Raw genomic sequence first — 209,163 nt, 5'->3', positions numbered from 1 at the left:
ATGATGGATCTGGACCAAACTTGGCACAAATATTCCATATACCCAAATATGAACACAGATGGAGTTTGAGGGAAATAGACCTTGACATTTAGGAGTTGTAGTTACTTAGATTTATAGTTCACCAACAATCAAAGAGCATTCTGAAGCCCACCAACGACAGAAATGGGGCAAACTTCCCACACAGAACCCCCATGACCAACAAAAAATACTTAAGGCCATCCAGTCCAACTCCCTTCACCAGGGCAAGAAAACATAATCAAAGCCCTCCTGACAAAGGGCCATCCAGCCACAGATATAGATATATATGATTCACACACACACACACACAGTATCATAGATTTGAAAGGGACTCCTAAAGAAGGACAATTATATGTTGAATGTTTCAGAGCAGGCAAACCAGACCATCTCCACATCAACACTGACAAAGAAACAACAAGAAATACTGTTTACTCACAAACATAAAGAAATTAAATATATTAGAAACCAACACTTTCTCATGACTTTATTTTCCAGATCACCAGACTGGGCCAGAGCAACGCGTGGCAGGGGACCGCTAGTATTATTATATAGAGATAAATAGCTAAATAGACATGGATAATTGTCTCTTGGGATGAGGAGGGAGGGAGGAAGGGGAGAGAGAAGGGCCCTCCCATTTTGGAAAATGGCATTTATAATATTTTGGAGATCATAATGTTTTAGAAAAGCTGACTTTTCAGAGAAGAGCCAAAAACCCTTTAGAGGAGAATCTTCTCTTGTGGTATACAACCAAATCTAATTATGCAAGGCAATGGTTTAGTTGTTAGACTGAATAACCTGTTAGGAAAACAGAGATTTACCAGTGCATAAAAACAGCAGAGCTTCAGAAGTGTTCCTCAGTGCCCAAAAACATATAGACTCCCCCATAAAACAAATTGCTTTATATCATGCTCTCAAGAGACAAAATGAAGTAGACTTTGGTAAAAAAAAAATTAACATATTTGGTTTATTCACAACCTTCATGTGTTCAGCAGACACAGGTACAAAACTCTTCTATTATGGTGTGGAATTCTTTTATTTCTGCAAAGAGATTATTTCGAAAGTGTCCAACCTTCCTCCCTTGGGAATCTCCTGCGTGCTAGAAATCAATCCAACAGCAGTAATAAAGACTAGGCATTGAGTCTTGTGGGTCCCATTCCCAACAGGGTCAAAACATCCACGGTCAACAGCTGCCATTCAAATTATTATTATTATTATTATTATTATTATTATTATCTTTATTTGTACCCCGCTAGCATCTCCCGAAGGACTCGATGCGGCTTACAAAGGCCAAGGCCTCAATAAAACAACAATATAACGGATACACATAAACCATAAAGCAAATCAAAACATTAAAGCAATAACAGTAAACAGTAAAAACAGGACACATAGCACAATAAAACTAAGGCCGGGCCAAGTGTAATGGGTACAGATTGAAAAGTGCTGAGTACGCCAAGGATATATATTTGGGTAAGTGCAATGTGCAATATATTTGGGTAAGTGCAATGTGTGGACAATCCTAGATCTCTAATAAAGTGCTTCTGGGACTTGTTGCTGGAGTTTCCTATTCTGGGAAGGCACACTGGAATAGCCAGGTATTCAAGCTCTTCCTAAAGACTGCCAACGTAGGGGCTTGTCTGATGTCCTTGGGGAGGGAGTTCCAGTCGGGGGGCTACCACAGAGAAGGCCCTGTCCCTCATCCCCACCAACCGCGCTTGGGATCGTGAGCAGGGTCTCTCCGATGAACGAAGGGAGCGTGCGGGTTCATAAACGGAGATGTAGTCACGCAGGTGAGCTGAACACCTTCAAAGTGAGATGAACACCTTCAAGCCAGGACAGGCGGGTGGTCCCTGTTCCTTTCCACACACATATTTATTTAGGATGCCATGAGGAAGAGGGGCTTTGCCTTCAGGCCTTGAGAGACTCCTTTCTCTGGGACTCCAACTCCCAGCATCCCCAATCCTGGTGCCAGGGCCTCCTGCAGGGACGGTGGGAGTTGTAGTCCAAGGGGGGCATTCCCTCCACTCTCTGCAGCAAGGATTCCCAGGCCCCAGCCCTCCCCTTGCTCACCTCAACTCCCAGAAGCCTCAGCTGCCTTGAGCCAAGTCGGGGAGTCTGGGTGATGGAGTCCCAAGAGGGGGGGAGGGAAGGGGGAGGAAGGGAGAGGGGGAGAGAGGATGGAAGGAAAGAAGGAAAAAAGAAAGGAAGGGAGGAAGGAAAGAAGGAAAAATGAAGAGAGGGAGGGAGGAAGAAAGGAAGGAAGGAAAGAAGGAAGGAAAAAGAAAGGAAGGGAGGAAAAAGGAAGGAAAAAAGGAAGGGAGGGAGGGAAGAAAAGAAGGAAAAAAGGGAGGGAGGAAGGAAAAAGGGAAGTGAGGGAGAATACATTTGCAGAATACATTTGCGCGCACACTCTTTCTTTATAATAATAATAATATTTATTTGATCAGTCATATGATCATTTCAAAATAAAACACAAGTAAAAAACAAGGCAACAAGGTGATAAGTCAAAATCTTATTTTCCTGGTTCTTCTTTCAGGAAATCTGCTGAAAGAAGGAAAAAGGAAGAGAGGGAGGGAGGAAAAGAAGGAAAAAGGAGGAAGGAAGGAAGGAAGAAGGGAAAAGGGAGGAAAAAGGAGGAAAAAGGTAGAGAGGGAGGGAGGAAAATAAGGAAAAAGGGGGAAGGAAGAAGAAAAGAACGGAAGGGAGGGACGGATGAAAAAAGGAAGGAAAAAAGTGAGAGAGGGAAGAAAAGAAAGGAAAGAAGGAAAGGAGGAAGGAAGGGAAAAGAAAGGAAGGAAAAAGGAAGGGGAAAAAGGAAGAGTGGGAGGGAGGAAGGAAAAGAAGGAAAAAAGAAAGGAAGGAAGGAAGGAAAAAAGAAAGGAAAAGAGAGAGGGAGGGAGGGAGGAAAAGAAGGAAAAAACGAAGGAAAAAAGGAAGAGAGGGAGGGAGGAAAAGACGGGAAAAAAGAAAGGAAGGAAGGAAAGAAGGAAAAATAAAGGAAGGGAGGAAGGAAGGAAAAAAATGAAGGAAGAGAGGGAGGAGGAAAAGAAGGAAAAAAAGAGGAAGGAAGGAAAAAGGAAGGAGGAAGGGAGGAAAAAGGAAGGAAAAAAGAAGAGAGGGAGGAAAATAAGGAAAAAAGAGCAAGGAAGGAAAGAAAGAAAAAGAACAGGAGGGAGGAATGAAAAAAGGAAGGAAAAAAGAGAGAGAGGGAGGAAAAGAAAGGAAAGAAGGAGGGAAAAGAAAGGAAGGAAAAAAGGAAGAGTGGGAGGGAGGGAGAAAAGAAGGAAAAAAGAAAGGAAGGAAGGGAGGAAAAAGGAAGGAAAAAAGGAAGGGAGGGAGGAAAAGAAGGAAAAAGAGGAAGGAAGGAAAGAAGGAAAAAGGGAGGGAGGAAGGAAAAAAGGAAGTGAGGGAGGAAGGAGGGGAAAAGAAAGGAAGGAAAAAAGGAAGAGGAGGGAGGAGAAGAAGGAAATAAGAGGAAGGAAGGAAGGAAGGAAGGAAGGAAAAAGGAAGGGAGGAAAAAAGGAAGGAAAAAAGGAAGAGAGGGAGGAAAATAAGGAAAAAAGAGGAAGGAAAGAAAGAAAAAAGAACGGGAGGAATGAAAAAAGGAAGGAAAAAAGAGAGAGAGGGAGGAAAAGAAAGGAAAGAAGGAGGGGAAAAGAAAGGAAGGAAAAAAGGAAGAAAAAAAGGAAGAGAGGGAGGGAGGAAGGAAAAGAAGGAAAAAGAAAGGAAGGAAGGAAAAAAGAGAGGGAGGGAGGGAGGAAAAGAAGGAAAAAAGAGGAAGGAAGGAAGGAAGGAAGGAAGGAAAGAAAGAAGGAAGGAAAAAAGGAAGAGAGGGAGGGAGGGAGAGAGGCAAAGAAGGGAAAAAAAGGAAGGAAGAGAGGGAGGGAGGAAAAGAAGGAAAAAAGAAAGGAAGTTAGATAGGAAGGAAAGAAGGAAGGAGAAAAGGGAGGGAAGGAAGGAGAAGCCAGCCCACTCCGCCTCTTGGCTGGCTGGCTGGCTGGCCCTCCCTTTGCAGCCCCCACCCTCCTGTTTGGATTGTTTTGATGGCTAAGCCCCGCCTTCCTGCCTGCGTCATCACCGGTAGTGACGCACTTCCCTCAGGGCTCACTTCCGGAAGAAGTGGGCTGACTTCCGGGCGCTCAACGCCTCTGCCTGCGGCCCAGTCCCTTCGCCATCTTGGCTCTGAGAAGGAGTCCCGTCGAGGAAGGAAGAGCTTGGCGCGGGTCTCATTTTGCAGGAATACGCTGTAAGGGGTGTGTGTGTGTCTGTTCTGTGTGCCAAGTTTGGTTCTATTCCATCGTTGGTAGAGTTCAGAATACTCTGATTGTAGGTGAACTATAAATCCCAGCAACTACAACTCCCAAATGTCAAGGTCTATTTCCCCCAAACCCCACTAGTGTTTACATTTGGGCATATTGAGTATTCGTGCCAAGTTTGGTCCAGATCCATATTGTTTGAAGCCTCAGTGTTTGAAGCCTCAGTGCTCTCTGGATATAGGTGAACTACAACTCCAAAACTCAAGGTCAAGTGCCCTCCATGGCCTTCCAGTATTATCTGTTGGTCATGGGAGTACTGTGTGCCAACTTTGGTTCAATTCCATCGTTGGTTTGAGTTCAGAATACTCTGATTGTAGGTGAACTATAAATCCCAGCAACTACAACTCCCAAATGTCATAGTCTATATTCCCCAAACTCCACCAGTGTTTACATTTGGGCATATTGAGAATTCGTGCCAAGTTTGGTCCAGATCCATCATTGTTTGAGTCCACAGTGCTCTCTGGATGTAGGTGAACTACAACTCCAAAACTCAAGGTCAATGCCCACCATACCCTTCCAGTATTATCTGTTGGTCATGGGAGTACTGTGTGCCAACTTTGGTTCAATTCCATTGTTGGTAGAGTTCAGAATACTCTGATTGTAGGTGAACTATAAATCCCAGCAAATGAAACTCTCAAATGACAAGGTCTATTTCCCCAAACCCCACTAGTGTTTACATTTGGGCATATTGAGAATTCGTGCCAAGTTTGGTCCAGATCCATCATTGTTTGAGTCCACAGTGCTCTCTGGATGTAGGTGAACTACAACTCCCAAAACTCAAGGTCAATGCCCACCATACCCTTCCAGTATTATCTGTTGGTCATGGGAGTACTGTGTGCCAACTTTGGTTCAATTCCATTGTTGGTAGAGTTCAGAATACTCTGATTGTAGGTGAACTATAAATCCCAGCAAATGAAACTCTCAAATGACAAGGTCTATTTCCCCCAAACCCCACTAGTGTTTACATTTGGGCATATTGAGAATTCGTACCAAGTTTGGTCCAGATCCATCATTGTTTGAGTCCACAGTGCTCTCTGGATGTAGGTGAACTACAACTTCCAAAACTCAAGGTCAATGCCCACCAAACCCTTCAGTATTTTCTTTTGGTGATGGGAGTTCTGTGTGCCAAGTTTGATTCAATTCCATCGTTGGTGGAGTTCAGAATGCTCTTTGATTGTAGGTGAACTATAAATCCCAGCAACTACAACTCCCAAATGACAAAATCAATACCTTCCCCCAATCCCACCAGTATTTAAATTTGGGTGTATTGGGTCTTTGTGCACAATTTGGTCCAGTGTATGAAAATACATCATGCATATCAGATATTTACATGACGATTCATAACAGCAGCAAAATGACAAGTTATGAAGTAGCAATGGAACTAATTTTATGGTTGGGGGTCACCATCACATGAGGAAGCGGATTAAGGGGTCCTGGCATTAGGAAGGTTGAGAGGTGTATTTTAAGGATTTGGGGGGGAGGGGGGGTATGTGCGTGTGTGTTTTGCAATGTTGCAAGCTGCCATGAGGAGGGATGGGCAACAAATAAGCATTATCAGGTTGCTGTGGGTTTTCTGGGCTGCCAGGCCATGCTCCAGAAGCATTCTCTCCTGACATTTCGCCCCCATCCTACCTCTGTTCATGTCCAGCATTTATTTTAAAGTTTTAACTACTACATTTCATCCTTACCTGCCTTCCACACTTCTGCTCCTCCTCCCTCCCTCCCTTTCTTGCTTCTCTCCCTCCTTCCTTACTTCATTCTCCCCTTCATCCTTTCTTCCTCCTCTCCTCCCTCCCTTCTCTCCCTCCTTCCTCCTTTCCTTCATCCCTACCTGCCTTCCACACATCTGCTCCTCCTCCCTTCCTCCCTTCCTTGCTTCTCTCCCTCCTTCCTTACTTCATTCTCCCCTTCATCCTTTCTTCCTCCTCTCCTCCCTCCCTTCTCTCCCTCCTTCCTCCTTTCCTTCATCCCTACCTGCCTTCCACACATCTGCTCCTCCTCCCTTCCTCCCTTCCTTGCTTCTCTCCCTCCTTCCTTACTTCATTCTCCCCTTCATCCTTTCTTCCTCCTCTCCTCCCTCCCTTCTCTCCCTCCTTCCTCCTTTCCTTCATCCCTTCCTTCATCCCTACCTGCCTTCCACACTTCTGCTCCTCCTCACTTCCTCCCTTCCTTGCTTCTCTCCCTACTTCCTTACTTCATTCTCCCCTTCATCCTTTCTTCCTCCTCTCCTCCCTCCCTTCTCTCCCTCCTTCATCCCTTCCTTCATCCCTACCTGCCTTCCACACTTCTGCTCCTCCTCCCTTCCTCCCTTTCTTGCTTCTCTCCCTCCTTCCTTACTTCATTCTCCCCTTCATCCTTTCTTCCTCCCCTCCTCCCTCCCTTCTCTCCCTCCTTCTTCCTTTCCTTCATCCCTTCCTTCATCCCTACCTGCCTTCCACACTTCTGCTCCTCCTCCCTTCCTCCCTTTCTTGCTTCTCTCCCTCCTTCCTTACTTCATTCTCCCCTTCATCCTTTCTTCCTCCTCTCCTCCCTCCCTTCTCTCCCTCCTTCCTCCTTTCCTTCATCCCTTCCTTCATCCCTACCTGCCTTCCACACTTCTGCTCCTCCTCACTTCCTCCCTTCCTTGCTTCTCTCCCTACTTCCTTACTTCATTCTCCCCTTCATCCTTTCTTCCTCCTCTCCTCCCTCCCTTCTCTCCCTCCTTCATCCCTTCCTTCATCCCTACCTGCCTTCCACACTTCTGCTCCTCCTCCCTTCCTCCCTTTCTTGCTTCTCTCCCTCCTTCCTTACTTCATTCTCCCCTTCATCCTTTCTTCCTCCCCTCCTCCCTCCCTTCTCTCCCTCCTTCTTCCTTTCCTTCATCCCTTCCTTCATCCCTACCTGCCTTCCACACTTCTGCTCCTCCTCCCTTCCTCCCTTTCTTGCTTCTCTCCCTCCTTCCTTACTTCATTCTCCCCTTCATCCTTTCTTCCTCCTCTCCTCCCTCCCTTCTCTCCCTCCTTCCTCCTTTCCTTCATCCCTTCCTTCATCCCTACCTGCCTTCCACACTTCTGCTCCTCCTCCCTCACTTCCTCCCTTTCTCGCTTCTCTCCCTCCTTCCTTACTTCATTCTCCCCTTCATCTTTTCTTCCTCCTCTCCTCCCTTCCTCCCTTCCTTGCTTCTCTCCCTTCTTCCTTACTTCATTCTCCCCTTCATCCTTTCTTCCTCCTCTCCTCCCTCCCTTCTCTCCCTCCTTCTTCCTTTCCTTCATCCCTTCCTTCATCCCTACCTGCCTTCCACACTTCTGCTCCTCCTCCCTCCCTTTCTTGCTTAGCTCTCTCCTTCCTTACTTCATTCTCCCCTTCATCCTTCCTTCCTTCCTCCCTTCTCTCCATTGTCACCAATCAATGGGCACCTTCCCTCTTCCTCTTGGTTTGCTACAGCACTAGACTTCCTCTTCATGTTCCATGAGATCTTTCTTCGTTCAACTCCTGAAGAGATTTTCCTCTCATTTGCCTCGCAGGTAATTTTTGAACAAGTTCTGCGAAGAACACCTTGTCAGAGTTTTGCTCGAGGAGAGCTGTAAGTCTAAAGTGACTTCAAGATACACAGCAATAACAACAAGAAAAAAAAGAAGTAGTAGACAACTATATTACGAGCTGTTAAGAGGGGGAGATAAGATTGTGCTGTAAAAAGAGAGGCCTGGGAAAGCGAGCAGAAGGCTACCGCAATACAAAAACTGTCCTGTTCAGGAGGTTATATCTGTGAACCCCTGGCATCATATTTGAATTATAAATGTGAAAGAATGGCAAGTTCCCTAACTCCCTACCCTAGATCAGACACAGGTGAGAAGTTACATCAGTGTATGGAGTGTGGAAAACAATTTAAGAGCAAAAGTAATCTTAATGTACATGAACGGACCCACACAGGGGAGAAGCCCTATAAATGCATGGAATGTGGAAAAAGCTTCAGTCAGAGTGGCACTCTACGTTCCCATCACAGGAAGCACACAGGGGAGAGGCCATATGAATGCATGGAATGTGGAAAGAGCTTCAGTCGCAATGACAGTCTACGTTCCCATGTAAGGACCCACACAGGGGAAAAGCCACATAAATGCATGGAATGTGGAGAAAGGTTCATTCGCAGTGACCATCTACATTCCCATCAAATGACCCACACAGGGGACAAGCCATATAAATGCACAAAATGTGGGAAGAGCTTCAATCGCCGTGACAAACTACATTCCCACCAAAGGACCCACACAGGGGAGAAGCCACATAACTGCATGGAATGTGGAGAAAGTTTCAGTCGCAGTGACAGTCTACGTTCCCATCAAAGGACTCACACAGGGGAGAAACCTTATAAATGTATGGAATGTGGAAAGAGCTTCAGTCAGAGTTACAGGCTACGTTCCCATCAAAGGATCCACACAGGGGAGAAGCCATATGAATGCATGGAATGTGGAGAAAGCTTCCGTCATAGTGAACACCTGCGCTCCCATCACAGGACCCACACAGGGGAGAAGCCATACAGATGCATGGAATGTGGAAAGAGCTTCAGTCAGAGTTACAGGCTACGTTCCCATCACTGGACCCACACAGGGGAAAAGCCACATAAATGCACAGAATGTGGAAAGAGCTTCAGTTACAGTGACAGCCTCCGTTCCCATCAAAGGACCCACACAGGGGAGAAGCCATATAAATGCATGGAATGTGGAAAGAGCTTTAGTCGCAGTGGCAGTCTACGTTCCCATCAAAGGACCCACACAGGGGAGAAGCCTTAGAAATGCATACAACGTGGAGAAAGCTTCAGTCAGAGTATATATCTGCATTCCTATCAAAGGACGCACATAGGAGAGAAGCCATATAAATGCATGGAATTTACCATGATTAACCCCCCCCCCCCCAAATGTTACGTTAGATTAAGAAGACTTTAAAAGCATAAAGTAGTTTACGGCTTTTGAGGAGCTGAGGTAGGTATCCAATATCTGGACAAGGATATATATAAAGATGTCCTCCTCCTCTCCATAACCTAACGTGCATAAATGGGTTTTAGTATTTTAGGGAAGGAGTTCCAGAGGAAAGGGAAGCCCCCCGTTCCCACCATCCTCACTTGGGACGGGGTGGGAACAAGAGGAGGGCTTCCTGAATGGATGAATTATTGAACAACATTTCAAGGAAATAGAGATAAAAATCATAGAGCGAGTGTTTGTTTCATAGACTAGTGTTTGTTCGTTAGTTTTGTTCTTATTGTGCAAGGTGTGTGTTCTTGTTCGCTCTATGTTTGTTAAGTAGTCCTTTAAAAAAATCCAAAATAATAATTTTTTTAAAAAGAAAACATGAATAGCAAAACTGTCTTCAAAGGCAGCCCCGCATAGAGAGTGTTGCAGTAGTCCACGCAAGATGTAACTAGACTCATGAATCAGTTGAGATGGACATATTAACTGAATGGATGAATTATTGAACAGCATTTCAAGGAAATAGAGATAAAAATCATAGAGCGAGTGTTTGTTTCATAGACCAGTGTTTGTTCGTTAGTTTTGTTCTTATTGTGCAAGGTGTGTGTCCTTGTTCGCTCTATGTTTGTTAAGTAGTCCTTTTAAAAAAATCCAAAATAATAATTTTTTAAAAAGAAAACATGAATAGCAAAATTGTCATTTGTATAAACATGCTTTGTTTTGTTTTTGTTTTTTCTTTGAATAAAATTGCTTTTTAAATAAAGTGTGATACATCAGCTTAAAAAAGCTAGTGTGATTCCAGGCTGTCCCAATGGGAGGGTGAGGTCTAGATCCGGGCAAGTTTAGTCGACTCTCTTCTAGACTTGGATCAGGCCTCCCCTGAAATGACCCTGCGTCCAGTTCCAGGCAGCAGAAATCAAGCAAAATTTTGAGATGCTAGAATCTTTCCACAGAAGGGTGATAGGGAATGGCTGAGGGAGCTGGGGATGTTTAGTTTGGAGGGGCATAAAGGCTGAGTGGACAGGAGAGCCACTATTTGGAAGGATGTCCCATTGAGGAGAAAGGGGCCAGTTTTTCCTGCTGCCCTGGAGACTAAAATATAAAGCAACTAATTCACATTGCAGGAAAGAAGCTTCCACCTAAACATTAGGAAGCATTTCCTGTTGGGAAGACCAGTTCAGCCATGGAAGCATTGTCCCTTCTCCGGAGCCTCCCTTCCCAAGCCCTGGCCTTCCACTTCCTGGGGACTCCATGTCCAAATCTCCTTGATCTTGGGCCAAGGCAGCTGAGGTTCTGGGTGTTGAAGTCCAAGAAATCCTGGAGGAATACAGCGTGGGAATCCCTGGTCCAGAGAGTGGAGGGAATGGCTCTCTTCTTTTCAATAATTTTTATTTGGAAAAGGAGATTGCTCCAAAAGAAGGGAGCGAAATAGAAAAAGACACATTTATTTATTTATTTACTTTATTTGCATGCCGCTCTTCTCAGCCATTAGGCGACTCAGAGCGGTTAACAACAAGCAGCGGCAAAAATTCAATGCAAACATCATCCAGCCATTTAAAAGACAATTAACACAATAATACACTAAGCAATTAACATCAATAACCATCAATAAACATCAATAAACAACTCACTAGCGTCTCATAACTAAAATCATAATCCAAGTTCGTCATCCGTTGTTCCGATTTCCTATGATTCATTGTAATTCATTGCACTGCCTATTCAAACGCCTGTTCAAATAACCAGGTTTTCACTTTCTTCCGAAATGCCATTAATGAGGGAGCTCATCAGAAGTGTGAGGACAATTTTATATTAGAAAAGAGGGGAGAAAGAGAAAACACACACACACACACATTTATATAATAATAGAAATTATTTAACCTAAAACTTAGGAAAAAGAAAAGATACAAAAAAACCCTACATACGTCCAGTCCAATCAAACAGAAAATATATCTCTGGAGAAATTTCTCTACAGGCATTTCACCTCTGAGGATGCTTGCCATAGATGCAGGCGAAACGTAAGGAGAAATGCCTCTAGAACATGGCTATATAGCCCGAAAAAACCCACAAGAACTGAGATTCTTCTCATTGCTTAGGTTTTCATCGAAGGTTGTCCAGTCCGTTCGTTTCACACCTCTACCATTATTTTTTCTTAACAAAAATGTCAATTCGTCCATGTTCTTTATTTCTATTATTTTATCTATCCATTGCAGTTTGGAGGGGATTGAGTCCAATTTCCATGATTTTGCAAAAACCATTCTCGCTGCCATAACAAAAAAGGGGAAGAGTTTATCCAGATTAATGTCTTTAAAGGTCTCCCTCCCGAACATTCCTAAAAGATAAAGCTCTGGTTTCTCTAAAAAGTCAAATTTTAAATTATTATTATTATTATTGACACAAAAGCACAGTATGTCACAGCAAACGAGATCTACATGCTGGATTTCGTATCACAAAATGTTGTGTTTCAAATAATAATAATAATAATAGTGCGGTTTTCTGGCATTGTATATTTCTGCCGCTTCTGTGATGTTTCATTTGTATTTTGATTCTGTAGCCCACTTGTCGATGGATGTCCAGAATCAGCAGCGTCCACTACTGTTGAATTGGATCACACGTCGGACACTTCCCAAGTGTCTAGGACTGTGCGATGTATCGGCAAATAATGCATGCAGATCCCAGTAAGGTCTCCTTCTGCAGCTGGCAGATGGTAATTTTGTCAGCGCCAATTGTGTTTAAGTGCAGCCCAAAATCTTGAGGCACTGCACCCAGTGTGCCAATCACCACTGGGACCACCTTGACTGGCTTATGCATGAGTCTTTGCAGTTCGATTTTTAAATCCTCATATCGTGTCAGCTTTTCCAATTGTTTCTCTTCAATCCTGCTGTCACCTGGGATTGTGACATCAATTATTCATATTTTGTTTTTTAACACGATTGTGAGGTCAGGAGTATTGTGCTCCAAAACTCTGTTCGTCTGAATCCGGAAGTCCCAGACGAGTTTGGCGTGTTCATTCTCTGTAACTTTTTCTGGCTTGTGATCCCACCAGTTCTTTGTCGCAGGCAGATGGTCTTTGTGGCACAAGTTCCAATGAATCACCTGAGCAACGGTGTTGTGCCTCTGCTTGTAGTCTGTCTGCGCGATCTTCTTGCAGCAGCTCAGGATGTGATCTATTGTTTCATTTGCTTCCTTGTAGAGTCTACATTTGGGATCTGTCGTCGACTTTTCAATTCTGGCTTGGATGGCCTTGGTTCGAATGGCTTGTTCTTGGGCTGCCAGAATCAGGCCCTCCTTTGTCTCCTTTTTCAGAGTTCCATTTGTGAGCCACAGCCATGTTTTTTCTTTGTCAATTTGGCTCTCAGTTTTTCCCAGGAACCTTCTTCTGCCAGTTTTCTCTTCTGCTCAGGATTGTTTTTTTATGGTATTCCCTCTTTCTCTTTTGCACTTTAAGCAGTTTACTACAATTGACTGTCCTCCATGTTGGTTCTTGACTGCCTTTCACATCATCTGCCAGGGCGTGTTTCTCTTCTTCTACCATTTGTTTCCCTTGCAGAAGCCCTCTGCCTCCTGAATTTCTGGGCAGGTAAAGTCTGTCTACATCACTACATGGGTGTAATGCGTAGTGGATTGTCATCCGTTTCCTTGTTTTTCTGTCCAGATCATCCAGCTCTACTTGTGTTTAGTTCACAATTTCAGCAGTGTATTTAATGACAGGGATGGCCTTGGTGTTGAGAGCCTTGATGTATTTCCACCATTTAATTTGCTCTTCAAAACCTTTCTGACTCTTTGGATATATTCTTTGCTGACCACATTTTTCACTTGCCCATGCTTGATATTGTCCAATTATAGTATGCCCAGATATTTATAGGCTTCAGGCTGATTTCACTTTGTGGTTTGTCCGTTTGGCATCTCTATGCCCTCGCTTTGTGTAATTTTCCCTTTCTTTAATGGCACATTTGTCTAGGCCGAACTCCATACTATCTCAGTGCTGAACATTCTGACTTTGGCGGTCAAGTGACTCGATTTCAGTTTCTGATTTTCCGTAAAGCTTTAGATCATCCATGTACACCAAGTGAGAGATTTTTGGTGAATTTCTTGCTGTTTGGTAGCTTAGGTTTGTTTTCTGTAGAATTACTGACAGTGCGATCAGTGCAATAATGAACAGCAGTGGTGACTTTGAGTCGCCATGGAAAATTCCTCTCTTGATGTTAACAGTTCCATTGCTTTCGTTGCCCACGAACAACTCAGTTTTCCATTGTTTCATCACATTTTCGGTGAACTTTCTAATATTTTCGCAAACTCCGATGACATCTAGACATTTGTTGTTGTTGTTACTATTATTATTATTATTATTAACTATATTTGTATACTGCTCTTCTCAGCCCTTGAGCGACTCAATAGCAAAATTAAATGCCCAAAAAAATCAGAAAACAGTTAAAACAATTAAAACAGTAGCATACAGTCAATATAAATCAATAAAACATCTCATTAGCGTCTCATAGTTAAAACCGAAATCCAGTCTCATCATCCAATTGTTCCATATTCCTATGTTCGCCTATTCACTCAATATGTACCATTGTCCAATATTATTTTGCTCTTTCACAGGTCCACCACATATGGAAATATGAGGGAATGGCTCTCTTGAACTACAACTCCCATAAACCCTACAAAAAGGCCTGGCAGAAGGGTTGGAGAACCCTGGGACTTGTAGTCCAAACAAATATGTCTCCCAAGATCTTTAAAGTATAGGCTTTCTTCCTCGTGAGGTCACATGTGATTGTGTTCATCCATGTAGATATGGATTTAGAAAGAAACAAGGAAAATATAGATTGATTATCTGCCACCACTTTCTGATGGTAGCAGTTGAGGTATATATTAATCCAATGTCAAAATGTCATAAAGAGTCCTGTGCTGTTACATTATAAGTCCAGAGTTGTGTCTTTGGACTCCAGCTCCCATAATCCCTCCCCACAGGAAGACCTCAGGAGTCTTGGAGGGAGGCCAGATAAAGAGAGACCCCAGTTGTTTACAGATTTGGGAAATTTGGGTTGTTTTGGGCCTCCTGAGGAGGGGTGTCCTTTTCCTGGGACTCCCACTTCCTCTCCTTTTGTAGTGATCTCAGTAGAAACCACATAGAGCGGGTCCATAATAATAACTTTATTTTTGTACCCTGCCTCCATCTTCCTGAAGGGACTCGAGGTGGCTTACATATGGCACAATGCCTGGAACAACGCAAAAAATAAATATACAATACAAGAAAAGAGAAAACCACAAGCATATAAAAGAATTATTTATACTTAAAACAGCGTCCAATAACCTAAGGTACCTGATGAGGTTCCACTAAATCAGATCGGCCAGGACAGGGAACATGTTATTGAGGTTTGGAGGCCAACAACAGAGGTTCATCACAATTTGGCCAAAATGGATACCACTCGAAGATGCACAAGCATAACTTCACAGAGAAAATCATGACTTTCAATACGCTTTTGCAGCTATTCAGACCTTCCATGCCTCCCTCCTGATGGGTTATGATATGAGCCAGCTAGGATCCGCACCATGATTGGTGGGAGTTCCATTGGCATCACAATGGGAAGGAGAGGTTCCCCATGGCAGGAAGAACGGCCAATTCTTGGAGGGTTTAAAGGTCCATTCCGTTGCGAGGACACCCTGCGGAGGACATCAATCTGATGAGGGCGATGGTGTGGGTGTACAGATGATTCCTTGGTTGACCTAATGTCTACTTCTGAAGAAGGCAACCGTGCCAGGCACAGAAGACAAAAGGTGATCATGCCACAGAGCCAGAGGGCCAGGTACCCATTCAAAAGGCTATTTATTTATTTATTTATTTATTTATTTGCTGCATTTGTTGACCGCCATTCTCAGCCCTAGGGCGACTCATGGTGGTGTACAACATATAAAAGACAATTTACAATAAGCAATAACAAAAAAAAAGTCAACATATCACTAAACACAATCATATAGTTACACTAAATAATCCGCTCCGTCTCATCGTAGAATCATAACCAAACTCGTAATCCATGTTCCGTTCCAGTTGTCATTACCAATTTATGTAGCGCTCAGTTAAATGCCTTCTCAAATAGCCATGTCTTTAGGCTCTTACGGAAAGACAAAAGGGAGGGCGCCTGTCTGATGTCAACAGGGAGGGTGTTCCACAGCCGGGGGGCCACCACCGAGAAGGCCCTCTCTCTCATCCCCGCCAGACGTGCCTGTGCAGCAGGTGGGATCGAGAGAAGGGCCTCCCCAGACGATCTCAAGGCCCTCGTGGGCTCATAGGCCGAGATGCGGTCCAAAAGGTATTTTGGGCCAGAACCGTTTAGGGCTTTGTAGGATAACACCAGCACCTTGAATTGGGCCCGGTAGCAGATCGGCAGCCAGTGGAGCTGGAACAACAGGGGCGTTGTATGCTCCCTGCGTCCCGCTCCTGTTAGTTATTTATTCATCTTTGCTTAGCTTTTTCTTCTGTGAGAACCCTAAACCTCTGGTAAACAGTGCAAAACATCTCTACTGATAAAGGGATTGTCTATCTGTCACTCTCACACACAAAAGGGATTCCATGTCTAGGCTGGGAGATCGCTAGAGGGATATTTACTAATGGTACTGGACTCTCTGTTCCCAGGGTTGGATGTAAATAGAAGGGAAGGGGACCAGGTGCCTTCACCATACATTTGAGACACTCTGAATACAGCAGACCCCAAAATATAATTTTGTGAAAGGTTTGGGGTTCCCTTGCCAGGTCCTCCTGAGTCTTTCAGGGGCTTCCAAATGGTGGAACTCCAGGTCCCGGGTCTCTCCCTGCATCCCCTTCCTCGCCTCCTGAGCACTCAGAGCCTGGCCAGGCCACGAGAGAAGGTCTCCTGGAAAGGGAGAGGCCTCTTCTCATCCAGAGGAAACCAAAGTCCTGGCCACAGAGTCTCTGGGTTTTGCATTCACCGAGTCTTCCTATTAACAGCCAAAGATATTCTGCATTTTGTTGTCGAAGGTTTTCATGGCCAGAATCATAGGGTCGCTGTGAGTCTTCCGGGCTGCATGGCCATCTTCCAGAAGCATTCCCGCCCACACCTCTCTATGGCAGGCATCCTCAGAGGGGTGAGGCCTGTGGGAAAGCAGGCAAGTGGGGTTGATATATCTGTGGGAAGCCAGGCAGGAAGCAGCTAGGCTTTGGACCTGCAAGGCCATTTAATGCTAATGGAAACATCCATGCTTGCCTCCAACAGACAGGAGTTCTTTCTCTCTCCCAGCCTGGGCATCCCTCCACAGGGATGTATGTCGACCCCACTCGCCCAGTTTGCAAGAGGCCTCCCTTCCAATCTCTGAGGATGCCTTTAGCCAGAGAGAGATGTAGGAAAATTGTCAGGAGAAAATGCTTCTGGACCTGGCCAGGCAGCCCGGAAACTATTCACAGCAACAACCCAGGGATGCATGTTGTGTCTTTGAGAGCATCTGAACCATTGGCCTCCCAGAGAGAGAGAGAGAGAGAGAGAGAGGAAGAGACCCTGGCCCAGTGGTTCTCAGCCTGGGGTCCCCAGATGTTTTTGGCCTACAACTGCCAGAAATCCCAGCCAGTTTACCAGCTGTTGGGGTTTCTGGGAGTTGAAGGCCAAAAACACTCCTGGGGACCTGGCCCTCCCCTTTGGCCTCCCTCCCAACCACAGAGGATTCCTTCAGCCAGAGATAGATGTAGGAGAAATGTCAGGAGAGAATGCTTCTGGAACCTGGCCAGAAAACCATTCACAGCAACAACCCAGGGATGCCTCTTGTGCCTGTGAGAGCTCCTGAACCATTGGCCCCCCAGAGAGAGAGGGAGAGGGAGAGGGAGGGAGAGAGGAGCCCTCCCTGCCTCCCTTGCCAGGCCCGTCCTCCCTCCCTCTCCCTCCGCAGGGACCCCTCCCCAGGCTGGGCCAGGAAGGAGGAGAGGCCAGACCTCCTCGGGAGGAGCTGCAGTCTGTGTCTGTCTCCCTCCCTCCTTTCTGCAGCGCGGCTCCTTTAAGGCCAAGCCCCGCCCCTCTTTGGGCACACACGCCTCCTCCTCCCGCCATGACAGCGCCGGGCGGAAGTAGGCCTCCGGGGTGACGTCACGGCCAGGCCATTGGAGACAGTGGGAAGGGGGGAGGCTTCCGCGGGCGGAAGTGAGAGCGGCGCTTCTTCCGGTTGGGCCTAGCCGAGGGAGAGGCAGCCAGGCTTCCCGGAATCCGTGTGTGAGTGGAAGGTGAGGGAAGAATGGCATCGCGAGTGTGGGAGGGAAGGATGGGGTGGGCAGAAGACTCTTCTGAGACTCCTCGGCGGCCTGCTTGTGGCCTGGCCTCCTCCTGGGATTCTCACAGAGAAGAGGAAGAGGTAGGCCCAAGGGAGGGAGGCCTGAGGCCTGTGCTCGGGAGTCAGGCTCAGCCTGGGAATCAGCCTTGGAAGGAAGGGGGGCCCCCTCGGGAAAGGCCCCTGACACTCCTCCCTCCCCTTGCCGCCTGCTCCCCTCAGGAAAGGCCCCCAAAGGGCGCCAGAGGAAGGAAGGAAGGCAGGAAGGCCGCTCCCCTCACCCCCAGCCTCGCCCCCCTTCCAACCCCTCCCCTTGTCGCCTGCGGGCTCCCCGTGTGCCAGGCTGGGCCCACATCCGTGCCTGGTGGGCTTCGCAGTGGCCTCTGGGCGAGGGGGGAGGCACTGCAGCTCCCTCCCAAACCCCACCTGGGGGCAAAGGGGGTCTCGGGGGTGGGGATGGGGTCCTCCTGCCAGGCTGGGTCCGGGCCCCTCAGCAGTGGGGGTGGCCGTGGGCTCTGGAAGAGGGAGCCAACTGGGAATTGGCTCCCTCTATATTATTATTATTATTATTATTGTTATAACTTTATTTGTACCCCGCTAGCATCTCCCAAGGGACTCGATGCGGCTTACAACAGGCCGAAGCCACAGAACAACAATACAACAAAACAATACAAAGCAAATTAAAACAGTTAAGCAAGTAAACAAAACAGTAACAATACATCAGACAATTATTAAAACTGGGCCGGCCAAAGTAGTGGGTACAGGATTAAAAGTGCTGATATTGTGGGAGGAATATAGGGTTATAACATAAGTGCAGTGTGCAGTGTGCAGTGATCGTGGTTCTACTAAAGTGCATCTGGGGCTTGGTGTTGAGGTTCCTAATCTGAAAAGGCACATCGGAACAGCCAGGTGAGGGAAGAATACAGACAAGGTGACGGGTTGGGGAGCCAAGGAAGGGGGTGAGGGGAGCGGCAATACAGACAAGCAGATAGATAGATGGATAGACGGATAGACGGACAGAAACATAAATGGACAGACAGAAACATAGATGGACAGAGAGATAGATAGACAGACAGAGAGATAGATAGATAAAGATAGATAGATAGATAGATAGATAGATAGACACAGAGAGAGAGAGATAGACAGAGAGAAAGATAGATAAATAGATAGACACACACACACACAGATAGACAGAGAGATAGAGAGAGAGAGATAGTAGATACACAGAGAAAGATAGATAGAAAGATAGATAGACAGAGAGAAAGATAAATAGATAGAGAAAAAGATAGATAGATAGGAGAGGAGGAGGAGGCTGTGCTCAGGAGGCCAGCCCAGCCTGGGAATCAGCCCCAGAAGGGTTGCCTCCTCAGGAGTGGAGGGAGGGAGGCACCCCTCAGGAAAGGGCCCCTGACACTGCCCCTCCAACCCTCCCCTTGTCGCCTGCTCCCCTCAAGAAAGGCCCCCGAGCGCCAGAGGAAGGAAGGCTGCTCCCCTCACCCCCTTCCTTGGCTCCCCAACCCCTCACCTTGTCACCTGCGGGTTTCCCATGTGCCAGGCTGGACCCACATCCGTAGCTGGTGGGCTTCGCAGTGGCCTCTGGGCGAGGGGGGAGGCCATGCAGCTCCCTCCCAAACCCCACCTGGGGGCAAAGGGGGGATGGGGTTCTCCTGCCAGGCTGGGTCCGGGTCCCTCAGCAGTGGGGGTCCCCATGGGATCTGGAAGAGGGAGCCAATTAGGAATCCCTCGGCCACAAACAACATCTATACAGACAAGGTCATAGAGAGACTAGCGGTCCCCTGCCACGCGTTGCTGTGGCTCAGTTTGGTGATGTGGAAAATAAAGTAATGAGAAAGTGTTGGTTTCTAATATATGTCATGTCTTTCTGCTTGTGGGTAAACAGTATTTCTTGATGTTTCTTTGACAGTGTTGATGTGGAAAGTGTCTGGTTTGCCCACCCTGGAACATGCAACATGCAATTGTCCATCTTTAGGAGTCCCTTTCAAATCTATAATACTTCATCTGTGTGTGTGTGAATCATATATATCTCTATCTATGGCTGGATGGCTCTCTGTCAGGAGGGCTTTGATTACGTTTTCTTGCCCTGGTGAAGGGAGTTGGGCTGGATGGCCTTACGTATTTTCTGTTGGTCATGGGGGATCTGTGCGGGAAGTTTGGCCCAATTCTGTCATTCATGGGGTTCATTCACAATGGTCTTTGATTGTAGGTGACCTATAAATCCCAGTAACTACAACTCCCAAATGCCAAAGTCTATTTCCCCCAAATTCTATCTGTGTTCATATTTGGGCATATGGAATATTCGTGCCAAGTTTGGTCCAGATCCATCATTGTTTGAGTCCACAGTGCTTTCTGGATGTAGGTGTACTACAACTCCCAAACTCAATGTCAATGCCCATCAAACCCTTTGATCATTTCCTGTTGGTCATGGGAGTCCTGTGTGCAAAGATTGGTTCAATTCAATCATTGGTGGAGTTCAGAATGCTCTTTGATGGCAGGTGAACTATAAATCCCAGCAACTACAACTCCCAAATGACAAAATCATATTTTTTGAGTGATGATCACTCTTTGTGTTGTGAGATGTTTTGTAGCCAAATTTGGTGTGATTTCGTTCATTGGTTCTTTTGTTTTCCTTCTCTACCTCTTTCTTTCTTTCCTTCTTTCGCTCCTTGGTTTCATCCTTCTCTCTTTCCTTCATTCCCTCCCCCTTTCTTCCTTTGCCTCCTTTCTTCCCTTCCTGTTTCCTTCCTTCTTTCACTTTTTATTTCCTTTTCTCCTTCTTTCTTTACCTCTTTCCTGCCTTTCCTGCCTTTCCTTCCTTTCTACTTTCTCTTCCTCCTTCCTTCGGTACCTCTTTCTTTCCTTCCCTCCTTCCTTCCTTCCTTCCTTCCCAATGCCTACCTAACCCTTCTCGTGCTTTCTGTTGGGTTATGGGAGTCCTGCATGCCACGTTTGGTTCAATTCCATCGTTGGTGGAGTTCAGATTGATTTGATTTTAGGTAAACTAAATCCCAGCAGCTACAACTCCCAAATGACAAAATCATTTTTTTAGCGTTGATGGGTGGGGGGCGGGGCGGAGGAGGAGTGTAGGGGTGGGGCATCGGTGGGTGGGGCGGGGCATCGGTGGGTGGGGTGGGGCTTCCGCGGAGGGGGGTGGGCGGAAGAGGAGGAGTGTAGGGGCGGGGCGTTGGTGGGTGGGGCGGGAGTGGACAACAAAATACAGGGAATGGGAGTGGACAACAAAATCAAAATTAGCTTATTTGTGGATTTTGACAATCAGAAATCCAGATAGGGCACTTGACCGGATAAACCTACATTTAAAACAATTTGGAAAAATAACAGGCCTAATAATTAATCGGGAGAAAACAGAGGTAATGGCAGTTTGACTCGCTAGGGTTTTTCCCCCACAGGCTCTCTAGTGTCCTCTTCATTCACTTCATTGCTGCCAGCTCCTCGTTGAACCAGGAAGATGGTTTAGCTTGGCTAATTGAGAGGGGACATTCTGGAACAATCGTGTCTATTGCCCTGGTCATTTCCCTATACCAGTGAGTGACGAGAGCATTGACAGGATCACCAACTGAGGAGGCGGGAATATCCCCAAGAGCCATCAGGAGTCCATCCGGATCCATGAACCTCCTGGGGCAGATCATCTTAATGGGTCCTCCACCCCTGCAGAGGGTAAAGGGTGCAGTAAGTCTAAACTTGATCAGGAAGTGTTCGGTCCATGGCAACAGAGAGATGGTTAACTCCTCTATCCCGCCACCTTCCTCCCATCCCTGACAGAAAACCAGATCTAATGTGTGTTTGGCACAATTAGTTGGGACAGCCTCATGGTCGCCATGGAAGACATGAAGTCCTGAGCTGCTCCTGATAGGTGGACTCTGCATAGACCTTGGAGTCCCCCAGCACTATAAGCTGATGAGACTCCAACACCAGGCTCGAGACCACCCAGCTAGCTCAGGTGGGGAGACTGTAGTGCAGCGAGGTGGTTGGTACACTAACAGAATTCCTATTTTGTCCCGGCCACCAATGCACAGGTGGACACACTCGAACATGGTAGACTGTGGATGGAGCACCTGATCAAGGAGGTGGAATCCCTATAGACTACTGCAACCCCCCTCCCCGTCCTCCAGATTTTGGCTGGTGCTGCACTGAGTAACCTGGTGGACAAAGCTGGGAGAGATTAACCACCCCCCCCCCCATCCTCGTCCAGTCAGGTCTCAGTTATACATGCCAGGTCTGCTTGCTCATCAAGAATTAGATCTTGGGTGATGTTAGTTTTTCCATTAACATAATTGGCGTTTAACAGCACCGTCCTTAAGCTGGAGGAACTGCCAACCTGGGTATTCAGATTTACCATGTCAAGAGATCGTTTTGGAAAAACCAATGTTCTATTATAAATTTTGGGTCGAATTAATTGCTTGAATCTCCCTTTCCTGTATCTCCCCATCCCAATCACTGGCCCCTCCCCACGGAAAGGCCATACCTCCCCTCCTGTCCTGAGACGCAGCATATGATGTTTGAAGATCAACTTCTACATTATTATATAGGCCTGATCCCATCTTTTCCTCCCCCCAACTTCCCAACTTTTGAATCGCTCAATTGGTTAATATGTTCTTAGATGGGTTATTGATTTTGTTTAATAATAATAATTCATAACCCCTTTGGTACTAAACTTGGAGAGTGGCCCCTGGTTAAAAAAAAAAAGGTTGGGAATCAGTGCACTAGATCAGTGGTTCCCAAACCTTTTTGACCATGGACAACTTTGACCAGGGACCACCTGACCAGAGACCACCTTGACCAGGGCCCACATTACCACGCACCACTCTCCAACATTAGTATCAAAAGGGTTACGAATCAGTTCTTGGTTAACGTTAGATTCGGTTTGATTATTTGGGGTGCTGATTTAGAAAATTGCATTGGATAGACCACATCAGCTCTAGTTTCAGAAACAGAATGTATGTCACCCAGTAGTCCCCATCTGCTCACCCACAGAAAGCCATATTCAATAATCTAGAGCTGATATGGTCTATCCAAGGGAGCGGGGATGATCACCGAATGGCAGGCGGGGATGGTCAGCGAGTGATGGGTGGTGTGGTCAACAAGTGGCGGGCAGTGTGAAAGAAGCAGAAATAAAATAAATAAATCAAGAGGAAGGAGGCTCGCGGGCCAGATTTTTGTCTTCATGGTCCACTGGTGGTCTGCGGCCCATGATGTGCTGCCCTCCCCTCCACCTAGTGCAGAGGTTGATGCAATTCCAGTCTCCAGGTCTGCATTATCATGCCTTTGCTTTCAAATAAATTACAATTAATGGGCCATTAATAAGAACAATTTAAAATAGTAAAACCTAAACAATTGTGCTTCGGGAACACAAGCTATTTTTTAAAATAAAATACATTTTTCAAAACAGACACATCACAGTCCGGAGCTGGAGGTAATCCATGGAGCCCAGGGTGGCTGCAACACATATATAAATATAGTAAATATATAAATAAATAAACACATTCACTGCTCCCCATTAATGAGCAAAGGAAGGGCGGGAAGGATGTCAATACCTTCTGGAGGCAGGAAGGGGAGGGCAGGGGGGCCTGCAAAGAAAGGAGGGCAGGATGGACTCAAAAGGAGAAGACTCAAAAGCCACATGGACGAAGAATCCCTGCAGCCTCAGAAAAGTTAGCATCTGGCCTTCGAAGGAGGAGAAGAGCGTGCTTCCCCTTTAAAATCATGTGTCTGTTTCCTGCAGGATTCTAGAGTTTGTAGTTGAGAGAGGCCCAGGACCCCCCTGGCTGAGAATTATAGGGGCCCCTCCCTGAACACACAAAGAGAATCTTTGGGCACTGTCCCCTTTGTACTTGAGGAGGGATTGTTCGTAGTTCGGCAAATGTTAAAAGTATTTGTCACCTGGCAATGGGCACCTTCCCTCTTCCCCTGGGTTTGCCACAGCACTACACTTCCTCTTAATGTCCCATGAGATCTTTCTCTGAGATTTTCCTCTCATTTGTCTGGCAGGTAACTTCTGAACAAGTACTGCAAGAAACACCTTGTGAGAGCTTTGCCTGAGGAGTGCTGTCTGTCCAAAGTGACTTCAAGATACACAGCAATGACAACATGAAAAAATAAGCAGTAGAAAAAATGTATTTCAAGCTACATACCTCTGCTGTTAAGAGGGGAAATAAGATTTTGCTGTAAAAAGAGAGGCTTGGGAAAGCGAGCAGAAGGCTACAGCAATTAAAAAACTGTGCTGTCCACGAGGTTATATGTGTGAACCCCTGGCATAATAATTAAATTGTAAGTGTAAAAGAATGGCAAGTCCCCTACCTCCCAATCCTAGATCAGACACAGGGGAGAAGTTGCATCAGTGTATGGAATGTGGAAAACAATTTGATAGGAAAAGTAAACTTACTGTACATGAACGGACCCACACAGGGGAGAAGCCCTATAAATGCATGGAATGTGGAGAAGGCTTCAGTCAGAGTGCGCATCTTCATATCCATCAAAGGACCCACACAGGGGAGAAGCCATATAAATGCATGGAATGTGGAGAAAGCTTCAGTCGGCGTGGCAGTTTACGTTTCCATCACAGGACTCACACAGGGGAGAAACCATATAAATGCATGGAATGTGGAAAGAGCTTCAGTCACAGTCACAATCTGCGTTCCCATCTAAGGACGCACACAGGGGAAAAGCCACATAAATGCACAGAATGCGAAAAAAGCTTCAGTCGCAGTGACAAACTACATTCACATCTAAGGACCCACTCAGGAGAGAAGCCGTATAAATGCATGGAATGTGGAGAGAGCTTCAGTCACAGTGGTAGTCTACGTTGCCATCAAAGAACCCACACAGGGGAGAAGCCATATAAATGCATGGAATGTGGCATGAGCTTCAGTCAGAATGGCAATCTACGTTCCCATAAAAGAACCCACACAGGAGAGAAGCCACATAAATGCATGGAATGCGGAGAGAGCTTCAGTCAGGGTGGACATCTGCATTCCCATCAAAGGACCCACACAGGGGAGAAGCCATATAAATGCATGGAATGTGGAGAAAGCTTCAGTCACGGTGGCAGTCTACGCTCTCATCAAAGGACCCACACAGGGGAGAAGCCATATAAATGCATGGAATGTGGAGAAAGCTTCAGTCACAGTGGCAGTCTACGTTCCCATCAAAGGACCCACACAGGGGAGAAGCCATATAAATGCATGGAATGTGGAGAAAGCTTCAGTCGCAGTGGCAGTCTACGTTCCCATCACTGGACCCACACAGGGGAGAAGCCATATAAATGCATGGAATGTGGAAAGGGCTTCAGTCAGAGTAACAAGCTACGTACCCACCAAAGGAGCCACACAGGGGAGAAGCCTTATAAATGCATGGAATGTGGAAAGAGCTTCAGTCAGAGTGGACATCTTCGTTCCCATCTAAGGACCCACACAGGGGAGAAGCCATATAAATGCATGGAATGTGGAGAAAGTTTCAGTCAGAGTGGACATTTGGGTTCCCATCTAATGACCCACACAGGTGAAAAGCCACATAAATGCATGGAATGTGGAAAAAGCTTCATCCACAGTCACAGTCTAAGTTCCCATCAAAGGACCCACACAGAGGAGAAGCCATAGAAATTTATAGAATGTAGAGAACGTTTCAGTCAAGAGTAATTATCTGCATTCTTATCAAAGGATGCACATAAGGGAGAAGCCATATAAATGCATGGAATGAGAAAAGAGCTTCAGTTTGTGAGGCCGTGGTGAAGTCATGTGTAACTTGTTGTCCATGAGGACTCCAAGATCTTTTTCACACATACTGCTCTCGAGCCATGCATCTCCCATTCTGTATCTTTGCATTTCATTTTTTCTGCCTAAGCAGAGTATCATTACAAATACAAGAAATGCAAAGATACAGAATGGGAAAAGTATGGCTTGAGAGCAGTACGTGTGAAAAAGATTGTCGGTGTCCTCGTGGACAAGAAGTTAAACATGAGTCAACAATGTGATGTGGCGGCAGAAAAAGCCAATGGGATTTTGGCCTGCATCAATAGGAGTCTAGTGTCTAGATTCAGGGAAGTAATGCTACCCCTCTATTCCGCCTTGGTTAAACCACACCTGGAATATTGTGTCCAATTCTGGGCACCACAATTGAAGAGAGATACTAACAAGCTGGAATGTGTCCAGAGGAAGGTGACTAAAATGATCAAGGGTCTGGAGAACAAGCCCTATGAGGAGTGGCTTAAATTTCTGGTTATGTGAAAGGAAGTCATAGGGAGGAGGGCGCAAGCTTGTTTCCTGCTGCCCTGGAGACGGAATGGAGGAATGGCTTCAAACTACAAGAAAGGAGATTCCATCTGAATGTTAGGAAGAACTTCCTGACTGTGAGAGCCGTTCAGCAGTGGAACTCTGTGCCCCAGAGTGTGGGAAAGGCTCCTCCTTTGGAGGCTTTTGAACAGAGGCTGGATGGTCATTTGTCAGGGGTGCTTAGAATGCAATTTTCCTGATTCTTGGCAGAATGGGGTTGGACTGGATGGCCCATGAGGCCTCTTCCAACTCTATGATGGCTACTGGGAGCAGGTCTCACTCAGAGGGGCACTTTTCTCAGTATTGCAGCAACCTTCCAAGAGGTTCACTTAACCTCCTCCAGAAAGAAATCCATCACAGGCTTCTAGGATGATCTGTGAAGGTTTGCTGAAATGAGCAGCAGCTGAGATCTCTGGATCAAAGGGTTCTGAAAAAGAAGAGCTCTTTGTAACAGCGCTCCATGCAGTCATGCCGGCCACATGACCTTGGAGATGTCTTCGGCTTAGAAATAGAGATGAGCACCAACCCCATGACTGGACTTAATGTCAGGGGAAAACTTTTATCTTGGTAGCAGGTAACGTCATATCTTCCTTCTTTTGACACGTCTTGGCTCTACTGCCCCTTGGTTAGAATTTTGGGCTCCAGCCATGTACATGTAACCCTTTTCTGGAATTTATTGTATCCTGAATAGTTGACTCTAAATTCTGGACGGACTTCTGGTTTCATTTACGAACCAGGACTTTGTTTGTATCCCTGAATTTCTGGCTTGACTTTGGGACTCTGAATTCGGTTTGTACTCTTGATTTCCTGCTTGTTATTTTATCAACTCTGTTGAATGAACTCCTGGAATATGTCTATTGGATTGTAGCCTTGGTTTTTGTTTCTTCTTGCTCCTGACCTGGATCTGCCATGCTCAACTTGTCTACATTAATTGGACTCTTGACCTTAAGTTGTGTTCATTGTTACTTTGACTGTGTTGCTGCAATTGTATTATTTTAGCCGGTTAAACCCTTGTGCCAGCTGAACTGCTGACTTGAAGGCTGGTGGCTCGAATCCGTGAGACAGAGTGAGATCCCATCTGTCAGCCCTAGTTTCCCATGCGGAGACATGAGAGAAGCCTCCCAACAGGATGGTAACACGGGTGTCTCCTGGGCAACATCTTTGTAGACGTCACATTCTCTTACTCCATAAGTAACTTGCAGTATGTTCTCTGTTCTTTGTAGACATCCAATTCTCTCATACTAAAAGTGACTTGCAATATTGTTTCTGACACGATTAAAAAAAAGCCGGACTCAAGAATTCAGGTTTTTTGTAAGTAAATATGGTCTTGGCTTATCTTGTGTTTGTTTAATAAACCTCAGGCTTTATACCAGGAGAGCTCTGGAACATGAGACCATGAGTCTTGCATTGTGTGTGCTTATCACTGCTTAGAGTGAACCCCTTTTCTGTATTTGAGGCTGTTTAATCCTTTTAAACCCAAAAATATTTTTTCCACACAGAGATAATATAACCATCACGGCATTTGAAAAGGTGCTTGAAAGAGACATAGATTGTCTCAGACCAAAATGTGCACACATTCCAACATGACGTCCATACTATAAGATATTAGACAACATGAAAAGACACATCTGGAAGAAGGCAGATAAAGGAGGAGCGGTAGTTCTATTAAACTAAACAGATTACATAAAATAGGTAGAGAGACACTCAGGAGAGACTTCTTTCTTTAAACCTATCACTAAAGATCCTACAGACAAAATATGTTTCTTAATCCGAACAGTATGTGCAGAAGGACTCACTTTAGAATACATCTCAGATCAGGAATTTGAATTTCTGCAAAAGAAGAATCCCAGAACTCCAGTGTTTTATGTTCTACCCCAATGCACAAAGGAATCGTACCTCCCCCAGGGAGACCAATTGTATCTGGCTCTTCCTCCGTCCTGGAAGCCCTCCCACAGTTTTTGGATTATAATTTACAACCATTTGTACCCCTCGCACAGTCTTACTAAACATTTCATAAAGATCATAGAGGACCTTACCATACCACCACAATCCATCATAATGACTCTGGATATAGCATTCATATAGCACCAACATACTATTAGATCGAACTAGGACAATAATTTTGGAATTACTAAACAAACATGAGCCCCAAACACCAGCTTCTCATATTTTAATGGATTTGTTAGACATTGTCCTGGAATATAATTTTTTCAGATTTAAAACCCACAGATCTTTGGTGTCGCGATGGTCCCATCAGTGCTTTCGTCCCATCAGTGGCAAATCTTTTTATTTTATATTTGAAAGAAACCCACATCCTAAATGACACAAAAAACAGTTTTTTAACCAGATATTATATATTATGGCAGGTTTATCGATGATTTTTTTAATGTGCAAGTCAGAGGAACCCGTGATCCTCTTTAGTACTTGGCTTAACACAATACATGATAACATCAAATTCACTGGTAACCTTAGCCATACAAATATAAACTTTCTAGATGTCATGGTATATAAGAAAGGCAATAAGAAAACCCACGGATAAAATTCCATCATGCATTACAACAGCTTCCACCATCATGCTGCAAGTTGCTTCTGGAATGAGAGAATTAGCTGTCTACAAAGATGTTGCCCAAGGGACACCCAGATGTCTTGCAATCCTGTGGGGAGCCTTCCCTCATGTTCCCCCAAGTGGCCAGCTACTGATCAAAGGACATTTAATAGAATGCCAAGTTTGCAAACTTTGTGCTTTGTTTGTTTTTTCTTTGCTTGATTGTTTTTTAATGCAATACAACTGTTTGGTTCACTCCTCCATGATAAATAAATGCCAACATCATGGTTTAAAAATCAGCTTACCCTATGTCACACTTATGAGATTAAAACACCACTGCCCCCGAGGACGTCACACCAGAGGTCATTACTTTTGAGAAACAATTCAAAGAAAAAGGGCACCCCACAAGTATCATCAATACTGCTATTAGAAAAGTTAAGTCCATAAATAGAAATTATTTACTAAGCCATATGGTGAGGAAACTTAATGACCATATGATATGGTCACTTAGGTTAACCACATCAGGAAAATAATTAGAAAGCACTGGCACTTGGTCAGTGACACTCCAGGATGCAAGAATGTACCAATGATAGCCAACAAATGAAGCCAAAATCTTAGGGACATGATGATCAGATCTGACTTCACAACCCCCTATACTATCAGCACATCTAATCTTAGGGGCCACACGAGTTGCGAGCTTTGTGCATATTGCATTCAATCTCTTAAAGTAAAACAGTTCTCACACCCCACAATGCAACTCAACATACAACTTTGTAATTTCACCAACTGCAGTACAGAGAAAGTGATGTATGTCATACAATGTCCATGTTCACTGCTATATGTAGGCATGGCCTCCAGACCTTTAAAAATTAGAATTCTTAGAAATAAAACCATTGAATCTACTCTTTATTCCCATTTCAGTGAGAAATCCCACTCACACACTAGCTTCAGATTTGGCGCTTTTTAGGAAAGGTAACCACACAACCCCATCAAGACTTACAGAGAATTTTACTTCAGAGAGAGGCTTTTTTTGGATATTCAGGTTACATACCGTTTCCCCAGGTGGGTTGAATGATAGATTAGATCTCTCTTGTTTTCTGCTATTGACCTGTATCTTTATAAAGGGAGGCTTCCATGGGTTTTTGCTCGCACTTGAAAAACTTGCAGACTCACAGCTGTTGAAAGTCCTTGAGCAGAGCCATTCAGTCCTCAGGAGAAAGTAATAAGTGTTTTTAATTCCACACAATGATTGTTGTTATTGTAACTGGGTGCTATTAGAGCATATCTACTTTTGTTGTCCTTTTGAGTCGAGTTAATTAATTCCTTAGAAGAGATCAGCTTAAATGGATGAAATAGCAAAGAAGGGTTAACATTCCAAAAAAGTGATAGCGAGGAACTGTCGAGAACTCACAACATGTTGTGAATGAGAACTTATTGTTTAATGTTTAGAAGGATGTTTTTCTTGATTGAATAATTGATGTTTATATAGATTTTGCCCATGGTACTGATACAATAAAATCTTACTGTATATAATATATACATTGTGTAATTTAGTGTTATAATTGATTTAGTTATTGAACAACTTAACACTTATACGTTGATACATAGATATATGTTGCTTTATCTTTTATACTGTTTAATCACCACCTTTGGCAAAGGGTCCATTCAGATGCACAGCACATCTCCCTAATTACAGAGAATGGAAGACAAAGAATGATGACAACAGATTCATGAATTAGTCGAGATGGACAAATTAACTAAATTGATGAAGTATAGAAGAAGGTTTAAAAGAAACAGAGATTATTTATTTTATTTTATTTTATTTGTCGTGTCAGAACAACCAGTCTAACAGAACAAAGCAAACAAACAGAAAAATACACAACTTGTGAGTTTGGTAGCTGGTTAAATGTCCTTTGACCAGTATCTGGCCACTTGGAGTCTTCCGGTGTTGCTGCAAGAAGGTCCTCCATTGTGCATGTGGCAGGGTTCAGGTTGCATTGCAGCAGGTGGTCAGTGGTTTGTTCTTCTCCACACTCGCATGTCGAGGATTCTACTTTGTAGCCCCATTTCTGAAGGTTGGCTCTGCATCTCGTGGTGCCACAGCGCAGTCTGTTCAATGCCTTCCAAGTCGCCCAGTCTTCTGTGTGCCCAGGGGGGAGTCTCTCATTTGGTATCAGCCATTGGTTGAGGTGCTGGGTTTGAGCCTGCCATTTTTGGACTCTCGCTTGCTGAGGTGTTCCAGCGAGTGTCTCTGTAGATCTTAGAAAACTATGTCTAGATTTAAGTCGTTGGCTGCTGGCTGATACCCAAACGGGGTGAGCTGGAGATGTCTCTGCCTTGGTCCTTTCACTATTGGCTGCTACTTCCCGGCGGATGCCAGGTGGTGCAATACCGGCTAAGCAGTGTAATTTCTCCAGTGGTGTAGGGCGCAGACACCCCATGATAATGCAGCATATCTCTTTAAGAGCCACATCCACTGTTTTAGTATGGTGAGATGTGTTCCACACTGGGCATGCATACTCAGCAGCAGAGTAGCACAGCGCAAGGGCAGATGTCTTCACTGTATCTGATTGTGATCCCCAGGTTGTGCCAGTCAGCTTTCGTATGATATTGTTTCTAGCACCCACTTTTTGCTTGATGTTCAGGCAGTGCTTCTTGTAGGTAAGAGCACGGTCCAGAGTGACTCCCAGGTATTTGGGTGTGCTGCAATGCTCCAGTGGGATTCCTTCCCAGGTGATCTTCAGAGCTCGGGATGCTTCTCTGTTCTTGAGATGAAAGGCACATGTCTGTGTTTTAGATGGGTTAGGGATCAGCTGGTTTTCCCTGTAGTAGGCAGTAAGAGCACCTAGAGCTTTGGAGAGCTTCTGTTCTACAGTCTCAAAGCTCCCTGCTTGAGCAGTAATGGCACGATCATCAGCATAGATGAAGCTCTCTGTCCCTTCTGGCAGTGGCTGGTCATTTGTGTAGATGTTGAACATGGATGGAGCGAGCATGCTCCACTGAGGCAGGCCGTTCTTCTGTTTCTGCCATCTGCTTCTCTGGCCCTGGAAGTCAACAAAGAAGCTCCTGTTTTGTAGCAGGTTTCCTATGAGGCGGGTGAGGTGGTCGTCCTTTGTGATATTATACATTTTTCTCAGGAGGAGGCGGTGGTTCACAGTCTCATAGGCTGCTGACAGGTCTACGAAGACAGCTCCTGTGATCTCCTGCGTTTCAAAGCCATCTTCTATGTGCTGAGTCAGGTTCAGCACTTGCGATGTGCAGCTTTTGCCTTTTCTGAAGCCAGCTCAGACAGGGGTCTATTTTTTCCATAATTCTATGCAAAATAAGTCTCTCCAGAACTTTGTAGAGGTGGCACAACAGGGAGATTGGTCTGTAGCTTTTTGGGTCATTACGGTCTTTGCCTGGCTTCTTGCTTTCCTCCAGATTTTGGGGATCTGACAGGATGCCGTGCAGTTGTTCATCAGCTCCAGCAGCCAGCGCCTTGCTTTGGGACCAAAGTTCTTGATTTGTTCCATCCGTAGGTCATCCAGGCCAGCTGCTTTGCCATTTTTACATTTATTGAGAGCCATGTCCAATTCAATAGATGTAAAGGGTTCATGAAGGCTGTTGTTCTCAATCTCTGGTTGCCTGGCTATTGGTTTCTTTCCTACTTTGGTGGCAAGGTTGGGTTTCCCATTCTTCAAGAGTTGGTGTGCTATCTGATCTGCCTTTTTGTTGGCATGGGTATTAGTTTGTGAGGGGTCATTGGTCAACCGTCTCAGTAGCCTCCAGGCCTTCTGGCTGCTCCTGCCCATGTCGACCTCTGTGATCAGCTTGATCCACTGTTCTTTCTTGGCTTCAGAGATGGAGGACACAATGCTCTGCGCTGCCTGAAGAGTCTGCTCACTAAATGGGTCTTCGTTGTGGAGCCTGTAATAGTTTTCCAACAAGGCAGCTCTTTCAGGGGTAATGCCCTGAAGGTAGTTGGTTCTGCAGCCTCTCGGTATGGAGGCCCGTGAGCAGGTTTTCACGATTTCAATAAAGTGCTCGTATTCCTCAGGGATTGGTGCGGCCGATGTGATCATGTCATCTAACATGTCTGAGAATTTAGTCCAATCTGCCTTTCTGAAGTTAAATCTTCGTTTAAATCGAACTTCCTGAGGCCTTATTGTTGGGAACAGTTGGCATACTATTGGTTGGTGCTGTGTGTTTGGAATTGGTGGTCCCACTGATTTGGTGCATTGCTGTACGATGCTGTCGCTCACAAATAGGAGGTCTGGGTTGTAGCCTCGGTGCCATCTCCTGCTGTTGTAGGATGGTGGGAGCTTGCTATCATGGATGAGTGATAGTTTGTGCAGTTCAGACCAGGAGAGGACAGCCTCTCCATTTTTATCCTCTTGGGCATTGCCCCATACATAGCTATGGCTGTTGAAGTCACCCATTACTACCGCCCTTTGGTGCCTATCAAAATTCTCGGGGGAGGAGAAGCAGAACTCTTCATTTGGGGGATTGTACACAGAGGTGATGGTGATGTTGTTAAGCTCTACTGTTATAACCTCTATATTGTTTTCTTCAGTGTTGTGGGCACTGCTGACTTGGAGGCCTGGTTTGACAAAGACGGCGCTTCCATACTGCGCATGTGGCCTTTCCGCTACTAGGATCATTCCTGGAACTTTGGGTCGTTTCTGTTGTTCATCCCTGTGTGTTTCTTGGACACACAGCACATCACATTTCTTATCTCGGCACAGTTCATAGAGCAGTTGCTCTTTGGCAGCTGACATCCCTTCAGTGTTGATTGAGATTATTGTCATGGTCATGGTTGGTCCTGAAAAGGACCGTTGGTTGTTTTGCTTGCTTGCTTGCATGCTGGTTGCTTCTGTGGCGAGAGAATCTGCCGTCTACGAAGACGTTGCCCAGGGGACGCCCGGATGTCTTGCAATCCTGCGAGGAGGCTTCTCTCATGTCCCCTCATGAGGAGCTGGAGCTGATAGAGGGAGCTCATCCGCCTCTCCCCAGATTCGAACCTGTGACCTGTTGGTCTTCAGTCCCGGCACAGGGGTTTAACCTGTCCATATAGTGACCAAGAGGCTTATAGACTAGAGTTTGTTGTCCGTTACTTTTGTTCTTATTGTGCAAGGTGTGTTTCCTTGTTCACTTTATATTTGTGAAGTAGTACTTTAAAAATGTACCAAAATTATAATTTGCGTAAACGTGCTTTGTTTTGTTTTTCTTTTTTGTCTTTAAATAAATGCTTTTTTAAAAAAATAATAAAGTGTGCTACATCCGCTTTAAAAAAAAGCCAGAGGGGTTCTAGGCTGTCCCAATGGGAGGGTGAGGTCTAGATCCGGGTAAGTTTGAGCCCACTCTCTCCTAGACTTGGATCAGGCCTCCCCTGGAATGATCCTGCGTCCAGTTCCGGGCTGCACAATTCAAGCAAGATTTTGAGATGCTAGAATGTCTCCAGAGAAGGGCGATAGGGAATGGCTGAGGGAGCCGGGGATGTTTAGTTTGGAGGGGGGGGAGGGGGAGGCAACAAGAGAGCCAATATTTGGAAGGATGTCCCATTGAGGAGAAAAGGGCAAGTTCTTCCTGCCTCTCTGGAGACAAATAAAAAGCAACTGATTCACATTGCAGGAAAGAAGCTTCCACCTAAACATTAGGAAGCATTTCCTGGTGAGAAGAGCTGTGCAGCCATGGAAGCGTTGTCCCTTCTCAGGAGCCTCCCTTCCCAAGCCCTGGCCTTCCACCTCCTGGGGACTCCATGTCCCAGAATCCCTGATCTTGGACCAAGGCAGCTGAAGTGTGTTGAAGTCCAAGAAATCTTGGAGGAATCGTTTGGGAATGCCTGTTCCAGAGAGTGGGAGGAATGGCTCTCTTGGACTACAACTCCCAATAAATGCTACAAAAAGTCCTGGAATGGCGGTTGGAGGACCCTGGGAGCTGTAGTCCAAGACAAGAGGTCTCCCAAGTCCTTGCAATTAAAGGCTTTCTTCCTCATGGGATTGCATATGTTTGTGTTCATCCATGGAGACAAGGATTTAGAACGAAACAAGGAAAATATGCATTGATTATCTGTCATCGCTTCAACATGTAGTGGTCACTTCTGATGGCAGTGGTTGAACAGGTATATATTAACTAATGTCCAAAATGTAAAAAAGGTTTCTGTGTTACTACATTTTTAGTCCAGAGTTATGTCTTTGGACTCCAGCTCCCATAATCCTTCCCCACAGGAAGACCTCAGGAGTCTTGGAGGGAGGCCAGGTAAAGAGAGACCCTGGTTGTTTACAGATTTGAGGAATTTGGGCCTTGGGCCTCCTGAGGAGGGATGTCCTTTTCCTGGGCCTCCCACTTCCTCTCCTTTTGTATTGATTTCAGTAGGAACCACATATGGCCGGTACGTAGTAATAACTAATTTTTTGGTACTCTGCCTCCATCTCCCTGAAGGGACTCGGGCTGCCTTACATATGGCACAATGTGCCTAGAACAACACAAAAAAATAAACATACAATACAATAAAAGAGAATACCACAAACAAACAAAACAATTATTTGTACTTAAAACAGTGCCCAATTTCCTGTCGTAGTCACTGTGAATTCGTACAAGTGGTATCTCTGCGCCTGCGCAGTGCAACTTACGCAACCTTCTAGAAAGTAAAGAAACATTTAGCCCTCAGCTAGGCCCGCCCATCTCCCCCCTGAGTATATATAGCCCGTGGGCGGGACTAGCCGACAGTTCTCTTAATCCGCTCGCGTGACAAGCAGCTTTGAGAACCTTCGGTGACTTTTACTTTATTGATTGACTTTTGACCTTTTCGAATTCGGACTGTTTTTTGACGTTTCCCTTTGCTAAGCCCTCTTGCTACGATGACTTCATCATATAAACTTCGACCCGGACTGAATCTGACAACTCTCTGCTAAGCCCTCTTGCTACACTAGGACTGATTTAAGGTACTTCGAACCCCGGACTACTCTCTGACTAATCTCTGATGATGGCCACCACTTCCTTCAAGAAGTGCTCCAAGTGCCCAAACATCCTCCCGGATACTGACGGGCACTCTCTTTGCCTGGCCTGTCTGGGCGAAGCCCACTTAACCCAGGCCTGCCATATTTGTGCCGCGTTCACTCCTCAAACGAGGAAGAACAGAGTCTCTAGGCTTAGAGCGGCCCTTTACGAGAGGGCCCTGATGCCGCTTGAGACCCCTGGCCGTAATGTAGAATGGCCCAACTTACCGTTCCTGGCCTCCTCATCTGCCTTGGTGAAGAAGAAGACCAAAAGGCCTAAATCAAAAGGGGCCGCCAAGTCCCTTCTCAAGGAAAGACTCCTGAAGAAAGGGCGGGAAGACTGCCGAGCTCCGGCCGCGAGATTGCGCCAATCTCGGCCTCCGACACCCGGCCTGACGCGGTGCGCCCTCTGCCAGCGGTCCTTGGCCTTACTGCTGTGGCGACATCGACTCCGCGGGCCGCGCATGCGCCGGCTGTCGAGCTGGTTGCCCAAACGCCACCCACTTCGGCTCCTCCGCTGCCTTCGCCCCCGCCCATCGGCCGGGCTTGGGAGTCTCCAATGGGCCCGACAGCGGCAGAGGCTTCCCCGATCCCGACGCCTCCGCCTCCCTTGCTGACTTGCCAGCCGGAAGTCCCTGCCACCCCGCCCCCTTCGGGGACCGGGGCCGTGGCCAGCGGCGGGGGAGAAGCCGCCTCAGGGGAAATTGCTGATCTCCAGGCAGGGGAACAACCTGCTTCCAGTGAGCCCCTTGTCTCACCGCTACCGGCTCCCGTTCCCCAGCCTTGGCCGCGGAGCTCCTCCCACCAGAGGAGCAGGAGACCGAGATGATCCAGATCTCCCTCCCGGAGGAGCCTGCGGTCTCGACATCGACGGCGCCGATCGGTCTCGAGGCGCACTCGCTCCTCCTCGACGTCCTCATCCTCTACATCATCATCCTCCTCAGGACGCTCGAGGAGGAGTAGGCGGGGCAGATCCTCCAGGACCCCTCGCTGGGGACGCTCACCCATGGCTCCTGCACCCTATCCAGGTTTTTGGCAGATGGGCCCTGCGGGCCAGATGATCTTTGTGCATGCCCCCGTTCCTCCGGTGCCTATGCCCACTGCCCCAGCTCCACCATTGGTGGGGGCCATGGCCACCCCACTGGCTCATCCCTCAACTCCAGTGGAGGGACCCTCGACCTCCTCTCATGATGCTCCGGTACGGGTCTCCGCTTGTGGGCCAACATCTGTGCTGCTCTCTGCGGATGTGAACTCATGCAATTCCGCCCTTGTGCCGACCTCATCCCAACCTTCGCTTTCTGGACATGCCTCCATGCAGCGTGGCCTGCTTGGTGACAGCTCCACTGCTATGAACGCTCCTCTGCCTCTTCCACAAGGTGATTCTACCCCTATGGGACCCTCTGGGCAGGGTGCTGATGACTTGGACACCTCTGACTCAGAGCAAGAGCCCTCTGACCCGGCTCAACATGAAGGGACAGAGAATGCCTCATTTATACATCCGGCTGATGTTAATAAATTTGCAGCTCTCATCGATAGGATGATTAAGGCTTTAGATATTCCCGCCCCCAAGCCTCCCGAACACGTGGAGGACCCCATGTTCCCTTCCGATGAACAGGCGATGACCTCAGCCTCCCCCTTGCCCGCCCTACCTTATCTCCTAAAGCTGGCGAAGGTGGCTGATATGTCCCCTTCCTTAGCTCCGGCCGTCCCCAGGCCAAGGCCAAGGCCGCGGGCAACCTCTTCTCCACCGCCACCTCAATCCGGAGGCATGCATGGCTCCGTGCCGCCAACTTATCTGAGGAAGGGAATGTCTTTGCAATGAAAGGCTTTTTTCCTCATGGGGTCACATGGAGACAAGGATTTAGAACGAAACAAGGAAAATATGCATTGATTATCTGCTACTGCTTTACCCTTTACTGGTCACTTCTGATGGCAGCAGTCGATCAAGTATATATTAACCCAATGTCCAAAATGTAATAAAGAGTCCTGTGTTTTACATCATTAATCCAAAGTTACTTTTTGGACTCCAGCTCCCATAATCCTTCCCCACAAGAAGACTTCAAATGTCTTGGAGGGAGGCCAGATAAAGGGAGATCCTGGTTGTTTATAGATTTGGGGAATTTGGGTTGTTCTGGGTCTTAGGCCTCCTGAAAAACCTGTGGTGACACCCCGGGGGTGTCTTTTCCTGGGACTCCCACTTCCTCTCCTTTTGTATTGATTTCAGTAGGAGCCACATATAGCCGGTACATAGTAATAACTAATTTTTTTGTACTCTGCCTCCATCTCCCTGAAGGGACTCGGGGTGGCTTACATACGGCACAATGTGCCTGGAACAACTAAAAAAAATAAAATAAACATACAATGCAATGAAAGAGAAAACCACAAGCATATAAAGTAATTATTTCTACTTAAAACAGCGCCCAATAACCTTAGGTACCTGGTGAGGCTCCACTAAATCAGATCGGCCAGGACAGAGAACAAGTTATTCAGGTTTGAAGGCCAACAACAGAGGTTCATCACAATGTGGCCAAAATGGATACCACTCGAAGATGTACAAGCATAACTTCACAGAGAAAATCATGACTTTCAATACACTTTCGCAGCTATTCAGACCTTCCATGCCTCCCTCCTGATGGGTTATGGTATGAGCCAGCTAGGATCCGCACCATGATTGGTGGAGGTTCCATTGGCATCACAATGGGAAGGAGTGGTTCCCCATGGCAGGAAGAATGGCCAATTCTTGGAGGGTTTGAAGGTCCATTCAGTTGCGAGGACACCCTGTGGAGGGGGCAAAACTGAGGAGGGAGAGGGCGTGCGTGTGCAGATGATTCCTTGGTTGACTTAATGTCTAATTCTGAAGAAGACAACAGTGCCAGGCACAGAAGAGAAAAGGTGATAATGCCGGCCAGGTACCCACTCAAAAGGCTAATTTATTCATCTTTCCTTAGCTTTTTCTTCTGTGGGAATCCTAAACCTCTGGACACACCTGGCCAGGTAAAGAGTGCAAAACAGCCCAACTGATAAAGGGATTGTCTCATCTGTCACTCACACACAAAAGGGATTCCATGTCTAGGTTTGGGAGATCGCTAGAGGGATATTTCCCGATGGTACTGGACTCTCCGTTCCCAGGGTTGGATGTAAATAGAAGGGAAGGGGACCAGGGGCCTTCACCATACATTTTCTACACTCTGAATACAGCAGGCCCCAAAATATAATTCAATACACTTCTGAAAGGTTTGGGGTTCCCTTGCCAGGTCCTCCTGAGGCTTTCAGGGTCTTCCAAAGAGTGGCATTCTGGGCCCTGGGTCTCTCCCCGCATCCCCTTCCTCGCCTCCTGAGCACTCAGAGCCTGGCCAGGCCACGAGAGAAAGGGAGAGGCCTCTTCTCATCCAGAGGAAACCAAAGTCCTGGCCACGGAGTCTCTGGGTTTTGCAATCACTGTGTTTTCACATTAACAGCCATTGATATTCTGCATTTTGTTGTCAAAGGCTTCCATGGCCGGAATCACGGGGTCGCTGTGAGTCTTCCGGGCTGCATGGCCATCTTCCAGAAGCATTCCCGCCCACACCTAGAATCATAGAATCAAAGAGTTGGAAGAGACCTCCTGGGCCATTATCCAGTCCAACCCCATTCTGCCAAGAAGCAGGAATATTGCATTCAAATCACCCCTGACAGATGGCCATCCAGCCTCTGCTTAAAAGCTTCCAAAGAAGGAGCCTCCACCACACTCCGGGGCAGAGAGTTCCACTGCTGAACGGCTCTCACAGTCAGGAAGTTCTTCCTCATGTTCATGATGGCCCCCCAGGTCGCGGAATCTCCCGCCTTCAAGTTGGTTTAAAACGCAGCAGGGAGTTCCGCAGTTCCGTGGAACGAAGTCGGGTCCAACTGATGGAATGTGCCTCAGCCAGCAGCTCAAAGCAAGGGACAGCATGAAATCTTTCTTCCACTTTCCCCTCTCCCTCTCTTTGTAACAAATCCCCAAATAAAACACTTAACTTTTGAAACTTTAGATCCTTTTTGCTCGATACTTTGTGTCCTTTTACTGACTGCAACTTTTCTAACCTACAATAAGCCTTCCCCTGGGCTCCGGGGAACCGCGAGCTCACTGGGGACGCCTCCCTGGCCTCCCCAGGCCTCTGGAATTGCATTAGTTCAAATTGCGGATACAGAAGTTTTCCCATTTGCCCCCCTTATCCGCCAAAACAACAACATGGCGGATCGGGCCCGTTCAAATTTTATAATCTTCTACATTAACTTCTAAGACTAACTGTTGTCTTGGTTTCCTCATTTTGGACTCCTGCACTCGTGAAATAGTTGTTTTTGTTTAATTATTAAATTCGGCCGAGTCTCCAGCTGACTGTCAAAGTTTTGCCGGCTTCTGCCGCCTGCTCCATCCCGCTTGCTGCCGCTCGCTTCAGCCCAGCTTCAGCCGCCTGGAAACCGCCGCCGATTGCCAAGGAGAAGCCTTGAAAGTGGGGATCGGGCAGGGAGGCCCGACCCCCGGTTGGGAGCGCTAGTTCCACCAAGGACAGGACGATGGAACCTGGCTCTCCTCCGCTCCTGTTTCAGGAAATGGATTGGCCTTTCTCTGGCTAGCCTGATGCATGGGCTGGCCCCTGCCCCCAAAAACCCTTCCGTCCAGACTTTGGGACTTCTAGTTCTTTCCTTTTTTATGAAATAAATAAAATATTTTCTTATTACTATGAATTGGGGTTGGGATGGGTGGTGGGTTGTGATATATGAAATGCCTGTATATTGGTGATGCCTGTGGCCTATGAAAATGAAAAATGTAACCCTTATGGACTCCCCTGTGTCTTCCCCTCTTGACCCTTCACCCAAAAAGAAACCAGCAAGACCAGGAACTGCCTGGGGAAAGAGCCCAAGCCTCGTTCCCCCAAATCACCCGTTGATTAACTCATTTTGCATGGACAAAGCTGCTGACCTCCCCCCATTTCGTCATCGGAGCAAGGCCAACGATGGAGGAAGAGTCAACAGAGCCTCCGGAAAGAAGAGCTGATTAATTCAACCAGGTGCTGTTGATCCCTCGGGCGGTCTGGCATCGATCTAGTTATTCAAATTCCCTGCCAGACTCATCAAGGACAGGAAAGCCTTTGTTTGCCCAACATCACCCTCTTCCCGCCTTGGACAATAGCCCGCATTCCAGCGGGCAGGAAAGCCCAAAATCCCATCATCTTCCCCCTTTGTCTGCGGCCGTCCCGCCCTCCTCGCTCCTGATTGGCCCAAACTCAGAAGCGAGCGGAGGGCGCCCATTGGCCCTCTCGAGGCACAGGAGCGCTCTGATTGGCTGGGAGCCGGGGTGGGCCGGCCAGCCTCCTCCCAGCTGTTCCAGCCTCGGCCAATCAGCATCAAGCTGGCCGGCAAGGGGCGGCGGGAGTTTCAAACTGCTTTCTTTGTCCTGTACTGTATAAATACGTCTGAAATTCTTGTATCAGTATGCTTTGCAGTGGAACGATTCCTGTAAATCATCCATTCAGCTGAATCGCAAATAAACGCCTCGATCCTGGTCTCCTTTCGCCTCTGGTGAGCTGATTGCTTTTAGATAACTTCTGCGCTCTTGGATTGGCTTCCGGAAAAATCTCACCAAGGTTTTCCAGGACCCTTTTTGGTGCGGTCCTTGGGCTCTCCTTCCTGGGGGAGCCCCCTAAAAGAGCTCGATAACATTCAGATGGAAACTCCTCTCTTGTAGTTTGAAGCCATTGTTCCGCGTCCTAGTCTCCAAGGAAGCAGAAAACAAGCTTGCTCCCTCCTCCCCGTGGCTTCCTCAGAGGGGTGAGGCCTGTGGGAAAGGAGGCAAGTGGGGTTTATATATCAGTGGGAAGCCAGGCAGGAAGCAGCCAGGCTTTGGACCTGCAAGGCCATTTAATGCTAATGGAAACATCCACACTGGCCTCCAACAGACAAAAGTTCTTTCTTTCTTTCTCCCACCTGGGCATCCCTCCACAGGGATGTATGTAGACTCCACTCGCCCAGTTTGCAAGAGGCCTCCCTCCCAACCTCTGAGGATGCCTTTAGCCAGAGAGAGATGCAGGGAAAAGGTCAGGAGAGAGTGCTTCTGGAACATGGCCAGGCAGCCCGGAAGACCATTCACAACAACAACCCAGGGATGCATGCTGTGCCTATGAGAGCTTCTGAACCATTGCCCCCCCGCAGCGAGAGAGAGAGAGGGGGGGGGAGCCTCTTTCCCTGAGGTCCCAAGACACCATGTATGGGCCCTGTCCCTCCCCCGGGGCCCGGCCGGCCCTCCCTCCCTCCCTCCCTCTCTCTCTCTCTCTCCCTCTCCCCAGGCTGCAGTCCAGGTCTGCCTCCCAGCCTCCTGCCTGCAGTGCGGCCCCTTTAAGGCCAAGCCCCGCCCCTCTTTGGGCGGACGCCTCCTCCCGCCATGACAGCGCCGGGCGGAAGTAGGCCTCCGGGGTGACGTCACGGCCAGGCCATTGGAGACCGAGGGAATGGGGGGGAGGCCTCCGCGGGCGGAAGTGGGAGCGGCGCTTCTTCCGGTTGGGCCTAGCCGAGGGAGAGGCAGCCTCGCTTCTTCCCGGGATGAGTGGAAGGTGAGAGAAGGAAGGCCTCGGGAGTGTGTGTGGGAGGAGCAGGAGACTCTTCGGGGACTCCTCGTGGACGGGCCTCTTCCTCCTGGGATTCCCTCAGAGAAGAGGAGGAGGGGGAGGCCCGAGGAGGGAGGGAGGCCTGAGGCCTGTGCTGGGGAGTCGGGCTCAGTCTGGGAATCAGCCCCGGAAGGGTGGGTGGCCTCCTCCTCGGGAGTGGAGGGAGGGAGGGAGGGAGGGAGGTGCCCCTCGGGAAAGGGCCCCCCAAGGGCGCCAGAGGATTGCCGTCGTCACCCCCTTCCTCGGCCCCCTTCCAACCCCTCCCCTTGTCGCCTTGTCTGGGTTCCCCGTGTGCCAGGCTGGGCCCACATCCGCGTCTGGTGGGCTTCGCAGTGGCCTCTGGGCGAGGGGGGAGGCACTGCAGCTCCCCCCTAAACCCCACCTGGGGGCAAAGGGGGTCCTAAGCGGGGGAGGGGGTCTGGGTCCAGGCCCGTCCCTCCCTCCCCACCCACCCACCCAGTGGGGGTCCCCGTGGGCTCTGGAAGAGGGAGCCAGCCGGGAATCCCTCGCCCACAAACACACAGAGATGCAGACAAACAGAGAGAGAGAGAGAGAAATCAGATAGATTGATAGATGGATGGATGTGTGTGTGTGTGAAGGAAACTCAGGGTCACATGCTATGTCTTGAAAGGTGCTCCTTTCCTCCACAGGTGTGCTTGAGGGATGCCAGCTGCCCTGGGAGGGAGGCTTGCGCTGTTTGTGTCATTGGCACCTCCCTCCCTTCCGTCCTCCCGTCCTTCTGCTCTTCCTTCCTTCATACCTTGTCTCCCTTCTTCCTCCTTTCCTTCCTCCCTTCCGCTCTTCCTCCTCCCCTTCCCTCTCTTCATACAATCATATAGTTTGATAGATGGAAGGATGTGTGTGTGTGAAGGAAAATCAGGTCACATGCTATGTTTTGAAATGTGCTTGTTCCAAAAGTGCTCTTCCCCCCCCCCTCTCTTCATACAATCATATAGTTTGACAGTTTGGGACCTGTCTACCTGCGTGACCGCATCTCCGTTTATGAACCCACGCACTGCCTTCGTTCATCCAGAGAGGCCCTGCTCGCGATCCCACCTGCATCAGAGGCACGTTTGGTGGGGACGAGGGACAGGGCCTTCTCTGTGGTTGCCTCCCGACTCTGGAACACCCTCCCCAAAGACATTAGACTAGCACCCACGTTGGCTGTCTTCAGGAAGAATCTGAAGACCTGGCTATTCCGATGTGCCTTTCCAGAATAGGATAATCTCCAGCACTACGTCCCAGAGGCACTTTATTAGAGTTTAAGACTCTCTGCACATTGCACTTGCCCAGAAATCCAACATACCTCCTGCCACACCCAGCACTTTTTAACCTGTACCCACCACTGGCCCGGCCCTGGTTTTTATTGTGTAATGATGTAATGTTTTGTTATTGCTTATGTTTTAATTTGCTTTAAATTGTATTGTTATTGTTTTGCTGTTGTTGTGTTGAGGCCTTGGCCTTTGTAAGCCGCATCGAGTCCTGCGGGAGATGCTAGCGGGGTACTAATAAAGTTTAATAATAATAATAATAATAATAATAATAGATCGATGTGTGTGTGTGTGTGAAGGAAAATCAGGTCACATGTTATGTTTTGAAATGTGCTTGTTCCAAAAGTGCTTTAGGGATGCCAGCTGCTCTGGGAGTGAGGCTTGCGCTGTTTGTGTCATTGGCACCTCCTTTCCTTCCTCCCTTTCTTCCTTCTCTCCCTCCTTCCTTCCTTCATTCTTCCATTCATCCTTTCCTCCTCCCTCCCTTCTTCCCTTCTCTCCCTCCTTTCCTTCATCCCTGCCTGCCTTCTTCTCCTTCTCCCTTCCTTCCGCTCTTCCTTCCTTCATCCCTCTCTTCCTTCATCCCTGCCTCCCTTCCGCACTTCCTTCTGCCCTTCATCCCTTTCTTCCCTTCCCTCCCTCCCTTCATACAATCATATAGATTTATGGATGGATGTGTCAAGGAAAATCGGGTCACATGCTATGTTTTGAAATGTGCCTGTTTCAAAAGTGCTTTAGGGATGCCAGCTGCTCTGGGAGTTAGCTTTGCACTGTTTGTGTCATTGGCACCTCCCTTTCTTCCTCCTCTCCCTCCTTCCTTACTTCATTCTTCCATTCATCCTTTCTTCCTCCCTTCCTTCCTCCCTTTTCTCCCTACTTTCATAGAATCATAGAATCAAAGAGTTGGAAGAGACCTCCTGGGCCATCCAGTCCAACCCGCTCCCAAGAAGCAGGAATATTGCATTCAAATCACCCCTGATAGATGGCCATCCAGCCTTTGCTTAAAAGCTTCCAAAGAAGGAGCCTCCACCACACTCCGGGGCAGAGAGTTCCACTGCCGAATGGCTCTCACAGTCAGAAAGTTCTTCCTAAGACCTGTCGCAAACTAGGTTCCTGCGGGAGAAAACCTTGCTAGCACGTCCCTGACGTCACGAGACTCCGCCTCTCGCCCCGCCCCTTTCTCCGCCCCTTTCTCCGTGCGAGAGTGGTTTTTCCTTTGCTAGGGCAGCATTGCCAGCATACTCTCTCAGTTGGCAGAATTCAACTGAGAGGAAATGCGGGCAATGCTGCCCTAGCAAAGGAAAAACCACGCTGGCAAAGAGAAAGGGGCGGAGAAAGGGGCAGGGAGAGAGGCACAGGCTCATGACGTCAGGGACGTGCTAGCAAGGTTTGCTCCCTCAGGAACCTAGTTTGCGACGGCTCTTATGTTCAGATGGAATCTCCTCTCTTGTAGTTTGAAGCCATTGTTCCATTGCGTCCTAGTCTCCAAGGAAGCAGAAAACAAGCTTGCTCCCTCCTCCCTGTGGCTTCCTCTCACATATTTATACATGGCTATCATATCTCCTCTCAGCCTTCTCTTCTTTAGGCTCATGTTTAACTTGTTGTCCACGAGGACTCCAAGATCTTTTTCACACGTACTGCTCTCAAGCCAGGCATTGTCCCCCATTCGGTATCTTTGCATTTCGTTTTTCCTGCCAAAGTGGAGTATCTTGCATTTGTCACTGTTGAACTTCATTTTGTTAGTTTTGGCCAAGCATCTCTCTAATCTGTCAAGATCGTTTTGAATCCTGCCCCTGTCCTCTGGACTATTGGCTATCCCTCCCAATTTGGTGTCATCTGCAAACTTGATGATCATGCCTTCTAACCCTTCATCTAAGTCATTAATAAAGATGTTGAACAGGACCGGGCCCAGGACGGAACCCTGCGGCACTCCACTTGTCACTTCTTTCCAAGATGAAGAGGAAGCATTAGTGAGCACTCTCTGGGTTCGTCCTTTTAACCAATTCCAGATCCACCTCACCGTAGTTTTGCCTAGCCCACATTGGCCTAGTTTCCTTGCCAGAAGGTCATGGGGGACCTTGTCAAAGAAGGCCTTCCTGAAATCCAGGTACGCTACATCCACGGCATTTCCCGCATCTACCCAGCTTGTAACTCTATCGAAGAAAGAGATCAGATGAGTCTGGCATGACTTGTTTTTGATAAATCCATGTTGACTATTAGCGATGACCGCATTTGTTTCTAAGTGCTTGCAGACCGCTTCCTTAACAATCTTTTCCAGAATCTTGCCCGGTATCGACGTGAGGCTGACCGGACGGTAGTTGTTTGGGTCATCCTTTTTTCCCTTCTTGAAGATTGGGACCCTTCTTTCATCCCTGCCTGCCTTCTAAACTTCTTCTCCTCCTCCCTCCCTTCCGCTCTTCCTTCATCCCTCTCTTCCTTCATCCCTGCCTCCCTTCCACACTTCCTTCATCCCTTTCTTTCCTTCTCTCCCTCCTTCCTTCATACAAACATATTCATAGATGGATGGATGTGTGTGTGTGTGTGTGTGTGTCAAGGAAAATCGGGGCATTGGATGGGGCTGGTCACATGCTATGTTATGTTTTGAAATGTGCTCGTTTCCATCTGATGTGTGCTTTAGGGATTCGGAACACGCATGATGGCCTCAAAGCCAACCTTAAAAACTCTGGCATAGACACTGAGAACTGGGAAGCCCTTGCCCTTGAGCGCTCCAGCTGGAGGTCACCTGTGACCAGCAGTGCTGCAGAATTCGAGGAGGCACGAGTGGAGGGTGAAAGAGAGAAACGTGCCAGGAGGAAGGCGCGTCAAGCCAATCCCGACCGGGACCGCCTTCCACCTGGAAACCAATGCCCTCACTGCGGAAGAAGATGCAGAGCAAGAATAGGGCTCCCCAGCCACATGCAGACCCACAAGGAAACCCATAATGGAAGTCCAACGAGGGATCGCCTAAGTAAGTAAGCTAGTAAGCTTTAGGGATTCCAGATGCCCTGGGAGTGAGGCTGGCAGAGTTTGGAGGAGGTTTGGGCTGTCAAATTGCATGAACGACATGCAGAATAATTTCTTGGATGCTTTGACATCCAAAGGCAGTTAGTCTTGTTTGCGCTTCGCTCTGGGAACGATCCCGTTCCTTGAGTTCCTGAAATGTGTCCCCGATTTTGAGCCCCTTGATGAGGGAAGAGAAGGGAGATTCAGGTTCAACTGATTCATTTTTAAGATTCTGTATTTGATTCAATTTAGTATTTATATCGTGTGGGTTTTAAAAATTGTATTGCTTTTTACTGTTGAGAGATGCCTTGAGCTTTGTCTTAAGAGAGGAAAGTGGAATGTAAATGTAGTTGTAGGAATTATCATCATCATCATATATGCATTAAAACAGTTACAATATGGAAAGGAGTGTCTTCGTCACAGGCCAGGGATAAGACTATTTATGCCCTTGTTAGTAATTTATAATGATGGGAAATGTCTGTGAAAATCCATTAGCAGCTTTGCTGGCACTTAAGAACCAAAAGCTGGAGCATATGATTAGAAGAACAGGTGTAGACATCTCTCTCAGGAACGGCAGTGATGCAGTGGGTTGGGTCGAGTGCCCATTGGGGTCCCTTCCAGCCAAACTCCCATGGAACTGGGCTCTGGGTTCTTCCGAGGGCTCTTTGTGGGCCTTCCTGACCCATTTCCTTGGGCCGCCCCCTCCTCTTCCAGATATCACCAAATGCATGTCATCCCGGCAGAAGGTGGCAAGGAGAAGTGCAGGAGGAGATGGGGGGGGGGGGGGGGGTTCCAAGAGAGGAGCAGATAAGTAGTTCCCACCATTGAGGCCTCAGATTGGGATTCCAATTCCCAGTCAGAATCTAGTCCTGGGTGGCATCTGAAGGGCAATCCTAACCAGCTTTCCCTGTGTCTACCCTAGAGTGGGTGTACCTATACCTGTGGAATAATGCCCAGGGTGGGAGAAAGAACCCTTGTGTGTTGAAGCAAATGTGAACGTTGCAGATAGCAGGCTTGAATAGCATGGAGTAGCTATGAAGCTACAAAATCAATCAGTTGGTAGGTATTGATTTTGCGGCTCCATAGCTACTCGATGCTATTCAAGCTTGCCAATTGCAACATCCACACTTGCTTCAAACCAGTGGTTCACAACCCGTGGATGCGAGATCTAAAATAATGTCTGCGGCCGGGGCTGCTCGCTGCCTTTGGAGGGGAGAGAGAGAAGGAGAAGGGCGGAAGGGAGGGAGGAAGGAGGTCAGCTCCGTTGCTCTCACCCTCTCGTGGCTTCCCTGGCACCGTTGGAGGAGAGTGAGAGAGAGGAAAGTACCCCAAAGTAAATATTATTATTATTATTATTATTATTATTATTATTTATTAGCCTCTATTGCCAAACACAATAGTTGTATAGGGAAAGCAGCCCTTTGTAAGACCCTGTTTAGTCCTCCAAAGTTATTATTATTATTATTATTATTATTATTATTATTATTATTATTATTATTGCCCTTAGGAACAGTTTCTTGGCTGTCGCACTCTGCTTTTTGTTTTTGATTTTTTTAAACTTTACATCTCCCCCTTTTTTTTTAATATGAGCATTAACCAAATCCACAGATAATAACCAAAAACTTTTTTTCTTGATGTCTTGGTGTTTGGGTCTGTTCCTTAGGTTATTTCAAGTGCAGATTCAGAAAATTGTGTTGGATAGACCACATCCGCTCTAGATTATTAAGTACGGCTTTCTGTGGGTGAGCAGATGGTGACTATGTTCTATATTCCGCCGTGGAATATGTTGATTCCATCACAGTTTCCTGGTCAGATGTTGACTCTTTATGATTGGTGTTAGCCATGTGTTGACTTCCTTAACATTGTAAAAAAAAAATTATTATCATTTTCACAGTTTACTTTTTTTTAGTTCTCATTGGCAGGTTTTAATTGTAGTCCAGCAAGCAGGTAGTTAATGATTTAGTCATTGCAGGCCTTAATCTTTTTGAATGTTGTCTTTAAAATTATTAACTTATTAATTCTTTCATTCAATTCCATTTACACCATATATCATATTAAATCTGCACATTGTATTTCTTGTAACAAGCAGATGGCGACTACTGGGTGGCATAGCTTCTGTTTCAGAAACTAGAGCTGATGTGTTCTCTCCAATGCAATTTTCTGAATCAGCACCCCAAATAACCAAACCAAATTTAATGATAGCCAAAAACTGATTTGTCATCCTTATGGCACTAATGATGGAGTGCGGTCCCTGGTCAAGTGGGCCCTGATCAGAAAAAGGTTAGGAACCAAGGCGCTAGACCAGTGGTTCTCAACCTTTCTAATGCTGTGACCCCTAAATACAGTTCCTCATGTTATGGTGACCCCCAAACATAAAATTATTTTTGTTGCTACTTTTACTACTCTTATGAATTGTAATGTAAATATCTGATATGCAGGATGTATTTTTATTGTTACAAATTGAACATACTTAAAGCATAGTGATTCATCACAAAAACAATATGTTTGGGGGAGTATGGACAATGGATGATGGGATTTGCAATACCTTCAACCGAATCAGCTCTGACTTCCACATACCACTGAGACCCCCACGAATTGTAGACCTGGACCAAACTTGGCACAGATAACCCTCATGACCAACAGAAAATACAGGAGGGTTTTGGGAGGAAGTGACAGTGATTTAGGGGAGATGTAGTTCATCTACATCCGGAGAGCACTGTGAACCCAAACAACTATGGATCTGGATAGGGACAGCCCTATGTAATTTTCAAGTATTTTGCCCCCCCCCCCCCCAAAAAAACCAATAACTGCAAAATAAAAGCTAGAAAGTGACACAGCTGAATAAAACCCCACATTTTCTGCTTTGAACTGGGATATATGGCAGTGTGGACTCAGGTCCCTTCCACACAGCCCTATATCTCAGAATATTGAGGCAGAAAATCCCACATTATCTGATTGTGGACCCAGTTCAAAGCAGATATTGTGGGATGTTCTGCCTTGATATTCTGGGATACAGGGCTGTGTGGAAGGCCCTCAGATAACCCATTTCAGAGCAGATATTGTGGACGATCTGTCTTGATATTCTTGGTTATATGGCTGTATGGAAAGCCCCCATATATCCCAGTCCAAAGCTGATATTGTGGGATGTTCTGCCTTGATATTCTGGAATATAGGGCTGTGTGGAAGGCCCTCAGATAACCCACTTCAAAGCAGATATTGTGGACTATTTGTCTTGATATTCTTGGTTATATGGCTGTATGGAAAGCCCCCATATATCCCAGTTCAAAGCTGATATTGTGGGATTTTCTGCCTTGATATTCTGGGTTATATGCTTGTGTAGAAGGGCCCTGTGATATTAGTTTATCCAACCAACTCCTGCCATATAAAATCCAGATTGTCTGCTTTGAACTGGATTATACGGCAGTTGGGAGTCATGTAATCCAGTTCAAACAGATAATGAGGATTATCTGATTTGATAATCTGGGGTTATATGGCAGTGTAGAAGGGGTCCAGCTCCCTAAACCAAACCGTGGCTCCTCTTGTCTTCGCCCATAAATGATTCTCCATTGGAGAAAACAGGAGTCCCTGGAATATATTCTCAATATCTGTACAATTGCAGAAAGGCAAGCGGCCTGTCTCCTCTAATATATGACCCTGGCCAACAAACATTGTGGTGCCTCAAATGGTAGGCCTTTTCTGATGATTCCAAAAATGCCCCCAGTTTCCCTATCATAGAATATATGCCATCTGAGGCCCCTTCTAGGCTTGGGCAATCCATGGTTCTAAATGGTTCTAAAGTACTTACAAAACTAAAGTTCTGGTGGTGAAAATTTCAGAACTCTAACAAAACTCTCAAAATTTCATAATAAATGGCAGTTCCTAATTGGTTCTGTCATTAAAATCACCAATAATGAAATCATAATTAAATTTTGAAAGTTTTGTTAGAGTTCTGAAATTTTCACCACCAGAACTTTAGTTTTGTAAATACTTTAGAACCATTTAGAACCATGGATTGCCCAAGCCTAGCCCCTTCCACCCAGCTGAATAAAATCCCACATTATGTACTTTGAACTGTAATACATGACAGTGTGGACTCAGATAACCCAGTTCAAAGCAGGTATTGTGGGATTTTCTTCCTTGATTATATGACTGGGTGAAAGTGCCCAACCACTTGTTATCTGCTCACCAATAGAAAACCAGGTCAACCCTATCCGAGGGCCCTTCTACACAGACATATGGCCCAGAACATTAAGGCATATAATCCACAATATCTGCTTTGAAGTGGAATATCTGAGCCCACACTGCCAGGTAACCCAGTTTATACGGTTGTGTGGAAGGGGCCTGATGCCTTTACTACACTGCCATATTTATTTATTTATTTATTTATGACATTTATATGCCGCCCTTCTCACCCTGAAGGGGACTCAGAGTGGCTTACAAGGTATATATTACATACAATATATTATATTATTAGCATAGTACAATATCAGCATTAAACATTGCTATATTGCACCATACCACTATATTGTAATATGATTAGTAATATTACATGTAATATAAATATATAATTATAATATATTATTATTATTGTTGTTGTTGTTATATTGCATTACATTATAATATTATAAATATTATATGTATATACAATATATTATATATATATATATCATATAATATAACATCCAGATTGTCTGCTTTGAACTAGATTATATGGCAGTGTGGTCTCCTATGATCCAGTTCAAAGCAGATCATGGGATTATGTGCTTGGATAATCTGAATTATATAGTTGTGTAGATCCAGACAAATGCTGCTTCTGCTTCTACAGGGTCCTATTTCCCAGAATCCGATTCCAGATTATCTCCTTGTTTATTTATTTATTTATTTATTTACATTATTTCTACCCTGCCCATATCAGCCCGAAGGCAACTCAGGGCGGTATACACAGTCGGCACAATTCGATGCCATAAAAATACATACATTGATAAAGCAAAAACATTAAAGTGCATTTAAACATAAAGACAGTGCATAATAACAATTTAAAAAGAACTATGTCCTCTCGTTCAAATCCTCATCCATGCCATCGTCTTGGCCGTTCCTGGGTCATTTCCCAGTTTGTCTGTTTATTCCGGGGTTCCGAACGCTTGCTCGAAGAGCCAAGTTTTTACTCCCTTTCGAAAAGTCAGGAGGGAGGGGGCTGATCTAATATCCCTAGGCAGGGAGTTCCACAGCCCAGATTATGTGGCAGTGGAGAGTCATATGATTCAGTTCAAAGCAGGAAATCTGGGATCAGGTCTTGGGACATAGGGCAGTGTAGATCCAGCCTAAGAAACTAGGGCCCCTTCTAGACTGCCATATAAAGTGCAGGTTATCTGCTTTGAACTGGATTATTTGGCATTGTAGACTCTGGGCCCTTCCAGGCAGTTGGCACTTCCAGATAATATGAGATAAACAGAATGCCTGGGATCAGATCCTGGGATATAGGACCTATCTGGACGGGCCCTCATATGATCCAGTTCAAAGCAGATATTGTGGATTATCTGCTTTGACTATCGGGATTATATGGTCGAAGGGACCTAGAATGAATGTGCTCCATGCAGTGCCGTTTTCTGAATCAGTGCCCCAAATAAATCCAGGAACAAGCATAAAAGTGAAGAGATTTAAGATTTTTTTTTTGTGGTTGGGCCATAGAACTATTTATTTATTATTAAAATAATTATCCTTGTAATTTAATTATAATTAAGGTAGATCATCTGCTGCACTTGCAAGAATTGGGGGTGGCACTTTTTCCAGGCACTAGATTACAGGTTTTCCTCTCAGGCCCCTTTTACACTGCCATATAATACAGATTATCAAAGCAGATATTCCACAATATCTGGGTTATTGACAGATTAGAGAGATGGGCCAAAACTCACAAAATGAAGTTCAACAGTGACAAATGCAAGATACTCCACTTTGGCAGAAAAAACGAAATGCAAAGATACAGAATGGGGGACGATGCCTGGCTCGAGAGCAGTACGTGTGAAAAAGATCTTGGAGTCCTCGTGGGGAAGAAAGAGAACATGAGCCAACAGTGTGATGTGGCGGCAAAAAAAGCCAATGGGATCTTGGCCTGCATCAATAGGAGCCTAGTGTCTAGATCTAAGGAAGTCCTGCTCCGCTCTATTCCGCTTTGGTTAGACTACATCTGGAATATTGTGTCCAATTCTGGGCACCACAATTCAAGAGAGATATTGACAAGCTGGAATGTGTCCAGAGGAGGGCGACGAAAGTGTTCAAGGGCCTGGAGAACAAGCCCTATGAGGAGCGGCTTAAGGAGCTGGGCATGTTTAGCCTGAAGAAGAGAAGGCTGAGAGGGGATATGATAGCCATGTATAAATATGTGAGAGGAAGCCACAGGGAGGAGGGAGCAAGCTTGTTTTCTGCTTCCTTGGAGACTAGGACGCAATGGAACAATGGCTTCAAACTACAAGAGAGGAGATTCCATCTGAACACGAGGAAGAACTTCCTGACTGTGAGAGCCGTTCAGCAGTGGAACTCTCTGTCCCGGAGTGTGGTGGAGGCTCCTTCTTTGGAAGCTTTTGAACAGAGGCTGGATGGCCATCTGTCAGGGGTGATTTGAATGCAATATTCCTGCTTCTTGGCAGAATGGGGTTGGACTGGATGACCCATGAGGTCTCTTCCAACCCTTAGATTCTTTGATTCTATGAAATAATCCAATTCTTTTTTTAAAAATATTATCTTTATTAATTTTTCTATAAATACATATTATTAAAAGTTTCAGGGTAGAAATTAGAATAGAAAAGAGAAAGAGATGTGTTAAAAGCCAGAAAAGGGGGGGGGGGAAGGCAGTGTGTGCGTAAATAAGACAAGAGGGTGTGTTAAAAGCATTACGAAACAAAGATCATAGAATTCATTCCTCTTTTGGTCTAACTTCCCGGTGTCTTCGACGAGGTTTTCCTTTTCTTTCTTCTTTAAGTTTCCTTTCTTTTCTGTCTTCCGTTCTTTGGTGTATGAGGTAGAGTTTCTCTTTTATCTTTCCTAATTGTTTTATTCTATTCAAAGTATTCATTTATCGATGCCCAATCTGTCTCTTCTTTCCCTGTTCTTTGTGCTTCCTTTGTACTTCTGTATTAAATAACTTAGTCTGTCCATGTTTCTCACTTCCATGAATTTCATTTCCCAATCCTCTCTCTTTGGCGTATCTTCCTTTCGCCATTTTATAGCATAGCATAATCTTGCCGCCGTTGGGGCGAGAAATAAAAGTTTGTCTTTATTGTGTTCCATTTTCTCGCCTGTGATTCCTAGTAAATATATTTCAGGGCGGAGTGGAATATTAATCTTCAGTATCTTCTGTAGTTTCCCTTGTATTTCTTTCCAATATGTTTTGGCCTTCTTATATTTATTTTATTTTATTTATTTATTTACTTTACTTGTATACCGCAGTTTCTCAGCCTAACAGGCGACTCAACGCGGTTTACAACAAAGGTACAACAGTCAACAATATACAATTTAAAAGCATAAAAGCATAATACACAATATTGACACAACAATAATAACCCAATGCATCTCATGACTAAAATCGTGATCCAGTTTCGTCGTCCATATTACCATTCCTGTAATCATCACATTCATTGCACCGATTAACCAAATGCCTGTTCGAACATCCAGGTTTTTAATCTTCTTCGGAACACCATCAGCGAGGGGGCTGATCTTACCTCCATGGGAAGGGCGTTCCATAGCCGAGGGGCCACCACAGAAAAGGCCCTGTCTCTTGTCCCCGCCAGCCGCACCTGTGAAGCAGGCAGGATAGAGAGCAGGGCCTCCCCAGAAGATCTTAGGGTCCTGGTGGGCTGATAGGCCGAGATACGTTCGGATAGGTAGGTTGGGCCAGAACCGTTTAGGGCTTTAAAGGCCAACGCCAGCACTTTGAATTGAGCCCGGTAGCAAATCGGCAGCCAGTGGAGCTGGTGCAGCAGAGGAGTTGTATGCTCCCTGCGCTCCGCTCCTGTTAGTATCATGGCTGCCGAACGTTGGACTAATTGGAGCTTCCGAGCCGTCTTCAAAGGCAACCCCACATAGAGAGTGCTGCAGTAACCAGAGCGTGGACTACCGCTATAGTGCCACCACATATGGTAGAATGTGCCTTCTGTTTCCCGCACTTCCAACATTTTGTGTTGAGATTTTTATAATACTTCCCTAATTTTTGCAGGGTCAAATGCCACCTGTAAAACAATTTGACCCAAAATTCAAGTCATAGGCCCTTGTATATTTTAGTTTTTTCGTCCAAATCGCTTCCCATTCCACTAATCCTATCGATCTTCCAATTATTCCTTGCCCATTTTACCATACATTCTTTAATTCTTTCTTCTTCTGTACTCCATTCTAGTCGTCTTTTATATATGAGAGAGATTGTTTTTTACCCCGATTTTCATTATTTTGTCCCAGGTATTTTCTTCCGGCATAAATCCTGCTTTCTTATCCATTGTAAAGTATTCATGCAATTGTCTATATTGAAGCCATGTTGTATTCAGATATGATTGTTTTATTTCTTGCTGTGTTTTTAGATTGAATTCCTCCTCCCCTTTAGTTTTTGATTTCCTTATAGCTTGGCCACATTGTTGTTCATTCGTTCAGTCGTCTCCGACTCTTCGTGACCTCATGGACCAGCCCACGCCAGAGCTCCCTGTCGGCCGTCACCACCCCCAGCTCCTTCAAGGTCAGTCCAGTCACTTCAAGGATGCCATCCATCCATCTTGCCCTTGGTCGGCCCCTCTTCCTTTTGCCTTCCACTTTCCCCAGCATCATTCCCTTCTCCAGGCTTTGCTGTCTCCTCATGATGTGGCCAAAGGACTTCCACTTTGTCTCTAGTCTCCTTCCCTCCAATGAGCAGACGGGCTTTCTTTCCTGGAGGATGGACTGGTTGGATCTTCTCGCAGTCCAAGGCACTCTCAGCACTTTCCTCCAGCACCACAGCTCAAAAGCATCGATCTTCCTTCGCTCAGCCTTCCCTAAGGTCCAGCTCTCACATCCGTAGGTTCCTACAGGGAATACCATGGCTTGGACTAGGCGGATCTTTGTTGCTAGTCTGACGTCTCTACTCTTTACTATTTTATCGAGACTGGACATTGCTCTCCTCCCAAGAAGTAAGTGTCTTCTGATTTCCTGGCTACAGTCTGCATCTGCAGTCATCTTTGCACCTAGAAATACAAAGTCTGTCACGGCCTCCACATTTTCTCCCTCCATTTCCCAGTTGTCAATCATTCTTGTTGCCATAATCTTGGTTTTTTGATGTTTTTTTGTTTTTTTATAAATAAATCTTTATTATAAATTTTGCACATATAAAAAATACAGGAGGGGGGTGGTGGTGGTGGGGGGGTGGGTAGGAAGCGGGTGAGGTAAAGGTGGGAGGGAGGGGATAAGAAGGGGGGGAGGAAGGGAGGGGGGGGGCGGAAGAAAAGGAGGGGGGAGGGAGGGGGGAGGGGGGGGAAAGATTGACTTCCTGATCTTCCTTCCAGCGGATTCCATATCCTTCTTATTTTTCAGTTTTTCTTTGAAGTTTTTCGTCTCGGCTCTTGTTCTTGTTATTTCTTTTTCTTTCTTTCCTTACATTCCTCTTTTTTTTTTTTACTGCTTTTGTGGTTCAGGTTGTCTTTAGAGTTCTTAGAAATTCTTATAATCTTCGAATTGTTTCCAATCTGTTCTTTTTTGTGGTATACCTGTATAGTCTTTTAAGAAGTATGTTAGCTTGTCCATGTTTTTTAGATCACACAGTTTTAGTAACCATTCTTCCATTGTGCTGGAATCTTTTTGTTTCCATTTCCTAGCGTATACTATTCTGGCAGCTGTTGAGCAGTAGCTGAAGAGTACATCTTGGTTTGGGTCAAGTTCTATATCATTATCTGTGATTCCCAGCAGGAAGTATTCCGGCTTGAGTTGGATTCTAATGTTCAGAATTTTCTGGATATTTTCCTTAATTTCTTTCCAATATTCTTGAGCTATTGGACAAGTCCACCAAAGGTGGTAGAATGTTCCCACTTGAGATCCGCATTTCCAGCATTTATTAGAAGTTCCATTATACATTTGGCTGAGCTTGTGCGGTGTCATGTACCATCTATAAATCATTTTATAGTAGTTTTCCTTGAGTTCCATTGCATACATGCATTTCATTTTGTTATTCCATAGTTGTTCCCATTCGTTATAATTTATAGATCTTCCGATGTTAGCGGCCCATTTTATCATGCTTTCTTTTATAACTTCTGTTTCCGTTGCCCAGTCCAGAAGGATTGGGTAGGTATTTGTGATATTTTTCCTATCCCGTTTTAATACGGTTTCCCAGAATTTATCCCTCTCACAGAACCCTAGCTCTTTGTCTTTCTTGAAATATTCTTTCAATTGTGCATATTGGAACCAGGAAATGTTGTTGAAAGTAAGTGAAATTTCTTCTTGAGGTTTCAGGGTGAAGCAGCCCTCCGATTTCTTCAGGATCTCTCTATATTTAGGCCAGCATACTCCCCCAATTAGTCTTCTCTGTTGGGCCTCCAGAGGTGATAGCCACAATGGGGTTTTGGTGTACAGTCTGTCTTTATATTTGTCCCATATTCTTATTAGGGCGGATCGTACGAAATGGTTTTTAAAGTTTTTTTCAATTTTGACCTTTGAGTACCAAAGGTAGGAGTGCCACCCTGATCTTAGATCGAACCCCTCCAACGCTAGTATTTTGGCTTTATCTAGTCGGATCCAGTCCTTGATCCATGTCAAACAGCACGCCTCATAATACAATTGGAGGTCCGGGAGACCGAATCCGCCTCTTTTCTTTCGGTCAGTCAAGTTTCTAAATTTGATTCTTGGTTTCCGTCCCTTCCAGATGTATTGCAGAAGGTCTTTTTTCCAGGTCTCAAATAGTTGGTTTGTTCTGATTATTGGCAAGTTCTGAAAGAGGTATGTCATTTGTGGAAGAATATTCATTTTAACAGCTGCAATCCTCCCTAGCAGCAATAGGTCTAGATTCCTCCATTTCTTCATTTCTTCCCTGATTTTTTTCCATTTGATTTCATAGTTATTTTGTAGTAGTTGTGAATTCTTTGCTGTGATCTGTATCCCCAGATATTTGATTTTTGAAGTTACTGGGATCCCTGTTTTTCTTGTCAGTTCTTCTTGCTTCGATTTAGCGATGTTTTTTGTCAGTATCATGGTCTTCTTTTTGTTCAGCTTCAATCCGGCCACCGCTCCATATTCCTCGATCTTTCCCAGCCATTTTTCTATATTTTCTCTGGGGTTTTCGATGATGCAGATTAAGTCGTCTCCAAAAGCTCTGTATTTGAAGGTATGTTTCGCTATTTGCAGACCTTGGAGGTTTGGGTCTTCTCTTATGTTTTTCAGTAAAATCTCCATAGCCATGATGTAAATTAGTGGCGACATCGGGCACCCCTGTCGAGTTCCTTTGTTTATAATAATTTCTTCGGAGGGACATCCATTTATCCATAAGGTTGCTCTTTGTTTATTATAAATAGCTTCGATGGCATTTTCAAATTGGTGACCTATATCTAATTCTTTAAGTAGCAGCTTCACAAATTCCCAGTTTAGGCTGTCAAACGCTATTTCGGCGTCTATTGAGAGCAGGGCCAGTTCTTTTTGATGATGTATTCTAAAACGTTTATAATTGTTCTTACGTTGTCCCTGATTTGCCTTCCTGGGAGGAAGCCAGTTTGTTCCTCATCGATCCACGTAGTCAGAAATTGTTTCAATCTATTGGCCAGAATGTTTGTGAAGATTTTATAATCTATGTTTAATAGTGATATTGGTCTGTAGCTTTTTGTGTTGCAAGGATCTGAGTCTTCTTTATGAATTAGTGAGATATATGCTGTCCTCCAAGAGTCGGGTAGTGTTTTTTCCGTCATTATTTTGTTCATTAATCTTTTTAGGTAGGGGTGGATGGCTTCTTTCATGGTTTTGTAGAATACTCCTGTGAAGCCGTCCGGACCAGGCGCTTTGTTGTTTTTGAGGTTCTTTATTGCCGTATCAATCTCTTCGTCTGTGATTTCTCTGTTTAGCTCTTCTCTCTGTTTTTCTGTTATCTTCTCCAACTTTAGTCTTCCTATATACATAGCCACCTTGTCTCCGGGGATTTGATCGTTGGCATAAAGTGCCTGGAAGAAGTTGTGAAATTCCTTAGTGATTTCCTTATCTGTAACTAAGTTTTTGTTATCTTTTTTTAACTTCACTATATGATTTGTTTGAATTTTTTTCCTTATTTTACGGGCGAGCCAACGGCCTGGTTTATTTGCGTTTTGAAATGAGTTTTATTTTATGAATTTTAATTTATTAGCCAGGTGTTCTATGTCTAATTCTTGTCTTTGTTTATGTAGACGTTCTAGATTTCTCTTTGCCGTCAGGTTCATGGGGTTCCTCTTTAGTTCTTTTTCTGTGTTTTCTATGGAAGTGGAGATGTCTTCTCTTCTTTGTCTCTTGATTTTGTTTCTTATGGAGTTTTGTTGAATGAAGAACCCTCGCGCCGTGGCTTTGAAGGCATCCCATAGAGTCTCTATTTTCATTCCTGGTGTGTCATTGATCTCAAAGAATTCATTCACTTTTTCAAGATTTTTCTCTATATCTCCTTCCTTCTTTAGGAGATTATTGTTTAATCTCCATCTCCTGCCTTTTCGCATCTGATTTATGGTCATTGTTAATGCACAATGATCCGAGTATTCTCTGCTTAGTATTTTGATGCTGGATACTTTTGATGTTAAGTTGTTCGTTGTCCAGATCATATCAATTCTAGCCCAGGTGTTGTGTCTTGCTGATAGGTGGGTGTAATCCTCTTCTTCTTGGTTATGGACTCGCCAGGTGTCTTGTAGATTAAATTCTTCCTTGAGTCTTAAAAACGATTTTGGAAGGACACTTGTCTGCTTTCCTTTTTTGTTTTTTCCCTTCTTATTTTTAGATTTATCCCGGGTGGCATCCATGACCCCATTAAAGTCACCCATAATTATGAGACTGTCAAATTCTTGCCCTAGTATTTTATCTGTTAGGTTTTCAGCGAATTTAGTTTTTGGGCCATTGGGAGAGTAAATACAACATACTAAGATCTTTTGGTTTTCTATTTCCATGGTCACTCCAATGATTCTCCCCTCGTTATCACTAAATGCAAATTTTGCAGGAATTTTTTCATTTATGTAAATAACTACCCCTTTCTTTTTGTCTAGGGCGGATGAATGAAATTCGTTTCCCAATTTTTTATGTGTGAGGTGTACTGCATGTCTCTGGGAGATATGAGTTTCCTGTAAGGCTATTACGTCGTAATTGCCTTTGCTTAATTTGTTAAATATTTTTTTCCTCTTAGATGGCGAATTAAGACCATTTATATTATTTGAAAATATCTTTATTTGTTTACATAGTTCATTCATTGTCAAGGTTTAATAAAAAGTCCGTTTCGCCTATCTTCTTGGGTCCCGTTCCGTTTTTTTCCATAGTCAAGTTTTGCGGCTGTGGTTCATGTTCAGGGGAGTCGAAACGACGTTTTTTGCTCCGGTCTCTGGTTCTTTGGGTAGGTGGTGTAAGATTGAGTTCTTTCTTGAATCTTTTATGAAACGCTAGGGCCTTTTCTTCTGATGTCAACCAGAATTTCTGGTCTTTGTAGGTCAGCATTATTCCTTCTGGTCTTTCCCAGCGGAACCTAATCTGGAGTCGTATTAGATCTTCTGTCAGGAATTGATATTTACGTCTTTTCGCTAACATTGAGGATGGGAATTCTTTGAGTACTATAATTCTGTTTTCCTTATAAAATGTTGGCTTTTCGCTGTTTTTTTTGATCACCTCATCACGGATTCTCTTTTTTGTAAAATGTACTATAATGTCTCTGGGGACTTTATTTATTTTTGAGAAGTTTGTTGTAACCCTATACACCCTATCTATTTCCTGGGACATTTCTTGTTTCTGCATATTCAGCAGCGTTGCCAATATCTGGGTTATTGTCTCTCTTAAGTTTTCTTGGGGGTCTTCTATTAGGTTTCTAAATCGCAGTTGAAATTCTAGCTCTCTAAATTCCAATTTCTCCTGAATCTGCTCTAGTTTGTTGCATCTGTTTTCTGCTTTTCCCATTTTCTTCTCTAATTGGTCCTGCGTTTTTTCTAGTTTCTCCTTGTCAGTTTTTATCTGTTTAATCTCCATTTGGAAATGTTTTACTTCCCCTTTTATGTCTTCCATCTCTCGAGACAGTTCCTTCTTCATTTCCGTCATCTGGTTTTGGAGGTGTGTCTGTTGCTTTTCTTGTTTCTCAGCCATGTTCTTAAGGTCCTCTTTTAGAGCGTCTTGTTTCTCGGATATATTTTATTTCCTTCAGTAGTTCTTTCAGGGTGGATTCCTCTGCACCTGAACCTTTTCTGGAAGGTTGTTTTGCCTCTTTGAGTTCTTTGAACTCCTTGTTCTCTTTGGGCTCTTTAATGTCTCTGTCTCCTTTCACTTTGGGTGTGGACATCTTTATTTAGTGAGAAAAAAAAGGGGGTAGGATAAGATTAGGTAGGATGATGGGCTAATGGATTCCTTCCTCTTGGTACAATAATTTTCCTCTTTTATTTATTATTATTATTTGTTTATTTTTTATTAATATTGTTATTGTTTTTGTTGTTATTATTGTCGTTTTTATTATTATTATTATTATTATTATTATTATTTGATCTGTGTTCAAAATTTGGTATTTGGGGATGCTGTCACCTACTCCTCCGCTTTCCCTTTCGATAGGGCTCCTGGGGAGGGAGGGGAGGGAGGGGCTTATATTTTGTCCTTCTGTTTCGGGTTCGTTCGCTATCCTCCTTGTCTCCTCGTTTAACTTGGAGGGGCGGAGGGGTGTTTAAATGTGTGCTCTCTCTATAGATTTGGCTGGTCTCTGTCTTTATTTCTCAGTTTTAAAAAAGGGGGTTAGGTTGGCAGGCTCCGTTGCTTCGCCTTTCTTTCCCCCGCACCTTTCTGCTTTGGGTTTCTCCAGCTTCTCCCAGCGTAGTTTCTGTCTTCCTCCTCTCTGTGTCTCTCTGTGTCTCGATCGCCTACCCTGCGGTCTTCGGCGTAGTCCCCCTTCGCTCCTCCTAACCTTCGCAGTCTTCTCCCAGATCCTTAATTTACTCACTTTCTCTTCCGCTTATCTCCGCCGGCTCCTACCTCCTCTTGGGTTCCTTCTCTTCGGCTCTCCGTCTTTCCTCCGCTCTTCTATGGGACTCTCTCTCTTTCTTCCGGTTTCAGTCTCTGTGATGTTTCCCTTTTAGAAGCTTTCCCCCGCTCGCTTCCTGCGATTCTTTGGGGGCGTGATGTTTGCCGTTGATGAACAAGCGGCTGCGAGGTTGGGGTAAGTATTAACCTTAGTTTCCCTTAAGTTTGTTAATTGCCATTAATTGCCATCAGTTGCTTTGGCGGATTTTGTGAGAGTCCGTTTAAGTGTGGATGGGTGTAATTGAGCTAAGTTGTTCTTAGTTGTCCTCAATTTGAATAATTAGTTGCTGTCTTTGCCTGGGTTTTTCAAGGTCCTCCTGGTAACGCAGCTTTCCCTTCCTCCCCTCCTCCTTCCTCCTTGCTCTCTCTCCCTCTCCCTTCTATGTTCCTTCCCGGTTCCTAGTTGGCGGTTCCGTATCAGTTTGCACCAACCATTTCAAAAGTATGGACCTTAAAACATGAGTAAAGCATATAAAGAAATACAAGTATGCAGAAAAGTATACGAAAAAAAGAAAACTCTGCGCTACGCTCTATATTAAAGCACGCGTTATGCGTTATGTGTTTGTTTGGTCTCTGGTTCCCCGTGTTCGACCGTATCTCTTCAGGGTAATAAAGTAGTAATGGCCGTAGTAATGGCCATAGTAATAAAGATAGTTATAATTGCTGGTAGAGAAAGTAACACTTCACCATTGGATAGCAAAAGGTGGAAGTTAATTTAACGGTTCAGTGAATATGTTGAAATGGGAAACAATTAACAGTTCACAGGTATTCCGGTGTTATTCTCCTACAGATGAACCAGGTGAACCAAAAAGCTTAGTAGTCAGCTTTTCTATGATCTATATTCCTTCATTACTCCTTTGTCTGGATACTCCGAGCCGGTTTGGCGCGGGGGGGGGGGGGGGATGATCGGCTATAATTCTTAAAAGATAGTTATAGGATACCTCAAAGCCTGGAGCTTGGGGCACCCTTCCTTCTTTCTTCTTTCTTCATTCTTTTAGCATGTGAGCTGTGAGCTGGGTCGGCAGTATTTGCGGTCCTACGGTCCGCTTCCTACTCTTCCAAATCGCAGCGCCGATGGCGTCCTTGCCGGGCCCACTCGAGCCTCTCCCTTGAGGGGAAAAGGATCTTTGGGGTCGTCGGCGGGCACCTGTTTGGCTTGGCGACCTCCCTGACCTCGGTCCGCCAGGGAGGGGAGGGTCTCAGTCTTGCCCCCCTGTCAGTAGAGTAGTTGATGCTCTCGGAGCTCAAGAGCACCCAGCCTGCCGGCATGCGAGCTCACCGGAAGTGGTTTTTTGATGTTTAGCTGCAACCCAGCTTTTGCGCTTTCTTCTTTCACCTTGATTAGAAGGTTCCTCAGCTCCTCCTCGCTTTCGGCCATCAGAGTGGTGTCATCTGCATATCTGAGGTTGTTCATGTTTCTTCCAGCAATTTTCACCCCAGCTTTGCATTCATCAAGCCCCGCACATCCTCGCATGATGTGTTCTGCATACAAGTTAAAAAGGTTGGGTGAGAGTCTGCAGCCTTGCCGTACGCCTTTCCCAATCTTGAACCAGTCTGTTGTTCCGTGGTCAGTTCTGACTGTTGCTACTTGGTCCTTGTACAGATTCCTCAGGAGAGAGACAAGGTGGCTTGGGATGCCCATCCCACCAAGAACTTGCCACAATTTATTATGATCCACACAGTCAAAGGCTTTAGAGTAGTCAATGAAGCAGAAATAGATGTTTTTCTGAAACTCCATGCCTTTCTCCATTATCCAGCCACATTATCCAACCTAATTCTCTCCTCTGGCATGCTTCCAGGGGGGAAACCCATAAAGGTGTTTTATTATATATTCTTTCTTTGTATTTTCCCCATGTTTTTATAATGGCCACTCCAATGAAATAATTTCCTTTTTTTTCCCAATTTTTGTTTTCTCATACCACATATAAGCGTGCCATCCCCTCCTCAAATCAAATCCTTCTAAATTCAACAATATTTCATTTTTTAATTTTATCCAATCTAAAGCCCAAGTTAGGGCGCACGCCTCTGTGTATAATCCTAGGTTCGGCATTGCTAGGCCTCCTCTTTTCTTTTCGTCCGTCAGATTTTTAAAATTTATTCTAGCTTTTCGGTTTTGCAAAATAAATCTTCTAATGTCTTTATTGCATTCTTTTATGCCTTTCTGATCTCTTATTATTGGGAGATTCTGGAATAAAAACAGCATTTTTGGGAGAACATTAATCTTTATACTCGCAATTCTGCCCATTAGTGATAACTTTAGATACTTCCATTTTTCTAAATCTTTCTTGATCTCTTTCCACTTCGCTATGTAGTTATTTTGTAATAATGTTGCATTTTTTTTGGTGTTATGGTAATTCCTAAGTATTTTATCTTTGGTACAATTCTTATGTTCCATTTTTCTTTGATTATTTCCAAAAAAAATTTCCTTGATATGTTTTTTGTTACTGCTTCCGTTTTTTTGATATTTGGAAAAGTGGCGGGCTTCAAATTAAATATCGCCAAATAATCCAATTCAATGTGGATTTTATACAACTGTGTGGAAGGGGCCTGAGAAAGCAGTTAATGTCTTCCTTCCACACTAAAGCCGAAGGCCTCACCTACACTGCCATATAAAATCCAGATTATCTGCTTCGAGCTGGACTATATCGTATTGTAGACTCCTATAATCCTGTTCAAAGCAAATATTGGCCTCTTTTCTCTGTAGCCCCTTCTACATTGCCATTTAACCCAGATTATCTAAGCAGATAATCCTGCCTTGAGCTGGGTTACATGAGGTTGGATCTACACTGCATTATACAATCCATATTATCTACTTTGAACTGGATTATATGGCAGTATAGACTCATAAAATCCAGTTCAAAGCAGATAAAGTTGATTATCTGTCTTGATATTCTTGGATATACAGTTGTGTGGAAGAGTAGGGAAGGTAACAAGACACACCACTCAATTACAGAGTGATGATTCGACTTTTAACTCTCGTGGTTCAACAATATGGAACTCTGGGATGTACCGTTTAGGGGAGGGGGCTTTGGGGCACTCAGGCTCCTTCCACACAGCTGATTAAATCCCACATGAACTGCTTTGAACTGCGATACATGGTGTTGTGGAATCAGGAGAAGAGGAGGACCCCACCTTGCCATCCCATTGGCCCAGCCCAGTGCTTCTTGCCCTTCTACTCTCTGTATCCCCAGCATCTGTTTCCCTCTGAGGTTGGTTAGAGCAGGCCTGGGCCAACTTGGGCCCTCCCACCAGGTGTTTTGGACTCCAACAGCTATTAGGAATGGTGGGAGTGGGAGTCCAAAACACCTGGAGGGAGGGCCCAAGTTGGCCCAGGCCTGGGTTAGAAAGTTCCTGAGCATATGCAGAGTGCAGGAGCAATGAATAAGGGGAGTGGGGGCATTGGGCACTTTTTTTCAAATGGGATCTTCTTCAGGAGTATTGTGGCTTTCTTTCCCCACTCCTAAGGAAGAAAACCCCAAGGCTGCCTCCACACTGCAGAATTAACCCAGTTTGGCACCATTTGCCTGGATGTTGTGGAATCCTGGTGCTGCTCTTCCAGTCAGAAATAAGTTTTTGAAGTTTTTTGCTGCTACTGTTCTCTCACCCGGTGGCTGCGGAGAACGAGGATGAGGAAGCGGAGCTGGATCTGAATGGAGGGAGTGAAGGAAGGAGGGAAGGAAGGAAGGAAAGAAAAGGAAGGGAAGAAATGGAAAAGATGGGAACTTGTCACCAGGCAATGGGAACCTTCCCTCTTCCTCTTGGTTTGCTACAGCACTAGACTTATTCTTTGTGTTCCATGAGATCTTTCCCTGTTCAACTCTTGAAGAGATTTTTCCTCTCATTTGTCTGGCAGGTAACTTCTGAACAAGTTCTGAGAAGTACACCTTGTGAGAGCTTTGCCCGAGGAGTGCTATAAGTCCAAAGTGACCTCAAGATACACAGAAATGACAAGAGAAAAAAATAAGTTCTAGAAAAATACATTTCAAGAGGCAAACCTGTGGAATTAAGGGGGGAGGAAATAAGATTGTGCTGAAAAAAGAGAGGCCTGGGAAAGCGAGCAGAAGGCTACAGCAATACAAAAACTGTACTGTTCACAAAGTTATATCTGTGAACCCTGGCATCATGTTTGAATTATAAATGTTAAAAAATGGCAAGTCCTCTGTCTCCCTATCCTAGATCAGACACAGGGAAGAAGTTACATCAGTGTTTGGAATGTGGAAAACAATTTGATAGGAAAAGCTCTCTTACTGTTCATGAACGGAAACACACAGGGGAAAAACCATATAAATGCATGGAATGTGGAGAAAGTTTCAGTCGCGGTGACAGTTTACGGTCCCATCAAAGGACTCACACAGGGGAGAAGCCATATAAATGCATGGAATGTGGAAAGAGCTTTAGTCACAGTGGCAGTCTACGTTCCCATCAAAGGACCCACACAGGGGAGAAGCCATATAAATGCACGGAATGTGGAGAAAGCTTCAGTCGCTGTGATACTCTACATTCCCATCAAAGGACCCACACAGGGGAGAAGCCACATAAATGCATGGAATGTGGAGAAAGCTTCAGTCGCAGTGGCAGTCTACGTTCCCATCACTGGACCCACACAGGGGAGAAGCCATATAAATGCATAGAATGTGGAGAAAGCTTCAGTCGCAGTGGCAGTCTACGTTCCCATCACTGGACCCACACAGGGGAGAAGCCATATAAATGCATGGAATGTGGAGAAAGCTTCAGTTGCAGTGGTTTACGGTCCCATCAAACGACTCACACAGGGGAGAAGCCATATAAATGCATAGAATGTGGAAAGAGTTTCCGTTACAGTAGCAGTCTACGTTCCCATCAAAGGATCCACACAGGGGAGAAGCCATATGAATGCATAGAATGTGGAAAGAGCTTCAGTGACAGTAGCACTCTACGTTCCCATCAAAGGATCCACACAGGGGAGAAGCCATATGAATGCATAGAATGTGGAAAGAGCTTCAGTGACAGTAGCACTCTACGTTCCCATCAAAGGATCCACACAGGGGAGAAGCCATATGAATGCATAGAATGTGGAAAGAGCTTCAGTCATAGTAACAAGCTGCGGATTCATCAAAGGACTCACACAGGGGAGAAGCCATATAAATGCATGGAATGTGGAAAGAACTTCAGTCGCAGTGACAAGCTCCGTTCCCATCAAAGGATCCACACAGGGGAGAAGCCACATAAATGCATGGAATGTGGAGAAAGCTTCACTCAGAGTGGACAGCTACGTTCCCATCAAAGGACTCACACAGGGGAGAAGCCATATAAATGCATGGAATGTGGAGAAAGCTTCAGTCGCAGTGGTTTACAGTCCCATCAAAGGATCCACACAGGAGAGAAGCCATATAAATGCAAGGAATGTGGAGAAAGCTTCAGTCGCGGTGACAGTTTACGGTCCCATCAAAGGACTCACACAGGGGAGAAGCCACATAAATGCATGGAATGTGGAAAGAGCTTTAGTCACAGTGGCAGTCTACGTTCCCATCAGAGGACCCACACAGGGGAGAAGCCATATAAATGCACGGAATGTGGAGAAAGCTTCAGTCGCTGTAATAGTCTACGTTCCCATCAAAGGACCCACACAGGGGAGAAGCCACATAAATGCATGGAATGTGGAAAAAGCTTCAGTCATAGCTCAAGTCTGCGTATCCATCAAAGGGTCCACACAGGGGAAAAGCCATATACATGCATAGAATGTGGAGAAAGCTTCACTCAAAGTAGATATTTGCGTTTTCATCAAAGTACACACACAGGGGAGAAGCCATATAAATGCATAGAATGTGGAAAGAGCTTCAGTCATAGTAACAAGCTGCGGAATCATCAAAGGACTCACACAGGGGAGAAGCCATATAAATGCATGGAATGTGGAAAGAACTTCAGTCACAGTGACAAGCTCCGTTCCCATCAAAGGATCCACACAGGGGAGAAGCCACATAAATGCATGGAATGTGGAGAAAGCTTCACTCAGAGTGGACAGCTACGTTCCCATCAAAGGATCCACACAGGGGAGAAGCCATATACATGCATAGAATGTGGAAAGAACTTCAGTCGCAGTGACAAGCTCCGTTCCCATCAAAGGATCCACACAGGGGAGAAGCCATATAAATGCATAGAATGTGGAAAGAGCTTCAGTCATAGTAACAAGCTGCGGACTCATCAAAGGACTCACACAGGGGAGAAGCCATATACATGCATGGAATGTGGAAAGAACTTCAGTCGCAGTGACAAGCTCCGTTCCCATCAAAGGATCCACACAGGGGAGAAGCCTTATAAATGCTTGGAATGAGGAAAGAGCTTCAGTAAGCGTAAGAATCTGGTTACCCATCTAACGACTCACACAGATCAGAAGCCATAGAAATGCATAGAATGTGGAGAAAGTTTCAGACAGAGTAACTACCTACATTCCTTTCACAGGAGCCACATAGTGGAAAAGCCATAGATATGCATGGAATCGGGAAAGAGCAGTGGAAATCCACATTCCCTCAAAGGACCCACACAGGGGAGAAGCCACCTAAATGCACGGAATGTGGAAAGAGCTTTAGCATACATTAAGCAGCATATATTAAACAGTAGAGAATTCATGTGCCACTAGACGAGACCTGTCCTTCAGTTTCTGAGCTCTCTTTAAAAAACATTGGATGGAAGGAGGAATGCTCTCTCTCTGTCTCTCTCTACCATGAACTGCAGTTTGTGTGGCTTTGGTTGACGACTACTGGGAGCAGGTGATGGCTCTTAGAGCAAATCTCACTTGGGGGGGCACTTTTTTCAGTATTGCAGCAAGCTTCGAAGGGGTTCATCTAGCCTCCTCCATGACACCCATGACAGGCTTCTAGTATGATCTGTGAAGGTTTGCTGAATTGAGCAGCAGCTGAGATCTCTGGATAAGGGGTTCTGAAAAAGAACAGCTCTTTGGTAGCAGATAGCATCATATCTTCATAGCCTTGCCTCGCGTCTTAGCTCTGTTGCCCCTCGGTTAGAATTTTGGGTTCCAGCCATGTACTTGTCACTCTTTTCTGGACTTTGTTGTATCCTGAATCGTTGACTCTAAATTCATTTATGAACCTGAATTTTGTTTGTATCCCTGAATTTCTGGCTTGACTTTGGGACTCTGAATTCTGTTTGTACTCTTGATTTCCTGCTTGTTATTTTATCAACTCCGTAGAATGAACTCCTGGCATGTGACTATTGGACTGTAACCTTGGCTTTTGTTTCTTCTTGCTCCTGACCTGGATCTGCAGTGCTCAACTTGTCTGCATTAATTGAACACTTGACCTTAACTTGTGTTCATTGATACTCTGACTGTGTTGCTGCAATTGTACTATTTTAGCCAGACTGGCGCAATGGATTACACCGTTGTGCCGGCTGAACTGCTGACTTGAAGGTTGGCGGTTCGAATCTCAATACAGAGTGAGCTCCAGTCTGTCAGCCCTAGCTTTCCATGCGGAGACATGAGAGAAGCCTCCCAGCAGGATGGTAATACATCTGGGTGTTTCCTGGGCAACATCTTTGTAGATGTCCGATTCTCTCACATCAGAAGCGACTTGCAGTATGTTCTCTATTAGTTTCTGACACTATAAAAAAAAGCCGCTCAAGACTTTAGTTATTTTGTAAGTAAATATGGTCTTGGCTTATCTTGTGTTTGTTTATTAAACTTCAGCTTTATACCGGGAGAGCTCTGGAACACGAGACCATCAGCCTTGCTTTGTGTGTACTTATCGCTGCTTAGAGTGAACCCCTTTTCTGTATTTGAGACTATTTAATCCTTTTAAACCCAAAAGTATTTTTTTCCACACAGAGATAATATAACCATCACGGCATTTGAAAAGGTGATTGAAAGAGACATAGATTGTCTCGGACCAAACTTTACACACATTCCAACATGATGTCCATAGAAATGAATACTATAAGATATTAGGTAAAGGTAAAGGTAGTCCCCTGACATTAAGTCCAGTCATGTCTGACTCTGGGGTGTGGTGCTCATCTCCATTTCTAAGCTGAAAGCCAGCGTTGTCCGTAGACACCTCCAAGGTCATGTGGCCAGCATGACTGCATGGAGCCCCGTTACCTTCCTGCCGGAGCAGTACCTATTGATCTACTCACATTTGCATGTTTTCGAACTGCTAGGTTGGCAGAAGCTAGGGCTGACAGCGGAAGCTCACGCCGCTTCCCGGAATCGAACCTGCAACCTTTCGATCAACAAGCTCAGCAGCTCAGTGCTTTAACCCACTGCGCCACCGATATTAGACAACATGAAAAGATACATCTGGAAGAAGGCAGATAAAGGAGGAGCAATAGTTCCATTAAACGAAAGGGATTACATCAAAGAGGTAGAGAGACACCCAGGAGACACTTCTTTCTATAAACCTATCCCTAAGGATGCTACAGACAAAATACGTTTTTTCATCTGAACAGTATGTGAGGAAGGACTCACTTTAGGATGCATCTCAGATCAGCAATTTGGATTTCTGCAAAACAAGAATCCCAGAATTCCAGTGTTCTATGTTCCACCTAAAATACAACAAGGAAACATGCCTCCCCCAGGGAGACCAATTGTATCCGACTCTTCCTCCATCCTGGAACCCCTAGAGCAGTTTTTGGGTTATTATTTACAACCATTTGTACCCCTCGTGTAGTCTTATATTAAAGATACTAAACATTTCATAAAGATTATAGAGGACCTTACCATACCACCACAATCCATCTTAATGACTCTGGATGTAACAGAGCATACCATTAGATCGAACTAGAACAATAATTGCTAAACATACGTGAGCCCCAAACACCAGCTTCTCATATTTTAATGGATTTGTTAGACATTGTCCTGGAATATAATTTTTTTCAGATTTAAAACCCAATACTATCTACAGATTTTTGGTGTCGCAATGGGAAGTCCTTTGGCCGCTTCAGTGGGAAATCTTTTGATTTCAAATTTGGAAGAAACCCACATCCTAAATGACACAAAAAACATTTTTTTTACCAGATATTCTATACGATGGCAGGTTTATCAATTTTTTTTTTGGTCGTGTCAGGAGTGACTTGAGAAACTGCAAGTCGCTTCTGGTGTGAGAGAATTGGCCTTCTGCAAGGACGTTGCCCAGGGGACGCCTGGATGATTTGATGTTTTATCATCCTTGTGGGAGGCTTCTCTCATGTCCCCACAAGAGAAGCTGGAGCTGATAGAGGGAGCTCATCCGCCTCTCCCCGGATTCGAACCTGCGACCTGTCGGTCTTAAGTCCTGTCGGCACTGGGGTTTAACCCACTGCGCCACTGGGGGCTCCATAGGGTTTATCGATGATACTTTTTTAATTTGAAAATCAGAAGAATCTGCAATCTTCTTTAGTACTTGGCTTAACACAATACATGATAACATCAAATTCACTGGTAACCATAGCCATACAAATATAAACTTTCTAGATGTCATGGTATATAAGAAAGGCAATAAGAAGACCCACGGATACATTTCCATCATGCATTGTAACACCTACCACCATAGTGCTGCAAGTTGCTTCTGGACGCTTCTGGAATGATAGAACTAGCTGTCTACAAAAACATTGCTCAGAGGACGCCGAGATGTCTTTCAATCCTGTGGGGAGCCTTCTATCATGTCCCCCCAAGTGGCCAGCTACTGATCAAAGGACATTTAATAGAATGCCAAGTTTGCAAACTTTGTGCTTTGTTTGTTTTTCTTTGCTTGATTGTTTTTTAAATGCAATACAACTGTTTGGTTCACTCCTGCATGATAAATAAATGCCACCATCATCGTTTAAACACCAGCTTACCCTATGCCACACTTATGAGATTAAAACGAAAACACCACTGCCCCCAAGGAGGTCACACCAGAGGTCATTACTTTTGAGAAACAATTCAAAGAAAAAGGGCACCCCACAAGTATAATCAATACTGCTATTAGAAAAGTTAAGTTCACAGATAGAAATGATTTACTTAGCGATATGGTGAGGAAACCTAATGACCGTATTATATGGCCACTTAGGTTAACCACATATTCTCCACACATCAGGAAAATAATTAGAAAGCACTGCCACTTGGTCAGTGACACTCCAGGATGCAAGAATGTACCAATGATAGCCAACAAACGAACCCAAAATCTTAGGGATATGATGATGAGATCTGACTTCACAACCCCCTTTACTAGCAGCAAATCTAATTTTGGGGGCCACACAAGTTGCGGGCATTGGGCATATTGCATTCAATCTCTTAAAGTAAAACAGTTCTCACACCCCACAATGCAACACAACATACAACTTGGTAGTTTCACCAAATGCAGTACAGAGAAGGTGATGTATGTCATACAATGTCCATGTTCGCTGCTATATGTAGGCATGACCTCCAGACCTTTAAAAATTAGAATTCTTAGAAATAAAGCCATTGAATCTACTCTTTATTCCCATTTCAGTGAGAAATCCCACTCGCACATTAGCTTCAGATTTGCCGCTTTTTAGGAATGGTAACCACACAACCCCATCAAGACTTACAGAGAAGTTTACTTCAGAGAGAGGCTTTTTTGGATATTCAGGTTACATACCGTTTCCCCAGGTGGATTGAACGATAGATTAGATCTCTCTTGTTTTCTGCTATTGACCTGTATCTTTATAAAGGGAGGCTTCTCCATGGTTTTTTGCTCGCACTTGGAAAACCTGCAAACTCACAGCTATGGGAAGTCTTTGAGCAGAGCAGAGCCATTCACTCCTCTGAAGAAAGTAAGCGTTTTAATTCTGCACAATGATTGTTGTTAATGTAACTGGGTGCTATTATAGCATATCTACTTTTGTTGTCCCTTTGAATCTAGTTTGTTAATTCTTTGGAAGATATCAACTTAAATTGATGAAATAGCAAATAAGTGTTAACTTTCCAAAGAAGTGATAACGAGGAACTGTTGAGAACTCACAGCATGTTGTGAATGAGAACTTATTGTTTAATGTTTATTATGGATGTTTTTCTTGATTGAATAATTGATGTTTATATAGATTTTGCCCATGGTGTTGAGACAATAATAATCTTACTGTATATAATATATGCATTGTGTAATTCAGTGTTATAATTGGTTTAGTTATTGAACAGCTTAACACTTATACATTGATACATAGAGATCTCTTGCTTTATATTTTATACTGTTTAATCCCCACCTTTGGCAAAGGGTCCATTAGGATACACAGCACATCTCCCTCACTGCAGAGAATGGAAGACAAAGAATGGTGACAACGGCTGATGAAGATTCACATCCATCAGTCGAGATGAACAAATTAACGAAATTGATGAAGTATTTAGAACAGCATTTAAAGGAAATAGAGATAAAAATCATATAGTGAGAGAGAGGCTTGTAGACTAGAGTTTGTTGTCAGTTTTGTTCTTATTGTGCAAGGTGTATCTTTTTCTTCGCTTCATATTTGTTAAGTAGTATTTTAAAAAATGTACCAAAATTATAATTTGTATAAACATACTCTGTTTTGTTTTTCTTTTTTGTCAATGAATAAATACTGTTTTTTTAAAGTGTGATACATAAGCTTTAAGAAGCCATTGTGATTCAAGGCTGTCCCAATGGGAGGGTGAGGTCTAGATCCGGGTAAGTTTGAGCCCACTCTCTTCTAGACTTGGATCAGACCTCCCCTGAAATCACCCTGTGTTCTGGTCTGGGCACACAATTCAAGCAAGATTTTGAGATGCTAGAATGTCTCCAGAGAAGGGCGATAGGGAATGGCTGAGGGAGCTGGGGATGTTTAGTTTGGAGGGGGGCAGGGAAAGGCAACAAGAGAGCCAATATTTGGAAGAATGTCCCATTGAGGAAAAAGGGGCAAGTTTTTCCTTTCCCATCTAGACACTAAAATATAAAGCAACTGATTCACACTGCAGGAAAGAACTTTCCACCTAAACTTTAGGAAGCATTTCCTGGTGGGAAGAGCTGTGCAGCCACGGAAGCATTGTCTCTTCTCAGGAGCCTCCCTTCCCAAGCCCTGGCCTTCCACTTCCTGGGGACTCCATGTCCCACAATCCCTCATCTTGGAACAAGGCAGCTGAAGTGTGTTGAAGTCCAAGAAATCTTGGAGGAATCATTTGGGAATCCCTGCTCCAGAGAGTGGGAGGAATGGCTGTCTTGGACTACAACTCCCAATAAATGCTACAAAAAGTCCTGGAATGGGAGTTGGAGGACCTTGGGAGTTGTAGTCCAAGACAAAGAGGTCTCCCAAGTCCTTGCAATGAAAGGCCTTCTTCCTCATGGGATTGCATATGTTGGTGTTCATCCATGGAGACAAGGATTTAGAACAAAACAAGGAAAATATGCATTGATTCTCTGCCACCGCTTTACCCTTTACTGGTCACTTCTGATGGCAGCAGTCGATCAAGTGTATATTAACCCAATGTCCGAAATGTAATAAAGAGTCCTGTGTTTTTACGTCATTAATCCAAAGTTACTTTTTTGGACTCCAGCTCCCATAATCCTTCCCCACAAGAAGACTTCAAAAGTCTTGGAGGGAGGCCAGGTAAAGGGAGACCCTGGTTGTTTACAGATTTGGGGAATTTGGGTTGTTCTGGGTCTTGGGCCTCCTGAGGGGGGGTGGGGGTGTCTTTTCCTGGGACCCCCACTTCCTCTCCTTTTGTATTGATTTCAGGAGAAACCACATATAGCCGGTACGTAGTAATAACTAATTTTTTGTACTCTGCCTCCATCTCCCTGAAGGGACTCGGGGTGGCTTACATATGGCACAATGTGCCTGGAACAACGCAAAAAATACAATGCAATAAAAGAGAAAACCACAAGCATATAAACAAGTACTTATACTTAAAACAGTGCCCAATAACCTTAGGTACCTGGTGAGGGGGCCGACCAAGGGCAAGATGGATGGATGTCATCCTTGAAGTGACTGGACTGACCTTGAGGGAGCTGGGGGTGGTAACGGCCGACAGGGAGCTCTGGCGGAGGCTGGTCCATGAGGTCACGAAGAGTCGGAGACGACTGAACGAATGAACAACAACAACCTGGTGAGGTTCCACTAAGTCAGATTGGTCAGGACAGGGAACAAAGTTATTCGGGATTGAAGGCAAACAAGAGGTTCATCACAAACAACAGAGGTTCATCACAATGTGAAGAACTTCCTGACTGTGAGAGCCGTTCAGCAGTGGAACTCTCTGCCTTCCCCGGAGGGAGTGTGGTGGAGGCTCCTTCTTTGGAAGCTTTAAAGCAGAGGCTGGATGGGCATCTGTCAGGGGTGATTTGAATGCCATATTCCTGCTTCTTGGCAGAATGGGGTTGGGCTGGATGATGAGGGCCCAGGAGGTCTCTTCCAACTCTTTGATTCTATGATCCTATGATTTTGGCCAAAATGGAGGCCAGGCCCAAGCTACCACTCGAAGATGTCCAAGCGCACCTTCAGAGAGAAAAGCATGACCTTCAGTACACTTTCACAGCTATTCAGACCTCCCACGCCTCTCTCCTGGCGGGTTATGATATGAGAGAGAGAGAGAGAGAGAGAGAGAGAGGAGGGCCCTCCTTCCCTCCTTCCCAGGGACCCCTCCCTCACTCCCTCCCTCCCCAGGCTGGGCCAGGAAGGAGAGGCCAGGCCCCTTCGGGAGGAGCTGCGGTCTAGATCTGCCTCCCAGCCTCCTTCCTTCCTGCAGCGCGGCTCCTTTAAGGCCAAGCCCCGCCCCTCTTTGGGCGCACGCCTCCTCCTCCCGCCATGACAGCGCCGGGCGGAAGTAGGGCTTCTGGGTGACGTCACGGCCAGGCCGTTGGAGACCGAGGGAAAAGGGGGGGGAGGCCTCCGCGCGCGGGCGGAAGTGAGAGAGAGAGCGCGGCGCTTCTTCCGGTTGGGCCTAGCCAAGGAGGGAGAGGCAGCCACGTTTCTTCCCAGGTGGATGAGTGGGATCCTCCCGCGTGGGAGTGGAAGGGGAGGGGAGAAGGGCCTCCTCGGGAGTGTGGGAGGGAGGGAGGGAAGGAGGGAGGGAGGAGCAGGAGGCTCGAGGCCTGTGCTCAGGAGGAGGAGGAGGGTCCTGGTCCCGGTCCCTCGCCAGTGGGCTCTGGAAGAGGGAGCCGGTGGTCGGGAATAATCCCTCATCGCCCACAAACACACCTCCAGGCAGGCAGGCAGGCAGGCAGGCGTGTGTCCGTCAAGGGAACTCCGGGCTGGGCACACACCCTCTGGAAAGAGGGCTCCTTCCCCTCCAGAGTGAGCTTGAGGGAAGGCAGAAGGGCCCTGTCATCATTCTCTCCCTCCCTCCCTTCCTTCTTCCCTTCCCTTTCTCTATTTCCTTCTTCCTCCCTCCCTTTCTTCCTTCTCTCCCTCCTTCCTCACTTCATCCCTTCCTCCCTCCCTTTCTTTCCTTCTCCCCCCCCGCCTCCTTTTCTTCTCTCCCTCCTTCCTTCCTTAATTCATCCCTTCCTCCTTCTCTTCCTTCCGCTCTTCCTTCCTTGTTCCCTTCCTTCATCCCTTTCTTCCCTTCTCTCCTTCCTTTCTCCCTTCCTTACTTCTTCCCTTCCTTCCTCTCTTCCTTCCGCTCTTCCTTCCTTGCTCCCTTCCTTCATCCCTTTCTTCCCTTCTCTCCCTCCCTTTCTTCCTTCTCTCCTTCCTTTCTCCCTTCCTTACTTCATCCATCCTTCTTCCCTTCCTTCCTCTCCTCCTTCTGCTCTTCCTTCCTTGCTCCCTTCCTTCATCCCTTTCTTCCCTTCTCTCCCTCCCTTTCTTCCTTCTCTCCTTCCTTTCTCCCTTCCTTACTTCATCCATCCTTCTTCCCTTCCTTCCTCTCTTCATTCCGCTCTTCCTTCCTTCCTCCCTTCCCTTTCTTTATCTCCTTCTTCCTCCCTTCCTTCTCTCCCTACTTCCTCCCTTCCTCTCTTCTTCCACTCTTCCTTCCTTGCTCCCTTCCTTCATCCCTTTCTTCCTTCTCTCCCTTCTTTCTCTCTTCTTTCCTTGCTCCCTTCCTTGCTCCCATTCTTCCCTTCTCTCTCTCTCTCCCTCCCTCCCTTTCTTCCTTCTCTCTCTCCCTCCTTCCTTACTTCATTCCTCCCTTCATCCCTTCCTTCCTCTCTTCCTTCCTTGCTCCCTTCCTCCATCCCTTTCTTCCTTCTCTCCGTCATTCCTTACTTCATTCCTCCCTTCCTCTCTTCCTTCCTTGCTCCCTTCTTTCCTCTCTTTCTTCCCTTCTCTCCCTCCCTTTCTTCCTTCTCTCCTTCCTTTCTCCCTTCCTTACTTCATCCATCCTTCTTCCCTTCCTTCCTCTCTTCCTTCCGCTCTTCCTTCCTTGCTCCCTTCCTTCATCCCTTTCTTCCCTTCTCTCCCTCCCTTTCTTCCTTCTCTCCTTCCTTTCTCCCTTCCTTACTTCATCCATCCTTCTTCCCTTCCTTCCTCTCTTCATTCCGCTCTTCCTCCCTCCCTCCCTTTCTTCCTTTCTTCCTTAATTACTTTTCCCTCCGGAGGGTGCTTTCGGGAAGCCAGGGGCGAGGGAGGGAGGGAGGGAGGCTGGCCCTGCTTGGGTCATTGGCAGCCTTGTCTCCCTCCCTTTCTCCCTTCTTTCCTTCCCCCTTCCCTTTCTTTATCTCCTTCTTCCTCCTTTCCTTCTCTCCCTCCTTCATCCCTTCATTCCTAGAATCATAGAACCAAAGAGTTGGAAGAGACCTCCTCGGCCATCCAGTCCAACCCCCTTCTGCCAAGAAGCAGGAATATTGCATTCAAATCACCCCTGACAGATGGCCATCCAGCCTCTGTTTAAAAGCCTCCAAAGAAGGAGCCTCCACCACACTCCGGGGCAGAGAGTTCCACTGCTGAACGGCTCTCACAGCCAGGAAGTTCTTCCTCATGTTCAGATGGAATCTCCTCTCTTGTAGTTTGAAGCCATTGTTCCGCGTCCTAGTCTCCAAGGAAGCAGAAAACAAGCTTGCTCCCTCCTCCTTCCTGTGGCTTCCTCTCACATATTTGTACATGGCTGTCATCATATCTCCTCTCAGCCTTCTCTTCTTCAGGCTAAACATGCCCAGCTCCTTAAGCCGCTCCTCATAGGGCTTGTTCTCCAGACCCTTGATCATTTGAGTCACCCTCTCTGGACACATTCCAGCTTGTCAATATCTCTCTTGAATTGTGGTGCCCAGAATTGGACACACTATTCCAGGTGTGGTCTAACCAAAGCGGAATAGCGCATGGGGAGCATGACTTCCCTGGACCTAGACACTAGGCTCCTATTGTTGCAGGCCAAAATCCCATTGGCTTTTTTTGCCAGCGCATCACATTGTTGACTCATGTTTAACTTGTTGTCCACGAGGACCCCAATATCATAGCTGGAAGTGAAATTTGCCAGCATTGATTTTCATTTCCCCTGAATTTTGGCTTCTTGAGTCGTATAGTCATCATGGTTAGTAGCAAATGGTTAACAAGCTAGCTTCAGAAAACATGGTTTCTTCTGAAACTGATCAGAATTTGGGTTGTTGTAGGTTTTTTCAGGCTATATGGCCATGTTCTAGAGGCATTCTCTCCTGACGTTTCGCATGCATCTATGGCAAGCATCCTCAGAGGTAGTGAGGAGGCTCCCTGGATGTAGATGAACTGTGGACTCAAACAATGATGGATCTGAACCAAACTTGGCACAAATACACAATATGTCCAAATGTGAACACTGGTGCAGTTTGGGGAAAATAGAACTTGACATTTGAGAGTTGTAGTTGCTGGGATTTATAGTTCACCTACAATCAAAGATCATTCTGAAGTCCATCAACGATGGAATTGAACTGAACTTGGCACACAGAACTCCCATGACCAACAGAGAACACTGGAAGGGTTTGGTGGGCATTGACCTTGAGTTTTGGAGTTGTAGTTCACCTACATCCAGGGAGCACTGTGGACTCAAACAATGATGGATCTGGACCAAACTTGGCACGAATACTCAATATGCCCAAATGTGAACACTGGTGGAGTTTGGGGAAAATACAACTTGACATTTGGGAGTTGTAGTTGCTGGGATTTATAGTTCACCTACAATCAAAGAGCATTCTGAACCCCACCAACAATAGAATTGTGCCAAACTTCTACACAGACCCCCAATGACCAACAGAAAATACTGTATTTTCTGATGGTCTTTGGTGACCCCTCTAACTTCCCCTCACGACCCCCCCAGGGGTCCCAACCCCCAGGTTGAGAAACCCTGGTATAAGGGATGCCAGGACAAATACCAGGTGATGGAGTGGTTTCTAGGGCATTGATATCTCCACCCCGGTTGCATCCCATTGCAATACGGTTGCAGTGTGTTTGGGATGGGAAGTTGACCAGCAGTACAACTTTAGGTGATGAGCTTCTGCTTCCTTGACAGTGAAACCAGTGCCCCCAAAGTGCCACGTGCCCCAATCTGTGCCTGTGGGCAAATCTGCCACCCTCCAGTGCCAGGAAAAGGAAGGCTTCCCAGAGCCGACATACAACTGGTACCGCAATGGCGAAGCTTTGCCGCTCGACTCTAAATCCAGCTCCAAATTCCAGAACTCCTCCTTCACAGTGAACACAAAGACAGGCACGTTGGTAAGTAGGTTGTGGCAGTCAAGGGTTTTTTTACATATTCTGTCTTGATTTAATGCATACTTCGCATAGTCATAAAAAAGTGAGCGCTATATATAAGGGCATCCAAGAAGCATCATCCAGGTATATTGGCCACCCTTTGCGCCTGTGTTGAGAGCTGTTGCCTAGTGGTTTGAGTGTAAGACTGTGACTCTGGAGACCAGGGTTTAAATCCCCACTTTGCCATGGAAACCTATTGGATGAATTTGGGAGAGTCACACACACTCAACCCCAGAAAACCCCTTCCACAAGTCAATATATGAACCTGCAAGGACTTTAAGATCATCTGGAGAGGCCCTGCTCTCGGTCCCGCCATCATCACAGGAACGAGAGACAGGGCCTTCTCGGTGGTGGCCCCTCGGCTATGGAATGCCCTTCCTAAGGAGATTAGATCGGCTTCCTCACTCCTATCATTTCGGAAGAATTTTAAGACATGGCTATTTGAGCAGGCATTTGAAAATATGGAGTAACTGATATAATAATGGAATAACTATATGGCTGAATTGGACATTGTTTTAATGATTATTGATTGAAGGACTCATACGTACTGCTCTCGAGCCAGGCATTGTCCCCCATTCTGTATCTTTGCATTTCGTTTTTCCTGCCAAAGTGGAGTATCTTGCATTTGTCCCTGTTGAACTTCATTTTGTTGGTTTTGGCCCATCTCTCTAATCTGTCAAGATCGTTTTGAATCCTGCTCCTGTCCTCTGGAGTATTGGCTATCCCTCCCAATTTGGTGTCGTCTGCAAACTTGATGATCCTGCCTTCTAACCCTTCATCTAAGTCATTAATAAAGATGTTGAACAGGACCGGGCCCAGGGGGGAACCCTGCTGATGGCACTCCGCTCGTCACTTTTTTCCAGGATGAAGAGGAAGCATTGGTGAGCACTCTCTGGGTTCGTCCACTTAACCAATTACAGATCCACCTCACCGTAGTCTTGCCTAGCCCACATTGGACTAGTTTCCTTGCCAGAAGGTCATGGGGGACCTTGTCGAAGGCCTTACTGAAATCCAGGTACGCCACATCCACGGCATTCCCCGCATCTACCCAGCTTGTAACTCTATCGAAGAAAGAGATCAGATTAGTCTGGCATGACTTGTTTTTGATAAATCCATGTTGACTATTAGCGATGACCGCATTTGTTTCTAAGTGTTTGCAGACCACTTCCTTAGCTATCTTTTCCAGAATCTTGCCCGGTATCGACGTGAGGCTGTCCGGACGGTAATTGTTTGGGTCATCCTTTTTTCCCTTCTTGAAGATTGGGACCACATTGGCCCTCCTCCAATCTGCTGGAACTTCTCCCGTTCTCCAAGAACTCTCAAAGATGGTTGCCAATGGTTCCGAAATGACTTCCGCTAGTTCCTTCAATACTCTGGGGTGTAGTTGATCTGGCCCTGAAAGAGGACTTGAACTCATTAAGAGCGGCCAGGTATTCCTGGACGACTTCTTTCCCAATTTGGGGTTGGATGTCCTCTAATCCCTCACCCACTCCATCTTGCTGAGGTTGAAGATGACTTTCTTTTTGTGAGAAGACCGAGGCAAAGAAGGCATTAAGTAGTTCTGCCTTTTCCCTATCCCGTCAGCATTGCCCCATCTTCTCCTCGAAGAGGCCCTATTGCCTCCTTGTTTTTCCTTTTTCTACCGACATAAGAAAAGAAGCCCTTTTTATTGTTTTTAATGTCCCTGGCAAGCCTGAGCTCGTTTTTTGCTTTAGCCTTGCGGACCTTTTCCCTACAGGTGTTGGCTATTTGTTTGAATTCTTCTTTGGTGATTTCTCCTTTTTTCCACTTTTTGTGCATGTCTCTTTTGTGTTTTAGTACAGTTAGAAGTTCTTTGGACATCCATTCTGGCTTCTTTGCACTTGTCCTATTTTTTCTCTTTGTTGGCACAGTTTGCAATTGTGCCTTGAGTATTTCACTCTTGAGAAATTCCCATCCATCCGTAACTCCCTTATCTTTTAGTATCTGTGTCCACGGAATGCTGCTCAGCGTTTCCTTCATTTTTTGGAAATCAGCTCTCCTAAAGTCCAAAATGCGGGTTTGACTTGTCTTAGTTTCGGCCTTCCTTTGTACCTCAAATTGCAGGAGCACATGGTCACTTGCCCCTAAGGATCTGACCACTTCAACCGCATTGATCAGGTCCTCCGCATTTGTTAGGATGAGATCAAGAGTAGCCAACCCCCTTGTTGCCTCTTCTACCTTCTGGACCATGAAATTGTCTGCAAGGCAAGCGAGGAATTTGTTGGACCTTGTACTCTTGGCCGAGTTTGTTTTCCAGCAAATATCGGGATAGTTGAAATCGCCCATGACTACTACATCTCTTCTCTGTGCCTGTTTGGTCAACTGTTGGCAGAAGACTTCATCTAGTTCTTCCTCCTGGCTTGGAGGTCTGTAGTAGACGCCTACAACAAGATCTTTTTGAGTCCCAGTTCCCTTGATTCTTATCCAGATGCTTTCAAGCTGGTTTCCCGGATTGCTGTCCTGCATCTCTTCTGCAGCATAAGAGTTTTTGACATATAAGGCTACTCCGCTTCCTCTCCCCTTTGTTCGGTTTCTGTGAAAGAGGTTATAGCCCTCGATGTCTACATTCCAGCGATAGGAGTCATCCCACCAGGTTTCAGTGATGCCTATGATATCATATTTGTGGTGGTGTGCTAAGAGTTGGGATTATAGTGCTTTTGGTACTTGGTCCTCGTTGTGTTTGTGCAGCCCTCCGTTTAGCCTTCTGGCGGTTCCCTGACATTATGGGTAAAGTAGTGCTCGCAAGGCTGTTGTCCCCCTCCCCCGGTAGACCTAGTTTAAAGTGCCCCTAATGAGATTTGCGACTCTTCCTTCCATCCTCCCTTTCTTCCCTTCTCCCCCTCCCTCCCTTTCTTTCTTCTCTCCCTCCTTCCTTACTTCATTCCTCCCATCATCCTTCCTTCCTTCCTACTACTCATCCTTCCTTACTCCCACCCTCCCTTTTCTTCCTTCCTTCATTCTTCCATTCATGCTTTTTTCATTCATCCCTTCCTTCCTCTCTTCCTTCCTTGCTCCCTTCCTTCATCCCTGTATTCCCTTCTCTCCCTCCCTCCATTTCGTCCTTCCTCGCCCCTTTCCTTACTTCATTCCTCCCTTCATCCCTTCCTTCCTCTCTTCCTTCTGCTCTTCCTTCCTTGCTCCCTTCCCTCCTCCCATTCTTTCCTCTCTCCTTCCTTACTTCATTCCTCCCTTCATCTGTCATGAATGGCTTTTCAATGACTTCAAAGCATAGGTTCTTTTTATTGCAATTTCCAGTGTGAGAAGGTAGATCAGATTACAGACCAACATTGAGACATGCAGATTCTATGCAACTACATTGGACAATGCCTAAGAACACTGCCAAGGACCAGATCTCTGTTTTCCATACAGCAGAACCTGACTCCCTGCACTAAATCACAGACTCCAAAAGCGCCTTCCTTCTTCCTTTCTTGAGAAAGAAGCCCCAGAAGTGTCCAGAATCATGCTTTCCCAGAGCATATCTGACACTCTCCGAATACACCACTTCTGTCCATCCATGGAGCAGAGCATGGCGGGTGGAACAGCCTCCTGGGTCTGTCACACTTTTGAGCATTATCTGGAGTTTCAGAGTGAGGTGTGATCTGTCAGTAAAATGTGAATGATGGGAAATTTAAATGGTATGTTTGGAGCCAGTAATGTGAACGTATGCAGGACTCTCCAGTGAGGATTGAGTTGAGACTACAGAAGAAGTGGCCAGTTTCCTAGAAGGGGCTTTGCAAGTGTTTCCTGCTTCCTCTGATGTGGACGGGCCTTGTGTCATCACTTAGGAATTTACTGGGCGTGCTTTACTGATAACAAGCGCCATTATTATGAAGAAGCCTGCGCAACGGAATGGACTTCAGTTTTGAACTGCTAGCTGAGGCTGCTGATTTACCGGAGCAGTGACACGATCTATGGGCTTAGTTTGTATATAGTGTAATTGTCTTTACGACTACAATAAAAGCTGTTTATTGCTGATTTTGGCTGCTGAGCTGTGAAATGCTTCCAGCGATTGATGGGTGTTTTGTGTGGGACTGCAAGGTTTCAGTGATGCCTATGATATCATATTTGTGGTGTTGTGCTAAAAGTTGGAGTTTGTCTTGTTTATTTCCCATGCTCTGTCCATTAGTGTAGACATGTGAGCCCCTGAGATCTCCCCTCAGCTGTTTAATTGGGATTATTGTGCTTTTGGTACTTGGTCCTCGTTGTGTTTGTGCAGCCCTCCGTTTAGCCTTCTGGCGGTTGCCTGACATTGTGGGTAAAGTAGTGTTCGCAAGGCTGTTGTCCCCCTCCCCCGGTGGACCTAGTTTAAAGTGCCCCTAATGAGTTTTGCGAGTCTGTGAGCAAAAAGGTGTTTTCCTACTTGTGTGAGATGCACCCCATCCCTTGCCAGTTGGCCATCCTCCTGGAAAAGCAGGCCATGGTCAAGGAAGCCAAAGCGTTCCTCCTGACACCATTTTCTAAGCCAGTTATTGACCTGTACTATTTTTCTGGCCCTTGTGGGTCCGTGTCTTACAACAGGGAGGAGGGATGATGAAAAGGCCACCTGTACATTACATTGTTTTAGCTTTGTTCCGAGAGCTTGAAAATCATTTATGATCTTTTGAAACGTATGCCTAGCAGTATCATTGGTTCCTACATGAATCAACATGAGGGGAGGACGGTGATGGGGCTTGAGGAGCCTGGTGAGCCTCTGAGTGATGTGGTGTATTTTTCCCCCAGGTAAGCAGCATATTTCTCAAGCCATCCCATCTGGTCTGGAAATGACGGCTTCCGTTCCTCTAAGGAGGGAGTCGCCTACTGCCAAGACCTGTTTACAAGACGCCTCCCTCCCTTTCTTCCTTCTCTCCCTCCTTCCTTACTTCATTCCCCCCTTCATCCCTTCCTTCCTCTCTTCCTTCCGCTCTTCCTTCCTTGCTCCCTTCCTTCCTCCCTTTCTTCCCTTCTCCCCCTCCCTCCCTTTTTTCTTCTCTCCCTCCTTCCTTACTTCACTCCCCCCTTCATCCCTTCCTTCCTCACTTCCTTATTTATTTATTTGCTGTATTTATATACCGCGTTCATACATGGAGGTCTAGAGGGTGAAGCGTATGATTTTAGCTTTCTTTGTGACAAGATTGGAAGAGACCGGAGGTCACCTAACTTCCCCCCTATTTTTCTTTTTCCCTCGCTCACTTTTAAAGAAAAGGATGTATAAAAAATGAGGGTGCAGCTAAAAGCAATGTTACATGGACATGAAGTCTGTATAAATATGAGCACCAGTGGAAGCCAGGAGGGCCTTCTCTTCTGCGGTCTCCCCATGATGGGATGCCCTCCTCTCCAAAGCCCACCTGGTGCAGAGGTTGATGCAATTCCAGTCTCCAGGTCTGCATTCTCATGCCTTCCTTTTAAAATCAATTACAACTCATAAAATGAAAAATAGTAAAACCTAAACAATTGTGTTTCGGGAACGCATGCTCATGTTTTTAAGAAACACAAAGCAGACACACAACACTGTGGAGCTGGAGGTAACACGTGAAGCCTGGGTTGGCTGCAACACATCCACCGCTCCCCGTTCATGAGCAAAGGAAGGGCGGGAAGGATGTCAGTGCCTTCTGGAGGCAGGAGGAGGAGGGCAGGGGGGCCTGCAAAGACAGGAGGGGAGGGTGGACTCAAAAGGACAAGGCCCAAAAAGCCACACGGAGGAAGAATCCCTGGCCTTCCAAGGAGGAGAAGAGCCTGCTTCCCCTTTGAAATCCTGTGTCTGTTTCCTGCAGGATTCTAGAGTTTGTAGTTAAGAGAAGCCAAGGACCTCCCTGGCTGAGAATTATAAAGGCCCCTCCCTGAACACCTTGCAGCCCAGTCCCCTTTGTACCTGAGGAAGGATTGTTCGTAGTTGGGCAAGTGTCAAAGTATTAGTCACCTGGCACTGGGCACCTTCCCTCTTCCTCTTGGTTTGCTACAGCACTAGACTTCCTCTTCCCTATTTAACTCCTGAAGAGATTTCCCTCTCATTTCTCTGGCAGGTAACTTCGGAACAAGTTCTGCGAAGAACACCTTGTGAGAGCTTGGCCTGAGGAGTGCTGCAAATTCAAAGTGACTTCAAGATACACAGCAATGACAACAAGAAAAAATAAGTACTAGAGAAATATTTTTGAGACTACATCCCTGTGCACTTAAAGGGGGGAAATAAGATGTTGCTGTAAAAAGAGAGGCCTGGGAAACCAAGCAGAAGGCTACAGCAATACAAAAACTGCTGTTCAGGAGGTTATATCTGTGAACCCCTGGCATCATATTTGAATTGTAAATGTGAAAGAATGGCAAGCCCTCTACCTCCCTATCCTAGATCAGACACAGGGGAGAAGTTACATCAGTGTATGGAGTGTGGAAAACAATTTGAAAAGAATTGTTTCCTTACTGTACATGACCGGACCCACACAGGGGAGAAGCCATATCAATGCATGGAATGTGGAGAAAGCTTCAGTCAGAGTGGCAATCTACGTCGCCATCAACGGATCCACACAGGGGAGAAGCCATATAAATGTGTGGAATGTGGAAAGAGCTTCAGTCTGAGTGGCCATCTACGGTCCCATCAAAGGATCCACACAGGGGAGAAGCCATATCAATGCATGGAATGTGGAGAAAGCTTCAGTCAGAGTGGCAATCTACGTCGCCATCAACGGATCCACACAGGGGAGAAGCCATATAAATGTATGGAATGTGGAGAAAGCTTCAGTCTGAGTGGCCATCTACGGTCCCATCAAAGGATCCACACAGGGGAGAAGCCATATCAATGTGTGGAATGTGGAGAAAGCTTCAGTCTGAGTGGCCATCTACGGTCCCATCAAAGGATCCACACAGGGGAGAAGCCATATCAATGTGTGGAATGTGGAGAAAGCTTCAGTCAGAGTGGCCATCTACGGTCCCATCAAAGGATCCACACAGGGGAGAAGCCATATAAATGTATGGAATGTGGAAAGAGCTTCAGTCGCAGTGACACTCTACGTTCCCATCAAAGGATCCACACCGGGGCGAAGCCATATAAATGTATGGAATGTGGAAAGAGCTTCAGTGAGAGTGGCACTCTACGTTCCCATCAAAGGATCCACACAGGGGAGAAGCCACATAAATGTATGGAATGTGGAGAAAGTTTCAGTTGCAGTGGCCATCTACGTTCCCATCAAAGGATCCACACAGGGGAGAAGCCATATAAATGTATGGAATGTGGAGAAAGCTTCAGTGAGAGTGGCCATCTACGGTCCCATCAAAGGAAGCACACAGGGGAGAAGCCATATAAATGTATGGAATGCGGAAAGAGCTTCAGTCGCAGTGACAATCTTCGTTCCCACCAAATGACTCACACAGTACAGAAGCCATAGAAGTGCATAGAATGTGGAGAAAGTTTCAGTCAGAGTAACTGTCTCGATTCCTTCCAAATCTATCTACATTGCTTTCAAAGGAGCCACATAGTAGAGAAGCCATATAAATGCACGGAATGTGGGAAGAGCTTTAGAGGATGTTCAGCATACAATAAACATCACGGAACTCATGCGCTGCTAGAGGAGACCTGCCTTTCAGTTTCTGAGCTCACTTTCAAAAAAATATTGGAAGGAAAGAGGAAGGCCGGCACCTGGCGCTCTCTCTCTCTCTCTCTCTCTCTCTACCATGAAATACAGTTTGTGTGGCCTTGGTCAGCGGCTACTGGGAGCAGGTCTCACTCAGAAGGGGATTTTTCTCCGTATTGCAGCAAGCTCCGAAGGGGTTCCCCTCGCCTCCTCCATAAGAAACCCATCCCAGGCTTCTAGGGTGATCTGTGGAGGTTTGCTGAAAGGAGCAGCAGCTGAGATCTCTGGAGAAAAGGGTTCTGAACAAGAAGAGCTCTTTGGTAGCAGAGAAGGTCATCTCTTCATACCCTCGTCTCACGTCTTGGCTCTGTTGCCCCTCGTTTAGAATTTTGGGCTCCAGCCATGTCCCTGTCACCCTTTTCTGGACTTCGTTGTATCCTGAATAGTTGATTATAAATTCTGGATTGTCTTCTGGTTGAGAACTCACAGCATGTTGTGAATGAGAACTTACTGCTTAATGTTTGTTATAGAGGTTTTTCTTGATTGAATAATTGATGTTTATATAGAGTTTGCCCATGGTGTTGAGACAATAATAATCTTATTGTATGTAATGTATGCATTGTGTAATTCAGTGTTATAATTGATTGAGTGATTGAACAACTTAACACATTGATCCATAGATACTGGTTGTTTTGTACTGTTTAATGGCCAAGGGTCCATGAGGAGACACAGCACATCTCCCTAACTGCAGAGAATGGAAGACAAAGAATGTAGGACTTTTTAATAAAAGTACCGAAATTATAATTTGTGTAAAGAACATTAAAGACCAAATTTGTAATTTGTATCAACATGCTTTGGTTTTGGTTTTTGTCTTTGGATAAAAATTGTCCTTTTTTAAAAAAATAAGGTGTGCTACATCAGTTTAAAAAGCCAGTGTGATTTTAGGCTGTCCCAATGGGAGCGTGAGGGTTTTAGTGGAAGTTTTCGTGGACTCTCTTCTAGACGTGGATCAGGCCTCCCCTGGAATCACCCTGCGTTCTGTTCTGGGCAGCACCAGTCCAGCAAGATTTTGGGACGCTAGAATCTCTCCAGAGAAGGGCGATAGGGAATGGCTGAGGGAGCTGGGGATGTTTAGTTTGGAGGAGGAAAAAGGCCGAGAGGACAGGAGAGCCAATATTTGGAAGGATGTCCCATTGAGGAGAAAAGGGCCAGTTGTTCCTGCTGCTCTGGAGACTAAGATATGACACAACTGATTCACGTTGCAGGAAAGAACCTTCCACCTAAACTGTAGGAAGCATTTCCTGGTGGGAAGAGCTGTTCTGCCATGGAAGCATTGTCCCATCTCAGGAGCCCCCCTTCCCAAGCCCTGGCCTTCCACCTCCTGGGGACTCCGTGTCCCAGAATCCCTGATCTTGGACCAAGGCAGCTGAGGCTTTTGGGTGTTGGAGTCCAAGAAATCCTGAAGGAATCCAGTTTGGGAATCCCTGCTGAAGATTCAGAAAGAAACAAGGAAAATGTGCATTGAATATCTGCCACCACTTTAAAATGTACTTGTCACTTCTGATCAGTTATATATTAACTAAGCATGTCTGTTTCCATTGGGATCTTTCAGATGTCGGAAGTAAATTCGGGTGTCTTTGACATCCAAACGGGTTCCAAGTGCTATAACTCCCATCATTCCCTAGTCCATGGCCAATTGGCCAACTGTCAGTGGTTGTGGTGGTGCCCCCTTCTGCCAGGAAGAAGGAAGTTGGACCAGATGGTCCTTGGGGTTTTCCTCCAACTGTAGGAATCTATGAAAATGAGGAATTGGTTGATAATTGGTTTCTTCTTTTGGTTAATATGAGAGAGGAACGTTGCAAAATTACCATAAATGGGTAGATGTATGAATATGCCTGGAAGTTGGGGGGACGGATCCCGTTACCTTATGTCATTCCCTAAACAATTCAAGGAGGTTGCTCTTTGTATTGTCGAAGGCTTTCATGGCTGGAATCACTAGGTTCTTGTGGGGTTTTTTGGGCTATATGGCCATGTTCTAGAGGCATTCGCCTGCATCTATGGCAAGCATCCTCAGAGGTAGTGAGGTCTGTTGTTGCTCTTTTGTTTTTAATGTATTTCCTAAATTCTTTTTTAAAATTCCTAAAATTCAGCGTATCATCTAAACATTCTGAAATGTGGTATGCTAACAGCGGAGGATGTGTTGTACCACTGTTTCATCAGGCTCGCTCAAAAACGAGGGAGAGAGAAGCCCCTCAAGTTTCCCCCACATTCTGCCGTTTTTCCCCTATTGCGCATGCACATCTGCCGTTAACAAATCACTTCTGAAGTTTTGGAAAGTTTTGAATGTTTTATGCAAAAATCCAGAAGTGACTTTAGAATCGAAGCACCTGCTTGCATGCTGGTCGCTTCTGTGGCGAGAGAATCAGCCGTCTACGAAGACGTTGCCCAGGGGACGCCTGGATGTCTTGCAATCCTGCGAGGAGGCTTCTCTCATGTCCCCCAGACATAGAACTGACTGGTTGCCCTGGCACGATAAATCAATCAATCAATCAATCAATCAAAGCGCCAGGGCCCCCTATTATTTATTTTATTTATTTAGAGGATTTCTATACCGGCCTTCTCAACCTCGACGAGGGACTCAGGTCGGTTTACAGTACATATCAAATACAATCAGATAAAACAGCAAATACAACTCAATTACATATTAAAATAGTACCACTCAGTACAATAAAACCTCATCATTACATCATTACAGTTTCCTACGCCAAATCGTCAATCCAGTCATGGTCATAATCATATTCATAGTCGCAGTTCATCATAATCCATCACAGGGCAGGTTCCAGGTTCAGTCTTTGAATGCCGCATTCCAGAGCCATGTTTTTAACGATTTCCTGAACGTCAGGAGGGAGGGGGCAGATCTAACCTCTAGTGGGAGGGAGTTCCAAAGCCGGGGAGCCACCACCGAGAAGGCCCTGTCTCTCGTCCTCACCAACCGCGATTGAGAGGGTGGTGGGACCGAGAGCAGGCCCCCCCCGGAAGATCTTAGTAGCCTTGATGGCTCATAGGGGAGAATCCGTTCGGACAGGTAAACTGGGCCAGAGCCGTTTAGGGCTTTATAGGTCAACACCAGCACTTTGAATTGTGTCCGGAAGCTGATCGGCAGCCAGTGGAGCTGGCGTAACAGAGGGGTCGTGTGGTCTCTGTACCCTGCTCCTGTTAACAATCTGGCTGCCGCGCGTTGGACTGATTGAAGCTCCCGGGCAGAGGCAACCCCACGTAGAGAGCGTTGCAGTAGTCTACTTTTGAACACAGTTGAGAACCATCTTTTTTTGGATATCACGCACATAACAGTGTCCAAAATGTAATAAAGATTCCTGTGTTATTACATTATTAGTCCAAAGTTATTTCTTTGGACTCCAGCTCCCATGACTTTTTCCCCACAGAAAGACCTCAGGGCTTTATAGGCGAAAGCCAGCACGTTGAATTGTGCTCGGTCGCAGACTGGAAAGCAATCTAGCTGCCGCCAATTGGACTATTTGAAGCTTCGGAACAGTCTTCAAAGGCCCCCCAACAAGGAGTGCACTGCAGGAATCTATTTGGGATTTATTGATTTATTTGTCGTGTCAGGGCAACCAGTCCATTATATTACATTTCTAACAGAGCAAAGCAAACAAACAGACAAAATACAAAATGTGTGAGTTTGGTAGATGATTCAATGTCCTTTGACCTGTAGCTGGCCCCTTGGAGTGCTTCTGGTGTTGCTGCAAGAAGGTCCTCCATTGTGCATCATGTGGCAGGGTTCAGGTTGCATTGCAGCAGGTGGTCAGTGGTTTGCTCCTCTCCACACTTGCATGTCGAGGATTCCACTCTGTGGCCCCATTTCTGAAGGTTGGCTCTGCATCTCGTGGTGCCAGAGCGCAGTCTGTTCAGCACCTTCCAAGTCGCCCAGTTTTCTGTGTGCCCAGGGGGGAGTCTCTCATTTGGTATCAACCGTTGGTTGAGGTTCTGGGTTTGAGCGTGCCACTTTTGGACTCTCGCTTGCTGAGGTGTTCCAGCGGGTATCTCTGTAGATCTTAGAAAATTATTTCTAGATTTAAGTCGTTGACGTGCTGGCTGATACCCAAACTTTGAGAGTTCTTGGAGAACGGGAGAAGTTCCAGCAGATTGGAGGAGAGCCAATGTGGTCCCAATCTTCAAAAAGGGGAAAAAGGATGACCCAAACAACTACCGTCCGGTCAGCCTCACGTCGATACCAGGCAAGATTCTGGAAAAGATTGTTAAGGAAGCGGTCTGCAAACACTTAGAAACAAATGCAGTCATCGCTAATAGTCAACATGGATTTATCAAAAACAAGTCATGCCAGACTCATCTGATCTCTTTCTTCGATAGAGCTACAAGCTGGGTAGATGCGGGGAATGCCGTGGATGTAGCGTACCTGGATTTCAGGAAGGCCTTCTTTGACAAGGTCCCCCATGACCTTCTGGCAAGGAAACTAGTCCAATGTGGGCGAGGCAAAACTACGGTGAGGTGGATCTGTAATTGGTTAAGTGGACGAACACAAAGAGTGCTCACTAACGCTTCCTTTTCATCTTGGAAAGAAGTGACGAGTGGAGTGCCACAAGAAGGGTTCCGTCCTGGGCCCGGTCCTGTTCAACATCTTTATTAATGACTTAGATGAAGGGTTAGAAGGCAGGATCATCAAGTTTGCAGACGACACCAAATTGGGAGGGATAGCCAAGACTCCAGAGGACAGGAGCAGAATGCAAAACGATCTTGACAGATTAGAGAGATGATTGGCCAAAACTAACAAAATGAAGTTCAATAGTGACAAATGCAAGATACTCCACTTTGGCAGAAAAAATGAAATGCAAAGATACAGAATGGGGGACAATGCCTGGCTCGAGAGCAGTACGTGTGAAAAAGATCTCGGAGTCCTCGTGGACAAGTTAAATGTGATGTGGCGGCAAAAAAAGCCAATGGGATTTTGGCCTGCATCAATAGGAGTCTAGTGTCTAGATCTAAGGAAGTAATGCTACCCCTCTATTCTGCTTTGGTTAGACCACATGTGGAATATTGTGTCCAATTCTGGGCACCACAATTCAAGAGAGATGTTGACAAGCTGGAATGTGTCCAGAGGAGAGCGACTAAAATGACCAAGGGTCTGGAGAACAAGCCCTATGAGGAGCGGCTTAAGGAGCTGGGTATGTTTAGCCTGAAGAAGAGAAGGCTGAGAGGAGATATGATAGCCATGTATAAATATGTGAGAGGAAGCCACAGAGAGGAGGAGGGAGCAAGCTTGTTTTCTGCTTCCCTGGAGTCTAGGACGCAATGGAACAATGGCTTCAAACTACAAGAGAGGAGATTCCATCTGAACATTAGGAAGAACTTCCTGACTGTGAGAGCCGTTCAGCAGTGGAACTCTCTGCCCCGGAGTGTGGTGGAGGCTCCTTCTTTGGAAGCTTTTAAGCAGAGGCTGGATGGCTATCTGTCAGGGGTAATTTGAATGTAATATTCCTGCTTCTTGGCAGAATGGGGTTGGACTGGATGGCCCATGAGGTCTCTTCCAACTCTTTGGTTCTATGATTCTAGGGGACTGGGGGGTGGCTTACATACAACACAATGTGCCTGGAACAACGCAAAAAATAAACATACACTGCAATGAAAGAGAAAACCACAAGCATATAAAACAATTACTTACACTTAAAAACAGCGCTCAATAAACGAAGGGACCTGGTGAGGTTCCACTAAGTCAGATCGGACAGGACAGAGAACAAAGTCATTTGGGATTGAAGGCCAACCACAGAAGTTCATCACACTTTGGCCAAAATGGAGGCAAGTACCGAGTTACCACTCGATGATGCACAAGCGCACCTTTGCAGAGAAAACCATGACTTTCAGTACAATTTCACAGCCATTCAGACCTCCCACGCCTCCCTCCTGATTGGCTGTGAAAGGAGACAGCTGGGATTCATGCCATGATTGGTGGGGATCCCGTTGGCATCACAATGGGAAGGAGAGGTTCCCCATGGCAGGAAGAACGGCCGATTCTTGGAGGGTTCGAAGGTCCATTCCGTTGCGAGGACACCCTGCGGAGGGGGCAAAACAGAGGAGGGAGATGGCGTGGGTGTGCAGGTGATTCCCTGATTGACTTCATGTCTCATTCCGAAGAAGGCAACAGTGCCAGGCATGGAAGACAAAAGGTGATCCTGCCACAGAGCCAGAGGGTCAGGTACCCACTCAAAAGGCTCATTTGTTCACCTTTGCTTAGCCTTTGCATCTGTGGGAATCCTAGACCTCTGGACACACCTGGCCAGGTAAACAGTGCAAAACATCCCTACTGATAAAGGGATTGTCTCATCTGTCACTCACACACAAGAGGGAAATCTCTAGAAGGATATTTACTGAGGGTAGAGGACTCTCCGTTCCCAGGGTTGTATGACAATAGAAGGGAAGGGGACCAGGGGCCTTTACCATACATTTGAGACACTCTGAATACAGCAGACCCCAAAATAGAATTCAATACATTTATGGAAGGTTTGGGGTTCCCTTGCCAGGTCCTCCCGAGGCTTTCAGGGGCTTCCAAATGGTGGGACTCTGGGCCCTGGGTCTCTCCCCGCATCCCCTTCCTCGCCTCCTGAGCACTCAGAGCCTGACCAGGCCACGAGAGAAGGTCTCCTGGAAAGGGAGAGGCCTCTTCTCATCCAGAGGAAATCCCAGTCCTGGCCACGGAGTCTCTGGGTTTGGCATTCACCGAGTTTTCACACTAACAACTATTGATATTCTGCATTTTGTAGTTGAAGGCTTTCATGGCCTTCCGGGTGTGAGTCTTCCGGGCTGCATGGCCATGTTCCAGAAGCATTCCCACCCACACCTGTCTATGGCAGGCATCCTCAGAGGGGTGAGGCCTGTGGGAAAGCAGGCAAGTGGGGTTTATATATCTGTGGGAAGCCAGGCAGGAAGCAGCCAGTGCTTTGGACCTGCAAGGCCATTCAATGCTAATGGAAATATCCATGCTTGTCTCCAAAAGACAGGAGTTCTTCCTCTCTCCCAGCCTGGGCATCCCTCCACAGGGATGTATGTCGACCCCACTCGCCCAGTTTGTAAGAGGCCTTCCTCCCAACCTTTGAGGATTCCTTTAGCCAGAGAGATGTAGGAAAATTGTCAGGAGAGAATGCTTCTGGACCTGGCCAGGCAGCACGGAAACTATTCACAGCAACTCAGGGATGCATGTTGTGTCTTTGAGAGCATCTGAACCATTGGCCTCCCAGAGAGAGAGAGAGAGGAGCCTCCCTCCCTGAGGTCCTAGGACACCCTGGCCCAGTAGTTCTCAACCTGGGGTCCCCAGATGTTTTTGGCCTAGAACTGCCAGAAATGCCAGCCAGTTTACCAGCTGTTGGGGTTTCTGGGAGTTGAAGGCCAAAAACACATCTGGGTTCCTGGCCGGTCCCTGGCCCTCCCCTTTGGTCTCCCTCCCAACCTCAGAGGATTCCTTCAGCCAGAGATAGATGGAGGAAAAATGTCAGGAGAGAATGCTTCTGGAACCTGGCCAGGAAACCATTCACAGCAACAATCCAGGGATGCCTTTTGTGCCTGTGAGAGCTTCTGAAACATTGGCCCCCCAGAGAGAGAGAGAGAGAGAAAGAGGGCCTCCCTCCCTTGCCAGGCGTGTCTTCCCTCCCTCTCCCTCCGCAGGGACCCCTCCCTCCCTCCGCAGGGTGGGCCAGGAAGGAGGAGAGGCCAGGCCTCCTCGGGAGGAACTGCAGCCTAGCTCTGCCTCCCAGCCTCCTTCCTGCAGTGCGGCTCCTTTAAGGCCAAGCCCCGCCCCTCTTTGGGCGGACGCCTCCCCCCTCCCGCCATGACAGCGCCGGGCGGAAGTAGGCCTCCGGGGTGACGTCACGGCCAGGCCGTTGGAGACCGAGGGAAGGGGGGGGAGGAGAGAGAGCTGCGCTTCTTCCGGTGGGGCCTAGGCGAGGGAGAGGCAGCCAGGCTTCTTCCCAGGTGGAGTGAGTGGAAGGGGAGGGGAGGAAGGCCTACTCGGGAGTGTGGGAGGGAGGAGCAGGAGATTGCTCTTCGGGGACTCCTCCTCCTCGTGGACGGGCCTCTTCCTCCTGGGAAGGGGAGGAGGAGGGAGGGAGGCCTGAGCTCTGGAGTCAGGCTCAGCCTGGGAATCAGCCCCGAGTGGGTGGCCTCCTCGGGAGGGGAAGGAGGGAGGCGCCCCTTGGGAAAGGCCCCCCAAGGCCCCCCGACCCTCCCCTTGGGGCCTGCCTGCGTGTCTCCCTGGTGGGCCTGGCAGGGGGGGGCCTTCCTGTGGGCGGAGGAGGAGGAGGAGGCCCCCCCGCAGCTCCCCTCCTCCCTCCCTTCCTCCCTCCCCGGCCCCCTCTCCCACCCCCACCTGGGCGCAAAGGGGGTCCCGAGGGAGGGAGCGGGGGATGGGGGGGGGTCCACGTCCTTCGCCAGTGGGGGTCTCTCGCCCACAAACACACCTCGAAGCAGGCAGAGAGAGAGAGATGGACAGGCAGGCAGGCAGAGGTGCGTGCCGAGGGAACTCCGGGCTGGGCACACACACACTCCTTTGGAAGGGGCTCCTTTCCTTCCTTCATTCCAGAGTGGGCTTGAGGGAAGCCAGAAGGGCCCTGCGAGGGAGGGTTGGGCTCCCTTGTCTCCCTTCCTTTCTTCCCTTAACCCTTCCCTTTCTTTTTTCCCCCTTCCTCCTTCACTTCTTCCTCCTTTCCTTCTTCCTCCCTTTCTTCCTCCTCTCTCTCCCTCCTTCTGCTCTTCCTTCCCTGCCCCCTTCCTTCCTCCCTTTTTTCCTTCTCTCACCCCTTCCTTACTTCATTCCTCCCTTCATCCCTTCCTTCCGCTCTTCCTTCCTTGCTCCTTTCCTCCCTCCCTTTCTTCCTTCTCTCCCTTCATCCCTTCCTTCCTCCCTTCACAGATGTGCTCTTCTGCGACTGAGGCTTGTGCTCTCTGTGTCATTGGCACCTCCCTTTTTTCCTCCCTTTCTTCCTTCTCTCCCTCCGTCCTTACTTCATTCCTCCCATCATCCTTCCTTCCTACTGCTCATCCTTCCTTACTCCCTTTCTTTTGTCCTTCCTATCTTTCTTCCTTCCTTCCTTCCTCCCTTACTTTCTTTCTTCTCTCCGTCTTTCCTTCCTTCCTCTCTGCCTTCCACTCTTCCTTCCTTTCTTCCCTTCTCCCCCTCCCTCCCTCTCTTTCTTCTCTCCCTCCTTCCTTACTTCATTCCCCCTTCATCCCTTCCTTCATCCCTTCCTTCTGCACTTCCTTCCTTGCTCCCTTCCCTCCTCCCATTCTTTCCTCTCTCCTTCCTTACTTCATTCCTCCCATCATCCTTCCTTCCTACTACTCATCCTTCCTTACTCCCTTTCTTTCTTCCTTCCTATCTTTCTTTCTTCCTTCCTTCCTCCCTCTCTTCCTCCCTCACTTTCTTTCTTCTCTCCATCTTTCCTTACTTCATTCCTTCCTTCCTCTCTTCCTTCCACTCTTCCTTCCTTTTTTCCCTTCTCCCCCTCCCTCCCTTTCTTTCTTCTCTCCCTCCTTCCTTACTTCATTCCTCCCTTCATCCCTTCCTTCCTCCCTTCCTTCTGCACTTCCTTCCTTGCTCCCTTCCCTCCTCCCATTCTTTCCTCTCTCCTTCCTTACTTCATTCCTCCCATCATCCTTCCTTCCTACTGTAGCAGGAACGCGGAGAACGCGATTCCCAACCCAAACTTTCCAGGATCTTACCAGTCCGCTATGGATCCGAAGCAAGAGTCCAAACAGTTAGCAGGCAAGCACAAGTTTATTCATATTGCGCAATAGGAGACAGACAGGCAGAGGGTCATGCGCGCAGCATGCCAGGACAAGTTCTGTCCGTCCTGAGCCCTCGGACTCCGGGGTTAATATAGCCGGGTTGTTTAGGGCAAAGAAATTCCTCTTTTCCCCTATGGACGGTTTCGGGTTAGGCAAACATTTCCTTCAGCATAAACACTTCGGGGAATCGGCCCACCACAAACCGTCTAGCATTTTGTAAGACCCTTCCGTTCTTGTCAACAACCCCCCATAGACATTCATATTAGCCAAGCCTATTGCATACATTCTTTACAGGAACTTGGCCGACCACATCGGCTGACCACAAACGGCTTCTTGGAACAGGCTATTGTGACACTTGCTGCATCTTGATTAGAAGTTGGAAATATGCTTTCCCTAGCATCTTAGAGACAGACAGGCATAGGTAGGCCTCAAAATGGAGATACTTTGGTCCACTGCTCACCTCACTACCGCTCATCCTTCCTTACTCTCTTTCTTCCTTCCTTCCTTCCTTCCTTCCTTCCTTCCTCCCTTCCTCCCTCACTTTCTTTCTTCTCTCCATCTTTCCTTACTTCATTCCTCCCTTCATCCTTCCTTCCACTCATCCTTCCTTACTCCCTCCCTTTTCTTCCTTCTCTCCTTCCTTCCTTCCTTCATTCTTCCATTCATGCTTTCTTCATTACTCCCTTCATCCCTTCCTTCCTCTCTTCCTTCCACTCTTCCTTCCTTCCTCCCTTTCTTCCCTTCTCCCCCTCCCTCCCTTTCTTTCTTCTCTCCCTCCTTCCTTACTTCATTCCTCCCATCATCCTTCCTTCTTACTACTCATCCTTCCTTACTCCCACCCTCCCTTTTCTTCCTTCCTTCATTCTTCCATTCATGCTTTCTTCATTCCTCCCTTCATCCCTTCCTCCCTCTCTTCCTTCCACTCTTCCTTCCTTCCTCCCTTTCTTCCCTTCTCCCCCTCCCTCCCTTTCTTTCTTCTCTCCCTCCTTCCTTACTTCATTCCTCCCATCATCCTTACTTCCTACTACTCATCCTTCCTTACTCCCACCCTCCCTTTTCTTCCTTCCTTCATTCTTCCATTCATGCTTTCTTCATTCCTCCCTTCATCCCTTCCTCCCTCTCTTCCTTCCACTCTTCCTTCCTCCCTCCCTTTCTTCCCTTCTCCCCCTCCCTCCCTTTCTTTCTTCTCTCCCTCCTTCCTTACTTCATTCCTCCCATCATCCTTACTTCCTACTACTCATCCTTCCTTACTTCTACCCTCCCTTTTCTTCCTTCCTTCATTCTTCCATTCATGCTTTCTTCATTCCTCCCTTCATCCCTTCCTTCCTCTCTTCCTTCCACTCTTCCTTCCTTCCTCCCTTTCTTCCCTTCTCCCCCTCCCTCCCTTTCTTTCTTCTCTCCCTCCTTCCTTACTTCATTCCTCCCATCATCCTTCCTTCCTACTACTCATCCTTCCTTACTCCCACCCTCCCTTTTCTTCCTTCCTTCATTCTTCCATTCATGCTTTCTTCATTCCTCCCTTCATCCCTTCCTTCCTCTCTTCCTTCCACTCTTCCTTCCTCCCTCCCTTTCTTCCCTTCTCCCCCTCCCTCCCTTTCTTTCTTCTCTCCCTCCTTCCTTACTTCATTCCTCCCATCATCCTTCCTTCCTTCCTACTACTCATCCTTCCTTACTCCCACCCTCCCTTTTCTTCCTTCCTTCATTCTTCCATTCATGCTTTTTTCATTCATCCCTTCCTTCCTCTCTTCCTTCCTTGCTCCCTTCCTTCATCCCTGTATTCCCTTCTCTCCCTCCCTCCATTTCGTCCTTCCTCGCCTCTTTCCTTACTTCATTCCTCCCTTCCTCCCTTCCTTCCTCTCTTCCTTCTGCTCTTGCTTCCTTGCTCCCTTCCCTCCTCCCATTCTTTCCTCTCTCCTTCCTTACTTCATTCTTCCCTTCATCTGTCATGAATGGCTTTTCAATGACTTCAAAGCCTAGGTTCTTTTTATTGCAATTTCCAGTGTGAGAAGGTATATCAGATTACAGACCAACATTGAGACATACAGATCCTATGCAACGACATTGGACAATGCCTAAGAACACTGCCAAGGACCAGATCTCTGTTTTCCATACAGCAGAACCTGACTCCCTGCACTAAATCACAGACTCCAAAAGCGCCTTCCTTCTTCCTCTTGAGAAAGAAGCCCCAAAGTGTCCAGAATCATGCTTTCCCAGAGCAGATCTGACACTCTCCGAATACACCACTTCTGTCCATCCATGGAGCAGAGCATGGCGGGTGGAACAGCCTCCTCGGTCTGTCACACTTTTGAGCATTATCTGGAGTTTCAGAGTGAGGTGTGATCTGTCAGTAAAATGTGAATAATGGGAAATTTAAATGGTATGTTTGGAGCCAGTAATGTGAACGTATGCAGGACTCTCCAGTGAGGATTGAGTTGAGACTACAGAAGAAGTGGCCAGTTTCCTAGAAGGGGCTTTGCAAGTGTTTCCTGCTTCCTCTGATGTGGACGGGCCTTGTGTCATCACTTAGGAATTTACTGGGCGTGCTTTACTGATAACAAGCGCCATTATTATGAAGAAGCCTGCGCAACGGAATGGACTTAAGTTTTGAACTGCTAGCTGAGGCTGCTGATTTACCGGAGCAGTGACAAGATCTATGGGCTTACTTTGTATATAGTGTAATTGTCTTTACGGCTACAATAAAAGCTGTTTATTGCTGATTTTGGCTGCTGAGCTGTGAAATGCTTCCAGCGATTGATGGGTGTTTTGTGTGGGACTGCAAGGTTTCAGTGATGCCTATGATATCATATTTGTGGTGTTGTGCTAAAAGTTGGAGTTTGTCTTGTTTATTTCCCATGCTCTGTCCTTTAGTGTAAAGACATGTGAGCCCCTGAGATCTCCCCTCAGCTGTTTAATTGGGATTATTGTGCTTTTGGTACTTGGTCCTCGTTGTGTTTGTGCAGCCCTCCGTTTAGCCTTCTGGCGGTTGCCTGACATTGTGGGTAAAGTAGTGTTCGCAAGGCTGTTGTCCCCCTCCCCCGGTGGACCTAGTTTAAAGTGCCCCTAATGAGGTTTGGGAGTCTGTGAGCAAAAAGGTGTTTTCCTACTTGTGTGAGATGCACCCCATCCCTTGCCAGTTGGCCATCCTCCTGGAAAAGCAGGCCATGGTCAAGGAAGCCAAAGCGTTCCTCCTGACACCATTTTCTAAGCCAGTTATTGACCTGTACTATTTTTCTGGCCCTTGTGGGTACGTGTCTTACAACAGGGAGGAGGGATGATGAAAAGGCCACCTGTACATTACATTGTTTTAGCTTTGTTCCGAGAGCTTGAAAATCATTTATGATCTTTTGAAACGTATGCCTACCAGTATCATTTGTTCCTACATGAATCAACATGAGGGGAGGACGGTGATGGGGCTTGAGGAGCCTGGTGAGCCTCTGAGTGATGTGGTGTATTTTCCCCCCAGGTAAGCAGCATATTTCTCGAGCCATCCCATCTGGTCTGGAAATGACGGCTTCCGTTCCTCTAAGGAGGGAGTCGCCTACTGCCAAGACCTGTTTACAAGACGCCTCCCTCCCTTTCTTCCTTCTCTCCCTCCTTCCTTACTTCATTCCCCCCTTCATCCCTTCCTTCCTTTCTTCCTTCCGCTCTTCCTTCCTTGCTCCCTTCCTTCCTTCCTCCCTTTCTTCCCTTCTCCCTCCTCCTCCCTTTTTTCCTTCTCTCCCTCCTTCCTTACTTCACTCCCCCCTTCATCCCTTCCTTCCGCTCATCCTTCCTTGCTCCCTTCCTTCCTCCCTTTCTTCCCTCCTCCCCCTCCCTCCCTTTTTTCTTCTCTCCCTGCTTCCTTACTTCATTCCTCCCTTCATCCCTTCCTTCCTCTCTTCCTTCCTCCCTTTCTTCCCTTCTCCCTCCTCCTCCCATTTTTCCTTCTCTCCCTCCTTCCTTACTTCACTCCCCCTTCATCCCTTCCTTCCTTTCTTCCTTCCGCTCATCCTTCCTTGCTCCCTTCCTTCCTCCCTTTCTTCCCTTCTCCCCCTCCCTCCCTTTTTCCTTCTCTCCCTCCTTCCTTACTTCACTCCCCCCTTCATCCCTTCCTTCCTCTCTTCCTTCCGCTCTTCCTTCCTTCCTCCCTTTCTTCCCTTCTCCCTCCTCCCCCCTTTTTTCCTTCTCCCCCTGCTTCCTTACTTCATTCCTCCCTTTGTCCCTTCCTTCCTCACTTCCTTATTTATTTATTTGCTGTATTTATATACCACGTTCATACAGAGAGGTCTAGAGGGTGAAGCGTATGATTTTAGCTTTCTTTGTGACAAGATTGGAAGAGACCGGAGGTCACCTAACTTCCCCCCCTATTTTTCTTTTTCCCTCGCTCACTTTTTAAGAAAAGGATGTATAAAAAATGAGGGTGCAGATAAAAGCAATGTTACATGGACATGAAGTCTGTATAAATATGAGCACCAGTGGAAGCCAGGAGGGCCTTCTCTTCTGCGGTCTCCCCATGATGGGATGCCCTCCTCTCCAAAGCCCACCTGGTGCAGAGGTTGGTGCAATTCCAGTCTCCAGGTCTGCATTATCAGGCCTTCCTTTTAAAATCAATTATAACTCATAAAATGAAAAATAGTAATACCTAAACAATTGTGTTTCGGGAACACAAGCTCATGTTTTTAAGAAACACATTTTACAAAGCAGACACACAACACTGTGGAGCTGGAGGTAACACGTGAAGCCTGGGTTGGCTGCAACACATCCACCGCTCCCCATTCATGAGCAAAGGAAGGGCGGGAAGGATGTCAATGCCTTCTGGAGGCAGGAGGAGGAGGGCAGGGGGGCCTGCAAAGACAGGAGGGGAGGGTGGACTCAAAAGGAGAAGGCCCAAAAAGCCACACGGAGGAAAAGAGTGTACTTCCCCTTTACAATCCTGTGTCTGTTTCCTGCAGGATTCTAGAGTTTGTAGTTAAGAGAAGCCAAGGACCCCCCTGGCTGAGAATGAGAAAGGCCCCTCCCTGAACACCTGGCAGCGTAAGAAATCGCACACGGAGAATCTTGGGGCCCCATCCCCTTTGTACCTGGGGAAGGATTGTTCGTAGTTGGGCAAGTGTCAAAGTATTTGTCACCTGGCACTGGGCACCTTCCCTCTTCCTCTTGGTTTGCTACAGCACTAGACTTCCTCTTCGTGTTCCATGAGATCTTTCCCTATTTAACTCCTGAAGAGATTTCCCTCTCATTTCTCTGGCAGGTTAACTTCGGAACAAGTTCTGCGAAGAACACCTTGTGAGAGCTTTGCCTGAGGAGTTCTGCAAGTTCAAAGTGACTTCAAGATACACAGCAATGACAACAAGACAAAATAATTACCAGAAAAAAAGATTTGAGGCTACATCCCTGTGCTGTTAAGGGGGAAATAAGATGTTGCAGTAGAAAGAGAGGCCTGGGAAACCAAGCAGAAGGCTACAGCAATACAAAAACTGCTGTTCAGGAGGTTATATCTGTGAACCCCTGGCATCATATTTGAATTATAAATGTGGAAGAATGGCAAGCACTCTACCTCCCTATTCTCGATCTGTCACAGGGGAGAAGTTACATCACTGTATGGAATGTGGAAAACAATTTGATAGGAAAAGTTCTCTTACTGTACATGAACAGACCCACACAGGGGAGAAGCCATATCAGTGCATGGAATGTAGAAAATGCTTCAGTCAGAGTAGCAATCTGCGTGCCCATAAAAGGATACACACAGGGGAGAAGCCACATAAATGTATGGAATGTGGAAAGAGCTTCAGTCTGAGTGGACATTGCGTGCCCATCAAAGGACCCACACAGGGGAAAAGCCATATAAATGTATGGAATGTGGAGAAAGCTTCAGTCGCAGTGACACTCTACGTTCCCATCAAAGGACGCACACAGGGGAGAAGCCATATAAATGTATGAAATGTGGAAAGAGCTTCAGTCGCAGTGGCCATGTACGTTCCCATCAAAGGATCCACACAGGGGAGAAGCCATATAAATGTATGGAATGTGGAGAAAGATTCAGTCAGAGTGGCCATCTATGGTCCCATCAAAGGACACACACAGGGGAGAAGCTACATAAATGCATGGAATGTGGAAAGAGCTTCAGTGAGAGTGGGACTCTTCGTAACCATCAAAGGATCCACACAGGGGCGAAGCCATATAAATGTATGGAATGTGGAAAGAGCTTCATTCAGAGTGGACATCTGCGTGCCCATCAAAGGACACACACAGGGGAAAAGCCATATAAATGTATGGAATGTGGAGAAAGCCTCAGTTACAGTAGCCATCTACATTCCCATGAAAGGACGCACACAGGGGAGAAGCCATATAAATGTATGGAATGTGGAGAAAGCTTCAGTCGCAGTGACACTCTACGTTCCCATCAAAGGACGCACACAGGGGAGAAGCCATATAAATGCATGGAATGTGGAAAGAGCTTCAGTCGCAGTGGCACTCTACGTTCCCATCAAACGATCCACACAGGGGAGAAGCCACATAAATGCATGGAGTGTGGAGAAAGATTCAGTCAGAGTGGCCATCTATGGTCCCATCAAAGGATCCACACAGGGGAGAAGCCACATATATGCATGGAATGTGGAAAAAGCTTCAGTCGCAGTGGCAATCTACGTTCCCATCAAAGGACGCACACAGGGGCGAAGCCACATAAATGCATGGAATGTGGAGAAAGCTTCAGTGAGAGTGGCACTCTACGTTCCCATCAAAGGACGCACACAGGGGAGAAGCCACACATATGCATGGAATGTGGAAAGAGCTTCAGTCGCAGTGGCAATCTACGTTCCCACCAAATGACTCACTCAGTACAGAAGCCATAGAAATGCATAGAATGTGGAGAAAGTTTCAGGCAGAGTAACTATCTCGATTCCTTCCAAATCTATCTACATTGCTTTCAAAGGAGCCACATAGTAGAGAAGCCGTATAAATGCACGGAATGTGGGAAGAGCTTTAGATGATGTTCAGCATGCAATAAACATCACGGAACTCATGCACCGCTAGAGGAGACCTGCCTTTCAGTTTCTGAGCTCTCTGTAAAAAAATATTGGAAGGAAAGAGGAAGGCTGGCTCCTGGCTCTCTCTCTCTCTCTCTCTCTCTCTCTCTCTCTACCATGGACTAGTTTGTGTGGCTTTGGTCGACGGCTACTGGGAGCAGGTCTCACTCAGAAGGGGATTTTTCTCCGTATTGCAGCAAGCTCCGAAGGGGTTCCCCTCGCCTCCTCCATAAGAAACCCGTCACAGGCTTCTAGGGTGATCTGTGGAGGTTTGCTGAAAGGAGCAGCAGCTGAGATCTCTGGATAAAAGGGTTCTGAAGAAGAAGAGCTCTTTGGGAGCAGAGAAGGTCATCTCTTCATACCCTCGTCTTACGTCTTGGCTCTGTTGCCCCTCGGTTAGTATTTTGGGCTCCAGCCATGTACCTGTCACCCTTTTCTGGACTTTGTTGTATCCTGAATAGTTGATTATACATTCTGGACTGACTTCTGGTTTCGTTTATGAACCAGGACGTTGTTTGTATGCCTGACTTTCTGGCTTGACTTTGGGAATTCGGTTTGTACTTTTGTTATTTTATCAGCTCTGTTGAATGAACTCCTGGCATGTGACTCTTGGACTGTTAACCTTTCTTCTTGCTCCTGACCTGGATCTGCAGTGCTCTACAATTGGACTCCTGACCTTAACTTGCTGCAATTGTATTATTTTAGCAGGACTGGTGCAATGGGTTAAACCCTTGTGCTGGCTGAACTGCTGACTTTGTTGCGGAATATACGTTACCCGAGATTCATTAGAGTGCTTTTGGAGAAGGAAGAAGATGGAGAGACAGCATGTCTGATTTCCAGGCGTTTATTCCTATCTCTGCAGAGTATAGCGTGTACAGCAAACAAGGGGCTGACACCTTGGAGGTCTGAATCGCTTCAGTATTTATAGCATAATATCAACCTTTCCACACATGCGCAGGAAGAGTCTGACATTTACACAATACAATCATTAATAGGCGTTTCCATATATAGTTGCCAAAAACATCTTTATCAGGTCTTGGCAGCCACGTTGTGAACCCAAACATCTGCTTGATTATGTAACTTATCCCAACCTTCACCCGTTACCCTAAGATGACACTTATAAGTGTAATGCCTTAAATCTCTAATTGACTTATAACTTTTATATGCTTATAACATAAGATTTGATCAAGGCAATCTCCTTTAGTTAATTCAGCCTTATAACTTCATTATAACGTATTTCTTAATATGAAGATCATGAAGGAAATTACTTAGGATAAAGCTTTTCTGAAATTGCCTGCTATTTACGTTAAGTGGTCAGAGGATGGCGTTCTCTCACCATTTGACCTTAGATGTTCCAAGTCTTGGCTCTATACTGTTGATCTCTTTGTCCTGCCAAACTTCTCTTCTTGACTTCATATCTAAGTAAACATCAGCTACAGCAAACACTTCTGACTGACCAAGGTCCAGTGACGATCAATAACATCTGTAGGTTTTTCAGGCATGAGGAAGTTCCCTCTTTAGAAATGGTCTTTTCCTTTCAAAGGATCAGGTGAGAACTTAAATCTTCTATTTTATTCTAAATTATTGTGATTTCCCTTTATTATTATTTTATTTTCTGCTAATGGCTGCCACAACTTGAAGTTTGGCGGTTTGAATCCGCGAGACAGAGAGAGCTCCCATCTGTCAGCCCTAGCTTCCCCGTGCAGTGACACAAGAGAAGCCTCCCAGCAAGATGGGAACACATTTGGGCATTCCCTGGGCAATGTCTTTGTAGACGTCCAGTTCTCACACCAGAAGCGACTTGCAGTATGTTCTCTATTCATTTCTGACACTGTAAAAAAGCTGGACTGAGTACTTGTAAGTAAATATGGTCTTGGCTTATCTTGTGTTTGTTTAATAAACCTCAGGCTTTATACCGGGAGAGCTCAGGAGCGCGAGACCATGAGTCTTGCTTTGTGTGTACTTATCGCTGCTTAGAGTGAACCCCTTTTCTGTATTTGAGGCTGTTTAATGATTTTAAACCCAAAAGTAATTTTTTCCCACACACGGATAGTATAACCATCAGGGCATTTGAAAAGGTGGTTGAAAGAGACATAGAGAGATTGTCCCGGAACGAAATTTACACCCGTTCCCACATGACGTCCATAGAAAGGAATACCATAAAAAGATTGGCCAACATGAAAGGATACATCTGGAAGAAGGCAGATAAAGGAGGAGCAATAGTTCCATTAAACGAAACGGATTACGTAAAAGAGGTAGAGAGACACCCAGGAGACATTTCTTTCTCTAAACCTATCCCTAAGGATCCTACAGACAAAATACGTTTTTTAATCTGAACAGTATGTACAGAAGGACTCACTTTAGGATGCATCTCAGATCAGCAATTTGGATTTCTGCCAAACAAGAATCCCAGAATTCCAGTGTTCTATGTGCTACCCAAAATACAACAAGAAAACATGCCTCCCCCAGGGAGACCAATTGTATCCGACTCTTCCTCCATCCTGGAACCCCTAGAGCAGTTTTTGGATTATTACTTACAACCATTTGTACCCCTCGTGTAGTCTTATATTAAAGATACTAAACATTTCATAAAGATCATAGAGGACCTTACCATACCACCACAATCCATCTTAATGACACTGGATATCACATCATTATATACCAACATACCATTAGATCGAACTAGAACAATAATTGCTAAACATACGTGAGCCCCAAACACCAGCTTCTCATATTTTAATGGATTTGTTAGACATTGTCCTGGAATATATTTTTTTCAGATTTAAAACCCAATACTATCTACAGATTTTTGGTGTCGCAATGGGAAGTCCTTTGGTCCCATCAGTGGCAAATCTTTTTATTTTATATTTGAAAGAAACCCACATCCTACATGACACAAAAAACAATTTTTTACCAGATATTCTATACGATGGCAGGTTTATCGATGATAGTTTTTTTAATTTGAAAATCAAAAGAATCTGCAATTTTCTTTAGTACTTGGCTTAACACAATACATGATAACATCAAATTCACTGGTAACCATAGCCATACAAATATAAACTTTCTAGATGTCATGGTATGTAAGAAAGGCAATAAGAAAACCCACGGATAAAATTCCATCATGCATTACAACAGCTTCCACCATCATGCTGCAAGTTGCTTCTGGAATGAGAGAATTAGCTGTCTACAAAGATGTTGCCCAAGGGGCGCCCAGATGTCATGCAAGCCTGTGGGGAGCTTTCTCTCATGTCCCCCCAAGGGGCCAGCTACTGATCAAAGGACATTTAATAGAATGCCAAGTTTGCAAACTTTGTGCTTTCTTTGTTTTTTCTTTGCTTGATTGTTTTTTAATGCAATACAACTGTTTGGTTCACTCCTGCATGATAAATAAATGCCAACATCATGGTTTAAAAACGAACTTACCCTATGCCAAACTTATGAGATTAAAACGAAAACACCACTGCCCCCCCGAGGACGTCACACCAGAGGTCATTACTTTTGAGAAACAATTCAAAGAAAAAGGGCACCCCACAAGTATCATCAATACTGCTATTAGAAAAGCTAAGTCCATAAATAGAAATGATTTACTAAGCGATATGGTGAGGAAACTTAATGACCATATGATATGGTCACTTAGGTAAACACATCAGGAAAATAATTAGAAAGCACCGGCACTTGGTCAGTGACACTCCAGGATGCAAGAATGTACCAATGATAGCCAGCAAATGAAGCCAAAATCTTAGGGACATGATGATCAGATCTGACTTCACAACTCCCTATACTATCAGCACATCTAATCTTGGGGGCCACACGAGTTGTGGGCATTGGGCATATTGCATTCAATTTCTTAAAGTAAAACAGTTCTCACACCCCACAATGCAACTCAACATACAACTTTGTAGTTTCACCAAATGCAGTATAGAGAAAGTGATGTATGTCATACAATGTCCATGTTCGCTGCTATATGTAGGCATGACCTCCAGACCTTTAAAAATTAGAATTCTTAGAAATAAAGCCATTGAATCTACTCTTTATTCCCATTTCAGTGAGAAATCCCACTCGCACACTAGCTTCAGTTTTGGCGCTTTTTAGAAAAGGTAACCACACAACCCCATCAAGACTTACAGAGAATTTTACTTCAGAGAGAGGCTTTTTTGGATATTCAGGTTACATACCGTTTCCCCAGGTGGGTTGAACGATAGATTAGATCTCTCTTGTTTTCTTCTATTGACCTGTATCTTTACAAGGGGAGGCTTCTCCATGGGTTTTTGCTCGCACTTGGAAAACCTGCAAACTCACGGCTATGGGAAGTCTTTGAGCAGAGCAGAGCCATTCACTCCTCTGGAGAAAGTACGCGTTTTAATTCTGCACAGTGATTGTTGTTACTGTAACTGGGGGCTATTATAGCATATCTACTTTCGTTGTCCTTTTGAATCTAGTTTGTTAATTCTTTGGAAGATATCAACTTAAATTGATGAAATAGCAAATAAGTGTTAACTTTCCAAAGAAGTGATAACGAGGAACTGTTGAGAACTCACAGCATGTTGTGAATGAGAACTTATTGTTTAATGTTTATTATGGATGTTTTTCTTGATTGAATAATTGATGTTTATATAGATTTTGCCCATGGTGTTGAGACAATAATAATCTTACTGTATATAATATATGCATTGTGTAATTCAGTGTTATAATTGGTTTAGTTATTGAACAGCTTAACACTTATACATTGATACTGTTTAATCCCCACCTTTGGCAAAGGGTCCATTTGGATGCACAGCACATCTCCCTCACTGCAGAGAATGGAAGACAAAGAATGGTGACAACGGCTGATGAAGATTCACGTCCATCAGATGAGATGAACAAATTAACTAAATTGATGAAGTATAGAACAGCATTTAAAGGAAATAGAGATAAAAATCATATAGTGAGAGAGAGGCTTATAGACTAGAGGTTGTTGTCAGTTTTGTTCTTATTGTGCAAGGTGTATCTTTTTCTTTGCTTTATATTTGTTAAGTAGTATCTTAAAAAATGTACCAAAATTATAATTTGCATAAACATACTCTGTTTTGTTTTTCTTTTTTGTCAATGAATAAATACTGTTTTTTTAAAGTGTGATACATAAGCTTTAAGAAGCCATTGTGATTCAAGGCTGTCCCAATGGGAGGGTGAGGTCTAGATCCGGGTAAGTTTGAGCCCACTCTCTTCTAGACTTGGATCAGGCCTCCCCTGGAATCACCCTACATCCAGTTCCGGGCTGCACAATTCAAGCAAGATTTTGAGATGCTAGAATGTCTCCAGAGAAGGGCGATAGGGAATGGGTGAAGGAGCCGGGGATGTTTAGTTTGGAGGGGGGGGGGGAGGCCGAGGGGACAAGAGAGCCAATATTTGGAAGGATGTCCCATTGAGGAGAAAAGGGCAAGTTCTTCCTGCCTCTCTGGAGACTAAAATATAAAGGAACTGAGTCACATTGCAGGAAAGAACTTTCCACCTAAACTTTAGGAAGCATTTCCTGGTGGGAAGAGCTGTGCAGCCCTGGAAGCATTGTTTCTTCTCAGGAGCCTCTCTTCCCAAGCCCTGGCCTTCCTGGGGACTCCATGTCCCACAATCCCTCATCTTGGACCAAGGCAGTTGAAGTGTGTTGAAGTCCAAGTAATCTTGGAAGAATCGTTTGGGAATCCCTGCTCCAGAGAGTGGCAGGAATGGCTGTCTTGGACTACAACTCCCAATAAATGCTACAAAAAGTCCTGGAATGGGAGTTGGAGGACCTTGGGAGTTGTAGTCCAAGACAAAGAGGTCTCCTAAGTCCTTGCAATGAAAGGCTTTCTTCCTCATGGGATTGCATATGTTTGTGTTCATCCATGGAGACAAGGATTTAGAACGAAACAAGGAAAATATGCATTGATTATCTGTCATCGCTTCAACATGTAGTGGTCACTTCTGATGGCAGTGGTTGAACAGGTATATATTAACTAATGTCCAAAATGTAATAGAGTCCTGTGTTTTTACATCATTAATCCAAAGTTACTTTTTTGACTCCAGCTCCCATAATCCTTCCCCACAAGAAGACTTCAAAGGTCTTGGAGGGAGGCCAGGTAAAGGGAGATCCTGGTTGTTTATAGATTTGGGGAATTTGGGTTGTTCTGGGTCTTGGACCTTCTGGGGGGGGTGTCTTTTCCTGGGACCCCCACTTCCTCTCCTTTTGTATTGATTTCAGGAGAAACCACATATAGCCGATAAATAGTAATAACTAATTTTTTGTACTCTGCCTCCATCTCCCTGAAGGGAATTGGGGTGGCTTACATATGGCACAATGTGCCTGGAACAACACAAAGAATAAACAAACAATGCAATGAAAGAGAAAACCACAAGAATATATAAAACAATTACTTATACTTAAAACAGCGCCCAATAACCTTAGGTACTTGGTGAGGTTCCAATAAGTCAGATCGGCCAGGATAGAGAACAAAGTTATTCAGGTTTGAAGGCCAACAACAGAGGTTCATCACAATGTGGCCAACATGGATACCACTCGAAGATGTACAAGCATAACTTCACAGAGAAAATCATGACTTTCAATACGCTTTCGCAGCTATTCAGACCTTCCATGCCTCCCTCCTGATGGGTTATGATATGAGCCAGCTAGGATCCGCGCCATGATTGGTGGAGGCTCCTTTGGCATCACAATGGGAAGGAGTGGTTCCCATGGCAGGAAGAACGGCCAATTCTTGGAGGGTTTAAAGGTCCATTCTGTTGTGAGGACACCCTGCGGAGGGGGCAAAACTGAGGAGGGAGATGGCGTGGGTGTGCAGATGATTCCTTGGTTGACTTAATGTCTAATTCCGAAGAAGACAACAGTGCCAGGCACAGAACACAAAAGGTGATAATGCCGGCCAGGTACCCATTCAAAAGGCTAATTTATTCATCTTTGCTTAACTTTTTCTTCTGTGGGAATCCTAAACCTCTGGACACACCTGGCCAGGAAAAGAAGGCAAAACAGCTCAACTGATAAAGGGATTGTCTGTCTGTCACACACACACAAAAGGGATTCCATGTCTAGGTTTGGGAGATCGCTAGAGGGATATTTCCTGATGGTACTGGACTCTCCGTTCCCAGGGTTGTATGTACATAGAAGGGAAGGGGACCAGGGGCTTTCACCATACATTTGAGACACTCTGAATACAGCAGGCCCCAAAATATAATTCAATACATTTGTGAAAGGTTTGGAGTTCCCTTGCCGGGTCCTCCTGAGGCTTTCAGGGGCTTCCAAAGAGTGGAATTCTGGGCCCTGGATCTCTCCCTGCATCCCCTTCCTCGCCTCCTGAGCACTCAGAGCCTGGCCAGGCCAGAAGAGAAGGTCTCCTGGAAAGGGAGAGGCCTCTTCTCATCCAGAGGAAATCTATCTCCTGGCCACGGAGTCTCTGGGTTTTGCAATCACTGTGTTTTCACATTAACAGCCATTGCTATTCTGCATTTTCTTGTCGAAGGCTTCCATGGCCGGAATCACTGGGTCGCTGTGAGTCTTCTGGGCTGCGTGGTCATGTTCCAGAAGCATTCCCGCCCACACCTCTCTATGGCAGGCATCCTCAGAGGGGTGAGGCCTGTGGGAAAGCAGGCAAGTGGAGTTGATATATCTGTGGGAGGCCAGGCAGGAAGCAGCCAGGCTTTGGACCTGTAAGGCCATTCAATAATGCTAGTGAAAGTGGTCAATTGCAACATCCACACTTGCCTCCAACAGACAGGAGTTCTTTCTTCCTCTCTCCCAGCCTGGGCATCCCTCCACAGGGATGTATGTCGACCCCACTCTCCCAGTTTGCAAGAGGCCTCCCTCCCAACCTCTGAGGATGCCTTCAGCCAGAGAGAGATGGAGGCGGAATGTCAGGAGAGAGTGCTTCTGGATCCTGGCCAGGCAGCCCAGAAAACAACTCATAGGAACACAAGGATGCCTTTTGTGTCTAGGAGAGCTTCCTTCTTCCCCAGAGAGAGAGAGAGAGAGAGAGAGAGAGGAGCCTCCCTCCCTGAAGTCCCCCCACAGCCTGGCCCTGCCCCCCCTCCCTCCCTCCCTCCCTCCCTCCCTCCCTCCCTCCCTCCCTCCCTCCCTCCCTCCCTCCCTTCCTTCCTTCCTTCCTTCCTTCCTTCCTTCCTTCCTTCCTTCCTTCCTTCCTTCCTGGTGTTCCCTGCCAAGCCAGGCCCCTTCGGGAGGACCTGCAGCCTAGGTCTGCCTCCCAGCCTCCTTCCTTCCTGCAGCCCGGCGGCTCCTTTAAGGCCAAGCCCCGCCCCTCTTTGGGTTGACGTAACTCCCCGCCATGACAGCGCCGGGCGGAAGTAGGCCTCCGGGGTGACGTCACGGCCAGGCCGTTGTTGACAGAGGGAAGGGGGGGAGGCCTCCGCGGGGGGCGGAAGTGGGAGAGAGCGGCGCTGCTTCCGGTTGGGCCTAGCCAAGGAGGGAGAGGCAGCCCCAGTTCCCAGGTGGATTAGTGGGATCTTCCCGCGTGGGAGGGGAACCGTGAGGGAAGAAGGGAGGGAAGGGAGGAGGGAGGAGCAGGAGGCTCTTCGGAGAATACTCGTGGACGGGCCTCCTCCGACTCCTCCTGGGATTCCCTCAGGGAAGAGGAGGAAGAGGGAGGCCCAAGGAGGGAGCGAGGGAGGGAGGCCTGAGGCCTGTGCTGGGGAGTCGGGCTCAGCCCGGAAGAGAGAGGGAGAGGGAGGAGGGAGGGAGGCGCCCCTCGGGAAAGGACCCCCAAGCCCCCTGACCCTGCCCTTGGGGCCTGCCTGCGTGTCTCCCTGGGTCAGCCTGGGTCCACCTCCGTGCCTGGGGGGCCTGGCAGGGGGGGGGGCTTCCTGTGGGCGGAGGAGGAGGAGGAGAAGTCCCCCCCCCGCAGCCCCCACCCCCTTCCTCCCCAGCTCACTCTCCCAACCCCCACCTGGGCGCAAAGGGGGGGGGGCGAGAGAAGGGGGGTGGGGGGTCGCCCACAAACACACCTCGAGGCAGGTATACAGACAGACAGACAGAGATGGACAGGCAGGCAGGGGTGTGTGTGTGTGCGTGTCAAGGGAACTCAGGGCTGTCCATACACTCTCTTTGGGAAGGGCTCCTCTCCTTCCTTCCAGAGTGGGCTTGAGGGAAGGCAGAAGGGCCATTGGGCTAGGAGTGCCATTGCAGTCTCCCTCCCTTGTCTCCCCCCCCCTTCTTCCCTTCATCCTTCCCTTTCTTCTTTTTTCCTTCCTCCTTTCTTTCTCTTCCTCCCTTTCTTCCTCCTTCATCCCTTCCTTCCACTCTTCCTTCCTTGCCCCCTTCCTTCCTCCCTTTCTTCCTTCTCTCACCCCTTCCTTACTTCATTCCACACTTCATCCCTTCCTTCCTCTCTTCCTTCTCTCCCTCCTTCCTTCCTTCATTCCTCCCTTCATCCCTTCCTTCTTCTCTTCCTTCTGCTCTTGCTTCCTTGCTCCCTTCCTTCATCCATTTCTTCCCTTCTCTCCCTCCCTTTCTTCCTTTTCTCCCTCCCTCCTTACTTCATTCCTTCCTTCCTTCCTCCCTCCCTCTCTTTCTTCCTTCTCTCCCTCCTTCCTTACTTCATTCCTCCCTCCATCCCTTTCTCCCTCTCTTCCTTCTGCTCTTCCTTCCTTGCTCCCTTCCTTCATCCATTTCTTCCCTTCTCTCCCTCCCTTTCTTCCTTTTCTCCCTCCCTCCTTACTTCATTCCTTCCTTCCTTCCTCCCTCCCTCTCTTTCTTCCTTCTCTCCCTCCTTCCTTACTTCATTCCTCCCTCCATCCCTTTCTCCCTCTCTTCATTCTGCTCTTCCTTCCTTGCTCCCTACCTTCATCCCTTTCTTCCCTTCTCTCCCTCCCTCTCTTTTTTCCCTTGAGAAAGAAGCCCCAAAGTGACCAGAATCATGCTTTCCCATAGTAGATCTGCCACTCTCCGAATACACCACCTCTGTCCTTCCCATGGAGCAGAGCATGGCGGGTGAACAGTGTCTCTGTCTGTCACACTTTGAGCATTATTAGGCTGAGTCTTTTATAGGCATATTCTGTTGATGTCGTCCCAAAGTTGTAAATTAATGATAGACGTCTTCCATCCTGGCTTCCATCTCAGTGTTGATCTTCTTGATTGGTGTTGACAAAGACAAGGCTTGTGTTGACTTCCTTCTCAACATAAGGAAGGTTGCAAACATTTCCTTTATCCCTCTCCCAGTTCTTATCAGGGTTTCTCCTTAGCAAGTCCAGCAAGCAGGTAGTTAGTGATTGCAGGCCTTCATATTATACTGATGTCTCCAAAATCATTCACTCCATTCATACATCCTTCCATTCATTCCCACACATCATTTTAAATTCACATTTGCACATTCAATTTCTTATTACACTTTGACATCCAAAAACAACTGGAATGTGTCCAGAGGAGGGCGACTCAAAGGATCAAGGGTCTGGAGAACAAGCCCTATGAGGAGTGGCTTAAGGAGCTGGGCATGTTTAGCCTGAAGAAGAGAAGGCTGAGAGGAGATATGATAGCCATGTATAAATATGTGAGAGGAAGCCACAGGGAGGAGGAGGGAGCAAGTTTGTTTTCTGCTTCCCTGGAAACTAGGACGCAAGGGAACAATGGCTTCAAACTACAAGAGAGGAGATTCCATCTGAACATAAGGAAGAACTTCCTGACTGTGAGAGCCGTTCAGCAGTGGAACTCTCTGCCCCGGAGTGTGGTGGAGGCTCCTTCTTTGGAAGCTTTTAAACAAAGGCTGGATGGCCATCTGTCAGGGGTGCTTTGAATGCAATATTCCTGCTTCTTGGCAGAATGGGGTTGGACTGGATGGCCCATGAGGTCTCTGCCAACTCTTTGATTCTATGATTCTATGATTCTATGACAGTCAGCCTTGTTTGCGCTTCGCTCTGGGAACCATCCCTTTCCTTGAGTTCCTGAAAATTGTCCCCCATTTTGAGCCCCTTGAAGAGGGATTGAGCCAGGTTCAACTGATCCGTTTTTAAGAATTCTGTATTTAATTCAGTTTAGTATCTAGACCTTGTGGATTTGACTTGCTAGCCTCTGAATGCCACACGCACTTGAGTCTTCTCTTCATCTGCTTCATGGCTGCCAAGGAGCAGGTTTGGCTCGGCTACTTGAGAGGGGACGTTCCAGAGCCATCGTGTCTGTTGCCCTGGGTAGTTAATGATTTTTGTGTCTTCAAAATTATTCACTCTCATTCATTCATTCTTTCATTCAGTTTCATTCAAACCATATATCATATCAAATCTGCACGTTACATTTCTTGTGACAAGCAGATGGTGAATCCTGGGTGGCATATGTTGTTCTGTGTCAGAAAGTAGAGCTGATGTGTTCTCTCCAGTGCAGTTTTCTGAATCAGCACCCCAAATAACCAAACCAAATCTAATGTTGACCAAAAACTGATTCGTAACCCTTTGGGTCCTAATGTTGGAGAGGGGTCCCTGGCCAAAGTGGCCCCTGGTCCCAAAAAAGGTTGGGAGCCACTGCACTAGACAGACGGCACAAGGGACTGCAAAGGGAAGCCTAGGCAAGCCATAGGAAAGTCAAACAGGGACCCCGCAGGGATGCCCGCTCTCGCCTCTTCTATTCATAAAACTTCTTACAATACGGTTTAGGGACATCAGAGGTGAGGAAATGATTTCTGGAAAAAGGATTGAACAGGAAAATATAATTTTAATATGAGAAAAGAGTAAATAGAGAGAGGTCTAGAAGGTGAAGCGTATGATTATAGCTTTCTTTGTGACTAGATTGGAAGAGACCAGAGGTCACCTACCTTCCCCCATTTTTTCTCCCCCCCCCCCTTTTCAGTAAAGGATGTATAAAAAATGAGGGTGCTGATAGAAGCAGTGTTACATGGACATGAAGTCTGTATAAATATGAGCACCCATGGAAACCAGGAGGGCCTTCTCTTCTGCGGTCTCCCCATGATGGGATGCCCTCCTCTCCAAAGCCCACCTGGTGCAGAGGTTGGTGCAACTCCAGTCTCCAGGTCTACATTCTCATCCCTTTCCTTTAAAATGAATTACAACTCATAAACCATTAATAAGAAATGTTTAAAACAGTAATACCTAAACAATTGTGTTTCGGGAACACAAGCTCATGTATAGCGAATTTAAAGGATATCTGGGCAGGGGGGAACAAACAAATCAATCCCACCTCAAGGCATAGGAGAATAAAATATTATAGATGACCGAATGTTCTTGGTAGTATAAGCCGCCACCACCTCAGAATTATTGGCCTGAGGAACCAAAGGTGTGAATGTGTTATAGGTAAGGGGTGTTTGAGCTCTTGATTCTTCTATGGCTTCCTCACTGGATGACTGGACTTTAAAATGGGTTTGACAGAGTGAGTTCTGAGGAAATGGATAGATTGAGGCATACACCAGTTAAAAGTTAACTAGAAATGGTTTATTGAACTTTATATTAACAACAACTCATAGAATTGAGTGGTACAGAAGAGTGATTCAGTTGCAGAAACTTGGTTACTTAAACAAATAGTTCCCCTGACAGAAAAGCTTTTAACAACTGTGAGACTCCTTAAACATACTGTTCTATCTTTAGACACAGTATCACTTGAGAACAGACTCCTGTCTGCACAGGGCAATAAGCTCCCCTATACTGTCCCTAGTATAAGGAGACAAATCTTTCTTTTACTGGCCCTAACAACACAGTAAAATCCTAGTCTTTTGTCTCAACCTATTCCCTAAACTTAAGGCTCACTAAAAGCTCTTCCTTTTCTGTCAGATCCCTGCTCTATCTAGCTTCCTCTCCTAAAACTCACTTCTTTCCCTGTCTGATGTTAAGACACTTCTCCCTCTCTGTCAAAAGCTGACAGCTTATTTTCCCTCTCTCTACCGACTCCTCCCCCAATTGCTATCCCCAATCAGGAGTCGGCTTGACTCCTCCTCCTGCTCTGCCTGCCTTCCAAGATGACAGCCACTGTCATGCAGGCTTCGGCCCTGTCGTCTCAAAGGTAGATTTCATGACATCATGTTTTAAAGAAACACATTTTTCAAAACAGACACACCACACTGCGGAGCTGGAGGTAATCCGTGAAGCCTGGGGTGGCTGCAACACATCCACAGCTCCCCATACATGAGCAAAGGAAGGGCGGGAAGGGTGTCAGTGCCTTCGGGAGGCAGGAAGAGGAGGGTGGAGGGGCCTGCAAAGAAAGGAGGGGAGGGTGGATTCAAAAGGAGAAGGCCCAAAAAGCCACAAGGAGGAAGAATCCCTGCAGCCTCAGAAAAGTTATGAGTCTGGCCTTCCAAGGAGGAGAAGAGCGTGCTTCCCCTTTGAAGTCCTGTGTCTGTTCCCTGCAGGACTCTAGAGTTTGTAGTTGAGAGAGGCCCAGGACCCCCCTGGCTGAGGATTCTAAAGGCCCCTCCCTGAACACCTGGCAGTGTAAGAAATCGCACACAGAGAATCTTTGTGCCTGTCCCCTTTGTACCTGAGGAAGGATTGTTCGTAGTTGGGGAAGTGTCACCTGGCAATGGGCAGCTTCCCTCTTCCTCTTGGTTTGCTACAGCACTAGACTTCCTCTTCGTGTTCCATGAGATCTTTCTCTGTTCAACTCCTGAAGAGATTTCCCTCTCATTTCTCTGGCAGGTAACTTCGGAACAAGTTCTGCGAAGAACGCCTTGTGAGAGCTTGGCCTGAGGAGTGCTGCAAGTTCAAAGTGACTTCAAGATACACAGCAATGACAACAAGAAAAAATAAGTACTAGAAAAATATATTTGAAGCTACATTCCTGTGCAGTTAAGGGAGGAAATAAGATTTTGCTGTAAAAAGAGAGGCTTGGGAAAGCAAGCAGAAGGCTACAGCAAGACAAAAACTGCTGTTCAGGAGGTTATATCCCTGAACCCCTGGCATCATATTTGAATTATAAATGTAAAAAAATGGCAAGCACTCTACCTCCCTATCCTAGATCAGACACAGGGGAGAAGTTACATCAGTGTATGGAGTGTGGAAAACAATTTGCTAGGGAAAGTTCTCTTACTGTACATGAACGGACCCACACAGGGGAGAAGCCCTATAAATGCATGGAATGTGGAAAATGCTTCAGTCAGAGTGGCCATCAACGTTCCCATCAAAGGACTCACACAGGGGAAAAGCCACATAAATGCATGGAATGTGGACAAAGCTTTAGTCACAGTGGCAGTTTACGTTCCCATCAAAGGAAGCACACGGGGGAGAAGGCATATAAATGCATGGAATGTGGAAAGAACTTCAGTCACAGTAACAAACTGTGTATCCATCTAAGAACCCACACAGGGGAGAAGCCATATAAATGCATGGAATGTGGAAAGAGCTTCAGTCAGAATGGAAATCTGCATTCCCATAAAAGGACCCACACAAGGCAGAAGACACATAAATGCATGGAATGTGGAGAAAGCTTCCGTCAGAATGGACAACTGCATTTTCATCTAAGGACCCACACAGGGGGGAAGCCATATAAATGCATGGAATGTGGACAAAGCTTTAGTCACAGTGGCACTCTACGTTCCCATCAAAGGACACACACAGGGGAGAAGCCACATAAATGCATGGAATGTGGAAAGAGCTTCAGTGAGAGTGGCCATCTACGGTCCCATCAAAGGATCCACACAGGGGAGAAGCCATATAAATGCATGGAATGTGGAAAGAGCTTCAGTCAGAATGGACATCTGCATGCACATCTAAGGACCCACACAGGGGAGAAGCCATATAAATGCATGGAATGTGGAAAGAGCTTCAGTCAGAATGGAAATCTGCATTCACATCTAAGGACCCACACTGGGGAGAAGCCATATAAATGCATGGAATGTGGAAAGAACTTCAGTCAGCATTACAAACTGTGTACCCATCGAAGGACCCACACAAGGCAGAAGCCACATAAATGCATGGAATGTGGAGAAAGCTTCAGTCGCAGTGACAGTCTACATTCCCATCTAAGAACCCACACAGGGGAGAAGCCTTATAAATGCATAGACTGTGGACAAAACTTTAGTCACCGTGGTAATCTACGTTCCCATCAAAGGAAGCACACAGGGGAGAAGCCATATAAATGCATGGAATGTGGAAAGAACTTCAGTCAGAGAAATGACCTGCGTACCCATCAACGGACCCACACAGGGGAGAAGCCATATAAATGCATGGAATGTGGAGAAAGCTTCAGTCGGAGTGACAGTCTACGTACCCATCAAAGGACTCACACAGGGGAGAAGCCATATAAATGCATGGATTGTGAAGAAAGCTTCAGTCGGAGTGGCAGTCTACGTACCCATCAAAGGACACACACAGGGGAAAAGCCACATAAATGCATGGAATGTGGGGAAAGCTTCAGTCGGAGTGACAGTCTACGTACCCATCAAAGGACCCACACAGGGGAGAAGCCATATAAATGCATGGAATGTGGAAAGAGCTTCAGTCAGAGTGGACATTTGCGTTCCCATCAAAGAACCCACATAGGGGAGAAGCTGTAGAAATGCATGGAATGTAGAGAAAGTTTCAGTCAGTAACAATCTTCATCCTGTCAAAAGGACCCACACAGGGGAGAAGCCATATAAATGCATGGAATGTGGAAAGAGCTTCAGTCAGAGTGGACATTTGCGTTCCCATCAAAGAACCCACATAGGGGAGAAGCTGTAGAAATGCATGGAATGTAGAGAAAGTTTCAGTCAGTAACAATCTTCATCCTGTCAAAAGGACCCACACAGGGGAGAAGTCGCATGGAATGGGGAAAGAGCTTCAGTTTGTGAGGCCTTGGGAGCAGGGCTCAGTCAGAGGGGCAGCAAACTTCCAAGGAGTTCGCCTAACCTCCTCCACAAGGAAATCCAGCACAGGCTTCTAGGATGATCTGTGAAGGTTTGCTGAAATGAGTAGCAGCTGAGATATCTGGATTAAAGGGCTCTGAAAAAGAATAGCTCTTTGCAATGGCGCTCCATGCAGTCATGCAGGTCACATGACCTTGGAGTTGTCTACGGCTAAGAAATGGAGATAAGCACCAACCCCCAGAGGCGGACCAGCCTGGACTTAATGTCAAGGGTAGCAAATACTGCCTCTCAGAATTTTGGGCTCCAGCCATGTACCTGTAACCCTTTTTGGACTTTGTTGTATCCTGAATAGTTGACTCCAAATTCTGGACTTACTTCTGGTTTCATTTATGAACCAGGGCTTTGTTTGTATCCCTGAATTTCCGACTTGACTTTGGGACTCTGAATTCAGTTTGTACTCTTGATTTCATGGTTGTTATTTTATCAGCTTTGTTGAATGAACTCCTGGCATGTGACTATTGGATTGCAGCCTTGGCTATAGTTTATTCTTTCTCCTGACCTGGATCTGCAGCGCTCGACTTGTCTGCATTAATTGGACTCTTGACCTTGACTTGTGTTCATTGTTCCTCCGACTGTGTAGCAGCAATTGTATTAATTTAACTGGACTCAAGACTTTAGCTTTCTCATAAGTACATATTGTCTTGGTCTAGCTTGTGTTCCTCAGACTTTATACTGGGAGGACCCTGGAACATGAGACCACCAGTCTTGCTTTGTGTGTACTTATCACCTTGTCTCTCTAGGAGTTCTCCCTCACAATTCTTCTCCTTGCTTTGTATATACTTATCCCTGCTTAGAGAGAACCCATTTCCGTATTTGAGTGTTTAATCACCACCGTTGCCAAAGAGTCCATTAGGATACACAGCATATTTCCCTAACTGCAGAGAATAGAAGACAAAGAATGATGACATTGGCTGGTGAATATTAATAATAATAATAATGTACTTGTCACCCGCCCTCTCTCAGTGGTTTCCAGCAAGTAACAAAATGGCAAACATTCAGTGCCAGAAACATACAGATGATAAGTCAAAAACAACAGATAAAACAATCTCGATATAAACCTATGAACTCAACCAAAAAAACCCCCCCAAAATTAAAAATGACATAAACAATCTAATACATCACACACATTTACCATGATTAACGCCCCCCCCCCCAATGTTACAAGTTAGATTAAGAAGACATTAAAGCATAAAGTAATTTACGGCTTCCAAGGAGCTGAGGTAGGTGTCCAATATCTAGGTGAGAGTATATATAAAGATGTACTAGTCCTCCTCCTCTCCATAAGAAAAAGTGCATAAATGGAGCCATTTTTAGTATTTTAGGGAGAATATTCCAGAGGCAGGGGGTGATCACGGAGAACCCCCCCTCCCAACTCTTGTCCCCACCAGCCTTGCTTGGGATCGGGGTGGGACCGAGAGGGGGGCCTCCTCCACAGACTGCAGTGCTCGTGCTGGTTTGTGTACAGATATGCGGCTTCTCAAACAGTCTGGCTTGAACCATTTAGGGCTCTATAGGTAATCACCAGCACTTTGCCTTTAGCCCAGAAGCAGACCAGCAGCCAGTGGAGCTGCCTTAACATGGGAAGGGTTCTCTCCCTTTACGGTAGTCCATTAATTATCTCTGAACCATCTAAAGCTTCCAAACTATCTTCAAAGGCAGCCCCACGTAGAGAGTGTTGCAGTAGTCCAAGCAAGATGTGACTGGACTCATGAATCAGTTGAGATGGACACATTAAGTGAATGGATGAAGTATAGAACAGCATTGAAAGGAAACCGAGTCAATAGAGATAAAAATCATAGAGCAAGTGAGACTTCCATAGACTAGTGTTTGTTCATTAGTTTTGTTCTTACTGCGCTAGGTGTGTGTCCGTGTTTGCTCTTTGTTAAGTAGTCCTTTAAAAAAATACGAAAATTATAATTTGTGTAAAAAGAAAAATTAAATACCAAAAATTGTCATTTGTATAAACATGCTATGTCTTTTTTTTGTCTTTGAATAAAAATTGCTGTTTTAATAAAGTCTGATACATCAGCTTAAAAAGCCAATGTGATTCTTAGCTGTCCCAGTGGGAGCGTCTAGATCCGGGTAAGTTTAGTCAGCTCTCATCTCCCCTGGAATGACCCTGCGTCAGAGTTCTGGGTCGCACAATTCAAGCAAGATTTTGAGATGCTGGAATGTCTCCAGAGAAGGGCGATAGGGAATGGCTGAGGGAGCTGGGGGTGTTTAGTTTGGAGGGGGAAAAGGCTGAGTGGACAGGAGAGCCCATATTTGGAAGGATGTCCCATTGAGGAGGAAAGAGCAAGTTTTTCCTGCTTCTCTGGAGACTAAGATATAAAGCAACCGATTCAAATTACAGGAAAGAAGCTTCTACCTAAACATGAGGAAGCATTTCCTGGTGGGAAGACCTGTTCAGCCATGGAAGCATTGTCCCTTCTCAGGAGCCTCCCTTCCCAAGCCCTGGCCTTCCACTTCCTGGGGACTCCATGTCCAGAAATCCTTGATCTTGGGCCAAGGCAGCTGAGGTGTTGAAGTCCAAGAAATCCCGAGGAATAGAGCGTGGGAATCCCTGGGCCAGAGATTGGGGGGAATGCCTCTCTTAGACTACAAATCCCATAATCCCAGGCATGAGGACCCTGGGAGTTGTAGTCCAAAACAAATATGTCCCCCAAGTTCTTGAAAGTAAAGGCTTTCTTCCTCATGGGATCATGTATGTTTGTGTTTGTCCATGCAGACATGGATTTAGAATGAAACAAGGAAAATGTGCATTGATTATCTGCCATCGCTTTAACATGTAGTGGTCACTTCTGATGGCAGAGGTTGATCAGGTATATATTAACTAATGTCCAAAATGTAAAAAAGGTTTCTGTGTTACTACATTATTAGTCCAGAGGTATATCTTTGGACCCCGGTTCCCATAATACCTCCCCACAGGAAGACCTCAGGAGTCTTGGAGGGAGGGCAGAGAAAGAGAGACCCTGCTTGTTTACAGATTTGGGGAATTTGGGTTGTTTTGGGCCTCCTGAGGAGGGATGTCCTTTTCCTGGGGCCTCCCCTTCCTCACCTTTGGTATTGATTTCAGGAGAAACCACATATAGCCGGTTCGTAGTAATAACGAATTTTTTGTACTCTGCCTCCATCTCCCGGAAGGGACTCGGACTTCCTTACATACGGCACAATGTGCCTGGAACAACGCAAAGAATAAACAAACAATGCAATGAAAGAGAAAGCCACAAGCATATAAAACAATTACTTATAATTAAAGCAGCACCCAATAACCTAACCTAAGGTACTTTGTGAAGTTGCACTAAATCAGATCAGACAAGACAGAGAACAACATTATTTGGGTTTGAAGGCCAACAAAAGAGGTTCATCACAATTTGGCCAAAATGGAGGCAAGGCCCAAGCTACCACTTGAAGATGTACAAGCACAACTTCACAGAGAAAATCATGACTTTCAATACACTTTCACAGCTATTCAGGCCTCCCACGCCTCCCTCCTGAAGGGTTATGATATGAGCCATGATTGGTGGGGGTTCTGTTAGGGAAGGAGAGGTTCCCCATGGCAGGAAGAACAGCCGATTTTTGGAGGGTTTAAAGGTTCATTCAGTTGTGAGGACACCCTGTGGAGGGCGCAAAACTGAGGAGGGTGAATGGCGTGGGTATGCAGATGATTCCCTGATTGACTTAATGTCTAATTCTGAAGACGGCAACAGTGCCAGGCACAGAACACAAAAGGTGATTATGCTACACATCAAGAAGGTCGCTTACCCATTCGAAAGGCTCATTTATTCATCTTTGCTTAGCCTTTTCATCTGTGGGAATCCTAGACCTCTGGACATATCTGGCCAGGTAAACAGTGCAAAACAGCCCTTCTGATAAAGGGATTGTCTATCTGTCACTCACACACAAAAGGGATTCTATAGGTTTGGGAGAGCGCTAGAGGGATATTTACTGATGGTACTGGACTCTCCGTTCCCAGAGTTGTATGTAAATAGAAGGGAAAGGGAACAGGGGCCTTCACCATACATTGGAGACACTACAAATACAGCAGACCCCAAAATATAATTCTATACATTTATGAAAGGTTTGGGGTTCCCTTGCCAGGTCCTCCCGAGGCTTTCGGGTGCGTCCAAAGACTGGAACTATGCTCCCTGGATCTCTCCCAGCATCCCCTTCCTCGTCTCCTGAGCACTCAGAACCTGGCCAGGCCACAAGATCCAAATACATTATATTGTCATATCTGTTCTCTGTGGCTGGAAAATCAGCTCCCATATATTGGCACTTTTATAGCATAGTTTTATATGGGGGAGGGGGAGTATATAAACTATTTCTTACCATGTAGTAATATTGTGATGAGAAACTAACGGTGACAGTTCTGAGCTACACGTTTATAGGCAACACTCACAAAAGTAACAGAAAAAGTAGTATTTGGGTCAGTTAATGATGATCTATGTGGTCTCTTCCAACTCTATTATCATATGATTCCAATATCAGTCTCCTAGTCACTTTTGCCATCAACTTCTGGTCGATACACATCCCATTTTATCATACAGTCTCTTACTTGCTCATCTTCCATCTGAAATGTAAAAAAAAAATGTATTTTACCAATATTACCAATTACCTGTTCACAATCTGTGCGTAACCAACCCTTTTTGATTAGTGAGAGAGTGCTTCATGTTAAACTCTTCTACCCCAATTATGTAACTTCAAATAAAGAAACACTCTAGGCGCCATATATTCTGCCACACGTAGGTTCATATAATGCAGTTCACAGCAGATAAACTATATTATATAGCATTGCAGACGGGGCCTAGTTGCAGAGGTTGTCTAAACGGTTGTTGACATGGAGGCAGCCTTAGCTGATCACAAACCTTCTGATGCCGTGGATGATGATGTCACAATCGGGATGAGGTTCAGGTCTGAGCAGAGATGGCAGCTGGGAGGGAGGGAGGCTGGGCACTTGCAAGACTTCCAACTCCGGTCAAGTTGTTCCTTTGGATCAGTTACAGATGCAGTTATATGCGGCTTGACTACACTACATAGAAAACCCAAATGTACCTTGGATTCAACCTAGAGTTTGTCTGCTATGCACATATATTTTTGGTGAGTATTCTAGGTTTTCCCGGTTGAATACTATTTTGCCCCATTTAGGCAAAGTCTGGGGATGCTCCTTCTTGCCTATCACATGGGAGTCTCATTCTGACATTAGCAGACTCGATTGGTGACAGACAGGCAGTCGCGCAGAGCTCCATGGCCCCCAAGAAATGGTGGCGGGGACACAAAGGATGATGTCCCAGTGTGGCCAAATTGGAAATATGACATTTCCTTTGTGATGTTTCTGATCCGTTTTTGGTTAATTGACCCGCAATTGGGGAAAGAAGGAACCTTTCCCAAAGTTTTTAGTGCTTTATATTTTAGCAAAGTGGAAACATTTGGCATCTTTGACATTCATTGTTATTGAATAGAACAGAAATACAAACACGCAAGCAAGCAGAATAAAGACTCTAAAAAGGAAGAGGAAGAGACAAAAATTTGTTTATTTATTTATTTATTTCAAAGTTTTCTATACCGAGTTTCTCACCTCTTAGAGGGACTCAGCCCAGTTTACAGCCATAAAAACATACAATCAGTAAAATATCATAGTTCATAATTACAATAACACATTTAAAATAAACCCCAGGTTTCGGCGGTGACCAGGGGAGTATTTGCACAGCTAAAGCTTGTGCGCCAGCTGTGCCCGTACCTTGGGAAGTCTGACTTGGCCACGGTAGTCCACGCTCTGGTTACATCCCGTTTACACTACTGCAACGCTCTCTACGTGGGGTTGCCTTTGAAGACAGCTCGGAAGCTCCAACTAGTCCAACGCTCGGCAGCCATGATTTTAACAGGAGCGGAGCGCAGGGAGCATACCACCCCCCTGTTGCGCCAACTCCACTGGCTACCGATCTGCTACCGGGCTGAATTCAAAGTGCTGCCGTTGGCCTTTAAAGCCCTAAACGGTTCCGGCCCAAGCTACCTATCCGACCGCATCTCTGCCTATGAACCCACCAGGACTTTGAGATCTTCCGGGGAGACCCTGCTCTCGATCCCGCCTGCTTCTCAAGCCCGGCTGGCGGGGACGAGAGATAGGGCCTTCTCGGTGGTGGCTCCTCGGCTGTGGAACGCCCTTCCTACGGACATTAGACTAGCACCATCTCTAATGGTATTCCGCAAAAAGGTGAAGACCTGGATGTTTGTGCAGGCGTTTGAGTAATTTAGTGCAATCTGGTAATGGAACATAGGAATGGAACAATGGACGACGAACCTGGACTACGCTTGGATGATGAGAAGATTGGGTACGGTTGTTTTTTGTAATAATTGTGCATTGTAATTGCTTATCGGTAATTTATGGATAATGTGTTAAGTCAATTGTTATATGTGGTATGGAACCACAGCTGTTTCTACTGTTTTTACTGTTTGTGAACCGCTGTGAGTCGCCTGTGGGCTTGAGATACAGCGGTATAGAAGCAAAGTAAGTAAGTAAGTAAATAAATAAATAAATAAAATAACAACTATATTTAAAACTACGGTGGTCAGTCGTCATATTAAAAACAAGTATACCTCATCTTCCATCCACAATCCTAGGGTGCTGTCTCATTTATCGAAAGCCTGTCTCCACAACCACGTCTTCACCCGTTTCCTGAATGTCAGGATAGACGGGGCGGTTCTGACCTCCAGTGGGAGAGAGTTCCAGAGTCGCGAGGCCACCACCGAGAAGGCCCTGTCCCTCGTCCCCACCAGGCGTGCGTGTGAGGCCGGTGGGGACCGAGAGCAGGGCCTCTCCAGATGATCTTAGTTATCTTGATGGTACGTAGGGGAGAATGTGTTCGGAGAGGTAAACAGGGCCGGAGTCGTGAACAGAACTGCACCCAAAACTAAATTACAGCAAGTAACAGAACTCTAAGACAATCATCCTAATAGATGCAACCCAACCTTCTAAAAAGGACAATGGAATTACTCTGTGAGATGGAGCCCCCAGCCAGTGGCGCAAAGGGTTAAACCCTCGTGTCAGCAGGACTGCGGTTTGGGAACCATACGCCTTGTGCAGTGGACTCAAGCCCTTTCTTTCTTTCTTTCTTTCTTTCTTTCTTTCTGCAGGAGCACAGCTTGGACTACAAGCCCCACAAGCATCAAGGGTGAGGCCAAGCTTTCATACAAAGCTCCAGAGAGATCACAACCCGCCCCGCCCCCCATGGTACAAGTCTGTATGGATAAGTTGTACCACGAAGATCTGTATCATGAAGGCTCACACATATGGCTGAGAAAGACCCTGGCCTGTTTTGTTGCCAACGATGCAAGGAGAAGGATGCAAGAGGCTTCCAACTGACATCAGAGCTCTTTGGTTGCCCCGTTCCTCCTAAGGTGAGTCAAATGCAGCACAGGACAAAGTTGGTTCTAGAAGTCTTTTGTAGTCTTTGCATTTCCTTCTCTGGTTCATTTGAATGGGTCTGGCTGGGATCCCGGCATGGGGTCTCCAACTCTGATTCCCTGCTGGACTTCTGGTCTGGGAAGGGAGCCAGGTGGGGTGCAACAGGCATCATATTTTGGATCTGGGCCCAAAATGGGGTCCTTCACCAAGCTGGTGAAGCTGCCTTGTGTCATGTGATGTCCTTCTTCTCATTATCCTCAGGTGAAAAGCCTCACAAGTGTTGGGATATGGCAAAGATTTCAGCCAGGGTTTCAGCCGGATCAAGCCCAGTCGGAAACAGACTCTGTACCAAAGACTCGGAGAGAAAGGGGAATTTGCGGAGACAGCAGGAGACAACAGCACCAGGAGTGAGAGCCAGGTGGAATCCGAGGAAATCAAGAGAACCACGACTACGCCAAGGCATTGTGCCTTCTTCTTCCTGATGGGTTGCCCAATGCCCAATGTTCCTCTCCTCAACTGTCTGGATGTTGGATCCACTTCTGGCTATCTTTGAACTAAACAGAAAATCACAGTATTGGCCAGTCGTGAACAGAACTGCACCCAAAACATCTTGAAATGAGACTAGAAGGCCATGATTGAAGGAAGGAAGGCTGAACCATCCTCTTTTTTCTGTTTTTTATTCCTTCCTACCAGTTTGAAATCCTAAAGACTTTAAGATGTGTGTTCAGTTGTGGCAAAAGTCTGACTGTTCAATCCCCCTCCCTCCCATCCTTTCCCCTCCCCCTCCCCCTCCTCCCCTCCCCACATCTGACACACCACAGGCATTACACAGAACACTTCATCACACAGAACACACACCTCAGGTCACACATAATACACACACTTCATACACCAGACGAACCACACACATCATACACCACACGCATGTCACACAACCTGCCCATTTCATATCACCCATTTCATATCATATGCATCACACGGAATACGAACATTGCACAGAACACATACCACATACATAGTACACACAGTTCATACACCACACAAATTGCACACATTATACTCCACACATACACCATGCACATCTCACACACGTTTGCCCATCTCGTATCACCCATATCAGATCACTCTTTCCTCCCTTTTTCTTTTTATATTTTTCTTTTCTTCTGGTTTTTTCCCTATCTTTGACCTTTTTCTTATCACACACTATACACATCTCACATACCTCACACATCTCACTCATCTGCCTCCTTTCTCTTCACTCTTTCTCTTCTTTCTGTCTCTTCTCCCTCCTTTCATCTCTCTCCTCTCCCTCTTCTCTTTGCCCTTCTCCATTCACTTCTTCTTTTCTCCTTCTCTTGCTGCTAACTTTGTGAAGCAATCTTGAATTTGTTCCTTTTCAGTTGAACATGTTAGAAGGGCTTTATATATTTTAGTCATCACTTTTTTCTGTGATACCATTCTCTTGTCCCATAGTTTTCTTCCTTCTTCAAATCCTAATTTCTTGTCCTTGTTGAAGGCCTCATTCAGCTGCCTATATTGGAAACATGAGAGATTTCCATCTAGTTTCCTGATTTCTTCCCGAGTCTTTCATATAGCTATTGTTTGGGTTTATTGTATCTCTTTGTATCCGAGCCATCTTTCCCACCCTCGTTCTTTCCTATGCACCGCTTCCGGGGGGGATATCCAAAGGGTTTTTAAAAAATGAAATCTGCTTTTCCACTTTCCCCGAATTCTTATCAAGGAGGACCTTACAACGCTTCTTGCTTCTTATATACTAATTGTATGTAATTTAGGAAGTAGTGCCCCATATCATCGAATTCTTGCAGGAATTAGATGAAGAACTTCCAATTTATGTTGTTGAAGGCCTTCTCTGCATCTAGCGCCAGAAACGCACATTCTTTATTGTTGTTCTTTTCATAAGAATGTTTATTATGGTTCTGACATTATCATTCATTCTTCATTTACGGGAGGAAGCCCCATTGTTCTTCCTTTAGAAAATGCTTGAGTCTTTCTACCAAGACATTAGCAAATAATTTGTAATCAATATTCAATACTGAAATTGAGCGGTAGGTTTTTTTTTTACATCCATCTTCTCCTTTGCTTTCTCTTTCTGTTTCTCTTTTTCCATATCCTTCTCTTTCTATTTTTCTTTTGCCTTTTCTTTCTTTCTTTCCTTCTGTTTCTCCTGTTTCCTCCCCTCCCCTCCCTTCCCCTTCCCTCCCCTTCCCCCCCTTCCCCCTTCCCTCCCTTCCCCTCCCCTTCCCCCTCCCCTCCCCTTCCCTCCCCTCCCCTCCCCTCCCCTCCCCTCCATTCCCCTTCCCTTTTCCACAACATCATCCTGCCACTCTTCAGCTGCCTACTTGCAGAATTCAAGTTATATATCCTTCTTCAAAGAAATTTGAGAGCAGCTGAAAAGGAAGAGACTAAAAACAAAGAAAACCAGAGTATTTTACTATTGAAAGCTGATGTCGTGTCTCCTGAAGTCAACATGGGAGCAACCCATGCACAGAAACAGACCTTCCTTCTGAAACGGTGGTTGGTGCTTGAAGTGTGGAGGGATGGGTATGTCGTTTTTGTGAGGTGTGTTGGGGAATGCATTTCCTTTTATTGTACAATGTACAGTGACAATAAAGTTATTCTATCATTCTAAATACTTTAAGGTGTCTATGGTTATTGGACAATTAAGTGAGAGGTAGCCAATGTGCTTCTGATACTTTGGTGTATATATGTGGGGGGTTTGCTCTGAAATGACCCTGTTTCTGGAATAACTGAGGACTTTGTGTCTTGCATTCATTGTTGTTGTTGTTTTGGTTTTTTTTGGGGGGGGGGGTTTGTTGTGTCAGGAGCGACTTGAGAAACTGCAAGTCGCTTCTGGTGTGAGAGAATTGGCTGTCTGCAAGGACATTGCCCAGGGGGCGCCCAGATAAATTGATGTTTTTATCATCCTTGTGGGAGGCTTCTCTCATGTCCCTGCATGAGGAGCTAGAGCTGATAGAGGGAGCTCATCCGCCTCTCCCTGGATTCGAACCTGCGACCTGTCAGTCTTCAGTCCTGCCGGCACAGGGGTTTAACCCACTGCGCTACCAGGGGCTCCTTGTGTTCATTGTTACTCCCACTGTGCTGATGCAATTGTATTATATTAGCCGGACTGGCGCAATGGGTTAAACCCTTGTGCCGGCTGAACTGCTGACCTGAAGGTTGGTGGTTCAAATCCTGCAAGGCAGGATGAGCTCCTATCCTGACAGACACCCTTGCTTCCCATGCGGAGACGTGAGAGAAGCCTCCCAGCAGGATGGTAACACGTTCGGGCATCCCCTAGGCATCGTCTTTGTAGATGTCCACTTCTCTCACACCAGAAGTGACTTACAGTATGTTCTCATTTCTTTCCTGACACGATAAAAAGGTGGACTCAAGACTTTAATTTTCTTATAAGCAAAGGGTCCATTCGGATACGCAACACATCTCCCTAACTACAGAGAATGGTGACAACAGCTGGTGAAGATTCACATCCATCAGTCGAAATGGACAAGTTAACTGAATTGATGAAGTATAGAACAGCATTTAAAGGAAATAGAGATGAAAGTCATATAGTGAGAGAGAGGCTTATAGACTAGAGTTTGTTGCCCATTAGTTGTTGCCACCGTGCCAGGCACAGAAGACAAAAGGTGATAATGCCACAGATCCAGAGGGTCACGTACCCATTCCAAAGGCTCATTTATTCACCTTTGCTTAGCCTTTTCTTCTGTGGGAATCCTAGACCTCTGGACACAAAAGGTCAGGTAAATAGTGCAAAACATCCCTACTGATAAAGGGATTGTCTATCTGTCACTCACACACAAAAGTGATTCCATGTCTAGGCTGGGAGAGCGCTAGAGGGATATTTACTGATGGTCCTGGACTCTCCGTTCCCAGGGTTGTATGTACATAGAGGGTATGGGGACCAGGTGCCTTCACCATACATTGGAGACACTCTGAATACAGCAGGCCCCAAAATACCCTTCCATACAATGAATGCAAAGCTGGGGTGAAAATGGCTGGAAGAAACATTCACAACCTCAGATATGCAGATGACACCACACTGATGGCCGAGAGCGAGGAGGAGCTGAGGAGCCTTCTAATCAAGGTGAAAGAAGAAAGCGCAAAAGCCGGGTTGCAGCTAAACGTCAAAAAAACCAAGATTATGGCAACAAGAATGATTGATAACCGGAAAATAGAGGGAGAAAATGTGGAGGCCGTGACAGACTTTTTATTTCTAGGCGCAAAGATTACTGCAGACGCAGAGTGTGGCCAGGAAATCAGAAGACGCTTCCTCCTTGGGAGGAGAGCAATGTCCAGTCTCGATAAAATAGTCAAGAGTAGAGACATCAGACTGGCAACCAAGATCCATTGCCTAGTCCAAGCCATGGTCTTCCCTGGAGTCACCTACGGATGTGAGAGCTGGACCTTCGGGAAGGCTGAGCGAAGGAAGAGAGGCGCTTTTGAGCTGTGGTGTTGGAGGAAAGTGCTGAGAGTGCCTTGGACTGCGAGAAGATCCAACCAGCCCATCCTCCAGGAAATAAAGCCCGACTAAAGCTCATTGGAGGGAAGGAGACTAGAGACAAAGCAGAAGTCCTTTGGCCACATCATGAGGAGACAGCAAAGCCTGGAGAAGGGAATGATGCTGGGGAAAGTGGAAGGCAAAAGGAAGAGGGGCCGACCAAGGGCAAGATGGATGGATGGCATCCTTGAAGTGACTGGACTGACCTTGAAGGAGACCCTGGGGGTGGTGACGGCCGACAGGGAGCTCTGGCGTGGGCTGGTCCATGAGGTCACGAAGAGTCGGAGACGACTGAAGGAATGAACAACAACAACATTTCTGAAAGGTTTGGGGTTCCCTTGCCAGGTGGTCCTGAGGCTTTCAGGGACTTCCAAAGAGTGGAACTATGCGCCCTGGATCTCTCCCAGGATCCCCTTCCTCATCTCCTGAGGACTCAGGACCTGGCCAGACCACGAGAGAAAGGTCCTGATCCATCTGGGTTGGAAAGGGAGAGGCCTCTTGTTATCCAGAGGAAATCCCTGTCCTGGCCACAGAGTCTCTGGGTTTTTGCATTCACCGAGTTTTCACATTATCAGCCACTGATTTTCTGCATTTTGCTGTCGAAGGCTTTCATGGCCGGAATCACTGGGTCGCTGTGCATGGCCGTGTTCCAGAAGCATTCCCGCCCACACCTCTCTATGGCAGGCATCCTCGGAGGGGTGAGGCCTGTGGGAAAGCAGGCAAGTGGGGTTGACATATCTGTGGGAAGCCAGGCAGGAAGCAGCCAGGCTTTGGACCTGCAAGGCTATTCAATGCGAATGAATGTGATCAATAATAATAATAATAATAATAATAATAACTTTATTTATACCCCGCTACCGTCTCCCCAAGGGAGTTAGTGCGGCTTACATGAGGTCGAGCCCAAAGTACATCAACAGTAAAAGCAATAAGAAAACAATACAACAGTTAAAGTCAATCTCATAAACAAAAGTAAACAATAGACAGTACAGTCACAGCCAGCATTTAAAACCTATGGAAACATCCATGCTTGCCTCCAACAGACAGGAGTTCTTCCTCTCTCCCAGTCTGGGCATCACTCCACAGGGATGTATGTGAACTCTACTCGCCCAGCTTGCAAGAGGCCTCCCTCCCAACCTCTGGGGATGCCTTCAGCCAGAGAGAGATGGAGGGGAAATGTCAGGAGAGAGTGCTTCTGGAACCTGGCCAGGCAGCCCGGAAAACCATTCACAGCAACAACCCAGGGGTGCATGTTGTGTCTGTGAGAGAGAGAGAGAGAGAGAGACAGAGAGAGAGGTCTTCCCTCTCCCTCCCTCCCCAGGCTGGGCCAGGAAGGAGAGAGAGGCCAGGCCTAGCTCTGCCTCCCTCCCTCCTTCCTTCCTGCAGTCCGGCTCCTTTAAGGCCAAGCCCCGCCCCTCTTTGGGCACACGCCTCCTCCTCCCGCCATGACAGCGCCGGGCGGAAGTAGGGCTTCTGGGTGACGTCACGGCCAGGCCAGTGGAGACCGAGGGAAGGGGGGGAGGCCTCTGCGGGCGGAAGTGAGAGAGGGCGGCGCTTCTTCCGGTTGGGCCTAGCCGGGGGAGAGGCAGCCACGCTTCTTCCCGGGATGAGTGGAATCCTCCCGCGTGGGAGTGGAAGGGGAGGGGAGGAAGGCCTACTCGCGAGTGTGGGAGGGAGGAGCAGGAGACTCCTCGGCGGCCTGTCCCCTTCCTCGGCCTGGGATCCCCTCAGAGAAGAGGAGGAAGAGGTAGGCCCGAGGAGGGAGGGAGGGAGGGAGGGAGGCCCGAGGAGGCCTGTGCTGGGGAGCCGGGCTCAGCCTGGGAATCCGCCTTGGAAGGAAGGGAGGGAGGAAGGAAGGGGGGGGGGCTCGGGAGGGAGGGAGGAGGAGCCCACAAACTCACCTCCAGGCAGGCAGGCAGAGAGAGAGAGAGAGAGAGATGGGCAGGAAAGCAGGCAGGGGTGTGTGTGTGTGTGTGTGTGTCAAGGGAACTCAGGGCTGGCCACACACTCCTTTCCTTCCTTCCTTCCAGAGTGGGCTTGAGGGAAGGCAGGGGGGCCCTGCGAGGGAGGGTTGGGCTAGGAGTGCCATTGCAGTCTCCCTCCCTTGTCTCCCTCCCTTTCTTCCCTTAACCCTTCCCTTTCTTTTTTCCCCCTTCCTCCTTCACTTCTTCCTCCTTTCCTTCTTCCTCCCTTTCTTCCTCCTCTCCCTCCTTCCTTCCTCTCTTCCTTCCCTGCCCCCTTCCTTCCTCCCTTTCTTCCTTCTCTCACCCCTTCCTTACTTCATTCCCCCCTTCATCCTTTCCATCCACTCTTCCTTCCTTGCTCCCTTCCTTGCTCCCTTCCTTCCTCCTCTCATCCCTTCCTTACTTCATTCCCCCCTTCATCCCTTCCTTCCGCTCCTCCTTCCTTGCTCCCTTTCTTCCTTCTCACCCCTTCCTTACTTCATTCCGCCCTTCATCCCTTCCTTCCTCTCTTCCTTCCTTGCTCCCTTCCTTCCTCCCTTTCTTCCTTCTCTCACCCCTTCCTTACTTCATTCTGCCCTTCATCCCTTCCTTCCTCTCTTCCTTCCTTGCTCCCTTCCTTCCTCCCTTTCTTCCTTCTCTCACCCCTTCCTTACTTCATTCCCCCCTTCATCCCGTCCTTCCACTCTTCCTTCCTTGCTCCCTTCCTTCCTCCCTTTCTTCCTTCTCTCACCCCTTCCTTTTTTTTAATTTTTTTTAAATAATCTTTATTCACATTTTTCATATACATATGATTAAAAGAGGAGCGATGATTTAAAAAAAAGGATCAGTGAAGAGATTCAGCAAGAATAAAGGGGGGGGGGGTAAAGGAAAGAAAGATAGAGAAGAAGAGTAATTGGGTGATAGACTACGGGAAGTATGGAGTGGATGAAAGTGGAGGTATAGAAAATGAGAGAGAGAAAGTGTGAAGAGTGCATTAAAAGTAATAGAGACAAGAATCGAGGTTTCCCCCTTCCTTCGGCCTGTCTTCCGAGTGTCTTTAGCGAAGAGTTTCCTTTTCTTTCCTTCTTGTGTGTTGTTTTCCTTTTTCATATTTGTTCAGTTTCTCGTTTGGGTCTTGGAAATATCTTTTCTCCCATCTTCAGTTTCTGAGTCCTTTCTCTTTGAAATATTCATCAATTCTTGTCCAATCTGTTTCTTTTTCTATTATTCCTTTGCTTTTCTGGATTAGATAACTTAGTCTGTCCATGTTCTTTACCTCCATTAACTTCGTTTCCCATTCGTCAATTTCTGGTATCTTCTCCTTTCTCCAGTATCTGGCGTAGCATATTCTCGCCGCTGTAGTTGCCAGGAATAGTAATTTATCTGCATTCTTATCTGTTTCCTCTTTTGTTATTCCCAGTAAAAATATTTCTGGTGAGAGTGGGATTTTAATCTTCATTATATATTGTAATCTTTCTTGGATTTCTTTCCAATATCTTTTGGCTTTTTTGCAGTTCCACCACATGTGGTAATATGTGCCCATTGTTTCCCCACATTTCCAACATCTGGTGTTTAAGTTCTTATAAAATTTTCCCAATTTCTGGGGTGTTAAGTGCCACCTATAGAATAATTTGAGCCAATTTTCTTTTAGGTCATACGCTTTCGTATATCTTAATTTTTTTTTCCATATGGTTTCCCATTCTGCCAAATTTATTGGTCTCCCTATATTACTGGCCCATTTCACCATACACTCTTTTATTCTCTCTTCTTCCGTGTTCCACTCCAATAATTTTTTATATATTGATGATATTGTTTTTTTCCTGGATCTTATAATTTTGTCCCAAATATTGTCTTCTTGCATAAAGCCAATTTTTTTATCCATCATAAATGATTCTTTTAATTGTCTGTATTGCAGCCACGTTACATTTGGGTATGATTTCTTTACTTCTTCTTGGGATTTTAGGTGTATCTCCTGTTCTTTTTTTTCTGTTATAATTCTATAGCAGGGCCACTTTATCCATCCCAGCTCTCTTCTTTGACAGGCTTCTAGGGGTGATACCCATAATGGGGTTTTGTTGTAGATTCTTTCCTTATATTTCTCCCACGTTCTTATTATCGCCGACCTGGTAAAATGATTTCCAAAGCCCTTTTCTATTTTTCTTTTCCCATACCAGATATATGCGTGCCACCCCTTCCTAAGATCGTGGCCTTCCAAATTTAATTGTTTTTCATTTTCTAACCTAATCCAATCGAGTTCCCATGTTAGCGCACTAGCTTCTGCATATATCTCTAAGTTCTGCATTGCCAGACCCCCTCTATTTTTCTCATCTGTTATATTTTTGAAACTTATTCTATTTTTCTTATTCTGCCAGATAAATTTCCTTATATCCTTATTCCATTGGTTCAGCCCTTTCTTATTCCTTATGATTGGTAAATTTTGAAATAGGAATAACATTTTTGGTAGTATATTCATTTTTACACATGCTATCCTGCCTAAAATTGATAGTTTTAAATTTTTCCATTTTTCCAGATCTCATTTGATTTCATTCCATTTTGCCGTATAATTATTTTGAAGTAATTGTGCGTTATTTGGCGAGATAGTAATTCCCAGGTATTTTATTTTTGATGCTATTTTGATATTCCATTTTTTCTCAATTATGGCCAAATTCTTCTTGGGGATGTTTTTTGTTATTGCTTCTGTTTTGTCCATATTTAATTTAAAGCCCGCTACTTTCCCAAATTTTTCGATTGTTTCAAACCATTTTTCTAATTTTGTAGATGGGTCCTCAACTATACAGATAACGTCATCGGCAAATGCCCTACATTTGTATGTTTGTCCTCTAATTGTGGCTCCTTTTAATTCTTTGTTTCCCCTTATTTCATTTAATAAAATTTCCATTGTTAGAATGAAGATCAGAGGCGAGAGCGGGCAGCCCTGTCTGGTTCCTTTATTTATTTGTTTTGTTTCCTGGCCATTTACTATAATTTTCGCCTGTTGATTTTTGTAGATAGCTTCAATTGAATTTAGAAAGTAGTAGCCCATGTCCATCTCTTGCAATAGTAATTTGAAAAAGTTCCAATTAATCTGATCGAATGCCTTTTCAGCGTCTAAGGCCAGGAACATCACTTCTTTTTGGATATTTTTGTCGTAATAGTCAATCAGATTTATGATAGTTCTCACATTGTCGCGCTGGTAACGATTTGGTAAAAATCCCGATTGTTCTTCTTTTATCCAATTTATTAAGAAATTTTTTAGCCTCTCTGCCAATATGCTACTAAATATTTTATAATCCAGATTAAGTAAAGAGATTGGTCTATAATTTTTAAGTTGTTCAGGGTCTTTTTTCTCCTTTGGTATGATATAAATATTTGCTTGTTTCCAGCTTTCTGGCATTTCCTTCCTCTCTCTTATCTCATTTAGCGTTCTTTTCAGAAATGGTACGATTTCTTCTATCATTGTTTTGTAATAAATTGCGCTCAGCCCGTCCGGGCCAGGTGCCTTATTTGTCTTTAATTTTTTTATTGCGGATCTAATTTCCTCTTCCGAGATTTCCTTATTTAGCGCTTCTCTCTCCTCTTCCGATATTTTGCTGATTTTCTTTTCTCCTAAATATTGGGTGATCTTCTCCTTCTTTATTTGATCGTCTTGATATAATTTCTTGTAATAGTTTGCAAATTGGTCTCTTATTTCTGCTTGCGATGTGTATGTTTTTTCCTTTTCCTTAATTTTTACTATATACCTTGATTCTCTCTTTTCTAGTATTCTTCTCGCCAGCCACCTCCCCGGCTTATTAGCGTTTTGGAAGTGGTCCGCTTTTATGAATTTTAGTTCTTTAGCTCTTTCTTCCAATTCTATGTGTTCTCTCTTCTTTTGTAGTAGTGTCAAATTATGGGCTGCTTCCTTATTTTTTGGATTTCTTTTTAGTTCTTCTTCCTTTTTCTGTATTTCCTCCATAATTTCTTTTATTTTCTTTGTCCTCTCTTTGTTCCATCTGGCCTTTTGTTGGATGTAGTGGCCTCTTATAACAGCTTTACTGGCTTCCCATATTATGAATGTATCTGTCTCTTGTATGTCATTATTTTTAAAGTATTCTTTTATGATTGCTTTACTTTTTTCTCTCACCCCTTCCTTACTTCATTCCCCCCTTCATCCCTTCCTTCTGCTCCTCCTTCCTTGCTCCCTTTCTTCCTTCTCTCACCCCTTCCTTACTTCATTCCCCCCTTCATCCCTTCCTTCCACTCTTCCTTCCCTGCCCCCTTCCTTCCTCCCTTTCTTCCTTCTCTCACCCCTTCCTTCCTCTCTTCCTTCCACTCTTCCTTCCTTGCTCCCTTCATTCCTCCCTTCCTTCTCTCACCCCTTCCTTACTTCATCCCTCCCTTTCTTCCTTCTTTCTTCCCTTCTCCCCCTCCCTCGCTTTTTTCCTTCTCTCCCTCCTTCCTTACTTCATTCCGCCCTTCATAGCCATGTATAAATATGTGAGAGGAAGCCACAGGGAGGAGGAGGGAGCAGGCTTGTTTTCTGCTTCCCTGGAGACTAGGACGCAATGGAGGAATGGCTTCAAACTACAAGAGAGGAGATTCCATCTGAACATGAGGAAGAACTTCCTGACTGTGAGAGCCGTTCATCAGTGGAACTCTCTGCCCCGGAGTGTGGTGGAGGCTCCTTCTTTGGACGCTTTTAAACAGGGGCTGGATAGCCATCTGTCAGGGGTGATTTGAATGCAATATTCCTGCTTGTTGGCAGAATGGGATTGGACTGGATGGCCCAGGAGGTCTCTTCCAACTCTTTAATTCTATGATTCTATGACAGTCAGCCTTGTTTGCGCTTCGCTCTGGGAACCATCCCTTTCCTTGAGTTCCTGAAAATTGTCCCCCATTTTGAGCCCCTTGAAGAGGGAAGAGAAGAGAGAACCAGGTTCAACCGATTCATTTTTAAGAATTCTGTATGTAATTCAGTTTAGTATCTAGACCTTGTGGATTTGACTTGCTAGGCTCTGAATGCCACACGCACTTGACTCTTCTCTCCATTTGCTTCATGGCTGCCAAGGAGCAGGTTTGGCTCGGCTACTTGAGAGGGGACGTTCCAGAGCCATCGTGTCTGTTGCCTTAGGTAGTTAATGATTTTGGTGTCTTCAAAATTATTCACTCTCATTCATTCATTCAGTTTCATTCAAACCATATATCATATCAAATCTGCACGTTATATTTCTTGTGACAAGCGGATGGTGAATCCTGGGTGGCATATGTTGTTCTGTGTCAGAAAGTAGAGCTGAGATGTTCTCTCCAGTGCAGTTTTCTGAATCAGCACCCCAAATAACCAAACCAAATCTAATGTTGACCAAAAACTGATTCGTAACCCTTTGGGTACTAATGTTGGAGAGGGGTCCCTGGCCAAAGTGGCCCCTGGTCCCAAAAAAGGTTGGGAGCCACGGCACTAGACAGACGGCACAAGGGATTGCAAAGGGAAGCCTAGGCAAGCCATGGGAAATTCAAACAGGGACCCCGCAGGGATGCCCGCTCTCGCCTCTTCTATTCATAAAACTTCTTACAATACTGTTAAGGGACATCAGAGGTGAGGAAATGGTTTCTGGAAAAAGGATTGAACAGGAAAATATAATTTAAATATGAGAAAAGAGTAAATAGAGAGAGGTCTAGAAGGTGAAGCGTATGATCTTAGCTTTCTTTGGGACTAGATTGGAAGAGGCCAGAGGTCACCTATCTTCCCCCCTTTTTTCTCCCCCCCCCCCCTTTTAAGTAAAGGATGTATGAAAAATGAGGGTGCAGATAGAAGCAGTGTTACATGGACATGAAGTCTGTATAAGTATGAGCACCCATGGAAACCAGGAGGGCCTTCTCTTCTGCGGTCTCCCCATTACGGGATGCCCTCCTCTCCAAAGCCCACCTGGTGCAGAGGTTGGTGCAACTCCAGTCTCCAGGTCTACATTCTCATCCCTTTCCTTTCAAATGAATTACAACTCATAAACCATTAATAAGAAATGTTTAAAATAGTAATACCTAAACAATTGTGTTTCGGGAACAGAAGCTCGTGTTTTAAAGAAACACATTTTTCAAAACAGACACACCACACTGCAAAACTGGAGGTAATCCGTGAAGCCTGGGGTGTCGGCAACACATCCACCGCTCCCCATTCATGAGCAAAGGAAGGGCGGGAAGGATGTCAGTGCCTTCGGGAGGCAGGAAGAGGAGGGTGGAGGGGCCTGCAAAGACAGGAGGGGAGGGTGGACTCAAAAGGAGAAGGCCCAAAAAGCCACGCGGAGGAAGAATCCCTGCAGCCTCAGAAACGTTATGAGTCTGGCCTTCCAAGGAGGAGAAGAGCGTGCTTCCCCTTTGAAGTCCTGTGTCTGTTTCCTGCAGGACTCTAGAGTTTGTAGTTGAGAGAGGCCCAGGACCCCCCTGGCTGAGGATGATAAAGGCCCCTCCCTGAACACCTGGCAGTGTAAGAAATCGCACACAGAGAATCTTTGTGCCTGTCCCCTTTGTACCTGAGGAAGGATTGTTCGTAGTTTGCCAAGTGTCACCAGGCAATGGGCAGCTTCCCTCTTCCTCTTGGTTTGCTACAGCACTAGACTTCCTCTTCGTGTTCCATGAGATCTTTCTCTGTTCAACTGCTGAAGAGATTTTCCTCTCATTTCTCTGGCAGGTAACTTCGGAACAAGTTCTGCGAAGAACGCCTTGTGAGAGCTTGGCCTGAGGAGTGCTGTAACTTCAAAGTGACTTCAAGATACACAGCAATGACAACAAGAAAAAATAAGTACTAGAGAAATATATTTGAAGTTACATTCCTGTGCAGTTAAGAGAAGAAATAAGATTTTGCTGTAAAAAGAGAGGCCTGGGAAAGCAAGCAGAAGGCTACAGCAATACAAAAACCGCTGTTCAGGAGGTTATATCTGTGAACCCCTGGCATCATATTTGAATTATAAATGTTAAAAAATGGCAAGCACTCTACGTCCCTATCCTAGATCAGACACAGGGGAGAAGTTACATCAGTGTATGGAGTGTGGAAAACAATTTGATTGGGAAAGTTCTCTTACTGTACATGAACGGACCCACACAGGGGAGAAGCCATATCAATGCATGGAATGTGGAGAAAGCTTCAGTCAAAGTGATAGTCTGCGTTCCCATCAAAGGATCCACACAGGGGAGAAGCCACATATATGCATAGAATGTGGAAAGAGCTTCAGTCAGAGTGGCACTCTACGGTCCCATCAAAGGATCCACACAGGGGAGAAGCCACATATATGCATAGAATGTGGAGAAAGCTTCAGTCAGAGTGGCCATCTACGGTCCCATCAACGGATCCACACAGGGGAGAAGCCATATAAATGTATGGAATGTGGAGAAAGATTCAGTCTGAGTGGCCATCTACGGTCCCATCAAAGGATCCACACAGGGGAGAAGCCATATAAATGCATGGAATGTGGAGAAAGCTTCAGTCGGAATGACACTCTACGGTCCCATCTAAGGATCCACACAGGGGAGAAGCCATATAAATGTATGGAATGTGGAAAGAGCTTCAGTCGCAGTGGCCATGTACGTTCCCATCAAAGGATCCACACAGGGGCGAAGCCATATAAATGTATGGAATGTGGAAAGAGCTTCAGTCAGAGTGGCACTCTACGTTCCCATCAAAGGATCCACACAGGGGAGAAGCCATATAAATGTATGGAATGTGGAAAGAGCTTCAGTGAGAGTGGCAATCTACGTTCCCATCAAAGGATCCACACAGGGGAGAAGCCACATAAATGTATGGAATGTGGAAAGAGCTTCAGTCACAGTTGCACTCTACGTTCCCATCAAAGGATCCACACAGGTGAGAAGCCACATAAATGTATGGAATGTGGAAAGAGCTTCAGTGAGAGTGGCACTCTACGTTCCCATCAAGGGATCCACACAGGGGCGAAGCCATATAAATGTATGGAATGTGGAAAGAGTTTCAGTCAGAGTGGCACTCTACGTTCCCATCACAGGATCCACACAGGTGAGAAGCCATATAAATGTATGGAATGTGGAGAAAGCTTCAGTCGCAGTGGCAATCTACGTTCCCACCAAATGACTCACTCAGTACAGAAGCCATAGAAGTGCATAGAATGTGGAGAAAGTTTCAGTCAGAGTAACTATCTCGATTCCTTCCAAATCTATCTACATTGCTTTCAAAGGAGCCACATAATAGAGAAGCCGTATAAATGCACGGAATGTGGGAAGAGCTTTAGAGGATGTTCAGCATACAATCAACATCACAGAACTCATGCGCCGCTAGAGGAGACCTGCCTTCAGTTTCTGAGCTCTCTTTCAAAAAATATTGGAAGGAAAGAGGAAGGCTGGCACCTGGCTTTCTCTCTCTCTCTCTCTCTCTCTACCATGGACTAGTTTGTGTGGCCTTGGTCGATGGCTACTGGGAGCAGGTCTCACTCAGAAGGGGATTTTTCTCCGTATTGCAGCAAGCTCCGAAGGGGTTCCCCTAGCCTCCTCCATAAGAAACCCATCCCAGGCTTCTAGGGTGATCTGTGGAGGTTTGCTGAAAGGAGCAGCAGCTGAGGTCTCTGGAGAAAAGGGTTCTGAAAAAGAAGAGCTCTTTGGTAGCAAACAATGTCATCTCTTCATACCCTCGTCTCGCGTCTTGGCTCTGTTTCCCCTCGGTTAGAATTTTGGCCTCCAACCATGTACCTGCCACCCTTTTCTGGACTTTGTTGTATCCTGAATAGTTCTGGACTGACTTCCGGTTTCATTTATGAACCAGGACGTTGTTTGTATGCCTGACTTTCTGGCTTGACTTTGGGACTCTGAATTCGGTTTGTACTCTTGTTATTTTATCAGCTCTGTTGAATGAACTCCTGGCATGTGACTCTGGGACTGTAACCTTTCTTCTTGCTCCTGACCTGGATCTGCAGTGCTCTACAATTGGACTCCTGACCTTAATTAACTTGTCTTCATTGTTACTCCGACTGTGTTGCTGCAATTGTATTATTTTACCAGGACTGGTGCAATGGGTTAAACCCTTGTGCTGGCTGAACTGCTGACTTTGTTGTGGAATATACGTTAGAGTGCTTTTGGAGAAGGAAGAAGATGGAGAGACAGCATGTCTGATTTCCAGGCATTTATTCCTATCTCTGCAGAGTATAGGGTTTACAGCAAACAAGGGGCTGACACCTTGGAGGTCTGAATCGCTTCAGTATTTATAGCATAATATCAACCTTTCCACATATGCGCAGGAAGCGTCCGACAGTTACACAATACAAGCATTAATAGGCGTTTCCATATATAGTTGCCAAAAACATCTTTATCAGGTCTTGGCAGCCACGTTGTGAACCCAAACATCTGCTTGATTATGTAACTTATCCCAACCTTCACCCGTTACCCGAAGATGACACTTATAAGTGTAATGCCTTAAATCTCTAATTGACTTATAACTTTTATATGCTTATAACATAAGATTTGATCAAGGAAATCTCCTTTAGTTAATTCAGCCTTATAACTTCATTATAACTTATTTCTTAATATGAAGATCATGAAGGAAATTACTTAGGATAAAGCTTTTCTGAAATTGCCTGCTATTTACGTTAAGTGGTCAGAGGATGGCGCTCTCTCACCATTTGACCTTAGATGTTCCAAGTCTTGGCTCGATACTGTTGATCTCTTTGTCCTGCCAAACTTCTCTTGTTGACTTCATATCTAAGCAAACATCGGCTACAGCAAACACTTCTGACTGACCAAGGTCCAGTGACGATCAATAACATCTATAGCTTTCTCAGGCATGAGGAAGTTCCCTCTTTAGAAATGGTCTTTTCCTTTCAAAGGATCAGGTGAGAACTTAAATCTTCCATTTTATTCTAAATTATTGTGATTTCCCTTTATTATTATTTCTGCTAATGGCTGCCACAACTTGAAGTTTGGTGGTTTGAATCCGCGAGACAGAGAGAGCTCCCATCTGTCAGCCCTGGCTTCCCTGTGCGGTGACTCAAGAGAAGCCTCCCAGCAAGATGGGAACACATTTGGGCATTCCCTGGGCAATGTCTTTGTATACGTCCAGTTCTCTCAAACCAGAAGCGACTTGCAGTATGTTCTCTATTTGTTTCTGACACTGTAAAAAAGCCGGACTGAAGACTTGTGAGTAAATATGGTCTGGGTTTATCTTGTGTTTGTTTACTAAACCTCGGGCTTTATACCGGGAGGGCTCTGGAACGCGAGACCATGAGTCTTGCTTTGTGTGTACTTATCGCTGCTTAGAGTGAAGCCCTTTTCTGTATTTGAGGCTGTTTAATGATTTTAAACCCAAAAGTAATTTTTCCCCACACACGGATAGTATAACCATCAGGGCATTTGAAAAGGTGGTTGAAAGAGACATAGAGAGATTGTCCCGGAACAAAATTTACACCCATTCCAACATGACATCCATCGAAATGAATACCATAAAAAGATTGGCCAACATGAAAGGATACATCTGGAAGAAGGCAGATAAAGGAGGAGCAATAGTTCCATTATACGAAACAGATTACGTAAAAGAGGCAGAGAGACACCCAGGAGACACTTCTTTCTATAAACCTATCACTAAGGATCCTACAGACAAAATACGTTTTTTAATCTGAACAGTATGTACAGAAGGACTCACTTTAGGATGCATCTCTGATCAGCAATTTGCATTTCTGCCAAACAAGAATCCCAGAATTCCAGTGTTTTATGTTCCACGTAAAATACACCAAGGAAACATACCTCCTCCAGGGAGAACAATTGTATCCGACTCTTCCTCCATCCTGGAACCCCTAGAGCAATTTTTGGGTTATTATTTACAACCATTTGTACCCCTCGTGCAGTCTTATATTAAAGATACTAAACATTTCATAAAGATCATAGAGGACCTTACCATACCACCACAATCCATCTTAATGACTCTGGATATAACATCGTTATATACCAACATACCATTAGATCAAACTAGAACAAGAATTTTGGAATTACTAAACATACGTGAGCCCCAAACACCAGCTTCTCATATTTTAATGGATTTGTTAGACATTGTCCTGGAATATATTTTTTTCAGATTTAAAACCCAATACTATCTACAGATTTTTGGTGTCGCAATGGGAAGTCCTTTGGCCGCTTCAGTGGGAAATCTTTTTATTTCAAATTTGGAAGAAACCCACATCCTACATGACACCAAAAACAGCGGGTTTTTTTACCACATATTCTATACGATGGCAGGCTTGTCGATGATATTTTTTTTAATTTGAAAATCAAAAGAATCTGCAATTTTCTTTAAGTACTTGGCTTAACACAATACATGATAACACCAAATTCACTGGTAACCATAGCCATACAAATATAAACTTTCTAGATGTCATGGTATATAAGAAAGGCAATAAGAAAACCCATGGATAAAATTCCATCATGCATTGCAACACCTACCACCATCATGCTGCAAGTTGCTTCTGGAATGAGAGAATTAGCTGTCTACAAAGATGTTGCCCAGGGGACGCCCAGATGTCTTGCAATCCTGTGGGGAGCCTTCTCTCATGTCCCCCCAAGTGGCCAGCTACTGATCAAAGGACATTTAATAGAATGCCAAGTTTGTGCTTTGTTTTTTCTTTGCTTGATTGTTTTTTTTAAATGCAATACAGCTGTTTGGTTCGCTAAATAAGAGAGAAATAAACGATAAATAAATGCCACCATCATAGTTTAAAAACCAACTTACCCTATGTCACACTTATGAGATTAAAACGAAAACACCACTGCCCCCGAGGAGGTCACACCAGAGTCATTACTTTTGAGAAACAATTCAAAGAAAAAGGGCACCCCACAAGTATCATCAATACTGCTATTAGAAAAGTTAAGTTCACAGATAGAAATGATTTACTGAGCGATATGGTGAGGAAACCTAATGACCGTATTATATGGTCACTTAGGTTAACCACATATTTCCACACATCAGGAAAATAATTAGAAAGCACTGACATTTGGTCAGTGACACTCCAGAATGCAAGAATGTACCAATGACAGCCAACAAACGAACCCAGAATCTTAGGGATATGATGATCAGATCTGACTTCACAACCCCCTATACTATCAGAAAATCTAATCTTAGGGGCCACACAAGTTGCGGGCATTGTGCATATTGCACTCAATCTCTTAAAACACTTCTCACATCCCACAATGTAACTCAACATACCACTTTGTAGTTTCACCAACTGCAATACAGAGAAAGTGATGTATGTCATACAAGGTCCATGTTCACTGCTATATGTAGGCATGACCTCCAGACCTTTAAAAATTAGAATTCTTGAACATAAATCCCACATTAGAAATAACCAATTGACTCTACTCTTTATGCCGATTTCAGTGAGAAATCCCACTCGCACACTAGCTTCAGATTTTGCGCTTTTTAAAAAAGGCAACCACACAACCCCACCAAGACTTATAAAGAATTTTACTTCAGAGAGAGGCTTTTAGGATATTCAGGTTATGTACCGTTTCCCCGGGTGGGTTAAACGATAGATTATATCTCTCTTGTTTTCTGCAATTGACCTGTATCTTTATAAAGGGAGGCTTCTCCGTGGGTTTTTGCTCGCACTTGAAATATCTGCAGACTTACGGCTATTGAAAGTCCTTGAGCAGAGCCATTCACTCCCCAGGAGAAAGTAGTAAGTGTTTTAATGCCACACAGTGATTGTTGTTGCTGTAACTGGGTGCTATTAGAGCATATCTATTGTTGTTGTCCTTTTTAATCTAGTTTGCTAATTCCTTGGAAGAGATCAACTTAAATTGATGAAATAGCAACCTGAGGAAGGGAAGTTTCCTCAAACAAGGTGAATAATACCGGGAACCCTTGTAATTGCTATCATCACATACATCAAAAGAATCTCTACACTTGCTATCATCACGTATTTGTCAAGAACTCCTACAACAACTTGTATCTACATGGGACTGAACTTTAATTGCCTAACATTCTACAGAAGAAACATAATCTGAACTTTTGTTTAATAACATTCCAAAGAAGTGATAACGAGGAACTGTTGAGAACTCACAACATGTTGTGAATGAAAACTTATTGTTTAATGTTTGTTATGGATCTTTTTCTTGATTGAATAATTGATGTTTATCTAGATTCTGCCCATGGTGTTGATACAATAATAATCTTACTGTAGGGGTTCAGCCTGTGGTTGTCTCTTTACCACAAGATTTTTAAATTGTTTTAAATTGTTTTAAAATTGTGTTAGATGTTAGCCTGTTCTTGTAAGCCGCTCCGAGCCCCAGGAGTGTGGCAGCATATAAGTTTGAATAATAAATAAATAAATAAATAACAGAGAATTATCAGGAGTCACAGAGGTTCCAATGTCTGAGTGAAATGACCAAGTTTCTGCTGACTCTCAGGGGTTTATGTTTAGAAATGATGATCAAGACTGTACAATTAGCCAAAGTGAACCAGAGGATTCTGGGATTGTTGGTTCCCAAGGCAAAGATGCTTCGATGGTAATAGAAAAAGAAGCCAAAAAAAAGGTTGAATGGCCAAGGCCAGATAGCGATAGTGAAAGGAATGTACTAATTGGCAAGCTGAGGGAGGACCAGACACTCATAATAATAATAATAATAATAATAATAATAACAACAACAACAACACTTTATTTGTACCCTTCTACCATCTCCCCAAGGGACTCGGTGCGGCTTACATGAGGCCAAGCCCAAACACAACAATGCAGGCAGTAATACAATAATACAAGCAATTAAAATAAAACAAACGATAAACATATAACATCAATAAGACAACATACAATTAAAAATTGTGGGAAGGCCAAATGTAAAAATTAAAATTGGAAAAGTGCTGAGGCATGGACGAAAAGGCGATAGTGGCGTTTGTGGAAGACATACGAGCAGACCTAAAAGTATAAAGTGCTTTGGAGGGACAAAGTGCTATGGGATCATTATTCCGGGAAGGCACACTCACACAACCACATCTTCAAGCTCCTCCTGAAGACTGCCAGGGTTGAGGCCTGCCTGATGTCCTTAGGGAGTGAGTTCCAGAGTCGAGGGGCCACTACCGACAAGGCCCTCTCTCTCGTCCCCACCAATCGCGCCTGCGATGCTGGTGGGATCGAGAGCAGGGCCTCTCCAGATGAACGAAGAGATCGTGTGGGTTCGTATACAGAGATGCGCTCACACAGGCGGGTCCCAAACCGTTCAGGGCTTTGTAGGTAAGAACCTGCACCTTGAATTGGGACCAGAAAATGAACGGCAGCCAGTGGAGCTCCTTGAACAGGAGGGATGACCTCTCCCTGTAAGGAGCACAAGTTAACAGCCTGGCTGCCACCCATTGGATTATCTAAAATTTCTGGGCCGTTTTCAAGGGCAGCCCCACGTAGAGTGCATTGCAGTAGTCCAGTCTTTGATAGGAGAAGTCAAATCAATCAACATCATCACCTGGAAGGGGGCAGAAGACGGTCTGAAAGATTAAGAGAATCAAGGGGTCAGGGAGAGGTTTCCCAAGGGAAAGGGCATGCTTTTTCCATGGCTTTCTGAATAAATATGGGGCCTGTGAGTCTACACTCTTCAGTAAGTCCAACGTTTGGTTTTCATGCCTGCTTCATGCTTGCTTGTTCATGCAGAGAATCATGTATAATCTTGCCCTGTATTCATGCTCATGCTGAGATTTTTGTAAGCTGGTGTTTGTGATTTCAAGCTACTGCATTTAGATTATTTGATTCAAGTTGGCTCCTGTTTCTTCAAGGGACTTTTGCCTTTGCCACCTTTGGAAAAGAAAGACTTCCTTCCTATGGATTTGCTTCTTGGATTTTGGGACTGATTTGTCTCCTAACTTGGATTTGGATTATTTGCCGATTTTGTGGACATCACCTTTTCTCTATTTGAATGCTTTTTACCTTTTTGACTATTGCTATATTCATCTTCAATAAATTGCTTTGATTATTAAAGAGCATGTTTACGGCTTCAAAGGTGCCTACTCCAGCCCTGGTGTGCAACTCTTACTGTATATAATATATGCATAGTGTAATTCAATGTTATAATGGATTTAATTATTGAAACAACTTCACACTTCTACATTGATACATAGATATGTTGCTTTCTATTTTATACTGTTTAATCCCCACCTTTTGGCAAAGAGTCCATTCGGATACACAGCACATCTCCCTAACTGCAGAGAATGGAAGGCAAAGAATGGTGACAAAGAATGAGGAAAAAAGGAAGGGGGTGGAAAAGGAAGGAAGGGAAAAAGGAAGGAAGGAAGGAAGGAAAAAGGAAGGGGATGGAAAAAGGAAAGAAGGAAGGAAGGGGGTGGGAAAAGGAAGGAAGGAAGGAAGGAAGGAAGGAAGGAAGGAAAAAAGGATAGAAGGATAGAAGGAAAGAAGGGGATGGAAAAAGGAATGATAGAAGGGAAAAAGGAAGGAAGGGAAAAGGAAGGAATCGGGTGGGAAAAAGAAGGAAGGAATAAAGGAAATAAGGGAGGAAGGAATAGGATACATAGTACATCTCACAGCACCGCAGAGAATGGAAGGCAAAGAATGGTGACAAAGAATGAGGAAAAAAGAAAGGGGGTGGAAAAGGAAGGAAGGGAAAAAGGAAAGAAGGAAGGAAGGGGATGGAAAAAGGAAGGAAAGAAGGAAGGAAGGGGGTGGAAAAAAGAAGGAAGTACAGAAGAAAGGAAGGTGTAGAAATTTGGAAATAAATAAATAAAAGGGATAAAGGGATTGCCTGTCTGTCACACACATACAAAAGGGATTCCATGTCTCGGCTGGGAGAGCGCTAGAGGGATGTTTACTGAGGGTAGAGGACTCTCCGTTCCTAGGGTTGGATGTAAATAGAGGGGATGGGGACCAGGTGCCTTTACCATACATTTGAGACACTCTGAATACAGCAGGCTCCAAAATACATTCAATACATTTGTGAAAGGTTTGGGGTTCCCTTGCCTGGTATCTCCTCCTGAGGCTTTCGGGGGCTTCCAAATGGTGGGACTCTGGGCCCTGGGTCTCTCCCCGCATCCCCTTCCTCGCCTCCTGAGCACTCGGAGCCTGGCCAGGCCACGAGAGAAGGTCTCCTGGAAAGGGAGAGGCCTCTTCTCATCCAGAGGAAATCCCAGTCCTGCCCACGGAGTCTCTGGGTTTTGTATTCACTGAGATTTCACACTTACAGCCATTGATATTCTGCATTTTGTTGTCGAAGGCTTTCATGGCCGGAATCACTGTGTTGCTGTGAGTCTTCCGGGCTGCATGGCCGTGTTGCAGAAGCATTCCCGCCCACACCTGTGTATGGCAGGCATCCTCAGAGGGGTGAAGCCTGTGGGAAAGTATTTTTATTTATCGTGCCATCAGCAACCATACCATTGTATTACATTTCTCACAGAACAAAACAAACACACAGATTAAAAAAAAAACACACAGATTTTGCAAACTTGGTAGCTGATTAAATGTCCTTTGACCAGTATTTGGCCCCTTGGAGTGCTTCTGGTGTTGCTGCAAGAAGGTCCTCCATTGTGCATCATGTGGCAGGGCTCAGGGTGCATTGCGGCAGGTGGTCAGTGGTTTGCTCTTCTCCGCACTCGCATGTCGAGGACTCCACTGTGTGGCCCCATTTCCGAAGGTTGGCTCTGCATCTCGTGGTGCCAGAGCGCAGTCTGTTCAGCGCCTTCCAAGTCGCCCAGTCTTCTGTGTGCCCAGGGGGGGAGTCTCTCATTTGGTATCAGCCATGGATTGCGGTGCTGGGTTTGGGCCTGCCACTTTTGGACTCTTGCTTGCTGAGGTGTTCCAGCGAGTGTCTCTGTAGATCTATGTCTTGATTTGAGTCGTTGACGTGCTGGCTGATACCCAAACGGGATGAGCTGGAGATGTCTCTGCCTTGGTCCTTTCACTATTGGCTGCTACTTCCCGCGGATGTCAGGTGGTTCAATCCTGACTAAGCAGTGTCATTTCTCCAGTGGTGTAGGGGGCAGACACCCTGTGATAATGCGGCATGCCTCATTAAGAGCCACATCCACTGTTTTAGCGTGGTGAGATGTGTTCCACACTGGGCATGTGTACTCAGCAGCAGAGTAGCACAGCGCAAGGGCAGATGTCTTCACTGTGTCTGGTTGTGATCCCAAGGTTGTGCCAGTCAGCTTTCGTGTGATATTGTTTCTAGTGCCCACTTTTTGCTTGATGTGGGAAAGTAGGCAAGTGGGGTTTGTATATCTGTGAGAAGCCAGGCAGCAACCAGCCAGGCTTTGGACCTGCAAGACCATTCAGTGCAAATGAAGGTGATCAATGGAAACATCCACGCTTGCCTCCAACAGAGAGGAGTTCTTTCTCTCTCCCACCCTGGGCATCACTCCACAGGGATGTATGTGAACTCTACTCGCCCAGTTTGCAAGAGGCCTCCCTCCCAACCTCAGAGGATGCCTTCAGCCAGAGATAGATGGAGGGGGAATGTCAGGAGAGAGTGCTTCTGGAACCTGGCCAGGCAGCCTGGAAAACCATTCACAGCAACAACCCAGGGATGCATGTTGTGTCTGTGAGAGAGAGAGAGAGAGAGAGAGAGAGAGAGAGAGGAGCCTCCTTCCCTCCCTCCCTCTTCCTCCGCAGGGACCCTTCCCTCCCTCCCCAGTGTGGGCCAGGAAGGAGAGGCCAGGCCTCTTCGGGAGGAGCTGCAGCCTAGGTCTGCCTCCCAGCCTCCTTCCTTCCTGCAGCGCGGGTCCTTTAAGGCCAAGCCCCGCCCCTCTTTGGGCACACACGCCTCCTCCTCCTCCTCCCGCCATGACAGCGCCGGGCGGAAGTAGGCCTCCGGGGTGACGTCACGGCCAGGCCAGTGGAGACAGAGGGAACGGGGGAGGCCTCCGCGGGGGGCGGAAGTGAGAGCGGCGCTTCTTCCGGTTGGGCCTAGCCGAGGGAGAGGCAGCCAGGCTTCTTCTTCCCAGGCGGAGTGGGAGTGGAAGGTGAGGGGAGGAAGGCCTACTCGGGAGTGTGGGAGGGAGGGAAGGAGGAGCAGGAGGCTCTTCGGAGAGTACTTCCTGTGGCCTGGCCTCTTCCTCCTCCTGGGATTCCCTCAGAGAAGGGGAGGAAGAGGGCCAAGGGAGGGAGGGAGGCCCAAGGAGGCCTGTCCTGGGGAGTGGGCTCAGCCTGGGAATCCGCCTGGGAAGGAAGGAGGGAAGGGGGGAAGGAAGGGGGGAGGAAGGAGGAGCCAGTCGGGAATCCCTCGCCCACAAGCACACCTCCAGCCAGGCAGAGAGAGAGAGAGAGAGAGAGATGGGCAGGCAGGTGTGTGTGTGTGTGTGTGTGTCGAGGGAACTCAGGGCTGGGCACACACACACTCCTTTGGAAGGGGCTCCTTTCCTTCCTTCCAGAGGGGGCTTGAGGAAAGGCAGAAGGGCCCTGCCAGGGAGGGTTGGGCTAGGAGTGCCATTGCCCCCCTTCTCCCTCCCTTGTCTCCCTCCCCTTCCTCCCTTAACCCCTTCCCTTTCTTCCCCCCCCCCCTTCTTCCTTCCCTTCTTCCTCCTTTCCTTCTCTTCCTCCCTCCCTCCCTCCTTCATCTCTTCCTTCCGCTCCTCCTTCCTTACCCACTTCCTTCATCCCTTTCTCCCTTCTCTCATGAGTGTCATTGCAGTCATAGAATCATAGAATCAAATCAAAGAATCAAAGAGTTGGAAGAGACCTCACGGGCCATCCAGTCCAACCGCATTCTGCCAAGAAGCAGGAATATTGCATTCAAATCACCCCCGACAGATGGCCATCCAGCCTCTGCTTAAAAGCTTCCAAAGAAGGAGCCCCCACCACACTCCCTCTGGGGCAGAGAGTTCCACTGCTGAACGGCTCTCACAGTCAGGAAGTTCTTCCTCGTGTTCAGATGGAATTTGATGCACTTATTAACCGCCATTCTCAGCCCATAAGGGCGACTCATGGCGGTGTACAGTACACATAAAAGACAATTACAAAAGCCAGTTTCAACAACATATAAACAATACAACAAATTACAGACTACACTAAAAATCCGCTTCGTCTCTTAGTGGAATCATAGCCAGTCTCATATTCCTTGTTCCATTCCAGTTCTCATTACCGTATTGTTTTGTTGTTTAGCACTTAATTAAATGCCCTCTCGAACAGCCATGTCTTAAGGCTTTTTCGAAAGGACATGAGGGAGGGCGCCTGTCTGATGTGTGCAGGGAGAGTGTTCCACAGCCGGGGGGCCACCACCGAGAAGGCCCTCTCCCTCGTCCCCGCCAGCCGTGCCTGTGATGCAGGCGAGATCGAGAGAAGGGCCTCCCCGGACGATCTCAAGGTCCTCGTGGGCTCGTAGGCCAAGATGCGGTCGGAAAGGTATTTTGGGCCGGAACCGTTTAGGGCTTTGTAGGCCAAAACCAGCACCTTGAATTGGGTCCGGTAGCAAATCGGCAGCCAGTGGAGCTGGGACAACAAGGGCGTTGTGTGCTCCCTGCCACCCGCTCCAGTTAGTAACATGGCTGCCGCGCGCTGAACCAGCTGAAGCTTCCGGGCCGTCTTCAAGGGCAGCCCCACGTAGAGAGCGTTGCAGTAATCCAGGCGGGATGTGACAAGAGCGTGTACCACCGTGGCCAAGTCAGACTTCCCGAGATACGGGCGCAGCTGGCGCACGAGCCTGAGCTGTGCAAATGCTCCCCTGGTCACCGCTGAAACCTGGGGGTCCAGGCTCAACGATGAGTCCAGGGTCACACCCAAGCTGCGAACCTGCGCCTTCAAGGGGAGTGCGACCCCGTCCAGCACAGGCTGTAACCCTATACCCCGTTCGGCCTTGCGACTGACCAGGAGTACCTCTGTCTTGTCTGGATTTAGTTTCAGTTTGTTCGCCCTCATCCAGACTGTTACAGCGGCCAGGCACCGGTTCAGGACCTCGACAGCCTCCTTAGTAGCAGGTGGGAAGGAGTGACAGAGTTGGACATCATCTGCGTACAGATGACACCGCACCCCGAAACTCCGGATGATCTCACCCAGCGGCTTCATGTAGATATTAAACAGCATGGGGGACAGTATGGAACCCTATGGCACCCCACAAGTCAAAGGTTGTGGTGCGGAACAGGAGTCCCCCAATAACACCTTCTGGGTGCGACCCTCCAGAAATGACTGGAGCCACTGCAGAGCAATGCCCCCAAGACCCATTTCCGCAAGGCGCCCCAGAAGGATACCGTGGTCAACGGTATCGAAGGCCGCTGAGAGGTCCAGGAGCACCAACAGGGACACACTCCCCCTGTCTAGCTCCCGGCGCAGATCATCCACTAAGGCGACCAAGACCGTCTCGGTACCATGCCCCGGTCTGAAACCAGACTGTGCCGGATCCAGATAATCCGTGTCTCTCAAGAATACCTGGAGTTGTGAGGCCACCACGCTTTCCATGACTTTGCCCAAGAAGGGGAGATTGGAAACAGGCCAAAAGTTGTCCAATTTAGTGGGGTCCAGTGATGGCTTCTTCAACAGCGGCTTTATAATAGCCTGTTTTAGGCTCGCTGGAATCTTGCCTTCCCGAAGGGAGGCATTCACCACCACTGTTACACACTCAGCCAATCCCCCTCTGGCCTCCCTCGGAAGCCAGGATGGGCAGGGGTCTAGGATGGACGTGGTGGGCCTCATACCTCCAAGTATCTTGTCCACATCCTCGGGTTTCACAAACTGAAAAGAATCCATCAAAATAGGACAAGCAGGTGCTCTTGTTACATTCTCGGAGTCTGCATCTAACGCGGCGTCCAGCCCAGAACGGATCAAGGCGACTTTGTCTGCAAAGAACCGAGCAAATGCTTCACAGCGCGCGACCAAATTGTCAGGGCTCCCACCTGCAGTGGTGGGAGTTAAAAGACCTCTGACAATCCGAAACAACTCCGCCGGACGGTTCTTTGCAGACGCAATAGTGGCCGCAAAGAAAGTTTTCTTTGCGGCCTTTATTGCCGCGGCATATGCCCTAAGAAAGGACACAAACCGTGCTCGGTTTGACTCGCTCGGATCCGAACGCCACACGCTCTCTAGTTCCCTCTTCCTTCGCTTCATCACTGCCAGCTCCTCGGTAAACCAAGGGGCTGGTTTAGCTCAGCTACTTGAGAGGGGACGTTCCGGAGCAATCATGTCAATAGCCCTGGCCATCTCGCCATTCCAGAGAGCCACCAAGGCTTCGACATGGTCACCTACCGAGGTGGCGGGAAAATCCCCAAGAGCCGTCAGGAATCCATTCGGATCCATCAGCCTCCTGGGGCGGACCATCTTAATAGGTCCTCCACCTTTGCAGAGGTTGGGGGGCGCAGTGAGCCTAAATCTGATCAGGAAGTGGTCGGTCCATGGCAACGGAGAGATGGACAACTCCTCCACACCGCCACCCTGTTCCCATCCCTGGCAGAAAACCAAGTCCAATGTGTGTCCAGCACAGTGGGTGGGGCCAGATATTTGTTGGGACAGCCCCATGGTTGCCATGGCAGACATGAAGTCCTGAGCCGCACCTGTGAGGGTCGCCTCGGCATGGATGTTGAAGTCTCCCAGCACAAGGAGCTGTTGAGACTTCAACGCCAGGCTCGAGACCACCCCCGCTAGCTCAGGTAGGGAGACTGTAGTGCAGCGAGGTGGACGGTACACTAACAGAATCCCTATACTGTCCCGGTCACCCACCCTCAGGTAGACGCTTTCAAAATTTGCGGTCTGCGGGATGGGGCACCTGGTCAGATGGATGGAATCTCTATAGACCACTGCGACCCCGCCTCCCCGCCCTCCGGATCTCGGTTGGTGCTGCACGGAGAAGCCCGGAGGACAAAGCTGGGTCAGATTTACTCCTCCAGCTTCATCCAACCAGGTCTCCGTGATGCACGCCAGATCTGCCCGCTCGTCCAGGATTAGGTCCTGGATCCAGGTCGTTTTTCCGTTGACAGATCTGGCGTTCAACAGCACAACCTTCAGTCCAGAGGGTCCGCTCACCTGGTTACACCAATTTACCTTAGGAGACCGAGTTGGAATTTTTAATGTTTTGGATAAATGGTCCGAATTTGGCCGAATTTGAGGTCTCCTTTTCCTGCATCTCCTCCTTCCCACCACGACCTCTATGGGGGCCCCTCGGCTAGTGGAACACCTCCCCTCCTCCATGCCGCCGTTCCTGTCCAGGGTCTTAATCTCTATTTCATCAGATGTTTTAAATGTTGGTGTTTTTTCTTGCCAGTTACTTTGGTCTTCTTTATCCCCCCTCCCCTCCTCATTGTTCTTCACAGGCTCCAGCCCACTTCCTCCCCTGCTTCTTCCACCAGTCAATAGTATCAGAGACAGTATACATAGGAGGGTGGGGGACTACATGGATGGAGACAATACACTTCGGTAGATGGTAAATACAGGTGGTAAACGTTCAATCGCAAAATAGGGTGGTCCCTAGAGTGCTAGAGTCTTAAGTGCAACAGTAGTAACAGTAGCAAAATCCACGGCTACAAGGGTAGTTCTTAAAGTGCAGGAACTTAAAGTGCAGCAAGATATTAAAGTGCAACAAGCCCAAAACTTAGCCCTCAATGCTACTAAAGTGCGGCAGGAGGAATTGGGGAAGGGACAAGTGCAAAAACAGTTGGCAACAGTGGCAGGCGCCTTTAAAGTGCTATGTTATGCTCTTATTATCACATTAGCAGCACGGTAGGATGGAACTATAACGTTCGATGTTGGCAATATGTAAACACAGTAAATAGGTGATTGACAGTTGGCACCAGTGCTATGATTCAGATGTAAACAACAGACGATTGATGTAAGATAGCGGATGGACCTCCGGAGGTGGTCGACACGGTGGCGGTCGGCCCAGTTGGTCTCTATCCGGTTAAATTGCGCAGACAACACACCGTCGGTCTACACAAAAAGCGGTTTACACCACTAGGTCTATACAAATCGGTCAGCACACAATCGAACAACACAGTGATCTATAATGGTCTACACAATGGACTACACAGCAACCCAGTGAGGTTGAGAAGAGAGAGGTATCCGCCGCTTGCCCGATGGCGAGGGCCAGATGGAGGAACGGTGGGCCTGGATGGATGGAATAGGCGAGGATGGAAAAGCCTAGTTGGCCCAGCGGCAGGGGAGGGAGACGAGCAAGCCCAGATGGAAGGGCCGCAGGACCGAGCCACGCGGCAAGTAATCAGCAGCGCGGCCAGATGGCGTCTCCTCCGTCTCCTCCTCCAAGCAGCGCTGCAGGGATTGGCGGCCGCAGCAGTTTTCCCTTCAGCTCGGTTCGGCGGCTGCGGGCCAGATGGTGACCTAGGCGGTGACGGGGCCCAGGTCGAGCAGCACAAACAGCACAAGCAGCACAGCAGCTCGCTCCGAGTCCTCGCTCCGAGTCCTCGCCGGCAGCTGATAGAACCCTCTCCGGGGGGTCCACAGCGCTGGATCTCCTACCAAGGGGAAGCCAGCCGCGGCGCGTCCCCCGTAGTGCGTCTCCCTCTCAGCGCGCTCCTCCTCAGCTGCAGCAACGGCTGCAGCAACAGCAGCGGGCCTAGGCGGGCAGCCTGGCAGCCGCAGCAGATCCCACCTGGCATGGCCTGGCTCGGCCCAAGCCCCGAGGCCGGCCGAGTCCTCGTCCTCGTCGAAGGGGCCCGGGGCCCTTTCACCAGGGGGGGGGCGTGTCACTCGCGGCGTCCTTCCCGCGGCGCCTTTCTCCACAACCGCAGCAGCCCCGGCAGCAGGCAAGATGGCGGCTGCGATGGGACCCACGCCGAGCCAACCAGCCAGCGGCAGCGGCCAGGCCCAGGCGACGGCGGCGGCGGCGGGACCCAGCACCGGGCAGTTTTCAAGTTCGACAAGGAAATCCACCCGCCAGAGGGCCAGCAGCGGTGGTAGGTTTTCTTCTTAGGGAGAGCCAGCCGTGATTGTAATGGCGGCGCTCCCTTTCTCCGCTTCCTACCTTCGCCTCTCGGTCTCCTCCTCTCGGTGCCTTGTTTCTTTCCGGGCTCTTTTCGGTCATGGGGGGGGGGGGATTCCTAGAATTCCCTAGGATTCTGTGTTTTCGATTTGCGCAGCTCAGCGTTGCCGCTGCTGGCCGCCATCACCGGAACCGGAATCTCCTCTCTTGTAGTTTGAAGCCATTGTTCCGCGTCCTAGTCTCCAAGGAAGCGGAAAACAAGCTTGCTCCCTCCTCCCTGTGGCTTCCTCTCACATATTTATCCATGGCTATCATATCTCCTCTCAGCCTTCTCTTCTTCAGGCTAAACATGCCCAGTTCCCTAAGCCGCTCCTCATAGGGCTTGTTCTCCAGACCCTTGATCATTTTAGTTTCCCTCCCTTGTCTCCCCCCTTTCTTTCCTTAACCCTTCCCTTTCTTTTTTCCCCTTCCTTCCTTCCTTGCCCTCTTTCTTCATCCCTTTCTTCCTTCTCTCACCCCTTCCTTACTTCATTCCGCACTTCATCCCTTCCTTCCTCTCTTCTTTCCTTCCTCCCTCCCTTCATCCCCCTTCTTTACTTCATTCCTCACTACACCCTTTCCTTCTTCTCTTCTTTCCTTCATCCCCCCTTCTTTACTTCATTCCTCACCTCATCCCTTCCTCCCCCCTTTCTTCCTTCATCACCTCCCTCCCTTTCTTCCTTCTCTACCTCCTTCTTCACTTCATCCCCCCTTCTTTACTTCATTCCTCACTTCATCCCTTCCTCCCTCTCTTCTTTCCTTCCTCCCTCCCTTCATCCCGCCTTCTTTACTTCATTCCTCACTAAATCTTTTCCTTCTTTTCTTCTTTCCTTCATCCCCCTTCTTTCCTTCATCCCTCCCTTCCTCCCTCCCTTCTCTCTCCCTTGTCTCCCTGCCTTCCTCCCTTCTTTCCTTCCCCCTTCCCTTTCTTTATTTACTTCTTCCTTCCCTTCTTCCTCCCTCCCTTTTTTCCTTCTCTCCCTCCTTCCTCACTTCATCCCTTCCTCCCTCTCTTCTTTCCTTCATCCCTCCCTTCATCCCTCCCTTCATCCCCCTTGTTTACTTCATTCCTCACTACATCCTTTCCTTCTTCTCTTCTTTCCTTCACCCCCCTTCTTCCCTTCATTCCTCACTTCATCCCTTCCTTCCTCTCTTCCTTCCTTGCTCCCTCTCTCCATCCCTTCTCTCCCTCCTTCCTTACTTCATTCCTCCCTTCATACCTTCCTTCCTCTCTTCCTTTCTCTCTTCCTTCCTTGCTCCCTTCCTCCCTCCCTTTCTTTCTTCTCTTCCTCCTTCCTTACTTCATTTCTCCCGTCCTCTCTTCCTAGATCTAAGGAAGTAATGCTACCCCTCTATTCTGCTTTGGTTAGACCACATCTGGAATATTGTGTCCAATACTGGGCACCACAATTCAAGAGAGATATTGACAAGCTGGAATGTGTCCAGAGGAGGGCGACTAAAATGATCAAGGGTCTGGAGAACAAGCCCTATGAGGAGCGGCTTAGGGAACTGGGCATGTTTAGCCTGAAGAAGAGAAGGCTGAGAGGAGATATGATAGCCATGTATAAGTATGTGAGAGGAAGCCACAGGGAGGAGGAGGGAGCAAGCTTGTTTTCTGCTTCCCTGGAGACTAGGACGCGGAACAATGGCTTCAAACTACAAGAGAGGAGATTCCATCTGAACATTAGGAAGAACTTCCTGACTGTGAGAGCTGTTCAGCAGTGGAACTCTCTGCCCCGGAGTGTGGTGGAGGCTCCTTCTTTGGAAGCTTTTAAGCAGAGGCTGGATGGCCATTTGTCAGGGGTGATTTGAATGCAATATTCCTGCTTCTTGGCAGGGGGTTGGACTGGATGGCCCATGAGGTCTCTTCCAACTCTTTGATTCTATGATTCTATGATTCCGCTCTTCCTTTCTTGCTCCTTTCCCTCTTCCTTTTTTCCCTTCTTTTCCTCCTTCCTTACTTCATTCTTCCCTTCATCCTTCCTTGCTCCCTTCTCTCCTCCCTCCCTTCAAACAAACATATTCATAGATAGATAGAGAGGTGTGTTTGTGTGTGTGAAGGAAAATCTGGACACTTGCATAGCGCTGATCACACGCTATGTTTTAATATGTTCTGAAATGTGCTCGTTTCCGTCCAGTGTGTGCTTTAGGGATGCCAGGTGCCCTGGGAGTGAGGCTGGCAGAGTTTGGAGGAGGTTTGGGCTGTCAAATGGCATGAACGACGTGCAGAATAATTTCTTGGATGCTTTGACCTCCAAAGGCAGTCAGCCTTGTTTGCGCTTTGCTCTGGGAACGATCCCTTTCCTTGAGATCCTGAAATTTGTCCCCCATTTTGAGCCCCTTGAAGACGGAAGAGAAGAGAGATCCAGGTTCAACCGATTCGTTTTTCAGAATTCTGGATTTGATTCAGTTTAGTATTTATATCTCGTGGATTTGACTCGCTAGGCTCTGAACGCCACACGCACTCGAGTCTCCTCTTCATTCGCTTTATTGAACCAAGGAGCAGGTTTAGCTCGGCTACTTGAGAGGGGACGTTCCAGAGCCATCGTGTCTGTTGCCCTGGGTAGTTCATGATTTAGTCATTCTGGGCCTTAATCTTTTTGAATGGAGTCTCCAAAGTTATTAACTCACTCATTCATTCTTTCATCCAATTCCATTCAAACCATATATCATATCAAATCAGCACATTATATTTCTTGTGACAAGCAGATGGTGAATCCTGGGTGGCATATGTTGTTCTGTGTCAGAAAGTAGAGCTGATGTGGGTGCCGATGAAAGCAATGTTCCATGTAAATGAATCTGTATAAATATAATCACCCATGGAAACTAAGAGGGCCTCCTCATCTGCCATCTCCCCATTACGGGATGCCCTCCTCTCCAAAGCCCACCTTAGCGTCAGGCCTTGCAAGGAGGAGAAGAGCCTGCTTCCCCTTTGAAGTCCTGTGTCTGTTTCCTGCAGGATTCTAGAGTTTGTAGTTGAGAGAGGCCCTGGACCCCCCTGGCTGAGGATTAGAAAGGCCCCTCCCTGAACACCTGGCAGTGTAAGAAATCGCACACGGAGAACATTTGGGAGGGATTCTTCGTTGTTGGGCAAGTGTTAAAGTATTTGTCACCAGGCAATGGGCAGCTTCCCTCTTCCTCTGGGTTTGCTACAGCACTAGACTTCCTCTTCGTGTTCCATGAGATCTTTCCCTGTTCAATTCCTGAAGAGATTTTCCTCTCATTTGTCTGGCAGGTAACTTCGGAACACGTTCTGCGAAGAACACCTTGTGAGAGCTTTGACTGAGGAGTGCTGTAAGTCCAAAGTGACTTCAAGATACACAGCAATGACAACAAGAAAAAATAAGTACCAGAAAAATATATTTGAAGCTACATCCCTGTGCACTTAAAGGGGGGAAATAAGATTTTGCTGTAAAAAGAGAGGCTTGGGAAAGCAAGCAGAAGGCTACAGCAGTACAAAAACTGCTGTTCAGGAGGTTATATCTGTGAACCCCTGGCATCATATTTGAATTATAAATATGAAAGAATGGTAAGCCCTCTACCTCCCTATCCTAGATCAGACACAGGGGAGAAGTTACATCAGTGTATGGAGTGTGGAAAACAATTTGACTGGGAAAGTTCTCTTACTGTACATGAATGGACCCACACAGGGGAGAAGCCCTATAAATGCAAGGAATGTGGAGAAAGTTTCCGTACGGGTGGACATCTGCGTGCCCATAAAAGGATACACACAGGGGAGAAGCCACATATATGCATAGAATGTGGAAAGAGCTTCAGTCACAGTGGCACTCTACGTTCCCATCAAAGGACACACACAGGGGAGAAGCCACATATATGCATGGAATGTGGAGAAAGCTTCAGTTGGAGTAGCTCTCTACGTAGACATCAAAGGACGCACACAGGGGAGAAGCCATATAAATGCATGGAATGTGGAGAAAGCTTCAGTCAGAGTGGCCATCTACGTTCCCATCAAAGGACGCACACAGGGGAGAAGCCACATATATGCATGGAATGTGGAAAATGCTTCAGTCAGAGTGGCCATCTACGTTCCCATCAAAGGATGCACACAGGGGAGAAGTCATATAAATGTATGGAATGTGGAAAGAGCTTCAGTCACAGTAGCACTCTACGTTCCCATCAAAGGACGCACACAGGGGAGAAGCCACATATATGCATGGAATGTGGAGAAAGCTTCAGTTGGAGTAGCGCTCTACGTAGACATCAAAGGACGCACACAGGGGAGAAGCCATATAAATGCATGGAATGTGGAGAAAGCTTCAGTCAGAGTGCCACTCTACGTTCCCATCAAAGGACGCACACAGGGGAGAAGCCACATATATGCATGGAATGTGGAAAATGCTTCAGTCAGAGTGGCCATCTACGTTCCCATCAAAGGACGCACACAGGGGAGAAGTCATATAAATGTATGGAATGTGGAAAGAGCTTCAGTCACAGTGGCACTCTACAGTCCCATCAAAGGATCCACAAAGGGGAGAAGCCACATATATGCATGGAATGTGGAGAAAGCTTCCGTACGAGTGGACATCTGCGTGCCCATCAAAGGACGCACACAGGGGAGAAGCCACATATATGCATGGAATGTAGAAAGAGCTTCAGTCACAGTGGCACTCTACGTTCCCATCAAAGGACGCATACAGGGGAGAAGCCACATATATGCATGGAATGTGGAGAAAGCTTCAGTTGGAGTAGCGCTCTACGTAGACATCAAAGGACGCACACAGGGGAGAAGCCATATAAATGCATGGAATGTGGAGAAAGCTTCAGTCAGAGTGCCACTCTACATTCCCATCAAAGGACGCACACAGGGGAGAAGCCACATATATGCATGGAATGTGGAAAATGCTTCAGTCAGAGTGGCCATCTACGTTCCCATCAAAGGACGCACACAGGGGAGAAGTCATATAAATGTATGGAATGTGGAAAGAGCTTCAGTCACAGTGGCACTCTACAGTCCCATCAAAGGATCCACACAGGGGAGAAGCCACATATATGCATGGAATGTGGAGAAAGCTTCAGTCAGAGTGGGACTCTACGTTCCCATCAAAGGAAGCACACAGGGGAGAAGCCACATATATGCATGGAATGTGGAAAGAGCTTCAGTGAGAGCGGCACTCTACGTTCCCATCAAAGGACGCACACAGGGGAGAAGCCACATATATGCATGGAATGTGGAAAGAGCTTCAGTCACAGTGGCACTCTACGTTCCCATCAAAGGACGCACACAGGGGAGAAGCCACATATATGCATGGAATGTGGAAAGAGCTTCAGTCACAGTGGCACTCTACGTTCCCATCAAAGGACGCACACAGGGGAGAAGCCATATAAATGCATGGAATATGGAGAAAGCTTCAGTCAGAGTGCCACTCTACATTCCCATCAAAGGACGCACACAGGGGAGAAGCCACATATATGCATGGAATATGGAAAATGCTTCAGTCAGAGTGGCCATCTGCGTGCCCATCAAAGGACGCACACAGGGGAGAAGCCACATTAATGCATGGAATGTGGAAAGAGCTTCAGTCACAGTGGCACACTACGTTCCCATCAAAGGACGCACACAGGAGAGAAGCCACATATATGCATGGAATGTGGAAAATGCTTCAGTCAGACTGGCCATCTGCGTGCCCATCAAAGGACGCACACAGGGGAGAAGCCACATATATGCATGGAATGTGGAAATAGCTTCAGTCACAGTGGCACTCTACGTTCCCATCAAAGGACGCACACAGGGGAGAAGCCACATATATGCATGGAATGTGGAAAGAGCTTCAGTGAGAGTGGCACTCTACAGTCCCATCAAAGGATCCACACAGGGGAGAAGCCACATATATGCATGGAATGTGGAGAAAGCTTCAGTCAGAGTGGGACTCTACGTTCCCATCAAAGGAAGCACACCGGGGAGAAGCCACATATATGCATGGAATGTGGAAAGAGCTTCAGTCAGAGTGGGACTCTACGTTCCCATCAAAGGAAGCACACAGGGGAGAAGCCACATATATGCATGGAATGTGGAAAGAGCTTCAGTGACAGTGGACATCTGCGTGCCCATAAAAGGATACACACAGGGGAAAAGCCATATAAATGCAGCGAATGTGGAAAGAGCTTCAGTGAGAGCGGCACTCTACGTTCCCATCATAGGATCCACACAGGGGAGAAGCCATATAAATGTATGGAATGTGGAGAAAGCTTCAGTCAGAGTGGCCATCTGCGTGCCCATCAAAGGACGCACACAGGGGAGAAGCCACATATATGCATGGAATGTGGAAAGAGCTTCAGTTGCAGTGGCGATCTACGGTCCCATCAAAGGACCTACACAGGAGAGAAGCCACATATATGCATGGAATGTGGAAAGAGCGTCAGTCGCAGTGACAATCTTCGTTCCCACCAAATGACTCACACAGTACAGAAGCTATAGAAGTGCATAGAATGTGGAGAAAGTTTCAGTCAGAGTAACTGTCTCGATTCCTTCCAAATCTATCTACATTGCTTTCAAAGGAGCCACATCATAGAGAAGCCATATAAATGCACGGAATGTGGGAAGAGCTTTAGAGGATGTTCAGCATACAATAAACATCACGGAACTCATGCGCCGCTAGAGGAGACCTGCCTTTCAGTTTCTGAGCTCTCTTTCAAAAAATATTGGAAGGAAAGAGGAAGGAAGGCACCTGGCTCTCTCTCTCTCTCTACCATGAAATACAGTTTGTGTGGCCTTGGTCGGCGGCTACTGGGAGCAGGTCTCACTCAGAAGAGGATTTTTCTCCGTATTGCAGCAAGCTCCGAAGGGGTTCCCCTCGCCTCCTCCATAAGAAGCCCATCCCAGGCTTCTAGGGTGATCTGTGAAGGTTTGCTGAAAGGAGCAGCAGCTGAGATCTCTGGAGAAAAGGGTTCTGAAAAAGAAGAGCTCTTTGGTAGCAGAGAAGGTCATCTCTTCATACCCTCGTCTCCCGTCTTGGCTCTGTTGCCCCTCGGTTAGAATTTTGGGCTCCAGCCATGTCCCTGTCACCCTTTTCTGGACTTCGTTGTATCCTGAACAGTTGATTATAAATTCTGGAATGTCTTCTGGTTGAGAACTCACAGCATGTTGTGAATGAGAACTTACTGCTTAATGTTTGTTATAGATGTTTTTCTTGATTGAATAATTGATGTTCATATAGATTTTGCCCATGGTGTTGAGACAATAATAATCTTAGTGTATGTAATATATGCATTGTGTAATTCAGTGTTATAATTGATTGAGTGATTGAACAACTTAACACATTGATCCATAGATACTGGTTGTTTTGTACTGTTTAATGGCCAAGGGTCCATGAGGAGACACAGCACATCTCCCTAACTGCAGAGAATGGAAGACAAAGAATGTAGGACTTTTTAATAAAAGTACCAAAATTATAATTTGTGTAAAGAACATTGAAGACCAAATTTGTAATTTGTATCAACATGCTTTGGTTTTGGTTTTTGTCTTTGGATAAAAATTGTCCTTTTTTAAAAAAATAAAGTGTGCTACATCAGTTTAAAAAGCCAGTGTGATTTTAGGCTGTCCCAATGGGAGCGTGAGGGTTTTAGTGGACGTTTTCGTGGACTCTCTTCTAGACGTGGATCAGGCCTCCCCTGGAATCACCCTGCGTTCTGTTCTGGGCAGCACCATTCCAGCAAGATTTTGAGACGCTAGAATCTCTCCAGAGAAGGGCGATAGGGAATGGCTGAGGGAGCTGGGGATGTTTAGTTTGGAGGAGGAAAAAGGCCGAGAGGACAGGAGAGCCAATATTTGGAAGGATGTCCCATTGAGGAGAAAAGGGCCAGTTGTTCCTGCTGCTCTGGAGACTAAGATATGACACAACTGATTCACGTTGCAGGAAAGAACCTTCCACCTAAACTGTAGGAAGCATTTCCTGATGGGAAGAGCTGTTCTGCCATGGAAGCATTGTCCCAACTCAGGAGCCCCCCTTCCCAAGCCCTGGCCTTCCACCTCCTGGGGACTCCGTGTCCCAAAATCCCTGATCTTGGACAAGGCAGCTGAGGCTTTTGGGTGTTGGAGTCCAAGAAATCCTGAAGGAATCCAGTTTGGGAATTCCTGCTGAGGATTTAGAAAGGAACAAGGAAAATGTGCATTGAATATCTGCCACCACTTTAAAATGTACTTGTCACTTCTGATCAGTTATATATTAACTAAGCATGTCTGTTTCCATTGGGATCTTTCAGATGTCGGAAGTAAATTCGGGTGTTTTTGTATCCATATGGGTTCCAAGTGCTATAACTCCCATCATTCCCTAGTCCATGGCCAATTGGCCAACTGTCAGTGGTTGTGGTGGTGCCCCCTTCTGCCAGGAAGAAGGAAGTTGGACCAGATGGTCCTTGGGGTTTTCCTCCAACTGTAGGAATCTATGAAAATGAGGAATTGGTTGATAATTGGTTTCTTCTTTTGGTTAATATGAGAGAGGAACGTTGCAAAATTACCATAAATGGGTAGATGTATGAATATGCCTGGAAGTTGGGGGGACGGATCCCGTTACCTTACGTCATTCCCTAAATAATTCAAGGAGGTTGCTCTTTGTATTGTCGAAGGCTTTCATGGCTGGAATCACTAGGTTCTTGTGGGTTTTTTCGGGCTATATGGCCATGTTCTAGAGGCATTCGCCTGCATCTATGGCAAGCATCCTCAGAGGTAGTGAGGTCTGTTGTTGCTCTTTTGTTTTTAATGTATTTCCTAAATTCTTTTTTAAAATTCCTAAAAATCAGCGTATCATCTAAACATTCTGAAATTTGGTATGCTAACAGCGGAGGATGTGTTGTGCCACTGTTTCATCAGGATCGCTCAAAAACGAGGGAGAGAGAAGCCCCTGAAGTTTCCCCCGCATTCTGCCGTTTTCCCCCTATTGCGCATGCACATCTGCCGTTAACAAATCACTTCTGAAGTTTTGGAAAGTTTTGAATGTTTTATGCAAAAATCCAGAAGTGACTTTAGAATCGAAGCACCTGCTTGCATGCTGGTCGCTTCTGTGGCGAGAGAATCAGCCGTCTACGAAGACGTTGCCCAGGGGACGCCTGGATGTCTTGCAATCCTGCGAGGAGGCTTCTCTCATGTCCCCCAGACATAGAACTGACTGGTTGCCCTGGCACGATCAATCAATCAATCAATCAATCAATCAATCAAAGCGCCAGGGCCCCCTACTTTTGAACACAGTTGAGAACCATCTTTTTTTGGATAGCACGTTGAGTTGTGCTCGGTCGCAGACTGGCGAGCAATCTAGCTGCCGCCGATTGGACTATCTGCAGCTTCCGAACAGTCTTCAAAGGCCCCCCAACAAGGAGTGCACTGCAGGAATCTATTTGGGATTTATTGATTTATTTGTCGTGTCAGGGCAACCAGTCCATTATATTACATTTCTAACAGAGCAAAGCAAACAAACAGACAAAATACAAAATTTGTGAGTTTGGTAGATGATTCAATGTCCTTTGACCTGTAGCTGGCCCCTTGGAGTGCTTCTGGTGTTGCCGCAAGAAGGTCCTCCATTGTGCATCATGTGGCAGGGCTCAGGTTGCATTGCAGCAGGTGGTCTGTGGTTTGCTCCTCTCCACACTCGCATGTTGAGGATTCCACTCTGTGGCCCCATTTCTGAAGGTTGGCTCTGCATCTCGTGGGGCCAGAGCGCAGTCTGTTCAGCACCTTCCAAGTGGCCCAGTTTTCTGTGTGCTCAGGGGGGAGTCTCTCATTTGGTATCAACCTTTGGTTGAGGTTCTGGGTTTGAGCGTGCCACTTTTGGACTCTCGCTTGCTGAGGTGTTCCAGCGAGTATCTCTGTAGATTTTAGAAAATTATTTCTAGATTTAAGTCGTTGACGTGCTGGCTGATACCCAAACTTTGAGAGTTCTTGGAGAACGGGAGAAGTTCCAGCAGATTGGAGGAGAGCCAATGTGGTCAGAATCTTCAAGAAGGGAAAAAAGGATGACCCAAACAACTACCGTCCGGTCAGCCTCACGTCGATACCAGGCAAGATTCTGGAAAAGATTGTCAAGGAAGTGGTCTGCAAACACTTAGAAACAAATGCGGTCATCGCTAAGAGTCAACATGGATTTATCAAAAACAAGTCATGCCAGACTCATCTGATCTCTTTCTTCGATAGAGTTACAAGCTGAGTAGATGCGGGGAATGCCGTGGATGGAGCGTGTCTGGATTTCAGGAAGGCCTTCTTTGACAAGGTCCCCCATGACCTTCTGGCAAGGAAACTGGTCCAATGTGGGCTAGGCAAAACTACGGTGAGGTGGGTCTGGAATTGGTTAAGTGGACGAACCCAGAGGCTGCTCACCAATGCTTCCTCTTCATCTTGGAAAGAAGTGACGGGTGGAGTGCCATCAGCAGGGTTCCCCGTCCTGGGCCCGGTCCTGTTCAACATCTTTATTAATGACTTAGATGAAAGGCTAGAAGGCAGGATCATCAAGTTTGCAGACGACACCAAATTGGGAGGGAGAGCCAATAGTCCAGAGGACAGGAGCAGGATTCAAAACGATCTTCACAGATTAGAGAGATGGGCCAAAACTAACAAAATGAAGTTCAACAGGGACAAATGCAAGATACTCCACTTTGACAGAAAAAATGAAATGCAAAGATACAGAATGGGGGACAATGCCTGGCTCGAGAACAGTACGTGTGAAAAAGACCTTGGAGTCCTCGTGGATAACAAGTTAAACATGAGCCAACAATGTGATGTGGCGGCAAAAAAAGCCAATGGGATTTTGGCCTGCATCAAGAGGAGCCTAGTGTCTAGATCTAAGGAAGTCATGCTACCCCTCTATTCCGCTTTGGTTCCTGGAATATTGTGTCCAATTCTGGGCACCACAATTCAAGAGAGATATTGACAAGCTGGAATGTGTCCAGAGGAGGGCGACTAAAATGATCAAGGGTCTGGAGAACAAGCCCTATGAGGAGCGGCTTAAGGTGCTGGGCATGTTTAGCCTGAAGAAGAGAAGGCTGAGAGGAGATATGATAGCCATGTATAAATATGTGAGAGGAAGCCACAGAGAGGAGGGAGCAAGCTTGTTTTCTGCTTCCCTGGAGACTAGGACGCAAGGGAACAATGGCTTCAAACTACAAGAAAGGAGATTCCATCTGAACATGAGGAAGAACTTCCTGACTGTGAGAGCCGTTCAGCAGTGGAACTCTCTGCCCCAGAGGGAGTGTGGTGGAGGCTCCTTCTTTGGAAGCTTTTAAGCAGAGGCCGGATGGCCATCTGTCAGGGGTGATATGAATGCAACATTCCTGCTTTTGGCAGAATGGGGTTGGACTGGATGGCCCAGGAGGTCTCTTCCAACTCTTTGATTCTATGATTCTATGGGACTGGGGGGTGGCTTACATACAACACAATGTGTCTGGAACAATGCAAAAAATAAACATACACTGCAATGAAAGAGAAAACCACAAGCATATAAAACAATGACTTATACTTAAAAACAGCCCCCAATAAACGAAGGGACCTGGTGAGGTTCCACTAAGTCAGATCGGACAGGACAGAGAACAAAGTTATTTGGGATTGAAGGCAAACCACAGAAGTTCATCACACTTTGGCCAAAATGGAGGCAAGTACCAAGTTACCACTGAGTTTTCATACTAACAGCCATTGATATTCTGCATTTTGTTGTCAAAGTCTTGCCAGAATCACTGGGTGGCTGTGAGTCTTCTGGGCTGCGTGGCCATGGTCCAGAAGCATTCCTGCTCACACCTACCTACGGCAGGCATCCTCAGAGGGGTGAGGCCTGTGGGAAAGCAAGCAAGTGGCTTATCTTGTGTTTGTTTAATAAACGCCAGGCTTTATACCAGGAGAACCCTGGAACACGGGACCATCCGCCTTGCTTTGTGTGTACCTATTTATTTACAGTATTTATATTCCACCCTTCTCACCCCGCAAGGGACTCAGGACAGATTACAATGTACATTTATTGATATTTATTTATTTCCGTCACTTTTACCCCGCCCTTCTCACCCCCGAGGGGGGACTCAGGGCGGCTTACAGGGGAAGGCACAATTCGATGCCTTTATCACATATACATACATATATAAACAAATTAAACAATTACAAATTAAGAATTTAAAAACATCAATACACATTAATACAATAACACAGCAGTAGGTTAATCCTGAGTTCAGCGTTCGAGGTTTCATAAGTCCATTCCATCTCGACAAGTTCCAGCTCGTCATTAGGTTTTTCTTTAGCTGCCCGGGTGTCCAAATGCCTGGTCCCATATCCAGGTTTTCAATTTTTTTCTAAATGAAAGAAGGGACGTTGCCGATCTAATTTCCCCGGGGAGGGAGTTCCATAAGTGGGGGGCCACCACCGAGAAGGCCCTGCTCCTCGTCCCGGCCAACCTCACTTGTGATAAAGGCGGGGTCGAGAGCAGGGCCTCCCCAGAAGATCTTAGGTTCCGAGGTGGGACGTAGAGGGAGATCCGTTCGGACAGATACACTGGGCCGGAACCGTATAGGGTTTTATAGGTCAAAACCAGCACTTTGAATTGTGCTCGAAATTGGATCGGCAGCCAGTGGAGCTGACACAACAGGGGGGTGGTGTGCTCCCTGTATGTCGCTCCGGTGAGCAATCTGGCTGCCTCCCGTTGGACCAGTTGGAGTTTCCGAGCAGTCTTCAAAGGCAGCCCCACGTAGAGTGCGTTGCAGTAATCCAGTCGGGATGTTACAAGAGCGTGGACCACCGTGGCCATGTCCGACTTCCCAAGGTACGGGCGCAGCTGGCGCACAAGTTTTAGTTGTGCAAAAGCTCTCCCGGCCACCGCCGAGACCTGGGGTTCCAGGCTCAGCGATGAGTCCAGGATCACTCCCAAGCTGCGAACCTGCACCTTCAGGGGGAGTGTAACCCCGTCTAACACAGGCTGTAACCCTATACCCTGTTCGGCCTTACGACTGACCAGTAGGACCTCTGTCTTGTCTGGATTCAGTTTCAATTTGTTAGCTCTCATCCAGTCTGACACAGCGGCCAAACACCGGTTCAAGGTCTGGACAGCCTCCTTGGTGACAGGTGAGAAGGAGTGACAGATTTGGACATCATCTGCAGAGAGATAACATCTCATTCCGAAACTCCGAATGATCTCCCCCAGCGGCTTCATGTAGATGTTAAATAACATCGGGGACAAGATTGAACCCTGTGGGACTCCACACAACAACGGTTGCGGAGCCGAACAGGTGTCACCCAATAACACCTTCTGAGTCCGTCCCTCAAGGAAGGATCGGAGCCACCGCAAGGCAGTGCCTCCGAGCCCCATCTCCATGAGGCGCCCCAGAAGGATACCGTGATCGATGGTATCGAAGGCCGCTGAGAGGTCCAGCAGAACTAACAGGGACACACTCCCCCTGTCCAGCTCCCTGCGAAGATCATCTACCAAGGCGACCAAGGCTGTCTCAGTTCCATGTCCCGGCCTAAAGCCAGACTGTGCCGGGTCTAGATAATCAGTGTCTACCAGAAACCCCTGGAGTTGTGTTGCCACCACACGTTCCATGACTTTGCCCAAATAGGGGAGATTGGAAACTGGCCGATAGTTGTCGAATTGAGTGGGATCCAGTGATGGTTTCTTCAACAGCGGTTTTATCACAGCCTGTTTTAGACTCACTGGAAATTTTCCTTCCTGTAAGGAGGCATTAACCATCACCTTCACCCACTCCGCCAAACTCCCTCTGGCTTCCTTGACCAGCCAGGATGGGCAGGGGTCTAGGATGCATGTGGTGGGTCGCACCTCTCCAAGGATCCTGTCCACATCCTCAAGCTGAACCAATTGAAACGAATCCAACAAAACTGGACAAGCAGATGTTCTCGTTACATCCCCAGAGACTGCCGTTAACATGACGTCAAAGCCTGACCGAATCCGCTCAATTTTATCCGTGAAGAATCGAGCAAATGCTTCACAGCGGGCCACCGAGTTATCCGAGGCCTCGCATTTTGGCGGGTTTAACAGGCCCCTGACAACTCGGAAAAGCTCGGCCGGACGATTCTTCGCGGATGCAATATTGGCTGTGATGGATGTTTTTTGAGCTGCCGCTATTGCCACACCGTAGGACCTTAAAAAGGCATTCAGGTGTGTTTGGGCCGGATTGGTGGGATTCTGGCGCCACACGCACTCTAGCCTCCTCTTTCGCTTCATCGCTGCCAGCTCCTCAGTAAACCAAGGGGCTGGTTTAGCTCGGTTACTCGAGAGGGGACGTTCCGGAGCGATTGTGTCAATTGCTCTGGTCAACTCCCTGTCCCAGCGAGAGACCAGAGCATCGACAGAGTCGCCAGCCAAGGAGGTGGAGAAATCCCCAAGAGCCGTCAGAAAACCATTTGGATCCATAAGTCTCCTGGGGCGGACCATTCTAATGGGTCCACCACCCCTGCGGAGGTTCGAAGGCACAGTTAGTCTAAATCTGATCAGGTGGTGATCGGTCCATGGCAATGGAGCGATGGTCAGCTCCTCCACCCCGTCACCTTCATCCCATCCCTGCGTAAAAACCAAATCCAAAGTGTGTCCGGCACTGTGGGTGGGACCAGATATTAGTTGGGACAGGCCCATGGTTGCCATGGCGGCCATGAAGTCCTGAGCCGCACCCGAGAGAGAGGCCTCGGCATGGACATTGAAATCTCCCAAGACCAAAAGCCGTTGGGAGCTCAAAGCCATGTCCGAGACCACTCCCGCTAGCTCAGGTAGGGAGATTGTAGTGCAGCGGGGTGGTCGGTACACTAACAATCCCTATCCTGTCCCGGTCACCTATCCTAAAGCCGGCACATTCAAACGATGATGTTTGTGGGATGGGACGCCTGATCAGAGGGATAAACTCCTTATAGACCACTGCGACTCCTCCTCCCCGCCCTCCAGGCCTTGGTTGGTGCTTAACAGAGTAGCCTGGTGGACAGAGTTGGGAGAGGTTAACCCCTCCCCCTTCGTCCAACCAGGTCTCTGTTATACAAGCCAGGTCAGCACGTTCTTCTTGAATTAGATCTTTAATAATAGCAGTTTTTCCATTTACCGACCTGGCATTGAACAGCACCACCTTTAACCTGGAGGGACCACCTTCCTGGCATCTCAGTTGTATCTTGTCAGGAGGATGTTTTGAAGCTGCCAATCTGTTTTTGCTAATTTCGGGCCGAATTGTAGATTCAATTTTTGGAATTGCCAATGTTCTGTTATACATTTTTGGCCGAATTTGATTTTTCCTTGAATTGTTAGTATCTTTGGGGGTAGCCAATCTATTATTATGAATTTTGGGCCAGAATGAATAATTTGCTCTCCCTTTCCCATATCTCCCTCTACCTGTCACCACCTCTATGGCGGCGCCCACACCCATGGATCCTCCCCCACCCCAGGGGGCATGTCCTCCATTTCCATCTCTTGCCATAGACACACAACATATATAGACATATATCCCTGCTTAGAGTGAACTCCTTTCCATACTTGAGACGGTTTAATCCCCACTGTTGACAAAGGGTCCATTTGGATACGCAGCACATCTCCCTCGCGGCAGAGAATGGAAGACAAAGAATGGTGACAACGGCTGGTGAAGATTCACATCCATCAGTCGAGATGGACAAGTTAACTGAATTGATGAAGTATAGAACAGCATTTAAAGGAAACAGAGATGAAAATCATATAGTGAGAGAGAGGCTTATAGACTAGTGTTTGTTGCCCGTTAGTTGTTGCCACCGTGCCAGGCACAGAAGACAAAAGGTGATAATGCCACAGATCCAGAGGGTCACGTACCCATTCCAAAGGCTCATTTATTCACCTTTGCTTAGCCTTTTCTTCTGTGGGAATCCTAGATCTCTGGACACAAAAGGTCAGGTAAATAGTGCAAAACATCCCTACTGATAAAGGGATTGTCTATCTGTCAATCACACACAAAAGCGATTCCATGTCTAGGCTGGGAGAGAGCTAGAGGGATATTTACTGATGGTCCTGGACTCTCCGTTCCCAGGGTTGTATGTACATAGAGGGTATGGGGACCTGGTGCCTTCACCATACATTGGAGACACTCTGAATACAGCAGGACCCAAAATACCCTTCCATACAATGAATGCAAAGCTGGGGTGAAAATTGCTGGAAGAAACATTAACAACCTCAGATATGCAGATGACACCACTCTGATGGCCGAAAGTGAGGAGGAGCTGAGGAGCCTTCTAATCAAGGTGAAAGAAGAAAGCGCAAAAGCCGGGTTGCAGCTAAATGTCAAAAAAACCAAAATTATGGCAACAAGAATGATTGACAACTGGAAAATAGAGGGAGAAAATGTGGAGGCCGCGACAGACTTTGTATTTCTAGGTGTAAAGATTACTGCAGACGCAGACTGTGGCCACGAAATCAGAAGACGCTTCCTTCTTGGGAGGAGAGCAATGTCCAGTCTCGACAAAATAGTCAAGAGCAGAGACATCAGACTGGCAACAAAGATCCGCCTAGTCAAAGCCATGGTCCTCCCTGTAGTCACCTACGGATGTGAGAGCTGGACCTTCGGGAAAGCTGAGCGAAGGAAGAGAGGCGCTTTTGAGCTGTGGTGTTGGAGGAAAGCTCTGAGAGTGCCTTGGACAGCGAGAAGTTCCAACCAGTCCATCCTCCAGGAAATAAAGCCTGGCTGCTCACTGGAGGGAAGGAGACTAGAGGCAAAAGTGGAAGTCCTTTGGCCACATCATGAGGAGACAGCAAAGCCCAGAGAAGACAATGATGCTGGGGAAAGTGGAAGGCAAAAGGAAGAGGGGCCGACCAAGGGCAAGATGGATGGATGGCATCCTTGAAGTGACTGGACTGACCTTGAAGGAGACCCTGGGGGTGGTGATGGCCGACAGGGAGCTCTGGCGTGGGCTGGTCCATGAGGTCACAAAGAGTCGGAGACGACTGAACGAATGAACAACAACAACATTTATGAAAGGTTTGGGGTTCCCTTGCCAGGTGGTCCTGAGGCTTTCAAGGACTTCCAAAGAGTGGAACTATGCGCCCTGGATCTCTCCCCGGATCCCCTTCCTCATCTCCTGAGGACTCAGGACCTGGCCAGACCACGAGAGAAAGGTCCTGATCCATCTGGGTTGGAAAGGGAGAGGCCTCTTGTTATCCAGAGGAAATCAGTGTCCTGGCCACAGAGTCTCTGGGTTTTTGCATTCACCGAGTTTTCACATTATCAGCCACTGATTTTCTGCATTTTGCTGTCGAAGGCTTTCATGGCCGGAATCACTGGGTCGCTGTGCGTGGCCGTGTTCCAGAAGCATTCCCGCCCACACCTCTCTATGGCAGGCATCCTCGGAGGGGTGAGGCCTGTGGGAAAGCAGGCAAGTGGGGTTGACATATCTGTGGGAAGCCAGGCAGGAAGCAGCCAGGCTTTGGACCTGCAAGGCTATTCAATGCGAATGAATGTGATCAATAATAATAATAATAATAATAATAATAATAATAATAACTTTATTTATACCCCGCTACCATCTCCCCAAGGGAGTTGGTGCGGCTTACATGAGGTCGAGCCCAAAGTACATCAACAGTAAAAGCAATAAGAAAACAATACAACAGTTAAAGTCAATCTCATAAACAAAAGTAAACAATAGACAGTACAGTCACAGCCAGCATTTAAAACCTATGGAAACATCCAGGCTTGCCTCCAACAGAGAGGAGTTCTTCCTCTCTCCCACCCTGGGCATCACTCCACAGGGATGTATGTCAGCCCAGCTTGCAAGAGGCCTCCCTCCCAACCTCTGGGGATGCCTTCAGCCAGAGAGAGATGGAGGGGAAATGTCAGGAGAGAGTGCTTCTGGAACCTGGCCAGGCAGCCTGGAAAACCATTCACAGCAACAACCCAGGGATGCATGCTGTGCCTGGGAGAGTCTCTTCATCATTGGCCCCCCAGAGAGAGAGGGGGGGAGGGAGGGGGAGGGAGGGAGGACTAGTTCCCCAACAACCCCTGTCCGGGCCCTGGCCCTCCCCTTGGCCCTCACCGCCGCCCCCCAGCACGGCCAGCAACATCTGAGTATGCCTGCCAGAGAGATGGAGGGGGAATGTCAGGAGAGAGTGCTTCTGGAACCTGGCCAGGCAGCCCGGAAAACCATTCACAGCAACAACGCAGGGATGCATGCTGTGCCTGTGAGAGTCTCTTCATCATTGGCCCCCCAGAGAGAGAGAGAGAGAGAGAGAGGGCCTCCCTCCTTGCCAGAGAGAGATGGAGGGGAAATGTCAGGAGAGAGTGCTTCTGGAACCTGGCCAGGCAGCCTGGAAAACCATTCACAGCAACAACGCAGGGATGCATGCTGTGCCTGTGAGAGTCTCTTCATCATTGGCCCCCCAGAGAGAGAGAGAGAGAGAGGGGGGGCCTCCCTCCTTGCCAGAGAGAGATGGAGGGGAAATGTCAGGAGAGAGTGCTTCTGGAACCTGGCCAGGCAGCCTGGAAAACCATTCACAGCAACAACGCAGGGATGCATGCTGTGCCTGTGAGAGTCTCTTCATCATTGGCCCCCCAGAGAGAGAGAGAGAGGGGGGGGGCTCCCTCCTTGCCAGGCGTGTCCTCCCTGCTTCCCTCCCTCCCTCCCTCCCCAGGCTGGGCCAGGAAGGAGAGAGAGAGAGAGAGAGGCCAGGCCTCTTCGGGGGGAGGAGCTGCAGCCTAGCTCTGCCTCCCTCCCTCCTTCCTTCCTGCAGCCCGGCGGCTCCTTTAAGGCCAAGCCCCGCCCCTCTTTGGGCACGGACGTCTCCTCCTCCTCCTCCTCCCGCCATGACAGCGCCGGGCGGAAGTAGGGCTTCTGGGTGACGTCACGGCCAGGCCATTGGAGACCGAGGGGAGGGGGGAGGCCTCCACGCGCGGGCGGAAGTGAGAGCGGGCGGCGCTTCTTCCGGTTGGGCCTAGCCAAGGAGGGAGAGGCAGCCAGGCTTCTTCTTCCCAGGTGGATGAGTGGGACCCTCCCGCGTGGGAGTGGAACCGTGAGGGAAGAAGGCCTACTCGGGAGTGTGGGAGGGAGGGAGGAGCAGGAGACTCCTGGGCGGCCTGCTCGTGGCCTGGCCTCTTCCTCGGCCTGGGATCCCCTCAGAGAAGAAGAGGAAGAGGTAGGCCCGAGGAGGGAGGGAGGGAGGCCCAAGGAGGCCTGTGCTGGGGAGTGGGCTCAGCCTGGGAAGGAAGGAAGGAAGGGAGGGAGAAGGAGGAGCCAGTCGGGAATCCCTCGCCCACAAACACACCTCCAGGCAGGCAGGCAGAGAGAGACGGGCAGGCAGGCAGGTGTGTGTGTGTGCGTGTGTGTCAAGGGAACTCAGGGCTGGCCACACACTCTCTTTGGGAAGGGGCTCCTTTCCTTCCTTCCTTCCAGAGTGGGCTTTGGGGAAGGCAGAAGGGCCCTGCGAGGGAGGGTTGGGCTAGGAGAGGCATTGCCACCCTTCTCCCTCCCTTGTCTCTCGCCCCCCTTTCTTCCCTTCACCCTTCCCTTTCTTTTTTCCCTTCCTCCTTCCCTTCTTCCTCCTCTCCCTCCCTCCCTCCCTCCTTCTGCTCTTCCTTCCCTGCCCCCTTCCTTCCCCCCTTTCTTCCTTCTCTCCCTCCTTCCTTACTTCATTCCACCCTTCATCCCTTCCTTCCTCTCTTCCTTCCACTCTTCCTTCCTTGCCCCCTTCCTTCATCCCTTTCTTCCTTCTCTCACTCTTTCCTCACTTCATTCCCCCCTTCCTCCCTTTCTTCCTTCTCTCCCTCCTTCCTTACTTCATTCCACCCTTCATCCCTTCCTTCCACTCTTCCTTCCACTCTTCCTTCCTTGCCCCCTTCCTTCATCCCTTTCTTCCTTCTCTCACTCTTTCCTCACTTCATTCCTCCCTTCCTCCCTCCCTTCCTTCCTCCCCCTCCTTCCTTACTTCATTCCTCCCTTCCTTCCTCCCTTTCTTCCCTTCTCCCCATCCCTCCCTTTTTTCCTTCTCTCCCTGCTTCCTTACTTCATTCCTCCCTTTGTCCCTTCCTTCCTCACTTCCTTATTTATTTATTTACTCTGGAAGAGGGAGCCGGTCGGGCATCCCTCGCCCACAAACACACCTCGAGGCAGACAGACAGACAGAGAGAGATGGGCAGGCAGGCAGGCAGGCAGACGTGCGTGTCGAGGGAACTCCGGGCTGGCCACACACTCTTTGGAAAGGGCTCCTTTCCTTCCTTCCTTCCTTCCTTCCTTCCTTCCTTCCTTCCTTCCTTCCAGAGTGGGATTTAGGGAAGGCAGAAGAGCCCTGCGAGGGAGGGTTGGGCTAGGAGTGTCATTGCCCCGCTTCTCCCTCCCTTGTCTGCCCCCCCCTTTCTTCCCTTAACCCTTCTCTTTTTTTCCTTCTTCCTAATTCCTCCTTTCCTTCCTCCTCTCCTTCCTTCCTTCCTTCATCCCTTCCTCCCACCCTTCCTTACCCACTTCCTTCCTCCCTTTCTTCCTTCTCTCACCTCTTCCTTACTTCATTCCACGCTTCATCCCTTCCTCCCTCTCTTCCTTCCACTCTTCCTTCCTTCCTTCTCTCACCCCTTTCTTACTTCATTCCCCCTTCCTCTCTTCCTTCCCCCCTTCCTTCCTTCCTCCCTCCCTTTCTTCCCTTCTCCCCTCCCTCCCTCTCTTCCTTCTCTCCATCCTTCCTTACTTCATTCCTCCCTCCATCCCTTCCTTCCCCTCTTCCCTCCGTTCTTCCTTCCTTGCTCCCTTCCTTGCTCCCTTCCTTCCTTCTCTCATCCCTTACTTACTTCATTCCCCCCTTCCTCTCTTCCTTCCCCCCTTCCTTCCTTCCTCCTTTTCTTCCCTACTCCCCCTCCCTCCCTCTCTTCTTCTCTCCATCCCTTCCTGCCTCTCTTCCTCCTGCTCTTCCTTCCTTGCTCCCTTCCTTACTTCTCTCACCCCTTCCTTACTTCCTTCTCCCCTTCCTTCCTTCCTCCCTTTCTTCCCTTCTCACCCTCCTTCTCTTCCTTCATCCTTCCTTACTTCATTCCTCCCTCCATCCCTTCCTCCCTCTCTTCCTCCTGCTCTTCCTTCCTTGCTCCCTACCTTCATCCCTTTCTTCCCTTCTCTCCCTCCCTCTCTTTTTCCCTTGAGAAAGAAGCCCCAAAGTGACCAGAATCATGCTTTCCCATAGTAGATCTGCCACTCTCCGAATACACCACCTCTGTCCTTCCCATGGAGCAGAGCATGGCGGGTGAACAGTGTCTCTGTCTGTCACACTTTGAGCATTATTAGGCTGAGTCTTTTATAGGCATATTCTGTTGATGTCGTCCCAAAGTTGTAAATTAATGATAGACGTCTTCCGTCCTGGCTTCCATCTCAGTCTTGATCTTCTTGATTGGTGTTGACAAACACAAGGCTTGTGTTGACTTCCTTCTTAACATAAGGAAGGTTGCAAACATTTCCTTTATCCCTCTCCCAGTTCTTATCAGGGTTTCTCATTAGCAAGTGCAGCAAGCAGGTAGTTAGTGATTGCAGGCCTTCATATTATACTGATGTCTCCAAAATCATTCACTCCATTCATACATCCTTCCATTCATTCCCACACATCATATTAAATTCACATTTATCAAATTTGCACATTCAATTTCTTATCACACTTTGACATCCAAAGACAGTTGGAATGTGTCCAGAGGAGGGTGACTAAAATGATCAAGGGTCTGGAGAACAAGCCCTATGAGGAGCGGCTTAAGGAGCTGGGCATGTTTAGCCTGAAGAAGAGAAGGCTGAGAGGAGATATGATAGCCATGTATAAATATGTGAGAGGAAGCCACAGGGAGGAGGAGGGAGCAAGCTTGTTTTCTGCTTCCCTGGAGACTAGGACGCGGAACCATGGCTTCAAACTACAAGAGAGGAGATTCTATCTGAACACAAGGAAGAACTTCTTGACTGTGAGAGCTGTTCAGCAGTGGAACTCTCTGCCCCGGAGTGTGGTGGAGGCTCCTTCTTTGGAAGCTTTTAAATAGGGGCTGGATGGCCATCTGTCAGAGGTGATTTGAATGCAATATTCCTGCTTGTTGGCAGAATGGGGTTAGACTGGATGGCCCAGAAGGTCTCTTCCAACTCTTTTGATTCTATGACAGCCTTGTTTGCGCTTCGCTCTGGGAACCATCCCTTTCCTTGAGTTCCTGAAATTTGTCCCCCATTTTGAGCCCCTTGAAGAGGGATTGAGCCAGGTTCAACCGATTCGTTTTTAAGAATTCTGTATTTAATTCAGTTTAGTATCTAGACCTTGTGGATTTAACTTGCTAGGCTCTGAATGCCACACGCACTTGAGTCTTCCCTTCATTTGCTTCATCGCTGCCAAGGAGCAGGTTTGGCTCGGCTTCGTGAGAGGGGACGTTCCAGAGCCATCGTGTCTGTTGCCCTAGGTAGTTAATGATTTTGGTGTCTTCAAAATTATTCACTCTCATTGGGTTGTTGTAGGTTTTTCCGGGCTAAATGGCCATGTTCTAGAGGCATATTTTCTCCTGACGTTTCGCCTGCATCTATCGCAAGCATCCTCGGAGGTAGTGAGGTCTGTTTGGAAGTAGGAAAATTCATATATCTGTGGAATGACCAGGGTAGGACAAAGAACTCTTGTCTGATGGAGCTAGGTATGACTGTTTCAACTGACCACCTTGATTAGCATACAATGGCCTGGCAGTGAACTCTCATTCATTCATTCATTCATTCATTCATTCATTCATTCTTTCATTCAGTTTCATTCAAACCATATATCATATCAAATCTGCACGTTATATTTCTTGTGACAAGCAGATGGTGAATCCTGGGTGGCATATGTTGTTCTCAGCCTGGGAATCAGCCCCGGAATGGTGGGTGGCCTCAAAGGGCTCCTGACTGACCCTCCCCACCCCCCACCCGACCCTCCCCTTGGGGCCTGCCTGGGGTTCTCCCTAGGCCAGCCTGGGTCCACATCCGTGGCTGGTGGGCCTGGCAGAGGCCTAGCTGTGGGCGGAGGAGGAGGAGAAGGCAGACGTGTGTGTGTGTGTGTGTGTGCCAAGGGAACTCAGGGCTGGGCACACACTCTTTGGGAAGGGCTCCTTTCCTTCCAGAGTGGGCTTTAGGGAAGGCAGAAGGGCCCTGCGAGGGAGGGTTGCCCTGCTTGTGCCATTGCCCTTGTCTCCCTCCCGTGTCTCCCTCTCTTTCTTTCCTTAACCCTTCCCTTTCTTTTTTTCCTAATTCCTCCTTTCCTTCCTCCTCTCCTTCCTTCCTTCCTTCAGCCCTTCCTTCCACTCTTCCTTCCTTACCCACTTCCTTCCTCCCTTTCTTCCTTCTCTCACCTCTTCCTTACTTCATTCCACGCTTCATCCCTTCCTCCCTCTCTTCCTTCTCCTCTTCCTTCCTTGCTCCCTTCCTTCCTTCTCTCACCCCTTTCTTACTTCATTCCCCTCTTCCTCTCTTCCTTCCCCCTTCCTTCCTTCCTTCCTTCCTCCCTTTCTTCCCTTCTCCCCTCCCTCCCTCTCTTCCTTCTCTCCATCCTTCCTTACTTCATTCCTCCCTCCATCCCTTCCTTCCTCTCTTCCCTCCGCTCTTCCTTCCTTGCTCCCTTCCTTCCTCCCTTTCTTCCTTCTCTCACCTCTTCCTTACTCCATTCCCCCCTTCCACTCTTCCTTCCTCTCTTCCTTCCCCCCTTCCTTCCTTCCCTTCTCCCCCTCCCTCCCTCTCTTCCTTCTCTCCATCCTTCCTTACTTCATTCCTCCCTTCATCCCTCTCTTCCTTCTCCTCTTCCTTCCTTGCTCCCTTCCTTCCTTCTCTCACCCCTTTCTTACTTCATTCCCCCCTTCCTCTCTTCCTTCCCCCCTTCCTTCCTTCCTTCCTTCCTTCCTCCCTTTCTTCCCTTCTCCCCTCCCTCCCTCTCTTCCTTCTCTCCATCCTTCCTTACTTCATTCCTCCCTCCATCCCTTCCTTCCTCTCTTTCCTTGCTCCCTTCTTCCCTTTCTTCCTTCTCTCACCTCTTCCTTACTTCATTCCCCCCTTCCTCTCTTCCATCCCCCCTTCCTTCCTTCCCTTCTCCCCCTCCCTCCCTCTCTTCCTTCTCTCCATCCTTCCTTACTTCATTCCTCCCTCCATCCCTTCCTCCCTCTCTTCCTCCTGCTCTTCCTTCCTTGCTCCCTTCCTTGTTCCCTTCCTTCCTTCTCTCACCCCTTCCTTATTTCATTCTCCCCTTCCTTCCTTCCTCCCTTTCTTCCCTTCTCTCCCTCCCTCCCTTCCTTCATCCTTCCTTACTTCATTCCTCCCTCCCTCCATCCCTTCCTTCCTCTCTTCCTCCTGCTCTTCCTTCCTTGCTCCCTACCTTCATCCCTTTCTTCCCTTCTCTCCTCCCCTCTCTTTTTTCCCTTGAGAAAGAAGCCCCAAAGTGACCAGAATCATGCTTTCCCATAGTAGATCTGCCACTCTCCGAATACACCACCTCTGTCCTTCCCATGGAGCAGAGCATGGCGGGTGAACAGTGTCTCTGTCTGTCACACTTTGAGCATTATTAGGCTGAGTCTTTTATAGGCATATTCTGTTGATGTCGTCCCAAAGTTGTAAATTAATGATAGACGTCTTCCATCCTGGCTTCCATCTCAGTGTTGATATTCTTGATTGGTGTTGACAAAGACAAGGCTTGTGTTGACTTCCTTCTCAACATAAGGAAGGTTACAAACATTTCCTTTATCCCTCTCCCAGTTCTTATCAGGGTTTCTCATTAGCAAGTCCAGCAAGCAGGTAGTTAGTGATTGCAGGCCTTCATATTCTACTGATGTCTCCAAAATCATTAACTCCATTCATACATCCTTCCATTCATTCCCACACATCATATTAAATTCACATTTATCAAATTTGCACATTCAATTTCTTATCACACTTTGACATCCAAAGACAGCTGGAATGTGTCCAGAGGAGGGCGACTAAAATGATCAAGGGTCTGGAGAACAAGCCCTATGAGGAGCGGCTTAAGGAGCTGGGCATGTTTAACCTGAAGAAGAGAAGGCTGAGAGGAGACATGATGAGAGCCATGTATAAATATGTGAGAGGAAGCCACAGGGAGGAGGAGGGAGCAAGCTTGTTTTCTGCTTCCCTGGAGACTAGGACGCAATGGAACAATGGCTTCAAACTACCAGAGAGGAGATTCCATCTGAACATGAGGAAGAACTTCCTGACTGTGAGAGTTGTTCAGCAGTGGAACTCTCTGCCCCCGAGTGTGTTGGAGGCTTTTAAACAGAGGCTGGATGGCCATCTGTCAGGGGTGATTTGAATGCAATATTCCTGCTTCTTGGCAGAATGGGGTTGGACTGGATGGCCCAGAAGGTCTCTTCCAACTCTTTGATTATATGACAGCCTTGTTTGCGCTTTGCTCTGGGAACGATCCCCTTCCTTGAGTTCCTGAAAATTGTCCCCCATTTTGAGCCCCTTGAAGAGGGATTGAGCCAGATTCAACCGATCCGTTTTTAAGAATTCTGTATTTAATTCAGTTGAGTATCTAGACCTTGTGGATTTGACTTGCTAGGCTCTGAATGCCACACGCACTTGACTCTTCTCTTCATTTGCTTCATGGCTGCCAAGGAGCAGGTTTGGCTCGGCTACGTGAGAGGGGACGTTCCAGAGCCATCGTGTCTGTTGCCCTAAGTAGTTAATGATTTTGGTGTCTTCAAAATTATTCACTCTCATTCATTCATTCATTCATTCAGTTTCATTCAAACCATATATCATATCCAATCTGCACGTTATATTTCTTGTGACAAGCGGATGGTGAATCCTGGGTGGCATATGTTGTTCTGTGTCAGAAAGTAGAGCTGATGTGTTCTCTCCAGTGCAGTTTTCTGAATCAGCACCCCAAATAACCAAACCGAATCTAATGTTGACCAAAAACTGATTCGTAACCCTTTGGGTACTAATGTTGGAGAGGGGTCCCTGGCCAAAGTGGCCCCTGGTCCCAAAAAAGGTTGGGAGCCACGGCACTAGGCAGACGGCGCAAGGGATTGCAAATGGAAGCCTAGGCAAGCCATGGGAAATTCAAACAGGGACCCCGCAGGGATGCCCGCTCTCGCCTCTTCTATTCATAAAACTTCTTACAATACTGTTAAGGGACATCAGAGGTGAGGAAATGGTTTCTGGAGAAAGGATTGAACAGGAAAATATAATTTTAATATGAGAAAAGAGTAAATATAGAGAGGTCTAGAAGGTGAAACGTATGATTATAGCTTTCTTTGAGACTAGATTGGGAGAGACCAGAGGTCACCTATCTTCCCCCATTCCCCCCCCCCTTTTCAGTAAAGGATGTATAAAAAATGAGGGTGCAGATAAAAGCAGTGTTACATGGACATGAAGTCTGTATAAATATGAGCACCCACGGAAACCAGGAGGGCCTTCTCTTCTGCCATCTCCCCATGATGTGCTGCCCTCCTCTCCAAAGCCCACCTGGTGCAGAGGTTGGTGCAACTCCAGTCTCCAGGTCTACATTCTCATCCCTTTCCTTTCAAATGAATTACAACTCATAAACCATTAATAAGAAAAAATTAAAATAGTAAAACCTGAACAATTGTGTTTTGGGAACACAAGCTCATGTTTTTAAGAAACACATTTTTCACACCACACTGCAGAGCTGGAGGTAATCCGTGAAGCCTGGGTTGGCTGCAACTCATCCACCGCTCCCCATTCATGAGCAAAGGAAGGGCGGGAAGGATGTCAATGCCTTCGGGAGGCAGGAAGAGGAGGGTGGAGGGGCCTGCAAAGACAGGAGGGGAGGGTGGACTCAAAAGGAGAAGGCCCAAAAAGCCACGCGGAGGAAGAATCCCTGTAGCCTCAGAAAAGTTATGAGTCTGCCCTTCCAAGGAGGAGAAGAGCGTGCTTCCCCTTTGAAGTCCTGTGTCTCTTTCCTGCAGGACTCTGGAGTTTGTAGTTGAGAGAGGCCCAGGACCCCCCTGGCTGAGGATTAGAAAGGCCCCTCCCTGAACACCTAGCAGTGTAAGAAATCGCACACAGAGAATCTTTGTGCCTGTCCCCTTTGTACCTGAGGAAGGATTGTTCGTAGTTTGCCAAGTGTCACCTGGCAATGGGCAGCTTCCTCTTCCTCTTGGTTTGCTACAGCACTAGACTTCCTCTTCGTGTTCCATGAGATCTTTCTCTGTTCAACTGCTGAAGAGATTTCCCTTTCATTTCTCTGGCAGGTAACTTCGGAACAAGTTCTGCGAAGAATGCCTTGTGAGAGCTTGGCCTGAGGAGTGCTGTCAGTTCAAAGTGACTTCAAGATACACAGCAATGACAACAAGAAAAAATAAGTACCAGAAAAATATTTTTGAGGCTACATACCTGTGCTGTTAAGGCGGGAAATAAGATTTTGGTGTAGAAAGAGAGGCCTGGGAAACCAAGCAGAAGGCTACAGCAATACAAAAACTGTCCTGTTCAGGAGGTTATATCTGTGAACCCCTGGCATCATATTAGAATTATAAATGTAAAAGAATGGCAAGCACTCTACCTCCCTATCCTAGATCAGACACAGGGGAGAAGTTACATCAGTGTATGGAGTGTGGAAAACAATTTGATTGGGAAAGTTCTCTTACTGTACATGAACGGACGCACACAGGAGAGAAGCCATATCAATGCATGGAATGTGGAAAGAGCTTCAGTCAGAGTGGCACTCTACATTCCCATCAGAGGATCCACACAGGGGAGAAGCCGCATAAATGCATAGAATGTGGAGAAAGCTTCAGTCAGAGTGGCCATCTACGTTCCCATCAAAGGACGCACACAGGGGAGAAGCCACATAGATGCATGGAATGTGGAGAAAGCTTCAGTCGTAGTGATAGTCTGTGTTCCCATCAAAGGATCCACACAGGGGAGAAGCCATATCAATGCATGGAATGTGGAAAGAGCTTCAGTCAGAGTGGCCATCTACGTTCCCATAAAAGGATACACACAGGGGAGAAGCCACATAAATGTATGGAATGTGGAAAGAGCTTCAGTCGTAGTGATAGTCTGTGTTCCCATCAAAGGATCCACACAGGGGAAAAGCCATATAAATGTATGGAATGTGGAGAAAGCTTCAGTGAGAGTCGTACTCTACGTTCCCATCAAAGGATGCACACAGGGGAGAAGCCATATAAATGCATGGAATGTGGAAAGAGTTTCAGTCACAGTGAACATCTGCATTCCCATCAAAGGATCCACACAGGGGCGAAGCCACATATATGCATGGAATGTGGAAGGAGCTTCAGTCGCAGTCACACTCTACGTTCCCATCTAAGGACCCACACAGGGGAGAAGCCATATAAATGCATGGAATGTGGAGAAAGCTTCAGTCACAGTGGCAATCTGCGTGCCCATAAAAGGATCCACACAGGGGAGAAGCCATATGAATGTATGGAATGTGGAGAAAGCTTCAGTCACAGTGGCAGTCTACGTTGCCATCAAAGGATGCACACAGGGGAGAAGCCACATAAATGCATGGAATGTGGAAAGAGCTTTAGTCATAGTAGCACTCTACATTCCCATCAAAGGATCCACACAGGGGAGAAGCCACATAAATGCATGGAATGTGGAGGAAGCTTCAGTCAGAGTGGGACTCTTCATAACCATCAAAGGATCCACACAGGGGCGAAGCCATATAAATGTATGGAATGTGGAAAGAGCTTCAGTCGCAGTGGCAGTCTACGTTCCCATCAAAGGATCCACACAGGGGCGAAGCCATATAAATGTATGGAATGTGGAAAGAGCTTCAGTCGCAGTGACACTCTACGTTCCCACCAAATGACTCACACAGTACAGAAGCCATAGAAGTGCATAGAATGTGGAGAAAGTTTCAGGCAGAGTAACTGTCTCGATTCCTTCCAAATCTATCTACATTGCTTTCAAAGGAGCCACATCGTAGAGAAGCCATATAAATGCACGGAATGTGGGAAGAGCTTTAGAGAACGTTCAGCATACAATAAACATCACGGAACTCATGCGCCGCTAGAGGAGACCTGCCTTTCAGTTTCTGAGCTCTCTTTCAAAAAAATATTGGAAGGAAAGAGGAAGGCCGGCACCTCTCTCTCTCTCTCTCTCTCTCTCTCCCTCCTATGGACTAGTTTGTGTGGCCTTGGTCGATGGCTACTGGGAGCAGGTCTCACTCAGAAGGGGATTTTTCTCCGTATTGCAGCAAGCTCCGAAGGGGTTCCCCTTGCCTCCTCCATAAGAAAGCCATCCCAGGCTTCTAGGGTGATCTGTGGAGGTTTGCTGAAAGGAGCAGCAGCTGAGATCTCTGGAGAAAAGGGTTCTGAAAAAGAAGAGCTCTTTGGTAGCAGAGAAGGTCATCTCTTCATACCCCCGTCTCGCGTCTTGGCTCTGTTGCCCCTCGGTTAGAATTTTGGCCTCTAGCCATGTACCTGTCACCCTTTTCTGGACTTTGTTGTATCCTGAATCGTTGACTGACTTCTGGTTTCATTTATGAACCAGAACTTTGTTTGTATGCCTGACTTTCTGGCTTGAGTTTGGGACTCTGAATTCGGTTTGTACTCTTGTTATTTTATCAGCTCTGTTGAATGAACTCCTGGCATGTGACTCTTGGACTGTAACCTTTCTTCTTGCTCCTGACCTGGATCTGCAGTGCTCTACAATTGGACTCCTGACCTTAACTTGCTGCAATTGTATTATTTTAGCAGGACTGGTGCAATGGGTTAAACCCTTGTGCTGGCTGAACTGCTGACTTTCTTGCGGAATATACATTACCCGAGATTCATTAGAGTGCTTTTGGAGAAGGAAGAAGATGGAGAGTCAGCATGTCTGATTTCCAGGCATTTATTCCTATCTCTGCAGAGTAGAGGGTGTACAGCAAACAAGGGGCTGACACCTTGGAGGTCTGAATCGCTTCAATGTTTATAGCATAATATCAACCTTTCCACACATGCGCAGAAAGAGTCCGACATTTACACAATACAATCATTAATAGGCATTTCCATATACAGTTGCCAAAAACATCTTTATCAGGTCTTGGCAGCCACGTTGTGAACCCAAACATCTGCTTGATTATGTAACTTATCCCAGCCTTCACCCGTTACCCTAAGATGACACTTATAAGTGTAATGCCTTAAATCTCTAATTGACTTATAACTTTTATATGCTTATAACATAAGATTTGATCAAGGCAATCTCCTTTAGTTAATTCAGCCTTATAACTTCATTATAAGTTATTTCTTAATATGGAGATCATGAAGGAAATTACTTAGGATAAAGCTTTTCTGAAATTGCCTGCTATTAGTATTTACATTATGTGGTCAGAGGATGGCGCTCTCTCACCATTTGACCTTAGATGTTCCAAGTCTTGGCTCAATACTGTTGATCTCTTTGTCCTGCCAAACTTCTCTTCTTGACTTCATATCTAAGTAAACATCGGCTACAGCAAACACTTCTGACTGACCAAGGTCCAGTGACGATCAATAACATCTGTAGGTTTCTCAGGCATGAGGAAGTTCCCTCTTTAGAAATAGTCTTTTCCTTTCGAAGGATCAGGTGAGAACTTAAATCTTCTATTTTATTCTAAATTATTGTGATTTCCCTTTATTATTATTTTATTTTCTGCTAATGGCTGCCACAACTTGAAGTTTGGTGGATTGAATCCGCGAGACAGAGAGAGCTCCCATCTGTCAGCCCTAGCTTCCCCGTGAGGTGACACAAGAGAAGCCTCCCAGCAGGATGGGAACACATTTGGGCATTCCCTGGGCAATGTCTTTGTAGACGTCCAGTTCTCTCACACCAGAAGCGACTTGCAGTATGTTCTCTATTCATTTCTGACACTGTAAAAAAGCCAGACTGAAGACTTGGAAGTAAATATGGTCTGGGCTTATCTTGTGTTTGTTTACTAAACCTCGGGCTTTATACCGGGAGGGCTCTGGTACGCGAGACCATGAGTCTTGCTTTGTGTGTACTTATCGCTGCTTAGAGTGAACCCCTTTTCTGTATTTGAGGCTGTTTAATAATTTTAAACCCAAAAGTATTTTTTTTCCACACACGGATAATATAACTATCAGGGCATTTGAAAAGGTGGTTGAAAGAGACAGAGAGAGATTGTCGCGGACCAAAATTTACACCCATTCCAACATGACATCCATAGAAAGGAATACCATAAAAAGATTGGCCAACATGAAAGGATACATCTGGAAGAAGGCAGATAAAGGAGGATCAATAGTTCCATTAAACAAAACGGATTACGTAAAAGAGGTAGAGAGACACCCACGTCTTTCTATAAACCAACCCTAAGGATCCTACAGACAAAATACGTTTTTTAATCTGAACAGTATGTACAGAAGGACTCACTTTAGGATGCATCTCAGATCAGCAATTTGAATTTCTGCAAAACAAGAATCCCAGAATTCCAGTGTTTTATGTTCCACCTAAAATACACCAAGGAAATATGCCTCCCCCAGGGAGACCAATTGTATCCGACTCTTCCTCCATCCTGGAACCCCTAGTGCAGTTTTTGGATTATTATTTACAACCACAAGAGAAAACCACAAGAATATATAAAACAATTACTTATACTTAAAACAGCGCCCAATAACCTTAGGTACCTGGTGAGGTTCCAATAAGTCAGATCGGCCAGGATAGAGAACAAAGTTATTCAGGTTTGAAGGCCAACAACAGAGGTTCATCACAATGTGGCCAAAATGGATACCACTCGATGTACAAGCATAACTTCACAGAGAAAATCATGACTTTCAATACGCTTTCGCAGCTATTCAGACCTTCCATGCCTCCCTCCTGATGGGTTATGATATTAGCCAGCTAGGATCCGCGCCATGATTGGTGGAGGCTCCTTTGGCATCACAATGGGAAGGAGAGGTTTCCCATGGCAGGAAGAACGGCCAATTCTTGGAGGGTTTAAAGGTCCATTCTGTTGTGAGGACACCCTGTGGAGGGGGCAAAACTGAGGAGGGAGATGGCGTGGGTGTGCAGATGATTCCTTGGTTGACTTAATGTCTAATTCCGAAGAAGACAACAGTGCCAGGCACAGAACACAAAAGGTGATAATGCCGGCCAGGTACCCATTCAAAAGGCTAATTTATTCATCTTTGCTCAACTTTTTCTTCTGTGGGAATCCTAAACCTCTGGACACACCTGGCCAGGAAAAGAAGGCAAAACAGCTCAACTGATAAAGGGATTGTCTGTCTGTCACACACACACAAAAGGGATTCCATGTCTAGGTTTGGGAGATCGCTAGAGGGATATTTCCTGATGGTACTGGACTCTCTGTTCCCAGGGTTGTATGTACATAGAAGGGAAGGGGACCAGGGGCCTTCACCATACATTTGAGACACTCTGAATACAGCAGGCCCCAAAATATAATTCAATACATTTGTGAAAGGTTTGGAGTTCCCTTGCCAGGTCCTCCTGAGTCTTTCAGGGGCTTCCAAAGAGTGGCATTCTGGGCCCTGGATCTCTCCCCGCATCCCCTTCCTCGCCTCCTGAGCACTTAGAACCTGGCCAGGCCAGAAGAGAAGGTCTCCTGGAAAGGGAGAGGCCTCTTCTCATCCAGAGGAAATCTATCTCCTGGCCACGGAGTCTCTGGGTTTTGCAATCACTGTGTTTTCACATTAACAGCCATTGCTATTCTGCATTTTCTTGTCGAAGGCTTCCATGGCTGGAATCCCTGTGTTGCTGTGAGTCTTCCAAGCTGCGTGGCCGTGTTCCAGAAGCAAGGCCATTCAATAATGCTAGTGAAGGTGGTCAATTGCAACCTCCACACGTGCCTCCAACAGACAGGAGTTCTTTCTTCCTCTCTCCAAGCCTGGGCATCCCTCCACAGGGATGTATGTCGACCCCACTCGCCCAGTTTGCAAGAGGCCTCCCTCCCAACCTCTGAGGATGCCTTCAGCCAGAGAGAGATGGAGGGCGAATGTCAGGAGAGAGTGCTTCTGGATCCTGGCCAGGCAGCCCGGAAAACAACTCATAGGAACACAAGGATGCCTTTTGTGTCTCTGAGAGCTTCCTTCTTCCCCAGAGAGAGAGACAGACAGAGAGAGAGAGAGAGAGAGGAGTCCCCCCACAGCCTGTCCCTCCCCGGCTAGGCCCTCCCTCCCTCCGAGGTGTTCCCTGCCAGGTCCGGAAGGAGAGGCCAGGCCTCCTCGGGAGGAACTGCAGCCTAGCTCTGCCTCCCAGCCTCCTTCCTTCCTGCAGCCCGGCGGCTCCTTTAAGGCCAAGCCCCGCCCCTCTTTGGGTTGACGTAACTCCCCGCCATGACAGCGCCGGGCGGAAGTAGGCCTCCGGGGTGACGTCACGGCCAGGCCGTTGTTGACAGAGAGAAGGGAAGGGGGGGAGGCCTCCGAGAGGGGCGGAAGTGGGAGAGAGCGGCGCTGCTTCCGGTTGGGCCTAGCCAAGGAGGGAGAGGCAGCCCCAGTTCCCAGGTGGATGAGTGGGATCTTCCCGCGTGGGAGTGGAACCGTGAGGGAAGAAGGGCCTCGGGAGTGTGGGAGGGAGGGAGGAGCAGGAGGCTCTTCGGAGAATGCTCGTGGACGGGCCTCCTCCTCCTCCTCCTGGGATTCCCTCAGGGAAGAGGAGGAGGGAGGCCTGAGGCCTGTGCTGGGGAGTGGGGCTCAGCCCGGAAGGGTCGCCTCCTCGAGAAAGAGAGAGGGGAGGGAGGGAGGGAAAGGCCCCCAAAGCCCCCTGACCCTGCCCTTGGGGCCTGCCTGCGTGTCTCCCTGGGTCAGCCTGGGTCCACCTCCGTGCCTGGGGGGCCTGGCGGGGGGGGGGCTTCCTGTGGGTGGAGGAGGAGGAGAAGCCCCCCCCCCGCAGCCCCCACCCCCTTCCTTCCTCCCCAGCTCACTCTCCCAACCCCCACCTGGGCGCAAAGGGGGGGGCGAGAGAAGGGGGTGGGGGGTCGGCCTGGTCCCTCGCCCACAAACATACCTCCAGGCAGGGAGACAGACAGAGAGAGATGGACAGGCAGGCAGGGGTGTGTGTGTGTGTGTGTGTGTGCGTGTCAAGGGAACTCAGGGCTGGCCACACACTCCCTTTGGGAAGGGCTCCTTTCATTCCTTCCAGAGTAGGCTTTGGGGAAGGCAGAAGGGCCATTGGGCTAGGAGTGCCATTGCAGTCTCCCTCCTTTGTCTCCCCCCCTTTCTTCCCTTCACCCTTACCTTTCTTCTTTTTTTCCTTCTTCCTCCTTTCTTTCCCTTCCTCCCTTTCTTCCTCCTTCATCCCTTCCTTCCGCTCCTCCTTCCTTGCCCCCTTCCTTCATCCCTCTCTTCCTTCTCTCACCCCTTCCTTACTTCATTCCACGCTTCATCCCTTCCTTCCGGAAGAGAGAGAGGGAGGGAGGGAGAGAGGCGCCCCTCGGGAAAGGCCCCCCAAGCCCCCTGACCCTGCCCTTGGGCCCTGCCTGCGTGTCTCCCTGGGTCAGCCTGGGTCCACCTCCGTGCCTGGGGGGCCTGGCGGGGGGGGGGGCTTCCTGTGGGCGGAGGAGGAGGAGGAGGAGGAGAAGCCCCCCCCGCAGCCCCCACCCCGCAGCCCCCACCCCCTTCCTTCCTCCCCAGCTCACTCTCCCAACCCCCACCTGGGCGCAAAGGGGGGGGGGGCGAGAGAAGGGGGATGAGGGGGTCGGCCTGGTCCCTCGCCCACAAACACACCTCCAGGCAGGGAGACAGACAGACAGAGATGGACAGGCAGGCAGGGGTGTGTGTGTGTGTCAAGGGAACTCAGGGCTGGGCACACACTCTCTTTGGGAAGGGCTCCTCTCCTTCCTTCCAGAGTGGGCTTTACATAAGGCAGAGGGGCCATTGGGCTAGGAGGGCCATTGCAGTCTCCCTCCTTTGTCTCCCCCCCTTTCTTCCCTTCACCCTCCCCTTTCTTCTTTTTTCCTTCTTCCTCCTTTCTTTCTCTTCCTCCCTTTCTTCCTCCTTCATCCCTTTCTTCCTTCCCTCACCCCTTCCTTACTTCATCCCTTCCTTCCTCCCTCCCTCTTTCTTCCTTCTCTCACCCCTTCCTTACTTCATTCCACACTTCATCCCTTCCTTCCTCTCTTCCTTCTCTCCCTCCTTCCTTACTTCATTCCACGCTTCATCCCTTCCTCTCTTCCTTCTGCTCTTGCTCCCTTGCTCCCTTCCTTCATCCATTTCTTCCCTTCTCTCCCTCCCTTTCTTCCTTTTCTCCCTCCCTCCTTACTTCCTTCCTCCCTTCCTTCCTCCCTCTCTTTCTTCCTTCTCTCACCCCTTCCTTACTTCATTCCACGCTTCATCCCTTCCTTCCTCTCTTCCTTCTCTCCCTCCTTCCTTACTTCATTCCTCCCTTCATCCCTTCCTTCCTTCTGCTCTTGCTTCCTTGCTCCCTTCATCCATTTCTTCCCTTCTCTCCCTCCCTTTCTTCCTTTTCTCCCTCCCTCCTTACTTCATTCCTCCCTTCCTTCCTCCCTCTCTTTCTTCCTTCTCTCACTTCTTCCTTACTTCATTCCTCCATCCCTTCCTTCCTCTCTTCCTTCCACTCTTGCTTCCTTGCTCCCTTCCTTCATCCATTTCCTCCCTTCTCTCCCTCCCTTTCTTCCTTCTCTCCATCCTTCCTTACTTCATTCCTCCCTTCATCCCTTCCTTCCTCTCTTCCTTGCTTGCTTGCTCCCTTCCTCCCTCCCACCCTTCCCTTTCTTCCCTTCCTCCATCCTTCCTTACTTCATTCCTCTCTTCCTTCTGCTCTTCCTTCCTTGCTCCCCTACCTTCATCCCTTTCTTCCCTTCTTTCCCGTCCTCTCTTTTTTTCCTTCTCTCCCTGCTTCCTTAAATCATTCCTCACTTCATTCCTCCCTTTATCCCTTCCTTCCACTCTTCCTCCCTTCCTTCTTCCCTTCTCTCCCTCCTTTCTTACTTCATTCCTCCCTTTATCCCTTCCTTCCACTCTTCCTCCCTTCCTTTTTACCTTCTCTCCCTCCTTCCTTACTTCATTCCTCCCTTTATCCCTTCCTTCCACTCTTCCTCCCTTCCTTCCTTCCCTTCTCTCCTTCATTCCTCCCTTCGTCCCTCCCTTCTTCCCTACCTTTCTCCCTTCTCTCCCTCCTTGTTGCTTGACCTACTTAGTCACTAAACAAGATAATTACAAACAATAAGGTTTGTCTTCACACACATACTTGTGTCCTGCAAGGATTTACCGGAACAACATGTTCATAGATAGATAGATAGGTGTGTGTGTGTCAAGGAAAATCAGGGCACTTGCATGGCGCCGGTTGCACGCTATGTTTTGATATGTTTTGAAATGTGCTCGTTTCCATCCAGTGTGTGCTTTAGGGATGCCAGGCGCCCTGGGAGTGAGGCTGGCAGAGTTTGGAGGAGGTTTGCGCTGTCAAATTGCTTGAACAACATGCAGAATAATTTTTTGGATGCTTTTGACATGAATGACTTTTCAATGACTTTGAAGCATACGTTCTTTGTGTTGCAATTTCCAGTGTGAGAAGGTATATCAGATTGCAGAAAAACATTTAGACATACGGATTCTATGCAACTACATTGGATGTACAATTACATTGGTTAACAAACAAACAAAGGGGAAGTGCATTTTCACTCAACACTCACACCCACATGTACACGCATTCATCCACATGCATCCAAATATTACCATATCTTTTTCTACCTCCTTGGAGGAGTACCTCTTAGGCCAGACCCTGATTTCCTGCAGCCTGCCAACGCATACTTCCATATCGCCATAACTTCAAAATGCCAAAGCTTCTTCCCTAAGCACAATGCCAAGGACCAGATCTCTCTTTTCCATACAACAGGACCTGACTCCCTGCACAAAATCTAAGACTCCAGAAGCGCCTTCCTTCTTCCTCTTCCCTTGAGAGAGAAGCCCCAAAGTGACCAGAATCATGCTTTCCCATAGTAGATCTGCCACTCTCCGAATACACCACCTCTGTCCTTCCCATGGAGCAGAGCATGGCGGGTGAACAGTGTCTCTGTCTGTCACACTTTGAGCATTATTAGGCTGAGTCTTTTATAGGCATATTCTGTTGATGTCGTCCCAAAGTTGTAAATTAATGATAGACGTCTTCCGTCCTGGCTTCCATCTCAGTGTTGATCTTCTTGATTGGTGTTGACAAACACAAGGCTTGTGTTGACTTCCTTCTTAACATAAGGAAGGTTGCAAACATTTCCTTTATCCCTCTCCCAGTTCTTATCAAGGTTTCTCATTAGCAAGTCCAGCAAGCAGGTAGTTAGTGATTGCAGGCCTTCATATTATACTGATGTCTCCAAAATCATTCACTCCATTCATACATCCTTCCATTCAATCCCACACATCATATTAAATTCACATTTATCAAATTTGAACATTCAATTTCTTATTACACTTTGACATCCAAAGACAGCTGGAATGTGTCCAGAGGAGGGCAACTAAAATGATCAAGGGTCTGGAGAACAAGCCCTATGAGGAGCGGCTTAAGGAGCTGGGCATGTTTAGCCTGAAGAAGAGAAGGCTGAGAGGAGATATGATGAGAGCCATGTATACATATGTGAGTTCACCGAGAAGCTGGCAGAGATGAAGCGAAGGAAGAGGGAACTAGAGAGTGTGTGGCGTTCGGATCCGAGTGAGCCAAATCGAACACGGTTTGTGTCCTTTTTAAGGGGATATGCCGCGGCAATAAAAGCCGCAAAGAAGGCCTTCTTTGCGGCCACTATTGCGTCTGCAAAGAATCGTCCGGCTGAGCTGTTCCGAATTGTCAGAGGCCTTTTAAATCCCACCGCTCAAGGTGGGAACCCAGATGATTCGACTTCTCACTGTGAAGCTTTTGCTCAGTTCTTTGCAGACAAAGTCGCTTTGATCCGTTCTGGTCTGGATACCATGTTAATGGCAGTCTCTGAGGATGTAACACGAACACCTGCTTGTCCAGTTTTGATGGATTCATTTCAATTGGCGAAACCCGAGGATGTGGACAAAATACTTGGAGGAATGAGGCCAACCACATTCATCCTGGACCCCTGCCCATCCTGGCTTCTAAAGGAGGCCAGAGGGGGATTGGCTGAATGGGTTAAGGTGGTGGTTAATGCTTCCCTTTGGGAAGGCAAGATTCCAGCGAGCTTAAAACAAGCTATAATAAAACCGCTGTTGAAGAAACCATCACTGGACCCCACTAAATTCGACAACTATCGGCCAGTTTCCAATCTCCCCTTCTTGGGCAAAGTCTTGGAACGTGTGGTGGCCTCACAACTCCAGGTATTCTTGGTAGACATGGATTATCTAGACCCGGCACAGTCTGGCTTTAGGCCGGGACATGGTACCGAGACAGCCTTGGTCGCCTTAGTGGATGATCTGCGCCGGGAGCTAGACAGGGGGAGTGTGTGCCTGTTGGTGCTGCTTGACCTCTCAGCGGCCTTCGATACCGTCGACCATGGTATTCTTCTGGGACGCCTCGGGGAGATGGGTCTTGGAGGTACTGTTTTGCAGTGCCTCCGGTCATTCCTAGAGGGTTGATCTCAGAAGGTGTTGTTGGGGGACACCTGTTCAACCCCACAACCATTGTCTTGTGGGGTTCCTCAGGGCTCAATATTGTCTCCCATATTGTTTAACATCTACATGAAGCCGCTGGGGGAGATCATCCGGAGTTTCGGGGTACGGTGTCATCTGTATGCGGATGATGTCCAACTCTGTCACTCCTTTCCACCTGCTACTAAGGAGGCCGTCCAGGTCCTGAACTGGTGCTTGGCCGCTGTGACGGTTTGGATGAGGGCGAACAAATTGAAATTGAATCCAGACAAGACAGAGTTACTTCTGGTCAGTCGCAAGGCCGAACAAGGCATAGGGTTACAGCCTGTGTTGGATGGGGCCGCACTCCCCCTGAAGACGCAGGTTTGCAGCTTGGGAGTGACCCTGGACTCATCGCTGAGCCTGGAATCCCAGGTTTCGGCGGTGACCAGGGGAGCATTTGCACAGCTAAAGCTTGTGTGCCAGCTGCGCCCGTACCTTGGGAAGTCTGACTTGGCCACGGTAGTCCACGCTCTGGTTACATCCCGTTTAGACTACTGCAACGCTCTCTACGTGGGGTTGCCTTTGAAGACAGCTCGGAAGCTCCAACTAGTCCAACGCTCGGCAGCCATGATTTTAACAGGAGCGGAGCGCAGGGAGCATACAACCCCTCTGTTGCGCCAACTCCACTGGCTACCGATCTGCTACCGGGCTCAATTCAAAGTGCTGGCATTGGCCTTTAAAGCCCTAAATGGTTTGGGCCCAAGCTACCTATCCGACCGCATCTCTGCCTATGAACACACCAGAACTTTGAGATCTTCCGGGGAGACCCTGCTCTCGATCCCGCCTGCTTCTCAAGCTCGGCTGGCGGGGACGAGAGATAGGGCCTTCTCGGTGGTGGCTTCTCGGCTGTGGAACGCCCTTCCTACGGACATTAGACTAGCACCATCTCTAATGGTATTCCGCAAAAAAGTGAAGACCTGGCTGTTTGAGCAGGCGTTCGAATAATTAGTGCAATGATTGGTTAATGAACACTGGAATGGAACAATGGATGACGAATCTGGAACATGTTTTTGATGACGAGTCGACAGTGAATGGGTATTGTAGTAACTGTTTATTAATTGTGTAATGTGTTAGGTTGTTAACTGTTTCTATACTGTAGCACTGAATTTTTTGCTGTTCGTATTTGTTGTGAACCGCTGTGAGTCGCCTTTGGGCTGAGAACAGCAGTATATAAGTAAGGTAAATAAATAAATAAACAAATAAACATGAGGAAGAACTTCCTGACTGTGAGAGCTGTTCAGCAGTGGAACTCTCTGCCCCGGAGTGTGGTGAAGGCTCCTTCTTTAGACGCTTTTAAACGGGCTGGATAGCCATCTGTCAGGGGTGATTTGAATGCAATATTCCTGCTTCTTGGCAGAATGGGGTTGGACTGGATAATGGCCCAAGAGGTCTCTTCCCACTCTTTGATTCTATGATTCTATGACAGTCAGCCTTGTTTGCGCTTCGCTCTGGGTGTAATCCGTGAAGCCTGGGGTGGCTGCAACACACCCACCGCTCCCCAATCATGAGCAAAGGAAGGGCGGGAAGGATGTCAGTGCCTTCGGGAGGCAGGAAGAGGAGGGCAGAGGGGCCGGCAAAGACAGGAGGGGAGGGTGGACTCAAAAGGAGAAGGCCCAAAAAGCCATGCGGAGGAAGAATCCCTGCAGCCTCAGAAAAGTTATGAGTCTGGCCTTCCAAGGAGGAGAAGAGCGTGCTTCCCCTTTGAAGTCCGGTGTCTGTTTCCTGCAGGACTCTGGAGTTTGTAGTTGAGAGAGGCCCAGGACCCCCCTGGCTGAGGATTAGAAAGGCCCCTCCCTGAACACCTGGCAGTGTAAGAAATCGCACACAGAATCTTTGTGCCTGTCCCCTTTGTACCTGAGGAAGGATTGTTTGTAGTTTGCCAAGTGTCACCTGGCAATGGGCAGCTTCCCTCTTCCTCTTGGTTTGCTGCAGCACTAGACTTCCTCTTCGTGTTCCATGACATCTTTCTCTGTTCAATTCCTGAAGAGATTTTCCTCTCATTTCTCTGGCAGGTAACTTCGGAACAAGTTCTGCGAAGAATGCTTTGTGAGAGCTTTGTCTGAGGAGTGCTGTAAGTTCAAAGTGACTTCAAGATACGCAGCAATGACAACAAGAAAAATAAGTACTAGAAAAATATTTGTGAGGCTACATACCTGTGCTGTTGTTAAGGCGGGAAATAAGATTTTGCTGTAAAAAGAGAGGCCTGGGAAACCAAGCAGAAGGCTACAGCAATACAAAAACTGTCCTGTCCAAGAGGTTATATCTGTGAACCCCTGGCATCATATTTGAATTATAAATGTGGAAGAATGGCAAGCCCTTTACCTCTGTGTCCTAGATCAGACACACGGGAGAAGTTACATCAGTGTTTGGAATGTGGGAAACAATTTGAAAAGAAAAGTTCTCTTGCTGTACATGAACGGACCCACACAGGGGAGAAGCCATATCAATGCGTGGAATGTGAAGAAAGTTTCTGTACGAGTGGAAATCTACGTACCCATCAAAGGAAGCACACAGGGGAGAAGCCATATCAATGCGTGGAATGTGGAAAGAGCTTCAGTCACAGTTGTACTCTACGTTCCCATCAAAGGATCCACACAGGGGAGAAGCCACATAAATGCATGGAATGTGGAGAAAGCTTCAGTCAGAGTGGCCATCTACGTTCCCATCAAAGGAAGCACACAGGGGAGAAGCCATATAAATGCATGGAATGTGGAGAAAGCTTCAGTCAGAGTGGCACTCTACATTCCCATCAAAGGATCCACACAGGGGAGAAGCCACATAAATGCATGGAATGTGGAGAAAGTTTCAGTCGCAGTGGCACTCTACGTTCCCATCAAAGGATCCACACAGGGGAGAAGCCATATAAATGTATGGAATGTGGAGAAAGTTTCAGTCTCAGTGGCGCTCTACGTACCCATCAAAGGATCCACACAGGGGAGAAGCCACATAAATGCGTGGAATGTGGAAAGAGTTTCAGTCAGAGTAGCCATCTACGTCGCCATCTAAGGATCCACACAAGGGAGAAGCCACATAAATGCATGGAATGTGGAGAAAGTTTCAGTCAGAGTGGCACTCTACGTTCCCATCAAAGGATCCACACAGGGGAGAAGCCACATAAATGCATGGAATGTGGAAAGAGTTTCAGTGAGAGTGGCACTCTACGTTCCCATCAAAGGATCCACACAGGGGAGAAGCCACATAAATGCGTGGAATGTGGAAAGAGTTTCAGTCAGAGTGGCACTCTACGTTCCCATCAAAGGATCCACACAGGGGAGAAGCCACATAAATGCATGGAATGTGGAAAGAGTTTCAGTGAGAGTGGCCATCTACGTTCCCATCAAAGGATCCACACGGGGGAGAAACCACATAAATGCATGGAATGTGGAAAGAGCTTCAGTGACAGTGGCACTCTACGGTCCCATCAAAGGAAGCACACAGGGGAGAAGCCATATAAATGTATGGAATGTGGAAAAAGCTTCAGTCACAGTGGCAATCTTCGTTCCCACCAAATGACTCACACAGTACAGAAGCCATAGAAGTGCACAGAATGTGGAGAAAGTTTCAGTCCAAATCTATCTACATTGCTTTTAAAGGAGCCACATCGTAGAGAAGCCATATAAATGCACGGAATGTGGGAAGAGCTTTAGAGAACATTCAGCATACAATAAACATCACGGAACTCATGCGCCGCTAGAGGAGACCTGCCTTTCAGTTTCTGAGCTCTCTTTCAAAAAATATTGGAATGAAAGAAGTAGGCCGGCACCTGGCTCTCTCTCTTTCTCTCTACCATGAACTAGTTTGTATGGCCTTTGTTCTGGAACAGCTGTTCCAGGAGCTCCAGATTTATTTGCTGTGTTTAAATGTTTGTGTGCAATCCCATGCTTGGGATTTTGCAGCAGGGGGTTTCCTGTTATAATTTGCATTTATAGGGTAAGCCACCTGCCAATTATAGTTAGGATCCCTGGTCCCGCCCCCTTTTTGCCTTTCGGAGGGAAGGGGACATTTTTCAGTTAGTCACAGCAAGAGAAGCCAAGGCAGAGGATGCGTACAGACGTTCCTCCTGTGCAAAGGCTTCGTCTTTTAAGACTTCCTGGGGAAGAACAGATTAAAGGCCTCTACAGATTCCCAAAGGGTTCCAGGGAACAGCTTCACAGCACTGAGAACCTCCGGAGGGAATAACAGCTCTTCATTTCAGCTAAGTGATTTCAAGCCTGATGGTACGTCTGTTCGGTTCTGAGACGCAGTTCAGCCGGTAGCAGACTCAGACCAGTCAGGTTTAAGTTCACAGCAGCCTGGGAGGAGCTTTAAAGGGGAATTTTTCCTGTTAAACAAAGTTTATTGAAGATAGTGCCTGTTTCCTGTAAACAAGACTGCAAGAGCCAATAGACTATTTAGAATTCTTACAGTTCCTGCTTGTTCATTAATAAAGACTGTTGTATTTAAGCTTAAGTCTCCTAAAGCCTGTTTAATGGGGAAAATTCCTCTAAAGGTTCTTTCTCGGACCCCCGGGCTTCCCACTGGACGCAAGCCTTGCATTCTCTCTTAGAAGCATTTAATTTCAGCTCCAGCGGCGACAGAACAGCCTTGGTCGATGGCTACTGGGAGCAGGTCTCACTCAGAAGGGGATTTTTCTCCGTATTGCAGAAAGCTCCGAAGGGGTTCCCCTAGCCTCCTCCATAAGAAACCCATCCCAGGCTTCTAGGGTGATCTGTGGAGGTTTGCTGAAAGGAGCAGCAGCTGAGATCTCTGGATAAAAGGGTAAAAGTAGGGCTTCTGGGTGACGTCACGGCCAGGACATTGGAGAGAGAGAGAGGGAAGGGGGGGAGGCCTACGCGGGAAGTCGGCAACACTTCTTCCAAAGTGGAGTGGAGGGAGGACTCGGGAGTGTGTGTGGGAAGGAAGGAAGGAAGGAAGTAGGGAGGGAGGGAAGGAAGGGGGGGAGGCCTCCGCAAGAAGTCGGCAACGCTTCTTCCCAGGTGGAGTGGAGGGAGGCCTCAGGAGTGTGTGTGGGATGGAAGGAAGGAAGAAGGGACGGAGGGAGGGAGGGAAGGGGGGGAGGCCTCCGCGGGAAGTCAGCAACGCTTCTTCCCAGGTGGAGTGGAGGGAGGCCTCAGGAGTGTGTGTCGGAAGGAAAGAAGGAGGGAGGGAGGGAAAGGGGGGAGGCCTCCACGGGAAGTTGGCAACGCTTCTTCCCAGGTGGAGTGGAGGGAGGCCTCAGGAGTGTGTGTGGGAAGGAAGGAAGGAGAAAGGGGGGGGAGGCCTCCGCTGGAAGTCGGCAATGCTTCTTCCCAGGTGGAGTGGAGGGAGGCCTCAGGAGTGTGTGTGGGAAGGAAGGAAGGAAGGAAGGAAGGAAGGAGGGAGGGAGGGAGGAAGGGAAGAGGGGGGAGGCCTCCGCGGGAATTCGGCAACGCTTCTTCCCAGGTGGAGTGGAGGGAGGCCACAGGAGTGTGTGTGGGAAGGAAGGAAGGAGGGAGGGAGGGAAGGGGGGGAGGCCTCCACGGGAAGTTGGCAACGCTTCTTCCCAGGTGGAGTGGAGGGAGGCCTCAGGAGTGTGTGTGGGAAGGAAGGAAGGAGGAAGGGGGGGGAGGCCTCCGCTGGAAGTCGGCAACGCTTCTTCCCAGGTGGAGTGGAGGGAGGCCTCAGGAGTGTGTGTGGGAAGGAAGGAAGGAAGGAGGGAGGGAGGGAGGGAGGGAGGGAGGCCTACGCGGGAAGTCGGCAACACTTCTTCCAAAGTGGAGTGGAGGGAGGACTCAGGAGTGTGTGTGGGATGGAAGGAAGGAAGAAGGGACGGAGGGAGGGAGGGAGGAAGGGAAGGGGGGGAGGCCTCCGCGGGAATTCGGCAACGCTTCTTCCCAGGTGGAGTGGAGGGAGGCCTCAGGAGTGTGTGTCGGAAGGAAGGAAAGAGGGAGGGAGGGAAGGGGGGGAGGCCTCCGCGGGAAGTCGGCAACGCTTCTTCCCAGGTGGAGTGGAGGGAGGCCTCAGGAGTGTGTGTGGGATGGAAGGAAGGAAGAAGGGACGGAGGGAGGGAGGGAGGGAGGTAAGGGGGGGAGGCCTCCGCGGGAATTCGGCAACGCTTCTTCCCAGGTGGAGTGGAGGGAGGCCTCAGGAGTGTGTGTGGGAAGGAAGGAAGGAGGGAGGGAGGGAAGGGGGGGAGGCCTACGCGGGAAGTCGGCAACACTTCTTCCAAAGTGGAGTGGAGGGAGGACTCAGGAGTGTGTGTGGGATGGAAGGAAGGAAGAAGGGACGGAGGGAGGGAGGGAGGGAGGTAAGGGGGGGAGGCCTCCGCGGGAATTCGGCAACGCTTCTTCCCAGGTGGAGTGGAGGGAGGCCTCAGGAGTGTGTGTGGGAAGGAAGGAAGGAGGGAGGGAGGGAAGGGGGGGAGGCCTCCGCGGGAAGTCGGCAACGCTTCTTCCCAGGTGGAGTGGAGGGAGGCCTCAGGAGTGTGTGTGGGAAGGAAGGAAGGAGGGAGGGAAGGAGGTAAGGGGGGGAGGCCTCCGCGGGAAGTCGGCAACGCTTCTTCCCAGGTGGAGTGGAGGGAGGCCTCAGGAGTGTGTGTAGGAAGGAAGGAAGGAGGGAGGGAAGGGGGGGAGGCATCCGCGGGAAGTTGGCAACGCTTCTTCCCAGGTGGAGTGGAGGGAGGCCTCAGGAGTGTGTGTGGGAAGTAAGGAGGGAGGGAGGGAGGGAGGGAGGGAGGGAGGGAAGGGGGGGAGGCCTCCACGGGATGTTGGCAATGCTTCTTCCCAGGTGGAGTGGAGGGAGGCCTCAGGAGTGTGTGTGGGAAGGAAGGAAGGAAGGAGGGAGGGAGGGAAGGGGGGGGAGGCCTCCGCGGGAAGTCGGCAACTCTTCTTCCCAGGTGGAGTGGAGGGAGGCCTCAGGAGTGTGTGGGAAGGAAGGAAGGAAGGAGGGAGGGAGGGAAGGGGGGGAGGCCTCCGCGGGAAGTCGGCAACGCTTCTTCCCAGGTGGAGTGGAGGGAGGCCTCAGGAGTGTGTGTGGGAAGGAAGGAAGGAGGGAGGGAGGGAGGGAGGGAAGGGGGGGAGGCCTCCGTGGGAAGTCGGCAACGCTTCTTCCCAGGTGGAGTGGAAGTAGGCCTCAGGAGTGTGTGTGGGAAGGAAAGAAGTAAGGAAGGTGGGAGGGAGGGAAGGGAGGGAGGCCTCCGCGGGAAGTCGGCAACGCTTCTTGCCAGGTGGAGTGGAGGGAGGCCTCAGGAGTGTGTGTGGGAAGGAAGGAAGGAAGGAAGGAAGGAAGGAGGGAGGGAGGGAGGGAGGGGGGGAGGCCTCCGCGGGAAGTCGGCAACGCTTCTTCCCAGGTGGAGTGGAGGGAGGCCTCAGGAGTGTGTGTAGGAAGGAAGGAAGGAAGGAAGGAAGGGAGGGAGGAGGGAGGGAGGGAGGCCTCCGCGGGAAGTCGGCAACGCTTCTTCCCAGGTGGAGTGGAGGGAGGCCTCAGGAGTGTGTGTGGGAAGGAAGGAAGGAAGGAAGGAAGGAAGGAAGGAGGGAGGGAAGGAGGGAGGGAATGGGGGGAGGCCTCCGCGGGAAGTCGGCAACGCTTCTTCCCAGGTGGAGTCGAGGGAGGCCTCTGGAGTGTGTGTGGGAAGGAAGGAAGGAGGGAGGGAGGGAAGGGGGGGAGGCCTCCGCGGGAAGTCAGCAACGCTTCTTCCCAGGTGGAGTGGAGGGTGGCCTCAGGAGTGTGTGTCGGAAGGAAGGAAGGAAGGAGGGAGGGAGGGAGGGAGGGAGGGAGGGAAGGGGGGGAGGCCTCCACGGGATGTTGGCAATGCTTCTTCCCAGGTGGAGTGGAGGGAGGCCTCAGGAGTGTGTGTGGGAAGGAAGGAAGGAAGGAGGGAGGGAGGGAAGGGGGGGGAGGCCTCCGCGGGAAGTCGGCAACGCTTCTTCCCAGGTGGAGTGGAGGGAGGCCTCAGGAGTGTGTGGGAAGGAAGGAAGGAAGGAGGGAGGGAGGGAAGGGGGGGAGGCCTCCGCGGGAAGTCGGCAACGCTTCTTCCCAGGTGGAGTGGAGGGAGGCCTCAGGAGTGTGTGTGGGAAGGAAGGAAGGAGGGAGGGAGGGAGGGAGGGAAGGGGGGGAGGCCTCCGTGGGAAGTCGGCAACGCTTCTTCCCAGGTGGAGTGGAAGTAGGCCTCAGGAGTGTGTGTGGGAAGGAAAGAAGTAAGGAAGGTGGGAGGGAGGGAAGGGAGGGAGGCCTCCGCGGGAAGTCGGCAACGCTTCTTGCCAGGTGGAGTGGAGGGAGGCCTCAGGAGTGTGTGTGGGAAGGAAGGAAGGAAGGAAGGAAGGAAGGAAGGAGGGAGGGAGGGAGGGAGGGAGGGGGGGAGGCCTCCGCGGGAAGTCGGCAACGCTTCTTCCCAGGTGGAGTGGAGGGAGGCCTCAGGAGTGTGTGTAGGAAGGAAGGAAGGAAGGAAGGAAGGGAGGGAGGAGGGAGGAGGGAGGGAGGGAGGCCTCCGCGGGAAGTCGGCAACGCTTCTTCCCAGGTGGAGTGGAGGGAGGCCTCAGGAGTGTGTGTGGGAAGGAAGGAAGGAAGGAAGGAAGGAAGGAAGGAGGGAGGGAATGGGGGGAGGCCTCCGCGGGAAGTCGGCAACGCTTCTTCCCAGGTGGAGTCGAGGGAGGCCTCTGGAGTGTGTGTGGGAAGGAAGGAAGGAGGGAGGGAAGGAAGGGGGGGAGGCCTCCGCGGGAAGTCAGCAACGCTTCTTCCCAGGTGGAGTGGAGGGAGGCCTCAGGAGTGTGTGTCGGAAGGAAGGAAGGAAGGAGGGAGGGAGGGAGGGAGGGAGGGAGGAAGGGAAGGGGGGGAGGCCTACGCGGGAAGTCGGCAACACTTCTTCCAAAGTGGAGTGGAGGGAGGACTCAGGAGTGTGTGTGGGATGGAAGGAAGGAAGAAGGGACGGACGGAGGGAGGGAAGGGGGGGAGGCCTCCGCGGGAAGTCAGCAACCCTTCTTCCCAGGTGGAGTGGAGGGAGGCCTCAGGAGTGTGTGTCGGAAGGAAAGAAGGAGGGAGGGAGGGAAGGGGGGGAGGCCTCCACGGGAAGTTGGCAACGCTTCTTCCCAGGTGGAGTGGAGGGAGGCCTCAGGAGTGTGTGTGGGAAGGAAGGAAGGAGGAAGGGGGGGGAGGCCTCCGCTGGAAGTCGGCAACGCTTCTTCCCAGGTGGAGTGGAGGGAGGCCTCAGGAGTGTGTGTGGGAAGGAAGGAAGGAAGGAGGGAGGGAGGGAGGGAGGGAGGAAGGGAAGGGGGGGAGGCCTCCGCGGGAATTCGGCAACGCTTCTTCCCAGGTGGAGTGGAGGGAGGCCTCAGGAGTGTGTGTGGGAAGGAAGGAAGGAGGGAGGGAGGGAAGGGGGGGAGGCCTCCGCGGGAAGTCGGCAACGCTTCTTCCCAGGTGGAGTGGAGGGAGGCCTCAGGAGTGTGTGTGGGAAGGAAGGAAGGAGGGAGGGAAGGAGGTAAGGGGGGGAGGCCTCCGCGGGAAGTCGGCAACGCTTCTTCCCAGGTGGAGTGGAGGGAGGCCTCAGGAGTGTGTGTAGGAAGGAAGGAAGGAGGGAGGGAAGGGGGGGAGGCATCCGCGGGAAGTTGGCAACGCTTCTTCCCAGGTGGAGTGGAGGGAGGCCTCAGGAGTGTGTGTGGGAAGTAAGGAGGGAGGGAGGGAGGGAGGGAGGGAAGGGGGGGAGGCCTCCACGGGATGTTGGCAATGCTTCTTCCCAGGTGGAGTGGAGGGAGGCCTCAGGAGTGTGTGTGGGAAGGAAGGAAGGAAGGAGGGAGGGAGGGAAGGGGGGGGAGGCCTCCGCGGGAAGTCGGCAACGCTTCTTCCCAGGTGGAGTGGAGGGAGGCCTCAGGAGTGTGTGGGAAGGAAGGAAGGAAGGAGGGAAGGAGGGAAGGGGGGGAGGCCTCCGCGGGAAGTCGGCAACGCTTCTTCCCAGGTGGAGTGGAGGGAGGCCTCAGGAGTGTGTGTGGGAAGGAAGGAAGGAGGGAGGGAGGGAGGGAGGGAAGGGAGGGAGGCCTCCGCGGGAAGTCGGCAACGCTTATTCCCAGGTGGAGTGGAGGGAGGCCTCAGGAGTGTGTGTGGGAAGGAAGGAAGGAAGGAGGGAGGGAAGGGGGGGAGGCCTCCGCGGGAAGTCGGCAACGCTTCTTCCCAGGTGGAGTGGAGGGAGGCCTCAGGAGTGTGTGTGGGAAGGAAGGAAGGAGGGAGGGAAGGAGGTAAGGGGGGGAGGCCTCCGCGGGAAGTCGGCAACGCTTCTTCCCAGGTGGAGTGGAGGGAGGCCTCAGGAGTGTGTGTAGGAAGGAAGGAAGGAGGGAGGGAAGGGGGGGAGGCATCCGCGGGAAGTTGGCAACGCTTCTTCCCAGGTGGAGTGGAGGGAGGCCTCAGGAGTGTGTGTGGGAAGTAAGGAGGGAGGGAGGGAGGGAGGGAGGGAAGGGGGGGAGGCCTCCACGGGATGTTGGCAATGCTTCTTCCCAGGTGGAGTGGAGGGAGGTCTCAGGAGTGTGTGTGGGAAGGAAGGAAGGAAGGAGGGAGGGAGGGAAGGGGGGGGAGGCCTCCGCGGGAAGTCGGCAACGCTTCTTCCCAGGTGGAGTGGAGGGAGGCCTCAGGAGTGTGTGGGAAGGAAGGAAGGAAGGAGGGAGGGAGGGAAGGGGGGGAGGCCTCCGCGGGAAGTCGGCAACGCTTCTTCCCAGGTGGAGTGGAGGGAGGCCTCAGGAGTGTGTGTGGGAAGGAAGGAAGGAGGGAGGGAGGGAGGGAGGGAGGGAAGGGGGGGAGGCCTCCGTGGGAAGTCGGCAACGCTTCTTCCCAGGTGGAGTGGAAGTAGGCCTCAGGAGTGTGTGTGGGAAGGAAAGAAGTAAGGAAGTTGGGAGGGAGGGAAGGGAGGGAGGCCTCCGCGGGAAGTCGGCAACGCTTATTCCCAGGTGGAGTGGAGGGAGGCCTCAGGAGTGTGTGTGGGAAGGAAGGAAGGAAGGAAGGAAGGAAGGAAGGAAGGAAGGAAGGAGGGAGGGAGGGGGGGAGGCCTCCGCGGGAAGTCGGCAACGCTTCTTCCCAGGTGGAGTGGAGGGAGGCCTCAGGAGTGTGTGTAGGAAGGAAGGAAGGAAGGGAGGGAGGGAGGAGGGAGGGAGGGAGGCCTCCGCGGGAAGTCGGCAACGCTTCTTCCCAGGTGGAGTGGAGGGAGGCCTCAGGAGTGTGTGTGGGAAGGAAGGAAGGAAGGAAGGAAGGAAGGAAGGAGGGAGGGAAGGAGGGAGGGAATGGGGGGAGGCCTCCGCGGGAAGTCGGCAACGCTTCTTCCCAGGTGGAGTCGAGGGAGGCCTCTGGAGTGTGTGTGGGAAGGAAGGAAGGAGGGAGGGAGGGAAGGGGGGGAGGCCTCCGCGGGAAGTCAGCAACGCTTCTTCCCAGGTGGAGTGGAGGGAGGCCTCAGGAGTGTGTGTCGGAAGGAAAGAAGGAGGGAGGGAGGGAAGGGGGGGAGGCCTCCACGGGAAGTTGGCAACGCTTCTTCCCAGGTGGAGTGGAGGGAGGCCTCAGGAGTGTGTGTGGGAAGGAAGGAAGGAGGAAGGGGGGGGAGGCCTCCGCTGGAAGTCGGCAACGCTTCTTCCCAGGTGGAGTGGAGGGAGGCCTCAGGAGTGTGTGTGGGAAGGAAGGAAGGAGGGAGGGAGGGAGGGAGGGAAGGGGGGGAGGCCTCCGTGGGAAGTCGGCAACGCTTCTTCCCAAGTGGAGTGGAAGTAGGCCTCAGGAGTGTGTGTGGGAAGGAAAGAAGTAAGGAAGGTGGGAGGGAGGGAAGGGAGGGAGGCCTCCGCGGGAAGTCGGCAACGCTTCTTCCCAGGTGGAGTGGAGGGAGGCCTCAGGAGTGTGTGTGGGAAGGAAGGAAGGAAGGAAGGAAGGAAGGAAGGAAGGAAGGAGGGAGGGAGGGGGGGAGGCCTCCGCGGGAAGTCGGCAACGCTTCTTCCCAGGTGGAGTGGAGGGAGGCCTCAGGAGTGTGTGTAGGAAGGAAGGAAGGAAGGAAGGAAGGGAGGGAGGAGGGAGGGAGGTAGGCCTCCGCGGGAAGTCGGCAACGCTTCTTCCCAGGTGGAGTGGAGGGAGGCCTCAGGAGTGTGTGTGGGAAGGAAGGAAGGAAGGAAGGAAGGAAGGAGGGAGGGAAGGAGGGAGGGAATGGGGGGAGGCCTCCGCGGGAAGTCGGCAACGCTTCTTCCCAGGTGGAGTCGAGGGAGGCCTCTGGAGTGTGTGTGGGAAGGAAGGAAGGAGGGAGGGAGGGAAGGGGGGGAGGCCTCCGCGGGAAGTCAGCAACGCTTCTTCCCAGGTGGAGTGGAGGGAGGCCTCAGGAGTGTGTGTCGGAAGGAAGGAAGGAAGGAGGGAGGGAGGGAGGGAGGGAGGGAGGGAGGAAGGGAAGGGGGGGAGGCCTACGCGGGAAGTCGGCAACACTTCTTCCAAAGTGGAGTGGAGGGAGGACTCAGGAGTGTGTGTGGGATGGAAGGAAGGAAGAAGGGACGGAGGGAGGGAGGGAAGGGGGGGAGGCCTCCGCGGGAAGTCAGCAACGCTTCTTCCCAGGTGGAGTGGAGGGAGGCCTCAGGAGTGTGTGTCGGAAGGAAAGAAGGAGGGAGGGAGGGAAGGGGGGGAGGCCTCCACGGGAAGTTGGCAACGCTTCTTCCCAGGTGGAGTGGAGGGAGGCCTCAGGAGTGTGTGTGGGAAGGAAGGAAGGAGGAAGGGGGGGGAGGCCTCCGCTGGAAGTCGGCAACGCTTCTTCCCAGGTGGAGTGGAGGGAGGCCTCAGGAGTGTGTGTGGGAAGGAAGGAAGGAAGGAGGGAGGGAGGGAGGGAGGGAGGGAGGGAGGAAGGGAAGGGGGGGGAGGCCTCCGCGGGAATTCGGCAACGCTTCTTCCCAGGTGGAGTGGAGGGAGGCCTCAGGAGTGTGTGTGGGAAGGAAGGAAGGAGGGAGGGAGGGAAGGGGGGGAGGCCTCCGCGGGAAGTCGGCAACGCTTCTTCCCAGGTGGAGTGGAGGGAGGCCTCAGGAGTGTGTGTGGGAAGGAAGGAAGGAGGGAGGGAAGGAGGTAAGGGGGGGAGGCCTCCGCGGGAAGTCGGCAACGCTTCTTCCCAGGTGGAGTGGAGGGAGGCCTCAGGAGTGTGTGTAGGAAGGAAAGAAGGAGGGAGGGAAGGGGGGGAGGCATCCGCGGGAAGTTGGCAACGCTTCTTCCCAGGTGGAGTGGAGGGAGGCCTCAGGTGTGTGTGTGGGAAGTAAGGAGGGAGGGAGGGAGGGAGGGAGGGAAGGGGGGGAGGCCTCCACGGGATGTTGGCAATGCTTCTTCCCAGGTGGAGTGGAGGGAGGCCTCAGGAGTGTGTGTGGGAAGGAAGGAAGGAAGGAGGGAGGGAGGGAAGGGGGGGGAGGCCTCCGCGGGAAGTCGGCAACGCTTCTTCCCAGGTGGAGTGGAGGGAGGCCTCAGGAGTGTGTGGGAAGGAAGGAAGGAAGGAGGGAGGGAGGGAAGGGGGGGAGGCCTCCGCGGGAAGTCGGCAACGCTTCTTCCCAGGTGGAGTGGAGGGAGGCCTCAGGAGTGTGTGTGGGAAGGAAGGAAGGAGGGAGGGAGGGAGGGAGGGAAGGGGGGAGGCCTCCGTGGGAAGTCGGCAACGCTTCTTCCCAGGTGGAGTGGAAGTAGGCCTCAGGAGTGTGTGTGGGAAGGAAAGAAGTAAGGAAGGTGGGAGGGAGGGAAGGGAGGGAGGCCTCCGCGGGAAGTCGGCAACGCTTATTCCCAGGTGGAGTGGAGGGAGGCCTCAGGAGTGTGTGTGGGAAGGAAGGAAGGAAGGAAGGAGGGAGGGAAGGGGGGGAGGCCTCCGCGGGAAGTCGGCAACGCT

At 47.6% G+C, this 209,163-nt stretch overlaps 6 protein-coding genes and 3 pseudogenes across 7 annotated transcripts; all 9 read left to right on the top strand.

Annotated features, from left to right (window-relative positions):
* Window positions 1-7,409: 7,409 nt before the first annotated feature.
* LOC132766340 (zinc finger protein ZFP2-like) lies at window positions 7,410-9,390 on the top strand. Its single transcript, XM_060760746.2, has one exon. It carries the CDS (start codon window positions 8,117-8,119, stop codon window positions 9,092-9,094), a length of 978 nt encoding a protein of 325 aa, XP_060616729.2. The 5' UTR covers window positions 7,410-8,116; the 3' UTR covers window positions 9,095-9,390.
* An 8,034-nt stretch (window positions 9,391-17,424) lies between these two features.
* LOC132766264 (zinc finger protein 135-like) lies at window positions 17,425-30,896 on the top strand. Its single transcript, XM_067464926.1, has 2 exons — window positions 17,425-17,489; window positions 23,558-30,896. The coding sequence occupies exon 2, from the start codon at window positions 23,851-23,853 to the stop codon at window positions 25,162-25,164; it is 1,314 nt and encodes a 437-aa protein (XP_067321027.1). The 5' UTR covers window positions 17,425-17,489; window positions 23,558-23,850; the 3' UTR covers window positions 25,165-30,896.
* Window positions 30,897-41,847: 10,951 nt separating this feature from the next.
* Window positions 41,848-72,939, top strand: LOC132769016 (zinc finger protein 850-like). Its single transcript, XM_067464874.1, has 2 exons — window positions 41,848-41,930; window positions 65,310-72,939. Exon 2 carries the CDS (start codon window positions 65,604-65,606, stop codon window positions 67,764-67,766), a length of 2,163 nt encoding a protein of 720 aa, XP_067320975.1. The 5' UTR covers window positions 41,848-41,930; window positions 65,310-65,603; the 3' UTR covers window positions 67,767-72,939.
* Window positions 72,940-75,275: 2,336 nt separating this feature from the next.
* Window positions 75,276-87,434, top strand: LOC137096232 (zinc finger protein ZFP2-like). The gene is made up of 3 exons (XM_067464943.1): window positions 75,276-75,346; window positions 78,789-78,991; window positions 85,048-87,434. The coding sequence occupies exon 3, from the start codon at window positions 85,339-85,341 to the stop codon at window positions 86,398-86,400; it is 1,062 nt and encodes a 353-aa protein (XP_067321044.1). The 5' UTR covers window positions 75,276-75,346; window positions 78,789-78,991; window positions 85,048-85,338; the 3' UTR covers window positions 86,401-87,434.
* A 7,096-nt stretch (window positions 87,435-94,530) lies between these two features.
* On the top strand, window positions 94,531-148,032 carry LOC137096223 (zinc finger and SCAN domain-containing protein 2-like). Of its 2 annotated transcripts, XM_067464921.1 has the most exons (2): window positions 94,531-94,584; window positions 117,006-119,034. In XM_067464921.1, exon 2 carries the CDS (start codon window positions 117,296-117,298, stop codon window positions 118,859-118,861), a length of 1,566 nt encoding a protein of 521 aa, XP_067321022.1. In that variant the 5' UTR covers window positions 94,531-94,584; window positions 117,006-117,295; the 3' UTR covers window positions 118,862-119,034. The 2 variants fall into 2 exon arrangements, with proteins under 2 accessions (XP_067321022.1, XP_067321023.1); XM_067464922.1 differs by lacking the exons at window positions 94,531-94,584; window positions 117,006-119,034 and adding an exon at window positions 137,866-148,032.
* Window positions 94,547-103,945, top strand: LOC137096226 (zinc finger protein 135-like; annotated as a pseudogene).
* Window positions 148,033-150,925: 2,893 nt separating the features above from the next.
* Window positions 150,926-162,126, top strand: LOC137096222 (zinc finger protein 709-like; annotated as a pseudogene).
* Window positions 162,127-175,865: 13,739 nt separating this feature from the next.
* LOC137096225 (zinc finger protein 135-like) lies at window positions 175,866-187,118 on the top strand. The gene is made up of 2 exons (XM_067464928.1): window positions 175,866-176,011; window positions 184,059-187,118. Exon 2 carries the CDS (start codon window positions 184,351-184,353, stop codon window positions 185,662-185,664), a length of 1,314 nt encoding a protein of 437 aa, XP_067321029.1. The 5' UTR covers window positions 175,866-176,011; window positions 184,059-184,350; the 3' UTR covers window positions 185,665-187,118.
* Window positions 187,119-190,202: 3,084 nt separating this feature from the next.
* On the top strand, window positions 190,203-199,805 carry LOC137096228 (zinc finger and SCAN domain-containing protein 2-like; annotated as a pseudogene).
* The last annotated feature ends 9,358 nt before the right edge of the window (window positions 199,806-209,163 follow it).

This window comes from Anolis sagrei, chromosome 2, assembly GCF_037176765.1.
Source record: "Anolis sagrei isolate rAnoSag1 chromosome 2, rAnoSag1.mat, whole genome shotgun sequence".
NCBI lineage: Eukaryota > Metazoa > Chordata > Lepidosauria > Squamata > Dactyloidae > Anolis > Anolis sagrei.
This window is presented reverse-complemented; position numbering and strand designations above follow the sequence as displayed.

Coding starts and splice junctions, on each gene's coding strand:
- LOC137096223 (XM_067464921.1), top strand. CDS start 117,296: ATGGCAAGCACTCTACCTCCCTATCCTAGATCAGACACAGGGGAGAAG.
- LOC132766264 (XM_067464926.1), top strand. CDS start 23,851: ATGGCAAGTCCCCTACCTCCCAATCCTAGATCAGACACAGGGGAGAAG.
- LOC137096225 (XM_067464928.1), top strand. CDS start 184,351: ATGGCAAGCACTCTACCTCCCTATCCTAGATCAGACACAGGGGAGAAG.
- LOC132769016 (XM_067464874.1), top strand. CDS start 65,604: ATGGCAAGTCCTCTGTCTCCCTATCCTAGATCAGACACAGGGAAGAAG.
- LOC137096232 (XM_067464943.1), top strand. CDS start 85,339: ATGGCAAGCCCTCTACCTCCCTATCCTAGATCAGACACAGGGGAGAAG.
- LOC132766340 (XM_060760746.2), top strand. CDS start 8,117: ATGGCAAGTTCCCTAACTCCCTACCCTAGATCAGACACAGGTGAGAAG.